Source organism: Megalobrama amblycephala, linkage group LG22 (assembly GCF_018812025.1).
Source record: "Megalobrama amblycephala isolate DHTTF-2021 linkage group LG22, ASM1881202v1, whole genome shotgun sequence".
NCBI lineage: Eukaryota > Metazoa > Chordata > Actinopteri > Cypriniformes > Xenocyprididae > Megalobrama > Megalobrama amblycephala.
In genome coordinates this window covers 11,196,489-11,484,846 of record NC_063065.1, presented here as the reverse complement: position 1 = coordinate 11,484,846, position 288,358 = coordinate 11,196,489, and the positions used below count along the sequence as shown (strand labels likewise).

Genomic DNA, 288,358 nt, shown 5'->3' with positions numbered 1-288,358 from the left:
TCTTTTGTTTTGAATCAGTAGTTCGGAGTGTGTATCAAACTGCCAAAGAAGCTTTGAAGCTTCATGAAGCAGTGTTTTAAAGGTCCCGTTCTTCGTGATCCCATGTTTCAAACTTTAGTTAGTGTGTAATGTTGTTGTTAGAGTATAAATAAAATCTGTAAAATTTTAAAGCTCAAAGTTCAATGCCAAGCAAGATATTTTATTTAACAGAAGTCGCCTACATCGAACGGCCAGTTTGGACTACATCCCTCTACTTCCTTCTTTAATGACGTCACTAAAACAGTTTTTTGACTAACCTCCGCCCACAGGAATACACAAGAGTTGCGTTTGTAGAGTGTGTTTGTCGCCATGTCGTCGAAACGCTGTTATTTTCATCCCGCAGTCCAATCACCGGGTCTGATTCCGGCTCAAATTGATAGGGTAAAATTAAAGACATGTTTACAATAACACTGAGCGCGTACATCTCCACGTTATGGTAAGAGGCGTGACCTTTCCGGGCAAGGTTCGCTAAGCTGCTGTCGAATCACAACACAGGAACCGCTGGCACAATCAGAACTCGTTACGTATTTCTGAAGGAGGGACTTCATAGAACAAGGAAGTCATCAGCCCGTTTTTATGACAGTGGAAACAGCGGTATACAGATAAGTAAATTATGTGAAAAATACTGTGTTTTTTTACACGCGAAACATCAACACATGTTATGTTGCACACTATAAACACAATCAAAGCTTCAAAAAAACACGAAAAACGGGACCTTTAAAATCTAGATATTGTTGAATAAATTTGTTATTTTGTTTTTTTGGTGCACAAAAAAGTATTCTCGTCACTTCATAATATTAAGGTCGAACCACTGTAGTCACATGAACTGTTTTAAATGTCTTTAGTAGCTTTCTGGACATTTGAAAGTGTTAATAATCTTGCTGTCAATGGAGCCCCCACTGAGCCATCGGATTTTATCAAAAATATCTTAAGTTGTGTTCTGAAGATGAATGAAGGTCTTACGGGTTTGGAATGACATGAGGGTGAGTAATTAATGACAGAATTTTCGTTTTTGGGTGAACTAACCCTTTAACATATTTTCATGTTTGTTTACCTCAAGTGCCACAAAAAGCAGCCCTGCACAAGTTGAAATAAATGTAAAATAATGACACAAGGCTAAAGTTGATGCAAATGTTTTATTTGCTACAATAATCTTTTGGATAGATTTTGCTGTGCTATTTAAGTAGCAATCAGATACTATATGTAAGTGTGAGGTGTTCCAAACACGTACATGCACAAGACAGTTAAGCCGTGCACCCTTCAGAGTGCTCACTTCAAGTGCACTGCCCTTCAGAGTGAATAGAGCATAGTGATGCTCACTTTCAATGGAATTCGCCCAGTATCTTTTTGAGTGGTACTTCATCACGTTTCCACTGTTTAGAACAACATTAACATGAAAGAGATGTGTTTAATTGCTTGGCACGCTGCGCCACATTAGGAGAGCTCAGGTTATGCCTCTGAATAGGAAGGACAATGTTTTCACGGTCTTTGTGACTTTCATGGTCATTGCTGACTAAGAATGAACCTTTTCTGTAAGAATAAAGTGCTGGTAGTTCTTTCATTGTTTACTCTCAACGAAGAGGTGAAGTGGGTCAAAATGACTATGTACCTATTTAGGATAGTATAAATGTACCTCTCCTCCATAACCATATCAATTGTTTATACATGTTCTGTAAATGACCTGTCCATAATTGATATTATTTCCTCTAATCATGTGTCATTAGTTTTGAGGTTCCTGCAACTGGGACATGACCTTCCCTTCATACAGAGCTGCAGGTGTTTAGGATAGCAGAATTAAACATATTAACAAGTACATGACAGGATCAGACACTGCATCACCAGGCTCAGTGTGAATGACAGAAAGTGGTCCGCTGCGGGTCCCCGTTGTCACATGCTGACCCGCCGCATCAGGTGCTTAATTAGAGCTTGTATTCCTTCTTCCTTAATCCCATCTCACACTGATTCACACCATTTCAAATACTCCCAGTGACATCACCAGCAGACTATTGATCTCACCCGCTAATAAACGCGGTTTCCCTGGTGAGTCTCGCCGTCTCCATGGCAACGGCTCCCCAGTCTCGTTCTGTTGCCCCTCTCAGTTCCCAAAACAACTGGTTTGCATTTGCCACCTGGAGTCTGCCTAGATTTGCACATCATCCATAATCATTTCTGATTATGCAGATTGCATTGTCTTCATTATACGTCGCCATTGAATTCTGTCTTTGTAGATTTGGCATGTATAGATGCGTCAAAAATAACTTGCATACAGTACACGTGATGCACATATAAATGACTATTTTTATCAGATTGCAGAGTTTCGAGTCCGTATAAATAGTACATTCAGACTGTAAATTGATTCATATTGACAGAAGTGTGTGTATGTAAACACGGTCTGTGACTGGCGGCTGTTCTCACACTTTTTTTTATAGACAGTTCAACATGGCCATCCATCAAAAGCTTTTGAGAGCCGTGAGCAATGAAATCAAGCAAGGTCCCTCTTTTTGTATATTCTCTAACAGTCTTTTCCTTTCATCCGTGATTAATTTTACATGTTTGATCACTGAATCTATATTTGAACTATTTTACAAAACATTTAAACATTTAGCTTCGGGATGAAAATTGGGCACATGACTTGAATGTAAATAGCCAATTCAGTTCTGCCGTTTGATCACGTATTAAATTGAAGATTGATTGTTTGTATAAATGTATTTAACCACCCAGCTTCAAAGCATCAAGCCTTATCCTGGAGCTTTGATACTGAATGCTGATAAACAGCACATGGCAAGATCATAAAATTCTGATAAGCTTTTTTTTCTTTTTCTTTTTTTTACATGAGGTTAAAAGAGAATGAATTTTGCTGCATTTTCATTTTATGTACACTTTTGAAGCTCATTGACATTTTATAGACCCGCAGGTACATTACAAATGTAATCTCTGTTTCTGCTTTGACCTTTTCTCTTTTATAATTATTTTTATTGCCTTTTTTGTCACTTCCTCTCTGCAGGATTGAGGCCACCCAAGATGTAGGTGACTTTTTTCTTCAGTATAACAGTAAAGATTTTTAGCTGAATCCGTGGTCCTCGGTGATTCATATAATGGAAGTCAATGGGTGCCGTCACTTTGAGATAAAAAAAAAACATATGCAGACAAAACTAAATTAATACCTGCAGCTCCTGATGATACATTGAGGTCTTAAGAAGCTAAATGATCGCTCTATGCAAGAAACTAAACAGTATTTACAGCATTATTGCCTGTAATCCACAGCATCTGTCCTCAGCGAATTCAGGACAGCCTGCAACGCGAGCTTCCTTTCGCATAATGACATATGCATGGGAGCTCAAACACTGAGAATCTATGAAAAGTCAATCTTCCCAATTGAAATTATGCATATAGGGTGTGGCATCCGGGGTAAGCACAAGTATGATTTTGATGAACAATACACCACACTCGACTTCCCTCTATGTTGTAAACAAACACAGCGTCAGCTCACCTGTGAGTTTGCTCCCGCGCATACGTCATTATGCGACAGGAAGCTCGTGCTGCAGACTGTCGTGAATGCACTCGGGATCGTTTGCCAAGGCTGTGGATTAGAGGTAAAAATGTTGTAAATAATGTTCGGTTTCTTGAGTAGATCGATCGTTACGTTTCTTAAGACCTCAATGTACCATCAGGAGCTGCGAGTATCGCTCTATTTTGTTTTGTCTGCAAATGTTTTTTTTTGAAACTCAAAGTGACGGCACCCATTGACTTCCATTATATGAATAAGAGAGAGCTAAAATCTTCTTTACTGGTCTACTGAAGAAAAAAGTCACCAACATCTTAGATGGCCTGAGGGTGAGTAAATTAACAGCAGATTTTCAATTTTGGGTGAACTATCCCTTTAAGTATCTTTTTGGCTACTTTGTGGTTTTACTGAGTATCAAAGATATTAGCTTTTACTTCTCTACTTGAATACATTTTTTAATAAGTACATATACTCTTTACTACAATACATTTGTTATGAGTAATGCAGTTACTAATTTATGTTTTACTTTTTCTGCAGCAGTTTATTTCTGCTACAAAAAAGTGATATCGCCATCTGCAGGCCATTGGAGGTTCTATATCTTGTGTGTTTTGCCCTTACTCACCCAAACTTGTCAACAAGGCTACTATAAGTTAATGTGAGTGCATTATCAGGTAGTTGCTGAATCACAAGTGTTTCATAGATGAGATGAGGTCATGACTGCTGCCGGTAATGAGGACGAAACCAGCACGTCCAGTGCAAGTAGGCTTTGAATATTTAATTTTACTTAACATTATTTTATTTATTCAACCTTTTTGAAGGATTTTTACTTATGCCCTTTTTGAGCACTTGAGCTAAACAGAGACTTGAGTGTTTGTAGACATTTAAGTGGCTGTTGTGTCGACCTTGTTTTATTGCAATTTTGAGGTGTTCAGTTTTATTTTGATTTTAGAAAATGAAACGTGATTGCTCCTCCTCACAAATCACCTGTTTCCTGGAGTCTGAGGCTGATTTGGGGCTTGGAGAAGTTTTGACATGCCCTGACATTTGTGCTTTTTTCAGTTGTTCATAAACATATAAATGACAAAAGTGTCATTACACTGTATTCAGCACAAACTAGGCTACGATAATATGTGAGGAACATGTATGTACATGTTTGTATTTTTGAAGGTATAATGTTTATGCGTGGTTATTGAAAAAACAAAAAACTTAAGTCACTGAAATAAGGCCAAAAAAAGTATATTAAATCTGTGTTCACAAGACTTTTGGGTATTGGAGGTTGTAGACTAGAGTTTTTGCTTCAGAATTATGTAAAAATTATGCTGCCTACTCCTTCATATAAAACAATATATTGATTTAGTTTTTGTAAGACACTTTTTGTCAAGAAACGCAATATGCGTGGAGGCGTGAATCATCATGAATAATGGGTCATTTACACCTGAGAAGACAAAAGAATCACATAATAATCATACCTGAAATTACTTGCATATTAATGAGGCCTTTCAGTCAGGTAGGTTGTGAAAAAACCCTCTGTGATCATGTCTTAGCTCATCATAAACAGCAATACTGTGAAATATTATTACAATTTAAAATAATGGTATTCTATTATATTCTTTAAAATATAATTCATTTCTGTGATGCAAAGTGTCTGAACAATTATGTTACCTCTGTGGCATTTCATATAGGCTTTTAGCTTAAAAGCATGCACATTTGGAGAAATATTGATGGATTCTTAAATATTTATGTCAATTTTCTTTACTGAGAAGTAATATTTATTGTCATCACTGAGCGCTGGATACTGTGTTTTCAATTCATACTTGCAGCCGGAGGGCGCTCTCTGTACACCTTTAGGCCACAAATTCATATAAAGAAGAAAAGGAACTAGGAACTAACGGCATGTCTTCTAGAGATCGCTAACCATGGCTTTAACATCCAAATAAACACTTTTCAAGACAATAAATACACGATCGAGACGATGTATGCATGTATTGACTGAATTTGCGTCTGAATAGCGCTCGCTCCGTGGGCGTGGCCGCATTAGCGGGTAATGAGCTGAATCTCAGACTTCTGACATGGCTCTCTTTTCATACAGATTACATAAACACAGAATGTTTGTTTTCGATTTGACTTGCACGATTTAAAACCTGACATCTCAACATTTCTTTAGACGTAAGTGTCATTTTTTTGTGATTAGTATTCACTAAGTTACAGTTCATTTTCTGAGAACTATCAGATTGGACTTCGTTCAGAGGGAGAGGAGAGATCGCGCATCATGTTAGTTTTCTTTATTTTACAAAAAGCACAACATTGTGTTTTTACTCTGAGTGTACACAAATAAAAGAAGACATTCTATAGTTTCAATTGATATATTACTTATGTCTCTATGACAAGAAATGACGGAGTATTTTAAGTCTGTTTTGCTGCAATGTGAAAAAAATCCTGCAAAACGCGCCGGCCTCAGGGAGTTAATAAAGTCCTTCTGAAGCAAAGTGCATTTGTGTAAAAAGAAAATCCATATTTAACAAGTTATGAAGTAAAATATCAAGCTTCCGCCAGACCGCCAGTGTTTTTTTTTTTTTAAATATATATAATATACTATTTTGTGGGCTCTAAGAAATAGTTTGTGTATTGGCAGGTAAAAAAAAAAAACATGGTCTACAAACATCTGCATTAAAGTATTAGTCCACTTTGAATTAAAAATTTCCTGATAATTTACTCTTCCTGATAATTTACACCCCCATGTCATCCAAGATGTTCATGTCTTTCGTCAGTCGAAAAGAAATTTTTTTGATGAAAACATTCCGGGATTATTCTCCTTATAGTGGACTTCAATGGCCTCTAGACAGTTGACGGTCAAAATTATAGTTTTAGTGCAGCTTCAAAGGGCTTTAAACGATACCAGACGAGGAATAAGGGTCTTATCTAGTGAAACGATCGGTCATTTAAAAAAAAAAAAAAAACAGTATATGCTTTAAAAACACAAATGATCGCCGTGCACATGCTTCCGCTTTTCGTATTCTTCAAAAAGCTTACGCTGTATGTCCTACGCCTTCCCTATTCTACTTACGGAAAAAAACTAAACTGCCGCAGCATTCGTTTCGTAAGTTGACACTATAAAGAGAATAATCCTGGAATGTTTTCATCAAAAACCTTAATTTCTTTTCAACTGACGAAAGAAAGACATGAACATCTTGGATGACATGGGGGTGAGTAAATTATCAGGGAAATTTTTATTTGAAAGTGGACTAATCCTTTATGGAGGAGAATATGTTCTGTATATTTGTCAGTGGGTTTTATGTTATTTCCGATGGCTGAGTTTTAAACATAATGTATTTAATCCCCAAGATGCAGTTTGAGGCTTCAACAGGCACAAGATCAGGCATAGCGGGCATGAATGAGCACAGACACAAGTTAAGCATAGCAATGGATGAGCAGCAGAGTAGTTTGATTTGTAATCGGAATGACTCTCCAAACTTTCAGGTGGCAAAACTTCTCCAGGCTTTGAAATAGGAGGGTATTGGTGTGGGCATACGGACCATGATGAGACACGTTCTTCAGAGGACTAGCAGATAAAGCTTGGTGGATTTGTTGGAAATGTTTGAAGTTGTGCTTTATGTTTGAAAACCAGCTTTACTCGGCTTGTTTCGAAGGTCCGACATTTCAGTTGACTGAGAGGGATTTGAAAAGTTCTGATCCATCATTGAAAGTTTCATCCCGGATTTGATGACAGAAAGACTCATATTTGCCGCCCACCTGCACACAGGATGAGAAAAGGGGGCATGTGCTCAACAGACTGGCCTTTAGAGAAATAACTAAGTGTGTGTGTGCAGCTGTGACCAATCGACGTCCTCTCTCGCTTCAATTTGCAGCCAATCTTTCCATCTCTCATACGCTCCCTCATGCATCCGTTTGGTCATTTTTCCATCTTCCCTTCCTTTATCTGTTTCCTCTCTCTTTCATTAGGAGATTGCCAGAGGTGCCTCGAAGCAAAAGAGCTGCTTCATAATAATGACACAAGAAAATCACCGCTTTATCTTTTCTGTGGCTAAATCCAGCCATTCAATCTGTCTTTCTATCTGTCCCGGCTGCCCCTCCACAAGGTGGCTCTGTTTAAAATTGCATCCATAGGTCTTCAGAAGATACTTTTGCTTTTAATCCAATATGACAGACATCAAAGGCGGTAACAGAGAGCGATATAGCACTTGAAAGCCACGCTGCCGGACGTTCTCCTTTCAAATAGTCTCCACGGTGGCTGATTTCCAATTTAATTTGCTCCCTAACCTTTAAGAATAATTTTGTTTTAAGGTCTGTCTTCGAATGCCTTGTTGTTTGTACTTCACTTTTATGTCCAAGTCGGCCATTTTCTGCCAATGGGGTTTGAACCTGCTGTTAGCTTCCTAAAAAAAAACCACCCTCTTTGGATCCATTTAAATGTTATTGCAGGATAAAGGCTCACAGAGATGCTGCCCAAAGCCTTTCACCACTGTGTGACATTCAAACCAGCCGAGAACCCTCAGGCCTTCATGGAACATTTTACCAACTCTCTTTGAACTCAGATGGAGAATATTAATGCTCTTCATTTTATTCAGATCCATTTTAATATGAAAGTATATCATGTCATTCCAGTTATTATATACAGTTGTCAACCACCTGTGCGTGTTGCTTTCAGCTTAAAGGGAAAATGTAATGAAAATGCTATCATTATTTACTTTAAAGGGGTCATGAATTGAGAAATCAACTTTTCCTTTTAGCTTTTGATATATAAGAGGTCATCGTACTATAAGAATATCCTGTACGTTTCAGAGCTAAAAACGTCCTTGTTAGTCCAATGAAAGCTTTTATTGACACCAGGTCCAGCGAACGACTGATCCTGAAATGTGCCTATAATAGAGGTAAAACGTGTAAGTAACTGTGTTAATTCTAATGCCTGATCTGATATGTAATGGTTAATGTACAGTCAGATGTTTCTCTTAGTAGGATGAAGATAATCTGTTATTTAAATGGTGATTAAATGGTATAAAGAAGCAATCAAAGAACGCTTCCTTTACAATCGCTGGTTCATCACTGAGTTCATCAGTTCTGGACATGTGCCAAAACTCCTGTTTTATTCAACGAATCTCTGTTGGTGATGATGAAAGCATTTGTTAGTGTGTAGAAATTGACTTGCAATGATGAGATCACTGCTTTCATGCCCTCAACAACATGTCTGTGATCAACTATGATTTTCTAATGACATAGATAACCTAGAGAGCTGTAATAGTAAACGTACTAAAAGTTTTTAAGCGAGTAATACTTAGCTATTTCAAATGGGAAGATGTTAGCCAATCACAGCAGTGGGTGTTTACACTGAAGCGTCACAGCAGACACGCCCCTTAAAACAGAGCGTTCAAATACAAGGGCTAAAATCAGGGACGGAAAAATGCCTTTAATTTCTAAATTATTATTATTTTTGATGTAAAAAGCATACTAACATTATAAGTGCACCCAGGAAACATTATAAAACAATAAAACAACACAGTTCATGACCCCTTTAATGTCTTTAAGGGGGGTCTGTAGTAATACAATAAGGGCCAATTATTATTTGATGTCATTTTTTTTGTGAAAAATGGAATATATTTATTAAGCAAAACAATATGAAATTAACTTCAACTAAAAGCTAAAAAAAAGTTTAAAAAACAATAAAATTTTAAGTAAAAATAATAATAAATATGAAATTAAAATGAAGCTGAAATTACAGTTCAGCCAAATGTTATTTTTTTATTTATTTACCATATTACAATATATTTTGTGAAATTAAAATCTTAAATTAAAATGTATAAATATGTGTACATCAATAATGATTATTTTAATGCATTTTCAGTGTCAGCAAGTGCACTACCTTTGAAAACAAGATTTTCTTAAAGAAATTAATATTATTATTCTGCAAAGATGCTTTCAAATGACCAAAAGTGACAGTAAAGACTTTTACATATTACAAAAAAATCTATTTCCAATTTCTATTTCAAGTCAATTACATTCTTTTGAACTTTCTATTCATCAAAGAATCCTGAAATAATGTAAAACGGTTTCCACAAAAATATTAAGCATATTAGAATGATTTCTAAAGAATGTTGTGACTGAAGACTGAAATAACGGATGTTGAAAAATTCAGCTTTACATCAAAGAAATAAATGACATATAAAATATATACAAACAGAAATCGCTTCTTTCAAACTGTAATAGTATTTCACAATATTATTGTTTTCACTGTATTTTGATTTTGTAAATGCAGCATTGGTGAGCATAAGAAACTCTCAAACACGTTTAAAAAATCTTACAGACCCCAAACATTTGAACGGTAGTATAAGTGCATTAATATGATACCGTATGCATGTTATTTTAGGCCAAGCTTAAAATGTAACTCTCATTTTAATACAGTATATAACCCTTATCCACCAAGGTGTCCTTGGCCTGAAAAAGTTGAAGAATTTCTATTATTTCATGCCGTGAAATTCAAAAAAATATATTTATAAAGAATCCCTTCTTGCAACATAGTGTACAAGTCAAAACTTGTACATTGCTTATTGTTCTGTTTTGTAATACTTTCTGGAGCATGACAGACATGGGTACACTATCATTTGTACTGCATAAAAATTCCTCAAACATATCTACTTTTGTGTTCTACAGAAAGCATGCAAGTTTAAAATACCATGAAGGTGAGTAAATAATTACACTGAACTTTTCCTTTAATGTCCTTTACAGCTTAGGTCTACTAACTTGGTTGGCGAGAATTTAGTGTACATAAAAGCAGCAATAATGGAAGGGTGCTCTCTCTCTCTCTCTCCCTTTTTAAATGTCTGTGGGTGCGTGTGTATTTGTGGAGCTCATGATGGCCCAGGGCCGTGTAGCTGATTGCCTGTTTTGTGGGAGAATGGGCTGTTAAAAGCTGGAGGGTCTGCACTTACCTCTGATTACCACTAAGCCTTCGTATTCCCAAGAGCTCATAGATGAGGCACTCTAGTGAGTCAAGGTTAGCCTTGAGTCATATACAGTCGCTAGATCTCATCGTCATGTAGCAGAACCGTACGGCTGAGTCCATAAAGAGACTCTTCATTTATCACGAGGAGTGTGAATGTATTACTTAAAGCCCTTTTTACTTCTCCAGTGTTGTTTTTCATGCTCAGGCTGACTTTCTCCACATCAGTGTTCAGAATTAAACCTGTCCGAATTGCAGTACTTCATGTTCTTAAAAATCAGCAGCTGAAGAAGTCCCCAGGCTCGTGATTACTCGTAATCATGCAATCATTGTGATCATAAAGCCTAAAATCTGGACTAAAAATGTCCCACACTTCACCTGTTTCACCTCTTCATGCCACTGTTCCTCTATGGGATCCTGATCACGATGTGTGTCCTCCTGATAAACTTTAGGTTTTTTGTCAGATTTGATACATCAAACCATGTGCTATAAGTGTCTTTATTTGTACGTTTTCTGAGAGGAGTACCTTTCCTTTGTCCATGAAAAATGTTGTTTTTCTCTGCTTGCTTCTCAACAACTGCTGCTTATCCTCAGTACAGGTTTGGTATGTTTTTTAAAGGTCCCGTTTTTCGTGGTTTTTTGAAGCTTTGAATGTGTTTATAGTGTGCAATATAACATGTGTTGATGTTTCGCGTGTAAAAAAACACAGTATTTTTCACATAATTTACTTATCTGTATACCGCTGTTTCCACTGTCATAAAAACGGGCTGATGACTTCCTTGTTCTATGAAGTCCCTCCTTCAGAAATACGTAACGAGTTCTGATTGTGCCAGCGGTTCCTGTGTTGTGATTCGACAGCAGCTTAGCGAACCTTGCCCGGAAAGGTCACGCCTCTTACCATAACGTGGAGATGCACGCGCTCAGTGTTATTGTAAACATGTCTTTAATTTTACCCTATCAATTTGAGCCGGAACTCTTGTGTATTCCTGTGGGCGGAGGTTAGTCAAAAAACTGTTTTAGTGACGTCATTAAAGAAGGAAGTAGAGGGATGTAGTCCAAACTGGCCGTTCGATGTAGGCGACTTCTGTTAAATAAAATATCTCGCTTGGCATTGAACTTTGAGCTTTAAAATTTTACAGATTTTATTTATACTCTAACAACAACATTACACACTAACTAAAGTTTGAAACATGGGATCACGAAGAACGGGACCTTTAAAGTGCAGCATTCCAACTTTGTGAATATTCATAGCGAATTCTCGATGGCGTGAGTCTGATCAATGAAATGTGATTTTCAAACTCATGCTGATGTAAACAGAACTATCTTACTCACACTGACTGACACGTCGGAAGCGTGCGCACAAAGACGCCTCAGACAGCGTTCGATCCCAATATACACAGAATTACAGTATTTCAAAATATCTGTCTTGACGAGTATTCATGCAAACATTATCTTTTATGTCTTAAGTGAACATTTGGTTAACTGTTGGGGAAAAACATCTGATGTCTAACATTATATTAGATACATGCGGTACACAGCAAAATCCCCAGAGTTAAATCTACTCTGCTCAGAGTACATATGGTCCCTCTCTAAATAGTGTTAAAATAACACTGAAACAGAGTTAAAGTTAATGAGATCATTAAGCGATTAATTAAGTGATGATTGTGCATTAGTGATGAACACCTGCTGTTAACAAGCAGAATCATTGAAGAAAAGAGAAACACAAGAACTACAACTGACTTCAGTCACAGCAATATTCATTGTTTAATTATCTCATTAACTTTAACTCTGCTTCAGTGTTACTTTAACACTATTTAGAGAGGGACCATATGTACTCTGAGCAGAGTTGATTTAACTCTGGGGATTTTACTGTATACAGTTGGTCTTAATATATAGGCTGTCTGTTAATATTAACCACACAGCTGTTGTATCCAGTGGTGGCTGGTGCAAAAGATTTTTTGGGGGGGCACAAAAAAAAAATTAGAAATGAATAGGCCAATTGTTAAATAATCATTTAACAAGTGATATAATAATGTATCATTACTGCTTATCTAAAACATGGAAAATTAAGTATTTAAAGCCTGGGTAACACTTTATAATAACTGCACACTATGAAGCATTAGTTAAGCATTAGTTAATAGTTATTTCATCACTTATAAAGCATTAATAGACATTAGTAAGTAGTTTATAAATACAGCTATAATTGCTTTATTCTTGATTTATAAGCATATCTATAATGTGTTTAATAATTGTATTTTCATACTTTATTAATGATCAATTTATCATTTCTAAATTAAGTATTACATTATTTACAAACCAGTTATTAAGGAGTTGTCAGTAGTTCATTTAGTAAGTGTAAGTAAATGATTAATAAACTATTTAAACATTAATTTATACATCTTATTATTTAGACACATAGTAATAGTTACTTAGTGTGTTAGTAAATGTTTTATTAACACATATTCCTACTGCATTTCATGATTAATTCAGGTAGTTATAAAACATTTAGAAGTAGTCAGTTAACTATTTTTGTGAGCTCATCTAAAGTGAGGACTATTTATGCTTTGTAAAGCTTTTATAAATGAGATTTAAAGGTTCAGTGATCTTCTGCACTGCTGTTCTCTAATGTTTTAAAGTTAGTACCGAGGTAGTTTTGACACTAGGAATATGTTAATAAAGCATTTATTAACACACTGAGTAACTAATACTATATGTCTAAATAATAAGATGCATAAATGTACATTTAAATATTTTATTAATCATTTACTTACACTTCCTAAATGATCTTATGAACCACTGACAACTCCTAAATTACTGGTTTGTGAATAATGTAATACATAATTTAGAAATGATAAATTGATCATTAATAAAGTATGAAAATACAATTATTAAACTCATTATAGATATGCTTATAAATCAAGAACAAAGCATTTATAGCTGTATTTATAAATGGCTTACTAATGTCTATTAATGTTTTATAAATGATGAATTAACTATTTACTAATGCTTAACTAATGCTTCATAGCGTGAGTTATTCTAAAGTGTTACCAAAGCCTGCCATAGGGCTGGGATCTAAAAAAAAAATCTGTATTTAATTTAAAAAAAAATGTTATTTCACATCCTGCCCAATATTGTCCTAGAAACAATGTTCATATTGAAGGCTATAAAAACAAGATATGCTATATTATGTGCAAAAAAAAGGGTCAAATCACATTAGGCCTAGGCTATATTCTAAAATTGTAACTTTACAATCTAAAAACAAAATGTTTTTTAAAGCAGAAGTTAAATACACTAAACTAAAAATTAAAATAAATAAAAACAAAAGAACAGACTAATTATTATTATTATTTTGATTACCCTACAATAGTCACTTTACACAGTTACTGCTATCGTACAAATACACTTAGTTGTAGGTTCGAAATTCTACATATGGCATAATTATGTTCGCCAACAAAAACACATTTTCAACAACAAATATTTTTAGCAAAATGTATTTTACTCAGATTGAACTCTGTCTGTTTGGCGCGCGTGAGCTCGGCGGCGCTCGTTCACGGAAGTTTGTGCTTGCTGATGGCTCGTCCACGCCTGACTGCAAAATGGAAATATTTTCTCGACTTTCTAACATTTACAGATGGAGAATATGTCTGTGAAATGTAAATTATGCACTGAGGAAATTATTAAATGTCACTTCAGCTTAAAAAAAATATTAATAGAGGTATGTTTGTTTCCACCAATCGCTGCACAAGTTAAGGTTACGTATGATGACGAAAGCACGTTAGTGCGAGCCCTCCCGGAACCCATAGAGATTGCATTGCAGTGCTTGCGGTTCGAAAAAAAAGTTCTTTGAATGGAAGTCTATGGGAGCACTCGGGGCAAATCTCCGCCAGACTGAAATGCCCAAAAAGAGGTGGTACTCCACAGAGCGTAACTCGCCGCTGATTGGACTATATCCAGAGGCAGAACAAACAGCCTAGCAGTGACAGCTAGTGTAACTCTGTGGTTGAATGTGATTGAAAAATCCGTCCCTTTCTCACTTTGGTGGTGCGTCGCCCTATTGCCCTAATGAAGGAACCGCCCCTGGTTGTATCATAGGAAAAAAGTTGAATATATATATTTTTCCTGTAGGTATTTGGTTTTGACTTGGTGTGTGCCAAATTTGGTGTTATTACCAGGGATTTTAAGGTAAAAAATAATAATAAAAGGTTGTTTGGTGATTTTGTTTTGGAACCTTCAGAGAACTTTAACTCAATTTTCCAACAAATCATACATTATTTTGGATGTTTTTTTTTAGTGAAGAATGTAAAAATAAAATATTAAAAATAAATATTATTCAATTATTCAATTAATATTAACTATTATTCAATATTTTTTTAATTTGCTCATTGTGACTCATTTTGCCAGCATGGGTCACATATATAATTATTTCTGAGTCTCTTTATTAGAATACAATCAGAAAATACAGGAAATTTGTAAGCAGTATTAAAAAAAACAATAAAATCAGAAAAAAAACAGCTTTTATTGGCTAAAGCGGCAAGTATTTAGTTAAACAAAAGCATGACCCTGACTCTGACTTAAATGGAATGAAAAAGGACTGGAAGGCCAAGAAAACTTTCAAAAATATTATTGTTGTTTTGTTTTGTTTTTATTTTGTGTACATTTTTCCTGTATTTTCTGTGTGTATCTTAATAAAGAGACCAAAAAATAGATATGGATGGTCATTAAAACATTGCTAAAACAACAAGGCTGGTGGTGGCCTAAGACTTTTGCATAGTACTGTACTTTTCCAGTTTTTACATCTTGCCCATTCTGTCATTTATACACCAATCACACCTAGAGGGAGGATTATATTTATTGTAACCTTTCACATTAAACTGAGAAATTTCATTTGACAGTGATCTGAAAAATAAGCACTTTAAATGGATGCAGCAAGAAATCCATTTACTTCATTTTGGTTGTAATGAAGGAGCTCATTGTTAGAACATTAGAGATAGGATGAACAAAGAGATGATATCACTGATCAATAATTGTAAAAAAAAAAAATAATAAATCAGTAAATATCATATTTTTCCCACAGTTCGCTTTTCAGAAATATCTCACGTCTCATTGGACCGCCTCCATATTGTCAGCTCGTGCAAGACAGACGATTTTGCCTGCGGGTACAAGATAAGGAGACACCAATTAACTGGAAGCTTATTGGTGATAAAACAGAGCCCTTCTGCAGTATGCTTCATGTAGAAAATGATGTCTGTGTTTCTTCTTCGGAGACCATTTGGAATTAGCGGAAAGAATTGAACAGCCTTAGATTAATTTCATTAGCTGTGTGCTTCTGTGATAGAATAATAGGGTGCCAGAAGGAGAAGGACTCTTCTGTGTTTCAAAGGTCAATTTATTGGAGCGTTTGGATGATTAAAGTGACAAAAAATCTGGAAAATACTCTGTTGCCAACTATTTTCTTGTTCTTCTTGAAATTGGATGGCTACTTCACAGAAATATCTTGTAGGCTTTTGTTCGCACACCAGTTTTAGCAATAATACAGATGTCTACACAATAGCATTTCATGTTTTGGTCTTGGTTAAAATTAGAAATCCTCTGGAGCAGCAAAACAGCAACAATGTAAAAATGTAGACACTTGCGATCTTTGCCTAGTGGGCTACCCTCAAGCTGTTTGCATTTCTCCAATGCAGAACTAAATATGTGACATGTAGGCAAATCTACATCTCAAGTGCAAGCAACAAATATATAATGCAATATTTTGACATGGCAGTACCAATATACCTGTTGTTGAGATCTGTTGAGATCATTTTAAGCAGTTTGAAGCTGATTGCTGTAGTCTATATGTCCAACTTTGGCATTGGGTCTTCCTTCATTTTTTATTTGTAGCTGCTGATCGAACGGTATGGTCCCACTTTATATTAAGTGGCCTCAACTACTATGTACTTACATCAAAAAATAAGTACAATGTACTTATTGGGTTCATATTGAATTGCAAAACAAATTTGCAGCCATTGAGGTGGGGTACAGGTAAGGTTAGGGAAAGCTTTGGTGGTATGGGTAGGTTTAAGGGTAGGGGTAAGGGTTAAAGGATAGGTCAAGAGCGTAATTATAAATGTAATTACAGAAATTAATTACAGATGTAATTACATGCAGGTGTTTTTAAAATATAAGTACAATGTAAAAACATGTATGTACACAATAAGTGCATTGTATCAAATGAGTAATTTAAATGTAAGTACATAGTAGTTAAGGCCACTTAATATAAAGTGGGTCCAATGGTATCTTAGTAAATTTGTTAGCGATCAAATATTCAATATCTCTACTTTCCAAAATTAAGGTAGTTGCTAGATTATCAGCGGGAGCAGTTCAAACTAATATCTTGCGTCCAAGGGAGGCTAGCTTCCTCAGCGATTTTTTTTTTTTTTTTTTTTTACTGAATGTGAGATTCTCAATGGTGATTGGCTAATTTTTTTTTTTTTGCCAACAAAGGCAAAAGTCTCTGGCTATGGATTTGCCTCCCCCTTCCCTTCTCAACCCCTCAAACTCACCCTAGCACAGTTTTCCGAACGGCAGATTTGGCACGTTCTGGGAAGTGCAGCGGTGTTTCCGAACAAGAAATTCACATTCTGAGGAATGAAATTAAATGAGTAACTGGGAATTTCATTAACATTAAATGGTCCTTCTCCCATTTTCCACCTCAAAATTTTGGGTAGGCTGTGCCCCCCCTGACGAGCCGCCACTGTCTGTGATATATAATAAATATATATCTGGTGGGCTACTATGGAAGTCTATTTGTGCCTATACTGTAGTTAAAAAAAACCCCTCACAATGTAACTTTATATATCACAATGTGACTTTATTATCTTACATTGTGACTTAATATGTCATAATATGGCTTTATATCTCACAATGTACCTTAATATCTCATAATGTGACATTATATTTCACAGTGTGGCTTTATATCTCAGAAATGACTTTTCTTTTTATATTTAATCTTCACGTTAATCCCACACTAGGTCTTGTTTACTGTCCACTGTGCATGTGAATCAGTGCCGATTCTAGGGTAAATTACTGCAGTCTTCCTTTATGTGGCATTAAAAGTGTTATGTAAATAAACCTTGTATTTGCTGTTTTGATATGGCTTCTGTGTGGAGTAAAACGCTCTAGGCAGATTTAACCATAATATAATTGGCTCATAACGCCATGAGGGGGTGTCCCATACACCACTGGCTGAGGAAAGAACACTCAACATCCTGTAGCGATCATTGCGCTTGTGATTGCCTGTTAATATCACTTAGTGTGTTACAGCACACATTTGTCTCTTGCTTCACCAACACAAACACATAAACTCAAGAATCATATTGTTTCTCCCACTGGTCAAGTTATTTTTTCAGTGCTGTGTGAGTGTTGCCAAGTCAATTTGAATTACACATCTCCTGCTGTTCTTTTAATGTCAGAGTTTTCTCACTTTCTCATATTTTCTTTCCTTTGTTCAAATAGCGTGAGTCATATATCCACGCTGCAGTCAGGATAACACCCCCCATAGAAATCTACTGATGCTTAAACTGACACATCTGACACTCTTGAATTGTCGCAGCTCCTTCGTTATTATTCTCTAGATTAAGAATAAATTGTAGCACAATAGTCGTACTGACTGTGAAAAATGTCATCCTGACTATCATAATTACTCCAGCGCTAATCAGCACATCCTCATATGCTCTTTCTGTCTATTTTTTCTCTCTCTCACACTTTGTCTAGGTAAGTACGCCATGCGGGATCTCGTGCACCGACTCCCGGGCGGGAGCAATGCTAGCGCAAGCAGCGGGGGTACGGCAAACAGCACAGCAGGTAAAACCATGTGCGATGACACTGTTACGGCTATATGCTGCGCCCTACATGAGGTCATCACCAAGAACATGGAGAACGCCAAGGCCTTACGAGACGCCGGTGGCATTGAGAAGCTCATCGGTATTGCTAGGAGTAAAGGAGACAAGTAAGTAGTCTTTTTTTTATATATAAAAGCCCTTCATCTTATCACTAACCACCTGCAATCCGGTCAAACCAGCATTAAATACCCAGAAGTGTGCGCTAGCTCCTAGGCTGTAGCCTTGATTTTGCTTGTGTTTTTGTGGACCCTGAGGCCTGTCAGTTGTTTTGTTCTCCAGAAACTGTGCATTGCTCTTGGAGACATTTCATTTTCCAGCTACACAGTTCCACTTTTATGCCAGCACCTTTTTAAAGAGATAAACAGCATGAGTCAGACCGCAATGAGCATTTTATGAGCTTCAAGGCCACATTGTCTACAGATGTTCAGATACATCATATATACATTCGCAACTCGAGTCGCTTACTCATTGCTTGCTGAACTGTATTGAAGAAAAGTAAACTTGGAGTTGGAACACAACCACTTTTGCCATAGTATACAGAAAAGGGCTGATTTTTGATTTGCTGCATCCTTCAGAATATTGCGAAAGGTCACGATACAAAAGGCTGTATGTAACAGTGATTTTAACACGGTTACAGAGTCTTATCTGCCGTGAAGTGGAGTGCGAAAAAAACGTTACCCTTAATTTTGATAAAAACTACTGTAACATAGCCTTGGCACTGGCTTATCACTTTTGTGAATTATACAGATGGGTCCAAATATGACCACATTGAAAATCTGGGATTAAAATTTACTGTAATTTATTCTGAGCCTAAGGCTTGTGGGCAGTGCTCTGAAACCCGAGTTCGAGTCCCGGCTTGTGGTGGTTTTCCAATCATGTGCCCCTCTTTCCTCCCATATCGCCTCCTGTCTGTCCTTGACTGTCCTATCTAATAAAGGCAAAAAATAAAAGCAAAAATGCCCAAAAGCTGGGCTGGTTTAAAGGATTAGTCCACTTTTAAATAAAATTTTCCTGATAATTTACTCACCCCCATGTCATCCAAGATGTTCATGTCTTTCTTTCTTCAGTCGAAAAGAAATGAAGGTTTTTGATGAAAACATTCCAGGATTATTCTCCTTATAGTGGACTTCAATGGGCACTAGACGGTTGAAGGTCAAAATTACAATTTCAGTGCAGCTTCAAAGAGCTTTAAACGATACCAGACGAGGAATAAGGGTCTTATCTAGCGAAACGATCGGTCATTTTCGAAAAAAATACAACTGTATATGCTTTATAAACACAAAATATCGCCTTACACGTACTTCCGCTTACAGCATTCTTACGCTGTATGTCCTACACCTTCCCTATTCTACTTACGGAAAAAAATGAAACTGGCGCCACGTTCGTTCCATAATTAGAATAGGGAAGGTGTAGGACATGCAGCCTAAGCGTTTTGAAGAATGCGGAAAGCGGAAATACGTGCAAGGTAATATTTTGTGTTTATAAAGCATATACAGTTGTATTTTTTTCGAAAATGACCGATTGTTTCGCTAGATAAGACCCTTATTCCTCGTCTGGTATCGTTTAAAGCCCTTTGATAATAAAAATGTATAATTCAGATTTTGATCTCCATATCCATTTACATATATTATATATATCTTCCAAGGGGTTTTTTCCCTCCTAGGACTTTTTTCCCAGTGCTAGCACGCTGGGTTTTTCTCCTAGGGGGTTTTTTCCACCCCTGGGAGTCAGCCGACATTGGCTTAATGTTGCACCATCTTGTATATGTTACATATTACCACGCTTGCTTGTACAGCTTATTTTTAACCATTTCTCTTTTTTCTGTGCTCCTAATATGTAAAGCTGCTTTGAAACAATTACCAATTGTAAAAAGCGCTATATAAATAAATTTGACTTGACTTGACTTGAAGCTGCACTGAAACTGTAATTTGACTTTCAACCATCTGGAGGCCATTGAAGTCCACTATAAGGAGAATAATCCTGGAATGTTTTCATCAAAAACCTTAATTTCTTTTCGACTGACGAAAGAAAGATACGAACATCTTGGATGACATGGGGGTGAGTAAATTATCAGGAAAATTCTTTAAGCTGGAGCTAGTTCCTTAGGACCAGCTTTTGACCAGCTTAAACCAGCTCAAACCAGCTGCCATGCTTCAAAACATACCTAACCAGCATATGCTGTTTTTTTCAACAGGGTATACATAGATGTATTAATAAAGACATGTTCATTAGATTTGAATGCAACAGGTGTTCGCTTCAGATGTGAGTCATCCAGTCAGATATCAACTCAACATCCACTAAATTAAGAATCTAAACTATATAACTTTATAATAGTCATTCATTAATCTTTCTTTATGCTGTTTGCTTTAGTCTCATAGAAACAGCAAGTGTAGCCAGTCTGACAGTGAGTGAGTGATGACACTTCCTGCTTAAGTCAGGATGCACACTGTCAAAGACATTAATCTGACCCTCATCAAGCTGACACTTCATGCGACTGCTTTATATCCCCCATCAGCTATTCATACTCTGTGCCCACCCCGTTCAAGCCAATATGGCGATGACAGCTGCTTCCAGTTTCCTGCTGAGAGGTTATCAAAGGGACAAGCCACTCGGGTGCTTGCTTGTCTGAATATAGCACAAATGCAACCGGTTGATTTAGTACCAGCAAGTGGCAGCAACCAGTGTGCTCATTCTGATATGCATCAGGTTTGATGACTTTTGATTTGGAGCAGATTGATTTGGTGCAGATTGTGATATGTTCTCAATTTAGTGTGCATGGCAGAGCAAAATAATACACTTGTTGCACTTGGCTGGATAAAAATAAGCCATTTAAAATTGAACATTTAGCAAAACATTAGGCCAAAAAAAGAAACTGCCTTTCGGTTTTTGTGTGCAGCATGAATACAGTCCAGACTATATATGAAGAGTTTGGTTCCAAAACGCAATAACTCCATTTTGATTAATTGGAGTAAAAAGGTGTTTTCTTTACCAAGAAAGTGGCAAGATGAAAACCACTATTTTCTGTTTCAAACTTTCACATAGCATCTTTTGGTTATAAAAACATAAAAAATTCAAATCTACATTTTGATTTTAAAAAGTTTATTATAAAAACGTATTATTTTTTTCCCCAAAATGCAATAAATCCATGACACTTTTTTTCAAAATGCAATTAATACATCAATATAAAAGTTATTTTTCAAATTGAAAATACACAACAAAGTAAGTTGATTCATATACATGACAGAGTCTAAACTTTGCCAATATTTATCTTATATACAGGCATTTTACTAAAAATACATTCAGCCGTCGCTCCCAAAATGAATCTTGTTAATGTTATAAATTATTTGTCATTACCGATTAAAGAGTATCTGGCGCCACCGCACGGTTAAATAAACACATTTGCCGAGTACATTGGTATTAAAAACGGCTTTTAAAAAAGGCTTCAATGTTTACAGTGGGTGGAATGGAGCGCTGTGATCGGTTGAGAGCGGATATATCGCGTTCTGCAGAGAAGGGAGACTGGCGTTTGTCGCGTTTTGGAAAGAAAGGGAGAAAACATGACAGAATAACACGACGGATATCGCATTTTGCGCAAAATTTATAAATTACTTTTCAATACCGACCAGATACAATACTGATTTTGGTGGAAACTCAATTTTTTGAAAATGGCGTTTATCGCGTTTTGGAACCAAACTCTTCATATACAGTTAGTGGCCAAAAGTGATGTCCGCCCTAGGAAATCAGTATCTTCACACTTTATTCAAATATTATTAAAAAATTGTTAAAGATTTTGTAAGCATACAGCATAGTTGTTAGCAGCATATCTTTCAAGTCCTGTAGGTTGCGAAATGGAGACACTGTGGATCAAACTTGTTGGTCCAGCACATCCCACATATGCTCAATTGGATTGAGATCTGGGGAATTTGGAGGCCAGAATAACACCTTGAACTCTTCATCATGTTCCTCGAACCATTCCTGAACAGTGTGTGCAGTGTGCTGAAAGAGGCCAATTCCACCAGGGATAACTATTGTCATAGTCTCAGCCTCATGCATATAGTACACTTAACTGGAAACACTTCAGGATTTGCAAAGTCTTCATCTGGTTGGTTGAATTCTACAGGATGTCCGGGAGATGTGTGTGTCGCATAGTGGTCCACCTGGAAACAAATGCCGTGACGCCAAACCCCCCTCGTGGAAGAAGAACGTCGTCGTGTTTACAACTGTGAAAATGAACGCTTACCAGGACCGGTCTGTTATTGTAGGGACATCGACTTTACCTTTCACGCCTTTAAAAATGACGCGGAACAAAACTGTGATTGGTTGAGTTACATGTCAGTCAAACGTCCTCTTGGCCAATGAAAGCTGCCATAGAGTCCAGACTCTACTTCTGCCGTCAGTTTGAAGGTCTGGCTACGCGAGACTACCATTGTCATGATGGGGTGTACCTGGTCTACAACAATGTTTAGGTAGGTGGCACGTGTCAAATTTATGTCCACATGAATGGTCGGCCCTAGGGTTTCCCAGCAGAACATTGCCCAGAGTATCACAATCCCTCCATCGGCTTATCGTCATCCCAAAGTGCATTCTGGTGCAAACCAGGTGACCTTCTTCCAGTCGCCTTGCCACAACAATTTGGCCTTTGTCAAAGTCGCTCAGATCCTTATTTCTGCCCATTCCTCCTGCATCCAACACGTTGATTACGAGAACTGATTGTTTGCTTACCATCTAATCTACCCAGACCTTAATATGTAGCCTTGTTAGGAGATGATCAACGGTTTACCTGTGTTTTGGCTCATCAGTGTATATTTGCAGACCTACTACTCATCTGACAAACTACTTTTCAATAACTATGTAACTAACTATGTAGTTTCCTTCTCTGAACCCACACTGATGGAGAATTCACAGCCAACCTGAAGTCTTTATAGCATTACATCACCGAAATGAGAAGTTTAATTTGAGAAAGGGCCTGACTCAACTGAAGAAGCTTTGAGCATGTTAAAATCCATGTTGAAAGATGAGGGGAGAGACAAATCAAACGTACAGCTTCACCTCTAAGAATGCATTTTGTCATTTATGAGAGAAAATGATGAAGGATGAGCGGCATTCATTTCCTCTATTAAAGCCATGTTCACTCAAGGACGGCAAAGATTTTCTTCTAACTTCATTTCAAGTGGCAATTGTAAATTGTTCCATTGTGTCCTTTGAGCTGAAATGGATTGACTCGGCTCGGCGAAAGACAAAAGGCACAGCTGTTCTATCAAATCGGCTGAAGTCAAACAATTTGTGTCATTTTTGAGAACCAAGAGATTGGTTCTTTTGTTTGTGGTGTATTGTTAATCATAACAAAAGCTGCTGTTCGTGTGAGATGTTTGCACAGAAAGCAGAGAAAACACATTCATCTGAGCAACAATGTTCCAGGATTGGATTTTCACTTTCTTCTGTAATGTTATGTTTTGGTATTGTCATTTTGATCTTGTGTGAAATCTTAAAGTTTGACTTTTTTGTAAACATTTTGCATTCCGTTTGCTTGAAAATGTGTTGTTTTAAATGTGTCACTGTTGTGATAATCTAGATCAGTGGTTCCCAAACTGGGGTACGCATACCCCTGGGGGTACGTGAGGTGACAACAGGGGGTACGCGAACAAATGCTGAGTAGTTCATTTAATTCTACCTTAAAATAATATTAAAACCGAGCCAAAATGTCGTAAATCCAATACATTTAATCAAATTACCTCATCATTTAGAATAAAAAATGACTGTATCCACACAAGCAGCATGCATATGATAGATTGCATGCAGAATCTGCTGCCTTAAATCGCGCTTACTGTCGTTCTCGACAATGCACCTTTGTAACAGTAGGGATTTAGCACTTTACTTGCATGAAGAACAAATAAAGACACAGATAATGGATTAATTTCGATTTAAGACTCAAACTTTCTCCGATACAAAAACATACCTTGTGTGAGTTCTTGTATTTAATGATGATAATAAGCAAGAACGCAATTGTTCCCAAATATCCACATGACTGCAAACGTGACATTATTATACAACAGGTCAAAAAAAACGTACATTTTAAACACAGTACTGTCTGTATTTACTATTTTGCAATGAAATAATAGTTCTAACGAAACCACAGCAGAACTACAACACACGTCTCTGTTTCGCGAACAATTCTGCGGCTTTGAACGAATCATGATAGTCAATGATTCAATGATTCATTCATAGCCACTTGCTTCGTTACTGAATGAATGACTCGATGACTCACTCATAAAAACAGTGACTTGCTGCCACCTACTGGCGGTTTTAGTTTAATATTTAAAAGTTTTACTTAAGTTTTACCATCATTGCATATTTCTCTATTGAACATTTTTATATATAATTTTTTAATTTTATAACATTATTTATTTTATAAAGTTATTCATAAAGGTAAAAATATGCACTGGAAAATCAATTTAGGGGTCAAATATTGTCCCTTAATGGTAAAGGTGTAACTGCAGTCGAAGTGGAAGAGAGGGGGTATGCAGAAGGATGGTAATCCCTTCAGGGGGTACTCCAAGCAAAAAAGTTTGGGAACCACTGATCTAGATATATTAGAGATTTGAGTTTGACTCTGTATTTGGTTCATACAAAACCAATTTTATCCAAAGAATTATCTTTCTACGAACTACTCCTAGACTGTTGGTCACCAAAATCGAATCGTATCATCTTCAGACCACGCTGGTAAAAATTTTATGGATTCGTGTTAATAAATGAATCCCTATTCATTTACCACAGCAACAAATTATAGGCTTAATGCCAAAATGACTCTTAAAGCTGTATCTCTGCAATGCTTTGACATATTGACACCAAACTTTGCGAGTGCCATTGTCACCTCACTCTGACCATACCTCATTAATTTAATCACAGTGCCACCTATTGGTCAAAAGTGATAAACCAGTAAACTTTATTATTGACTGTAATTGTGATTTTTCCTAAAATGATCTTAATAGGTATTTAATTGCTCACTGATACACATGCTCTGATGCTCACAGACGTGTTGGCTGGCTGGTTGTGCCTTATTTGTGCTTGGCCCCGTAATTGCTGCTTGCAGCTATATTTTTTTAAATTATTATTGTATGTTGTTTAATAATTTCTATATTAAATAAGTTTAATAAATAATTAAATAACAGTACAAGTAATATTATTTAATATTAAACATTTTATATATTTAATTGATAAATTAATTTACAATTTTAAAACAAATATTCCATGCTCTGTTTTATCAAATGGCTTTATTTTCAATGTCTGTTATCATCTGCATGCTGACAACAGACATACTTTGAAAATAATGAATGACTGTTGAAACCATATGTCAGTTTATTACTGTTAAATCATACTTCACTCTACTTGCCTGTTTTCTTTTCTCTCGCTCTCTCACAGACACTCGCCTAAAGTGGTAAAGGCAGCATCTCAGGTTCTCAGTAGCATGTGGCAGTACAGAGATCTCCGGAGCCTTTATAAGAAGGTAGGAGACCTGCTTCCACTCACGACAGCTGTGTCCCACTTCATCCATCCCAACCTGAGGAATTAATTTAGCATGCTAACTGATCTCCCACACAATTTTGTTTGAACTTTTAGAGAAAATAGTTTTGAATGAAAAAAACTGGAGAAGCGTTTTTTGTACCCCTCCTCCCAGACAAAGTTGTGCGACCCACTGTTTATTCAGCACGACACCTTGTAGCCGACTGCAAACATTAATCCGCAGTGACTAGCAAAGAATGCTCTATTGAGCAGTAGCGGCCAGGCTGAAGAGATATTTCCATTCAGTAAGTGCTTGTTGCACTTACTATTGTGTGGATCCATTCAGACATGTCTCTCACAGATTATTGAGGCAAACTTTGGCCTTGACTAGCGCTGACTGCATTTAGAACATATTGTATGGTCTGAATAGAATTGCAAATAGATTGACGTGAAGAGACCTTGAGTGAATGTTCCCATATTTCTGTGCAACAGCAATTAACAGCAGACTAATCAAACAGACTTATTGTTTAAATACCAAACCAAACCTTTTTAGCTAACCTTTCAGCTAACATTTGGGGATTTATTTATTTATTTATTTATTTATTTTATATTAAAAAATGTAACTGGTACTGTAGGTAAGTTTTTAAATATGTGTATAATATGGGGCGTTTCCTCCGAGGAGGCAAGGGAGGCAGTGCCTCCTCAAAAAAAAAAATAGGATGAGAAAATAATCCATATTACATATCAAACAACACAAATATTACAAATTACGACATTAAAAAGAGCGCAAGTCACTCGTATTTCTAAAGGAACACTGCCCAACAGCGACACCCGCAGGTAAAGTTACAGCAGGAGTCATGCCTCCCTTTCCACTCATAGAAAACCATTAGCATGCGTTGGGTTTTTTGAGGGGTAACTGAGAATGAATGGGGAAAGTCACGTGAGAGGAGGCAAAGTCTCCATTGCGCTGATGATTGGATGTAATTGGTTATGATTGGATATGATTGGTTTGTGCGATAAATCCCGCCTCTTCTTTAACTGCACTTTCCGCGTGTCAGTTTGAATGAACAAATTATGGCGTCACCACTCTTGAACCACTCTAGTCACATGAACTTTTAAATATGTCTTTAGTAGCTTTCTGGGCATTGAAAATGGAAATGATCTTGCTGGCAATGCAGGCCTCACTGAGCCATTGGATTTTATTAAAAAAATATCTTAATTTGTGTTCCGAAGATGAACGAAGGTCTTACGGGTGAGGAACGACATGAGAATGAATAATAAATTAAATCATTTTCATTTTTGGGTGAACTAACCCTTTAACAAGTCGCTAGATTGCTTAGGTTGTGTTCAGACACAGACAACGAATAGAGTTACACATTAACGATGTCAAACCAAACTAAAATGCTCCCAGATGAACTAGTAGCAAGAGCAAGAGAACGGAAACTTTGGGTTGTGACAGACCACCGTCCCCCAACAAGTGCTAGAAGCCTCTAGGCTGTGAGAACACACCGTTCCCCTTCGCTGAGCAATCTCCATCCTGACAGATATGACGCTGGATGGTGAGGAATGTCCCAGACTGAGCTCTGTAATGTGTCGTTTTGCCAACTCGGCTCTGAAGAGTAGGTGCTGAAGAATTACAGCCCACGGAGACGGCGACGGATACCACACTGACCTTTAGAGATGAGAAAAGGCCACGAGCTGACTGCCTGCACCATCGAGATGAGTTTAGAAGTGTGTCTGCAGGAATAGAGGCGTCCCTTCCCCAAACTGCGTTGGAGAGAGAGCGAAGCGCTGGGCTAATTCACAGTGCCTGTTTGAAAATGTCTATAATGATATGTAATTATGGATGTTTGCGAGTTTACCCCGCTGAGCTCGCCGCCATCGAAACTAATGTCGAATTACGAGCTCTAATTTCATGTGCACATACTATTAATTACCCTTTCTGTCTTTTTTTAAATATTTAGAGGGTTTGACGAAAAGGTAGCATGCGTAGATTATAATGAAAGAGAGTAATTAGAACGCCGATTCCCATTATGCTAGCTGACTAAATATCTATAAATAATATCGAACAAAAGACCACAGCACTCACGGGTTCAGCAGCGTTGTGTTCGCATGCCGCCTTCAGGCAGATTATCGAACTACTGCTTTAGCTGACGCAGATAAAGTGACAAGGTCAAGGGCGTGGAGGACAGCCGGAGCTATAAATGCATCATCAGAGAGGCTGAAGTCATTAAATCTACAGTATTGCTTATTATATACAGTTCCCACATTGATTTTGGAGGGATGCAGCCTTCTCGCACTCTTTTCAGCCACCTCCAGGCTGGTTTTGCAAAGATTTTTAAAACCACCCGCAACCTAACCTGTTCCCTCCAACCCAGCTGAGCCCTGGAAATGTCACCGGGGATGGTATTAAGCAAAGGGCAGCAAGAAAGAGATTGCTATTATTAACATTTGCAGAGCCCCGTCTCTCATCTCATGAGTGCATAATGACAGTTGTTCCACGTGGTGTGTCTTTCTCTCCCTCCGCTGAAATGAAAGGTGTCAATTGGATGAGTCGAGCCACCTGAGGCGCGATTCTTTGTGTTTTGGGTGGTGTGACGGATGAAGCTGAGAGAGAAAAGGGAACACAAGAGGGGAGGAAAGCGGAAACAAGAGGTTTGGGAAGCCAGACACCTCCCAAGGCTGTGAACAATGGCCTTGTGCCCAAGAAGCTTCTAGCCAGTATGGGAGGAAATTGTGTTATGTAGTTTAACAGTCTTTAATAATATACTCCATATTTAATAATATATTGAGTTCTGTGAGTTCAGTATGCCTTATTATCCTTTCGTTTCTTGTTTTATAATTTAATAATGAATTAATTAATTAATTTTATTTTATTTCTTTTTTTGTTTGTTTGTTTGTTTGTTTTTTTAGGGATGCACCGATACCGATTTTAACAAACAATCATTGGCCAATTCCAATACTGATACCGATATTTGTCACTTGCTCTGTTCTTTGAAGTTTTGTCATTAAAATAGATAGTGTTTTGTTTTAATCATGTTTTAAATTAGCAACGTTCACAATCACATGCTACTAGCTAGTTTATTGCTGCTGCATCATCAAATAATTTCTAATGAACATGGATTGGATCCATTTAACGTTCAGCAGGCCAACATAAATACATATATATAACAGAACAAAGATACATATGAAATTAACAGTGCTTTTTAGGTAGGTTTAATAGTAGTTTTTAGGTAAACAAATGTAAAATAACACTGCATATTCTTCACTGTATAAGTTATTAATCCTTACTAAAGTTAATAAAGATATTTAGTCGAGAGTAGTGAACAAATTTTTTGTCTGTTGTTGTTTGATTAACATTAAAACGCAGACTGCAGCGCTGCAGGAATATTAGGCTGCTGTCACTTTAACAGTTGCACGGATCCAATATACTGTTACACAAGCGACACTAACAGTGTTTCACAGTTCAGTTGTCCAGAGTGTTATTCACACTGACCCCAGGAGGTCCTTATTAATGAGCCCTGCTGTATTTTGTACATATTTCATTTTGTTTTGGCAAGTAATTACATCGGTGAATGTAAATATCTATACTTATCACTAAAATTTTCTAATTTTTATGTAAAAAAAAAAAATATATATATATATATATATATATTTTTTTTTTTTTTTTTTTTTTTGGTATTGTGACTGTTTGCTCAAATTATTTATTTAAAAATATTTTTGGAGTTTGTTCATTGCGTTTATGCTCTGGAAAAGATCAGATGTACAGTAAATATTTTTTTAAACAACTTTTAAAAACTGCAGTCCCAGTTTTTTGGGCAATAATTCATGAATATTTATAATTTTGCATAATAAAATGCATTTAATTCATATACAGTCAGAAATGTATCTACTTGGAGATCTTTGAAGAAGTGCAGACGGTTCCAGCTCCATCGACTAATAAGGTGTGTGTGTTTGCGAGAAAGCCAGGAGCACTTGGCTTGATTTACTCAGTATGACGTTGAGTCGGACTAAGATGAAGTGAAGTTCTAGCCTGAGAGAAGAGAGGACTTGCTTATGCCATTGATCTTGAGCCTGAAGCCTCACTCATGTTGTGCTGAGAGGTGTTACATTCAGCCTGGCAGCCTCCTGAGATGCAATTCCACAGTCATCCTTCCCCAACGCTCTCCACGAGGAAGTATCAGGGTAGTCAATTGCCTCAGCGACCCAAGGGAGCCAACGCAGCAAGAGCAACGCTCCTGGCTCCATCCGCCTCTGGGAGTATAATAATGAGCGCTTGCCATTGGCTTGCTTCAGTGCACATTTCCACACCAGAAGTTTTTTTTTTTCCTGTCTGACTCTTAAGCAGCATTATTGAGGAATCACAAGTAGGAAGGTTGCCATAAATGGCTCATCTTTGCATGGTCTGCTTGGTCTTTTCAGTTTTGGTCTGAGTCAGAATCAGTCCTGCAATGATGCTTCATGCATTCAACTGGAATTAACTGAATTAACTGAGGTTTTCGGGCCTATAAGACGTGCATTTATCCAAGTGCATTTATCGTTCAACCTTTTTACACTTCGAAAGCAGTTGCCTTAGCACGAAGGTCCATCAATCCAATGTACATTTTTCTCTCAGTCCTGATAAAGAAGAAAGAAAGGAGTTATGGGATGTAATGAATGCAGTAAGATTCTTTAATCATATTGAAACTCAGTCTTCCTTGAATGTATTGTTTTCAAATGGTGGGAATGTCTTTAAAGGAAGTTTCCATCCCTACAGGTATTTTTTTATTGCTCAGCCACCCCAACCACCTATCATCATAAAGAATAAAGTTATACGTTTTCATTTCTTCCTCTCGTGGGAACCTGAAATTTCAAGTAATACTTACAACAGCGTGAATAAAAGGAAATGACAAAGTCCCCTACTGAAGAGGCCTTTAGTCGGCAGGCGACAAGTACCGTTTTTCCCTGTTTCGTGCCTCTCTTCACGCCCCTTGGAGCCTTCAAATACCTGTCCAATGTCATTATTTGCAACAGGCACAGTAGTTGGAGAGCGGTGGCTTCTTCTGCCAAAGTTTCTGCCGTGTTAGGAAAGTGGGGCAGCTTTGAACTGCACAAGTCGGAAGGACAGACTCTTTGATCTCTACCTCACCTTTCCAACAAGAGGAATGTCACGGAGGGGCAAATGGGATGTCAAGGGTAGTGTTCTGTGTCCCTGTTAAAAAAGACTTGTTCAGTAGACTGCAGTTATCAGACATTCTCCTTGTTTCCTCATAGCCTGTTAGCACAGCTTAGATAGCAAAACTTGTTCATTGACCTATTCTGAGACCTTGTGAGACTTTCGTAATAGGATCAAATTGTTTCATTGGTTAGCTTTACTTATTTGGTGGTTTTATTCTTGCTGTCTGCTCTGCATTTTTGCACATGTCCTCATGAATCAGCTGTATGAATCATTTGATCTTTTATTCAGTGAGAAAAAATTTATAATCTCATACATGCTCATAATATCTTATACAGCCACCTTAATCCAACTTTAAAGAGTTCAGTCATATTTTATAACTAGAAATGCACAATATATGCACTATTTCAGCAGTTGTCTGCCGATTGATTTTGTTTAGGCTGTTATATATATATATAAACACTTGAGTCCTCTTTAAAAGAACCAAACTTTACCTTACCTATAAGTGGACCAAGAGGTGAACCAAGTGAAAAAGGACCCAGTTCTATTTACGTTCACACTGTCCCTCTCCCTGAAAGAGGACTCAGATCCTTTTATGGTCTACTTAGAGGCCATTCACATATCGTGTGGAAAGCGCGGCCGCACTGCTTTCTCCTTCTTTCCAAAGCGCTTACACTTCCGTGGCGTCTGTCGTTGCTATGCAACCATGAACTGCGCTCTCCACGAGGAGTAGGAAGTTTCAGCAAAGGATAAATTGATAAATTCTAGCCCTTGCATTAGCTTACTAGGTATATTTATGGAGATGATATATAAAAACCACCCTGTACAGCTATGATCAGCTGTTTGGCTGAGCTTTCGATGTTTTGTTACGGAAAGGCCGAAGCTGATTGGTTGGTTCTTGTCACATGCCCTGCGATGTGTTTGCGGCATCCTGAAAAGAATTTTTCATCTCTATGCGCCTGGAAAACGCACCACATGCGCACCGCGCCGCTTCCACTATGAGTGCGCCTGCCGCACACCTACATTTGAAATAACTGACTTGCGTGTGGAAAAGACGTGATATGTGAACGGCCCCTTAAGCAGGAATGTGGTCTCAGACTTCTTTGTGTTCATACTGTTGCTTTTTGGATCTAGCCCAGTTCAGTGTTTGATGGCTTGACCCTATGTCCTTCAAAATTGGATCCCATTCACTTACATTGTATGTGCCTCACTAACCAAGAAATTTCTTTGTAAAAATTATTATTATTAATTATTATTTTGTAAAACGACATTGCTACAAAAATTTGTTGTTTATCTTTTGCACAAAAATATAAATTTTATTGCAATATTACATTCGTATTCTTGAACTATATCACACATCCATCTTTGTAAATAACATTTATTTTGAATTGATTTCCTTGAATCATGTTTTTTTTTTTTATTGCAGAAGGCAATGATAACATCGGAATAGAAAAAAACAAGGACAAATACAATAAAATATGCAAATTAAATAAACTGCTTTAAAGGTGCCATAGAATTGAAAATTGAATTTACCTCGGCATAGTTGAATAAAAAGAGTTCAGTACATGGAAATGACATACAGTGAGTCTCAAACTCCATTGTTCTTATATAAATCTCATTTGTTTAAAAGACCTCCGAAGAACAGGCGAATCTCAACATAACACCGACTGTTACGTAACAGTCGGGGTGTACGCCTCCAATATTTGCATGTGCCAGCCCATGATCAAGGCATTACACAAGTGCATACAGTATTAACGTCTGGATCTGTGCACAGCTGAATCATCAGACTAGGTAAGCAAGCAAGGACAACAGCGAAAAATGGCAGATGGAGCGATAATAACTGACATGATCCATGATAACATGATATTTTAATGATATTTGTAAATTGTCTTTCTAAATGTTTCGTTAGCATGTTGCTAATGTACTGTTAAATGTGGTTAAAGTTACCATCGTTTCTTACTGTATTCACGGAGACAAGAGCCGTCGCTATTTTCATTTTTAAACACTTGCAGTCTGTATAATTCATAAACACAACTTCATTCTTTATAAATCTCTCCAACAGTGTAGCATTAGCCGTTAGCCACGGAACACCATCAAACTCATTCAGAATCAAATGTAAACATCCAAATAAATACCATACTTACACGATTAGACATGCTGCATGACGAACACTTTGTAAAGATCCATTTTGAGGGTTATATTAGCTGTGTGAACTTTGTTTATGCAGCGATAGAGTCGAGAGCTCGGGAGGGGGCGGAGAGCGCGAGCAATTAAAGGGGCAGCAGCCTGAATCGGCGCAGTTCTAATTATGCCTCAAAATAGGCAGTTAAAAAAATTTTTTTTTTTAAATCTATGGGGTATTTTGAGCTGCAACTTCACAGTCACATTCAGGGGACACCTTAGACTAATATTACATCTTGTAAAAAAAGTTCGATGTCACCTTTAAATTTTCCATGTACAGAAGGTATACCTAAAAGTAACATTCAAGTAAGAAATTGAATAATCAAATGAAAAAATAAAACTGCATATTCTTCACTGTATGAATAAAACGTATACTGATTCTACTGATTGTTTTATTAGGCTGTCACTTTAAGAACTACAGTAATGCATGGATCCAATATACTGATAAACATACACAATTTCTTTCCCAGATACTTTCACTTAAGACAAAACCTGTTTATGTGAACCTAGAGTGTTTTGACACTTTAAACGCAACAAGATGCTACAGATAATTCAGTTTAGTACATGCGCTGTCAGCTGGTTTTCTGTGCATGCGCTAGGTGTTTGTGCTCGTAAAACCGTATATAAAAAAATTTAACTGGCAAGGCATCACAATCACAATAACCAAGTGTACGTTGTGAAGGAATCATTTGTAGAGATCTGAGAGAAGCAGCCATGATGAACAGCTGATTTGTTTGGAGGCATCTGATGACCAAACTACATTGGAATTTGTGAACGGAAATTTTAACAATAAATATGTTCCAAAGTTTGCCCAAGACTTTTTGACTCTTTTTGCTTCATACTTTGAAACCTATCAAACTTCAATGTTTTGATTGTCTTGTCTGTTGTTCTATTAATTAATGTAAAACATGACCATATGCTCTCAGCACATTCAGCTAGACCCACTGATTCATGCTCACAGTGACGTGTCGTCGAGCCAGTGGCCAATGGCTTTATTTTATCTCCTCCATCAGCCTTTCAGGTTGCTTTAGTCACACATCAAACAGGCTTTTTCCACAGCCACTGACTCCAGATCTTCCGTCCATTGATTTCTGTACCTCCATCCGGTCATTGATTTTTGTAATGACTCCACACTAGGAGGCCTTAAACTAAACTGACAGAATAACAGTGAGCTAATGTAGCATACATAGATCCTGAAGAAAGCATGTTGTGTTGTGCACCCTAAAATAAATACATGCATTATTGTAGATTTTTCTCTGTCTCTTTCTTTATTTTCTAGGATGGCTACTCGCAGTATCACTTTGTTGGCTCTGCCTCAACAATAGAGAGAGATAGACAGAGACCGTACTCATCCTCACGCACTCCGTCAGTATCCCCGGTCCGGACCTCACCTAACAATCGATCAGGTGAGTATACGTTTCTCCTCCTTTACGTGTTCTATTTGTCTTTCTTTAAAAAGACAACGTATACATTTTGATCTGAAATGCTGAAACATTGAGTCAGCTAACACGCTGTAGGTGGTCCTGAAGTCTGATTTAACAACTCCAGATCTTTAGTCTGGATTTAAAACAATTACGAATAGCAGCTTGATTCTCTCTTTAACCCTGATAGAATCCTATTAAACTGATGGGGATTTTTCAGTGCATCCTGGGACTCAGGGTTAATGATCCACTCTACTAGTGGGGTTAGTGGATTCATGGCCGGCTGGCTGTGGCTCTAATACCTTTTCCGGTGGACTTAGCATCTCGCTGATGCAGAAAAGTACTTTTCCTGGATTCAGCTTCTGAGAGGGCCATTGGCGGAGGAGGCAGAGTGGTATTTTAGGAATTTTAGGACTAATGGGTCTTGTAAATGGCTGGAAGGTGAACATAGTGATGAAATGAAGTTCTTTCTTTCTCAATGAAAAATTTAAGTGTTACGTTAAATTTTGTATTGGATTCCTTCCCAGACTGTTCTGTGGCTTATCTGTGATGAATTTATGTATATATTATCCTGCAGTTTTAATGTTTTTTTGTTTTGTTTTTCATTAAATATAAATGTAAAATATATATATATATATATATATATATATATATATATATATATATATATACATATACATATACATACATAACTACAAAAAATAGTTATTGATTTGATTTTAACGAGACAGAAAGTAAATAATGTGGGGTTCAGTGAATCAGATTAATACAGTGCTCAACGTAAATGAGTGCACCCCATTTGAAAAGTAACATTTTAAACAATATCTCAATGAACACAAAAACAATTTCCAAAATGTTGACAAGACTAAGTTTAATATAAAATATGTTTAACTTATAACATGAAAGTAAGGTTAATAATATAACTTAGAGAACAAAATTTCCAGTTTTACTCAAATTAGGGTTAATGCAAAAATGAGTACACCCCACTGAAAGTCTCTGGAGCAAAGCTAAATTTTAGACTACAAATGTCTAATTTAAGAAGAATTCAACTACAGGTGAGTCTAATTGTTCATTACACAGGTGTCCAGCAGACAGTTGACTATAAAGGGTGTTAAATCCCCTTCCCATTTCATGCTGTCAGCAATGGCACCACATGGAAGACAAAGAAAATAATTTCTTTACACCAGAAAGGTGAAGGCTACAAGAAGATCAGCAAAGCTTTACTTATCAGTCAGAATACTGTAGCAAAAGTGGTACAAAAATTTAAAAAAGATGGAACTGCAACCATCTCACAGAGACGTCCAGGTCGTCCACGGAAGTTAACACCTCGACAGGAGCGTCTTCTGATGAGAAGGTTTGAAGAAAATCGGCATGCAAGTTCACTGCAGTTATCTAAAGAAGTAGAAAGCCAAACTGGGGTGACTATTTCCCATGACATAATACGGCGTACAATGCTGAGGAATGGCATGCATGGGTGCTGTCCACGAAAGAAGCCTTTCCTAAAGCCTAGGCACTAAAAAACCCGCCTAGAGTTTGCCAGGGCCCATGCTGACAAAGATGAAGACTACTGGGACTCTATACTCTGGAGTGATGAGACCAAGATCAATGTTTTTGAAACTGATGGCTTCAAAACTGTATGGCGTCGCAAAGGTGAGGAATACAAAGAAAAATGCATGGTGCCTACAGTGAAACCTGGTGGTGGCAGTGTCCTTATGTGGGGCTGCATGAGTGCTGCTGGTGTCGGGAGCTGCATTTCATTGATGGCATCATGAATTTACAGATGTGCTGCTCTATACTGACAGAGAAGATGCTACCATCACTCCATCCCCTTGGTCATCACGCACTTTTCCAACATTACAATGATCCTAAACACACATCTAAGGCCACTGTTGGATTTCTGAAGAAGAACAGGGTGAAAGTGATTCATTGGCTCCTGATCTGAACCCAATTGAACACCTATGGGGAATTCTGAAGAGACAAGTTGAGCATCACTCTCCATCCAGCATCCAGTCTCTAAATAAGGTCATTCTTGAAGAATGGAAAAAGAAAGATGCTGCAAAATGTCACCAACTTGTTCATTCCATGCCTAGAAGACTTGGTGCTGCCATTAAAAATCATGGAGGCCATAGAAAGTACTAGATGTAGTAGTTTTTGTTTTGGGGTGTACTCATTTTTGCATCAATTTTGCAAAATGTGTAATCTAAGTTATATTATTAACCTTACTTTCATGTTATAAGTTAAACAGATGTTATATTAAACTTAGTCTTGTCAACATCTTGGAAATTGTTTTTGTGTTCATTGAGATATTGTTTAAAATGTTACTTTTCAAAGGGGGTGCACTCATTTATGCTGAGCACTGTATGGATTCAGTGAGTTCATTCAGTGAAGGATTCATTAGGCTGATTTTCTGAATCTTTTTTGAGTGATTCATTAAAAGATCCAGGTCATTTTTTCATTAATCTGATTCATCTAAACACTTTGTTTGTATGTTTTTACATGCAGACGGAGGTGTGTTGTCTTTGCATTCAATTCAGACTGCAAGCTCACATTTCATGTAAAATGTGATTTATTTTGCCATGACACTGTAGATTCAGTTGACTAGCTCTGTATGAAATTTGATGTAGAGCAGCTCTCGCATGATTGCAACATGCTCTCTACAGCTTCTTAAAGTAAATTGATTTATTGTCTGCTTGTTTTTCTCAGTTGTATCTCTGATATTTCCAGTCATCCACTGGCTTGCAGCTGGTTTCATGCTGTTTTGTTGTCTGCAGGCTTTTCCTCTATGGTTTGAGCTCCAGTGTATGTCATGAAAATGGTGAACGGTAGATTTTTGCAAGAGATCAAAGCACACCGAGTTTGACAGAGAGAAGGAATGTAGGGGGGAGCGAGAAAGACAGTGGAGTGTAAAAGGTCTTGTAGGCGTACCGGAGAGCCGCTGTGCTTTTCGGCTCACAGCATCAGAATGTGACATCAGGGTCCTCGCCTGTGCTACTCAATTAACATCTCACTAAGATACAGTACATGTAAACCCAGAGCCAAAACAATACAGCAAAATTGGCAATACTATGTAATTCAGTAACTCTGCAATTATTTCCAATACCATGACCTTGCCATTTTATTGCAGCATTAGAGACATGCATTCACTATGAGGAAAATAATATTTATGTTTAATTTATTATTACCAGTTCTGGCAACTTTTTTGAGGCAGCCTTTCTATTGTGCTAAGCTCAAACAAAGCATAGCAGGCCATTTTAGTGCATGTTTGAGTTAAAGGCCTTTACTAAAATGCATGGTTTTGTGGTTCAGTCTTGTTCACCCTCCTTCTTGCTACATTCTATCTGTTGTCCTTTCACTAACACTTTAGTTTAGGGTCCAATTCTCACTATTACTTGCTTATTAGCATGCATATTACTAGGATATTAGCTGTTTATTAATACTTATAAAGCACATATTAACACCTTATTTTGCATGACCATATTCTACATCCCTTAATCCTACCCAATACCTAAATTTAACAACTACCTTACTAACTATTAATAAGCAGTAGTTAGGAGTTTGAGGCAAAATTCATAGTTAATAGTGAGAATTGGACCATAATCTAAAGTCTGACCATCCTTTTAATAAAAAGTGGCAATATTTAGAATAATCTGAATATTTGAAACAATTTTTTAGGTATTTTGTATATATTAAGTGTATGTTATTGAATACGATGATCGCGGTTATTAAGCAATGTAGTATCAAATTTAAGTCAAGAAAGTAATTATTATTAAAAAGATTTTTTTTTAAATATTTTGCGTATTGTTTGCAACTTTAATATGGCATAGCCTAGAGCAATTTTGAGCTATACTTAGAGCTACACAAGTTTCAACCCAAAATGTATTTTATTTTACATAATCAGGTATTGTAGTAGTTCCTATTTTTAATAATTCAGTAAATGAAACAAATGAAAGGTTGTTTCTTTATTATTGTCTTTTTTATTGGAACTTGGATACTAATAAACTGAATAAGTCTGGCTCAAGTGCAGAAACAGTTTCATTTTATGTAACACTTGAGTAAAAAAAAAAAACAGTATAGGTTATGAATATAATTGGATGAGCCACGTTTGACGCTGTTGTAAAATTAGCTGTGGAAACTGCACACTGTCTAATTCTGTATTAATGCAGCCAGTTGCAGCGTTGCTTGGCAACCGTAAACGTATAGTTGCACCAGACACTAGCAGAGCTTTACACATCAAAAAGTGAATCACTCCCATTATAATCAACGAATACACTGAAAGCGCTCATCTTTGACTTTGCATCATGAAAGCATTCATCACACAGTTTGCAGAGTAGATTATGGTTTTGTGCTTGGTGCATGTGTGAATATTTTTTGTAGAAAATTGAAGTAGATAAATTCAACTAAAAAACCCATGCAAATTGCTGCCGTCATTTTTTTCTTTATGCCTTGTAATGTATTCATTTTCATTTAGGAATGATAGACAGAGAGAAGTGTTAATAATATCAGCTGACCTCACATTAAAATTACACAGAGATCAGTGTGTTTCTGAGGCTGTTGCTCAGTGAAGTTGGAGCTCTGCCTGGTCAGTACATCCACATCAAGGATTTTGGCATGAACTTCAATGCAGAGCTCACACGTTTTCGCTCACATTTTGCTCACTTTTGTAATTTAATCATGAAGCATGGAGGTGATGCTTCCAATGCCACCAGACAAGGCCTTTAAAAATACTTTTATGGGATGCCAGACCCTAAGATCACAACAACCATGATGTAGCGTTGCCAGCTATTACTGTATTACTGAAACACATTGAGGGCAGCAGTTAATACTATTCACAGTTTTTAGTTAATACTATTAGAGTACAACTGAATCTATTCCCAGTGTTTAAGTGGAAATATCAAATACAAATTGTATCTTTAATGGACCACAAGTGTGAGCAAACAATCTGCAGGTCACTTCAAGCTCAATACATGATGTGGCTAAAGGCCGTTCACACTAACAACAATAAAGATAAAGATATAGTATTAAAAATTGTTCTAAATATAAAAGAATAGCAGAGTCCACACCACAGCTATAATGATAACGATATAGGGAAATGATATCTTTGGGATCACTTTCAGAATTATTTTTTTTTCCAGCTTTTAAAGGATATAACACTAGCAGCCAATTAGATTCTATTCTAATTTAAGGGCTTGCGCATTTAAAATGGATGACGACATTGCGGAGAAGTTAATCGCCGAGGTCCAGAAAAAGCCACCACAGTTTGACAAGTCAAACGTCCTATTCAAGATTACTTAAAATGGATACATGGAAAAAAGTGGGGAAAAATGGTGAGAAGTATTAACGATATATCGATTACTCTAGCTATTCACTCGAAACATAGCATGCTGAGGACATCTGCTGGTTAAAGCCTGTAAATGCAACAAGAACAGCAAAAACATGTACACACTTTGAAACTGCAGCACGTGAGCTTAGAATAAACAGACCATTATTGTTTGCTGGTGTGGACGCAAATATAGTTATATAGTTATAAGTGAATAGCTAGTGTAATCGATCTGATCTAACAGTGAATTTAATTCCAAGATAGTGGAATAAAATCAATCCATTTTCTTTAAAGTATCCTTGAAAAGGGGGTTTGACTTGTCAAACAGTGGTGGCTTTTTCTGGACCTCGGCGATTAACTTCTCCGCAATGTCGTCTGCCATTTTAAATGCGCAAGGCCTTAAATTAGAATGAATTCTGATTGGCTGACAGTGTTTTATCGTTCAACGTTCTGAAAGTGATCCCAACGATATCGTTTCTCTAAATTGTTATAGATGTGGTGTGGATTCTTTTATATTCTGAACGTTTTTTAGAACTATATTTTTATCATTATCTTTATAGTTAGCGTTCTTGGTGTGGGCCTTAATACTGTTTCTTAAATGTTTGCGCCCACTAATGGAGCTTTTTATTGTCATAATGTTACATTTCTGAGAAACAAGGGCAAGGCTGGCCTTCACATCTGAGTTTCATAGACATATAGACAAATTGCTGCTTTCCTTTTTCCATTTGTACTTTGTGACATGGTCAAGTTAACTGACATTTCACACAGTTAATGTCAGCAACAAGAAGAAATTGCACGATTTACTAGGAATTAACTTCATTCAAGTAGGATTCATTGACAATTATGGTTGATTTTGCAAACTGTTGTGCATATTAGCTGGTATATCAAAACATTTCTCACAGATTCTAGTGTTTTAGTGCTGTAGGCAAGTAGATATACGTGATAAAAGTGTAGCAATAGCAATAATGTTCAGCTCTTGATGCCTGTGGAGCTCAAACACAAAAGCCCTTTCACCAGCAGAAATCACTAATATCTGCTGTGTTTTTCTTACATGTCCTGTAAAACATATTGTTTTCATTTTCTACCATTAAGGTTATCAACTGCTCTGTAAAGTCACAGCTTTACGTGAAGAAAATCAAATGAGAACGAGCTGCACACTGAGTTAAATTCATCAGTACTGATTTTCTGCAAAACTGCTTTGCGTGTTTCTCAGAATCCATATTCGTGTGGTTTATGAAAACGTGACCAGAGCCTTTGAAAGTCTCCATGCTTGTTGACTCCGTAACTGCCGGAGCTCCTCGATATTTAAGACTGATGATTGTTATGTGCATATTTTTGCAAAATGATGCATTGTTGAGGAGCAATGATTAGATTAGGAGTCATATCAAGGCAGTTTAGAGGAGGGTAAAGCACTTGCAGTTATAATCTGATTATGGGTTTGAAATAATTAGCATGCTAATGTTTCTCTTGGCCATTGTGGATAGAGTGGTGCTTAAAGCTATTATGTGTTTTATTGCTGAAAATTGGAGTGTTTGTGTAAAAGAGCGGGTGTTTATGAGCCGGTTTATGTTTCACGGTCAGGGCTGATCAGTAAGGTGTGTGTGTGTGTGTGTTAGTGTGTGTACGTGGGTGTGTCTAAATCCTTCTGTGCTGGCCAAAGAGGTCTTCCGTACCCGTGAGCCCTCGGGTAGCTGTGTGCTTTGGAGATAGTGCCGCTGCCCACTATCCAGGGATCCAGGCTCTATCAGACCAGGCTGTAGGGGGGGCCGGAGGGGGAGTGGCGCTGATCCGGTTAGAGCATTGAGGCTGGAAGGGATTTTTAGGCACAGAGGAAAGACTCATTCCTGATTTCTGTGACCTTCATACAGCTGTTCTGAAGTGGCTAGGACAAAACACACAGATCTCATGGACAAAAGGGCATAAATCAGGTCAAACTGCACGATTTTACTTCAAGTGATACAGTTTTCATAAAACAATAATACTGCTTTTATAATAATTTTGTCTGAAGTAGGGCTGCACAATTGATCATTAACAGATCGAGATCTCGATTCAAACACCCACGCGATCTCATTCCTAAATGACAACAATTCGCCTATGTCTGTTAAACTTTTGACAAAATCACACCGGAACATTCGAATCTGCGTCTGCGCTGCCGCTGAGCCAGAGAGAGCAGTTGTCATATACAAACCCGATTCCAAAAAAGTTGGGACACTGTACAAATTGTGAATAAAAACAGAATGCAATAATGTGGAACTTTCACATTTCAATATTTTATTCAGAATACAACATAGATGACATATCAAATGTTTAAACTGAGAAAATGTATCATTTTAAGGGAAAAATAAGTTGATTTTAAATTTCATGGCATCAATACATCTCAAAAAAGTTGGGACAAGGCCATGTTTGGACGTATGGCATCCCCTCTTCTTTTTATAACAGTCTGCAAATGTCTGGGGACTGAGGAGACAAGTTGCTCAATTTTAGGAATAGGAATGTTGTCCCATTCTTGTCTAATACAGGCTTCTAGTTGCTCAACTGTCTTAGGTCTTCTTTGTCACATCTTCCTCTTTATGATGCGCCAAATGTTTTCTATGGGTGAAAGATCTGAACTGCAGGCTGGCCATTTCAGTACCCGGATCCTTCTTCTACGCAGCCATGATGTTGTAATTGATGCAGTATGTAGTCTGGCATTGTCATGTTGGAAAATGCAAGGTCTTCCCTGAAAGAGACGACGTCTGGATGGGAGCATATGTTGTTCTAGAACTTGGATATACCTTTCAGCATTGATGGTGCCTTTCCAGATGTGTAAGCTGTCCATGCCACACGCACTCATGCAACCCCATACCATCAGAGATGCAGGCTTCTGAACTGAGCGCTGATAACAACATCCCATGTTGTGATTTCTATTACAGTAGCATTCCTGTATGTGATGCAGTGCCGTCTAAGGGCCCGAAGATCACGGGCATCCAGTATGGTTTTCTGGCCTTGACCCTTACGCACAGAGATTGTTCCAGATTCTCTGAATCTTTGGATGATATTATGCACTGTAGATGATGATAACTTCAAACTCTTTGCAATTTTTCTCTAAGAAACTCCTTTCTGATATTGCTCCACTATTTTTCGCCGCAGCATTGGGGGAATTGGTGATCCTCTGCCCATCTTGACTTCTGAGAGACACTGCCACTCTGAGAGGCTCTTTTTATACCCAATCATGTTGCCAATTGACCTAATAAGTTGCAAATTTGTCCTCCAGCTGTTCCTTATATGTACATTTAACTTTTACGGCCTCTTATTGTTACCTGTCCCAACTTTTTTGGAAGGTGTAGCTCTCATGAGATATTTGGCATGACATTTCAAAATGTCTGTTTCAACATTTGATATGTTATCTATTTTCTATTGTGAATAAAATATAAGTTTATGAGATCGGGTTTATATATAGTTAGGTATCAGGCAGTCTTTTTAACCACACAGTTTTGTTATTTCTCTTGTTACAAATATTCATATTATCACAGAAGCACTGAGATAAAAGTTTATCATTTGAATATAAACACTGATGTCTACGGAAGCAATTAAAATAGAGAAAATCACCTTTTGAAAGTAACTTGGCGCTTCAAATAACAGTTGTATGGATTACATCATTATGCCACCAGGTGGCGACAAGTGACTGTTAAATGACTGTTAATGTATTTGTCATTGAATCATTCATTCAAGGGATTCGTTCAAAAACGTTGATTCATCCCGTAATGAAACAAGTGAAGCATTGAATCATTCATTCAAACTGTTTTTTAAATAATTCATTCAGATTAATTAAGCATTTTAAATAGACTGAAGCAGTTAACATTTTGTCAGAACCTCTAGAAAATATAGGTTTTATTTTGTTTAGTTTTCTGTTCAAAATTGTGGGGAGAATCGTGATCTATATTTGAAACAAAAACCTGAATCTGAATTTATCCAAAATCGCGAAGCTCTGAAGTTATGGAGATGTATAGTTGTGCTGTATTTTAATTAATTTATGCACATTACTAGCATTTCAACAGTCTGTGACGTTTCCAGAGACAGTAAATTTGTCTGTCCACACAATGGGATGTGACATAATCACAGTCAATCAGAATGCATTTGATGTTTAATATACAGTTATGAGGAGCAAGGCTACCGACCTTGCAACCAATCAAAACACTCTAGCAACCACATAGCAACACTCTAACAACCAGTCAGAGCACCTCAGAAACTGTATAGCAACATTCTAATAACCACTCAAAATGGTACCTTCACACTTTTCTGTTGTGACTTTTTTCAGAGGATGGCTCTTCAAGGACAAATATGGTATGTTTTGTGTGATTTATTATTTCTCGTGGCTCGGGGAAGCTGGGTAGATTGGAGCTGGCTGTTACGGGACCTGTTGGAAACATCCTTCATGCCGTCATGCTAAACAGCACTAATGATGAATAATGATGCACATCTTTGCATGTCCAGTCTCATACAGGCAGGAAACGATGAACAAAGTCAGTAAGAAACAGAGAGAGACATTTGGACAAAATAAACAGAAGCTGTGGGTGGGGAGAGCAGAGCAACCTTAACTTTACACCAAAATGAGAATAGGCAAACAGAACAACAACAGCAAAAAAGAGAGAGAGAGAAAGCTACAAAGTGTGAAATCAGGCCAGTGTGTCTCCAGATGCTCAGTAAGAACGGTTTGTGTGATTATTTGAATTGCAGCCAGCGCCCCCGCCTCACCCAGAGAGATGATCAGCCTCAAGGACAGGAAGAGCGACTACGACTCGACTGGAACCAACGCCGGTTACCATGGAAACAAAGGCGAGCACACTTCCAGAAAAGACACAATGGCAGGTAGGTCTAACTTTAAGAGGAGGAGGATGAGGAGGAAGATACAATTTTGTTTGAAACACTTAACAACAAGTACACTAGATATCCACTTTTTCTTCTAAGCATTTTATGTGAAATAACTTTTGATGACAAAGTCTGAACTTCGTTGTTCATGAAGACATCCATGCTGAATTATATTTTCATCTGCTGTTGCAGAATGCAAGGTTTTTGCAGAGAATATTAATGATATATTTACAATCATTTTGCTTTATGTCTGTGTGTGTATTATATATTGGTGCAAATTATATCAATATTGATGTATAGTAATGTTAATACACTATATTTTTTATTTTATGTATTTATTTATAATATGAATATGTATTAATTAACATTTATGTTAATAATTGTAATTTATACTGTAAATATTAAGGGGGCAACTACAATTCTAGTAGGATTCATTATTTATTCAGTGTATTGTGTTTCAAATATGTCATAAAAATATGATATTGATAAATATAAGATATTTGATAATGATTTTATTAATAGCTGGCCACATGTCACTGGCCTGTGCATGTGTGTGTAATGGGATAGTTCACCCAAAAATGAAAATTCTGTCATCATTTTCTCCCCTCTAGTTGTTCCAAACCTGTATACATTCATTTCTATAGAATGTTTGTAACCAAGCAGATCTCGCCCCCCATTGACTACCATAGTATTTTTATTTCCTACTATGGTAGTCAATGGGGCGCGTGATATCCTTGGTTACATACATTCTTCCAAATATCTTCCTTTGTGTTCAGCAGAACAAATTTATACAGGTTTGGAACAACTTGAGGGGAGAAAATGATGACAGAATTTTTGGGTGAACTATCCCTTTAAATTTGGTTGAAACAAAACACCCAGAACTCCTAGCTACATCCCTGCTAGAGAATCTTATAAAAGGTTGGATTTGTTTCACTGTCAATGAGTACAATTTCCAGAATTTTTCATAGTTGTTTAATGCTTGATTTATAAAATAAGATTCTCTGCACATTCACACTCTGGCTTTCATCCCGCAGTTCAAACCTCCTGTGGAACATCCACATTGTTCCGGAACTCGTACGAGACTTCAAATGACGAGATCAAACACAACCAGGTGAGCGGTGCATCAGCCTGAGACGACTCAACTAACCAGGGTCAAACAGGGACTGCAGCTCCAAGACTGTATGTGAAGTGTGTCTCCAACTGTGAAAATCCTTCCTAAAATCAGACACCATTTACGTTTACTACAACTTTTAATGCGGCTATATGAGGATAAGTCATTAGCGCATGTTTTGAACACAAGGCAGCTGTCGATCTACCAATCCAGAATTGTGTTGGCAAACAAAACCATGAAGATGCATTCATTCTTGCATAGACCTGTCAGATGTTGTTTATTTGACTTTGTGAGCCGGCATGCTATGCTAATGAATAGCAACTATATGCTTCCAAGTGCTGAAGTATTTTTGGCAGTTTGGCCATATAGAAGATCTATTACTTCTACTTGACAAGATTCATAATGGTAAATTTTCAGATTTTATATGGATAAAGTTTGCCAGATGTCCCTGGCACACTTCCGAAACGCACCGTATGTTGAGTTAGTCGAAAGAAATGCTTTCCCAGACGAGCAGCTGCGAGGAGGCCGGGTGCCGATAAGCCTGGCTTCCACATGGATCTTTCCTTTCTGTAGCTGGAGAGCATTCAGCTCTGCATCTTTTTCAATTAGTAACATCTCATTTTCTGCTTCGAATCTCCCTGTTATCGAAAGCAGCTCTGAATGGACAGAATAACACAGATTTAAAGGGTTAGTTCACTCAGAAATGAACATTTTGTGATCATTTACTCAACTTATGTGGTTCCAAACTCGCATGACTTGCTGACTTCCATGGAGAACAAAATCTGTCAAATCCAGTAATCGTGATTAATTGAATGTAACATGAAAGTTTATAAATATATGTGTGTGTATATATGAATATACATACTTACATACACACACATGCATATATATAGTCAAACCAAAATTTATTGAGACACCTTGAACATTTTATTCATTAATACAGTTAGTTTTTTTAAAAAATGGTAATAAAATATGACAAGATCTCAGAGTTAAACTGTGTCAAAAAAAATTAATCTTAATTATATCAGATAACACTTAAGCAAAACATGGTCAGGTCAAAGTGTCTGAATAATTTTTGGTTCCACATTTTATAAATTTTACTGGTAGTCCACTGTATGAAGAATTTTTGGGTATTTTGCTTTATTTTGCTATCCTCACATAAATGAACTATAGTGTCCTGCAGCCACTAGTAAATATATATAAAAAATGTCTTAATTTTTGGTTTGACTGTATGTTTGTGTGTATATACTTATATACACATATACTATATATAATATATTTACAAGCTTTTATGTTAGATGCGATTAATCACGATTAATTGATTTGATAGCACTAATAATTTTACATTTCTAATTGTAAATGTATTTCTTTTATTTATTACATATTTTATACATTTATTTTAAATATATATATATTATTATTGTACATTCACACATTTCATTGTTTTTATTCATAAAATATTACGTTTTTTTAGAAATACATACAGCAATAGCTGGAAATTATTTAAGTTATTAAAGCTATAAGTATATAAAAAAACTTCAAGACGACAGTAAATTCATAAATTCATAACTCTTGGAGGCATAAAGATATAACATGGCTCAACAGTAAGGCTTTTTATGTTTGCCAGATCATGCCAGTAGTTCACAAAAAAGTACATTTATTTGTTTATTATGATTTTTTCATAATACATTTTATCAACATATTGTTTATTATACATTTTCCCCACATTTTTTCAATGTTTTTTTTGTATCAAATGTTTTCTTCACAAAGAAAATGCCCAATAATAGCTGGAAATTATATAATTATTATAAGTATACAGGAAACTTTAAGATGGCAATAATTCATAATACATACAGTACAGTCCAAAAGTTTGGAACCACTAAGATTTTTAATGTTTTTAAAAGAAGTTTCGTCTGCTCATCCAAGGCTACATTTATTTAATAAAAAATACAGTAAAAAACAGTAATATTGTGAAATATTATTACAATTTAAAATAACTGTGTACTATTTAAATATATTTCACAAAGTAATTTATTCCTGTGATGCAAAGCTGAATTTTCAGCATCGTTACTCCAGTCTTCAGTGTCACATGATCCTTCAGAAATCATTCTAATATGCTGATCTGCTGCTCAAGAAACATTTAATGTGTACAATTGTACAAAATATTTGTGTACAATATTTTTTTTCAGGATTATTTGATGAATAGAAAGTTGAAAAGAACAGTGTTTATCTGAAATCTAATCTTTTGTAACATTATAAATGTCTTTACTGCCACTTTTGATTGATTTAATGCATCCTTGCTGAATAAAAGTATTCATTTCTTTAATTTCTTTTCAAAAAAATAAAAATAAAAATTCTTACTGACCCCAAACTTTTGAACGGTAGTGTATAATGCTACAGAAGCTTTGTATTTCAGATAAATGCTGTTCTTTTGAAATTTCTATTCATCAAGGAATCCTGAAAAAAAAAGTACACAACTGTTTTCAACATTGAAAATAATCATAAATGTTTATTGAGCAGCAAATCAGCATATTAGAATGATTTCTGAAGGATCATGTGACACTGAAGACTGGAGTAACAATGCTGAAAATTCAGCTTTGCATCACAGGAATAAATTACTTTGTCAAATATATTCAAATAGAAAACAGTTATTTTAAATTGTAATAATATTTCACAATATTACTGTTTTTTACTGTATTTTTAATTAAATAAATGTAGCCTTGGTGAGCAGACGAAACTTCTTTTAAAAACATTAAAAATCTTAGTGGTTCCAAACTTTTGGACTGTACTGTACATGGCCAAACATTACTAATTGATTTGTAATTTACTGATGGTATCAAGACAATCACAAGTCATTTAATCAAGTTTAACAAAAACCCAAAGATAGTTTTACACAGCTAACAAAAGTCGACGAGAAGAATTTGAAACCAAATGTCATGGAAAACTTAATGTTTATGTTTGCAAGACATAAAAATGCCTGTACATCATCAAAAAATATGATACAGCCATCCTTATTGTTGAGCACATCAGTGTATTTAGAGGCACGACAGCTGCTTTTTCCTCCCAAATATGAGATGCAAGAGATGTTGATCAACTTCACTCACAAATACTTCTTTCTTCTCAGGTCCCAGTGCCTCCCGCACCACAGGAGCCCCCGCACAAGGACTACGAGGCGTACCCCATCTATCAAAACTCCACTAGGAACTTTGAGGAGCCATTTTTTGAGGATCAGGTCCATCGCCCCCCTCCTGCTACCGATCTGAATATGCACCTGGGACTCAAGTCCACCGGGAATTACGTGGACTTCTACTCCGCCGCCCGGCCCTATAGCGAACTCAACTACGAAACGAGTCACTATCCCGCGTCCCCCGACTCTTGGGTTTAGGACTTGGCACCTCGCAGAGGTGGGGCACGTAGAGAGGCCGGGAAACTGCATGTGCATGCATATCACAAAACATTGTTTTGTTCGTCTAAGCTGGTTCCATGGTGAATATGAGCAGGGAAAAAAGAAAGCGAGAGAGAAAAGAAGGCCTTGACAGAGAGAGAAAGAATTCACGAGAGATGAGAGAGAGCACATACTTTAAAGAGAACAGAAAGCTTAACCTTTGGTGTAGAAAGTGGGTTTGTATTGAAAGGTATTTGAAAAGTGGAGTGGGAAAAAAAAAGTAGTATAGTAGAGGAAGGCGAGGTATGTAAGCACAAGAAAATTAAGTTTGTAAAACGAGCTACGGGAACAGCTTTTCACCTTTTTTGAAACTTTCTTTTCACGTCACGGTGGAGCAAAAGGTTTTTTTCCACATATTTTCCCTCTATTTTTATTTGATCTTTTTTAATTTGATGTAAATTATTTAGTGTAAATGAAAGAGATGCATTACACAAGTGCATTGTGTAAATTACACAGACCACTCGGTTCTTCCTGTGGCTTTAGGTATTTGTTTTACAGTACAAAGAAAAAGACAAAAAAAAAATCCTCGGAGAAATGTATTAACCTTCAATGTCCCTTTCCCAAAATTTCATTTGAAGAGCCAGTATCGTTCATTCTGAAAATGTGAATATGTCTGTGGCAACTAAAAACAAAAGCAGATGAAGACCGGAGCATCATTCCACTCTCCTCTTCTCGTCGATGAAGTGCTTTCTCACTGCCTACAAAAATAGATGTAGATTTTTGACATCTTTTTTAATTTCACTTTTTTCTTTCTTGATGACTCAGTGTGGAATAAAAATAAATGCGGCTATTTCTCATCCATATTTGCAGGAAAACTGTCTGTTTTAGACCTTGATCTCAGTTTTCTGTGCTAAATGACTGTGCCAAAATTTTAAAATCTCTTCGATCAGCACTGGAGACATTTTTTTAGGTTTTTCAGTTAATAAGTTCTTCGTTTTGTACATGCGTTTTTTGTTCATAAGTGTGTTTTACTGGAATTAAGCGACGTCTAGAAAACACTGGAATACTACCAGGAGGGCAAAACTTAACTTTGCAAGCTTAATTCCCTCCAAAGATGTACAAAAAAACCTGTCTTTCAATGTTAGTTGAGTGTGTGCTGTACGTCGATCAGTGTTTGATATGAGAGGCTTTGATTCTGACAGGTTGCTTCTACTGTTTGACTTGACAAGAGATGATGAACTGCTACACTGAGATGTTAATAGAGAATGATAAATATATAAATATGAATATAAATAGATCTATATAATTTTTATGTGCAGATGTCAGTGTCACTGAAAGCAACAAACCCGAAAAGACTTGTACAAAAAAACAACAACAAAAAAAACGATTCTGTTTACCTTCATGTTCTGATTCCAACAGAGAAAAGAGAAAATGAAACTTGAAATGTTGACCTGGTCCCAGTTGTGTTGTTACCAAGCTACATAAATAATCACGCTGGATTTGGATTATGTTCTGATGTCAGGACAATAAACTACTCTTTGCGATTTGGAGCTGTGTTCTTATGTTCACTAGACTTGCCATGATATTCACACCGAATGTGTTTGTGTTCAAACCAGTTACACCTGTATTACCGCTGGTTGGTGCTAGGTGGTGCTATGGGGTAAGTTTCGCTGCACTAGAACACAAGGCAGTGTGATTCTAAACTTGTTTCATTTATCTTATTTAAAATGAAACTGAAAATTAAATTATTCCTAATGTGCACACTTAAAAGATTAGTTAAACCAAAATGTGGGGGGGGTGCTCTCCTCCCCCTCAGGATTTATAAAACTATATGAAAAAAAAAATTAAATTAGTTACATGCACAAATTTCTAGAGATATACTAGAGTTCTGTGTATTTCTCTAGCATGACGCCCCAATATACTTCAAGCAAACTGGTGTGATGTCATTTAAAACAAAATCAAAGCAAAACAAAGTTTGTTTGAAGTTTATTTCTGGATTTCGAAACAGCTTGCCAAACCTAACTTTCCAGAACAATTTGCTCCAGCTGGTAAACACCTGCAAACTACCATTGGTCCATTGCGATTGCGTATTGGGTGTGCTCTTGTAACGGAGGCCAACTAGTAAACCTCATGTGTTTTACAAAGTTGCAGCCTTTAGCCTCCTTGTTAGAGCGCCCGACTCCCACGCCGGAGACCCAGGTTCGAGGCCCGCGCAGAGCGGGGCGAGTAGGAACTGGGTGAGGGGTTACATTGGTGCCTTGAGCCAGATGGGGGTGAGTGTAACGGAGGCCAGCTAGTAGTTGCTGTGTGAGTAAACCTCACTCCTCTGATCTCAAGAGATGCTCTAACGACTGATGCTAGAGGTTGCAGCCTTTAGCCTCCTTGTTAGAGCATCCGACACCCAGGTTCGAGGCCCGTGTAGAGCGGGGCGAGTAGGACCTGGGTGAGAGGTTACACTCTGTGGGCTCCGCCTACTTCTAAAAATCCTTTATTCAAATTAGGGCTGTGACGGTGGCAAATTTTTACTACCGCGGTGGTAAATCACCAACAACCGCCGGTGTTGCGGTGGTGGGGTCCGAAGGGGGGGCGGGGTTTGTTTATATATATATATATATATATATATATATATATATATATATATATATATATATATAAATAAATATATTGCGTTAGACTTGCGTTTCGCCGTCATTTTGATGGACAGGATCGTAAAAAAAATCCATCATAATCAATATTACCCGTCATTTTAATTTTTATATTTTAATGATAAGACATTTTATTCACGAACTTACAGGATAAGCAAATAGGCATAAGCTTGCATTTATTTATACTATGAAAATAAAGTTGATCAAAGACAAGCTGCGTCACTTTCAAGTTTTCATCTTGAACTCTTGTCACGGATTGTGAGTGAATGCGATCATCCTTTCCTCTTTACTACTGTACAGAACAAAATAAACATGAATGAAAATAAATATATAGGCCTATGTTGAAAGATACAGTAGCTTACCGAAATCTGTATCACGTCAGTTCAGTCAGTGTTGTAAACAATATGTCACGTAACATTATACCTCAGAAAAGCCATTCGTTGACCATAAACTTATAGTCAGAAAAATAAAAAAACTTAATTAAGTAAGCATGCATAAGTAACTTTATCATTATACAATTTACTTAAACTGGGTGCTCGTCTGTGTGTAATCAAGCGCATCGTTTTCATTTTATTCTGGAGACTGAACTCGCGCTCTGCTGCCACACTGGAGCACACTCACCACCTACTGGACAGGAGTGGGAATTACAACAAGCTTATATACAAACTAGCCTACATAATCTGTCAAAATGACGGACGGGCTGCAGATTTTTTCCGTCACTGCTAAACAAATTCCATCAAAGATGGAAAATTTTCAGTTAACGCGATTTCTGAGATATATAAATATACATTATATATGACGTCACACTACCGCCGGTGACACTCCACGACCGCGGTGGCGCGGTTATCATGCCTACTGTCACAGCCCTAATTCAAATCTAATACAAAGTGAATTATGCTGAATTTGCAAAAATTGCTTTTGAGTTCATTCAAAAACCTATGAATCATGAATTGAATCACGTCTAACCAACTATTGCAAGATAATGCTGCCCCACCAAGTTTAAAACAGGCCTGATTTTCTTCATTTTATTCTCAATATTTAGCAATAGCCTTTGATGCAGGATATTTTCACTAGCAGGTATCATATTGTTTGTTTAAACAGCAAACGCTTGGGTGCCATTATCCATTTCTTGTGTATAAAAAGTAGACTACCTGTAAACAAGATCGCAAGAAAAGCTTCCCACATGTCCTGTAAGATGCTTTTTAAGCAATTATACGTTATTTAAGCATATTCCCTTTTGGATAGGATATTAAGGAACTGTTGTTGTCAAGTAAGTTTCATTAATAATGTTTCCCACATTAAACCATATAAACTATATAAAATATCTGACTAAATAATATTTTACCATGCACCATGGCAAGCCTAAATTGTTCACATCAAAGAGGACCTATTATGCTTTGTTGCTGTTTGAACATGAAAAAGCTCTGCAAAGTTACAAAGCACAAAATCCACTCCAAAGGGAGTTATTCTCTATATCAAACAAACTGATAGTAAACAGTGTTTCTGAACTCCCTGGCCCTGTTTCCACATGGTATTAAGATGTGTTTTGGTAAATCGGATCACAAGTGGACGGGGGAGAAACATACCTGTTTACACTTGGTGTTTTAATCCGTCACTTTCAACCACTTCTGTCCTGATTTCTTTGAGGGGAGGGTCTAAGGGTGGGTAAATGTATGTTCGTTTTTAGATATTTCAATATAATGGACAAAATAAGCTCACAATTTACATATAAACGCTACCGGAGACGACAAACAGAGAGCAGCTTTCGTTTCTGCTCTGACAGCCGCAAGACCACTCCGAACGTGGTGAGTGTGTGTTAGAAATCAGGAATGATGAGAGAACATTGTGCTTGGTAGGGCTGGGCGATATATCGCATGCGATTGTCACGCGCATTTCGTCAGTAAAGCCGGTTCCCTGAAATCGCCATCACCTGCTTTCAAATGGAGCGCCATTTAATAGACAGAACCGTAGATCACTGACAAGCTACGCAATATCGCGTTCATTATCGCAGATGAATCGCCTTCGATAATGAACGCGATATTGCGTAGCTTGTCAGTGATCTACGGCTCTGTCTATTAAATGCCGCTCCATTTGAAAGCAGGTGATGACGATTTAGCAGTAATCAGGGAACCGGCTTTACTGACGAAATGCGTGTGACAATCGCATGCGATATATCGCCCAGCCCTAGTGCTTGGTATGTTTTTCATCTTCAAACAAAACTTGCGTCTTTAGCAGAAAAAGTTTAAATCCCATCTGGCTAGCGCGCTTCCCATAATGTTTACGCGTTCAGTAGGTGGAGAGTATGCAGTCTTTCGCACAGTTCGAACGCATTCGACCACATGAGCGTTTCCACTACGAAAGCAATCCAGTTGAATGCATTTTCGACTACCTCTGGAAGTGGTCGAAAGTAGACAAGCTCAAAATCGTTTACACCTCTATTTAGCGTCGTCCACTTGTGATCCGATCGACCAAAATGCATCTTAATACCAGGTGGAAACAGGGCCCCAGGTGGAAAGAGTAGGCAAAAAATACCTGGAGGACTTACTAAAGCCCTGTTCCAAATGCACACGAGTGCACACTTCATATGCACTTACAGTCTTGTGGACTTACACTGGCCACCGCTTGAGTGTGATCATGAAGTCCATGAGAATGTAGGGTGTCCCATTTGTCATTTTAGGTTACAGAAGGGTGCTCGTGAGCTTCCCCTTTGCGATTGATATGCATCCTCGAGGCACGCTTTTACCAAGCCCGCACTGAAGCGATGTCACGAAAGTGAAAACTTGTTGGAAGACCACTAGTGTTTAGGGTGCCATTTGGGACAGGGCCTACTTCTGCCAAGATTTTGAAGTGCACTTACAATGGACACTTTACTATCCCATGAGGCCACGGGCCACGCAGTGAAGTGATGCAACTGGCGCTGGTTGGTCACATGACAATGACCAACGTCTGGATTACATTCATACTACACACATTCATCCTGTATAGAACGTACTTTTTACAGTCGCAAAGTAAGTACTTGTTAAAAATAAGTACCTACTCGACAGAATGTGATTTCGGACACAGCCCCTGAAATGCCTCGTTTGTATGCTCGAGTTTTCTTTGGGGGATGTGTAAATCACAATATCTCTCATTTAAAGGTGCCCTAGAATTAAATATTGAATTTATATTGGCATAGTTGAATAACAAGAGTTCAGTACATGGAAAAGACATACATTGAGTTTCAAACCCCATTGCTTCCTCCTTCTTATATAAATCTCATTTGTTTAAAAGACTTCCGGAAAACACGCGGATCTCAACATAACACCGACTGTTACGTAACAGTCGGGATCATTAATATGTATGACCCCAATATTTGCATTTGCCAGCCCATGTTCAAGGCATTAGACAAAGAAAGGCAGTATAAACGTCTGGATCTGTGCACAGACAAGGTAAGCCAGCAAGAACAACAGCGAAAAATGGCAGATGGAGCAATAATAACTGACATGATCCATGATAGCATGATATTTTTAGTGATATTTGTAAATTGTCTTTCTAAATGTTTCATTAGCATGTTGCTAATGTACTGTTAAATGTGGTTAAAGTTACCATCATTTCTTACTGTATTCACGGAGAAAAGAGCCGTCGCTATTTTCATTTTTAAACACTTGCAGTCTGTATAATGCATAAACACAACTTCATTCTTTATAAATCTCTCCAACAGTGTAGCATTAGCCATTAGCCACAGAGCATATAGCCTCAAACTCATACAGAATCAAACGTAAACATCAAAATAAATACTTTACTCACATGATTCGATGTATGCACACAGCATGCATGACGAACATCTTGTAAAGATCCATTTGAAGGTTATATTAGCTGTGTGAACTTTGTAAATGCGCTGTAATATAGTCGAGAGCTCGTGTGGCAGGGAGCACGCGATTTAAAGGGGCGGCGCTGCCAAAATCAGTGTATAGTTAATGATGCCCCAAAATAGGCAGTTAAAAAAAATCTATGGGGTATTTTGAGCTGAAACTTCACAGACACATTCAGGAGACACCTTAGACATCTTGTGAAAAAGCATTCTTGGGCACCTTTAAATAATACAAAAGAAAGGGGCAAGGCCTGGTTGAGTTGCGTTAGTAATACATTGAAACTCGCAGTTATGTAAGGGGTGTGACATTTCTGAAACACACTCAAAGTTTTCGATCAATCAGAACAAACTGGTCCAGCCAACCAATCAGAGCATATTGCACTTTTCGGAAGGAGGGGCTTCATAGAGACAGGAACTAAACAACGTGTTACTAACAGACTGGGAAGAGAGGTGCTGCAACAATGTAAGATATGTGAAAAATGATGTGTTTTTTGAACATTCAACATGCCTATTGTAGACTAGTAGACTCCAAAAACAAAATCAAGGCCATAATAGGGCCTTTTTAATGAGGTTTTTTGTAAAGTAATGTGTTTTATATATTCATAATAGCATATGTCTTTTAAACATTTGGAGACTGACCAAGTAGGATTACAACGAGCCTCTGGCCGGATACCCACAATTCATTTTATTGATCCGCTCCTCCACCACTTCCAGTCGGGTACGGTATTGTCAGATCCGCAGCCATCCGAATGCTCTATCACCGTTATGGAAGAGACTTCGGAGTGTTCCCTAGGAAACAGGAAAACAGAAGCAAGAGATGCTGGCTTTGAATCCTTCCCATAATCCATTGCTCAGCAGAGAGCACAGTTTCAGAGCATTACATTCCCAGCAGGCTTTGCATGATGTACAACAGGGGTGTCTTGCGCCGATTTAGGCTACATAACAATTCACACATGGGCACACAGATGTGAAGAGAGGCCTGTAACTGTTATTACCTGTAGCAGGAGGCGAAATAAATAAGCACACAGGATGGATTCTCTTCGCAGATGAGGAGGATGTGGCGGCTCATGCTTGGTGAGGCATTATGGGGATTAAGTAACAGGCACCTTAAATTTAGCCTTTTGAGACGAGCTCTATATATCTGCTCATTTCCTGTCAGTCTGAGTATTGTCATTACTTCTCTCCTTTCAGAGGACAGAGTTCCACCATCCAGCACAGAAGAGAGCAGAAATGAGATGTGTGTTTTGATCTGTGGTACAGGAATAAGGGTCCTGATGGTCATGGAAATGTTAGGGAATTGTAAAACTGATTCTGAAGTGAAAGTCATGGGAAAGACATTTTTCTAGTTTTGCTCTGTTCTGTAATATTGCATCAGCTAGATATAGTAGCTGGAGTAAAACTTGCCCTCAAGCCATTTTGTGATAACATCAGCCTGTCCGCTGAGGGTCTTATTGGGGACTTTTGTACACTAGTAAGTGTCCTTGTTGAAATTATATTTTTTAAAAGTTTTTTTCTGACATACAACTTAAAATCTTCCTGAGCGATCTCTAATAAAATGATTCCTATAAGCTAGTGTCGTGGAAATTCTCAATACAAATCTGACTTCACCACTGACAATTTAAACAACTCCTAGTAGTTAAAGGTGCTCTAAGCGATGTCATGTGTTTTTAGGCCAAAAATGTTTTGTCACATACAGCAAACATCTCCTCACTATCCACTAGCTGCCTGTCCCCTGAACACACTGTAAAAAAAATGCGGTCTCTGTAGTCGCCACAAGCTCCGAAAACGGCAATAAAAACAAACTGGTCCAGCCTGGACCACAAAACATAATAAACATGCTCCAGCCAATAACCGACAAGAATGATTTTAAATGCGCGTTCATGACTGTTTCAGGAAGCACGGAGGGGGAGGGGGAGGAGGAGGAGGAGGGAGTGTCTAGCTAGCCTCTGTTTTGTTTGACAACACTTCGAACGTCAACAGGAAGTTACATCCACCCAGGATCACTTAGAGCACCTTTAATATAATACTACAGTCTCTCGAGGTAATTCCCTGAATTCCTGAATACTTACAATACAATACAATACAATACTTCCCTGAAGTATGGTGATGGCATCCCGTCGAGAAACTACTATCACAACCTCAATGACACTTTTGCGGTTACATTTGTTGTCTTTTGAGTGTAGAATCTTTAGTACTTCTATTCCTCACTACCTCAATCACACTTTTGTTGTCTTTTGAGCATAGGATCTTCTATTTCTTAGCTTTGCAGCATATACCTCCAAGTTGCTCTTTGTAGAAATGAAGTTTTATCTACGGCCGGGAGGTCACTGGTCAAAACATCTGAGTGAGTCTCAATGAATAGAAAGATACATGCATATTTAAGTCTTGAGTAAAAATCAATGTCTTCTTTGTTCTGGTGATTGGTTTGTAATGATCTAAGCTAATCATATGACTGGTCTTTGACCTGAGCATCCTTAGTCTGCATTTTCTGTACATTTCATGTTGACATAAAATATTTCTATCACACTAGTAATCATGAATTGACTGTGAAGGTCAGGGAAAGTCACTGAAATTCATTGATCATTGATTTTTGAGAGCAGTCTCTTATGCTCACTAAAGCTATATTTATTTGATTAAAATACAGTAAAACAGTAATATTGAAAAATATTATTACAATTTAAAGCAACTGTTTTCTATTTTATTATATTTTAAAAAGTATTTTAATTCTATGATGGCAAAGCTGAATTTTCAGCATCATTACTCCAGTCTTCAGTGTCACATGATCCTTCAGAAATCATTCTGCTGATTTGGTGCTAAAGAAACATTTATTATTATCATCAATGTTGAAAACATTAGTGCTGCTTCATATTTTTGTGATATTTTTTAAGATATTTTGATGATTAAGATGCAAATGAACAGCATTTATTAGAAATAAAGATCACTCTAAATGTCTTTACTGTCACTTTTGCATCTTTGCTGGATAAAAAAAGAAAAGAAAGAAAAAACTTACTAAATTACTGAACTTTAAAAAGATAATGGCAGAAGAAATATCGGTACCTCTTTACAATAAAGCCTAATTTGTTTCATTTTAAAGGTTAAGTAGATCTGGGAAATGCCAAAGTTAGCCTGCTAGCACTCTCCCTGCAAATCACCGTCCAAAGCCACGCCTCCTCCAAAACATAAACGCGCGCACTCACAGCTGCTCTCAGCAAAGCTTCACAAAAGACAGCGTTAAAAACTACCTCATGTCTCAAAACACAACATTCCGATAATAATGAACATAAACAACTTAGAGAGCTTGTACCTGACTGCTGCAGACTCATTTCGGTGTTGATACTGTTGACATGGATACACATAATTTCGAGTCTGAGGACGTGAACAGCTCCGGTTAACGTCACGGGTTGTTATGGTAGTTATGGCGTGAACGCAGCATAAGCTCGTTGTTCCGATTCGGTAGGAACTGTAAAAGGTAAGTGGCTGCTGTTTGTTTGCCGTGCTCATTACTGCATATCTGTATGCATACAGTGGCGTGAAATGTAGATGCGATTGTATGTAAAAAACATACGTTGACAGGCAGGTAGGACATCGCTTTATTTCATTCGGACCGAATATAATGATTGGATGTCCATGTTATGGTCCTGCGCCTTCCACAGACAATATATATATTTATTAAAATACATTTAGACCGTTTAAAGGTGCCCTAGAATTAAAAATTGAATTTATCTTGGCATAGTTAAATAACAAGAGTTCAGTACATGGAAATGACATACAGTGAGTCTCAAACACCATTGTTTCCTCCGTCTTATATAAATCTCATTTGTTTAAAAGACGTCCGAAAAACAGGCGAATCTCAACATAACACCGACTGTTACGTAACAGTCGGGGTGTACGCCCCCAACATTTGCATATGCCAGCTCATGTTCAAGGAATTACACAAGGGCAGCCAGTATTAATGTCTGGATGTGCACAGCTGAATCATCAGACTAGGTAAGCAAGCAAGGACAGTAGCGAAAAATGGCAGATGGAGCAATAATAACTGACATGATCCATGATAACATGATATTTTTAGTGATATTTGTAAACTGTCTTTCTAAATGTTTCATTAGCATGTTGCTAATGTACTGTTAAATGTTTCTTATTGTATTCACGGAGACAAGAGCTGTCGTTATTTTTATTATAAAACACTTGCAGTCTGTATAATTCATAAACAACTTCATTCTTTATAAATCTCTCCAACAGTGTAGCATTAGCCCGTTAGCCACAGATCACAGCCTCAAATTCATTCAGAATCAAATGTAAACATCCAAATAAATACAATACTCACATAATCCGACGCATGCATGACGAACACTTTGTAAAGATCCATTTTGAGGGTTATATTAGCTGTGTAAACTTTGTTTATGCACTGTTTAAGGCAAGCGCGAGCTCCATGGGCGGGGAGCGTGAGCATTTAAAGGGGCCGTAGCCTGAATCGGCGCATTTCTAATTATGCCCCAAAATAGGCAGTTAAAAATCTATGGGGTATTTTGAGCTGAAACTTCACAGACACATTCAGGGGACACCTTAGACTTATATTACATCTTGTAAAAAAACGTTCGATGGCACATTTATCATAGTGATTGCTATCAGGATATGAGGAGACTTTCAACCAGAATAACAAAAAATGTTTCTGAAGAGAATAACCTATTGCACCTGTAAATGCATTAACTAACAAACTATTTTTTACAACATTTATTAAACATTGTCAATATTGATTAACAATTTCCATGTTCATGTTAGTGCATTAGCAAATACAATTTTTTATCTCAAAAAATGTATTAAATGCTGAGATTAACTAAGATTAAAGACTGCTGTAGAAATATTGTTCATTGTTTGTTCATCTTAACTAATGTAGGTAATTAATGTTAACAAATTAAACCTTGTTGTAAAGTGTTACCGAAATATTATATGTAGGCTAATATTGTTGTGCAAATGTGTGTTCTTATTTTCAGGACACTCCCTGACAAGCAAACTACTGCAGGAACAAAATATGGAATGTTTTTTTATATTTTTTTTGCTTCAGCCTTGCATATCATAAAACAAAAGTCTCCTCATCTTGAGTCCTACACCATTTACACAACACCATAATTGGATTTGTGAGATAACGTTACTGACTCTATAATGTTTGTAAGTCTAAGTTAGATTAACATTGTTTGGAGACTTGAATTCTTATAGTCTGAATGTTGGCAATTGTAGAGCATTTGTGTCAGTTATAGTAGCCTGTAAATGTTACTGACTCGCATGTTGAAATATTTCAATGCAAGACTCAGTCAGACCCTCGCTGTCTCATCCCCTCGGCACTGTGAAGTTGTAAAATTAAATTCAGAGGGTGTGCAGAATAGCTCTATTTCCCCTGAACCCTTGCAATGATTAAGTGTTCAATATGTACCAAAGTTTCATTTTCAGTGTGTGCCGCCTCACACTGTGGGATTATAATCTAATGTGGCATGAAAATAGGTCTTCAATTCAACAATGTGATTCATTTTACGCCAGGGCAAATACGGCAAGAACTCGAAACCCATCTCTCTTTCGTACTGTTGACACATCCATGAATTAGAGCCCCAAAATGCAGATTTGGCACAAAATCAATTTCTGTATAGACGAAAGTTAAACAAAAGAATCATCATCCCACTGCAGATGAAATTATTCATGAAGGGAAAATGAATTTTCGTCAGGATTCATTTTGGACTGAACAGGGTTGTTAGTTTAATAGGCATCTGTGAATGTCAGACGCTACACCTTTGTGCCAGACCTGATTACATCAGTGTTGTTTCCTTCCAAAATGACCAATAGCTTCTTTTTCATGTACAGGGAAAAATGAAGAGGAGTATAGGTCACCCCCAAAGAATTTTGCATAAAGAGAATAGTCTTCTTTTAGTAGGCTACCATAAAGATTTTATATATTGTAACATTATTTTAAGCTCATTCTGCTCCACAATTCTCATTACTGTAATGTGAAATACACGCTTTCAAAAGGTATACCTTTGTATTTTATATACCCCTTAAAAGGTTGGTTCAGCCAAATATGAAATTTCTGTCATTAATTACTCAACGTCATGTCGTTCCAAACCCGTAACACCTTCATTCATCTTCAAAAACATATATTAAGATATTTTTGATGAAATCCGAGAGCTTCTGACCTCACTATACACAGCAATGTCATAACCAATTTCAACATTAATTACCTACATTAGTTAACATGAACTAACAATGAACTAACATGAACTAACAATGAACAATATTTCTACAGCAATCTACAGAAAGGTAGTAAAGACATCGTTAAAATATTCTACGTGACTACAGTGGTTCAACCTTAATGTTATGAAGTGACGAGAGAATACTGAGCCTGCTTTCTGACGTAGAACCCGGAAGCACTGCACTGTGTTTACAGCATAAACAGTGTAGGAGACTGACGTGGAAGAGAAGAAATTGTTGAATAGTCGTTATTTTTGTTTTGTTTTTGCGCACAAAAAGTATTCTTATTGCTTCATAACATTAAGGTTGAACCACTGTAGTCACATACTAATAAGCTAAAATTACTTAAATGATAATGATAAACAACACTTTTTTTATTATTATTGCTGAAATAAGAGTGTTGAACTTTCTTTTCCTGCATCCTATTCTTCTGTGATTCAGAATGGCAGCACAGCTTGAAGGTTTGTTTGAGGTGCGCCCTCTACTGTACAGGCAAAGATTTGTATTTCTTTCAGCCTGAGGCTTATTCGTTTCACTTACATTTGAAAAAAATAGAACTTTCGTTTTTTGTGTTATTAAAAACAAATAAGAAAGCCCTGCCCAGGTGAGAAAAAGTAACACAAAAGTATAGCGCATTAATTTCCATAAAAAGTAAAAGTAACGCAATTACTTTTTAGGGTATAACACAATATTGTATTACTTCCCCCTAAGTAACTTTCCCCAACACTGCATATTCGTATCTAAAGTGTGCATATTAATACCTAAATGGTATATTAGTACCTTTTGAAAGGGTCCCACCCCAGTGACAGCTTATGTGATATGAGGACATTTCAGGTTGTGACTGTAGGTCTTTCATATTAATCAGAACATTTGGTTATTAGAGCATGCAAGCTAAAGGTTACATAAAGCTCCCATCAATATCTCATGATACGTCCACACAGGAAGTCCAATCTGACTGCGAATGTCACAGAGATTATTGACAGTCAGACATCACTGGCACAATTTGTTCTGCACAATACAGCTCAACCTGTGAGCGATATAGCATGATCAAATACTGCCTCTATCAGGCTCAGATCAGAAGCTCCCTAAACCATAATTCATATCTGTTTGATTGCCTTTCACTGGGGCGGGACAACTGTTTTAGTGAACCCAGAACACTCCTCACATGGCTTTTTGTGGTTAGTGATAGTGAGTTGGCCTATTTGCTTTAATACATGATGGGATACTTCACCAAGCAACTATGGACATAATCTAACAGCTATAACAGCTGATGCTGCAAATGCAGAATTCTGCTCCATCACAATAAACTCCACATTATATTGATTTGAAATCAGTTTGGACTGTTTGCTTTATTTTACCCGCTGCCTAAAAAGTGCAGTTGCATGGGTTGTTTTCAAAATAAAGACTCCTGTCATTAGTCTCCCCTCTAGTGGTCATGATTCACCTCAGTATAAATTCATCAACACAATAACAGCTGCTGGTTGCACAACAGTGCAATAGGGCACACATCTGATAGATCTATTGAATAACTGCTTTATATACACTTGTGAAGAACAGAACTTGATTTACTGATTCTGACAAGCCACACTAAGAAATTTTGTTTGCATCTGACTCAAATAGCCTTGGGCTAAACTCGCCCTTTGGTATGATAACTGTATGATTCTCTGCACACAATATCACAGGGGTTAATATGAAATATAAGGACTGTGATCTCAAATTTGCATTCCTCAATGTTTATTTAGGGAACTCCATTGTGTTATGTAGACCGACTTGAGCAAGACTGACATGATTCATTTTCCCCCATAGTGTAAAACTGTGTTCATTGTATTTTTGATGAGAACAGTGTGTTTTCTTTGCTACTAGCATCTAACCCTGTTTCATCTGGCGTGGTAATGCTATATTATGACCACTCACATTGTCAGCAGTGTTCTGGAATAAAGCAAACAGAGCTTTCCAGACATAAATAACCCATGTTCGAAATGGTTATTATGTTTGCTAACATTTTCCAGACATTATATTTAGGCTATCCTTCATACATCTTAACCATGAGTGTATCGACTCCAGACTGATATGATGGAGATCTCATCTCATGATGTGAGTAATATTTTGCATGATTTTTAACATATTAAAAGTACTATTGATTTCTTTAGGGGTGCTTTTTCTAATTAAAAAAAAAAAAAAAAAAAATATATATATATATATATATATATATATATATATATATATATATATATATATATATATACATATTTTTTTGCTACTTTTTCTTTTAATGAAACCAAAGAACACTTCTTCCCGCTCTCTATCTAAAAAATGTAACCTGTGTGCTTATTAATAAAAGTTACACAGCTCGACATGCAGATTTGTGTTTTCTGATTTTCCCCGTATGTTCCATTGGACTTTCCATAGTAAAGAGGTGGAACGTCCTTTCTCAATAAACGCTCTTATTGGCTGGAGCGACCACTGCCGTCATCACGCACCGTTGCCAAACAATGGGCAGGGAAAAGCCACGTTGACGAACTCGACAGTAGTCTGCGTTATTTTCATCCAGGAAACAGAAGGATTGTTTTTATTTTGAAGACAACGAAGCAACTCTTTGGAAGAAGCGCTTGACAGCAACCATGTCATCGCCGCCCAAAGAGAAAATCGAAACAAAAGCTGGACATCTCCCTGCTGGTAATGTCCCCGTGCTATTGCTTCTGCTGTTGTTGTTTTTCTTCTGGGAAGTCTAGTGGACCGTTACGATAAATGTGTGCATTTTTATTTAGAAATTGTGATTTTCTGTGTGTGTCTGTACATTTTAGACATTGTCTCAGAAAAAAAATAATCAGAAAACAAAGAATAATTTGATGCTTTACATTTTTCTATTCCCATTGTTCAGTACAGTTTGTTTATTGCTCCTAATCATAGTAACAGTGTGATAATAGTAACTATTTTAAAGTTTTTAAATCTGTAATGGTAATAATGCTATTATATATATAACTTTTTTTTTTTTTTTTTTTTTTTTTTTTTTGGTGTATGTTTTATAATTAAGGATAAGTTGGAAACAGGCCTTGGATGGGCCAAAAAGGCATCTGACAAAAATATAAAAGTAAATAGTAAATAAAAATAGTAAAAGTTGGTGTCAGCTTATCTTCATAGGGGATGACTAAGGCATACTTTTTGTGGAATGTCCCTAATGCAGGACTGAGCTCATGGGAAGTGCTTACACGTTGCATGCCACAAGTAGTCACTTGTCTCTAACGGACAATTGTATGCTACCAATCAACCATGTTTGATTGTGACACATGGCACAGTTTTTTCATCCACGTTTTTTTTCCTTTCACGGTGTGTAAATGTGTGATTTCGCATTGTGTTTCACTTCGTCAGCATATCTATCTGTGCGGTGTAAAGTACACAAGAAATCAGATAACAACGTGTAATGACTCTAAAAGTAGGCCAAGGGAAAAAGATTGCACACTAAACTGCCTCTAGTGATTTATATGTCAAATTTCATAACATTATATAATAAAAGTAATCTCATTTACCACAATAATAAACTCTAAACTTGTTTTTGTTCATATCTGGCAGTGAAAGTAGGAGGTGGCATGAGGATAGTTCAGAAGCACCAGTCTGCAAATGAAGTGCCAGACAAGAAACAAGAAGAGAAAGACAATAAAGAATATGAGACTGAGCCGTAAGTATGCTGACCTTCACATTTCTGCAGTATGCATTCCAATTCCATCTCTCTGCACTGATAAGCTGTTTCTTCTAGTGAAACACATGATAAAATATATCTTCAGCTGCAGACTTGTCAGAATTATGATTGCTTTGTTTTTTATTGATTAATTTCTGTGCTGAAGTATACATGAAAATTGGTCTAGACTTTTTAAGTCTCATAAAGCTCTTGTATGGAGCCCAAGAGAGAAAACATGTTTCACTTTTATGTATCAATTCATAACACCTTAGTATCTGTGTGCTCATACTTTCATTTTGTTGACTTGCAACCAGTTGACTTATTTCCAGCCATAACTAGCCTGTTATCAAGACAAAGAGCATTTTTAAAATGTGTTATTTTATTGCACAGCTCTCTGGAATACTTCATTCTGATTGGTTGATCGCTGCATTCTGCAGGTGTATATTTTGCATAATAATAACACTAAACTGTGGTGGACTGCTGTGAAACTTAGCTGTGTCACGCTACAGTTCTTCCACATCATTAAATTAATTAACTGAAATCAATATTGCATGTCCATTTATTTACTTGAAGGGTTAGTTCACCCAAAAATGTAAATTATGTCATTATCACTCACCCTCATGTTGTTCCACACCCATGAGGCCTTCATTCATCTTCAGAACACAAATTAAAATATTTCTGATAAAATCCAATGAGGCCTCCATTGACGGCAAGATAATTAACACTTTCAGATGTCCAGAAAGGTACACTGTTAAACCCAATAAGTTCAGAATACTCAAAATTATTGTAGAATCGATTACCTCAAAAAATTTAAGTAAAGCATCTTAAATCTTCACATCTTCCCCTGTATTAATCTTGTGCAAAAACACACAAATTAACACTCAATTTCAACATTTATTCTCCCTTACAGAGTGTGACGCAATGCATGCTGGGAACTTGAAATCTGCTGCAACTCAGTTTAATGTTGAGGGGATTCTTCTGATAACGACGTGACATGGATCACGTCACTTTATTTCACTCAGTATACTTAAAAATAATAATAAGTATAAGGATTTACTCAAAAATGTTGAGCTACGCAAAATAAAACTAAACTCCTCGTTCAGAAAATGTAATTGTTTTAAGTTGCAGCAATGATTTAACAGACTTTAATTGCAGCGTACTCAATTTTTAGAAGTTAGTAGTACTGTTCGGATTTACATTGTACTAAAAACATATTTAAAACAGTTCATGCGAGTACAGTGGTTCAACCTTAATATTATAAAGCGACGAGAATACTTTTTGTGGGCCAAAAAAACAAAATAATGACTTTTCAACAATATCTAGTGATGGGCGGTTTCAAAACACTGCTTCATGAAGCTTTACGAATCTTTTGTTTCAAATCAGTGATTCGGATCGCGTATCAAACTATTGAAATTTCAAAATACTTATGATGTAACGAAGCCTTGTTTACTGAAATCATGCGACTTTGGCAATCCGAAGCACTGAATCGAAACAAAAGATTCGTAAAGCTTAGATTTTTGTAAAGCTTCGATTAATTTTCATTTTTGTGTGAACTAACCCTTTAAAAGCAGCATAATGTACAGCCATTATTTTGTCATATAAAATTTATATCCTCTTAAGCAGGAAATTCCTGTCTATATCATGCACAATTGTTAATAATAATAATAATAGTGATATTGCTAAATATATAGGTAAATATAGGTCATTCTAATAAAAATTGCAATTTAAAATGCTTTAAAAAAAAAAAAAAAGCTCTGAACCGAGCTGCTGTGAGACACTGAAAACACTATACTATGAACAGCTCACAAGTATAAATACACAGTGCTGTGCTTCACTCTAAAACAAACATATATATTGCATTTTTATTTAATTAAATCACGGCATTTGCAATTTGATAATCACATTAAGCCGTATTGTGATTTTGGTGTTACTGTGATTAATGCAGCCCTACTTGACTAACAAAATTCTTACTAGACCTTAGTAACACATTTTAAAGGTCATAGAGTCTTGGCACGACATTGAGTTCAAGTTGAAAAACATTTGATCAGTGACACAGGTGTGCAATTCCCATTTGACTGCTGGCACATGGAGACGATTCTGCTAAAACGAGACTGTTTTTCTTGGTTAAGCGGTCCACACTAAAACAGAATGTTTAATATGATGATGAAGTCACTGTTAATGTCCATCTGTCTCTCGATGAGTAAGAGTGAAGGTGAATTTAGCAGCACACTGTTGTCTTTTTACACAACTTTCTGAATTGCTGAGCACATGGCAATCATTTTTGGTTGCAAACTAAACGTAACAATCTTGGGTGTGGCAGTAAAGGAATATGTGGCAACAGCCGGATATCACATGTTCCTTTTTCTTCATTGTGGTGGAGTGTGTTTAAGTTAAATAGCTTGCATTGAGTTATCTGCTGGGTAGCTGTCTAGCTGCTTGTTGCATAAGTGCAAATGTGCAGTGCAGAAGTTTGACGGTCCTCAGATTTATTTCGTGCTTGTGTCGTGTTGTAGCCGACCTGTTTTCAGCACTACTGAGGTGTGTCCACAGGGTTTGGCTGCTGATTCGGATGGGCTTTATGGCTTTGTTAGCAGTCCCCTCCACCCCTGTACCTGATGACTGATCGCCCGCCCGTTACAGCAGGTCTGCAAGCGAGCCCTTATCAGCTCACTCAACCTGCTGCAGGAAATCCTACAAGGTGTTTCATTCCTGAAGCTGCTTTTAATATCTCTTTGGCATTCTTTCAGAAACATGGAAGTCATTTGCGAGTGGACATTTCAGAGAAGAGGTTGAAATGTGGTTTCAGTGCCGAAGAAACGCGCTGTGATGTTAGAATGTAATCCCTGCACCCATGCTATTAGGTTTGGCATTTTCTCGCAACGCTGGCAAGCTAAGAGGAAACTCGCATTTTCCTGTGTAGTCTCTTTGTGTTCAGATGTTATTACAAAGCTTGTTTTAGTTGTTGACATCAGTGATTCCTTGGATGGTTGGTTAGTATCATTTAAAGGTACAGTAAGTGATTTCTGAGAAGTGCTGTGGATATTTGAAATCAGCCCAAATAAACAAACCCCTCCCTTCATTGCTCCACAACCAAAATGCATGAATATGCAATGCAAGATTGGTTGACTCTTTATCATAGCTGAAGTGAAGCAAAATAATGCTTTGAGATAAATAAGGAAAAGATGACAAACTAACAAAAAGGAAGAACAAAAAATGAGCATACAGTACACAAGAGTATATAGAAGCAAGAGTTACAACAATAGCATATCTCGGCTCTGTGAAACATAGCAAAACCAATGTTACTCATGTATGGAGCAGAAACAATGCAACCTCAGGGTCCTTTTTCAGGCCCTCTCACTTAGCTCTCTCTCGAGTTGGAAAGCTTTTCTAATCTTAACATGGGTCCTAAAGCTCTTATCTGATCATCATATCCCTTCTTTGTCCAGTGATATTCCTCTGACCTTTTTTGTTTCTTTCTACAGTCTTTCTTCAAATCTCCCTCTTGTTCACTCTCTCTTCTCCCCCATCATGAGTGTATACGCCCCCTACTGCTGATTGGCTACAAGTGTGTTGTGGTGCTCGGTCCGATCCACTTTCAACAGGGTTTCTCAGAAATCACTTACTGCACCTTTTAAAGGGATAGTTCACCCAAAAATTAAAATTCTCTCATCATTTGCTTGCCCTCATGCCATCCCTGATGTATATGACTTTCTTTTTAAGTTAAATAACCCATAATCCATTACATGAGTTCATGTAGTGCAAGTGAATGGGTGCCGCTCGGTTGACACTTGAAAAACCACACGACGACCAATTATATTGACTAACAGAGATATTATTATTTTCCTAAAAATCTTTGTTTGTGTTTCTCTGAAGAAGGAAAGTCATATACATCAGGGTTGGCATGAGGGTGAAAATGATAAAAAAAATAATAATTTGGGGATGAACAATCGCTTTAATTCAATCTTTTTGAATCTTAGTATGTTATAGGCCATTTGTGCCTTGTTGGCTGATTAAAAGATGTTTCCTTACCCTTGTGTTGATTCCCAAAATAGTCAAAACAAGAGCTCCTGAAACTCCGCCCTCTTCTTGAGAGCAGCAGCTCATTTGCATTTAAAGGGACACACACAAAAACGGCGTTTTTGCTCACCCTCAAAAACTGACAAATTTAACATGCTATAAAAATCATCTGTAGGGTATTTTGAGCTAAAACTTCACATACACACTCTGGGGACATCAGAGACTTAAGTGGCATTATATCACCTCTTTTAAATTTACAACAAAATATCTTACTTTTAACTTTAATTCAAGTTGTTTTCCTAATTATTCACTGATGCCTCTCCTGTCCAGAAGTAAGTGCAGAGGCGTTGTGTGTGCGGTGTGTAAACATGGTGGTTATTGTAATACTAGACTAATTGTGATCATGCATTTACTCACTTCCACAAAAACAGATTCATTATTCTTCAAAATGAATAAAAACAGTGAAATCCAAACTCATAATATTACACAAACCTGCAATAATTAAATGTTAAATAACACAAATATACTTTATGTATTTAATCTCACATTATTAACCAGTGTCTTTGCTGCTGACCTTTTGATGATCCAATTCAACCATACTAATAAGCAAAATTGTCTTTAGATAAATGTGATATTTGTGTTTATTTTATTTATTTATTTTTTTATTGCTGAAGAGTGTTGAACTTTCTTCTCTTGCATACTATTCTTCTTCTATCCAGAATGGCTGCACAGCTGAAAGGTTTGTTTGAGCTGCGCCCTCTACTGTACAGGCGTAAATATGTATTTCCTTCAGCCTGAGGCTTATTCATTTCACTTTTGTGTGAAAGGGCCTTTACATTTGCCAAGAAAAACTTTTTTTTTTTATTAAAAAAACAAAACAACCAAGCCCAGCCCAGGTAAGAAAAAGTAACACAACGCATTACTTTCCATAAAAAGTGATGCAATTAGTTACTTGTTAGGGAGTAACGTAATATTGTAATGCATTACCTTTAAAAGTAACACCAACACTGAATAACTAACTATGTCCTGCTAAATAAGCTGCAAGATTAATTAAGGCATTTGCAAAAAGACTGTTGTTATATTGTGGTTTTGTCTATTGATTACTCAGATTACTCATTTTGGTGTTGCCATAGAAATGTATAATTCAGAGTCAGAGGACGTAAACAGCTCAGAGTTAGTTGGCCCTCAAAATGCATGTGGAGGACACGCATAACTAAACAACAATATATCAGCAAAAGTGAGTCATTATGCTGACTACTGAATAGTGTGTCTGCCATAAAACGCATCTGACAAGCATTGAGTGAGTCAAAAGAAAAATAATTTGCCAAAATAATGTGCCAGAAATGGACAAAATGCAGGACAATTCTCCATCTTGGAGTTATATGGTTCTATCTGCATTCTGAGCAGTTTTGAGATATTGAGCTTGAAAGTTTTTGCATTCTATACTCCTTTGTGTATAGACCCATTTGTTTTGTTTTTTTTGTTTTTTTTAAAGTCCTAAAATGTGCACAACTTCAAAAGAAATCACAATGTAAATAACTTATAGAGAATAAGAATAAGAATATGTGAATAACTCTGTTTTGACAAAAATGTCAGATAGAACCTGTGGGTGACGAATAATTGCAAAAAAAGAAGCTAAAGACTGACACAAAATGTTACAATACATCCTCAGAAAGAGCTGTGGAATTGATTTAAGACCTCCTATAATCCTGTCTCAACTGAGTTTACTTTCAGAAACCTGGAATGAGGGGAAATGGTTACAGTATAGTTGTACAAAACCAATACACAAGACCTGTAGAAGGAGCCAAAACTGAACAATAGTCAGAAGTAATAAGGCTGAATCTTACACTCGGTTTCCTTCATGTGGGTTGGCTTTATTTGTTGAGAGCTAAGGGGTTTCCTCCACAAACATTATTTCTTACAAAGCTCCCATACGTGCCTATAAGCAAATTTACAAATGTTTTCAGTGAGCTCAGGATGAAGTCTAATGCCTTCCATGGCCATGGATCATTGAACCTTTATAGCCAACTCTGAAGTGAGAAATTCCATCTGAGAATTGAATTTCAAAATGATTGAAGTGTTCCTCCCCTGTATTTCATTTTTTATTATAGATATTAATACTTGTTTAAGTGTGTCCAGTAGCTGAATGTGCCAGACATGCACACATAATCTCCCATGTCTTGCTCTGTCTCCCTCCCTCCCTCCCTCTTCGCTTTGCTAGCTGAGAGATGGCCTATAAGCAGGTGGCTTCTGATGAAAAAATTGCACATTTGTCGCAGCAAGTCAAGTGGCACTGTCTGGGGACCACCTGTCAAATGCAATTTGGTCTTCTCAGATGGATGGATGGCAAATGGAATAGCTCTGAGATGCTAATGTGGTGTGCTATGCCGGTGAGCTCACTCTTTGACGTGTATGTCTGTTCATGATGCAGGGACCTCCACCGTCTTCCCTGTCCTTCCCCCAGTACAACTTCCTATCTCACTATAGTACTCTGCTTGGTGGCTGCTCTGATGACTGAAACTAATTTGTTTGGGATATAAAACACAAGGGTGAATTCACTAAACAGTTGCACCACTTATAATAAAGGTATATAATTCAATCATGACAACTCTCTGGAATAGTTTTAGCATGTTATTGAATATGGCAATGTTAATGTATTTGGTCTTGGTGGACTAGATCTGTTACGCTGCTGTTGATTATTACTGCTGCTGCTAATAAATACACAGACACGTTGCTGTGAGCATGTAATATATGCTGCTGCATAAATAGACATGCATAAATCCCATAGCAAATCTAGGCAGGTGGAGCTGGGGGAGGTGGAGAGTTTAAGAGGAACTCTGCATGCTGCAGGACTAGCTTACAACAATGAACCAGACTATTTAAATGTTGAGCAAGCAGTCTCATTGGCTGAAGGCCAATCAGCTTGTGCCATGCAGTAATGATGTGATTGCATGTAAAGGACCAGTTAGCTTGTGCTCTCTAGAGTTTCATGACTGAACTAAATATTAATACTAGTATATAATGGGTGTTGCACGACTAATCTAGTCAACTTTAATGCTCTGCCATGACACTTTAAACTTGACGTCCACTAGTTGCTGATCATGGCCTATAGAGGGAGCAACAGGATAAGAAATCATTGAAGTCCACATTTATGATTACTTTATGCGCAGCTTGTCAGAGCTGTACGGCTGTGTGATCAGTAATAAATGCTTCTCCATCTGAAAGCCAGAGGGCGTTCTTGCGCAAAAACTCTAAATATGCCCTGCTGCAGAAGAAGATAACACGCATCATATTGCTGTAGCTGAATAAACAGAAGATTGAAATGCTTTGATTGATTAAACATGACTAATAAACACATGACTGCCTTACTGTGTAAGAAGCCACATCATCTCACAGAAGGATGCTCAACTGTCGCTATGAAGTGAGTTTAGAGGAAAAACATGTTATTAAATGTTGTCTTTTGTTCGACAAGATGTTAATAAATGCTTCTCATTTCTGGAAAGATGTACATTATAAGCGATTCAAACTTGCAGTGCTTTCAGATGGATTTGCATTTGGAGCTATACGTCATTTACAAGCTGTGCATAAAAAAACAATCGCAGCCTTTGTGATTTCATAATCGCACAAAGACTTGCATGTAAGCGATAATTGCATTTAAGTTCAATGTAATTTTTCGGATCATGCAATAAAGCGTGCAGCCCTACTCCGTATTCAACAGTAAATGACAAAGCACTCCATTTATACCATCTGGATGCTCAATTTTCATCGGCTGAATGCACATTTTAAACCGCTTATTGTACGTGTAAGTTAATCGCCGTTCTATTATTATCATTAAAATAGCTTAGAAACTGAAAAGTTCTAGCTATATTTCTTAGTAACTAAAACCCACAGCTTCACTATTAGTAGATAGATGATGCCATGGAGAATTAATTCACACATGTAATTAGGGCTGGGAATACATGGATTCTCGATTCGCGATACAAAGAATCTGGAGCAATTCTGATATTTTCAGATGTATCGCAATTCTCTCTCGAATCGATTCTGAGTTTAGTTTTTAACAGAAGGTGGCACTACGTTCTTTAGAAACACCCATACTCTGCTTACTTCCAGGTCCTTTACACACACCAATTAAACCTAAAATAATCATTCATAAAGTTCGAAAAGGAATTACAAGGGTGTTCGCAGTGGGCTGTGTTTACATTCATCGTCATAAAAGCATTCTGAGCTGAGGTGCAAGTATATTTAACCACATACATAATTTAGCCAAACGCACAATCGTGGTCAAGCACTCTTCTTCATGAGCATTTGAGTGTGCGGTTAAAAACTAGCCTAGAGCGCCATCTGCTGTTAACTAAGCTAAGAATCTATTCGAGAGAGAAAATATCAGAATCCATCCAGAATCATTGTATCGCGAATCGATGTATTGTCCCAGCCCTACGCGTAATCGCTCTCTCACTAATGCATTCATATAAATGTTATTTTATCTGTATCTGATATAGAACGAGCAGAAATCTTTGAGAAATATAACGACCCAGAGACAAAAGAACTGATCAAAATAAGCTGTCATGTAGGACCAATAGCCTTGTGGGCAGCGCTGTGTCATATGTCATAGCTGTGCACAAGGTGTTGTGTTCGAGTCTCAGCTCGAGGTTCAGGCTTATTTGTTCATTAATGATGTCATCAACGACTTTCATCACATAAATGTCGACTTTAAAAATCTGAAAGCCCTAGTATATAATACTATATAATAGTGTTATTATAATAAAAGTATTAATTGACCCCAAGCTAAATATCATAAATTATGTTTATTAATATTTATTAAAAAAATATTTGTAATAAATATTGCTAATGAATACTTTGAGGCATTTATTTTGTATTTGATTTCATTTAAATAATTAGTCAGAATATTAGAGCATCTCTGTATGTTGAAGCCTGAGATGTTGTAAACAGTTTCCATGAGATGGTAAGAGTGTGTAACACATGGAGTGTGACTGCTAGTAACTGGCAGGCAGATTCAGGTCATTAGCTGAACCCTGGAGCAGAAGCTGTTTCTGTAGAAGCTCATAGGCTGGCTTGCGACAATTCTCACACACTGCAGTCAATTTTTGGACACTTTACAGTACCTTCATCAACTATACTGAGGGAAAACCGCATTGCATTTCACCCACTGCTAAAGCGCGTCCCACTGCCTCGGTTCTGCTGTGGATGAAGCGATTGTGAAAATTGGGATGGGAGCTGATTTTTAATAAAGTAACATGAAAAAAGGAAAATAAAAATTGACAGTTTGATGACAATTATTTCCATGCTAGTTTCCCTCTCTGTGCTGTTTAGCGAAGTGTGCTGACGCTATTGGAATAATGGGCTCTTGGTGTGTTGTTTCTGTTAATCTGCTTAAATTTGCCTCACTGCTGTGTCGGAAGAATTTCTGTATAACTATATGTTATCTCATTACCACAGAAGTTACTTTTCAAATGTTCCGCCTGTCAGTCATGCCACACATTGAGCCGCATAACTAAAGTCCAAATCTGAATCCCATCCACCCAGTGGCTTTGAGAAAAAGATCTTTTGTGCATTATCTAGATTTTAGCATAACTGGATCCTAAAATGTGCTATAATTGTAAGTATTGTACATTTCCCTTCATCAGGTTTTGGTAGGAATTTATAATTTTGGAAAAGCATTAAGGGTTAGTTTCACTACTGTAAACTTTTGTATGATTATAAGGAACAGAGACCGATGCAGTTCCCCTACGTTAGTTAATTTCAGAGGGGAAAGGCTTTTTTTGGGGGGGATAATAGTAATAGCAAGCCATTCATCAGAGCACTATTGTGTCTGTATCATGCCCACCTGTGTGTGGTTTTTCTATCCTATCATCAGGCCACACAGAATCTGCACATGCAGAATTTTGCAGAAAGCTCAGCAGATTTTAACACCTCTCATTAACAAACTCAACTCCTGCTCATATCATGCCTTTGTGTTCATTTATTACATGTTTTGGTTAATTTTATTATAGGTTTTAGCTGCCAATAACAGTGTAGTACTCTGAGCTCTGTTTTGCATGTTTTACTATACTATTTACACCAAAATTGATGTGGAAAATGCAAAAAGGAGCCGATGCATTCCTCCGTCCACCCCGTATTTATATTCTGTTGATGTTGAGACTCAGTCCTGTGTTTGCTACAGAGGCCTAGCATGAAGCTTCAGGTGTGGTCCAATTTTGCGTTGTTTGCATGGTTCATTCCCTCAGCTCCAGACAAGCGTTTTTTGCCGTTTCCTCCTGATTTAGCTCATCAGTAAATAAAAGCTATACCGCGTGGTTGCCATGACGACAGCAAGTTGTGAGCGTCTGTGCTGACTTGTTAATTGCAGCAATCGCCTTTGCTCCTGCTTTGCGGATTGGATGTACTGTAGCAGTTCTCGCTCTTCCTACACAAAATCTCCATCACTCTCTACAGGGAGTCTTCTGTGGCCCACATTGTATATAAAATATATGCTTCTAGAAGGCATAAATGGGTAGAATAACAGACACAGTAAAAAGTTTTTTGTAATAAGTATTAAAGTCTTCAATGTCACATGTTCCTTCAGAAATTATTCTAATATGCTGATTTGCTGTTCAAGAAACTTTTTTTTTAAAATTATTATTATCAATGTTGAAAACTGCTTAATATGCTTGTGGAAATGTGTTATAATACCATTCAGTGTTTGGGATTCAAAAGAAGGGTTTTATCATGGTTTCCACAAAAATAATAAGCAACAAAAACTGTTTTCAAAATGATGATGATAATAATAAGAACCATTATTAATAATTGAGCATCAATAATAACTGAGTGCCAAATCAGATTTTTTAAATTATTTCTGAAGGGTCATGTGACACTGAAGACTGGAGTAATGATGCTGAAAATTCAGCTTTCCATAACAGGAATAAATTACATTTTAAAATAAAAAAATCTAATGATATTTCACAACATTACTGTTTTAATGGTATTTTAATAAATGCAGCCTTTGTGAGCATTAGAGACTTCTTTCAAAAACGATAATAAAAAAAAATTTAATTATTCCAAACTTTTAACCACTAGTGTATGTATGTATTGATATAGATTGATTGCTTTAAAGTTTGTTTTATTAGTTTTATAAGAAGGCTGCCTTCTCTTATGCACAAGAAAATTCTGCCTTGGTTTTCACTCACAATAATACCAGGAGAGGTTTAACTAATACATTGTTTTTGTTCAAGATGAACAATTACATCTTCTAAAGAGTTATTGACCTTGATATTTACCCTGAAATCTATTTCAGTATGTGTTTTTCCATCTATGATTTTACTTAAATTAGGCTAGTTAAAGTACTTGCAACATCTCTGGCCTGATTTCTTCATTTGAAAACAAGCACACCACTGCCACCCTCAGGAGAGGAATGGTATTGCTAAGAAAGGAAATATGGGTAAAACATGCCCCTGATTAACATTTTATGTATGATAAATCTTTATCTATACACAAAGTTCAATCCCAACACATAATGTTTTGAATGACCTTCATAGGAGAGAAATCAATAGATAACACTTCTTTCTTATCTGTTTTTACGTTCTCATCCTCTTTCATTCAGCAAATTCTAAACAAGCATATATCAGTTTAAAAAAATAATCCTGTTTGCTTTTTTGAATTAATTCACACTGTGATTTCAATAACTTGACTTTTGATCCTAAAATCTTTAAAATCTTTTCTTTTCTTTTTTTTGGATTTATAAGATTTGTATCGATTTTTGCCCTTAAAAAGGAGTGTCTGTTTAATCTGAGATTATACAGCTGTCTCTTTTAAAAGATAGGAAGCTATGAGACAGGTTGAGCAGCACTGTTATGCCTCAAAGAGAGATTATCCCTTTGGCAAGTCTCTCTCTCTCGCTCTCTTTCACTGTCTTGAATCTTTGGAGTTTCCTTCCCTTCTCACAGCAAGATGAAAGCCACAAACTTCTGACATATTCTGGATTTCACAGCATTACAGACAAAGTCCCACGCTTCTCACAATGCCCTCATTTATGTTCAGCTTTAAGTATGTTGAGACATCAGGATGTGTCTCACGCTGTGATAACAATTTAATTGTCTCCTTTTATAGCTCGGTTTCCTGCAGCGTGCGAGCGGTGGTGTAATGTACTACAGACAGTGTAGTATTTGAGAAGGGCTACTGGAAAATGGCCACTCTTCAACTCTTTGACATTATTATTCTACTTTGATTTGAGCTGTTTTCCCTGTCAAGGTCAATTATCACTCTTGACCTTCTCTTTTGACTTAGTGCTTTAAGGGAAACGCTTGGCTTTGGAAAATGAATGAGAGTCATTTCTGAGGCTGACGGCTTGCACAAGCCTGGAGCCATGTTTCTGCTCTGTGCTCAGATGGTGGCGGTAAATTCCCTGTCCCTTGGGAATTTTTATAGGCCATTTTGTACCTTACCAACTGCCTGGAGCACCTGGTTTTACATCAGACCCCTCCATTTACTCCCCCCTTCTTTCCACATGTGCATTTTCACACAGGTTTAGAGAAGTGACCAGGACTTAAAGGGATAATTCACCCAAAAAATGAAAATTTTCTCACTGTCATGTAGCTCTGGACTTGTATGACTTTTTCTTTTGCAGAGGGTCCATACAATGAAAGTCAATGGGGTTTAAAATAACACTGGACTCCATTTACTATCATTGTATGCAGGGCCTAAAACTAACTTGTTTTGCCACACCTACTAATGCCCAGTGTCTTAAGAAAAATTTACCGGCCATACATATTTTTTACCAGCCATGAAACGTGGATAAATCCTTATTAAAGTTATTCAGTCAAGAGCAATGAGTTATTGTTATTGTCTTTTGTTGTTTGATTAACATTTAAAAACACAGACGGCAACAGATTTTTTAGGCTGCTGTCACTTTAATGTTTCATTACATTGCGTTAATGTTTACAAGGATACTTGGCATCTTCTTGAGCTTGAATATTTAAATTGGCAAGGCTTAAACTTTCACGACGTTCACGTTCTCACAGTTTTGCAAGTGGCGATTGACACCCTTCCATATATTCGCCAAAAACCGAATTTTACTCTCATGTGGAGCTTGGTGAGTGTTAATTTTTGGCCCTGATTGTATGGACAAAAACAGTTAAAACATTGTTCAGAATATCATGATTTTGTTGTGTAAGTTTATCTTGTAATAACTCACATGGGCAGCACTCCGACATGCAGCTCGGTTGTACTACAGGTGACCTTCTCGAACCCATCCTCCTTTCTCTCCCAGTTTGCTTATTGTTATTTCTCTGTACTGTCCTATCACAATAAAGGAAAAAAAGCTCCAAAAATAAATCTTAGAAAATGTAATCACCTTTCTGTCAAAGCCGTAGCTGTTTGGGTAAGTGCTCCAACATATCTATTCGGGCGACCTCAGTTCGAGTCCCATCCGTCTGTCAGTTAACGTCATCAATCCCATGCAAACTATTGGTTAAAGGATTAGTCCACTTTTAAATAAACTTTTCCTGATAATTTACTCACCCCGTGTCATCCAAGATGTCCATGTCTTTCTTTCTTCAGTTTTTTGATGAAAACATTCCAGGATTATTCTCCTTATAGTGGACTTCAATGGGCACCAAACAGTTGAAGGTCAAAATTAGTTTCACTGCAGCTTCAAATTGTTCTACACTGTCCCAGATGAGAAATAAGGGTCTTATCTAGTGAAACCATCGCTCATTTTCTGAAAAAAAAATTGAAAATTATATAGTCAGAAATGCTCATTTTGAACTAGCTCTCTTCTTCTTCTCCTCTATTTGAATTCCAGCAGTGTAGACGCTGCTAAGTGTATTACTGCCCTCCACAGGGCAAAGTTGAACTAATTTTTATATGCAATATGCTAGTTCAATAGTATATAACAATTAGTTCAAACTTTGGCCTGTGGAGGGCAGTAATACACTTAGCAGCATCTACACTGCTGGAATTCAAATAGAGGAGAAGAAGAGCGCTAGTTCAAAATGAGCATTTAATGTTAAAACTTACATAATTTTCAATTTTTTTTCAGAAAATGAGCAACGGTTTCACTAGATAAGACCCTTATTTCTCATCTGGGATCGTGTAGAACAATTTGAAGCTGCAGTGAAACTAATTTTGACCTTCAACTGTTTGGTGCCCATTGAAGTCCACTATAAGGAGAATAATCCTGGAATGTTTTCATCAAAAACTTTAATTTCTTTTCGACTGAATAAAGAAAGACATGGACATCTTGGATGACATGAGGGTAAGTAAATTATCAGGAAAAGTTTATTTAAAAGTAGACTAATCCTTTAATGTTTCCCAATATGCAAATGGCTATATAGGCAATGTCTTGTTCATTATCTTGTTTCACTCATCAGTGATATTGTATACCATGTTAGGCTACAATTAGAAGAATAATTATCATGCAAATCCCACTGTAATTGGTAACCTGGCGAATGTCGATCACACATGATGAATGTGAAATCTATATGATGATGTTTCCATCAGTGCTGTAGCTAATTTGTTGCATTAGCATTCCATCCATGTATCTGATTAGATACGTGTCCGCACACAGAAAATACGCTTCCTTCCAGCAGTTCTGTGGAGTAGAGGGCATCTGCTGACAGACACGTCAGATCTTTGATTGAGCTCAATTTTACTCCAAGCTCCTGCGCCCATAATGATGCTGCCTGTTGACCTTCAGCTAATCAGAGCAGGCCTCACACTTTGATTTCATACAGCCTGACAAACTGCTGTCAGCTCGGCATTGATAAAATTATTAATTACGCATTTGTGCATGGTGATGGACAGAGCTGGTGATTTGTCACACAGCCTTGCTATATACTTATTATATATTAATAATCTAAATTGAAATATTAATAATAATTTTATTAATAATATATATTTTTTTCAAATATATATTGACATTAAAGGAAATATTTCTGTTGAAGCAGATGTCTCACTAGCTGCTGTCTAATTTTCATCCTTATTCAATTTCTTATGTACCGTTTGGTTTATGTTTGGAAACATCATCTCATTTCTCAGTTCTCTGGTTAAAATTTGGCCTTCACCTTCTGCCTAAATTCAGTTTAAAGGTGTCTTTGGCCTGGACACAAGGCAGCACTATTGAGTCAAATCTGGCTGAAACCCACGAAAGGTTTTTTCCCCCCTTCTGAAATATGAGTGGTTCATTCATTACCAGACTACAGAGTTGCTTGTGTTCTCCTTCACATATTCCCTGTGGAAAAATTAATGATCCTAAAAAATCAGAGACTGATTAATATACAGGCTTATTTGCAATCAGTTACTGTTTGACATGAAAAGAGAATGGTTTCCTTCACAAACACTCATCTGTTTTGCTTATGCTTCATTAACTAGCACATATATTTAAATGTTTTTTTGTTTTGTTTTGTTTTAAAGACATTGCTTTCTGTTTGTAACTGTGGTCTTCTCTCTTTTTTTTTGCTCTGTAGCCCACCAAAGCTGCCTGTTGTGGTCTCAGGAGTTGTCACTAAGGTTGGTACACTTGTTTATCGATTACATAACTCAAAGGCTCTGGTCCAACATTTTTGATGGTTTATTTCAAGCCATGTTCAAAGCAAATGTGAGACAAATTGTTTCCCAAAGGTCTATTCACACCAAAGACATATACCTGAATCTTCATCAGTTTCTCCTCTGTACTATTGGTGATACGGATGAGTAAAAAAGCACCATCTGGTCTGCCGACAGAGTAGAGAGAAGAGAAGACGGTCAAACTGCTCCATGAGAGAAACACAGTGACAGGGCGCAGATCAAACAAGCTGTCGTGATTCATTTTAAATCCAAATGAATTGGCAAACACAGTTGTATGTTTTAATCAGATTAATTTAACACAGGGTACTCAAATATAACAATAATATTTTTTAAGTACATTCATGTATACACAAAAATGTAAGGTGTATATAATAAAGTCATTTCATATCTCAGTCACTTTTCCTTGCAGTCTAAAGACATTTTGGACTGCTGTACATATAAATGTTGCATTGTGTTAGCATGTAAATGTTTATACTCATTTTGAATAGGACCATAGGAACACCTTATTTATATCCAAACATTTCCCTGCAAATGAATATTTGCATCTGCTTTGAATGGGCCTTTATACAATTGAAAGCAGTGCCAAATTCATTTTAAACCTGCTCTAAAACCGCCACTCATGAAACCCTAGCCTGAGGCTCAGACATGGATAGTTTGCTCAGATAAAAGCCGTTTTAGTCTTGCTTGAGATAATATTAAGATAATATCAACAGTCCGATGTGCTGGAGACTTTGTATGGGGTTTGTTGAATGGCTCGCCACATAGGGTCCACTCTGCTCGTTCAATTCCAGCCCAAGCTGACCTTAATCCATTCTGCCGCCATGGGATTGGCAGCGTCTCAGGATTTATTATGTTTCGATGGAGGCTGTGACTTAATGCATCCATCTGTGCATGCTTACCAGGATGAGCATGCAGCGTTATGAGTTTGCTATTTTATTATATACGGTCCTCAGTGTAAACATGTCAGATGCTCAAGATGTGTAAGAGAACGTGGTGTTTGATTACACATGTCACAGCCCATTACGAGTGGCCCTAGAGGATGTCACGATGCACATGGAGCCCTTTTACTGGGGCATTGGCCTCCTTTTACTTTTGAAGTGATCTAAACAGCTTCTAGTGACACAATTTATGCAACATTTCCTCTCTAAATACTCACATCTGAGGCTCTTTTAGTCCTCCAGCAAGCTGGTAAACAGACAGAAAATAGAAAAAATGCCACGCTTGTGTTCAGTCTTGGCTTGTTACACTGTCTTGGACTGTCCACCCCTTAATCTACTTCAAAAGCTTCACATATTTGCTCTGAAAGGCTCTCTCATACAGATTAAAGTGATGTTGAAGAATTTCTGTGGCTGCTGCTTTCTTCCAGTGTAGGATTTTTGTCCTCACAGGGCATCATCTGGCTGTATGTCAGATGCTTCTGTGTGCCGCTTTCCTTTTCATGTTAATAGACATAAACTAAGGCAAAGAGCTCTCAATCTCTCATAAAAAGAGTTTAGATTTAAAGAGATGGCAACTAGAAAACACATACAGTGATGACTTTGTTGTCGTTTGATATAAATCGTAATTAATTAAGAAGTGTCACTCACAAGATTGCAGAATTGTTTTAGCTCTGGTTAGTTCTGAGCAGGAATGGTAACTTTATGTTCCTTTCCAAAAGGTAACCAGTCGGAGCGTTTGAAAGCAGGTGTCTATCGCGGACCATTCCACCGATAGACGCCTGCTTTCAAACGCTCCCACTCCCGCTTTCAAAACACTTCCGTGTGCTCCTGTGCATTGATCATTGCAGCCAATCACAGACGTATGTTGAGCGCATGAACGCAATAGCCAATCAGAGGTGTTTACTAATCTGCTCAACAGCGCTCAAAGCGTCACGTTTTTAAAAATTCAGTACCGAAGTCGGTACTTTTGACAACTCTAATTTCCAGTTGGTCATTTTAGTGCTACAACTCATTCCAGTTAGTTGCCAAGATGACATTTCTAATTTTCGTCTCATATTTATGTCTTATTTTAGCTTTATTTTTATTAACAAAAATGTTTTTAATAGCAATAACAATAACTCTGAAACACAGAAAACAATCATCACAGTGCTGTTACGATGTAAGCCCCTTATGTAGCCCCGCCCCTTTTCAGCGCTGCGCTCCTTGTGTTCTGTCTTCCGGTTTATATTTCCACAGCATGAAGGTAAGATCTTATGGATTTATGAATGACATCCGCTACAAACATTACAATACTCATGATAACTTTCTTTAACTCTACAATAAATAAATCCACTTCACCAGCTAATTACTCTTCAACAGCGATGCCATAAATATAGAGATCTACCACAAAAATGGAAGTTCAAACACAAAATTCTAAAGATGGTTGCGCGCTTGTTTCTATAGCACTCTTGGAACACCTCTCGGCCAATCAGATTAGAGGACCATGACTGATTGTTGTATAATTATCAGTGTGATTCACTGCACACAGATCATTTGTCATGTCACTTATCATATGCGCAAATTATAATTAGCTGTGTTGTTATTGGTTGTCCTTCTCAGGGGGATAAAGACTTCACCCCTGCTGCTGCCCAGGTGGCCCATCAGAAACCTGTGCCCTCGGTACAGAAGCTTCCTCAGGCCCACCACATCAACCAGCACATCCACCAGCCTCGGAAGTGAGCCATTAACCCAGCTCTAGATCACCACGGGCCCCCCCGCACGGGGCCAGGACCACACCACCCCAAACACCTGCTCAGGTTGCCAGGGATCTCTTGCCGTCAAGCATTCCGTACGCATTCCCTCCCCCCACCCCCTTCCGTCTGTGCCTGCAAGTGTCCTGTTTCGACCAGTATCATGACAAACGTTCCATGTTCTCTTACCTGTAAATCATTGCAACACTAAAATTGAAGGCTCCATTGCGAATCACTAATCAGAAACATGTTAATTCTGTGGGTTCATTTCATGAGGGATATGTGTTTTATTTTGTTTTAATTTTGTTTTACATGAATAGTTCCAGAGAGATGTAAATTGTATAAATAATTTTTTTGAACTTGGTGAATGTTGTATATTAGGCATTAGGTACTAGGTGTGGTTATCTGAATAAAGAGTTAATATAAAACCATGCACGCCTTTTTGCTCTTAAAAACGCATTCATGAGCTACAGTTGCATTATCTGATGGAAATATCAACTAATAAGTAGTGACATATAAAGCTGAAATTGACTACAAAACCATGTTTTATGTTAAGTAGTTCAATCTGAATTAATTGCTAAAAGTTATGGAGAATAAAATGAAGAGTGTTCATATTTTTTGCTTAAAACATTCAAATGCTAGACTTGCATTTCCTTAAAGGGATAGTTCACCCAAAAATGAAAATTTGATGTTTATCTGCTTACCCCCAGCGCATCCAAGATGTAGGTGTCTTTGTTTCTTCAGTAGAACACAAATGATGATTTTTAACTGCAACCGTTGCCATTCGTTTGGTCTGATCGCGCTCTGACAACGGCAGTGATGTCTCGCTCTCATTGAAGTATAAGCGCGAGACATCACTGCCGTTGTCAGCGCGATCAGACCTCACGAGTCGAGTGATGAATGCAGTTGGACATAGTGGTGTATTAGAGGTAAAAAATGATATAAATACTGTCTGGGTTCTCGTACAAACCGATCGTTTCGTGTCTTAAGTCATCAATGTGCCGTCACGAGCCGCAGGGTTTAATTTGGATTTGACTGTCGTGTTTTATTTACACTTATAGTCCAAGTTCCCACTGACAGACGGCAACGGTTGGAGTTAAAAATCATCATTTATGTTCTAATGAAGAAACTAAGTCACCTACATCTTGGATGCTCTGGGGGTAAGCAGATAAACATCAAATTTTCATTTTTGGGTGAACTATCCCTTTAAGAAAGTCAGCGATTGCAAGAGAACACATGAATAGTGATAGTGAAATAGGAAAAGAAAAAATAACTATCACACAGTGTGTATATGTGTGTATACATACATGCATACACACACACACAGTATACACATTTTTCTATTTTACATTTTCTTATTATTGCAGAAATTTGCGAAGACTAAAAAGTAGAGGGATTTCCATATACTCTTTGCTTAAACTATATGCTAGAATTGCATTTCCAGAAGAAAAATAATCAGTAGAAGTTAGTAGATACAAGAAAGAACATACCACACAATGTTATTTATGCCATATTAGCTGTTTATGTTTATGACAGCGATTTGAGCTGATTTAATTGAATTTGTGGAGAGTAAAAAGTAGAGGGATTTCAATACTCTCATTGCAAGCACTGTAATAAAAAATGAAAACAGTTGCCATGTCTCTTTTGTCCTATTAAATATTGTTAATGAGGGCAATATATCAATAAACTGCAGGAAAAGTTCATGTGTAATCCCATGGCCTAGTTTTCACGGTCTATGGACTAGTAGAGGGTGGCAAAGCCGTCAGCTTCCTGTTCTCCTCCCCGACTCCTCCAGCCTATGCAGCTCTGAGCTGCCAAACCCAATGCCACTCAGGATTTGCCTCGTTCTCTTCCTCTCTTTCATAATCTCGTCTTCTCAAGCTCTCTCGCTATCCCTATACGTTCACTTTGTGTACCGCTCATGTGTCGATAAGAGCCAGCAGCTGCCGCAGGCTTCGGGTTGTTCCCACGCCACGTTCTGGGCCTGAAACGGCAATACTTCTGTGGTACCAGCTGGCCAAACCTCAAGGTGAACCTCAAAAGCTTGAGTGGCAGCTAAACCCTTACGAATGGTCACGTTTCGGGTCAAGGTTTTACTTTTCCACAGCGTGCAATCTGGAAATTGAGCAGTGGCTTTGAAGCCAGTTCAGAGTGCCCCAAACCCTGGTGTCTATCTGACATTCAGGGCCTCTCAGTGTATTTGTCTTTGATAGGCTATCAGCCCTGCCGCACAGCGCACGTCAGCGCTTCGGTTCTCCAGCAGAGGGCGCTTCATAGTTCTTAATGTTGTCCTGAAGCAAGCGCTGACCTTGCAGACTGATAAATCCCTCAGCATCTGTCAGCTCATACCAGTGACCTCAATAGCTTAATAAGGTCTGTACTTCACCTTTACTCCTGCTCAGAGTTCAACAAATGGAGTCACACTTTAGTAATATAAAGCAGTTTTTTATTCCAAAGTTGCAACTTATTGTAGTATTGCTGGTCATCACTTTTGGTTTGTTATTTCAGTACAACCTAAAGTAGTGTAAACACAGTATTGTTTCATGATAACAGGGTGACCTGACATTAGGTCAGTACTGGTCTTGACTTCCAATATAAAATGTCTAAAGTGTGTCTATGTATTTTGTGTAATCTGAGGCACAGCGGTGCTGTTGAGACAGTGAGAAGACATTTCTAACAGATATCGCTCCACATACTTTAATCAAAAATTTTATTATTCTGCATACAGAACTGCTCATACCTGAGGTTTGTTGTAGTATGTTTGAATTTGGTTTTACTGTTATTAGCTCTTTAGAAACCATAAGAGGGAGCGGGGTAAGCTGTGCCACTTTTTTCTTAAAATTTTAAACAATCTCGCCCATGTTATGGGTAAGTTGTGACGTCAGGTCAAGAACAAATTGTGAAATCATTTGCATTTTAAATTAAATAACATAAATAAGGGGGAAATATCAGGTAATGTACAATCTCGTTGCATTTTGCAAGTATTTTGCTGCATTTTCATAAACCAGGATAGCTGAGATTATATTAAATGTTCTGAATATTTAATAATAATTTTCAGTTTTTTAAATTATAGTAATGGTATCACTATTAGTTGAACCTCTGGCACAGCTTTCCCCAAAGCTATATTTTTTAGGAAAAATGGGTAACGCTTTATTTTACAGTGTCTTTGTTACACGTTACATGTAGTTACTATAGTAATAACTGTAAATTGTGCTTAATTACATGCAATCAACCTTAACCACACCCTAATTCTAACCCTATAATAAGAACATTTGGTTAATTATTATTACTCAGTACTTAAATGTATAATTACACTGTAACATGGACAATATAAATAATAAAGTGTAACTGAAAATTTTATAATTCATGGCTCATCTTAGCTAAATAATTCAAGTGCTTTTTAAACTACTAGTTTACTAAGATACACTAAAGTTAAAAAAGTTTAGGATTGGAAAGAATTTTTAACGTTTTTTTAAAAAAAAAAGTATCTTATGCTCACCAAGGCTGCATATATTTGATCAAAAATACAGTAATATTGTGAAATATAATTCTAATTTAAAATAACCATTTTCTAATATATTTTAAAATGTAATTTATTCCTGTGATGCAAAGATGAATTTTCAGCACCATTACTCCAGTCTTCAGTGTCACATTTCCTATTATTATCGATGTTGAAAACAGTTGTCCAATATTTTTGTGTAAACTCTTTCTTTCAAAAAGAAATCTCAGTGATGTCAAATTTTTGAACAGTAGTTTGTACGATTTTAAACCTGAATAAATTTGCTTTGCCACTCATTTTACCTGCCATATAGAACTATTCACTATGACATGCAAAAAAATGCTTAGCCTTTTTTAAGTGTCTCTCCATCAGGCAGCTGTGTAAGTTTGCTGGTCCTTGCTAAATATGCAAAGGCCATTCATTTAGTGTGCGAGTTTATGGGGGGTGGCACATCTTACCTCACTCTCCCCATATAGTAGCAAATACCATTTTGTAAAAGACATTGCATGTTTTTTGTTGAACAGTTATAGTTTCATAACATAGTCATTAAAGAACTTGAACTTAGAGTGCTTTGGTAGTATAAATAATTAGTAGTAAAATACATCTATAGAAAATATCAAACAAGATGCTGATCCATGATACTACACTACTTCGTCTTTCATTACTTGCTGGTGATTGTCTGTAGCATTTGTCTCTGAAATGTGTGCAAATACAGGTATGGCTACTGCCAAAATATTTATAATGTTTAAAAATGAGGTATTGAAAATGTATGTTCGTTAAATACATTCATGATGATTAAATATTGTTAAATCTGAGACCATGCTAGCTAGCATTTGGACAACTCTAAAAGTCAAATAATCCTATTTTAAGGATGTAAACATACAATAGCATCTTGTTTAGTAGTGTACCCATAATAGCTGATCTGATTGGCTAGCTTCCTGTTGCTCCTGCATAGAGATTAAAGGAGCTGTTCACTTTAAATCAATCACTTTACCCCCATTTTAAAGAGGGTAAAAATGAGTTTAGAAGCATTTAACATTACAAAAATGAAGTAGTCTTTTAGACAAAAAACAATAAATAGTAAAATACATTTCCATCCGATATCAAAATTGCATTTCAAGTATCAAATGTTGAGTAGTATGTTTGCACACACTTATTTCCTTTTGCCTGTAGAGAGCTGTCTCTTCGTTATGGCCTCCAGTCTTTTCCTTTCCGCCTCCTCTGCTTTCTTTCGCTCCTCTTTAAGCTCTTTATATCTCCATTTGGGGATCTGAAGGAACTGTTCCTCTTTACAGCTGCTTTTCCGACGCGCTTTCTCCGGCACGTAGGTTGGCGTAGGTGCCTTGGTAATCCTGAGCTTGGGCACCACCATACCTGGCCTAACGCTGCTCCTCCTCAGCAGGTGTAAAGGGAGCAGACTGGTCCTGCGGATGGCCACAGAGGAGGAAGAAGAATCATCTGATTGGGCCTGGGGCTGCAGACTCGCACGGCGATCTTTCGGTTTGGGCACCAGCAGGACCCGGGAGTTCTGGAAAAGACGTTTGTAGTTCTCGAGGCGCTCGGGTCCCAGACCTTTCAGCCGCGCGATGCGTTGTTTCTTTAGTATCTCCTGTACAGAGTAACGCCGTTTTCCCACACAGGGCGGGCTTTCGGGACACACCGTTCGACATGCTGTTGCGATGAACGGACTCCCCAGTGCTGTTGTCATGCGCACCATGTGATCTAGAACCCCGTCCTCTGAAGCCTCTGTGACGTTACTGATGTCAAAGAAGTCACGTATTGTCTCTGACATCTTCTGAATGCAGCCTTTGGGCGTCTGGGCTTTGGCCACCAGCACGGGCAGAAGGGGCCACTCAAGCCGATAGGTGTCACAGAACTGATCCGCACACGGCTGCTGCATCAGCCGCGTCATGGCAAAGGCGGTCTCATAGCGGCTTGTGAAGATGGCCCACTCTCGCGCAGTGAACTTCCTCCCATTGTCCCTGGCGTTCAGATCAGCCCCTGATGGCAAAAAGTAAATGCACTATTGTGATTGGAGTAAAGGCCCAATTTACAATATTCTACAAAATGATGTTTAGTTTTTGGGGGTTTTTTAGCCAAAAATGAAATTACTGACTCTCTCATGTTGTTCTAAACTTATGTGATTATTTTTTTCCATGAATAAAAGTATCAATTTTCAAAGAATAATTACGTAACTCTTGCCATATAATGACCTTTTTTTTTTCTTTAAATCCACAAAAAAGTGGTGCATACGGCTTGTGCACTGCATTATTGCACTACAAAGCCATTTGTTGTTATTCACAGATGATCTTCAGAAAATGTACGATTTTCAGGGAATAAAGAATAATAATGCTAATAATAATAATTTTTTTGTAATAAATATTGTGTAGATGGCTAATTTTATACATAAAATGCAGCTTCACAGGTAAAAAAAAGGTGCATTTACTTTTTCTTTTTCCCAGAATATACTCATTCTTTTGCCATTCTGAATCCATATGCTCTTATTTTTTTCTATGAAACCCCCCCCCCAAATTGTTATGCAGCTCTTGGCATACAACAGGAGTTCATAGGCCACCACCAAACTAAAAGCACCATACGACTATATTACAGATCTTCTGAAGTCAAACAATAACGTCCCCTTGGACGTTCTATCTGACATTTTTTGTCAAAATTGAGTTATTCACATTTTCTTATTCTGTGACAAATTATTTACATTATGTGATGTTTTCTTTAAGTTGTGTACATTTTGGAACTTTTTATTTAGAAAACAAAAATGTTCAGTTTTTGGGGGTTTTTTAGCCAAAAATGAAATTACTGACTCTCACGTTGTTCTAAACTTATGTGATTATTTTTTTCCATGAATAAAATACGGAAGAGGATTAGGGCCAAGCAATAATAAAAAAATAAAACCATCTCAATCAGTTGTTAAATTTCGAGAAAAAACTCGTTAAATTTCGAGAAAAAAGTCGAAATAAAATGTTGAGAATAAACTCATTAAATTACGAGAAAAAACTTGTTAAATTTCGAGAAAAAAGTCGAGATAAAATGTTGAGAATAAACTCGTTAAATTACAAGAAAAAAATCGTTAAATTTCTAGAAAAAAGTCGAAATAAAATGTTGAGAATAAACTCATTAAATTACGAGAAAAAACTCGTTAAATTTCGAGAAAAAAGTCGAGATAAAATGTTGAGAATAAACTCATTAAATTACGAGAAAAAAACTCGTTACATTTCAAGAAAAAAAGTCGAGATAAAGTGTTGAGAATAAAATCGTTAAATTACGAGAAAAAAATCGTTAAATTTCGAGAAAAATGTCGAGATAAAATGTTGAGAATAAAGTCATTAAATTACGAGAAAAAAGTCATTAAATTACGAGAACAAATTCGTTAAATTATGAGAAAAATGTCGTTAAATTTCGAGAAAAAAGTCGAGATAAAATGTTGAGAATAAACTTAAATTATGACTTTATTCTTTATTCTCTTTTTTCTCATAATTTAACGAATTTGTTCTCGTAATTTAACGACATTTTTCTCGTAATTTAATGAGTTTATTCTCAACATTTTATTTCGACTTTTTTCTCGAAATTTAACGAGTTTTTTCTCGAAATTTAACAACTTTAATCTCGAGATGGTTTTAATTTTTTATTATTGCTTGGCCCTAATCCTCTTCCGTAATAAAAGTATCAATTTTCAAAGAATAATTACTAGGGGTGTGACGAGATCTCTAATATGTGACGAGATTTCTCGTAGAGGCGAAAAGTAGTCTCGTGATGTTGCCATGACAGAGTGGTTAGGATGATTAGGAAAGAATATGCCACCGCTTTGTTTACATTACGACTCTCCTGTCATTTTGCTTTGTATTTAAATAAAAAAACATTTAATTCAGTTGGATAACGGTCGCCGCCGCTCCATATTTACAGAGTTACGCGCGATCGTGAAAGTAAACGCGAGCGCACATTCAAACGTGATTTCAAAATCCCCCGCATTGCCGCATGCTCCCTGATGAATGCAAATATCTCTCAATATGAAAGCTATTTTTGGCTGTCTACAAAGGAGTATGGAATAAGTTATTCTATAGCCTTTGGTTCTACCTGCATTCTGAGTAGTTTTGAGATATTGAGCTTCAAAGTTTTAGCATTCCATACTCCTTTGTAGACAGAACATTTTTGTTTTCTAAATAAAATGTCAAGCCTATGAACTCCTGTTGTATGCCAAGAGCTGCATAAAAATTTGTTTTGTTTTTTTTTTACAGAAAAAAATAAGAGCATATGGATTCAGAATGGCAAAAGAATGAGTATATGGCAAAATATTAAATCTGTGGTATGCTATCGCTGTATTGTATCCTTGTCTTGTAGCTAATCATGTAACAGCTGCTTTATATTGTAGTGTTTCCTGGCAGTCTGTTGCGCAGTGATCTGAGGCTCGAGTACCTGCCAGCATCAGGGCTCTGACACATTCCACTCGACCCTGCATAGCAGCTTTCATCAGAGCGGTGAAACCATGGCAGTTCCTCTTCTCGATGTCAAGCCCAGGAAAGTAGTTGAGTAGGTAGTTAGAGATTGTGATGTGACCTGCAATTGTTCAGGAGAATTATGGAAATGCAGTCAACTTTTGAATACATAACCTTTCTAGGGCACTCGGCATTTCAGTTCTAGTAGTATTTTGAAGTTTTCACACTCCATTTACTTTCAATGTTGAGAAACTAGTTACTTAAACTTTATGATGGCAATATAAATGTAAATATGTGCAGGATTGTATTAAGGCTGTCAGATTGTTCTTACCTGCCTGGGCAGCTGTAGTGAGGGCTGTATTGCCCTCGTTGTCCTGCCAGTTCACATCCAGGTGAGGACACTGGGAAAGAGCAATCACAACATCCACGTACCCTTGGTAGCATGCCACTATTAGTCCAGTCTGCAGAGTCAACACACACACAAGGCGATACTGTGAAGAAGTTTCCACCCTGGCCAGAAACATTTACAAGTAGTTGATAAATTTGAGGAAAACCGTCTCAATAAAAGGGCTAAGTATTGACACAGATTTCAGGATTCAAGTAGATTCTGATTCAGAAGCTCTTAGTTTGATTTGATTTTGATTTGTATATACTGTATATCAGGTACAGTACTTCAATTTTTCTTGTGGAAAAACTAAAGCTGTAAACTGTACAGGGAATCCTGTCAGTTACTACAGTACTAAACTATTACAGATAGAATGATATCGGCTAATCAAATGAAGATTGACTAAAACTGATTTATTGATGTTGTGGACCCAGCCTTATCAATTATACCTCAAAAAATCCAGGATAACCACTGTTTACTAAGAAAGATTTTGGATTGCACATCAATGAAAAAAGCTAGTCATGGCTTTGTTGCTGGCCGTGTGAATTTTGAATTCTAATCTGCAGCAGCTTCAACCCTGAATTGCATTGTGATTTCACAGTGTGAAGCTGATGTTTGGGCTTTTTACTGAAGACCTCTGGCATGTCTGTTTCACTCTTCACAGTCAGTCTGTCCTATTTAAGTATGAACAGTAGCAGTGTAGAGCGAAGTGTCAGCAGCCTCTCATCACACTGAAACACAGCTGGAGGCTGCTGACTAAAAATAAACCCTGGACAAGCTCATTTTACACGGCTATGACAATGCTTCCAGTTGCTGCACGTCAGATGCTGTGTTTACAGTGAAGCCTGTCATTTTTCTTGATGTTTCCAGTTTAATATACAGAGACAACTGTGAGTAAGCCGGTTAATTCCCTTGAAAAGGGCATTTGCTGTGGTTCTGTGGCACTTATCAAAACATTGCTCTATTTGAGAATCCCAACCAGTTACACTGACGCAACCAATAATGTGAATTTGGGGCAGGACTGTTCAGGGGAAACCTGTTTAGAAATAGTCACTGGGTCTCATTCACTAATAATTGCCTGGATTATTCATATTTATATGCACAGGAAAACTTCTCACTAAATATTTCCACCCAATTCACAACATGTACATATTTGTTCTTAACCTTGTTGTAATGTTAATGAATTTGGAGTATTCCAAATGAGCAACAGCAAATCCAATGTAAATAATTTGCATAAAACACGCCCAAACCATCTCCATATTAGGGCTTTCTGCACAAACTTTCCTTTACAGCCTTGCGCCACTCTTAAAGGGTTAGTTCACCCAAAAATGAAAATTCTGTCATTTATTACTTACCCTCATGTCGTTTCACACCCGTAAGACCTTCGTTAATCTTTGGAACACAAATTAAGATATTTTAGTTGAAATCCGATAGCTCCGTGAGGCCTGAATAGGGAGCAATGGACACTTCCTCTCTCAAGATCCATAAAGGTACTAAAAACATATTTAAGTCAGTTCATGTGAGTACAGTGGCTCAATATTAATATTATAAAGCGAAGAGAATACTTTTGGTGCGGCAAAAAAACAAAATAACGACTTATTTAGTGATGACCGATTTCAAAACAATGCTTCAGAAAGCATCGGAGCACTCCATTGTGAATCTGTGTGTCGAATCTGCAGTTCGGAGCGCCAAAGTCACGTGATTTCAGCAGTTTGGCGGTTTGACCCGCGATCCGATTCATGATTCGATACACTGATTCATTTATGCTCCGAATCTTCCTGAAGCATTGTTTTGAAATCGGTCATCACTAAATAAGTCGTTATTTTGTTTTTTGCCGCACCAAAAGTATTCTCGTCGCTTTATAATATTAATATTGAACCACTGTACTCACATGAACTGATTTAAATATGTTTTTAGTACCTTTATGGATCTTGAGAGAGGAAGTGACATTGCTCCCTATGGAGGCCTCACAGAGCCATCGGATTTCAACTAAATATCTTAATTTGTGTTCCAAAGATTAACGAAGGTCTTACGGGTGTGAAACGACATGAGGGTAAGTAATAAATGACAGAATTTTCATTTTTGGGTGAACTAACCCTTTAACAAACATACTGTATGATGCTCTCTAAAAAGAGAGTATATGCAAGATCATCGAGCAATGTGCCATCCCTAAAACTAGTTCAAACACTAATAAACACCTTTAATATCAACACACACATATATAAGGCCACCCAGAATATGTTTTTTGCATACATGTGGTTGCAGTTGATCGTAAATTTAGAATAAATTTTAGTATGAAAGTTGCAAATTTGTGAGTATGCACGGTTAATAAATGAGACCCAGTGTATTTTTCAATTCCATTTGGTGCCACTAGAGGCATGGAAGTAACACACTTCACCTTTAAAGCAGAGAGCAGAACTTATTTTGGGTTCACAGGCTTTTTTGGTAATAATAATAACATTCTTGCTAATGTTTGAATAACTGTGTCAATGTGTAAAAACAGTGGTTCTTCAAAACATTCCAGGTTTTTGTCCTTCTGCAAAATACTTTCAAGAGACTTTGAGCAATTAGAACAGAAATATCAACCTGACTAAATTACGTCATACCTATGAACGTAATAAAGGTTGCATCAAAGGTTGTAGAAAGGATGACTTAAAGAAAGAGTTCATTTAGAAACAAAAATTCTGTAACTATGTCTGAGAAATCCTTGTTAATACTCGAGTTCAACTCACTGTCTCCATGATCCAGTCACAACATTTATCAAATTAAAGGGATAGTTCACCCAAATCATTTTCTCATCCTTATGTCATTCCAAATCCGTGTGACTTGCTTCCCAGATAGCAACATTGTGTTGGCCCAGATCTGGTCTACATCTGGCACATGTGGAATGATGATCTGTCCCACATGCTGTAGGGAATGATGACCCTTGAGTGGACCGCTCCTGTTTGGCCACAAGCAAGCCATAGCAATGCCAAACGTCAGTCAAAAGCAAAGAAATAATCCTAAACTGGACCTTATCTGAGCCACAAGTTATCTCAGCCTTAATAAGCCTGTTAACAAGCATAATCACTGAAGGAAAGAAGAGAACAGAAAAAGAAATGAGCAAAAACACAAGAACTACAACTGACTGCCAGCCACAGCCTTCGATGAAATCAACTGAAGCTAAAAGACATTAAATCTCTCAAGATCTCAGCAGAGGAGGATTAAACAACTCCACGAACAGTATTACCAGCTTCACTTATTACTAATCAGACTGACTTTATTTCTTTTAGACATTTACAGTTCTGAGAATTAACAGTGGTTTAACTCTAATGTGTTTCATTTGAAATCACCATAATGGTGATTAGTGTTTCTCTACAGTTGGGCTCTTAACTCTAATTATATGTTATTTGGCTGCTATGAAAGTGAGTTTGTTAAACACATTTGCAGTAGCAAAGAAAGCAGATTGGGGCAGATTTCAGACTGTCTCGCTTTTTTTCATGTTATCTTACGTAACCCTCGCTCCAGACCAAGACGATATAAATCCAATTCAGCTATGTGTATATTCTGCATCAGGTCCGTAACTAGCTGGCATGTCTGTTTTTCCTATGTGGAGAAGTGTATTAAATTTATTAAAGTATAAATCCTTTAGCCTTTATAGTTCTGTTGTATTTGTTTTATGTTTGTTCTGAGAATAGACATAACTTTCTTTTCCTCACCGGAATTCCTCCAAAACATTCTATATTCGGAGGCAGTAAATACTACAAAGATAGCATTCTATGCATATGTTAAGTCAAAATTAGAGCGCCACCCTCAGGCTGAATAACACAACCTCAGCCAAAAGTGTGTCTGCATGTGTTCAGCGATTAGAATATAAAGCTTACAATATGTTTATCATAAACTAGAGCTAAGACCCAGAATCTGTCCTACCGAAATTTACAGTCAGGAGCCGCTACTGCACAAAAGTATTATATGGGTTTAGAAATCTTGTAATATTGCACATGAAATTGTATGGACTATTTTTATTGTGCTTTTTGGATAAACCATTGTTCTATGATAAAAGAGAAGTGTAAAATGTCTCCTTTAGTCTTTTATGCAACAACAACAACAAAACAGCATACAAGTGTGGAACGACATGAGGGTGAGTAAATAATTTCCATTTTCAGTGTTCCTTTGGGGAAATAATTGCATTTTCACTTTTTTATATGTTTTGTATGACTGTCAACAAGCAATACAGTTCATAGGCAGATTTATTAAACTGTTAAAATTTAATTTAGGACACAACCCATTTCTCTTAATCTGCACCTTTATATCAAATAAAATTTTTATTACAAATGTAGACATGTGTTGGGGTAATCGGTGGCCTGGTTGACTCTTAAAATAGAAAGGATTAGCCTTGTGAGCCATTGAATGAAAAAGGAGTTACAGGATTTGTCCTCCAGTTCAGCTTTGGCAATGAAGACAAAATATGGTGTCTATGATACTTCTAATAAAAAACATTATGGGTGTATTTGTGGGTATCGTATTTGTGAGTGTGAAATGCAAAGTATAATCTCAATACTGTACTATACTATGCACTATACTAGGTATTAAAGTATTTTGTTATGAACATTAGATTGTTTCACTAAAGGTGACAAGGTTTTTAGGATAAACAATAGTATATAACAGACTGGTAGGAAAAAAACACACTGAAAGAGAAGCTGTCCTAAAAAAGTGTGAGCAAGCTGGCCTGGATTTGATCATATCATGTCAGTCTGGCTGTGAATCATTGAAGTGCCAGAAAACAGGTCAGTGGGTAACATTTATCCACAGATGTTCCATCAATGACTTGATATTACATCAGTGCTGAGCTCAAAGTGATCCTGACGCATTCATCAACTGGAAAGCACTACCTGCACAGCAGAGTGTAAATGAAATGCCTTGAATCTGCCAGAAAGTTGTCAGTTAAGCTGACTAAATTTACTTCCCCACTAGGCCCGTTATATTTGTTGTTGTAGTTTAATAGTATTATACTGTTTTTCTTCCAACAAATGCGATCCAGCCCAGCCACAGGTTTGCAAGAACAAGTGCACTGAACTCCTGGTAATATTAGTTGCATGGTAAACAGGATGTTAGGGGTCATGTGCATGTATGTATAAGTAATGGAAAATACAGATGGGCTTGAAAATGCAGATGTTATGCATCCTGTAATGATATTAACAGTACACTCAAAAGAGGTCTTTAAATCAGAAGCACTGCTTAGATATTGTTCTGATGCTTCATAATGTAAGTTTAGTGATATAATCACATTGAAAGACATAGCATATTATACAGTGGTTACTTCTGGTCCGCAAATATATATCCATACATATATATACTGTTTATTTTTTTATTTATTTTTTTTGCCATGTCATTTGGTCCAGGAAGGGATATTGACTAATAACCTCATTTACAGCATTACACCATGCAGAGATGGTCTCAGATGAACAGAGCACATGCTGAAACTATTAGTGGGGAAATCCTGTGCCTGTTGCTCTGAACAGTCCTGTATAGAAGAGTGATGAGAGACAAGATAAGAGAAGAGCCTGTGTGAAGTGGAGCCCTTGAGGTTCCTCACAAGCATTCTAGTCATTCTTCTAGAGCTCTGTCTGTTAGGGACTATCAGGACTGCATTAGCCATGACATCATATCAGCTCCTCTTTATGGAGTGTATCGATTTTATGTTTTTTAGACACATTCTCTAAAATCCAAGCTTTTAAGTTGTAACATGATACATTCTGAACTGTCGAGGCCTCAAGCTCTGGGAGGTGATGTCACTCAGGGACTCATTTTTGCGAGGAATAACCAGGATTGTGCTAGAAAGAGTAAAGGCAGGAGACTTGTTCTTGTGACTGTGCAACTCCATTATTAAACCCTCCAGGCCTGCAAATTATTTGTGCGTTATTCGTATACACTTTGCACTACATGTGTTTCGCGTTTAGCTTTTATACAATGCAATTATCCCACAACACATGCCTTAGAGGTCCCAGCAGTCTGCCAGAATCAAACCTGAAACTTTATGCTTGATGTTCATGTAAAATTGACTTTCTGACATTTGCAGACTTTTTTTTAGAGAAACGTTATAAAGCTACCACATTCACACCACAATAGCAATCACACTGCCCTAACAAGAAGTGTTAGCTTTTGTTGGATCAGTGTGTTATGTCATTTGTTGAGGCAGTGTGAATTGGCCTTAATATAAGTTATTGTGACTAACACCATTAAACTAGGTTAAGTAGGTTACTTTAAATGGGTATCTTGAACGTTATATAAATGTTAATTCGAGTTTTGGCAGAAGATAGAGCCTCGAGGCTCCACATAATCAATGTGGTCAGCCTTTGCATTGCTAAATTTATTTTTAAATTTAAAAAAAAAAAAAAAATTTAAACTTATACATAATTAATTAAGCTCCCAGATCTTTTTAAAAAGGTATTTACACCTACAAATAATATTAAAGTAAAATATTTAAACTAGTTCTGTTTCGTATGTGTGATAATAAAATTCATACAATTCGTAAAATTTCCAGCAGCCTATGTTTTATTTGTAACATTTCTTGTTAAAGCTGCAGTCCGTGATTTTTCCTCTTTGTCGCCATCTCTGTTTGAAACCTGCAATTGCAGTCATATGCGGAACAGTTATCTGTACGTGCGTTGTGCCTCGAATCTAATGCTTGCTGTCAGTCACCGCACCGGTGTGGATCAGGGGCGGCGCCAGCCGATTTTGCCGGGGCTTCAGCCCCGAATGTTTTGAGTCAAGCCCCGAATGTAATGATTGTCACTGAGCAAATATGAAACTGGACAATAGCCTATGTAAACCCTCGAAATCACAAGTTACTTTATTTCATTGCGGTTTGGCTTTGCATATACTGCATACAGCCTGTAAAAAATAGACCTTAAAATAATCTAGCCTATAGAATACATTTCTTTGCTATATAACAACTGATATGACAACTTTAGCACATTTATCAGCTATACATTCATTCAGTGTTTCCCATTAATGACCCTCTGCTGCCGCCACCGTTTCATAATGAACTGAAAATGTAAAACATACTACGTTTGCCAACGAGCTAAAATCGAAACCGTGATATGGCTTTGTGCCTTTATAAAACAGCAAAAGACAGTGATTAAGTATATATACAGTCTGTCTGTGCTGTGTGTTAAAGAGAAGTGAGCACATTTGCGTACGCGATCAGCTGGTGATCTGGTGATCAAAATAAAAGCTCAAGGATTTATCTTTTTAAAAGAAATGAGTACAAAAGTATTGTAAAAAGATGTTTGTACCCTTTTTAATGTCCAGGTACAAGTCAATGCTGTTTCTTTGGTGAATTTGCACACATGGGTTGAAGCTCTTAATTTTGAGTTTCCAGAGTGCACCAGATTGATGCATTTAACCTTAAAATGTACAAATTTTTCTTACGGGGGGGCATGCCCCCGGACCCCCCTAGAGCTGGTACATCCAACAAAGTTTTACAAATTGAAGTGTCAAATAATGTACATTTTCTGAACAAGAATATGACGACAAAAGCTCCTTTCATGTCAGTAAAGCTGTTAATAGAAAATTAAAATGTATTTGGACAAATATAGATTTGGGCTAAGCCCCGAATGTTTACAATGTCTGGCTCCGCCCCTGGTGTGGATACTGAACTTCAGAATCACAGATTCTGCATCTTGAAAGTATGACCAATATAAGAATTTTCACTGGAAAATATCATCTGAACAAGTAAGTAACATGTCTGCCACTTTTGTTCTGACCAACTGAGGAAAAAAGCATTAGGCCTACAATAAATTGCGCTGCCAATGATGATTAAATCTAACAATCGATTAGCTCGGATCATGCCAAACCATGCAAATTATTATTAGCCTACTGTTATATTGTTCATAAATTGTTAATGTTAACAACATCAGTATTGCGTGACTATGTGTATATTAGCGTTACCTGTAGATATCAATTTCTGTAGCCACTCCACAGTCCAAAGTCTTTTGATTTTTGACTACGGATGTATCTCCAGTTGTCACTGATGATTGTCATTTGTATCTTTCTGGATTATAATCCGCCATCAAAATGATAAGTTTAATTATTTCAGATGCTGTGAGAACGAACAGGCTATAAATGTGCCGCTACCAGCAGCGTCCTCACGTGATAAAACCGACTAGCCTGGACTCCTTCTTTCTGTTTACGGACGTGATGTAATGACGCACAGACGAACTGCTGCATGCTCGAATTTCCCGCGGAAATCCACCATGTTGCTCTTATTTTAAAACATTGTTACAAGCTTACCATTGTGAATCGAGACAAGATAATTCGATAGTTTTGAACACTGACTGGTTATGTACTTGCTCAAAAATTGATTTTGGATCATTTTTAACCCAAAAAAGTTACGGACTGCAGCTTTAAAGTAATTTCTCTTCTCCCCATCAGTCAAATCCTCATTTGACTCCAAATGAGTCAATTATCGATTCTCGGCTCATTAAGAATCGATTTGAAAATGTTCGAACGAGACGGCAGCACCCTGGACTGGTGAGTTGGATTAGTTGGACAGATCCGAAAAGATCTAATGTAATTACTCTGACCGACTCCAACCCCCCTGATTCAGTCCAATCCGTAAACGAATCGTTCATATCGGTTTTGTGAACGGTTCAACCGATTAACTGAAAAAACTCCGACTCAATAGAACGATTCGTTCACGAATCACGAATCGTTGTTAAACACTTCGTAGCATTGTGATGTATCTTGTGTACTGTAAAGTGTTACAACACTTAATTTCATTAAGTTCATTTAATTTGTGTTTGCTGTTCATAAACGACTTACTCTTTTGTTTCTGTCCGTCTCCTGAACGTCCTCCTCCGTAACACCTTGTCTAATCATGAGTTTCACTATGAGCGCGTTGTTTTTGCAACACGCTTGAAAAAAGGTCAGCGGTGCTGGACTCTCCGGGGAAGGTGTTCTCTCGGAGTCAGCAAAGTCATCGTCCGGTGGATAAAAGGAGTCGTCTGAGACGATACTCCTGGTATCCGGCAGTTCTGAGAAGTCATCCAAGTCATCGATATCCTCATCCACCTCGCACGTGCCGAGATATTCATCATAATCGTCATCCCCCGCGCGATCAGGTGATTCCTCCACGATAGTGGGACAGTTCTGGGCGCTCTTAACATGTTTAAGTGGTTTGACTTTTCCTGGAGATGATCCTCCGCCATCCCTGCTGTCCGTTATCAGAACCATTTAACCCCTATAGGATAAAATCCTCAAATCATGCGGATCAAACACCTCCTGGTCTCCTTCGGCTGCATTTAGGTACGTTAAAGTCATAGATACCAAATTAGCAAAAATGCTATTAAAAAAATAAAACGTTTAATCTCCAAACTGAGGTTCAAATCTTCTTTTAAATACCTGCGTCGTCATTTTGCCCCACTCATATAGATTATAAATGCAGTTATTGTCCATATAATGATACCTTACCGTAGTTTTATCAGCTCATTCAATAACTTCATGTCTCTATAACGCGAAATGTCAATGTAGTGTTCCTCAGCAACACCCGGACACGATCACAAACTCATGTGGAAACCGAAAATTCCAAATAATAAATATTTGCAGTTCCATGAAATGTGAAACAATCTTCAGAATGTCGCAATTTCTTCACTGGAAAAACTTTTCAGATATTGTGATGTTCCCAAAAAAGCAGCCTTGAGAGTGGAAACGCGGGATATTCCAGCAGAAGATAAGAGGAGAAATAGACGCGTGCGCTACAAAACTCTGCCTCCATAATCCGATTAGATGCCCTCCTCTCTCTCTCTCTCTCTCTCTCTCTCTCTCTCTCTCTCTCTCCTTCCCTCTCTCTCTCCCTCTCTATTATAGTTTTGCATATATGGGTCAATTTATTTTTTTCCCCCAGATCTATTTACGTATTTAAAAATACATGGTAATACTAACATTTAAAATGACACACATTTAAATCTTACACACACACACACACACACACACACACACACACACAAAGAGACAAGGCTGCTGAAAATTGTAATTTCAGGAAAGTACAAAGTTTTGTTTACCATCATGGGGTTTTCTCTGAGTGAGTGTGGCGTGTTGGGGATGTCCCTAACTCTCACAATAGCGGGGTAATTAATCAACTTTCCAACACTTTTTTTTTTTCCTTTTTCACATTTGTTAGACTAGACATCTTCAGAAACTGTAAGACCTTGGATGGCCTCTATCATCTAAGCTTTCTTCACTCCAGTCCTATTCAAATGATGTCATTCACATTTCACTTCTGAAAACAAGCTTGTCACTTTCAAATTAAAAAATCAGCTCTTTTTAGGGAAGTTACACCATTCACACCCAAACTTCTCACAAACGCCTCTAAGACACATATTATAGCTAATGTGTGTGCACTATTACAAGCTCAAGCTTTTTCCACAATTAACACTCCCATTTCCTCGGAGTTCTTAGATAAGTGCCATAATTGCTGTGTCTAATTAGTGAGTCGTTTAGCCCTGAACAGCTGGGAGCTTGGGCTCCAGCCCCTTCACTTGCAGCTGTGATCTTATCAGTCAAGTATACATACAGCGCAACAGTCCACACTGCTTTATATGCTTGTGCTCGACCGTTAAACATCTTTGATAGAGGAAGTACTGTGGTTTTAAAAAAAGTCAACTGTGCTGCCAAAAATGAGTAACTGCCATGGCATGGCTATCAGTTTACGGCAAATGACGCAATTGTATTCACATGCTTCACACTATGCTATATATCCCACTATATACTATGTATCACAACTATACTACACCATAGTCCTGTAATATTAAATATGTATTAATGCTACAATTGACAGCATTTGTGGCATAATGCTGATTATCACAACAACAACTTATTCCCACTTGTCCCACCTTTAAAAAAAGAAGCAAAAATCTGGGATACAGTGTGGCACTGTGCATAGAGCCAATCTGCAAACATTAAAATACTCACTGTTTCAGTAGTATAGCTACAAGACATGAACAATATTAGTGTTAACATGATTTTAGTGGGAAAAATCACTTCCTAACCTTTTCTGTGTAACATTATTATCTAATTTTACAACTCCACATGCCACAAACCCTAAACCTCCCAAAACGGTTGTAAAATTATGGTTTAAACAGCTTTACAGCTCAAATAGTACAAAAGTTTTAACAGAAGAAGTGCTTTTGAAAATGATAAATTAAAAATTATTATTTTAATTCTTCCAGAAATTAGCCACATTCAATTTTTGCTTCTTCTTTAGAGAAAATGAGGGACGAGTTGAAATGATTATTTGTGAGAATCAACCTCATTTGGATTGAGTTGTTAAAGGGAACTGATTGTCATCTCTCTTATAAATAAAAGAAGCCATGCTGCTCCTTAGCTACTTCGGCTTAGACAATTTCATTAGCTCAGCACTCTGGCCTGCTTAGCTTAATAAATCCCCCAGGAGCTGATCAAGAGGGGAGAACTTTGTGCCGAGTAAAAGTTCATGTGGGATCCTCTGTCGAGCATCCATAAGCACCTGGATAGACCCTTGGCCAGCAAGCTTTCATATTAACTGTCCAAGAGTGATGTGTCCATAACAAACAATCATTTCTGAGTCTGTTTAATTTATGTTATGCTTGTTGCAAATATTTTTTCATTAGAAAGTGAACAACATCTCACTGATGGGACTTCACCATAATTCAAAGGGCTGTTAATCTAAAATTAGCTTGATTACTTAGAGGTCAATCAGTTAATTTCGTAGGAAATGTAGAGAATGGCTTTAATTAACAGGTCTGTGAAGGTTGAGTACCTCCTTTTGGTTCCAAATTGGTACACAGCCTCTTTCCATCCTCAAAAAAGGTAATTAATCAGACCAAAAGGGTGACTGCCTGTTTCTGTCCCACTGCTTCTCCAAATGTGATCTAATTCCTGTCATTGTTTTTAATCTAATTTTTGTGTCTGTGTGTACAGGTTTGGCTACTTATGAGGGCCAAATGTCCTCACTTATGTAGTGAAATATTATGACAACTGATTAGTGAGGACATTTTACTGGTCATCATCACCTCACTAGTTAAAAAGGCTTATATATCGGCCAAAACATGTTTTTATTTAAAGGTGCCCTAGTATTAAATATTGAATATATATTGGCATAGTTGAATAACAAGAGTTCAGTACATGGAAAAGACATACAGTGAGTCTCAAACTCCATTGTTTCCTCCTTCTTATATAAATCTCATTTGTTTAAAAGACCTCAGAAGAACAGGCGAATGTCAACATAACACCGACTGTTACGTAACAGTCGGGATGTACGCCCCCAATATTTGCATATTCCAGCCCATGATCAAGCCATTAGACAAGGGCAGAACGTCTGGATGTGCACAGCTGAATCATCAGACTAGGTAAGCAAGCAAGGACAACAGCGAAAAATGGCAGATGGAGCGATAATAACTGACATGATCCATGATAACATGATATTTTTAGTGATATTTGTGAATTGTCTTTCTAAATGTTTCGTTAGCATGTTGCTAATGTACTGTTAAATATGGTTAAAGTTACCATCGTTTCTTACTGTATACACGGATACGAGAGCCGTCGCTATTTTCATTTTTAAACACTTGCAGTCTGTATAATGCATAAACACAACTTCATTCTTTATAAATCTCTCAAACAGTGTGTAATGTTAGCTTTAGCCACGCAGCATAGCCTCAAACTCATTCAGAATCAAATGTAATACATCCAAATAAATACTATACCGATGTATGCAAGCAGCATGCATGACGAAAATCTTGTAAAGATCCATTTTGAGGGTTATATTAGCTGTGTAAACTGTGTTTATGCTGTTCAAGGCAAGCGTGAGCTCCGGGGGAGGGGGAGCATGAGAATTAAAGGGGCCGCAACCTATTTATCGGTGCATAGTTAATGATGCCCCAAAATAGGCAGTTAAAAAAATTAATTTAAAAAAATCTATGGGGTATTTTGAGCTGAAACTTCACAGACACATTCAGGGGACACCTTAGACTTATATTACATCTTTTAAAAAGAAGTTCTGGGGCACCTTTAAATTTACAGGGCTTTTTTTTTTAACAATCGCTAGGACACATTTCTCAATACTTAGGTCACTTTTTCAAAACTTTTCACACAGTTCTCCTAAGCAACTTGCATCTCAGCACAGCAGTTAATTTCACATTCTCAATGCACTAAAACTAACAAAACACGTCATTAATATTTAAAATCAAGTCATTCATCCATAACACTAGCAAAGGTTTTCATCCATCAACACTTTGTCACTCATAAAACATTGACTTAAAAAACAATAACAACAGGCAGGACAAGAATGACAGTTTATTGTTGATAATTCACTTATAGTGAGTATATGTTGGTCCATGTTTACATCAGTGTACAAAATTATCCCTATGTTGGCTCCTTTTGTAATGACATTGAAAGACTAACACCTATAGGTGTTCAGCTACATTGTTTTGATATATTCGGAATATATTTCAATATGGTATTACTGTAGAAATGCAAATTGTCTTGTTCAGTTTTGTATTATGTTAGTATTTGAACTTGAGGTTAACAGTTTTGATAAGAATATGTAAAAGTGTAAATTGCTCTGTAGGCACGTTTTGGTGGTGTTTGTGTCTAAGTGAGAAGCAAATCCATGTAAATTGAAAGATGTGGACACTGAATGTATTTTGTGCCAAAGCAATGACAAATGATCCACAGTTTAGCCCACATATAGACTGCTGTTGTGATCACCGTTTGAAGACTTTTGAAAAAGTGACCTAAGTATTGAGAAATGTGTCCTAGCGGTTGTAACAAAAAACTAATGTTTTGCACGTTTCTGTGATGGGTAGGTTTAAAGGTAGGGTGGATTATGCAATAGAAAATATCATTAACATGATATAAAATCAATACAATCAATGGAAGTCTATGCAGTGTCCTCACTATTAAAAAACGTGTACTTGTTTTGGCTATACTTGTGAAAACGAAATGTCCTCACTTATATTGTGAAATACTTTGACAACCTCACTAGTGAGGACATTTGACTGGTCCTCCTCACTAGTTAAAAAGGCTTATAAATCAGCCAAAAGATGTTTTTTATTTAAATCTAGTGTTTTGCACAGGTTTCTGTGATGGGTAGGTTTAGGAGTAGGGATTGGGTTAGGTGATCTCATTGACCTGATATAAAAATCAATGGAAGTCTATGCAATGTCCTCACTAAGATATCACAAAATGTGTATGTGTGTGTGTGTGTGTGTGTGTGTGTGTGTGTGTGTGTGTGTGTGTGTGTGTGTGTGTGTGTGTGTGTGTGTACCTGGTATTCCCTAGGTTATGAGGACCACATTTTGGGGGGAAACAAGCTAGGAAAACAGCTGGGTGGGATAGGGTTAGGAGATAGAATATACAGTTTGTACAGAATAAAAAAATATGTCTATGGAATGCCCCTATAATGATAAGAATAGCAGTGTGTGTATGTGTGTTGAGGTAGATATGAGAGGCGGAAAATTTGATTGCAAAAGAATATGGTTTCTTTCAAACAGAAGCATGTCAACCACAGTTGAATGATAGATCTGTAAATCGCAATCAAAACTGAAAGCTCGTAATGCTTGAATAAGCACCTAATATACCAGTAGCCTTGTTTTGGCTTCCTTTCACTTTTGTAACATTATTCTAGGCAACCTAGTTTGGAGATTGGAGGATTTATTTTGGTTAAATAATCCAATCACATCAGAACATACAGAATAAAGAGGGCAAACACAGGACACAGTAACTAGGATCAATATTTTTTGAGCGTGTTGTAAGATGTTGCCACCTGAGGACCATCTGTACTGGATTCTACTCCTCAGCGCTTCGGAAGCTTGTAAAATTTGAAGGTTGCACCATTCCTCCTTGGCATTCTCTGAAAACAGGAAAAAAAACAAAGTTTCCTATTAAACGTCTATAAATGTCATGTGTAATCTGTTTTCTCACAGTGACCGGAGATTGCTGCATCCAACTGCACTTGGCCGGATCTTATGAAAAAGAAATGTTTTCACTTATTAATTGCATACTAACATCCTCTTTTCAGTTCTTTGTCACTTTTCATTTGCTGTAGAGTTGTTTTTGTTATTCTGAAACATGCCGGTTTACTCAGCATGTTTTATTCTTGTTTCTGTGTGTGTCATATTGACTCGCTAACACGCTTCCCAAACATCTGTGTATTCTCAGGACTGCTTTTGTTTCAGGAGTTTCTAGGAACACTAACAGATGGTAACCTGTGTCTGAGATTATAATCATGACCAGTTCGTGTGCTAAGAATCAGATTGCAAATTTGAATTGGAGTTTAGTTTCTAATTGTTTCATTACCTTGAAGATCTGAGTGGACACACAAGCAAACATTTACTTTAGCATTTATTTAACTCTTTTGTTTTCGCTGTGGTGATGTTGGGTTGGTTCAGCGATATCAGTGAATGGTACACACATACAGACATGCAAAGCAGAAGAAAAAGTCTTATCTGATTTCCTGTTGTCTCAGCCAGTTTTTATTTTCTCTCACATACACTCTTAAAAACAATGGAAAATTTTTTATGGAAATGAGGTTTACTGTTTACTGAAAGATTCTTTGGAAAACCAAAAATGGTTCTTCTATGACATCACTGCAAAAATCCCACAATAACAATGACATCAAATTATTTTATAACAAAGGCTAAAACGGGTAGTGAATCCAAAAATGAAACCAAATTTCTATGACTTTCATTCTTCTTTGAAACACAAAAGAAGATATATAAAAAAAAAATTAAAAAAATTAACTGTTTTTGCTCATACAATGAAAGTCATTTGGTTCTAAAACAATACTGGACCCATTGTATGGACAAAAAACACTAAAACATTATTCTGAATGTCTTTTGTGTTACACAGAAGGAATAAAGTCATACAGGTTTGGAACGTGAGGCTGAGTAAATGATGACAGAATTTTCATTTTTTGATGCACTATCCCTTTAAGGGCCATTTTTGTTTAAGAAATTATCAAATTACATTATGGACTTTCTAGCATAGATGTAAACTCCAATTCACCTATTTGAGATCAAAATAGGTCACCTATGAGATTTGCGTAGATCTGATGGGTTCTGAGAGGACAGTCTTTGGACAGAGTCATGGTGAATGAAATCATGAGAATCACGCTTTCGCAATTGTCCAAAAAATAAATTATGCTTAAAAGAATATACAACATATATTTGGCATCTAACTTATACTATTAGCACTGTTTCTAATATTAAAATGTACAATATTAAAGACGAGGGTGAAGCCTTTATGCACATTAACAATGCTTTGGGACAATCATGATGCATTATTATCCAGGATTCTGAAATGTCTTCTTAATTAAATTAAAAGGGTATGGGATGTCTTGTATCTTTCTCACCTTTTTCACCCTTTATGCATCTTAAAGGTGATAGAGAGGATTTTTTCATCGACTGAGAATCCAAAGACTGTTACTGAGTTTTTGAAATGAGCGCATGCGTAAGAACAGCCCCCCTCCTTCACAGCATCCCAACTCATGCACAAATATTGGAACACGAGTGTTTACCACCGGCATTCGCTGTGTCGTGTTTTTTGGATTCATTATGTCGGACTCACCGCAGGTAACTCATAATCTGCAGTTGTTACTCCTGTCTCCTGACAAAAACATTGCATGCGGCGCCTGTGGAGTGTGGAAAGTTACTAGAGAGCCGCAGCCGCGCTCGTCTCTCACAAGGAACGTCACGGCAGTGATTGACAAGCCAGAGGGCCAATCGTTTACGCGATGATCGTGTAAACGATTGGCTGATGTTTTTAAGGCCCTACCTCGTGCACAGATGATGTATATTAATATTATTACTTTCAGTGCACCTAATAAATAGTCTTTTATCAGTTAGTAAAGACAGTTTCAAGTAATATTGCAAAAATGTATAAAACAAAACATCCTCTTTAGCACCTTTAATACTTACAGGTTCTATATCTAGTAAACCATAAGAACTGTGAAAGTCCATGTCCATTTTGTCCAAGTTTGTTTAGTTTACAATTTATATAACTTAATTTGCACAAGTGTCAATTAGTCTTTCATTTTAGCCTTTAAAAGTGCTGAACACCTATGAAGAAATATTTTAAATGGCCTTCAAAGCAGGACTGGTAAGTACAAAGCACCTTCTGATGTAGTGTCTGAATGGTAATTAAATAGACTAAATTAATATTTATACTTATAAACAGGTTGAATAAGTCATTAAATCAGGGACGGCGTTTATGGGGTCAAATATATGAAAAATATTGTACTTTTGTTAACTGTGAAGATAATGTGTGTAATAATTGTTGTCAAAGTTTTTGAAAGTTTTTCTATAAAGTCTTGCCATTTTGTCCTTATAGCAAAATTGATACTGTACTGGGTATTTGAATTGAGTTAAAGATGTTTAGGTTCCTAAATGTCTTAAAAACATTAAGCTATAAGAAAGCAGGGGATGAAATCATGTTTCTTTGAATGCGATTGAAAAAGACACTTGCTGGTGAAGTATGACAACAAAAACACATCACAAAGTAATAAAAACCACCCACAGGACAAATTCTTACAAACGCACTGGTAATTTCTGCTATTGTTTCTGCAGTGATTGAACTGTCTCATAAGTAAAGACAATAATGGTTCAGATTCTCGGCTTGCATTATGCTATTGGAAAACTACTTAGCCTTATGGCATTATGTGATGTTTTAAGTCGTATGTATTATGTATCTTTTCAATCATTGTTTGAAGTGGTTTTTAATAAAGAACAGTTTTTTGGTTCTGAGAAAGAAAGAAAAAGTGTAAATTCTAACAAAAAAGGCCTGAAAACACCTCAAGCAATAATGTCAAAGCAATCAGTTTTTTGCTTATCACTTATCACCTCCTGAAACTCCTCTTTGGCTACAAAAGTAGAAGTAGAAATGATCACCCTCAAAATGTGCCAAAATCATTTAATCGAGTCTCTTCTCATTGCTCAACTTGTCTCAAACTGCTTGCTGTTAGAATGATTGAGCGTTTTGCATTTTTTGCTTCTGCATTTGGTCATCTTGATCATACCATTTTGCTTATGTTTGTTTTGTTTTGTTTTTCCCCCAGGGTAATATGTAAAATATTAACCACATACTAGGATTAAACTATAGTAGCATTAAAATAATATTTTAAATTTGTTTTAAGACTTACAACAAGTTAACTGAATTCATTTGTGGGTGCATGTGCTTGTACAGATATCTTTGTCCTCAAGACAGAGGACAGTTTTGAGTTTTAAACTATTGGAGTGAGGACCAAGACAGTAAAGTGAGGACATATTGGCCGGTCCTCACTTTCTGAGACCACTTTAAAGGCATGTTTGAGGGTCAAGACTTGGTTTTAGGGATAAGGTTATAATTGAGTAATGGGTAGGTTTAGGGTAAGGAGCTAGATATTGCACTGTGTCAAAGAATGTCCTCACAAAAGTAAGGTGTGTGTGTGAGTGTGTGTGTGTGTGTGTGTGTGTGTGTGTGTGTGTGTGTGTGTGTGTGTGTGTGAGTGTGTGTGTGTACTCACTCCTCTAAACGGTGCAAGAAGTTGTTGATCTGTTCTTTAGGAATTTCTCCATCCAGATGGGCCAAGTATGTGTACAGCCTCTGAAATGTGTCGAAAGGAATCTGGGCTGCACCACCCTCAGGGTCCTCTGTGAGTATTTCACATGCATGTTTCAAAGCACTCATGATGGTCTGTGGGAACAGTACAGTGGGATTTCTTTAAAAAAACTTACACTTTTACAACATAATTTAGCCCATTTTGAATGAATTATGACTATCATTGTGTCTCTTTATGAATTAGTCATTACTCCTTGTTCAACTCTTGGAAAGTGAAGACCATTTCAAATCGAATACTGCCATCTAGAGACAATTAGTAGAATTACAACATCTCAAATGAAGCCACCGTCAAACAATATCATAAATGTACTGTTAAAATCATAATAAGATATTTATAGCCACTCACCCCACCCAAAGCACTGCATCCGAGAGCAAAAAACTGCATCCAATTGATATTTTCAGTGAAGTTTCCAAGAGCGAGGATTGTGTCAAGCTGTTCGATTGGCAAGCACAGATCTTTCCACTTCAAAAGAAGCTCCTCTTTTGTAACGCATTCTTTAGATGTGAGCTACAAGGCAAGAGAAATCTCATCAATATTCATAAATATACATCTGCTGCACTGTGTATAAAACATTCAAAAGAGGTGCCGTGGATCACACCTGTTGATGAAGGATCTTTAGAAGGCCTGGTGTAAGTCCTGTGTCTGTTTTCTGAGTTGCCACTGGCATTTCCAGCTTCTCCTTGACTGGTAGACCCTGACCTTTTGATAATGCTGAAAAATAGCTGAAGGAGAAGCAGTTTTATTGTTGTAATTTGTCATACTGTATTACATTTCCGTTGCAATATAGAGCAGAGCATACGTAATACACTACCGATCAAATGTTCGGGATTTTATGATTACGATTTTTTTATGTTTTTGAATGAAGTCAGTAATATTGTAAAATATTATTACAATTTTAAAAACTTTATTCCTTTGATAGCAAAGCTGAATTTTCAGCATCATTACTCCAGTCTTCAGTGTCACATGATCCTTCAGAAATCATTCTAATATGCTATTCATCAAAGAATCCTAAAAAGAAAAGTATAATGAAGCAGCACAACATGTTTAACATTGATAATAATAAGAACCATTATTAATAATCCATCACCAATCGTAACTGATAATATTCAGCATTATATTTTTAAAATAATATAACATAATATTTTTAAAAAATAGTTATTTAAAATTGTAATAATATTTCACAATATTGCTGTTTTACTGAAAGTTCAATCAAATCAATGCAGACTTGGTGATCATAAGACACTTCTTTCAAAAACATTAAACATCTTAAACTCCAAAACCTTTCAAACATTTGAATGGCAGTGTGTATAATGCCAATCTGATGCATTATTGTAGTATACCTTTTAAAAATAATAATAATAAAATACAACACTTACTCAGCTGCCCATTGCAGCACATCATGTGGCTGTGTCTTAATCGCAGCTTTTGTGAATTGCTTTAAAATATTAGGCAGCTCTGGAGGGATGTTGATCTGCTGGGCGCAGTACATTGTTTCAGGAGGAGGCATCACTTTAGGTTGTATTTTAAGATAATGACAAGGAGAAAGTGAGCACAAAAGATCACAGAAAGGACATTAGGCGACCAGAATATCATTCAATATCTATATGCAATATGGAAAAGGAAAATTAGAAAATAGTGACACTTAAATTGGCTAGCACAGGTGCTCAAGCTAAACTAAATAGCATCTAATCTTAACACACAAAAGGACTTACCACTTTGAGTTAAGTTTTTTTTTTTAAATACAGGGTTAGGTTCTTGGTCTTTCTAAATAATTATAATATAAACGTATAGGATACGTAAATAAAGCCTAGTACTTTATATAGTATAAGTTACTATTTTGTCATATTAAAGGACAGCAGCGACGTGCATCTCTGTTTTTCATAGCAACGGGTTGTTTGTAAGCATCACCTAGAAACCAAAACGGGATACGAGATCTGATTGGTCAATGCCAACATAGAGGGCGTTAACCAGAGCAGTTGTTGCCATGTCCGCTTACTATAAGTGGTTTGATTCGCTCATAAATAGGGAACTAGGGGTTTATATCTAGAATACGTTTTTTGGGTTTGCAATTGTAGCGTTGATTTAGATGTAGATTATGTGTGAAATATTTAAATAATTTTTGTTAAAGAAAATAACTTCTGAAAATATGTAAAAATAGCCTTGGATGATATATTTTATTACCTAATATTTATTTAAAAAATAAAATAAAATAAAACACATAAATAAAAAAGGCTTCCCAGTTGAAAAAATACTATAGTAAATTGTAGTATATATCAAAGAATTTACAACATTTTGTTAATGAATGCTACAGCATACTGTCATGTTAACTACAGTGAACTGATAAACTGTAATAAATACTGAAGTATACTTTAGTTTTTACTAGAGTAAACTGTAGTGTATATTGTAGTATAATATACCCTATAGTTGTAGAAAACTTAGTACAGTATTGGGAAAAGTCATTTGTTTATATTATCACAGCAACTATAGAAATACCACAACAAATTCATTCAAGTACTTTACTATAGTATGGTTCAAAAACATAGTATTTACTATAAATTATTATAGTATTTTTTCACCTGGGTTGTTTTTTCCCCTGCTTATTTTGGTTGTTTCTTTGTTTTTTTTTTACCGAGTTGATCTCTTGTGATATCTGGCAACACGCCCCACAAATCCTTTCACGTCTATATTTGTTTAAGATTTCCTTTTTTATTCAGTATACTTGCAATAGGCTATGCTTTTAATCGTGTTCTGGACTTAACATTACAAAACAGTTAAGAAAGTAGGCTAATGATAATAAAGTTTCGCGTCCTTATAAAGCACAACATATGTGGACTTCCGAGAAAGTACAGTCTGAGTTTACAGCCTATGCAAAATGAAAGCTTGCCTGAGGTTGTCTAAAGTTTCATGTTTTTGCTCCTGTGTTTAGCTGTGTTTGGATTAAAGTTTTCTTTGCTAAACTAGCCAATCCTTTAAAACAATGGATGTTCAGAAGTATTTGGCACGTATCGGCTGTTCTGGTCCATGTCCTCCGACATTGGACACATTACGACACGTTCACCGGAATCACTTAATGGCAGTTCCCTTTGAGAATCTCACTATTCACATCGGAGAGCGGGTCAGGCTTGAATTGCCACTTCTATATGAAAAAATCGTCCTCATGCGCCGTGGAGGATTCTGCTTTGAGAATAATGGACTCTTCTCTTGGCTCTTGTCTCAGCTGGGCTTTGAAGTGACTATTCTCAGCGCACAGGTCAAGAATCGGTTCACCGGGGCTTACGGACCTCCCTTCGACCACTTCATCATGATGGTGAAGCTGGATGGACACAGATGGCTCTGTGATGTTGGGTTTGGATCCGGTTTCCAGCTCCCTCTCTCTCTTGAGACAGACAGTCCTCAAGTCCAGAGCCATGGAGTGTATCGCCTCAAATCTCAGGGAGACTTTATTTTCATGGAAATGAAATCTGAGACTGAGGTATTAGAGAGTGCAGAAGAATGTTGGTTGGAGCAGTACAAGTTCACTCTTGAGCCACGTGAAAGAGATGATTTCAGAGCCATGTGTGACTACCATCAGAGTTCTGTTAGCTCGATTTTCTTCTGCAAGTCTCTCTGTTCACTCTTATTACCCACTGGAAGAATCACAATCATGGGCCGCAGACTGATTATAACCACTTTGACCTCAGTGGATGGACACCAAGCTATGAAAACCACAACAGATCTTTCAGATGAAGAAATTACAGAGTTGTTGAGAGAGAAGTTTGGAATTGTTCTTCCCTCTCCACTTACTCCAAAAGATGTTGAGATTGTACCACCACCAGTTACTTATTAAAGGGTTAGTTCACCAAAAAATGAAAATAATGTCATTTATTACTCACCCTCATGTCATTTCACACCCGTAAGACCTTCGTTCATCTTCAGAACACAAATTAAGATATTTTGATGAAATTCGATGGCTCAGTGAGGCCTCTGTAGGCAGCAATGCCATTGTAACTCTCAAGATCCATAAAGGTACTAAAAACACATTTCAAATGATTTCAAAACACTGCTTCGGAGTTTTATGAATCGGATCAGTGATTCAGATCTCCTGTCAAACGGCTAAACTGCTGAAATCACGTGACTTTGGCACTCCGAATCACTGATCCGATTCGTAAAGCTCCGAAGCAGTGTTTTGAAATCGTCCATCACTAGATATTGTTGAAAAGTTGTTATTTTGTATTCTCTTCGCTTTATAATATTAAGATAGAACCACTGAACTCACATGAACTGATTTAAATATGTTTTTAGTACCTACAATGGTTACAATGACATTGCTGCCTATAGAGGCCTCACTGAGCCATTGGATTTAATCAAAATATCTTAATTTGTGTTCTGAAGATGAACGAAGGTCTTACGGGTGTGAAATGAATGACATTATTTTCATTTTTTGGTGAACTAATCCTTTAAATGATAGTTTATTTGTTGGGTCTTTCATGCTCTTTAAGTGTCTAGTGATTTTTTTTCCATGATACACACAAAGAAATATTTACATGATTTCTTTTTCTTTGTGCTCTATATAAAGTTTTATGAATAACATTAATATTTAGCCAATAGTAGATTAAGCAGTTGAGGGTTATTAAGTGCCTTTTTCATTTAGTAATGTATCACTCGGTGGTTGTTTGTGCTAGATCTCTCAAAATTTGATACATGTTAGCCACATTTGTCTACTACAAATAGCTTACTTGGACGTACTACACAATCACAGATTATGTGAGTTAAATGTCAAACACAAAGAGTTCTGTTGTTACAACCTTCCCCACTACTGAGATGAGTTGTAATATAGCTGGGGATAGATGTAACAAAGCTGAAATTCGCTGAAATAAGAGCCACACAATTTAAATTTATGCAAGAATGTTATTGAAGAACAAAAAATAATCAGTTTTGAATAAAGTGAACAATTTAAAGTGACAAAAAATGTATTTTAGTCCTTTTATTGCTTTAAATTTAGCACAAAACAATTGTTGTGTGTGTTTGTGTGTGTACTGTATTCCTGTCACATAAGGGTTCAGTCACTATGTTGCTATCCACCTATTTTATGTGAATTTTTGCGATAACGCTGGATGGAAATGCCAAGATGCACATAAATTCTAAAAAATGTGCACAAAAAAGGTATGTTCTCAATTGAGGCGGATATTGTTTTTATTCTATAAGCCATGCGCATAAACTATGATTGAAACATGTTTACCACATAAATCCTTGATGCGCAACAAAAAACTCAAGTGATTTTGTCAAGTCAAGTCACCTTTATTTATATAGCGCTTTTTACAATGCAGATTGTGCCAAAGCAGTTTTACATTGATAACTGGTATATAATTTGGCTGCACAGCAGCTCTTAAAGAATAATGTCAATGCAGGCAGATGCAAAGCACTGTTGAATATCAAATGTCAAGTCAAATTAGGGCTGGGCGATATATCGCATGCAATTGTCACGCGCATTTCGTCAGTAAAGCCGGTTCCCTGATTACCGCTAAATCGCCATCACCTGCTTTCAAATGGAGCGCCATTTAATAGCCAGAGCCATAGTTCACTGACAAGCTACGCAATATCGAGTTCATTATCGAAGGCGATTCATCTGCGATATGAACGCGATATTGCGTGGCTTGTCAGTGATCTGAAAGCAGGTGATGGCGATTTAGCGGTAATCAGGGAACCGGCTTTACTGACGAAATGCGCCTGACAATCGCATGCGATATATCGCCCAGCCCTAAGTCAAATGTCAAGTGTCCCCAACTAAGCAAGCCAAAGGCAACAGCGGCAAGGAACCCAAACTCCAACAGGTGACATCAGGTGGCAAATATGTGTTATGGAGAAAAAAACGGGGGCCAAAAAGTCGGGGGCCAGTTCTCCTCTGGCGAACAGTGCTTTGTTACGATTTTGTCTCAACAGGGAATGTGATTGAAAACTGGAATCATCAAGTGCTGATTGTAACATTTTCAATGAACTGTTCCAACTATCCCCCAAAAATAGTATCATTTAAATAAAATAAGGTTACTGGATCTTTGTTGACATGTTATGAAAAATACATATAATTACAGTAAAATGTCAGCTGCATTGTTCCAGTGTTAATTTAGGATTATCTATAGTAGCCTATTTATTAATGTTTTTAATTAGCTTTTATTTTTATGTTTTCAGTTAATTTTTAGTAATTTTATATGCTTTTGTCATTTTGATTAGTTTTTTAAAATTTTAATATTTCTATTTTACTGTTATTTATTTTTATTGCAGTTTTAGTTTTAGTTATTTTAATAGGCTACTAAAACTTTTTTCCCCCGTTAGTTGCCACCATTTCAACATCCAATCTTCTAATATTTTTTATTTTGTATCAGTTTTATTTCAATGAACGAAAACTGCGTCATTCAAATCATTGTTTACATAATGATCGAGACACAAAATAGCCTATATGAAACACGTATATTATTTTAATACGTCCCAGATAAGAAAAAAAAATCTTAGATCAACAACTGAGAGAACGCGAGATTGATAATTCACATAATTCTTTACAAAAACGTTTCGAAATATTTACATCCCCCGCTGAGACGTTTGTCCTCACAGACTTGCCGTAGCAGCATTGTTGCCAAGTCCGTGCTCCTGGTGTATCCGCAGAGTTGGGCTTCTTTTACACTGTTGCCGCGGTTGTTTTTTAAGTGCACGGGTTGAAGCCCGTATATTAATAATATTATAATTATAATATATTATATAATTATAATATATTAATAATATTAAAATTAATATTTTAATATTATTAAAATAATAATATTATTTTAATTATTTGGCCGTTATTTAGCATTTGGGCTGGTTTTGTTGTGCAGACCTGGCAACCCTGCATAGCAGAGAGGCTGTTCTCAAGAAATAATGTCAAATCTAAGGAAAATAACCAAGGTAAAAATGTATGAATTCAGTTTATGGAAATACTGTTGTATTTTTGTTTGTAATTAACTTTGATTATGCATTTTAAGAAAGCTGAGATTATACAGTAAAATGCTAGTTTTAAGGATGCGTACTGAGTGGCAGCACTGATGTAGCTAAGCTAACTGTCGCTTGACCTGATAGAGGTTTTATTTTGTATTGCGATGTTTATATTTAACCAGATAATAATTTATATATATTATTTTATTAATTACATTTTTATTGCTGCATGATTACGATATTACTGTCGTTTTCTAATAAATTGTGTTAAGCTCTCTTTTGAAAGTGCCTCATTCTGAATCATGTGATGCTGAACTGATCCTTCAGTGTTTTGCCTAATAAACAAGGCAACTCCTATTATGTTAAAACTTCTTTTTGCTCCATTGTAATACTCTTTTTCTCAGTTGTCCAATACTCGTACATGTATGAATACATCATTTGCTCCACTTCTGAGGTTATTATGTTTTGTTTCATGTTTGTTTTTTCTGCCCTTACTTGCTCAGGTGGTGCTGCCCGTGGCAGTGCCTGGAGCCCTTGGCCTGATGTCTGCCACTGTTTTTGCTGCAAGCGAGGCCAAAGAAAATAACACCACCCTGATGACTGATGAGGTACTTCCTGTGCAGTGTGATTTGGGGTGGTGTGGGGCAGAATGAGGAGGTCATTTGCTTGATGTTAAGAGTTTTTACAATACCCCTTTATTTTTTATAGCTTTCACTCTATAACATGCCTGAGTCCCAGCTGAGGTACGAGGAGCCCGAGGTTGGTCATGTTCAGCAGGGTGTGGCGTCTGTGAGAAAGACGGTGGAACCTTATATTTCATGGTGTCAGGTATGCTGTCATAATGACAGTGTTTAGTGAAGTGATTCAGAAAGAAAAGCTTGACTTCTAGGGAAACAAAATATAGTTAATACAGTGTACATGTCATGAAACAGATAAATAAGATAAAAATGATATCAGTATATTTAATTTTCATAAAGTTCTCATGATTTCTTCATGATTTTTGTCCACCTCCAGGAAAAGACACAGTTTACTGTGGAGAAAGTACAGGCAAGTTACGTTGTTCTTTTGTATCCACTTTTAGTCACAATTATTATGCTTATTATTAATGACTGTGATAAATTATTACTGAATGAATCTGTAATATATCCATTACCTAAAATTTTCTCTCTTTTACTCGTAGTCTTACTACAAGACTGTTGAGCCTGGTGTGAATACCACTCAAAATATTGTAAAGGGTACGGACACAAACACACTTATCTATATCATGGTTTTCAATCTTTTAGATGCCACAAACCCCCATATATGATCATTTTCATGCGAGGGACCCCCATCCTAAAATTTAAAAGGAAGATATACATTTTTAGGTTTAAAAACCAAATTTATTCTGTAAAAAATAAATATTATATATATATATATATATATATATACAGTACAGTCCAAAAGTTTGGAACCACTAAGATTTTTAATGTTTTTAAAAGAAGTTTCGTCTGCTCACCAAGGCTACATTTATTTAATTAAAAATACAGTAAAAAACAGTAATATTGTGAAATATTATTACAATTTAAAATAACTGTGTACTATTTAAATATATTTGACAAAGTAATTTATTCCTGTGATGCAAAGCTGAATTTTCAGCATCGTTACTCCAGTCTTCAGTGTCACATGATCCTTCAGAAATCAATCTAATATGCTGATTTGCTGCTCAAGAAACATTTATGATTATTTTCAATGTTGAAAACAGTTGTGTACTTTTTTTTTTCAGGATTCCTTGATGAATAGAAAGTTCAAAAGAACAGCATTTATCTGAAATACAAAGCTTCTGTAGCATTATACACTACCGTTCAAAAGTTTGGGGTCAGTAAGAATTTTTATTTTTATTTTTTTGAAAAGAAATTAAAGAAATGAATACTTTTATTCAGCAAGGATGCATTAAATCAATCAAAAGTGGCAGTAAAGACATTTATAATGTTACAAAAGATTAGATTTCAGATAAACACTGTTCTTTTGAACTTTCTATTCATCAAATAATCCTGAAAAAAAATATTGTACACAAATATTTTGTACAATTGTACACATTAAATGTTTCTTGAGCAGCAGATCAGCATATTAGAATGATTTCTGAAGGATCATGTGACACTGAAGACTGGAGTAATGATGCTGAAAATTCAGCTTTGCATCACAGGAATAAATTACTTTGTCAAATATATTCAAATAGAAAACAGTTATTTTAAATTGTAATAATATTTCACAATATTACTGTTTTTTACTGTATTTTTAATTATATAAATGTAGCCTTGGTGAGCAGACGAAACTTCTTTTGAAAACATTAAAAATCTTGGACTGTACTGTATATATATATATATATATATATATATATATATATATATATATATATATATATATATATATATATATATATTCCTATATATATTTAGTTTTTTAAGTTACAGTAGTTTTTTCTGCATTGTTTATTTATTTTATTCCTAATTTTTATTATTAATCTGTTTATTTTTAATGAGATTTATATAATTTACTTGTTTTTATCAGTTTTATTTAATTCATTTTAATTGTTTTTTTTTTCATGTATTTCTTAATATATTTTAATCTTTTTATATTATTATTTTTTTTTTTTTATTTTGGTCCCACTTTAGATTAGTGTCCAATTCTTACTATTAACTAATTATTAACTATGACTTTTGCCTCAATAAACTACTAATTATTAATTAGTAAGGTAGTTGTTAAGTTTAGGTACTGGGCAGGATTAAGGGATGCAGAATATGGTCATGCAGAATAAGGCATTAATATTTGCTTTATAAGTATTAATAAACAGTCAATATCCTAGCAATATGCATGTTAATAAGCAACTATTTAATAGTGAGAATTGGAACCTAAACTAAAGTGGTTCCTTTATTTTATTGTATTTTTTTTTTTTACATTTTTTAACAGTTTTTCTCTAAGCATTTTCCCAGACCTCGTAGCACTCCCTTGTGTCCCCCTGGCGATTCCTGAACCCCAGTTTGAAACCCCTAATCTATACTACTATGTGTGTGGTTATATTAAACAGTATTGCATTTCCTTTTTTCTCAGATATATATGCATTTTTGAATGACCCTCCATCTGAGTTCTACCCCAGTGTGGGTGTTATAGGGTTTTCTGGAATTCTTGGACTTTATTTTGCAAAAGGTATGATTCTCAATCACTACTTATTTATTCCATTTAGATCATATCAATGTCTTTGATCTGTAACATCTAATCTGTGTTATTATTAACTACTGTTTTGGTTCTTTTTGTTCTGTTTTGTCTGGACAGGCAGCATAGTCAAGAGACTGATATTCCCCACTGGGCTCATGGCTCTCAGCGCCTCCATGTTCTACCCACAACATGCCGTCTCCGTTGCCAGGGCAAGTTTACAGTTCTTTCTGTACAGATGGACAGAGTCTGTTGTTGTTTCCCAGCAGGCCACCCAATACAGACAGCAGAAACTGAGGCTTTGAGTAATGTAGAATCAACTACTTTACTTGCATCCTGAGATATTAACAGTGCTTGCCTGGAGGAAATTCTGTCTGTGAATTGTGTGTTCAGATAGTCAGTGTTCCTTCCTCTTTTTTCCCTGTGCGGCCATCCAGAAGTATAAAACTAGAAAGTGGAGGGATATTTTGAGAATTTTTCCGAGGATAAGCTCAGTCAATTAAAGTGAATAATATACTACTCCCTGTCACACTGGAACAGCACAGAAAATTATATCAACACTAAGCTGACGCTGTAATATTTGCACAGTTGTTTAAGTACAACAGAATTATGTCATGATTTACTCATGCTCAAGTTGTTCCAAAGCTGGAAGAATTTCTTTATTCTGCTGAACACAAAAGAAGATATTTTTGAAGAATATGGGTCACCATACAGTTGAGGCCCCATCGACTAACAGTACGGAGAAAAAAATACTATGGAAGTCAGTGGGGCCCCTCAACTGTTCGGTTACCGACATTCTTCAAAATATCTTCTTTTGTGTTCATACAGGTTTGGAACAACTTGAGGGTGAGTAAATGATGACAGAATTTTAATTTTTGGGCAAACTATCCCTTTAAATATTAGACTTGTATAGCCTACTGATGATGGGTAATGTGACCTGACTGTGTTTTCTCAACGTTTCTTTTGTTTGTTTTTATTAGACCACAAAAGACTACATATTTTCCTTGAGTTCAGAAGGGCGAGTTGTTTTGGAAGAGCTGCTGAGAGGGAAGTCACCATCCAAGGACAAAGTGAGGAGAAATCTAATACTTGGCACAGTGTTGTCCTAGTTTTTGTCCCACTTCCAAGACAAAGTGTATACAGTGCAAACGTCTTGAGCTGGTTCGATCCAAATGTCTTTAATTAAAAGCTTTAATTGAATTTGACTAATATGTTATGTTGCATTCTTGAAGAAACTTTCACAGACATACACTTCCGTTCTAAAGATAGGGTTCATTATGCGTTCACGCAATGTCATAATTACGAGATGACAGCATGTGAAGTTCTACTTTGAGCCATTAACATCCTCGGACTTGGAATTATGTGTTTCTATGGTAGCATTATCAATGCCAATATGAGTGCAGTGGTCAGGCGGTACAAATGGGAGCACTTTGAAAATTCCCAGCTAACAGTTGTAATTATGAGTTCTACAAGGACACGAACGCAAGTCTTAATCTCGTAATTACGATAATAATGACATGGCGTGAACACACCTTCAGTCTGATTTTTCAAATGCATAGCAAGACTCATTTCTTTGATTAAAAATACATTATTATTTTTTAATTTATTTTAATATGTTAAATTTAAAAGAAGTGTTTACTGTTTTGATATATTTTAAAATGCAATTCATTCCTGTAATGAAAAAGATGAATAATATGCTGATTTGTTGCTCAAGAATTATTTATCATTATTAGCAATGTTAAAAAATAGTTGTGCTGCTTAATATTATTGTGGAAACTGTAAAACATTATTTTTTTTTAATAGAACATTCAAAAGAATAGCATTTATTTGAAGTTTTACTGTCACTTTTGATCAATTTAATGTATCTTTACTGAATAAATGTGTCAATTTATTTAAAAAAAGTAAAGTATGATTGTACATATATTTAACATTAAGAGCCTCTTAAAAGTTGCGGAATGAATACTTTTGCTTCTTTGTAACCACTTACCCTTTTCTTTACAGGTTGAGAAGACACAGAAAACAGAAAGCCAAAAATCAAGTTGAGACAAAGCAGTAAGTTTTATGAGAAGTTCCTGCTTTGCACCTGGATTGTGTTCTCTTATCAACACACCGATCAGTTTAGTGGTATTTGCTATATTATTGCATTGAATGTTTACTGAAACTGTATTTTTGACTTTTCTGTGCACTATATAAATTTACTTTATAAATGTACACTGCGGTAGCAACCATTTGGACCAACCTGAAAAAGAAAATGACCTGCACTGTGAAATTTCCAGACATTTTTCAGCAACTCAGTGACGTTTAAGTCTTACTGACGGGTCCAATTGTATTTCCAGAGTATTCTACACCAGTATTGGCATTGCATTCTCTAGAGAGCTTTCCAGTGTAGTTAAACAAAGATCAAATTTCAAACTTGCATATGATCATCACACTTACCATTTCACAAACCACATTGATAAGAGTCTGTCCCATGCAACATGAACTTTGCTTAGTCTGGACCTAAACAAAAGGAACATTCTGCAAAGTACAGCACCATCAAGGATACAATCCATTCTCTGTTCATTTACAGCACAGTGCAGTAAGTAGTCTGCTTTTACCATTATGACTTCCACATTTGTACTACAAGAAAATCCTGAAGGTGGTATCTTATGCATATAATGAAATACAAATACTTTTTAGATATTTTTTATTTTATTTTCAATGCATTCAATTAATAAATGACTATTGAAAAGCTAATCTGACATGCAAACTACAAAATAAGTACTACTATAATTTAATCTCAAGAGTAAACTGCTGTATGTTAACATGATTAAGAGTGTCTAAAATATTTAAAAGTAATTAAAGTCTTTTTTTTAAACTGAGAAATGGCTGTGAGCTATTCCTTCTCCCTCCTTGAACACTGGAACTTTGGGCCAGCTCACTCTTCAGCAGACATTTTCAGGAGATTCTCCTTATCAATCCTGAAAAGTCGCCATCCCTCCTGCAGCGAAAGGTCGGAAGCCCCGCGTCGCTTGTAAAAGTCGATGGATGCCTTGTTGGACTCAGCCACGATGAAATGCATGCTGCTGCAACGATTCTTCACCGCTGTCTGCAGGAGGAAACAACTCTTTATGGTTGCGTCTAGACGTGTAATGCCTAAAAACTACAACCGTCTAAAGACAACATAAAACTTTTACACAATCTGTGGTCTGTTTTGATTTTTAATCTACTTGCTTATACTATTTTATGTCAGCAATTACAGTTTATATCCATTTTTGTATGGATTATGGATGCAAATCATATATGCAACAGATGAAAACAGGTAACTTACATCACTGAGGGTTTTCAGGATTTCAGACCCAATTCCAAAACCTGTGAAGTATGAAATTAGTCAAGGGGATTTAGGAAATACCTACAGTTTCATAAGAGACCCCTTAATAATACACCCTTACCTCTGTACTCTCTCATTACATAAAAATCTTCAAGGTACAGCAGTTTGCCAATCCAAGGGTCGTAGGTGAAGTAGTACATGGCAAATCCAATCACAGAATAACCTACAAGTGTGAACACTGGTGTCTTACACAAGTGCATTACTTGAACATGCTTGTGCATGAATCTTAAGAGATGTAAGAACACTTTTATTTAAGGACATAATTTCTGTTAAAACGTTTCACTTTTTTTCCTTTTGGTCAACTGAAAAACAGCCTACACTGCAGTTCATTAAAGATCATGTTAGTATTGATGTTTTACCCTCGACTTTCTGATGCTCGACTGGCACGTCTGCGAGCACACAGTGATAAAACGGGTGGTCTCCGAATCCGTCCTCGAGCAGATCTAAAAACGAAACTGTTATCACTGCGTGCCAACTATAGATCATATTTCACATTTGACATATTGTGTCATCTTACCTTTCTCAGTTAATATAACTTGGTCTTCCATCTCTTCATACTTGGCGAGTTCCTACAGAAGGTAGGAAAGAAAAGATGCTTTATAATAACTTTTTAGTTGAACATCAAGTTCTGTAGGTGGTGGGCCTTGGGCTCGTTTTCATGCAGGGTCATATTTGGATAATTTATCAATGTCATGAAACTGTTTTAAAACAATTTAACATTTATATAAAAATCAGAATAGTTGTGATGATAACTTTTAATATGAAAACTTGGGACAGGACACCAAATAAACGCATTTTAAGGTATATTTATGCACTTTTTAAAAGTTTCGACAGCATATTCTGCCACTCTAAACTGTTTTTAAAATATAAATATATGTATAAACCAGTGTGAAGTGTACCTTTATGAGTCGCAATATGTCAGGCACGTCTTTGGGCTCCGCTTTACGCAAATTAAAATTGGCCATTTTCTTCTTTTACTCTTTTTCCCTTTTCTCACTAGTCCTCTATATGTGAAGTGAAGCAAAAGGAGTTTCTTCATTCGCTTCCCAGAGTATTACCCTCCGCTGTCAAGTTTGGGTTTCTCCTCTGTGGGACGCGCATGCAGCAACTGACCCGACTGTTTTCACCTGGCTTCTGTAAATGTCTTTTGTTTATCAGCTGAAGCGGGCATATATTTGCCGGTGGGGGAGGGGTCTGGTTACCATAATAACGTTTTTTCCGATCGCGGACCAATAGCAGTTGTCCATTCTAGGTACGTCATGACGCACCGTTATTATTCGCACATACTGGTCCATATATAACAGTGGGATCAAAACACTGTAAGAATGTATGTATTTTTAAGTGAAATTATGTTAGTTGGAAGGGCATTTCTTCCAGAATAATCTAGAAGGTGTGTACATTTATGTCAAATGTTTTAAGAACGTTATTTAGTCTCGTTGACCGCCTTTGAAAACTATCAAATTTTAACGGTCGTAATTACGGTAGAACTTGGACCGTTTTGAGGAAGAAGTCTTTAATTGTGCGCTTTTAAAACGGTTAATACGGTAATTTAGCCGCGCCTACGTCCCAGGAAGTGAGAACCACTGTTAGTAACAAGCTGTCATCTCTGCAAGAAGTGAGCTATTGTAACTTATATATCACGAAATCCTTGTTGTTATACAATAAAGTGGTTAACTAAGAACAAGGAAGATGCTTTCTCCGCGGTGAGTTTTACCATCTTGCGTCACTCATTTGTTGTGTACACATTATCTGCGAGTCATGCATAAGGAATTCCAGTAATTCCCCTTTTTTACATAGTTTCTTTTGGTAAAGATTTCATAATGTTGTGACTTTACCATTAGTATTTTGTGAAGTAATGGCAGCTCTCAACTCCTATTTCTTTGCTTTTTGTAAAGGGTCTTGAGGTCTGCATCGTCCTTAATATGCAGAGGGTTTTCCATGAGTCAAATGTGCCGACAAGGGAAGGCACCTGATATGGCTGAGGGTAATTTAAAAAAAGAATGGTTAAACTCCCAACCCACCTAACACTTTAAACTTTAAACCTAGTCAGTCCCAATCAATGAAATATTGTCAGTGAGTGTACACGCTATCAGGCTGAAACAACGTTTTAGTTCTTACTTTACTCATTTAGGATGAATGCAGGTCAAGTGGGACTAAAACTCAATCATCAATTATCTATGTGTTTATTCTTCTATTGTTAAAATCACCATTGCATTGATCCCACTAGAATGGGATGATTTTGATGTAGCCTTTTGGATCATATTTTTAAAAAACATCATTGACATTATCATAATAAAGTGTCCCACTTTACCTCTATTCACTCTGCCTTTATATATATGAATAGGTTGCATGTACATTTTTGTGTAGTATAATGTCCAGGAGTCCATACCATAACAATACACACGCACACACACACACACACACACACACACTCTTTATAATAATTTCCCATCAGTGTTCCTGACCCGTTTTTATGTCCCCACAGGAAACACATTTTTGCTTGTGAGCAATGGTAAAATGGAAAAACATTTACTCTCTTTGATATGACACCCTCTTTCCGCATGTGGCTTAATAAACACTGTCCTGCTGTTATCTCATGGTACATGTGCATTGCATGTAGTTCTTTGTACTTTGACATCTAGTGTTTTTCCTTTTCAAATGTCTTAACCCCGTGAGCAGCCTGTTCATTCATGACTAGTCTTGGTTAATACATTCTTTCTGCTCACTACTTTTTACTGTGTCTCCATTTTATGTAATTGGATGATACAGACATTGCTACGCTTTCCAATCCAACACTACTCTTTAGTACATATACAGTATGTGATGTCTCAGTGCATCTTTTCAAGCTCCATTTTCTTCCTCCTTATTTTCACAGTTCGCAACAGGCTGAGGGAGATAGTTGGAGCATCTACCAACTGGAAGTATGTTATGTTATTGCTTTTGCAGAGTGATAGTCTTTGTTATTTGTGACTGACCACTTTACATAAAATGTTGTATTTTCTCTATTTCATTATACAGAGACCATCAACAAGCATTAGCTGAGCGTGCGTCACTAAGCCAGTATCTTGCCCAGAGTCAGGATGAACTTCCTGCAAAGACAATGAAGGACAGTGCAATCGAGGCTCATCTTCCTCTGGGTACCCAGCCTGCCTTGAGAGAGAAATATCTCAACTATCACAACAGTGTCAGGTACTAAAAGGCAGGTTATAAAAATAGAGGCATTCAGATAACCAACTTGACAACCAACCATTTTCGTATACGTGTTCTGAATGGAGTACATTTTCCTTTGCTTAAATACCTTTTTCTCAACAGGTTTGGAAGAATTTTGGAGGACTTGGACAGTTTAGCAGGTAATACATTTTAAAAAGAAAGGTTTTGAAAGGGGGTTTTCACTGAGATGCCATAGAAGAACCATTTTGGTTTTTCAAAGTGTGAATATTTGAATAATCTAAATAACCTTTTTTACTCTATATAGAACCTTTTGTGCAATGGAAAGATTACATGGATGTTAAAGGTTCTTTATGGAACCATTAGCCGCTGTCCACCAGCGGGCCGAATAGTACTAAAAATGGTTTCAGTTGTATTCTCACTTGAGCTTGGTTTGGCAAAGCACTTGGTTTGGCTACCAGTCTGTAAACTCTTGCTTCACCAAGGCAACGACTGACATTTTTACATCAATACAAACGATATTTGTATTAAATTCCAATGAATTCTGTTGTCAGCCCCACAGTGGAAAATGAAACCATATCCGTACCGACTGGGCCGGATCGGCACAGAATGGAATGATTAAGCAATGAGAATGGTTTGGCACAACAGTGAAAAAGTGGCTATTGAGTAAGCTTTATAACTTTATAACTCATAACTCACTCTGTCTTATCACATACCATCTCTTTCTTGTCTCCTTAGTGCTCATCTGTTACTCTCACACATGGAATAAGGAGCTGAAAAGATCTCCACTGTCTATTGTCACAGCTCTAGTGGACAAGATCGGTATTGCCTCTTGTATAGAAGTCTTATAAACAGTTTTAGTTTTTTTTTGTTGTTGTTGTTTAAATAATTATTTGATTTTGTTTTTTGTTATTGTTTCACAGACATGAGAAAAAACATAATCTACCCAGACTGTGACATCAAGTTCACAGGTCACGTGACATGGGTTGGCAAAACCTCAATAGAAGCTAAAATGCACATGTTTCAGGTATATCTAAAGTCTTTTTATGAAACGTACATGCTATATGTTGCACATAAGATCATTCAAATAAAATGTTGTTGCTGTTTTCTCAGTATCATGATGGGGCGTACACCGATGTATTAGATGCCACGTTTGTAATGGTGGCTCGAGATCCTGAAAACAAAAGGTAACATTAAACCTGTTGGTACGATCGACATGTTCATGATTTATGTCTGCAAATTAAGCATGGGTTATGTGCTGTTTATCCAGGGCAGCTTTTATAAACCCACTGAAACCAGAAGGACCAGAAGAAGAGGCCATTTTTCAACAGGGGGAGAGTGAGTAGCACTTTTGTTTGTTTGCAATCACAATAGAGCGGTGGAACTATGACGTCACTTTGTAGGCCAATCGGCAGTTAGCATCACGCTGGTTCCCTCGACAAAAACCCAATAGGATTTTCCCATAGGATTATCGCTCTGTGATCAACAAAAGTTTATCAAGATAATCAAGAAAATTTCCACAGATGAACACAACTTTTATGAAATTTGTAGCCTAAATGCAGGCTATAAGCGAACTACACTAACGTCACCAACACTAAGTTTCCGACAACTTTATCTAAAAACATTTTCCCTGAAAGTTTGAATTAGAATAGTTGTGAATTGTTTATAAGAGCACAGCTATAAGCATAACTAGGCTGTAAAAGTGGACTGAGCTTATCTGTTCGGCATGATGTTTAATGTATAGTCCAATTTATGCACTTGTTAGCATCCTTCATTTTCAAACATGTAACAGCTTAAAAAAATCATGAATAGGTTAATACTGATACTTTTTATGTTGCAGAATAAAATGTGAAAGTAACTTGAACTTGTGCTAACCACAGACCTTCTTTCAGCCGTTTAACCAAAACCCCATTCTAAAACACACTGACTCTGAAACGATGAAACCAGAAGTGGTAAAATGCTAACTCGCTTCCGGGTTTTGGCCTACAAAAATGTGTCACAGTTCCACCACTCAATTGCCACTTCACCTTAAAACATATAGAGTAAGACTGATGTTGTTTACACTGAACAGTAAACAAGAAGAGGCGTGTGGAGCTGAGCACAGCCTCTCTTCTTAAAGTGGCCCCTACAGCTGAGGAGAGGACTCTCGTTCACAACCTGTTCCTCAACACTCTAGACACACGGTGAGATTTAATCAATACACACATATAAATCTGTGAGCCTTTATTTTTATGGCCATTTTTAAAGAATATGTACCTTCTCCCTATAGAACTGTTAGCTTTCGAAGTCGGATTTTACCACCTAACTCAGTGTGGATGGAAGATGCTAAAATGAAAGGGCTTGAAATTTGTCACCCACAAGTGAGGAGAAACTTTTTGCAATACTTTACTGATGAAACTGATACTGTCAACTAGTACCATGGTGTAATATTTTGTGTGTGTGTGTGTGTGTGATACAGGAAAGAAACATCTTTAACCGGATATTTGGTGGTTTTCTGATGAGAAAGGCCTATGAGCTTGGTTGGGCCAATGCCTGTGCATTTGCGTAAGAGATTCCTCTTTATCTACTGAATGTTTACTGTAAAGTAGTCTTTAATTTTTCACATGGCTGCATTTGTTTCTTTCAGTGGATGCAGACCAACGCCGGTGGCAGTAGATGACATCTTATTTCAGAAGCCTGTAGAAATTGGCTCTTTGCTATTGCTTTCCTCACAGGTCTCTAAATTCTTTCAAATCATTATCAAATGCCCTAATTTGTTGCCCTTTTTTGTACTTCAGACTAAGATTTTTGAAAATACTCTGCTGACAGGTTTGTTACACAGAAGGGATGCACATCCAAGTCAGGGTTCACACAGAGGTGCTTGATCCATTGACCCGGCAGCACAACACCACCAATGTGTTTCACTTCACTTTTCATGTTGAGAAGGAAGTCCCAGCTGTTGTACCACAGAGCTATGGAGGTCAGATATATTTTTTTTATTGTATACAAATATTGTTACATTATATTTTAATGGAATTATTCATAACTTAATATTGCTGTCAATTGCAGAGTCTATGCTGTACCTGGATGGAAAGAGGCACTTTGATGAGATGATAAGAACCCAAGGTTGAGCGGTCTAAGATGTGCTGATAGGATGAGCGTATCTTCCTGTCAAAGCTGCAGTGATAATCACCGCTGTAGTTACATGAGAATTTGTATGTGTGGATTCAGCTTTTATTATTTTAGTTTCGTTCATTTTGTATTTATATATTTTATTACTCGCTGCATTTTTACATGAATGTAAAATATTGTTTTTCACAATTCCATCCTTACATTGGGAGAGGAACATTTTATGAAATGGCCTGTTTATCTGTTTGAGGTTTTTTTTTTTTTTTAATGTAGGCATATCTCAGTTATTGGACAGTTGCAACCTATTTAATCATTGAGACTTATAACAGACCATGTTTTATTGGCACTACAATGACATTTATAAGGAGAGAAGACTTTAAAGACTCTTCAAACAAGTGATTTTGATTGTACAAGGGCAATTGACCTGTTTTTGTGTTAATGATCTGAATGCTGCTGGAGCGATTCATGAACAACTGGTACCTTGAAAAAGGAAATGTATGAACAAACTCTAAAATCCTGTCTTCCTTCCTTAATCTCCACAAAAGGAAACAAGGAAATCCTAAACTGACGATCAAATAACTCCAAAAACTTTACCGTACATATCTGTCCTAGAGAGCGCAGTATGGATAAGAATCAGGTTTTGCAGTTTAATCTGCATGTTTCAGAATGCTGACAATTTAGCTAATATATAAACATCCTTTTTTCATTATTATTGTTGTGTATTATTGTGTAAATCTTACAAACAACCATGGAAATATGTATGGACATGCAATGGACTCTGTAAGAAGTTAACGTACAAATTTAATTTCCAGGAGATTAACATGATGCCTTTCATGTACACACTACCTGTGCCAAAATAACCAAAAACTGACCAATGAATTCTTTTTAATGTTTTTGTTCACTCTCTCTCTCTCTCTCTCTCTCTCTATATATATATATATATATATATATATATAGCATCATAAATATTGTAATTTTCCAAGGTTTTTTTATATATTAAAAATACATTTTTTATTTTATGCACTTTTATAAGCAAGTAAATACTTTGTTAGTTTCTTATCGACTGGCGATATGTTTATCTACATCTGTATTGCCTTGTATCTCAGATATGTATTTTCTGGATTAATTTATTCCACAAGCGAAAGTGTCCAATAACAGGTGGATTACTGAAGCGAGTAGTATGGTTGGTCATGTGATCTCAACACACTGGTCCGACCCGCTCCATGTACAATAAAATAAAATTGTATTAGCGTACTGATGACTGGAGTCTTCATCTCATGTGAATATACCGTTTTAAAAAAAAAATGTGCGCATTTTTTTAAGGTTAGTGAACGATAAAGCTCTGTACTACAGACTATTACTGCCACCGAATGACCAACTCGTGAAATTGCAAGAGTGATAAATAGCCAGCCACTACGTCATGACAGAATTATATTTGGTCATGTGGAGACAGTGAGTAAAATTGTTACCCTGAATAACGCTCATTGATCCATTTGCAAACTTCCTAAACAGTAATGGGTGTAACTACATTAGAAACTGGGCCATTGTGAATATTTGTTCGTTAAAAGTGAGTATTTACAGCAGCACGGTGCGCAGAGAATCAAGAAAGAAAAACTATAGCTATCTGCAAGTTCTGTTGTTGTTTTGAAAAAAGTTCCCGCTGTTCTCCAAAGTAGTGAGGGAAGAACAAAAAGATGTCGTGTCCACGGTGAGTGTTACATCTGTACCTTCTGACTCGTGTTTAATCTGTAAGGTACTTCTTGTTTTAGTTTTTACCATTTTCGTTGATGCATGGCTTTACCCTTTGCCTCCCTCGTGCCTCTTTATTCTTTCCAGCTCACTCATTTTGTATGGGGTCCTGAAGTCTGCGGTGTCCTTCACGTGCAGGAAGTTTTCCATGGGTCAACTATCCCGACAAGGAAAGGCACCTGATATGGCTGAAGGTTACTGTACAGGAATACACTAGTATACACTAGACTAGTACACTTTTCATTCTGAATGCAAATTGAGCTCTTATTTTTACACTCTCTCTCTCTCTCTCTCTCTCTCTCTCTCTCTCTCTCTCTCTCTCTCACTCTCACCCTCCTGCTGTTATTTTAAGGTATACATGCATGTTTTTCATTTTTGAAATACCTTTCCCTTTTGTGACCTTATACCTTGCCTTTAATTAGCAGCCTGTTGAAGCAGTCTTGTTTTGATTCCTGTCTTTTGCTTCCTGTTTTGCTATGTGTGTCCATTAACTGCATTTTTTCCCTTTAACTTTATTTTCTTAAGATGTTTGACCAACAAAACAGGCAGCAGCATAATGCAATTGTCATAATATTGGCATTAAGTTATTTAACTCTTTAGTATAAAGCTAAAAAGTCTGTGTTTCTAATACCAAAACTGAAGATTAAACCAATGTCTCTTATTAAAATGCATATTTTTCACAGTTCGCAACAGGCTGAGAGAGATAGTCGGCGCATCTACCAACTGGCAGTATGTTACCGATGTAACAATATTGCAGTCATCACACATTATGCTGGAGTAAGCAAAATAATTAGAAATGCAGCTGGACAAAAATGTATTTTCTCTACAACATACAGAGACCATCAGCAAGTATTGGCTGAGCGTGCGTCACTAAGCCAGTATCTTGCTCAGAGTCAGGATGAACTTCCTGCAAAAAGAATGAAGGACAGTGCAATTGAGGCGCATCTTCCTCTGGGTACCCAGCCTGCCTTGAGAGAGAAATATCTGAACTCTCACAATGCTGTCAGGTACTGAAAGATCATTACTATGCACTTTATCTTTTTCTGATCACTGTTTTTGCCAAAATGCTTTTTTCTTCACAGGTTTGGTCGGATTTTGGAGGACTTGGACTGTTTAGGAGGTACTACAGATGTATGCTGTAATAACTCACATGAACATAATGTGTTCATGTGAGTTATTACAGCATACATCTGTCTCATTCTTGTCTTTTTAGTGCTCATCTGTTACTCTCACACATGGAATGAGAAGATACAAAGATCTCCACTTTCTATTGTCACCGCTCTAGTGGACAAGATTGGTATTGTATCTCATTTATTCACACAGATACAGTATAAACAGCTAGTTAATTGTTGTATTGCCACTTAATGTTAAATTAAATGCATGTATTCATACTTGAATAAATAATTATTCATTATATGCAATTGTTACTATATCTCAGACATGAGACAAAACATAATCTACCCAGACTGTGACATCAAGTTCACGGGTCATGTTACATGGGTTGGCAAAACCTCAATAGAAGCTAAAATGCACATGTCTCAGGTATTATTTTCCATTTTTTAGTAAATATGTATTCTCTGTATATTGTATAGTATGATTAGAGTGTTATTTTGTTTATCAAACTAAAATTAACTCTTTTTTTTCAGTGCCATGATGGTGCATACACAGATGTTTTAGATGCTACATTTGTAATGGTGGCTCGAGATCCCGAAAATAAAAGGTTTCGCAGGCGCAGCTCAATGATACGATCAGCATGTCAGAACTTGATATGCGGTGTCTGTAAGTTAATGCACATATTCTTTCTTTAGGGCAGCTTTTGTAAACCCACTCAAACCAGAGGGTCCAGATGAAGAGGCGATTTTTCGACAGGGTGAAAGTGAGTACATTTTATTTTTGTCTATTAACAATTAAAATGGTCTTTTTAACCCAGAAGATAGATTAAAAGTATTTGTTTTAAAATATCTGTTCAGGTTTGCAGCTTGCTTTTCATTAGGGATAAGTTCACACTATTAAGTTATAATTATGTGAAGGGAACCTTATTTTTTTTATTATTTTTTTTATGATTATTATAAAATTTACATTGAACAGTAAACAAGAAGAGGCGTGTGGAGCTGAGCACAGCCTCTCTTCTTAAAGTGGCCCCTACAGCTGAGGAGAGGACTCTCATTCACAACCTGTTCCTCAACACTCTAGACACACGGTGAGATTTAATCAATACACACATATAAATCTGTGAGCCTTTATTTTCACTATGGGTATTAAAGGTGCCATCGAATGTTTTTTTACAAGATGTAATATAAGTCTAAGGTGTCCCCTGAATTTGTCTGTGAAGTTTCAGCTCAAAATACCCCATAGATTTTTTTTAATGAATTTTTTTAACTGCCTATTTTGGGGCATCATTAAATATGAGCCGATTTATGCTGTGCGGCCCCTTTAAATCTCGTGCTCTCCGCCCACGGAGCTCGCGCTTGCCTTAAACAGTGCATAAACAAAGTTTACACAGCTAATATAACCCTCAAATGGATCTTTACAAAGTGTTCGTCATGCATGCATCGGATTATGTGAGTATTGTATACTGTTATATTGTTGTGTTGTGTTTATGAATTATACAGACTGCAAGTGTTTAAAAATGAAAATAGCGACGGCTCTCTTGTCTCCGTGAATACAGTAAGAAACGATGGTAACTTTAACCACATTTAACAGTACATTAGCAACATGCTAACGAAACCTTTAGAAAGACAGTTTACAAATATCACTAAAAATATCATGATATCATGGATCATGTCAGTTATTATCGCTCCATCTGCCATTTTTCGCTGTTGTCCTTGCTTGCTTACCTAGTCTGATGATTCAGCTGTGCACATCCAGACGTTAATACTGGCTGCCCTTGTCTAATGCCTTTCATAATGTTGGGAACATGGGCTGGCATATGCAAATATTGGGGGTGTACACCCCGTTACGTAACAGTCGGTGTTATGTTGAGATTCGCCTGTTCTTCGGAGGTCTTTTAAACAAATGAGATTTATAAAAGAAGGAGGAAACAATGGAGTTTGAGACTCACTGTATGTCATTTCCATGTACTGAACTCTTGTTATTTAACTATGCCAAGATAAATTCAATTTTTCATTCGAGGGCACCTTTAATTAAAAATATTTCTTCTTTTCCTGTAGACGGGTGAGTTTCCATAGTCGTATTCTACCACCAAATTCAGTGTGGATGGAAGATGCCAAACTAAAAGGGCTTGAAATTTGTCATCCACAGGTGAGAAAATCAGAATTGTTAAATATATTTTTTAAAATAACTTTTAAAGTGCCCCTATTATGCTATTTTAAATGTTCCTAATTTTGTTTTTGAGGTTTCCTACAATAGGTTTACTTGCATCCAAGGTCAAAAACACTTTAATTTTCTCACATATACATTGCAGCTTCACCTCTTTTCTCACAGTGCCTGGAATGGTTCATTTAAAGCAGTGGTTCTCAACTCCAGTCCTCGGGACCCACTGCTCTGCACATTTTGTATGTCTCTCTTATATGACACACTCAATTCAGTTCATGCAGACTCTCCTAATGAGCTGATGATCTAAATCAGGTGTGTTAAATAAGGGATAAATACAAAATGTGCAGAGCAGTGGGTCCCGAGGACTGGAGTTGAGAAACACTGTTTTAAAGGATTCAGTCTCTAAACTCCTCCTTTCCGAAAGCCTACTCTGCTCTGATTGGTCAGATGGCCCAGTCTGTTGTGATTGGTCTACCACTTACAGCGCATGTCAGAAACAAAACACTCATTACCATATCTGAATTTTAACACTTGTATATGCAGTGATACAAATAGTAACGATGGCTCCAATTTTATTGTATCAATTCGAACCCGATTCCTCATCCTTTCGAAGTGCATGCAAAAAGTGGATTTTCTTTCACGGCGCAGAAAACTTCTTCTTGACATGTCGACATCATGAACCAATACTCTTCTACAGTGTTTGAGGGCTTGTCAAAGTACACATTGTTCGTGGGCAGCCAGTGAAGAACATAAGCTGGCATTATGCAAAATTGGTTGCAAACCTACATAGGTTCATACCAATTCTTGTTCAGAATCGGTTCTTTCTTTTGGGAGACAATATCTCCATTTATCGTACACTTTGATCTTTATAATTTTGCAGACCTTTTAACTTCACAAACAGCTATATTACACACTACATGAAAGGTAAAATCTAAAAAAATATATAATAGGGGCACTTTAAAGTATTGTATTTATATATTTTAATTTAATTTGTTCTTTGTACAGGAAAGAAATATCTTCAACCGGATATTTGGTGGTTTTCTGATGAGAAAGGCCTATGAGCTTGGTCGGGCTAATGCCTGTGTATTTGCGTAAGAGCAAAAACAACCGTTTCCCCCATATGTTTAATATTTTTTACTGTAAAAATGTTATTCACTCTCCACATGGCTGTATTTGTTTCTTTCAGTGGATGCAGACCAACGCCGGTGGCAGTAGATGACATCTTATTTCAGAAGCCTGTAGAAATCGGATCCTTGCTCATGTTGTCTTCGCAGGTTAGCAACTTTTTCTATTTCAGCTTATTTAAATATCATTCACATTAACAAAACTGTGACATCTTAAACAGGTTTGTTACACAGAAGGGATGCACATCCAGGTCAGGGTTCACACAGAAGTGCTTGACCCATTGACCCGGCAGCACAGCACCACCAATGTGTTTCACTTCACTTTTCGTGTTGAAAAGGAAGTCCCAGCTGTTGTACCACAGAGCTATGGAGGTGGAAACTATTTTATTTGTATTAATTATTTTATTATAAATACATATAAATACATATTTTAATAATGCTATGTAATAAAAATATATTATTTTTAAGCAAATGCAGTGTGCAGAATATTTATACAGACAATAATATTTTATTTTCTATTTAAAACAATATTTGTAACAAATCATTTGTTCATCTTTAGAGTCTATGCTGTACCTGGATGGAAAGAGGCACTTTGGTGAGACTATGAGGAACCAGTGTTGAGCATTCTGGGATGTGCTGATAGGATGAAATACATGATAAAGCTATACCAACGTTCATCACTACAGTTAAATGAGTGTGTGTGTGTGTTTATGTAAATTCTGCCTTTATTTTCTAAATGTCTACTCTACAGCTGTTAGATGCAAGTATTTAATAAATTCAGCAATCACTAATCTAATGTTTAAGTTTATAATTTTTCTGTAGCACTTTCAATGTTATGTTGTTTAAAAGGTGAGATATAATTGTAAATAACTTGATGAAACAAAAACACCCATACACAATATTCTTTATCTATATGCATTTTTTTTTCATTTCCTTCAGATCTTAAAGGATTAGTTCACTTTCAAATGAAAATTTCCTGATAATTTACTCACCCCCATGTCATCCAAGATGTTCATGTCTTTCTTTCTTCAGTCGAAAAGAAATGAAGGTTTTTGATGAAAACATTCCAGGATTATTCTCCATATAGTGGACTTCAATGGAACCCAAACTGTTGAAGGTCAAAATTACAGTTTCAGTACAGCTTCAAAGAGTACTACACGGTCCCAGACGAGAAATATGAGTCTTAGCTAGAGAAACCATCAATCATTTTCTAAAAAAATAAGTTTTAACATTAAATGCTCATCTTGAACTAGTTCTCTTCTTCTTCTATATTAAAATTCCAGCAGTGTAGACTCTGCTAAGTGTATTACTGCCCTCCTCAGGTTAAAGTTTGAACTAATTGTTATATACTTGCACTAGCATATTGTATATGGCAATTTAGTTAAAACTTTAACCTGTGGAGGGCAGTAATACACTTAGCAGTGTCTACACTGCTGGAATTCTAATAGAGAAGAAGAAAGCTAGTTCAAGATGAGCATTTATGGTTAAAACGTATAAAATTTTTATTTATTTTTTTTAGAAAATGAGCAATGGTTTCTCTAGCTAAGACCCTTATTTCTCGTCTGGGATCGCTGTAAACTGTGTAATTTTGACCTTCAACCGTTTGGGCTCCATTGAAGTCCACTATATGGAGAAAAATCCTGAAATGTTTTCATCAAAAACTTAATTTCTTTTCGACTGAAGAGAGAAGGACATGAACATCTTGGATGACATGGGGGTGAGTAAATTATCAGGAAATTTTAATTTGAAAGTGAACTAATCCTTTAACATATAGTTCTGCACATCTCATTTTAAAATGGTCATTTCCAGACCTGGAATAGCCATGGAAATTAATCAAATTTTAAAGTCAGCATGAAATGAAAGTTGCGATAGTTTTTACTATAGGGTATATGTCGAACGTCACATGACCAAACCGGAAAACTGCTCTCATTGCATCCGCTTGTCAGAGAAAGTGTTAAGTATGAAATGAAGGCATATCTATCGATTTTTAAGGTAATTAGCGAATCTACCTAGTTCACATGTTATAGGTGTTTTATTCTATTAAATATCTAAACATTAGTGTGAAGAAGAAAAATTAAAAAAGCTTTTAAATATCAATCTGCATATGTTCATCTTTGCTCGCTCCTTTTAAGTTATCTTGAATAAAACAGCTAATTTTTCATGAAGCACATACAAAAGACCTAAACCAGAAGCGATCTAATCTGTTTTACAGAAAGCGGAAGTTAGATTGCGCATAACTCCTATTGTGATTTATAGACAAGTGAACATCCTCTAGCTTAAAACAAGAAAAAATTTAGTACTTTGCAGTGTATTTGGCAACACGCCAAAGGTGCAATGGGGGATTTCATGTGCGTTTTAAAACATGGCAACCCATATATTCTCGCGTTATTTCTGCAGTGGGTGGTGAGACAGCATGGCAGCGGTGGTGCTGAAGCAGTGTTGGAGAGGACTTTTGCTGAAGTCGAGCAATGGAGCTGTCGGTGCTGTCAGATCGAAGATTTTGGAGGGTTCGTACTACTAAACTAACAAGCTACTTTAGGTAACAAACAAGCGAACTACGCTTGTTAAAAATTAGACAAATGAAGGGGGTGTGGTATCTGGACACCTTGGGGTGGGACTCGCTGCATAACACTGCACATAGATATTTAACCTTTATAAACTGTGCTTCAACTATAAGTCTTCAATGCTTGTCATTTTATGTATTCAACTCATGTTTGTTAAGAGCTTTGTTTACACGGTGCAGAAGATTTCCATTTCAAATAAATGCTTTTCTTTTGAATTGACCACCAGTCCTTAAATAAATCACGGTGTCCACAAAAATATTAAGCAGCGTAATATTGATATTTATAACATTGCTAATTAATAAAATAATTGATAATAATAATATAAAAAAAAATCTTGAGCAGCAAATCAGCACATTGAAATGATTTCTGAAGGATCATGTGACACTGAAGACTAGTGGCTGCTGAAAATTCAGCTTTGCCATCACAATTTTTTTAAACTTTTGATCAAATAAATGCAGTCTTAAAAAAATCTCACTTGAATGGTCATGAAATGCAGAATTCTAACTCTAAAGCCACATACTGTTGTGTTTATTTGCAGGAGTCAGACAGAAATCTACAGTACAGTACATATCACGGCCAGATCAACCAAAGCTGGCCTATCGTAGAGTGAAGGGAAAGAGTCCTGGTGTTGTGTTCCTGCCTGGATATGGATCCAACATGAGCGGCCAGAAGGCAGAGGCCATGGAGGAGTTCTGCAGATCTCTAGGTCATGGCTACCTGAGGTTTGTGTCTGATACTCATAATCACAGATATGTGCAATGGGGTCTAAAGGTCTGAGACTTCATATAAATAATAATAGAAAAAAATAGAAATGTTATAATCTAAAACTCAACATCTGCACTTTTTCAAGGTTACTAATCAATTGTGGAATTGATCAGATCGTCAGATTTTTTTTTTTTTAAGCACAAGAGTCTCTTTGGATTATTCTCAAATCATGAGATTCTGAAATATTTAAATTCTTGCAGCTCGAGTCAAATACTAAGACATTCTGATTTTCATATTCAGATCAAATTATGCTGATAATATAATTTGTGATGAAATAATTGAAGTATTAAAGTCACGATGAAACAAAAGTAGTGACAGACCTTTCCTTGCGTATTGTGACATACATCTGAGTGTAATGGATTATCGGAAAAAAAAAATGTTGGACAGGGACTTGGTTCTATGCAAAGGTTGTTGATTAAAGTTTTACATGGTCATTGCACTCAAAAGTGGAGGCAGATGAACGTGACCTTGCTTGTTTACACAATGACATTGTGATGAAACATGGTAAAAAAAAAAAAATCATCCCGACTGAAAAATGCATTTTTCAGCCATTTTTAGTCTGACTGCAATAGAAGCATTTTCCTGAGATGTCTTAAAATTTTGGACCCCTCTTTATATATGTAGCTTACCATAATTTGAATCAGACAAGCAAACGTGAGAATTGAAAAACTGTTGAAATCCTCTAGGTCAAAGTTGACACACAACTCAAATCATTTTACGTGGATTTACAGGTTTGATTACTCTGGTCATGGAGCTTCTGAAGGTGTATTTTCAGAGGGCACCATTGGAACTTGGAAAAAAGATGTCCTGTTCATGTTAGATGAACTTGCTGAAGGTCCTCAGGTAAGGCTACAAAGACTTTAATGATGCTAGCTAAACATTGATAGACATGAGTCAATATTTAAGACCAGCTGAGGAATTGGCAGCTTTTGCATTTTTAGAAGACTTAAAAAAAAAAAAAAAAAAAAAAAATTGAATTTCTATAAACTGAAATATATCTGTAATTTTCCATTTTGGAAGAATCATGCTCAGTGTTTTGCCTTAAAGGATTAGTTCACTTCAGAATTAAAATTTCCTGAAAATTTACTCACCCCCATGTCATCCAAGATGTTCATGTCTTTCTTTCTTCGGTTGATAAGAAATTTAGGTTTTTGAGCAAAACATTCCAGGATTTTTCTCCATATAGTGGACTTCACCGGGGTACAATGGGTTGAAGGTCCAAATGACAGTTTCAATGCAGCTTCAAAGGGCTCTACACGATCCCAGCTGAGGAATAATGGTCTTATCTAGTGAAACAATCTGTCATTTTCTAAAAGTATATTCTTTTTAACCACAAATGCTTGTCTTGCACTAGCTCTGCAATCCACCACATATTACGTAATCATGTTGGAAAGGTCACACGTGATGTAGGCAGAAGTACCACGGTAGGGCGAAAAACTCCATCTCATTTTCTCCTCCATCTTCAAAATCGTCCAACATCGCTGTTTTACCTTTTTTTTATAAAGGCGTTTGACGTGTCTTTGCACGTTTACTTTGTAGACACTGGATCGGTACTTCCACCTACGTCACGCGTGACTTTTCCAACATAATTACGTAATGCATTTACTGTTAAAAGTATATACATTTTTATTTTTTTTTAGAAAATGACAGATCGTTTCACTAGGCAAGACCCTTATTCCTTGGCTAGGATCATGTAGAGCCCTTTGAAGCTGCACTGAAACTGCAATTTGAACCTTCAACCCTTTGTACCCCAGTGAAGTCCACTATATGGAGAAAAATCCTAAATGGTTTCCTCAAAAACCTTAATTTCTTTTCAACTGAAGAAAGAAAGACATATACATATACATCTTGGATGATGTGGAGGTGAGTAAATTATCAGGAACTTTTCATTCTGAAGTGAACTAATTCTTTAATTCTTTAATTTTAAAGAGTGAACACTAGGGGTCACTAATGCTTTGACTGTTACTACTGTAACGTTGTCTCCTAGATTCTTGTTGGCTCCAGTATGGGTGGCTGGCTGATGCTTTTGGCTGCTATCGCTCGCCCAGAGAAAACAAAAGCATTGGTGGGCATTTCCACAGCAGCAGATCATTTTGTTACAGCCTTTAAGACACTTCCTATAGAGGTGAGATGCAAGTGAAGTAGTTTGACATGTTTTCATGTTCAAAAAACATCACATTAAATGTCTCAAATGTTGTGGTGTTGATATTCAAAATTAGTCAGAGAGTCCACATATGTTATTCAGGTGAGAAAAGAGTGCGAGGACAAGGGTTCATGGACGGTCCCCACGAAAAGTAACGAGGAGGGCATTTACACTGTGAGTATGGACTTCCTGCGTGAAGCGGAGAACCACTGCATCCTACAGAGCCCCATCCCCATAACCTGCCCTGTTCGTCTCATTCACGGCCTGAAAGACGAGGACGTGCCCTGGCACATCTCCATGCAAGTGGCCGAGCGTATACTGAGCCCCGACGTGGACATCATTCTACGGCGCCACGGCCAGCACCGTATGGCTGAAAAAGATGACATCAAGCTCATTGTCTACACCATTGATGACCTCATAGACAAGCTTACCACCATGGTGTGAGGCACCGTTTGGGATCGGGTTACCAAGCAACTAGCCTTAAGACCCTCTACCACTCGCTTTTGCCAAACACCCACTTCCTGTTTTGTCTTCCAGACCAGAATGATGGAAAGTGTGAACTGTGGGAGGACAAAATCTTTTCTTTTACATGTTTACTCAGTGCAATGCTGTGCCATTAAACCTTTAAGGTAAAGCTGCTGTTTGTCTAGCAAAAGGTTTGTCAGGATCTTCTGTGCCTTTTTTAACCGTTTTTCAAACTGTTTTATGGAAATAAAGCCTCTGTTTACCAATACACAGTGTTTTGATGTAGTTAAATACTGTATTCCTTAAATTCCTTAGAGGAATATACCAGTTTCATTTCAAGATAAAGGATTAGTTCACTTTCAAATGAAAATTACCATATGCTTTACTCACCCTCAAGCCATCCTAGATGTATATGACTTTCTTCTTTCTGATGAACACAATCGGAAATATATTAGTGAATATCCTAACGCATCTGAGTTTTATAATGGCAATGAGCGATACCAATGTGTATGAAGCTAAAGAAACTGCATCCATCCATCATAAATGTACTCCACACAGCTCCAGAGGGATAATAGACCACCTTCTGTATTCAAGTTACAAAAAAAATGGAACTGGCGTTGTGTTAGTTAAGCTTTTTCTGTAAGTTGAATAGGGAAGGCGTAGACGTAACGTAAGCTTTTTGAACTGCGAGAGGCATTGCGCTTTCTTTGAATACAGAAGGCAGTCTGGAGGAAGCTAGATATTTTACTTAATAACTTGTTAAATATGGATATATATATTTTTACACAAACGCATTGATTCGCTTCAGAAGGTTTTATTAACCCCCTGGAGCCATGTGAAGTACGTTTATGGTGGATGGAGGCAGATTCTTCAGCATCATACTTGTTGGTATTGTCGGGATATTTATCAGTATATCTCTGATTGTGTTCATCAGAAAGAAAAAAGGTGAGTAAAGCTTGGGGTAATTTTCATTTGAAAGTGAACTAACTCTTTAAGCTCAGTTGACCGCACATAATATTAAAATTAATTTCAACTGATCCAACAGTGGATCTGTTTAAATAATTTTGTTGAAGTAATTAAAATGTCTTAATCTTCACTTCTGTTAGATCTTGTGTATTCGAGCTGTTTACATCATTTTATTGTGTTCATAATTTTGGTGTTTTAGGGTTTATGGCATTGTGTTGTCATTGCAAAAAAATTGGATAAAATTTTATTAAAGGTGCCCTAAAATTAAAAATTGAATTTATCTTGGCATAGTTTAATAACAAGAGTTCAGTACATGGAAATGACATACAGTGAGTCTCAAACACCGTTGTTTCCACCTTCTTATATAAATCTCATTTGTTTAAAAGATCTCCGAAGAACAGGCGAATCTCAACATAACACCGACTGTTACGTAACAGTTGGGATCATTAATATGTACGCCCCCAATATTTGCATATGCCAGCCCATGTTCAAGCATTAGACAAGGGCAGCCAGTATTAATGTCTGGATCTGTGCACAGCTGAATCATCAGACTAGGTAAGCAAGCAAGGACAACAGCGAAAAATGGCAGATGGAGCAATAATAACTGACATGATCCATGATATCATGATATTTTTAGTGATATTTGTAAATTGTCTATCTAAATGTTTCATTAGCATGTTGCTAATGTACTGTTAAATGTGGTTAAAGTTACCATCGTTTCTTACTGTATTCACGGAGACAAGACTGTCGTTATTTTCATTTTTTAAACACTTGCAGTCTGTATAATTCATAAACACAACTTCATTCTTTATAAATCTCTCCAACAGTGTGTAAGGTTAGCTTTAGCCACGAAGCATAGCCTCAAACTCATTCAGAATCAAATGTAATACATCCAAATAAATACCATACTTACGCGATTAGACATGATGCATGACGAACACTTTGTAAAGACAATTTTGAGGGTTATATTAGCTGTGTGAACTTTGTTTATGCTGTTAAAGGCAAGCGTGAGCTCCGTGGGCAAGAGAGCGTGAGCATTTAAAGGGGCAGCAGCCTAAATCGGCTCATATTTAATGATGCCCCAAAATAGGCAGTTAAAAAAAATCATTAAAAAAAAAATCTATGGGGTATTTTGAGCTGAAACTTCACAGACACATTAGACTTATATTACATCTTTTAAAAAGACGTTCTACGGCACCTTTAAGTCATAATTTTCTCTCTTCCTCCACACTAAAATCATTGTTTGCATCTTGTGACTATAATATTGAAACTGTGAGGTTTTTTTTAAGTTTACAAATTGTCCCCTAATAATTTCCATGATATGTCCATTATAAGAAAAGAATTCTACAAGTGGAAATTAATTTTTTTGTGGTAATTAACATTATGCCACAAACACTGTCGATTGTGCTGAGCCCTAAATGTAAGATGGCTGTTTTGGAACAAGGAGTTAGTGGTGTGTGTTTTATTGCATTAGCCCACCTGAACGTCCCATCGAGCACAGTACTGAGCACATTATATCAAACTGACCTTTAAATTCTCCCTTGCCCCTCCCTGCACTCCATGTTTGTCTGGAGTATGTATTGGGCCACTGCTCCACAAACTGCATGGTTGTTTATTAACATGCAGGATTAGTGTTGGACTGTGTTCAATGGGCCAGGGGCTTTTGTTTTAACCCCCATCCCAACTGATGAGCTTTCTGTTCCTTTCTATATCAGTTGGTTATCAGAGGGCTCTAAACTGAAATGGCACAATGCAGGTTAATCAATGAAACATGAATCACATGATTCATTAAGTTGTCATTTAAACAGTAATTGCTTTATAGCTTTCTTGAATTACATAAGCTGCTTTATACTTTCATATTTACACTTTCAAACTATTTATAAAGTACAATGTAATTTCATACAGTCTTATGGGTATGTCGTTATTACAAACTAAATATTATGTATTTAAATTCCTCAGTTTACTCACTTATAGGCCTACTTTATTAGTAAAAGTAGCTTTAAACCATGCTTAAAGATTTCAGTAATTAGTTCAAAGACTTGTTTTCCTGTTTATCACGTGCAGCCCAAGTTTTCTTTCAGAATTTACAAGCATTAATCTACGGAAGAGGATTAGGGCCAAGCAATAATAAAAAAATAAAACCATCTCGAGATTAAAGTTGTTAAATTACGAGAAAAAAGTCGTTAAATTTCGAGAAAAAAGTCGAGATAAAATGTTGAGAATAAAGTCATTAAATTACGAGAAAAAAGTCGTTAAATTACGAGAACAAATTCGTTAAATTATGAGAAAAATGTCGTTAAATTTCGAGAAAAAAGTTGAGATAAAATTAAATTACGAGAATTTAACGAATTTGTTCTCGTAATTTAACGACTTTTTTCTCATAATTTAATGACTTTATTCTCAACATTTTATCTCTACTTTTTTCTCGAAATTTAACGAAATTTTTTTCTCATAATTTAACGAATTTGTTCTCGTAATTTAACAACTTTTTTCTCGTAATTTAACTTAATGACTTTATTCTCAAAATTTTATCTCGACTTTTTTTCTCGAAATTTAACGACTTTTTTCTCGTAATTTAACGAGTTTATTCTGAACATTTTATCTCGACTTTTTTCTCGAAATTTAACGACTTTTTTCTCGTAATTTAAAGTTAACGAGTTTATTCTCAACATTTTATCTCGACTTTTATCTCGAAATTTAACGAGTTTTTTCTCGTAATTTAACGAGTTTATTCTCAACATTTAAATTTCGAGAAAAAAGTAGAGATAAAATTAAATTACGAGAATTTAACGAATTTGTTCTCGTAATTTAACGACTTTTTTCTCATAATTTAATGACTTTATTCTCAACATTTTATCTCTACTTTTTTTCTCGAAATTTAACGAAATTTTTTCTCATAATTTAACGACTTTTTTCTCTTAATTTAACGAGTTTATTCTCAACATTTTATCTCGACGTTTTTCTCGAAATTTAACTTTTTTCTCGTAATTTAAAGTTAACGAGTTTATTCTCAACATTTATCTCGACTTTTATCTCGAAATTTAACGACTTTTTTCTCGTAATTTAACGAGTTTATTCTCAACATTTTATCTCGACTTTTTTTCTCGAAATTTAACAACTTTAATCTCGAGAAGGTTTTATTTTTTTATTATTGCTTGGCCCTAATCCTCTTCCGTATTAACCGAATTGAAAATGGGCTTGGTTCTTTATTACTGACAGGGCAAGAGCAAAAGGGTTTTTTCTGTCAGTTTTGAAACCGTTTTACACGTCTTTCTTAAATCTCGCATTATGAAAACGGATTTAACGTTGTACAGAGGTAGCCTATAAATGTATAGAAAATCTTATTTTTTAAAATAAGCAGTCGTACCCGAGAAATATTCACCATTTTTTGGAGTAGGCTGATTTTGTACCGTTGCATTTGTTTGAGCAGTCCGTCCTCCTTTGCTATTCCAGACAAGCTCATGAATGTTAATTAAGTCAGGTCGACGCTGCTTGGTAACTTTCCACCAGCGTCCGTATACGTAAGCTAATTAATATTCATAAGCCAAGCCTCCACCATAGTATGATTCCGCACTCCGGACAGCGCGCTCGGAGCCACGCCCCATCCCCGCTACATGGATGTTTCAGTCCAGCATCACTGAGCAGTGACCACAGGAAGGATTTGACCTCGCTGCGCCAGAGGACGACACGCACATCTCCTTCCAGTAAGTAAAACGTTATCCTTGACAAAATTATGACATAGCAGGCAGAATATAGGCTATAATTATCAGTAAGATAGTTGTTTAAATTAAATAGTTTAAAACTAATTTGGGCTAAACCTGCGCAGGCAGTTTCTTTTTGCGTCTGCACGCGATACCTAATTCAAAAGAATAATAGAATAATTGCAATGATTTTCTATTATGAAGTTAGAGATAGGTTTAGATTGAAACGTATTTAGATTTTTTTCTTTAAAGTCACACATGGAAACAAGCATGGACCACACCCTGGTCAATATTATTACTGGTCAGTTCGTGATCGTTCATATATATATATATATATATATATATATATATATATATATAACATATATAAACATAATGCAGGACAAATAATATTCACAAAGACTTTTAGGTACCCAACAAGTAGCTAAAGGGGAAATTATGTTTTTTCTCTCTCTCTTTGTAGCACAGGTTCAGCAAGTGTCTCTTTATATACACTGGGAAAATATCTAGAATTATTAAACCTCAGTGACCAATGGCGAACCGAGGACCCAGTTATGGACTGAGCCGTGAGGTGCAGGAGAAGATCGAGCAGAAATATGACCCAGAGCTGGAATCTCGACTGGTGGACTGGATTGTTGCTCAGTGTGGAGGAAATGTTGAAAAACCACAGCCAGGGAAACAAAACTTTCAGACCTGGCTAATGGATGGCACTGTGAGTAAATATCATTTTGACAATATCACACCAATATGATTCTGTTCATCTTTTATTTATCTTTATCTCCCCTATTTCTTTATCGTCCATGTCTGCAGATCCTCTGTAGACTCATTAACAGTTTGTATCCGCGTGGTAAGGAGCCCATTAAGAAGATCCCAGAGACACAGATGGCCTTTAAGCAGATGGAAAAGATCTCCCAGTTCCTTCAGGCAGCCGAAGCCTATGGAGTAATCACCACAGACATTTTTCAGACAGTAGACTTGTGGGAAGGTACAGTAAAATTTGTTTTTATAAGTTCTGGAATAGCACTTCTTGATCTTGGAAATTAGCTTGTAAAAGCATGCAGCTGTAGCAAATTAATATAGGAGTTTCAATTGTTTTGAAGGCATTGCTTTTAATCAACCTTTGCAATGCTTTCTGGGGTGATGTACTGTAGTATGCAAGTTGCGTTCTTGGTGTGTAGCCAAAGTCACTTCAGTGCTTGTTGGTTCCCTTGGTTAAAGGAAAAGACATGGCAGCCGTCCAGAGAACTCTAATGGCGCTTGGTAGTGTGGCTCTCACAAAAGATGACGGACATTACCGAGGTAACCGGGACTGGTTTCACAGGTGAGCAAGATTGCTGCCAGACTAATTCATAATGGTGCGTTACGTCCTGTTTGGTTGGACTTGTGAATGCACTTTGTTGTGTCTCGGTGCCATGTGAACTCTTTTTGATCTTGTGTGACAGGAAATCTCAAGGCAACCGTCGAGAGTTTTCTGAGGAGCAGCTGAGGCAGGGTCAGAATCTGATTGGCTTACAGATGGGCAGTAACCGTGGGGCATCTCAAGCTGGCATGACTGGATACGGCATGCATCGGCAGATTATGTGAAGCTATTCGAGTGCCAGGCAACCTGCCTAAAACACCCAGAAGACCTTAAACCCCCCTCACCCTAACCCTTACCAAGCAGTGTTCCTTGAAGGTGGCATCTATTTGATGAAGAATAGCAGTCTTAAGAAGTTTTAAGACATTAGAGCATGCTAGATATATCTATTTTATGTTTGGTTTGCTGAAAAATTATTTATTTATTTAATGTATGCAAATAGTGATAGTAATTCTTAAAGTTTTATCCAAGCAAGTCAAAACAACTGCCTTATTCTCTATGAGCAAACAGTGTTGATATACCAAATAACAGACAGCAACTGTAACAGTTTACTAGTTTACATAGTGTTTGAATGTACAGTTAAGGACAAAAGTTTGCCCTTGTGGTTACTGTATTTCACCTGTTGTTATTGTGATCCACTCTTTTGCTGTTTTAATAGCAAAAATGAACAATTAAAAATGTCAATTCACATACTAACCAGAAGTACTGTATGCAGATTAATAATGGTCATAAATGTATAAATATGTTTGTTTGTGTTGTCCATTGTTGTTGTGTGTGAACATTCCATGTCAGTTTCATAATAAGCTTGGTTTTGGTGACCATGTTTGATCCAAATGTTTAATAAATTGGTACCTTAACATCATTGGTAAATGTGTTCTTGTTTTTATTAAAATAATATTTCACATTCCACAAATTTCAAGTTTTAGACCTAATGAATGTTGTACAATGGTTCAAGTATATTAATAGGTTTTAAAATAGTAATCTTGAATTTTTTAAAGGCTATGTCTCTTAACAGATTTAAAACTTTCTTGATGTTCCATAATAGGCCTAAGTTTTTATGATCAGAATATTGGTTTCTAGTTCATTAAAATCAATAAAATGTGTTTTAAAAAAAAATTAAGGTGTGGTCACAATTTTGCGGGGAAAAAAATGGTGCATGGTCGATGCAGAAGTCACTTTGAAATCAAGCAGCTTTCTATTTGTAAATGTAGTGAATTGAACATGAGAGAAATCTGCTTGAGAAACTTTTTTGGCCACACACGAAAAACATGATCTTATGGAAGCTTGTTTCCATAATGGAATTAAAAAATACTTTTTATCATCTCACAATTCTGACTTTTTTCTCTTATAAAGTCAGAATTGTGAGATATAAACTTGCAATTAAAAGAATGTCGCAGTTGCAAGAAAAAAAGTAAACTTTTTTCTCACAATTTCAAGTTTATATCCCACAGTTCTGACTTTTTGTTCTCACAATTGCGACATTGTTTCTCTTATAAAGTCAGAATTGGTTAGATATAAACTTGCAATTGAAATAATGTCGCATCTGTGAGAAAAAATGCAGTTACGAATTTTTCTTACAATTGCGAGTTTATATCCCACAATTCTGTGACTTTTTCTCTTATAAAGTCAGAATTGTGATATATAAACTTGCAATTAAAAGAATGTTGCAATTGCAAGGAAAAAAGTTGTGTTTTTTTCTCACAATTTCGAGTTTATATCCCACAATTCTAAATTTTTTTCTCTTATAAAGTCAGAATTGTGAGATATAAACTTGCAATTGAAATAATGTCACAATTGCGAGAAAAAATGCAGTTACGAATTTTTGGGAGTTTATATCCCACAATTCTGACTTTTTTCTCGCAATTGTGACATTTTTCTCTTATAAAGTCAGAATTGTGATATATAAACTTGCAATTAAAAGAATGTCGCAATTGCAAGGAAAAAAGTTGTGACTTTTTTTTCACAATTTCAAGTTTATATCCCACAATTCTGACTTTTTGTTCTCACAATCGCGACATTTTTTTCTCTTATAAAGTCAGAATTGCGAGATATAAATTTGCAATTGAAATAATGTCGCAATTTTGAGAAAAATGCAGTCACAAATTTTTTCTTACAATTGCGAGTTTATATTCCACAATTCTGACTTTTTTCTCGCAATTGTGAAATTTTTCTCTTATAAAGTCAGAATTGCGAGATATAAACTTGCAATTGACATAGTCAAAATTGGAAGGAAAACTTTTCTCACAATTGCGAGCTTATATCCTACAATTCTGACTTTTTTCTCGCAGTTGCAACATTTTAATTTCAAGTTTGTCCCACAATTCTGACTTTTTTCTCACAATTGTGACATTTTTCTCTTATAAAGTCAGAATTGCGAGATATAAACTTGCAATTACAATAATGTCGCAATTGTGAGAAAAATGCAGTTGTGACGAGTTTATATCCCACAATTCGGACTTTTTTCTCGCAATTGTGACATTTTTCTCTTATAAAGTCAGAATTGCGAGATATAAACTTGCAATTAACATAGTCAAAACTGCAAGGAAAACTTATCTCACAATTGCGAGCTTACATCCTACAATTCTGACTTTTTTCTCGCAGTTGCAACATTTTAATTTCAAGTTTGTCCCACAATTCTGACTTTTTTCTCGCAATTGCGACATTTTTCTCTTATAAAGTCAGAATTGCGAGATATAAACTTGCAATTAACATAGTCAAAATTGGAAGGAAAACTTTTCTCACAATTGCGAGCTTATATCCTATAATTCTGACTTTTTTCTCGCAGTTGCAACATTTTAATTTCAAGTTTGTCCCACAATTCGGACTTTTTTCTCGCAATTGTGACATTTTTCTCTTATAAAGTCAGAATTGCGAGATATAAACTTGCAATTACAATAATGTCGCAATTGCGAGAAAAATGCACTTATGACGAGTTTATATCCCACAATTCTGACTTTTTTCTCGCAATTGTGACATTTTTCTCTTATAAAGTCAGAATTGCGAGATATAAACTTGCAATTAACAAAGTCAAAATTGCAAGGAAAACTTTTCTCACAATTGCGAGCTTACATCCTATAATTCTGACTTTTTTCTCGCAGTTGTGACATTTTAATTTCAAGTTTGTCCCACAATTCTGACTTTTTTCTCGCAGTTGTGACATTTTTTCTCTTATACAGTCAGAATTGCGAGATATAAACTTGCAATTACAATAATGTCGCAATTGCGAGAAAAATGCAGTTATGACGAGTTTATATCCCACAATTCTGACTTTTTTCTTGCAATTACAACATTTTTTTCTCTTATAAAGTCAGAAATGCGAGATATGAACTTGCAATTAAAATGTCACAATTGCGAGAAAAATGTTTCTCACAATTGCGAGCTTATATCCCACAATTCTTACTTTTTTCTTGCAATTGCTAGTTTATATCCTACAATTCTGACTTTTTTCTCAGAATTGCTTGAAACTTGCAATTGCAAGAAAAAAAGAGTCAATTCACAATTCTGACATTTTCTCGCAATTGCGAGTTTATATCTCACAGTTCGGACTTTACCAGTGGCAAAAACATGCTTCCTATCGAAAATTTTGCCCACAAAATTTCAACGAACGGCAGTAAGTGTGACAGCTCCTTAAGAAATGTACAATTTTACATTTTAAAAATTAAATAAATAAATAAATAAAAATTCGCCTTCACAATTTAATAATATACCTATATATTTCTGCTTGTTGTGGCACATTGAAGCTCTGTTATAAGTTTTCTTATATGGCTGTAGAAACCTTTTAGCTCTAATTGAAATCTTTATGTTAAAGAGTGTGAGGACGACAGACATATTTCAAAAGCTTAAAGCCAAATGGAACAGCATTATTCATAAGGTCAAGCACTGAGATGCTTTGGATTGCATTTGTAGTGTCACTGAAGTGGAAATTTAATCAAGATAGAGTAACACCCATGTGGAGCTGCATGGGACCATGGTCATTAAGCAATGAATTGCATGATGCTCTTTAGACTGACTTTATGACTGTTCAGTAACATTTATAAAGCAACAAAATCAATTACGATGGGGTCACATAACATCCCAAAGCCCTCATGGAAGTGACAGACTGACTTTCATTATGGCTTTCAGTTTAATATTAGCTTTACTCCACAATATAATGAATATAAATGGCTTTTGTTTGCAAAACTCTATGCTAATATGGATTGTGCAATAGCATGTTTCAAGTTGATCATTATCTAAACTAAAATACAAAAAGGAATTACAATGGAGGACACAGGTGATGTGTAACATATTTGGGTAAAATAAGTAATCTAAATGATGACTTTCTGACCAATGAAATAACAGGTTTGTCAAGTCTGAAAAATCTTCAAATCTTTGTGCACATTCAGCTTCCTCAAACATAGTGACCATTCCTGGACTCTTGCTGCACAGGTGCTTGAGTGGACCATGCTCTTTGTCAGACAGATTTGTATGCTTTTTCTAGTTGTATTGATCAATGCTGCAGAGCAGAGCGTTCCTGACAAAAATTCCGGCTGTGTCTACGGTCACCCTGGGATCCCTGGAGATCCAGGACACAATGGAATGCCTGGTCGTGATGGCAGAGATGGGGCCAAAGGTGATAAAGGAGATAGAGGTAAGAATGAAAGCAAAAACGTCTTGACTCCAGTTAATCAGTCACCTTTAAGCTAAGTTATGATGTCAGATAGGTACACAAATGAAACATGTTGTAAAAAAATTCTTTGGAAAGATGTTTGCAATACTATTGACATTTAGATGTTAAAGGGTCATGAAACCCTTAACAGATATGCTCAGGTTGCACATAATTGAAAACAACAATAGTATTTTGTTATGTTTATTATTAAGTAAAAAGTGGTTCTTTTTTAGTTTTTCTGAGCTATTTCATTCTTCCCATTGAAAAGTTAAACCAACTTTACAAAAAGTGAGACATTAGGACACTGGCATGGTTTATCAGACTGATAGAATGTTGACCTCCTTACATGCAATGTAAATATTTCATACTATACACATACAAAAAAACTACAAATGTTTTTGTTTTCTAAAGGTGACATAGGAACATGTGGTGAAGCAGGTAAAAACGGACCAAAAGGAGATAAAGGAGAACCTGGTAAATATAATTTTTTATTTCCTTTTCTAAATCCTCCCATATGGCAATAATAATAATAATAAATAGATAAATAAATAAATAAAACATATATATTTTTAAATTTTATTTATTCCAAAATGGCCAAAACATAAAAATAAAAATGAAAAATATATAATTACAGTTATATTTCCTCATATATTTACTTTTCGTTTAATATATATTTTCTTACCTGCCCCTTAAAGTACATTTTCTAAGGTTTAAATGTGTGTGTATATGTAAGCAATAAGGTACGAGAGGCTGTGCTGTATGTGAATAAGTTGTGAATAAGTCACGGTTGAAGGGCGTTGTTAGGCACGACGCGTAGCAGAGCCCCTGCAGCCCCTTCAGCCGTGACTTATTTACAATACAGCACTAGCCTCTCATACCTTATTGCTTTTATAGAACGGTTACCACACAATATAAATATTAAAGCCAGAAATATGTATCAATGCAACTTTCATGAAGTAAACTTTTTCTAAAAGCCTTCCTTCCGCCGGAAAAAACAGTCCCTGACCGTGAACAGCAACAGAAGTTACATTATTACACCATTAGATGGCGGCAAAGACTGTCTTTATGAGTGTGTCAGTCAGTAGCGAAGACTTTTACATTGAAAAGACTGAATTGTTGTGAACACGTAATAAGACGCAACTGACAAATGCTTTGACTAGCGCTGTCAGTCACGGGAAAACCCCTTAAGTGTTAAAAGGACAAGATAATTCATTTCATTAGGCTATTGCTTTCATCAAGTTGGTGCTTTTTCAGGTGTTCCTGGCATAGCCGGTATGAAGGGGAAGCGTGGAGACAATGGAGAAAGGGGCCCCCCTGGCAAAATGGGGCCCCAAGGCTTCTCAGGGCCATTGGGTTTGAAAGGTCAGAAGGGAGAACTTGGTTTGCCAGGACCACAGGGCATCAAAGGGGACGTGGGTCCTATAGGCCCTGAAGGTCCACAAGGAGACAAAGGCTATAAGGGAGACAAGGGCATACAGGGTCCTTTGGGGCCCCCAGGACGACCAGGCCCAAAAGGTGAGCTTGGCCACCAAGGTATCAAAGGCAGCATTGGTGTTCGTGGTGAGAAAGGGTCAAAAGGGGACACTGGGGAGCAAGGTCCAAAGGGGGACATGCCTGAGATACCAAAAAGTGCCTTCTCAGCTAGATTGAGCGAAAGCACCAAGTTACCTGCTGCTAATGCTCCAATACGCTTTGATAAAATCCTCTATAACCGTCAGGGTCATTATGACCCTGAGACCGGCCGCTTTACTTGTGCCATCAGCGGAGCATATTTTTTCTCCTACCATATCACTGTCTACTCTCGCAATGTAAAAGTGGTCTTGATGAAGAATGGTCAGCGAGTGATCTACACTATGGACAGCTACCAAGGAGTTGAGGACCAGGCTGCCGGAGGGGCAGTCCTAGAACTGGAGGTCGGAGATAAAGTGTGGTTGCAAGTGGCTGATAAACAGCTGTTTAACGGGTTATATGCAGATGAAGACGATGACACAGTTTTTTCTGGATTTCTTCTTTTTGCAACCTAAATATGCTGCCTCAAAAAGGAATACAGTATGCTTTGAAAGAAAATATTTTAGATTCACTGGTGTTATTATAATTTTCAATAAAAATAAATCATACTTTGTGCTGCTTAGATTTATCCGTGAACAAAATGGTGTGTGTATATCACTATCACTATAGTGTTCCTGTAGCTTAAAGTCAGCATGAAACGGAAGTTACGATGGTCTTTTCTTCCATATTGTGATGTATATCTGATTTAAACTGCTTCTCCAACATCAGTTCATTGGGAACTGATTGGATCATTGTCGTTTGCTCTCATGTGAGTGACAGGTTGCTCAAGAGCAGGGATTATTGTCCCACCCTCATGGTGACACGCACGTTATCAGAGAAGTGATGTCATTGCGAGCGGGAGGTGAAATTAATGTTTTGGATGAATTATTTGAAATCTAAAAAAATTATGTGCATAGATAAATCATATAATAAGTCACATCCAAGTCAAGTCACATTTATTTATAGCGCTTTATACAAAACAGATTGTAAACACAGTGTTAATGTTGTGAAATTCATTCAGCTGTAAAATGTCATTATTCAGTTCAGTTTAATTGTTTTCATTTAGAGTGTTGCGCAGTTCATAAATTATAAATGTAATGTATATGTAGATGTAAATTATGAATTCAATTCAGATATAAGCAGCTCCACAGAAGATAATAGTGTCATTATTCATCTTAATTCAATTCATGATTCATAAAGTTCAAAAACTGTCAACGCTGCAATATTGTAGTGTCATTATTCAGCTCAATTCAGTTTCAGTTTTGTTCTCTTAAACACTGCAATATTCCATAAAAAAATAAGAATTGTTAAATTTGATTTCATGGCTTTGACTGGCAGACCAAGGCAGTTTCACTGCTAAGGAATAAATTTGGATAAAAGCATCCGCCAAATGTGTAAAAGTAATACAGGCTCATTGGAGAATTTGAATTTACCCTTTGGCTAACATTTGTGCTCATCCCACACTGTGTTAAAGAAATGAATCATAGTAAAATCATCTTGGGTGCACATTGAGGAGGAAGAGGCCACAATATCAGTTAAGCAATTAGCTAACTAGCAAACAAGCATCATGCTAAAACCACTCAACACAATTTAGCAGCCACAACAAATTGACATCCAATCTAGCGAGTTTTGCACAGACAAACAACACTATTTTTATTTATTTATTTATTTTAAGAAAATATAAAAACCCTTTTTATTCATATTTATTGGGCAGGACACAACCTAAGCATTAATGTATTTGATTTAATGGCTGAAACAGGTCTGCGCGTATAGTCAAGAAAATCATATCATGAGGAGAATGTTTTCTAAATGTTAAAACAAAAATAATTTATAGGATACTGTGATATCGAGCATACTGATATAGTGCTGGTGATTTTGGCTGGCGTCCCGTGGGCAGACTACGATCCGCGTATCACAGTCGACTTGTTCCTCCGCCCCGAAGCAATCAGCGCAACAAGTGCACTGATGCTGTCCAATACTGTCGCGACGCTGCCAGCCTGGAGGCTCTCTGGCTGAGCTTTTCCACCGCAGCGAACCAACTTTAAATTTTCAACGCAGGCAGTTTTGACCCGCAAATCTGCTTCGTGTCCGGTTGGTTTCGGTCATGTGCAGATAATTTGCCTGAGGGAGTGCTCGAGCCACACTTTTAATGGAAAGTTTTCCGTCCCGGTAGGTCTGTGACTAAGGGGTGTTTGTTCTTGTGAATCACCAGACGAAATATTGGCTGGTTGTTCGTTCACTACGTACTTTCGCATTAATCTCTGGCCTGTTTAACGATTTCCGCTAAGTTAATATGCGTGATTCGTCGGACATTGGACTGTCGGAGGAGTTAGTCGCGGCTGACGATTCGATCGAAGCCGCACAACTGTTGTGACACCGGGCCAAGACACCACTCAAGAAGTATGATAAAGGTAAGATTCGGCTTATCATTTTTGCTTTTATTTAGAGGGGATATATTTATTTATTTATTAATTAAAATAGGAATATATATGTCAAGTGAATTTAAAATGTTTGTTCAAAAGTTCGGTAGCACTTTATCATCTTGCCAGTGCCGTTGGGTTCAAAAAAGAAGCTGAAGGGAGGAGGAGGAGGAGGAGGAGGAGGAGGGGGTATTGTGTATGCGTTACTATCCCACTTGTTGCCATAGTGATATGTGGGGGGTGTTAGAGCGCGCAAAGCTTGTAGGGAGATCGGAGAAGACGAGGAGGGGGTTGGTTGGGGTGGCGAGGTGCTTCTTAAAGAGCTTTATAGAGAGACTGAGTTAATTAAACTCACAAATAAACGAGAGCTTTTTTTTCTTCTTGTGGAAAAATCCCAAGTCCGTAATCGCCTTCATTCATTCCAGCAGCCCGCTCTTAAACCTGAAATATTTGTCTTGATCTGTACTGCTTGAAAGGTTTTCTTTGTGGTGGAACCAAAATGGATTTTTTCCCCAGCTATGTAACGTTAAAGAAACAAACATTTCACTCCTGCTTCTCAGACAGGAAACCAAGGCCTATTAGGGGTCATCATCAGCAACACTGCTGGAAAACAACAACAACAACAAATGTTTAAAGGTGCCCTAGAATTAAATATTGAATTTATATTGGCATAGTTGAATAACAAGAGTTCAGTACATGGAAATGACATACACTGAGTTTCAAACTCCATTGTTTCCTCCTCCTTGTGTAAATCTCATTTGTTTAAAAGACCTCCGAAAAACAGGTGAATCTCAACATAACACCAACTGTTACGTAACAGTCGGGATCATTAATACGTATGCCCCCAATATTTGCATATGCCAGCCCATGTTCAAGGCATTAGACAAGGGCAGCCAGTATTAACGTCTGGATGTGCACAGCTTGAATCAACAAACTAGGTAAGCAAGCAAGAACAATAGCGAAAAATGGCAGATGGAGCGATAATAACTGACATGATCCATGATTACATGATATTTTTAGTGATATTTGTAAATTGTCTTTCTAAGTGTTTCATTAGCATGTTGCTAATGTACTGTTAAATGTGGTTAAAGTTACCATAGTTTCTTACTGTATTCGCAGAGACAAGAGCTGTCGCTATTTTCATTTTTAAACACTTGCAGTCTGTATAATGGATAAACACAACTTAATTCTTTTATAAATCTCTCCAACAGTGTGTAATGTTAGCTTTAGCCACGGAGCACAGCCTCAAACTCATTCAGAATCAAATGTAATACATCCAAATAAATACAATACTTACATGATCTGATGTATGCATGCAGCATGCATGATGAACATCTTGTAAAGATCCATTTGAGGGTTATATTAGCTGTGTGAACTTTGTAAATGCGCTGTATTATAGTCTAGAGTTGGGGGGGCAGGGAGCGCGCGATTTAAAGGGGCCGCAGCCTGAATCAGTGCATAGTTAATGATGCCCCAAAATAGGCAGTTAAAAAAATTAATTAAAAAAAATATCTGGGGTATTTTGAGCTGAAACTTTACAGACACATTCAGGGGACACCTTAGACTTTTATTACATCTTGTAAAAATGGTTCTAGGGCACCTTTAAACCAGGCTAAAATGGTATGCTGTTCTTAACTGGTTTAGCTGTCTCACAGTCTGGCCAAGCTGATTTTTAGCTGGTTGGTCAGCTCTCTTAAAACCAGCTTGACCACACTGGAAGACCAGGTTGATTTTAACATATATTTATTTTTATCAGAACTGTAAAGTGAATTATTTATTTATTTATAAGTTACACTACCTTAATTAAAGTGTAAAAATGTCTTTAGTCAGCTTGCCAGTTACATTAGCCTATATCTTTTATTTTAATTTATTAATTTTTCTCAGGAAATATTAGGACATTTTAAGGCCTGGAAAAAAATTAAAATGTCATGGAATTTTCTATAATGAATATACATTTTTCTAGTTATGCCAAGCTCTAAAATAACTTGTAAGACAAAAATATCTGTAAAATTAGACCCTTTTCACAGACTGTGATGATGCATTTTTTCGGCATTACGAAAAAATCGGTCATCAGAACCGTAAATCCTGCAAAGTTTTTTATATTTTCATTTTTTTTTTTAAAAACGTATGTACATTTATAACGCTATACTTAGTATTATATTACCTTTGCATCAAATTACAAAAAATTAGTTAACGCTGCTGTGAGGGTGTTTCTAATACAGCAGCTATGGGAGTGACAGTAAAATTGACGTCTTTCTCTCTTCTGACTGCCGTTATCAATCGCTTTTTTTCCCCTCTTTTTGAAAGTTGTGAAAACACTTGCGGAGTTTTTCTTTTGCTATTTGAGCAAATGGAAACATGCAATATATTTAATGTATTCTCTCATTCACCGCTATAGAATTTTACCCAACTATGACGACTTCTGAGAAACCCGGAAATGTGAAAAGGGTCAAGTTTTAATGATTAAAACCCTTATCCTGTAATCTCTAACAACTAGAAAAGTCATGTAAATTTATCAGTCAAAAAGTGTGGGAACATGCAGTTCTTGAAACTTCCGAAATTACGAAAATAATCAAGGTTAATTGCGTTAATCTACATACCGTTTGAAAACAAGCAGCTTTGTCATCATTACAGCCAAAGCACCAGAATTAAAGTATCTTAGCCTACATGGGGGGCCTTCAAACATCGTCTTGGACAGCGGGGGTCCTTGGAGTCCTCTGTGAGATGCACTTATAAATGCCTTGTAAAATAGATTACATTTAGGTTTGTAAGTGACTCATTTCTCATACTTATAATGTCTAAAGTAATATAATGTCTAAAGTCTACCACATGTTTGTTACGTGCAAGCCATGTGCAGCTGTTGGCATCATAATTTATAACAGACAAATGAAGCACGGCAGAAAAAGAATGTCACTGAATTTGTAATTCACAATAAAAGCTGGTTAGAAGTACTATGCCAAGCACTTTCGCTTCTCTAAACAATTGCTTTGCTTTAAGACATCAACACGTTTGCGCTGGAATGCACTCCTCCACACATAATGAGGGAGTTTGCCTTATCACAAGACATGCACAGGGAACTTTAATGCCTCACTGGGTGCCTCCTAAGCCATGACTGCTGTAAATTAAGACTAAATCTCACTTCCCGCCCTCTTCTCAACAATCTCACTCTCTGATACCACCCAAATGCATTGGTTTACTAAGTGTTTAATGGTGTTTTGCCAGTAGAAAGCATTTGTTTGAATGTGCTTTTGCTGTAAAGTTATATTATGCAATAAACTGAATTCTGTGCATGCATGCAGCTTAACAGGATAGTTCATGCAAAAATGAAAGACCAGTCATTATTTACTCATACTTAAACCGTTCCAAATCTGACTCACTTTCTTCTGTGGAAAGCAATTCATCTTTGAGAAATATACTGGCTACTCCATGACGCCAAATAAAACTACACCATAATCATATCCATAAAAGTGGTTCATATGACTCTTGCGCTATTTTACAAGTCTTTGAAAAAATGTGATAGGTTTGCATGAGGAAAAGGCAAAAATTAACATTTCTACACCTGCTCAAGCTCTTGTTTATGGAAGCTTGTTTCCACCACTAAATAAAAAAAGGTAATTGCAATTTAATTTTCTCAGAATTCTGACTTTTTTTCTCAGAATTACGAGTTTAAACTCGCAATTGCAAGAAATAAAGTCAGAGTTGCGAGTTATAAACTCGCAATTCTGAATTGTTTTCTCGCAAATGGAGTTTATATCTCGCAATTGCGAGTTTTAATGTCCAATTTAGAGGAAAAACTAATTGCGTTTATATCTCGCGATTCTGACTTTATAACTCGCAGTTCTGACTATATCACTTAATTCTGACATTTTTCTCGCAATTGTGAGTTTATATCTCATAATTCTGACTGTATAACGCGCAATTCTGACTTTATAACTCGCAATTCTGACTATATCACTTAATTCTGACATTTTTCTCAGAATTGCGAGTTAATATCACATAATTCTGACTTTATAACTCGCAATTGCAAGTTTATATTACGTAATTCTGAGAAAAAAGTCAGAATTGTGAGATGTAAAGGATGTTTATGTTTTTTTTTTTTTTTTTTGTCAGTGGCGAAAATAAGCTTCCATACTTTTTGGTGGGTTCAAGAGAGTTGATGATTCACTAACAAATCATTCTTTTTTTGAGTCGGATCTTAATAAATCACAGTTGATGCAATTCACAAACTGGACTGATTCCATTTTCGAGTTCAGCTTGAGATAACTGATAACTGACTAGTCGCAATGCTTCACAGCCCACTGGAGATGAAGATTATCAGTTTAACTTCTTTAAGTCTGTTTCTCACACAAAGCTATCTTCAGAAGACTTTGTCTTTTGAACTACTTCTTTGTCTAATATGAACTACTTTTATGATGATTTGTGTCTTTTTTGAAGCTTGAACACTTCAGTCCCCATTCATTGTAATTGCACAGAAAAGAGTAACCAGTATATTATTCAGATCATGTCCTTTTGTGTTCTATTGAAGTAAAAAAAATAATGTTACACAGATTTGTCATGACATGTTAGTGAATAAAATGATGACAGTTTTGTTTTTGGATGCACTTTCCTTTTAAATGTCACTTACTCAAGACCTTTCAGGTTCCACGAGTATAGAGAAACCTTTCAATAAAGCTTAGCATAGTTTTTCGCAATTGCATAGACATGCTTCCTTGACTTGTTTTCCACTAGTGGACTTGGAGTAGACAAATGCAGGTCATGAGACAGGTGAGATGAATGGGGTGTCAAATGTAGCATTACTTGACGCTTCCCATGCCTGAAGCAGGCTGGGCGTGTCTACCTCCTAACTATGCTTCTTGTTCTCACTGATAAAAAGGAGAACTGGGTTGTAATATGGTAGGTGGTATAGGTAACCAAACAAAAATAATAAATCACTCTCTGCTCTCCAGTGGTTTTTCTTCCATACGCCAAACCTATCAGACTGATTTAGAAGGTTATTGCTTCAATTAACTTTTTTTTTTTCTCTCTCTACATACGTGTCTATGTGTGAGTGTGTTTGACAGTATGCAGATATATTGATGCTAGTCCAGACTGATAAAGCCTCGTAATCAGATTAGTACAGGGAGAGGGGTGCTGCACATGTTATCATGTGGGTTTGAGCGAGTGCAGTCTTGTCCGAAGGGTTGTCCTTTCGAGTTTTCACTGTGAAACTCTCTTTGAGCCAGTGGAAGGATCATCAACGGGTGAGTCAAAATGAGATATTTTCACTCTCACTCTAAACATTGAAACACAAGATTATCAACAAGGATAAAAATAAATCAGAAAGTCTGGATGGCTAAAGGGTGTGTAGCCATCATAAGACAAAATGAAGGAGTAAAAAAAAAAAAAATGCAATTGTGGCTCTTAGTAGTTCAATAAAGAAAACATGACTTCATTCCATAGTGATGTGACAGCATGGCAAGACTTGCTCATCTTGATGGACAGATCATGAGAACTGGTGTGGTCGGTTATTCTTAGGAATTTACTTAGTCAGGAAGCATCATTTTGGGCTTACGTATTTGTGCTGTACAAAGTCATCCTTCACAGTAAACACCTTCATTTTGAAAGGGATAGTTCACTCAAAAATAAAAAATGTCATCATTTACTCACCATCATGTTTTTCCAAACTTGTATGACTTTTTTTTGACTAATCTTTTTGTTAATAAAATGAAAGTCAATTGATTCCAAAACAATGAAAAAAATCATACAGGCTTGGTACAACATGAAGATAAGTAAATTATTTTTGTGGTGAGTGAACAATCCATTTAAAGGTCCCGTTTTTCGTGTTTTTTTTGAAGCTTTGATTGTGTTTATAGTGTGCAATATAACGTGTTCATGTTTCGCGTGTAAAAAAACACAGTATTTTTCACATAATTTACTTATCTGTATACCGCTGTTTCCACTGTCATAAAAACGGGCTGATGACTTCCTTGTTCTATGAAGTCCCTCCTTCAGAAATACGTAACGAGTTGTGCCAGCGGTTCCTGTGTTGTGATTCGACAGCAGTTTAGCGCATCTTGCCCGGAAAGGTCACGCCTCTTACCATAACGTGGAGATGCACGCGCTCAGTGTTATTGTAAACATGTCTTTAATTTTACCCTATCAATTTGAGCCGGAATCAGACCCGGTGATTGGACTGCGGGATGAAAATAACAGCGTTTCGACGACATGGCGACAAACACACTCTACAAACGCAACTCTTGCGTATTCCTGTGGGCGGAGGTTAGTCAAAAAACTGTTTTAGTGACGTCATTAAAGAAGGAAGTAGAGGGATGTAGTCCAAACTGGCCGTTCGATGTAGGCGACTTCTGTTAAATAAAATATCTCGCTTGGCATTGAACTTTGAGCTTTAAAATTTTACAGATTTTATTTATACTCTAACAACAACATTACACACTAACTAAAGTTTGAAACATGGGATCACGAAGAACGGGACCTTTAAGTAGGACTAAATGATTTAGGGAAAAAATCTAATTGCATTTTTTTCTGACAAAACTTGTTGGCATGCTTGTTTGTAGTGCTGCGTAGTGCTATGAAAGGATAGTAATCATTATTATTACTACTACTACTACTAAATAAAATATTATACATATAAGAGATTACAACTGTAAAATAAAAAAATTAGTACAACCGTGAAATTACAAAAGGGATATTTCAACCTGATCTCAAAGGAAAATTTCATAAGAATTTGTACAATGTGAATGTGTTCCTCCTTGTGCTAAAACTCTTATATAAGTAGTTTGATATTTCTGGCACAGTGAAGTTGTGTTTATCTAGAAGCATGAATTATCTATCCTCCTTCGCCTGGAGTTGGAAAATGAGTTTTTGACTGCTGTCACTTTGCATCATAAAGGCGTGCGTGGCTTTAAGAATGTCGAGTCAGTATTTAGTATATTTGGATTAGTACATATTAGTTGTAGGTGTGTTTGGGTGTATTAGTAGCTTCCGTAGGCATGCTTGTGTTTATGTTTGTTTGAGACCTTGTTTAGGGAGTTTAGTTTGAGCCTGACTCCAGCTGGTAGCTGCACAGAGGTTGTTTGAGTTCTTAATTAATTCATACTCTGGGACAGTGATGATACAGAGGAGGAAGAGTAGGAGAGAAGTTCAACTTTAAACTCAGAGACTTTGGACATGTGAGTAGACTAAGGAGTGACTTGAAAGTTGAATTAATTGCATTCTTTCAAAGCTCTAGTTAAACAAAAAGGTCAGGTGGCAGCTTCTTCCTCATGCCTCAATGGAGCTGAGTGCTTATGGGTAGCTGGACTTGATGTGATAGAGATCAGCATTTGAGTTAAAATCAACCTATGCTCACACACAGCAAGACAAAGGGTCAAAAGGTGCACATGGTTAATCTATATACGGTGATCCCAGGAAGTATTTGAACACTCAAGCTACACTAAATGTATGAATGTTTGCATTAGATAACAAAATCTCAAACAAAGTGGCATTTATTTTAAAGATGGTAGAAAAACACATTTCAAGTAATGTAATTCAAAGAGAAGTACAAGTACTTAAATCACCTTGACACCAGCTGATTAAAACCATAATGCTCATTGGTTAAAAAATGAGAAATGGAAAGGGTTTGACTCAGAACAATTAAATGGTCATAAACTATATAATGCCAAAGGTCCAAAGATTTGATTATACATGAAAAAGATTGGAGATTTGAGAATCAGCTCAGTGAGGAAAGAATGGATCACATTTAGTCTATACTGTAAGAATCATATTTTATATATTTAATTTCCAACAGTTTCCTCAGCAAATGCCATGATTTATTTTCATGTGAATTATTTTCATTCGGGAGCTTGTATGAACAAATAAAGACATGGTATCTCTGTTCATTCTTACTCTGCAACAAATGGGTTAAAACAGCTCAACCTCCTAAGGTGGACCCCCTCTCTCCTCACTCGGAATATAGCTAGAAAATCCTGGGCAATTTATTACATTAATCACAATGGATTAGGGGTTTTCATTGCTTAGTCATGCTCGCAAAAGCCTTTCATCATAGCGAACATCACACCAGGCAACAAAATCCACACCCTGGTAGAGGGGCCTCTCTTTCTCAGGCATTAAAAAAGCATAGCCTAAATGTTTTACAGGAAATCTTACAGCATTTAGTGTAACCTACTCATGAGCAAAGCTCTAATGCTACTTACCGACACCCTTCAATTTGCCAGATAAAGGCATTATTCATCCATAGCAGGAATGTTGAAGCTTCGTTTACACCTGTGGGTGGATAAGTACTATTTGCATTACTTCACCTCTGCTGAATTTTAATATGTCATAACTAAGTCAAGTAATCAGACAGGTAATACAAGGATATAGTTTAAAGTTCTTTCATAATGTAACTTATCAAGGTTATGGTTATCACATTGGTGTTGTATTGTTTCATTGAAGTGTGTTAAAAAGTTAAGATCTTCCTCACAGAAAACAGTGGGTCATTTATTGTCTTACTCCACATCACATGCTTTGTTTTCTTTGTTCCAAGAGTTAGTCAGATTGTTCATTGAGATTGAACTTTCTTCAATCTGGTTCTGCAGGCACCTTCGTCGGACCCGCAGGGCTCCTCTCACAACAATGACCCACAGAGGGACTGTTTCGCAAAGGAACAGCTGATGAATCCAAGTCTGATGTCTGGTTGTAGGGTCCAGGTGCAACCGGTGCTATCCGAGCCTTGCTATGAGAACCATCTTAACAGACTGAATTGTCAGGCTCAGTCTGTTCCCTCCAGGACTGTACGTCTGTTTTCCACCCAGACAAAATGTGAGGACAGTTCTTCGCTTAGAGGTCCACCTGTCACACCACAGGCTTGGTCTGGATTGGCCAGTTTCCGCGTTATGGGTTCTTTCAAAAAACTGCGGACTTCTGTGCTCCAAGGAATCCAGAACCGGAACAATGCGATGGCAGCCGGTCAGGAGAGAAACATGTCCTTGATGCTTGAGGACGGCGGTAGTTTCTTAGTAACCAAACGAGAGGTCGCGACCAATCAAACAAAGGAAATTGACAAAGTGACGAATGGGACGTCTCAAACTGGGAAGATGTCTTCGGTTTCAGATGAGGAAGATTGTGAGGAGGAAGAGGGTGGGTTTCAGAGGAATTCCCACTTCTCTCGGAGTATACGCAAAGCTTATGGGGCAGGACGGATCTCATTGCTTGACACAGTCAAGACAGATAGCCCGTCTACCAGTGAGCCTTACCCCAGCAGCACTGTGGAATCTGTTGTACCTTGTAAGAACCTTGAGACTCAAGAAAATGTTCTCAAAAGACTAAGCAAAAGTGCAGATAATCTTCATGTCTTTAAGAGCCATTTTAGATGCAAAGTCACCTCAACTGAGCCACAGAACCCAGAATGTACCCATACTATAATTCTTCAGAGGACCACCAGTTCCTCATCGGTTGACTTCCAGGAACGCGATTCAGTTAGGCGTCAAAGCCCCATGAGGACACGAGGACATTTGCAAAAGCTTGTCGGTAGTTTAACAGACCTGACGGTGAAGCGTAAAAACACACCAGACCCCCCTCCCAGAGTACCGCTGTCACCTCTCAGTCAGCTACACGATGACTACTCCCGCAGAACTTCCTGTGTATCCATGAGTGGCCGTCAACGGAGGCCTTTACCCACTCCTAGCAAAGCCCAGCAGGCCAACACTTATGAACATATCCCAACTTTACACTCCGCTCCCTCCTGCCCCGCCGTCTTTAGCTCTACCCTGGATGAATCTCTCGAGCCTCCTAGCAAAACAACAGCCCTCATAAGCGACTCTGTCCAAGTGACTGTGTCCTCAACAGGCTTCTGTTCAGATGCCCCAGTCTGTCCACTGGAAAAATACTGTGAACCTATGGAGTGCCATCAAAATGGAATAAATGACCACTACTCTCAAATGCCCAAGCAGTGCTCAAGCCCCAGTCAAAAGCAGACAGTGAATGGCATAAACGCTAACTTGGAGGTAAGACACTCTTATAATATGAATGTTATGGCCTGAAATGTAAGTTTAGATCTACTAACAACATTTGTGGCATAATATCACCAGAGAAAAAAATTGGCTGTCAATATAAAAAAAACTACTGAATATTCAGTTATAAGTGAACTACAGTGTTTTTTTTTTTGTGTGTAATTGCGCTAGTTTCCATCTCTTTGAATGATTAAAATACGCATTGTGTGTCAAATTGTCAAGGCTAATTGTAGTCTAATTGACATGTATACATGCTGAAGCCAAGGTACAATTGTGTTATCTAGATCTGTTTGTCCGGACGGTATAATTTCTGTCAGACTAAAGCCGGGGACACACCTAACGATTCGCTGAAACATTCTAAGACTGAACTAAACACACATACCGATTGTTTCCTTCGACTGGAGCCGATTTATATACTCACACATGGAATTTGAACACCGACTGTAATCGCAGACTGAACGCAACAGGCTTTGACTGGACGCGTTTGAGCGCGATCAGTCATAAGTATCAATTTACATTCATAATCGGCCTTACAATCGTTAAGTGTGTGCGTGGCTGAAAGGCTCAGGTATACTTCATTGTCTACGTTCTGCTCCATCTTCAGCACAGCTGAGTGTGCAAACCTTTCAAAGTACACTCCTTTGACCATGATCATGGATGCATTTGGCGCCCATGCACTCTAGTGGGCCGCTCTTTTCAAGTGTTCAAATCTCTCGCACGTGCTGTTGATTGCAACAACACAAAAACTAGGCTGAATGTGGACGGTGTGCACGGACATCAGTGGACTGAACTGATGATAAAAATTACGTTGAATAGACAGTCCACAAACCAGAGCAGAACGCGGACAATGGAAGTATACTTTCGGCATAAAGGGGTGGTTGATGATTTCACTTTTTAAACAACGTCTGCAAAGTTACAACACTCAAAGTTTAATGCAAAGGGAGATATTTTCTTTTAAAGGTGCCCTCGAATGAAAAATTGAATTTATCTTGGCATAGTTAAATAACAAGAGTTCAGTACATGGAAATGACATACAGTGAGTCTCAAACTCCATTGTTTCCTCCTTCTTATATAAATCTCATTTGTTTAAAAGACCTCCAAAGAACAGGCGAATCTCAACATAACACCGACTGTTACGTAACAGTCGGGGTGTACGCCCCCAATATTTGCATATGCCAGCCCACGTTTCCAACATTATAAAAGGCATTAGACAAGGGCAGCCAGTATTAACGTCTGGATGTGCACAACCAAATCATCAGACTAGGTAAGCAAGCAAGAACAATAGCGAAAAATGGCAGATGGAGCAATAATACCTGACATGATCCATGATAACATGATATTTTTAGTGATATTTGTGAGTTGTCTTTCTAAATGTTTCGTTAGCATGTTGCTAATGTACTATTAAATGTGGTTAAAGTAACCATCGGTTATTACTGTATTCACGGAGACAAGAGAGCCGTCGCTATTTTCATTTTAAAACACTTGCAGTCTGTATAATGCATAAACAACTTCATTCTTTATAAATCTCTCCAACAGTGTAGCATTACCTGTTAGCCACGGAGCACTATCAAACTCATTCAAAATCAGAAGTAAACAATATAACAGTATACAATACTCACATAATCCGACGCATGCATGCCGCATACATGACGAACACTTTGCAAAGATCCATTTTGAGGGTTATATTAGCTGTGTAAACTTTAAGGCACTGTTTAAGGCAAGCGCGAGCTCTGTGGGCGGAGAGCATGGGATTTAAAGGGGCCGCAGCATAAAATCGGCGCGTTTATAATGATGCCCCAAATTAGGCAGTTAAAAAAATTAATTAAAAAAAATCTATGGGGTATTTTGAGCTGAAACTTCAGACACATTCAGGGGACACCTTAGACTTATATTACATCTTTTAAAAACATAATCTAGGGCACCTTTAAATAATTCTCTGTTTAAGGACTACAACACACGGCTAGTAGGGACTACAATGAACTTCTTCCTGGGTTAGTGACATCACTATCCCTAAAATTTACATAAACCCTACCCCCTAAAACACGCAACAAAGGGGGTGATGCCATATTGGGCTGCTTTAGAGAAGAGGAAGAGTTGTTGTAGTAGAGTGTTGTTACCATGCCTTCATACTTTCTATGAGTTGTAACCTCTCTCCATCAGTGTCAGACTACGGTTTGAACAATGTAAGGCTGAACACCGTTACTGACAATCGTCATTTTGGCTGCGTGAGTTTCTCCAGCTTTGGTGTTGTTGAGCAACCGAAGCATGAGCTGTTAAAGCTCTGCCCTATTCTGGAGAGGGGGCCAGGAGCATTAGCTTATTTGCATTTAAAGGGACACACACAAAGACGGTGTATTTGCTCACACTCAAATAGGGGCAAATTTGACAAGCTTTAATAAATGATTTGTTGGGTATTTTGAGCTGAAACTTCATAGACACATTCTGGGGACACCAGAGACTTATATTATTTCTTGTAAAAAGGGCATAATAGGTCCTCTTTAAAGCATTTATATGACATTTTAGGAAGACATACTATTGCTTTAGTCATACTGTAATCAAACTTTTAATGTGCATGTAAATGTACTTACAATGGAAGTAAACAAGGCGAGGAGCAATAAAATACACACAAAAAAATTGTAGCTTACAAGAGACTAGTGTGGTGTAAAATATGAAAGGACCATGTAAAACAGAAAATATTTACTTTCAAATTGGAGAGCTTTAATGGAGAACAACTATAATGTCTTCTGCCTAAGAACAGTAGTCAGTTTAGACAACTTTATAGTAAATTAAATTTTTTTTTTTTTTTTTTTTTTTTTTTTTACCTCCCTGTGATCACTATTTTTTTATATTTAAAAAAAGAAAATTCTGTAGGACATTATGCTACAAATGCTATTGGTAGCACTTAACTTGTATTACTTTAAGACATGTAGTCTGTGTTTCGGATCCAGACATTACTGTATACAGGAAAAAAACTGAAAGTTTTTAGTTTGTGCTTATAATGCTACAATTTGTGCTTAGGTTTGCTTAGCAAGATTTGCTCTGCACCTTCATATGTAACTTGTTTGTCTATCCTCGAGACGATATTGATTAACTGTTTTTGTTGTTGTTTGAATTAGTCTGACTGATGATGAGCAAGGTTGGACAAGCACTTTTCTTACTGATGTCTTTCTTCTGATGTCAAATTGTAGATGTCAGATGAACGATTGCCATAAAGTCAAAGAGGACATGGTAATCTTATTCTAAACATTAAACTGGAACAGACCAGTTCATTAGCTGACCTTGACATTAACACAGGATGTCATAAATTACAGTAGACACAGATTTTTGTTGAAGCCTGAACTTTTGTGCTTCGCGTCATATGTTCCTCACACAGGTGACCCTTGTATCTGATGATGCAACCACAGCTTTGGTCTGATATGGTTTAGTAATCGATCAGAGCAAACCAGTGCATTTCGTTGCTCTGGCTTGATTGGTCAATCACCCCGTCCAAAAAAACTATATTTTACTGGAGGAATGACACATTTCTCAGTACTACATTCACAGTGGTACATTGCTACTGTGTCACATGGGCTGCTCAGCTGTATAGCACACAGCAGGTAGAGTTAATGATTAGCGGATGTTTATGATTAGCGGGATTGCTTAAACGCAGCTCTTGGACTTGAGGCTGGACACGTATCAACAAGGACAGTGTCTCCTCCCCAGAAGAACAACCCAAGGGACGAAGTCCAGTAATCAAACCAAGCTAGCTTAGTTGCAAATGGACTCAGGGAAATATAATAGAAAGATGTAGACAAACTACAGCAAGCCAAGCTCAGCCAAACTTTATTTTCCTTTTCTATTTGTGTTTCTGTGTGTGCGTTGTTTTGTTTTCATATATATGTTGTCTTCCTCACAATGGTGCTGATTTATTGTGTGCCTTTTCAGTGTCTATGGACTGAAGAGAAGGAAACTGATGATCTTGAGGTAAGATCCATTTTTCTGTGTGTGTATTTTATACAGAATTGATAACAGGCTGACAGCAACATCAGCACAAACTAGAGAATTAAAATTTGTTTTGCCGTGTTGTACAGATAGTTGTTGTTATTTTTCTTTTGTCAAACAACATTACTGTTCTAATAATCAGATTTGAAATCTGTCTTTCTGAATCATCTTGTCACTGTCACTTGCCTCATTTGTCAAATTGCAAGAATAAAAAAAGGCAATTTTTTCATCGTATTCAGTCATTTTCCAACATGGAACGTGTCTATGAATTCAGTTATCAACATTTCATAGCTCTATAATTTTCAGCCATTATTGCAAATTAAAAACAAACAAAAAATGGTTTGTGAAGACAACTATGGTTAATTTTTTTTTTTTATATATATATATATATATCAGATGTAGTAGGTCTTAAAGGATAAACTAACTGCTGACATTTGATTTCTCCTCTAGGCTTCATCAGATGACCTAGTTAGAAATGCATTTCTCAAAAGTGATGATTCCTCAGAATCCCCCTTGATAACTCCAACAACACCAAACTCTCCAGCCTTTTCCAGTGACTCTCCCTCTTCTGTGGTACCCAGGAAGAGGGCAGGTCGCTCCAGACCCCGTCCAGTGTCTGACTATGGCCAGCTGGCCAGCAGAAAATACTGCATCCCAGAGGAGGACAGGGAGTCGGAGAATATGGACTACACTTCCCAAAAGGACTACAATAGCAGTGGCAGCTACATAGAGAGCAACAGACCTGAGAATGGTCATGTGTGCACTCAAACAGAGAGCAGAAAGAGACGTCCCATCTCCGTTATTGGAGGAGTGGATCTGTTTTCATCTCCAACTGCTGAGCAGAAGGACGACACTGAAAGTTTGCCTTCTGTAAGACCTTTTGCACTTTTTCTTTCATCTGTTTTGTTTTGTTACATTTCTGCACAATTTTTTGTGCCATACAGATTTCCCAAACACTTCTTCCCCATCTTCCATTATTTCAACAAATGATTGTCCAGCCTCATTGGTCAAGAGTCCAGTTCAGAAAAAAAAATTCTGATTGGGTAACAGTCAGTCTGACATTGATTGATTGATTGATTGATTGATTGATTGATTGATTGATTGATTGATTGATTGATTGATTGATTGATTGATTGATTGATTGATTGATTGATTGATTGATTGATTGATTGATTGGTTCGTTCATTCATTCATTCAAAGGGCTGTAACCGAGACAAGCGTCAAGATGCCAATTACAGTAGCTTTAATGGGGCTTTTTCCTTTTTAATGCAGCACAGTTGAGACCTAACAAGATAATAGAGGGGGGCTGCATTGAGACATAATACAAGCCTGATTTAAACCCATGTGCCTTTAAGTAGCACAGCTACTTATGTGTCACCAGCATGTGTACTACCCACTGTGCCATGGCTCTGGACTTTGAAACCGGCTTACTTTGACATTTATTTTGTTAGTAGATGCTTTTTATTTATAAGCAGGTAACATATATATTAACATATACATTAATTTAACAATGTAGTTAGTGTATTTCGTAGTATTGACTGACTGAAAATAATTTGCAGGGCTCTTTTAGAGATACTGTATCAACTATACAAATGTTTGGTGATCTAAACACTTATATGTCTCATTAGGTCCCTCCCTTAGGGTGTAGCATTACGAGATTTATATAATATGTTATACTTCAAGCGGTTTGAAAGAACTTTTCAGGCCCTGAATGTAACTACTTTTGTTCTTTAGCAACAAAGTGATCCATGTGTTATTTATAAAGACTTTGAAGACATGCTGCATCAGACAATTCCTTGCTGCATCAATTCACTGATCTATTAAATGGCAAATCTGAGAAAACAATGGGGAAAAAAATTAAGAAAATTAACAGGGGGGTTGCTAAGGTTAAGAATCTAAAGTTCAGATTTGTTTTATTGTTCATCCCACATTACATTTTAACTTTATTTAAAGCATTTTAATGTACAACTATATGTTTCTGGACGTGTTTAAATTTTAAGTATTTATACATCATATCCAGTGTTGGGCTCATTACTCAAAAAATGTAATTTATTACTCATTATAGTTACTCCTTTCAAAAGTAAGTAGTATTACTTATTACCAAGTATTACTTATTACTTTCTGGCAACCGTAATTAGTTACACTACTAATTATATTACTTTTCCTTCACGCCCCACATAAGTTGTAATTGTGTATCTTCCCCATACAATTCTTCTAAAATGTTACTAACAACATATTTTTGCCTCATCATTTGACCAAAATCCACATTGAATCACAGTCAGAAGTTATTACAAACACTCAAAGGTGATTGATAGTGACTTTTAATTAAAAGTGTTGTATTAATCTCATTAATTGTCATGTGTAGCTTGAAGCTAATTGTAGCTATAATTTCTCTGTACCCATATGATTATATTTCATGATGTATTTTATCAAAAGAAATCACATAAGTTGGTAAGAAAATGTTTAGTTTTCCAAATATAATTTTAATCATAGTAATATAATTTATAACGGGATCAGAGCGATGTGGGTGGGCAAGCCATGTAATGCCAGAGTAAAGTAATGCCACAACTTACACAGCGGTGTTCAGATAATCTTTTCTCCGACAAAATCAATGTAATGGCAATATTTCCATCTTTTGAATATAAGCTTTTCCATATTCCAAGCTTGCCTGCTGCACTGGTGACTTCATGTGCCTGTGCGAGTCGTGAAAATTATGAAAATAAATCTAATAATTACTGGATTGTTGGATTTCAAATTGAGCAGTTCAGGCATCAAAAGTAAATGGGTAATAATGAGCTGTTTTATGGATGGTAACTGTAATATTATTACTAAAATTTTATTAGTAATAGTTACACTACTAGTTACTGCAAAAAGTAATATTATTACTGTAACTAGTTACTGCCCAACACTGATCATATCAAGGTGGTATTTAGGTTTTTACTAATGTTTAGATAAAATGTTGAGATAAAATTTTACATTATAGTGAATAATAGTTTGGGGTGGAAATGTGCTTATTTAAAATATGTCACAATGAACAACAAAAAAGAAACTTATGAAACTAAAATAGGCTTCATTCTCCTTATGCAAAATGTGTAAAATAATTTATGACAAAGATAATCAGGACATTTCTTTGAGATTCACTATAAAATTCAGTGTTATGTAATGTTATGTACTTAGCCGAGCTGACATTTCATTGTTTATTATCACACAGGTCATTGTCCTGCTCTGAACAGTCACTGAACTCTGAACATAAGGCCTGCTGGATGGTGGGCTCCTTTTAAGGCTGCTAATTAAAGTCTAATCTTTCATGTTTTGTTTCAGCCGGTTTCTCGTCCTCCAATGCCCTCTCACAGAGTGCCTCCATACCGGGCAGTGTCTGCCCGTCTGAGACCCTGCGTCTTTTCCCAAAGCACACCTATCGGTCTGGATAGGATGGGGCGGCGCAGAGCGCGCAGAGTGCTCAGTGGTGAGTGTGTTTTTGTTAATATGCATGAGTATGTGCACTTGACCTACAAACATGGGGGGCTAGGTGGTGAAATTGTTTTGATTGAGAGGGTATATTGATTTCTAAGCTCATTCAGTGTGGTTGTATTATAGATGGCAGCTCTGATCCAATGCTTGATGACAGTGTGAGTGAGGAGGACGGCAGCTTTGAAGAACTGACTGAAGGAACACCATATCTCCAACCAGAAGTTGATCTTTTCACTCTCAATCAGGTTGTGATTTTATGCATGTGTATATACAGTGTATGTATTACACACATACACATTCAAATGTTTGGGGTCAGTTATTAAACATTAAATATAAACATATATATATATATATATATATATATATATATATATATATACACACACACACAATTTTACAAATCAAAATTACATTTGCAAATGCAATTATTGTTGATTTAATATAAATATAGTTTATTTAATTTTACAAAAATATATTATTATAAATAATATATAATTTATATTACAAATTTTAAATGTATGTTTTATGTATTTTTTTGTAAACTGAATTTATTTGATATGATTAAGTTTTTTTTTGTAGATATGACAAATTCATCATGTGAACATTATTAACATATTTTTGACTTTTACAATATCATTTTCTAAACTCTTTTACAAGGGAAAACAATTGTAAAAGTTACGTTGTGCACCTTTAATGTTATACGCGATCTACTTTTAGCATATTTACTCAAGTTTTTAAAATCATTTTACTGTTTTCACTTACAGGCTGTGCTATACAGTCCAGGTCATATTTCACTGTGTATCTTATCTGTTTAATTGCATGTTTGTATGCAGAGTTGATTTAGTGTATGCTTGTGTGGGATCGTCACATATTTCCAGTGCACGACGTTACCCTGTACTGTTCTTATCGTATCATTTTATCTGACCTTTAGCCTAAATATTTTAGCCTGACTATAATCTTTCTCCTTCTCCAGTACATACACTCTGGCCATGCCGTGTATGCGGAGGCTCTGTGGGATCATGTCACAATGGAAGAGCAGGAGCTGGCCTTCAAAGCCGGGGAGGTGATCCGGGTTCTGGATGTTCGGGAGCAGGACTGGTGGTGGGGGATGGTGGGGGACCGCGAGGCCTGGTTTCCCTCCAGCTTTGTGCGGGTGAGTTGCACTGTGACCCTTTTGGAGTAATGAACGTGAAACAAAAGCCACTTTGAACACACAGAGCTTAAAAGTAACAATTAAACACTTAAACATAGTAAAGGCACCAATATACTCATGGCGGAATAGATCTGCTACGCTGCTGCTGTTTTTATTGCTGCTGCTGCAGAGCAATTACAGCACTTGCTACTGCCAATACATACAAGGCACGCTGCTGTGAGCAAGTAAGACATGCTGCTGCTGTACAATAGAGCTTACATGAATTACCCGTAGCAGATCTATACAGGTGGATCTGGGGAAGGTGGAGGGTTTCTGCTAAGGCAATGCTACCAAAGTATTTTGAAGGTTGAGCACGCAAGCTCATTGGCTACTGATACAGCAGGAACCAATCAGCTGTGCCCTATAGATAATGATATGATTACGAGCAGGTTGAGTTAAAGGATCTATTAGCCTGCGCCATCTAGAGTTTCATGACAGAACTTTGTATTTAAGAAAGCATCTAATCATAGCAATGTGGATATTTTCACACGAGCTCTGCTATTCAGTTTTCCAGTCAAGTCACGTCACATTTATTTTTATAGATTTTTATACAATAAATTGCTTAAAGCAAGCAGCGTAACATTATTAAAGGCCCAAGTATACTTTATTTTATTGATTTCATTACAGTTGAGCGTGCAAGCCTTTCAAAAAATACTCCTTCGGCTGTGAGTGCGGAAAGAATCGTTCAGCAAGTGTGCACTGTTTAGTAGACTTTGTTTTTAAGCGCTCAAGTCACCTGCATGTGTGCTGTTGTACACGCACTGTCTGCGGTGACAAAATTTAGGCTGCACGTGGACGTCTGTGGACCCTCCTGATGATGAAAATGACGTCACATGGACAGTGGGCTTAAACATGAAAAATCAGCTTCTCTTTCAATTAGAATAGGCTTTCTGTCACTTGAGCAAACAGGAAAACAAGTTTTATTGCGTCTGCTTGTCAGAGATAGTGTTAGCAGCTGTATGAACTGACAGCGATATCTATGGACTTTTAAGGTAATCAGCTAACCTAGCTAGTTCTTTTTATTGTTGCTGTTTTATTTTATTTTAAATATCTAAATAATGGTGAGTAGATATATTTTCAATATCAATCTGCATGCTCATCTTTGCTTGCTCCTTTGAAGGCTTTATATTTAACAAAGCACATACAAAAGATCTGAACCAGAAGCAATGCTACCTGTTTTACAGAAAACGAAAGTTTGTTGCGCATAACCCCCATTACAACTTTAGTTTCTACTATAAAGCCGCATTCCAGTGTGTTCCTGTTTTTACTCACGTCTGACCTCGACGGACTGAACAGAAGAAATTAACTGGAGAAGATTTCCACATCAAAGAAGTGAATACCTACCTGTTAACATAATCGCCACAGACTAATGGTAGTTTGAAGGTGTTCACTAGCCAGTGCAAACAAATTTCATTTTGGCATGGTTTTGTTCAAAAGGACATCACAGCAGTTTTTAGCTTTGTATCAGGGCCTTGACAAAGCCTGCACAGTTGCTCCGGGTTACCCAAAAGGAAATGCTACTGTTGATGTGTCATTACGGAGGCATGTGCTGATTGACCAGTTTGGAAAAAACGAGGGTGTTCGGAATGTTTTTTTTTATTGTTTCAGGTCTAGATTAATGCATTCCATTGTAAATCTATGACTCTCTCAAGATCCAACAAGATGAGTTAATCAGACACAAAGAGGCCTGAGAGTCTGATCAAGACTTCCTGTAGAAGTGGATTAACCAGTTGTTTCAATCACAGTTGATTGTTATGCTTTATCATGGTTACCCTCAGTTTGATCCTCTGGAATTAACCCTAATGATATGTTGTCATCAAGGTTCGAGTGAATCAGGGGGATTCAAGCAGTGAGAGCGTGGAGAGCGTTCCAGATGCGGAAGAGTCCGTCCCATCAGATGCACACAAACAAAACTCAGAGCACAGGGAGCAGATGAGAGCCAATGTGGTCAAAGAGATCATGGACACAGAGCGCGTTTACATAAAACATCTCAAAGATATCTGTGAGGTGAGCCTCCATCCCAGCCATTTCACGTTGACCTTCTTCTGTAGCTTGCCTTGTTTTCTGGTCTGTGTACACTCTGGTCTATATCATAAAGGAACACTTATCTTCATTTTAGCCTGCATGGTAATCAGTCTCCTATGCCTATCATTTTAAATATGAGATTAAGATTGAAACACATTTGCCTTCTTTCAAGATAACAACATTATCTCTCAGAATATAGTTGTACTCAGAGTAGTTTAATGATATTTAACTCCACCCAAGTGGAATGATGGAATACTATTATTACTATTACATATTGGACAGTACAGATTTTTTGGGGGTTCAGATTTTGTTTTTGAAAGAAATTCTTTTATTATTAAATAAATGCTTTAAAAAAAACTATTTTCAAAGATTCCTGAATTAAATGTTTCATGGTTCCCACAAAAACATTAACCAGCACAACAATTTTCAACATTGATAACAACAAAAATGTTTCTTGAGCACCAAATCAGCATATTAGAATGATTTCTGAAGGATCATGTGACACTGAAGACAATTACAGAAATAAATTTACATTTACATTTTAAAATATATTCAAATAGAAAAGTTATTTTAAAATGTAATATGTATATTACTGTTTTTACTGCCATGAAAACTTTTCAAAAACATTTTTAAAAATCTTACCGACCCCAATCTTTTGAAGAGAGGTATGTATACTCTATACTGAGTATTATGATGATTATTATTATTAAGTATTTTAAACTACATTATATGCTATGGTGAAGATCTAACACAGTAGTATGCTAAAGTGTGGTCATGTGACTTCACCACATTGCTTTTTTATGTATGTGGAGTCCAACAGAAATAAGTAATTGTATTTATAAATAAATATCTTATTATTATTATTATTATTATTATTATTTATTTTTTGGGATTGAGTTTGCTTGCAGTAAACTCAGGTCTATACGACTAATTTTAACAACTGTCCTCCAGGTGTTCTGTGCAAATTTCAAATCTGCATACAGTGTAATATAGTAAGAGAAGTGTGTATATAATAGTGTATATCCAAAAATAGGCTGGATTTAGAGGGAACCTTTCTCATTGCTGACCTCTGCTGGTCAAATGCTTTAAACAGTTTTAGTGAAGGAATACTTTTCAAAGCAATGCAAAAAACTCTAAATGGATATGTTGATTATATTAATAATGCTAATTTTGTTTTGTCATAAAAATCGTTTGTTGTTGTAGGGATATATCCGCCAATGCAGAAAGCACCCTGGTATGTTTACTGATGCACAGCTAAAGACAATCTTCAGCAACATCGAGGACATCTACAGGTTCCAGAGGAAGTTTCTCAAGGACCTAGAAAAGAAATACAACAGCGAAAACCCTCATCTAAGTGAGATTGGCTCCTGCTTCCTTCAACAGGTACTTTACACATTCCTTACATGCACAAGAACTTTTTTCCTTACAAATTGCACATATTTCTTTACATGTTTTTTTCCCTGTCAGGAGGAAGGTTTCTCCATATACTCTGAGTACTGTAACACGCATCCAGTGGCGTGTGCTGAATTGCAGCGACTGATGAAACAAGGGAGATATAAACACTTCTTTGAAGCCTGTCGTCTCCTACAGCAGATGATCGACATCTCCATTTCTGGCTTCTTACTCACACCTGTACAGAAGATTTGTAAATATCCTCTTCAGCTAGGAGAGCTTTTGAAATACACACCCAAAGACCACAGGTAGCTGTCTTGCGTACAAAAGTTTGGGGTCAGAATGATTTTTTTTCAAGTCACCCTTATTTATATAGTGCTTTATACAATACAGATTGTTTCAAAGTAGCTTTACAGTGATAACAGAAGTTCATTTCAGCTGTAAAGCAGCTCTAAAAAAACAAGTGTGTCATTGTTCAGCTGAAGTCAGTTCAGTGTTGATTCAGTTATGTTGTAAAGATTACAGTTGCTTTATAAATGAAATTAGTTCATTTCATTTATAAAGCATTTCTGTAGAAAACAGTGATGTCATCATCCATCTCAGGGTTCACTTCTCATCCAATAATATCAGTGCAGTCCGATCAGTAATATTCTTGAATATTAAGTGTCCCCAACTAAGCAAGCCAAAGGTGACAGTGGCAAGGAACCCAAACTCCATCAGGTGACAGAATGGGGGAAAAAAGCACAATTAAGATTTAAAATAACTGTTTTCTATTTTAATACATTTATTCCTGTGATGGCAAAACTGAATTTTCAGTAGTTTTCAGTAGACCCCAGTCTTCAGTGTCACATGATTCTTCAGAAATCATTATAATATGCTGATTTGCTGCTCAAGAAACATTTCTCATTATTATCAATGTTGAAAACAGATGTGCTGGTTAACCCTTAAACGCAAACCTCGGGTCTTTAATGACCCGGCATGTCACTCAGTACCCTCCTCCTCATTAATTTTATAAAGTTAGACTTCAACCTTCTTAATATTCCTCAATTCATTATAAACAATATAACATTATAAAAGAATGTTTTTCACATCTATTTTTTGTAAAAATTGTATGGTTTCGCTAATGGCACCGAGGTGTGTAACAGTGTAAGTATATTTTTTTTGCACAACAATAATTGAATCTTTGGTGACTGAATAAGTGCAATTCACCTTTATTCCACAAGATGGCAATGCCTGATACACAATGATGTGACGTTTCACTCATAGTTACTGCAGGCAGAAAACAACAACAAAAAAGGAATAATGTAATAATTTGTATCATTATTATTATTATGTAATAATGACTGGCGAAACATCCATTTAAGGGTTAATTTTCGTGGAAACTGTGATAATTTGTTCAAAATTTCAAAAGAGCAGCATTTATGTTTTGTAACATTATAAATGTCTTTACTGTCACTTTTGATCAACTTATTGTGTCCTCGCTAAATAAAAGTATACATTTCTTCAAAAAAAATCTTACTGACCCCCAAACTTGATGTGTATATTATTAATTGTTTGTATCAAAATGATCATAATAAAAAATATTTTTCTCCTCAGTGACTACGCAGGGGTGTGTGCCGCACATAAAGCAATGAAGAATGTGGCAAGTCTGATAAACGAGAGGAAAAGGCGACTTGAGAGCATCGACACCATCGCTCACTGGCAGGTGGCCATCCTCCACTGGGCGGTCAGTGACAACACATATTCAACATTACTTAAACACTATTTTTGAATTATTCAAGGTAGCAGCCACATCCTCTCTGATCTTTTTGTATAAAGAAATTTGATTTGGCAGATGTGTGCGTGTGTCTAATGCAATAAGATGTTAATTGGATACCACTTTGATCTGTTTATTAGATTACTTATTAGTTAATACGCTGGGTCATTCACAGAGCTAAATGTGGCTTTGTGAACTGTAGAAAAATAATGTCAGGTTTCAAAGTTGTTCAAAGCAACCCTTCTTTCACTTCCTTCAGGGTGATGATGTGTTAACGCGAAGCTCCGAGCTCATCCACTCTGGCGAGCTGACGCGGATAGTACGACCCGGTAAGACGCAGCAACGCAGCTACTTCCTGTTTGACCACCAGCTGGTGTTTTGTAAGAAAGACGTCCTGCGGAGAGACCTGCTACACTACCGTGGCCGTATGGACACAGACCAGCTCGAGCCAATCGACCTGCCTGATGGACGGCACGCTGAGCTGGGCCTATTGAAGAACGCGTTTCTCCTACGGCATGCGGAGAACCTGAATGTGCTGTGTGTGCTGTGCTGCAAAAAGAGCCAGGACAAGGAGAGATGGCTGCAAGCGTTTGCTCGAGAGCGCAGACGGGTACAGGAAGACCAAGAGATGGGTGAGTCTCACGGGTGAATGCATCCATTAGGATAGGAGTATGCCAGTGAATTCAAAGAATGCCATTCATTATTTTTTTGGTCTCTTTTCAGGGATGGAGATTACTGAGGCCCAGAGGAAGCAAGCAGTTCACAACGCCAGGAAATCTAAACAAGGCAAAATGAAAAGTATGTCCAGTCTTTCAAACTATCTTCGTGCAGGGTTATAATAGTTTTGAATTGAGTTTTTAATGTAGTATTTATTTCTATTATCCACTTTATTCCCGATGAGCCTACTGTGTTTTGAATTATGGGTGGCACTTCTAGTTTGAGGAAATTTAATTCAAAAAGACAAACGAATAATTTCAGATCATAAGGTTGCCCTACAAATAAAGCTTATCCGTCAGTTTGAATGAGCTGTCAATTTTATTTTCAGAAATCATGAGAATAACGTAACGCTTGGTATTTTAACATGATGTGTTATAACAAGAATATCTATGGCAAGAGCTCTTTTCAGTCGCTGCATTCTTTTCCAAGTGATTATTTTCTTTTTCCCCTATGCATTCCGCTGTAATAGTATGAAAAGGACAACATATACTGCATATCTGTGGTCTGTTCTCCCGATTTAATTTACGGTATATCCCTTTAATAATTCATTGGAACGCATGAAAAAAATCTCTCATTTTTCTCCTCAAATCCTCATGTCTCTTTCCAGGTTTGTTTTCACAGGTAAATACAATTTATTATCTGTCAAAATGACAGAAATCACTTTGGAATAGTATCACGCAATGCTGAAGTTCAGGAACAATTTTTATTAAGGCAATGTATATTACATAATACAGATATATGTTAATACAGTGATATTTAACCCGTCCGTTATTGGTGCAGAAAGAATCGCGCTTTTGGGGTTATTCATGGTCTGATGAAAGTACCTGGTTGATGCTTTTACACTTTTAAATGTCCTTTTAATGTTCAGTGGTTGAAGGGTGAGTAGAATAATGTCATCTCATTGTACCCAGTTAAAAAAAACGTATTATTGCGTTCATAAAGCGAGCCTTTCACTGATTGTTTACAGCTTAACGGAAGTTACACCCATAATTGGTGCAAAGCGTCATGGGGCGTAGGAATAAGGTGGATATTTTCATTTTATTTGTCATTTTAATTCCATTTTTTTTTTTAAATTTCCCCATTTTATTATTTTTTTTTTTTCATTGTTATAATTCATTTTCGAGTTTCAGTTTATTCAGTTATTATTATAGATTAGATTTTATTTTGTAGGATTAAAAATGTTTGGATCTTTGGATTTTATTTCAGTTGATTTTAGACTCATGAAAAAGTTTTTTAATTTATTTTCAGTTTTTCTTTAGTTTTTATTTCAGGAAAGTATATGGAATCAGTGGTGTTTATTTTATTTTATTTTCATTAGTTTTTTTTTTTGTTTTTTTTTTTTTTTTATTATATTTTTTTATTTACATTATTAGCTAACTGCATTCTCTAAATCAGTGTTTCTCAACCAGGGGTCCAGGGGTCCTAGTGGTCCTTGACATAATGCCAGGGGTTCCTTATATCACTTATCTGAATATGAATTTTTGTATATTTTGACATTTGACATGTTCCTATAAAAGAAGAAGATAATATATGTATAATATAACTGATGAAATGACTAAATATAGGACAAGTCAACTAACATTGTAGTAAATTATACTTTATTGCATTTGGTCGTCACAAAAGAAATTAATCATACCAATAAGCAAATTTTATTCTGGGGTCCTTGAGGATGGTTCCAAATATGACAGTGGTCCATTACTCAAAAAAGGTTGAGATTCACTGCTCTAAATTGTAATGTTGACATGCATTCTCTGTAAACCTGACGTAAACTAATGTTAGAAAACTGTTAAAGCGATAGTTCACCCAAAAATGAAAGATTTTGTCACAATTTACTCACCTTTATGTTGTTCTAAACATGTATAAGTTTCTTTTTTCTGTTGAACACAAAAGATATTTTAAAGACGGCACCCATTGACTTCAATAGTATTATATAGTATTTTTTTCCTACTATGAAAATCAATGGGTGCCCTCAACTGTCTGGTTACTGAGATTCTTTAAAATATCTTCTTTTGTGTTCAACAGAAGAAATAACTCACACAGGTTAGGAACAACATAAGGGTAAGTAAATGACAACAAAAAATGTATTTTTTGGGTGAACTACCCCTTTGTGTAATTTCTATTTGCATTGTAAATGTTTAAAGTTTTATATTGTTCCATGATATAAAAACCTAACTTTTTTTTATTTTATTATTATTTTAGTTAGTTGTCATGAAAATGTATTATTTTTTCCCAGTTATGTTTTGTCTTATGTCTATTTCATTTAACAAAAAAAAAAACTTTTTAAAAATATTTTCTATCTAGGCAATAAAATATGTATTCATAGGAAACTGAATGAAATCTCCCACAAAATTACATAATCACCAACTAAAGTCATACTCACATTCTGTGTCTGTGTCCTCCCAGAAATGAACTATTCTGGCCATCCTGTGCCTCCCCACCATCAGCCTCTACATCCTCTCCATCAGCGACATGTGACCTTGCCAACCAGCGTCCCGCAGCAGCAGGTCTTCTCTTTAGCAGAGCCAAAGAAGAAACCAGCTCACCTGTTGTACTCACTTGCACGCAGTGCCCTCTTCAGGAAATGACAAAGAGACACTTTTATCTGTTTTTATGTCATACTCAAATGCATACACATGAATATGTATATTTATATATACGTATAAGTAGGTATGTGTGTGTAAATGACATATGTGCCTCAGTATAAAGGCTCATTATTTAGCCTGAAGTCAGTGTGTTAGTATGGAAAGTGTTAGTTATCTTTTTGTCAAGAAGCTGCTTCCCTTTGGGTTTCTCCCATTGGTCGTCTCACACAATGTGTCTTTTATGACAAAGAGTTATATTCAGCTTTTTAGCTATATAATTTTATTGCTTTACATAAGGCTGGAGCCTTGTAAACTAAAAATAAAATGACAAACACTAACGTCTGTCGTGTTCTGTAAATAAAGTTGAACCAAATGTACACAGTCTGTTCTTGTAAATACGTCAAATCTAAAGTTGCATGTGTTTCAGTATTTTCTATCATTGTCCAAAGAGGCTGAATGCATCTATAGGATAAGTGAACACAAGGCTCACTGTCTGCACTCTTGCCTGGATACAGTTACACACACTGTTGGGTGGAAACGAAGCACCTCGTGTCGTTTGCCTTCATTCCGCTGCTCACATTCACGTCGTGGTTACAGACAGGTATTTTGGGGGGAAACAGTTATAACAATGCAGGGTCCTTGCATTTGAGATTACCGGTCCAAATGAATGACTGTATACTATGGAAACAGCGCGAGAGGAAGGCGGGCAGGGTAGCGAGGATGATGCGGCCCGGGAAGACGCCACTAGTGTGAGTAATTAGTGAAATATCACCGCTGTAAACAGTTTCCGACAAAATAACAATGGTTTATTAGTCAATAGTCACTTAGTAATAGTCATTTGAGTTGTTATTACCGCAAAAAATCAATGTAAAATATTATGGGAGATCTTTCAAAAAAGAAGTTTGTTTTTATTTTGTTTTTTGATTACACATGTATTTTTTATGACATTGGTGGTAACCAAGTTAAATAGTTTTACTGTAATAACAGTAACTGGTGTAACTAAGTTAAACTGAAATCACCATGGTAATTTCTGTGAGTTAATCATTTTGACCTCTGTTGAGGCGGCTATGAAGTAGTAAGCTTCGAAAAAATTAACTTTTGTTTAACGATTTGGATAAAATCCATGCATGGAAGTTGGTTTATCTGAATATCATAATGATATACAGAACATAGATCGCAGTTTATTTGTTTTAACCTGCCTCGATGCATTGCAAGTGTATAATGTTCTCACTATACCTAACTAGGCGAAAGATGGGGACCGTCTATAAAGTTGGTTCTAACTAAAAACGTTCAATGACTCCTGGCATCGAAAGTGTACACAAATAATTTTAAAAATGTGGATCAAGATGCGTCAAATACAAATCTATGTATAAATATTTCGACTTTGCTCTTTTTAATTAATTGTGACAGAACCATCGTACGTTTTTTCTACCTTTATCGTTTGTACTTTGTAGATGGTCCCTATGGTATTTTTGTATTTCAAATACATTTTGAGGCATTTCAAAATGAAATTTATTTATAATTCGCGGTTGTCTTTGGGAAATATTTAAGCTTTATTTTTCTAGGAAAGACCATGTTATCTCGTTGTAAATGAAATACAGAGAAAGAGATGGGATGACATCATGTAAATAATGCATGACTGGACAACCACAATGAAAGCGAGACTCACTGTGATGGTCGCAAAACAAATTAACTTACCTTTCAGAAATATTTATATATGTCTAGTAAAATTTGCTTACAGAAAGTACAGTAATATCATGGTACAGTGATTCATTAGGTGGTAATAACACAGTACTTTGGTATCTATCTATCTATTGAAAAAGTTCTTCAGAAAATATCATGGTGATACAATGATGTTCACAAACCCATGGTGTTTGTAAGAAAATTGTCTAAAAAAAGCATGTTAGCACTATGTCCAATAAACCATGACAGTATTATACTTGTTTGTAAGTTAATATTACATGTAATTGTGTGCCTAAATCTGAGTATTGAATAATTGTTTAATTGAATTGGGGGGAAAATGTTCACTTTGACATTCATTATTGTATCCATGGCTGTAACTAAATATTCATGATTGGGGTTGACCAGTGGGTGACCCCATGCCTAGGGTGATTCCAGCCCTGACCTTATCTTTGAACTGACAATAGTGTAGACATAAAATCTAGATTCATACATTTTATACTCAAGATAACCCTTAAATGCATCTATCAGGTTGATGGACAATAGATAGAGATTGCAGTAATTGGTTGTAATAATTTATTATGGGGGAAATTACTGAGGCAGTTGCCTATTAAGTCATTGTGAACTCAGAGTGAGGTGGATTTTGTAACCCAGTTGGATCTCTCTCTGAATTACTGAGTGGCTTTACCATGTAACTCTAACCGCTCATTGCAATAATATCTGTTTGTGATAAGACCACGACACACACCTTAAATCCAAAGCCACTGATTTCCCACTCTTTTGAGCCAATTAAATGAGTACCTGTCTTCTACAAGAAATGTAAAAGACATAAACAACTGTAGTCTCGAAATGACTTCAGCACTTTGGTGGCAGAACATTTATGATATCTTGTGACTCCAGCATTGTGTAATAAAATTATCAGAAAGTTATTATAGTACTCATGCTAATCTCTATAATCCAGGTCATCACACTTTTGATTCTAACAGCGATGACCTTTTTTGTGAGTGTGTGTTTATTGCATCAGGTCAGAATGTGATATATACCTGTGGTTTCAGGTAGCTGACGTGTCCGTGGAAGTGGCTACGGTGGACGCAACTCTTAATAAACTATGCAGAAGATACAACAGACGCAGAAGAAGACCGAAAAAGCCAAAAAAGACAATCCCAATATTGAATCTACAGAATCTGGCCATCCTCATCACAGTGGTGGTGTTTGTCACTGTGGTGATAATGTGGTCTCTTCTGTGGGTTTTTATATGTAAGCCAAAACACAAACACTCATATATATATATATATACAGTACAGTTCAAAAGTTTGGAACCACTAAGATTTTAAATGTTTTTAAAAGAAGTTTCGTCTGCTCACCAAGGCTACATTTATTTAATTAAAAATACAGTAAAAACAGTAATATTGTGAAATATTATTACAATTTAAAATAACTGTTTTCTATTTGAATATATTTCACAAAGTAATTTATTCCTGTGATGGCAAAGCTGAATTTTCAGCATCGTTACTCCAGTCTTCAGTGTCACATGATCTTTTAGAAATCATTCTAATATGCTGATCTGCTGCTCAAGAAACATTTAATGTGTACAATTGTACAAAATATTTGTGTACAATATTTTTTTTCAGGATTATTTGATGAATAGAAAGTTCAAAAGAACAGTGTTTATCTGAAATCTAATCTTTTGTAACATTATAAATGTCTTTACTGCCACTTTTGATTGATTTAATGCATCCTTGCTGAATAAAAGTATTCATTTCTTTCGTTTCTTTTCAAAAAAATAAAAATAAAAATTCTTACTGACCCCAAACTTTTGAACGGTAGTGTATAATGCTACAGAAGCTTTGTATTTCAGATAAATGCTGTTCTTTTGAACTTTCTATTCATCAAGGAATCCTGAAAAAAAAAGTACACAACTGTTTTCAACATTGAAAATCAAATCAGCATATTAGAATGATTTCTGAAGGATCATGTGACACTGAAGACTGGAGTAACGATGCTGAAAATTCAGCTTTGCATCACAGGAATAAATTACTTTGTCAAATATATTTAAATAGTACACAGTTTAAATTGTAATAATATTTCACAATATTACTGTTTTTTACTGTATTTTTAATTAAATAAATGTAGCCTTGGTGAGCAGACGAAACTTCTTTTAAAAACATTAAAAATCTTAGTGGTTCCAAACTTTTGGACTGTACTGTATATATATATATATATCTCCTTTCACATGGCTACACAAAGTTAAAGTCCACATATCTAATTGAACTGAAGTGCACATTGTGTGTTTTGTAGTCCGGAGAGAGAGCAACAGTGGTGTTTATTTTGCTGGTATGTTCCGTGTTGCCAACGTGGAGTTTATACCAGAGTACCGGCACGCTGACTCGAGTGAGTTTGTATCCATGGCTACCCGCGTACAGCATGTGGTGAGTGACACAGCATACATATGTCATTAGAATAAAAGGCCTTCAAAAGCCATTCACCCTCACTTTAATATTTCTCTTCCAATAAGATAACCAGTGTATACCGAACGTCATCAGTGTCCAGACTCTACAAACAAACCGTCATCTCTGATCTGAGGTACAGCCGCTCCAGTATCACTCTGCTAAGTGGAGTTTATAATGTCAATAAATGATCCATTGAAAGTCTGAACTACTTATTTGGGCTATTTTGATATTTTTATTTCATTAAATATTACTTCATTGGGTCATTTGAGAAGTCATAATGGTTGCTGGTTTTGTCTCTCACCCCCTCAGTAATAATAATCAAGGTGGTGTACTGGTGCATTTCTGGATGATCTTCGTGGTGCCGCACCTGAAGACTCCATCAGTGTGTGAGGAGTGTGTGAGTGCCATCCTCAGGGACTCTGTGCTTATGAGTATGAAGAACAGGTCTTCAGTGGGCTTCCTGGAGGGCCTTCCTGTGGACATCGACTCCATTCTTGTCAATGGTAATCTCAGCCACTGTTAACCCATTCTTCATTTTGGCAAGGTGCATAAATGACATAAATTTAAAAGATAAAAAGGTTGCTGCTCACGAGTCCTTCTGACTACCTACTTAGTGGTTATATTACATAATGTTAAATATTGTGCACATTCCTTGTTTTTTGTGAATAATTTCAGCTTCAGAAGTATTATTATGGTGAATTTATATATATATTTTTGTCTTCCCAGTTGCTTTACGCTCAGATTACACATCAACAGCTGTGGGTGAGTCAGTCAAGTCAGGTATTTACATATATGACCAGGGTTGTGTGCAATTCAGAACTAAATCAGTTTAATTCCAGAAATTAACTAAACTTAACTAAATTTGAATTTAAAATCTTTAATTCAAAAGTTTGGGGTTGAACAAAAAAGTAACAAAAAAGAAAAAAAAAAATTATTATCACCAAGGTTGTATTTCTAAAATACAGTAAAAACAGAAATATTGTGATTTTTTTTTCAGGATTCTTTTATGAATAGAAAGATTAAAAATAGCATTTATATGACATAGAAATTTTTTGTAACTTTACTGTCACTTTTTATCAATTTAAAGGGTTAGTTCACCCAAAAGTGAAAGATTTGACATCATTTACTCCCCCTCAAGTAGTTCCAAACCTGCTGTACACAAAGGAAGATATTTGGAAAAATGTTTGTAACTAAGCAGATCGGAAAAAAAAGGAAAAAAGGGAAAAAAAGGAAAAAAATACTATGGTAGTCAATGCGGGGCGAGATCTGCTTGGTTACAAACATTCTTCCAAATATCTTCCTTTGTGTATACATTTTCTGAAATAAATTAGAGCATGAAGGAAATGACATTTAATTAATAAAACATAAAGAAATATGTGTACACTGTCAATGACACGTTAAAGGGACAGTTCACTCAAAAATGAAAATTCTGAATAATCTTTGGAGGAAAGTCAATGAGATTATTCAAAATTTTCATTTTTAGGTGAACTGTCCCTTTAATGTGTCATTGACAGTGTACACATATTTCTTTATGTTTTATTAATTAAATGTCATTTCCTTCATGCTCTAATTTACTCCAGTCTTTAAAATGGAGCCATGGATGTCAATATTTGTTTTTATAAAATTATTCGAAAAATGTTCTTAATTGATTTAGTTATTACATGAAATATTTAAAACTGAATTAAAACGTTTAGAGAATTTTTTTCTTCTACATTTCAGGAAATAAATGTTTTATTAATATTATACTATAACTTGCTGCTGTAATTCTGTGTTTGATGGCTTCTGTAATCATCTCTCTGTGTGTATAGGCTCTCAGTGTGTGGATAAGCTGTACGCAGGTGTTCCTGATGTGAGTGTTCCCCTCAATGTGTTCTCTTCATGGGGAAGCTTGAGCTGCTACATCAAACTGACAAGTGCTCCAGGCTCTGTCATCCGACTCACTGTGAAGAGCTTTCGCATTGACCCTAGTGACTGCATCTATGATTCCCTCACCGTGTATGACTCTCTGCTTCCCATGAGAGGCATGATTCTCAACAGGTTTGTGTCAGAAGGGGGTGGAAAGATCTTGATTGGGTTGGTGAAATGAAGCACAAAATAATCTGAGATGATCAGTTTAATTTTCATGCATTCTCTTCAAGGTTTTGTGAATCGGTGTCAACCCCGATCTCATTGGTCTCCACCTCCAATGTCATGCTGCTCTCATTTAGACTCACACAAGGCAGAAAGATCTTCCAAGGATTCTTCCAGGCTCTCATGGAGGAGCGTGAGTTCTTTGACTAAAGTATCTGTATGTTTGTGTCTGGTTGTGATGCTGAGCCCCTTATGTCTTTCCCATATAGAATGTATGAATATTATAGCGTTACCTGCTGGCCCAGGTGATGCTGGAGTGATAACCAGTCCATTCTACCCCAGTCTGTTGCCCCGTCAGTGCTCCTGCACCTGGATGTTTCAGGTACTGCACCCAATCAAAACCTTTTTTAATTTGTAGAGATATTATCCACAGTATTCGCATGACAAAGGGATGTTTTTTGTTGGCTGTTGATGTGTCAGATGGCCAGCGGTCCTCTGGGTGTAGCTCTCAGGTTCCAGAACTACACGCTAAAACTAAAAGACTCGCAATACTGTGAACACGGCTGGTGGAAAGTCAATGAGATTATGTAAGTGCTATGTCAAGGGTAAATTTCACCTTTTTTTTTGTAAATTTCTTATAGGAATAGTTAGAAGTCATTATTTACTCACCAATTGCTATGAAACAGAAGTTGCAATAGTCTATTGTGACGTATATCCAAGTGAAATGGCTTCTTGAACAAGAACAAATGTAGGGCGGGACTTGATTTTGTTGATCAGGAAATGATTGGATGGTTGTGGTTTGCTATTGCTGTGATGTCATATGAGTGACAGGTTGTCCCGCCCTCACCCCAATAGAGGGTATGCACGTGACGTCACCGTCGACCGTTACGACTGCGGTCACGGCCACTGAGTGGCAAAAGACTGAAGGGGCTCGCACACCGGACGCGAAGCTCAGCGCCTCGCCACGCGGGTAAAAATATAAAATAATGCGTTCGAATTTGTCGCGGCGCTGAGCTTCGCGTCCGGTGTGCGAGCCCCTTGAGCGGCAGCATTGGTTTTCAGCGTGAATGTCGCGAAAAACACACAAAACACATCCAAAACGGTAAAGAGCTTTGTGATTGACTGTACAAATAGCTTTGATACAAAACCTGAGCTGTATATTTAAAAACTGCAGAAAGCAACAGGGAAAAAAGCAAATGGATCACTGCAATTCACAGAAACAGCTGGACTCCAGGCAGAGAAACATGGATTTGCAGTTATCATTTTGTGTCAAATTGTTGGATTTTGAGGTAAAATCATACCGTATATATTGTATTGTTACATATTAGTTTGACAACTCATCAATTAAATATTTTCCATCTTATATTCTGCATAATTGGGTGTTTTTCAATAAACAACACTGACAAAAACTATACTAGGCCTATAAAACTATATATGTTTTAAGGCTGGACAATATGACGATATAACATTGATATAAGTGATTACGCGGATTTAAACCTACCTATACTGTAGTTAACGTTACATAAAATATTCACAGGCAGATTTGCTTTATGTATTTCCCCGCCGTCGAAATCAGGCACATATAAATGTCAGGAAACGACTCCAGGCTGCATGTCAATATCCATGGATTAGGTTTATTTGACAAGTTGTAAGGAACACATTCAATTCCAACCTTTAGTGTAATCATTAGTTTTACTCGCGTTTTCACAGTTTCCCCTGTTAAATCCAGTCACGTAGCTGGTTCTTTTGCCACTCAGTCCAGCTGAGGGAGCGCGCTTTCGGCGGGAAAGTGACGTGGATGCATAAACACGTCATCAGAAAATAGAAGAGATGCGCTGCAAAAGGGAGGGAATTATTTTGATTAAAGATTATGAGGGAACATGATTGGGCACATGAATAAAAAATAAAGATGTGAATGGATACATAATTCTTGATAATAAACACTGCAATATTCCATAAAAAAAATAAGAATTGTCCATTTTGATTTCACGGTGACTGTAAATATTTTGACACTGAGCAAACACCAAAAAATGGTCCATACAACACAATTTTTATTCCACATAAGAATGAATATATGAGGCATTTAAATAGCACTTTACTATGTACTGCTGTACACCCAAAGCCCTTTACAATCATATTAGAAGGAGCTCAAACAGGTTTGTAAAAACATGATGATGAGTAAATAATGACAAAATATTCATTTTAGCTGAACTGTTCCTTCAGTGTTGACAGTACGTGATATTTATCAGGTTATAGTCTGATATTCAACATTTGTCAATTGGTATAGAAATAACTGTGATTGATTTACAGATATTGTGGAAATTACATCGACCACTCAACCGTCTTCCGTATTCCTGCACAAAACCCTGAAGTGGTTTTCCGCTGCAGCTCACGAAACGCTGACCAACCCTTCAGTGCCACTTACAGCAGCTACAACACCAATCAGCGTAAGAACAATGCTGCTGAAACAAAGGAAATGGAGAACAATTTCAAATAGTCCTTTTTCTTAAGTAGTACATACTGACTTACGAGCAAAGGAATAATATTTATAATTATATTCCAGTAAAATGACTCATGGCACCATCTTTGTTTCTCCAAGCATGCCCAGAGGGTCACTTCCTGTGCTCTACAGGCCTGTGTGTGGAGAAGTTCAAGCGCTGTGATGGACTGGATGACTGTCAGGATGAAAGCGATGAGATTTTTTGTTGTATGTTAACCAAAAAATCATGTAATTCAAGTAGTTCTACAATAGTAAAACTAGTAACAAACTAGTATTTCATGTTTGATATACTATAGCTGCTTTTCCACCATTGGGTCAAACCATTCTCGTTGCTTAACCATTCCATTCCGTGCCAATCCAGCCCAGTCGGTATGGGTGTGGTTTCATTTTCCACTATGTGGCTGATAACGGAGCTCTTTGGAATGTAATACAAATGTGTCAGTCATTTCCTTGCTAACACAAGAGTTTAGAGATGGTTTGGGATGTAATTAGCGACCGTTTTATGGAGCATGATCAGATATTTCTTTTAATTTTATTATTAATTTGTGTTTACGTCACTCAAATAGCTAAAGAGAAAGAGAGGTGCTGCAATAATGCACTGTAAAATATGTGAAAAATAATGTGATTTATGAGCATTCAAACTTGAAATCATATTCTAGTAGACCCCAAAAACAAAAAGAGCATAATAGGTCTCCTTCAACATAATCTTCATTAAAATGCTAACATATTTTTGAGTTAATTTGTATTACAACAGAAGTATCAGAGGTACATATCAGCTTAGATAGTCTTTGAATATCATCTTAAATGCAAGAGAGAAAGGTAAAAAGATTGAGAACTACTGGTTTACAACAATATCAAAATAGTATTCAGGTGAATATTCACTATTTTATATCTATCCGACAGCTAAACCTCCTAAAATCTGTGGAGGTTCATCCCCTTTGCACCCATTATACATTTGTAATGGAGAGATGGACTGTTCCAGTGGTAAAGATGAGACCAACTGTACTCAGGGTAATATGAAAACTATTTGAAAATTCAAGCTTTGATATGTGTCAATTGTACATACAGTTTTTAATGTGTTGGCTATGCAGAGACTAGCTGTTCTGGAGTCAGTTACCACTGTGGCAATGGAGCCTGCATTCTTAAGAAAAATGCAAAGTGCGATGGCTTACCCGACTGCTTCGACCGCAGTGACGAGGAGGACTGTGGTGAGTTTTACTGTGGTAACATCCAAAAGCACTCGTCAGATTGGTTTGTAGACATTCAAAGAGACAGAACAGATTTGTCCTAGTCTAAATACCATTTATGTCTGTTTTAGTCGTTTATTCTTGAATTGAAACTATTACTAATAAAATCTCTTATGAGCCAAACAATCAACAATATGGTAGCTTCAAATCCATACGAGGTATTTCGATCACAGACTTAAAAATAATATGGTTTTCTTCGCTCTCATTTCTCAGTTCTTCGCTTGTGATTTTTTTTTTATTTTTTTTATTTTTTCAGTTTTTGGTTCATTTTCTTCATGTGTGTTCAATTTTAAAGGTGCCCTCGAATGAAAAATTTAATTTATCTTGGCATAGTTAAATAACAAGAGTTCAGTACATGGAAATGACATACAGTGAGTCTCAAACTCCATTGTTTCCTCCTTCTTATGTAAATCTCATTTATTTAAAAGACCTCCAAAGAACAGGCGAATCTCAACATAACACCGACTGTTACATAACAGTCGGGGTGTACGCCCCCAATATTTGCATATGCCAGCCCATGTTCCCAACATTATGAAAGGCATTAGACAAGGGCAGCCAGTATTAACGTCTGGATGTGCACAGCTGAATCATCAGACTAGGTAAGCAAGCAATAACAACAGCGAAAAATGGCAGATGGAGCGATAATAACTGACGTGATTCATGATATCATTATATTTTTAGTGATATTTGTAAATTGTCTTTCTAAATGTTTCGTTAGCATGTTGCTAATGTACTGTTAAATGTGGTTAAAGTTACCATTGTTTCTTACAACTTCATTCTTTATAAATCTCTCCAACAGTGTAGCATTAGCCGTTAGCCACGGAGCACAGCCTCAAATTCATTCAGAATCAAACGTAACAAATATAACAGTATACAATACTCACATAATCCGACGCATGCATGACGAACACTTTGTAAAGAGCCATTTGAGGGTTACATTAGCTGTGTAAACTTTGATTATGCACTGTTTAAGGCAAGCGCGAGCTCCGTGGGCGGGGAGCATGAGCATTTAAAGGGGCCGCACAGCATAAATCGGCTCATATTTAATGATGCCCCAAAATAGGCAGTTAAAAAAATTAATAAAAAAAAATCTATGGGGTATTTTGAGCTGAAACTTCACAGACACATTCAGGGGACACCTTAGACTTATATTACATCTTGTAAAAAAACGTTCGATGGCACCTTTAAGATTCACATATTATTTTTTATTTCTATGACTGAAATATATTTAACATCAGATTGATGCTATATATCAAGGCATGTTCCACATCCTTAAAAGAGACCTTCAAAGTTCATTTAAGACCAGGGTGTTTTACATATGACCAGCTAGCTACTCAACCTAAAATAGCCTCCATGTTTCCATGATGATATTGCAGCTATTATTATGATCTATTGACCTTTTTATAATGGTTGTTTGGTAATTGGTGTGTGTTTGTGTTGGAGTTGAATCAGAAGGAGATTACAGGAGACAAGCTAAGCTTTGTTCATGGTTCATTCTCTTTCTAAACGCTCATTGATTTTATTGGATTTGGCTCATTAAATCCACCTGTCATGACTGAACAGTTTATGCACATACAAAGTTTGGAATAATTCAGATATTTTAATGTTTTTGAAAGAAGTCTCTTATGATCACCAAGGCTGAATTTATTTAAAAATACAATAAAAACTGTAACATTGTGAAATATTATTACAATTTAAAATACTCTTTTCTGTTTTATTATATTTTAAAATGTAATTTATTCCTATGATGGCAAAGCTGAAGTTTTAGCATCATAGAGTACCTCAGAGATGACGTGTTTTTGTAGGCCAACCCGGAAGTTAGCGGCGCACGGGTTCCCTCGATCGAAAGCCTATGCATTTTTCCCGTAGACTTTTGGAAAATCGAAAAAATAAGCTCTGTGTTTAACAAAGGGTTATGACACTTACATGTTTTGTCTGTCATAATCTTTACAAGTTAACACAACATTTATACATTTTGAAGCCTAAATAAAGTCTTCAAATATAAAAAGCTAACAGTAGGCTATAAACGGACTACAGCACACCACGGCCGCGGATCAAAGTCACCACCACCAAGCTTCCTCAAACTTTATTTACAAAACAACTTTATTTATAAACATGTTCGCTGATTATGATCTGCGCTGTGTATGAATACTTATCCACTTTTTAATGAGAAATGCTGTCCAAATGTCCTGTTTGTCATGATGACGCCTAAAGTCCCCGCCAAAGGAAGTAGTCCCTTTTAGCAACTTGTTAGCAACCGCCGTTTTTAAGACACAATAAAGATATTTAAAAAATCACAAGTGGGTTATAATTGGTGTGTTTTATGTCATAGATCAAAACGTGAAAATATTTAGAGGCTTTGTTAACACAGACCTTATTTCAGGCGATTTAGCCTAAAATGCTAACTCGCTTCCGGGTTTTGCCTACAAAAACATGTCATCCCTGAGGTACTCTGTTACTCCAGTCTTCAGTGTCACATGATCATGATATTCTGATTTGCTGCTTAATTATTATTACACTGAAAAATCATAATTATTCCCAACTTTTGACCTGTATCAATGCACACATTTTTACATCCTTACATAGCACGTCAGTCATTTTGGATGCCTGTACACTAACGCCCTTTTTATCTGCTTGTGTCTGATATGTTTCCATATGAATTGTAGCCTGTGGCAATCCCACCCCTTTAAAGCGCGTATTTGATAGCGCCTCCCCACAACAGCGTATTGTGGGTGGGATCAATGCGGTAGAGGGAGAGTGGCCATGGCAGGTCAGCATGCATTTTTCTGGTCAGCTGTATTGCGGAGCATCGGTCCTTTCTGATGAATGGCTCATTTCTGCAGCGCACTGTTTCAGCAAAGAGAGGTTAGGAACGTTGGGTAGTCCTACAGTATAAATGGTTGAATATCAAAGTTTATGTTAGCAGCTAAGTAAACCATGACCTTTCTTAATGCAGATTGAGCAAGTGTGATCTTTCAGGTTGGCAGATCCACGTATGTGGATGGCTCATCTGGGCATGCTAAACCAGGGAAGTGCCAAGCATGTGGCCGAGATCCGTCGAATTGTGGTGCATGAATACTACAATGCAAGAAATTTCGACTATGACATCGCCCTGCTGCAGTTGAAGAAGGCCTGGCCCAGCAGCCTGGAACAATATATCCAGCCCATCTGCCTGCCGGCCCCTTCTCAGACCTTCACTGAGGGGTACCGCTGCTGGGTCACTGGTTGGGGATACCGTTCTGAACAGGGTAAAGAGCTCAAAAAACAATCACAAATCATACTGTTCAAAAGTTGATTGAAATTATTATTTTTTTTTAAATTAATGTTTCTTATGCTCACCAATGCTGCATTTATGTGATTGAAAATACAGTAAAAACAGTAATATTTTGAAATATTATTGACATTACCATCTACTTTAATATATTTTAAAAATGTCTTTTATTTCTGTGATGGCAAAACTGAATTTACACTTCTTCAGTGTCACATGATCCCTCATGAATTATTCTAATATGCAGATTTGGTGCTCAAGACAGATTATCAGTAATATCTTTGATGAACAGAAAAGAACAGTAGTTATTTGAGACAGAAATCTTTTGTAACAATATTACTGTCTCTTTTGGTTTGTCCTTGCTGAATAAAAGTATTCAGTCTTACAGACCCCAAACTTTTAAACAGGAGTGTAACTAGAAAAAAAAGAGTTTTTCTGGTTTAAATGTTTATAGGTCTATATGGCAATGAAATTGCAAATTTTTCCTCTGTTTATACAGATAAGGTGCTACCCACAGTATTGCAGAAGGCAGAAGTTAGCATTCTAAGCCAGAGTGAATGCAAGAGAAGCTACGGCCCTGTGTCACCCCGCATGCTGTGTGCTGGCGTGCCCTCAGGAGAACAAGATGCCTGCCGGGTGAGAGGAGATAACAGGCGCTGGACTTGGTCCTGCTTTATGAACCAAACATAAGCTTAGTATCTCATTTCAGAGCATTATTAAAGGACTAACCTTTCTCATTGTTTAAAGTGAGCTGTCTCTTTGGATTTTTACATAACCAGTGTTTGATTGCAGGGGGATTCGGGTGGCCCTCTGTCCTGTCAAGCACGCACAGGCAGCCGCTGGTTTCTGACGGGCATTGTGAGTTGGGGTTCCGGCTGTGGCAGACCCAATCTTCCTGGAGTTTACACCAGAGTGGCCAAGTTCATAGATTGGATCCAAAGGCATATTCAAAATGAACTCTTATGAAATGCACAGCCAAGTAAATCCACCTTATAATTCAGTCTGAAACTTAATTCACTCAAAACAAGCCATTTTTCACCTACACAACAAATAAATGTGTTATTTAATGGTCTGTCAATCATGTAGCACCATTATAATACATTTGTCTTGAACAATAAAGTTCTTGTTGGTGTTTTTAAGTTAACATTTATACTATATACATTATACACACACACACATTTTATATTAAATGTAATATAATAGTATGTAATATACACTGCGTTCCAAATTATTATGTAAGTGACATATCAGTAGGATTTCAGTACAATAAACATTCAGATTTTAGTTTTTGTCTTAGAAATGTCTTTTTAGATAACTGGTATCTTTTTAGATAGCCTTTATCTGACCGAGTTCTGCTGTGCTCTAAATCACTCACAAATCTTATGATAATTTGATGATCTCCATTCAGTTTTCACACAATATTAGTTGTTTTCATGCCTTTTGCACAATTTTGCACCATTTCATGCTTTTCTTCTTTAGATCTTTCTTCCTCCCCATATTGCATGAGAACTGTGACTTCTTTAATAATGTGGAACAACCTCTAAGTAGGGTTTCCATAGATCTGGCAAATTATTTTGTCTGAGATTGATACCAGTTATCTAAAAAGACATGGATAAATAAACAAACAAACATTTTCTTAGAAAAACTAAAATCTGAATGTTTATTGTACTGAAATCTTACTGATATGTCACTTGCATAATAATTTGGAATGCAGTGTAATAGAGACAATTGGTGCCAATGGTTCTACGATCTACTTAGGCTTAGTTACGTTGCTTTTGAGAAACACAGCCCTGGATGTTTCACCGTTGCACACACACTTTTACACTAAGGTATATGCAAATTGGTATAGCTTATTGGCACCATTATCCGATTCAAAAAATGTATTACGAGTATTATAATAAAAATGGCTTTGATAGATTTTAGTATCAATAGTAATACATAGTATGAATGAATAAACATTTAATATGGATTTTTTTTGTTGGTTTCTGAACTTTTAATTAAAAAACATTGCTCGAAGGACTCAGGCACAAAGAGCTGGATATGAGAGAGTTTAAAAAAGAGGAAGATAATAGGCCTATTTGTAGTTAAATATGTTAATTATTTATAATAATAATGATTAATGACTTTTAATAATAGTCTATGTGAAATAATGCTTTAATATTGCTTGTGCAATATTTGTTTTGTTGCTAGGAAATCAGTATTTTATGTCCATTTGTCCATATTTCATTTATTTAGGCCTATTTTGACAAATAGCCAATACAATCAGCCGGTAATTATCGCTGATCACCATTTTATGAAAAATTAAGCACAGTAAATTATTTTAACACAGTTACAGCGTTGTCATAGGCCTAACACTGAGGGGTGCGTTACACAACACTATTTCCCAAAAAAAAAAAAAAAAAACGTTTTGACCTTTCATTTCATGACAACAGCGTTTTGGGGGACTGAAAAAGCAAACATTTGAAAACGTGTTTCAAAGTGCATGTTTTTGAAAACAATACCGTTATTGTGTCTGTGTAAACTACAAAAACGCAAATTTGTGAAAATGGTGACGTCATGCGCATGCGTGTTCAGGCGCATAGTTTTTCTTTACAAAGTGACATCGCCAACTACTGGCCTGGCAGCATGCATAATACTGAAAACCTAGGTAGCTGACATCTTGCCTCGCTGCCCTATCTGCCCAATGACTTGTAAGGCAGCATTTGTGCATGACGGCACCTCACGAAACTGATTTCAGACCGACTTCTGCGGCAGTGTAACAGTTTAATGATCTACCGCAAAATAGCGCGAGCCTTGGTGAGAACTAAACAAATATTTAATTACTACAGTAGTAATTCTCACTAGAAATGACATCAACAGTGGAAAATTTTGGCCAAAAATGTACATTTACACACAAACTGATCAGCAAACGCAACTTTCGGATGGCATCTTTATTTTTCTAGCTCAACTGTCATAGAAGGGAAGCACGGTATTGTGGGATATCAAAGGCAGCGAAGGACACATCTATGCTGCCTTCGAAAATCGATCAGATGAAGGTATCTCAGGAAACAGAAAGTGAACCTAACATTGGATTTGGATGTGCCTTGATGTCTCTCCATCTTGGAATTTGTCCTCCAAAGGCAGCATTTTCCAGTTTTTGGACGCAGCCAGCGTTTTTAATCATTTTCGCATATCAAGGGGGATCGTTTTCGTTTTGACAACGTTTTGTACCCGAAATATGCAAAGGGAAAACTTTTCCGTTTTACATCGTTGTAAATGTATGAGATTTTAAAATAAAAAAAACACTCCTATCCACATCAAGGATGACAACACATACAGTAAATACTCTCATAAGAAAAAAAAATAGTGTAGAATGGTTGAGTAATAAATACAGTGTGCAGCACACGGGGATATATTAGGTCTACTTTGTTCCCAGGCTGCACGCCTCGCTGGCTCGTAACGTGAGACACGGGGGAAACAACAGGGAAATATTTCATCCACACCGACTCTTTTTAAACAAATATTTTAGCTATGCGCTGATGTTTCTCATCCCCAGCAGACGGACCGCTGTAATGATGCATTCTTCTTCGCGATTAATTTAATGACTCTCTAATCATGTAACATCAGACTGCCCATTGTGGCCCATGGCACACGCACACCACGGGAGAAGTTTGCCCACAATTTCTGTCGCACGGATGGCTGTGTGGATTGTACCTGCTCATAGTGCTCCCTTTGTGCCGCGGTGCATGCTGGGTGCCGCGCAGCACCTGTTCACGGAGAGACACGGAGAGTGATTGCTCGCAGCGCCAGACCCGCTCAGGTCGGGTTTCTCCGGGATCTCACTACGTCTCCGGGCTGATTTCTCTGCCCGAGGTATTGTTCTGTATCGCTGCATCGGAGCCATAAGATAGCGGGCCATGAGGACTTTTCCCAAAAACAGGAGCTGCGAAGTTTACAGCGTCTTTGGTTTAGGAGCCTGCGCCCCCGCCGGTGCACCTGCACAGGTAGGAGAGACCCTCCATCAGCACCGCGCGCACAGACACAGCGTCTAGAACGAATTCAACACGGTGATGATGCTTTTGAACACTTGTAATTAATTAAAATGTTTATTCTTACTTACAGAATACATATAATTCTATTGTGTGAAAAACAATGTTTCAACATCTCTCAGTGTTTTTAGTGCTGTGTCTCTAACTTTGATATTTAAGTATTGTGTAGCAGATCAATACGAAAATAATATTAAAGTGTAATTAAAGTATTTTAATTAGTTGTAAATGTCAAGTAGAAAGTGCTGCTATTACAACCTACATCTAACTAATAGAAAACATGGGTGTTTTAAATTATGTGCATAATATTATTTTCATCACGACCTCATTTTAAACATTTTAAGGACACATTTTAACTTAAAACTGCAATTAGAAACAAATTTAGAATACACACAAAACATAGGCTAATTGTAAGTTAGTTTACTCAGTTGCAAATGTAGGTCTGTCTGTATTCTGTGAAAATCCAGTAGAAGTACATTGGAAAGTGTTACAATCCCTCCTTGTCTGATCTTGATATGATTACTAGTTTATGTTTTAAACATGTAGATGAAAATTTTGCATGGATGTTATATATCCAATAATGCAAGAGAACCTGCTGATTTATAGATCATACATGTTCTATCATTTTACAATCAAATTATGAGAAATTTTATTTTTTCAGAATAGTTTTTTTTTTTTTTTTTTTGTCTTGTAACTTCTGTCACCTAATTTTGGTGGTCATGTACACTCTTAAAAATAAAGGTTCTTTATTGGCATCAGTGATTCTATGAAGAATATTTAACATCCATGGAACCTTTCAATTCCACAAAGGTTCTTTATAGTGTAAAAAAAAAAAGGTCTTTAGATAATTAAAATGTTCTTCATTGAAAGGTTCTTTATGAAACCAAAAATGGTTCTTCTAGCATCGCTGGCAACTTTTATTTTTAAGAGTGTATGCCAGTTTCCAGTTTATAATTGGTTTATCTGTTACAACACTCCCCTCTTCCCTATACAAACTTACAAAAGGTATTTTAAGCTCATTTCAGCTTTGATAATGAACTTAAACCTTTTAGTTTGGCCACCGGGTTGCCAAACGTTGGTCTTGATGGTCTCATGAATGTGCTTGTCAAAGATGGAGTGCTGACACCGCTGAGAGGGGCCGTGGGAAAGCAGACCCTCAAATTACGCTTTGTGCGACTCCACAGGGGAATCCCACCAGGATATCCTAGTTCCGTGACCCCTTCCTCCTAATGAAAAGATGTTTAGAATGATGGGGGGAAGCCAATTAAATACGACACATAGGTTGTTGTAGGGTGACAGAAAGGTTGTGATAATGATCATGACTTGCTTCGGCTCATATAGTATGCCGTCTCAACAAGAGACGTTACGGCAACGTTTCTCGACTTGTGTTTCACAGGACTTTGTGACAAAGCCCATCCAGACGTCAAGCCCATCTAGCAAAGAGTCTGACATCAAGAGCCCGGTGGGCAAGAGAGCGGATTGCGGGGCATGGAGTAAGTGGGCGCTGAGAGCCTCCCCCCTCCTCCCTCTCTCGGCTGCCATTGCACTGACTCTCCATTTCCTTGCATGTAAGTTAAGACCCTCTGCTGTAGAGGAATGCTGAGATTATGATCTAGTATGTTCCAGTATAGCTAGTCAAGCTTCTCATCCTCGGCTGTCCAAGAAGAGTCTTCAAGGAGAGCATGAAAATATTCTTATTTTGTTTTGTTGGATAGGCTACTCATATACATTGGGTTGCTGTAGATATTTTTCTTTATTCACATGAGTGACCCCCAAAAGATGTTAAGACACTTTTGGATACTAGAAGCACACTTAAAAATGTATGAATGTCATTGTGTTAGATATAAACTATTAAACCAAATAATGCAAGATCTTTTGTCAGAACTAACTTCATATTTCAGAGTTGTTTTGCAGTTACTATTAATTAACTGATGAAGACTATTTTTGGTAGATATACAGTGGATTTAGTGTTCAAATTATTGTTAAATAATGTGTTCAAATAATTCTTTGTCTACATAAACACTACAGTTTAAAAGTTTAGGGTTGGTAAGATTTAAAATAAATGTTTTTTATTTGTTCCTGTGATGGCAAAGCTGAATCTTCAAGATTTTAGTGTCATATGATCCTTCAGAAACATAGTTTGTATGTTTTCTTTACTGTCACTTTTTCTGAGTAAAAGTATCCATTTCTTTAAAAAAGGAATAACTACAGATCCCAAACTTTTAGAAGGTAACTAGAAAAAGTATTTTTTGTTTTGTTCAAATATGTTTTTAGTAAGTCTTTTTACAATATAATTACAATATAATTCTTAAGAATGAAATATTTTGCTTGAAAAGTAACTGTGCTTATTTCTTATGTGCTTATTTCTTATTTCTCTTTGTGCTTATATAACAAAATATCAAATCACGCTACATTTATTTAAATGTCGCTTGATTTAATATTTTGTTATACTGTATTATATTGGTCTAGGGTATGTTGTAGGGGTGTAACGGTACACAAACAAGATGGTTCGGTACGTACCTTGGTATTGAAGTCACAGTTCGGTTACGGGTTCGGTACAGAAGGGCGGAGAAAACTAAACATAAAACTTTTTTATTAAACAGTGGTTTATTGAACAAATCCTCTCTCTTTCTATAAATAAATTCAACTATAATAAACATTTCCTTAAAATCTATCTCAGATAAAGCTGTAATCTATATACAGGGAGCCCTTTTATGCACATTACTATAATAGTAGAGGTTACAATTAACAACAGAGCCCAAACTATTAGATTCAGTTGTTATTTATTTTTAAATAAAATAATCAACACTCAAATAAAAAAACATATAAATTGCAAACAAGAAGGTTTTGTATTAACTTCTAAATCTAATTATAAAATTATTTTTCAATTATTTTACTACTCCAATTCATTTTTGAAATATGACCATTTATGCAGTTACTGTCATAACTTGTTTTCATGACAAATTTATTTAAACGTATATTAAATCATTAAGACATTTACCAAAAGGTAAAGTTAATATAATGAATATATAAGCTAATATGGTGCATATATTTAGTAAAACACTCCCCTCTAACATTCATTTCTCTAGTGAACTAACATGCTGTGAACACTAAATGACTTGCCTGAGGTAAATGTAATGCTACATGAGATATTATTCTCAAGCTGTCTTTTATTGATGTCTTTCATCGGTTGATAGATTACATATAAACATTTCTATGCATAGATCGTCTGTTCTTCTTTTTCTGCGCTTTTTCCTGTTATGGCAGTTAGCAAGCAGTGTTGCATTACCAAGCTCCCCCTTCTGGATTGGAGTGTGGATCACATGTGACTGACTGTATTCATCGTCTGTCTGTATGCACCGAACCGTGACACCAGTACTATGATGGTTCGGGACGAATACACATACCGTTACATCCCTAGCATGTTGTGTTAATCAACATTTCAAACTTTTGAAAGCATTTTAAAATGTTCTGTGTAGTTTCTGAAATCTTATTATCTCGTATCATTTCTTCATATGTGTGTTCCTGTTCCCGCAGCCTCTCCATCGCCCTCAGTGTTCTACCTTGGAGGAAGCATCGAGTTCTCCAACCTCAGTTTCTCTCCAGACCTGGCAGACCCGTCGTCTACACAGTTCCGCCTCCAGTCTCAGGCGCTAAGCCATTACGTAAGCATAAACATACATAACAGTCTCTCTGTGCCACCCTCGGCAACAAAGCCGGTTTCTCCGTGATCTCTCCGGAATGCGGGCGCTCTCCAGAGACCACTCAAGGAACGATGCTCGCCCCTGGCACTTTCAAACGCAAAGTCCGCCAGAGCTGCAGGTCCAGTGGTGCGCTCGTCCCTCATTGTCACCCTTTTAAATGTAAAGCAGGCTCTGCCGAGTCTTCGGCCGCTCCGTGGCCCTCTTAAATGTAAAGCCAGCTGTAACCGGAGCCCGGCTCGGTGTGAGGCGGTGCGGTGAGACTGGCTCCCAAAGGACTGCAGCTTTTCAGGGCCGAGGACAAGAACGGTGTTTGTGAGAGGGACAGGGCCCAGGCAAGCTGAGTGAGAGGAAGAGCAGTCCTTCAATAAAAACATTGTCTGTGGGCTTCCTCACACACAATCAGATGCTCTGTACCTCTTTGCTGAGAGGCTGCAGCCAGCGGAGAAAAGAAAGGTAGACCAGGGGACAGAGTAGGCCAGGAGAGAGAGAGAGAGAGAGAGAGAAAAGTAAGGATATAGGCCACCGAAAGAGAGCCCAGGAAAGTCTGGGCCAAAAGGGCCAATGTGTGCCAGTATCATGGGAATGGTTGGCATTTGTGTCCACAGATTAATAGAGGCCGATGAGGAAACTGGCCAAGTGCGGCATTTTGTCCAGCGCGATGCTCTAATTAGCCTAAATGTAACCTGTGTCGTGCCTGTAATCCCGTTTAATAGAGAGCGAATGCGATTGTGAGAAGTGACGGCCTGCAAGTGTGCTCCTTTGCTCATAAAAGTTAGTCTAAACCCCCTGCCCGCCCCTTCCATCCAGCACTTCGGGATGACATTGAGCCCCAGACAATGGCGCTGTTGTTGCCCAAAGCTCTTGTTGCTCAAAGCCAATCGCACAAGAACAGCTCTTTTGTGCCAAGGCTGCAGGTCTCGCCTGGGCCACTGATGTCTCACCTTCTTCAGTGATGTCAAGCCTTCCGTGGCTCTGATGTCACTGCGACGTCCCGAAATATTGTATATACCAGACGGAAACTTCATGACCTTGGGAGATGTTGTCAGTGGTTTGTTTGCGGTGTGCTGAAGTACATCTGAAATAGAATAACGGTTGATGTTTGTCATGGTAATCAGTTATTACATGGTGTCTCTGTCATCTCTGTCCTTCCTTTTGGTTGACATGCTGTGGATCTAAGTTCTCAGAGTTGTATGATTCTTCACCTTGGAGCTCGTATTACCAGCACTCAGGAATTATTGCATTTAGGTGAGTCTGTACATAAACACAGTTTGGTTTATTTATAAATTACATTTATGTTTTTTATCCATTGGATTTGGGTGCACATTGAATAAATTGATTTGTGTGTAATTGGGGCTACATGAGACTGACTGACTGAAAAATACAATAATCATTGAATTTTCACATTTTAAGGTGCTGTAAGTATTAAGTAATTGCACAGTGTGCTACAGGAACTTGTGCCATTTGACTAACCTTAAATATCTTTCTCCAAAACCAACAAACGCAAACACGCAAATTTAGCCTATTTCTGATTGGCTGAAAAAGTGTGACCCCCGGTTTTACAGGCTTAAAGGATTAGTTCACTTTCAAATGAAAATTACCCCAAGCTTTACTCACCCTCAAGCCATCCTCGGTGTATATGACTTTCTTCTTTCTGATGAACATAATCAGAGAAATATTAATAAATATCCTGATGCATCCGAGCTTTATAATGGCAGTGAGTGAAACCAGTGAAGAAAGTGCCTCCATCCATCATAAATGTACTCCACACGGCTCCGGGGGGTTAATAAAGGCCTTCTGAAGCGAAACGATGCATTTTTGTAAAAATAATATCCATATTTAACAAATTATGAAGTAAAATATCTAGCATCCGCCAGACCACCTTCTGTATTCAACTTAGAAAGAAAGCGCAACGCCTCTCGCAGTTCAAAAAGCCACGTCCTACGTCTTCCCTACACAGCAAAATCCCCAGAGTTACATCAACTCTGCTCAGAGTACATATGGTCCCTCTCTAAATAGTGTTAAAGTAACACTAAAGTAGAGTAAAAGTTAATGAGATAATTAAACAATTAATTAATTGATGATTGTGCATTAGTGATCACTGAAGAAAAGAGAAACACAAGAACTACAACTGACTTCAGTCACAGCCTTATTAATTGCTTAATTATCTAATTAACTTCAACTCTGCTTCAGTGTTACTTTAACACTATTTAGAGAGGGACCATATGTACTCTGAGCAGAGTTGATTTAACTCTGGGGATTTTGCTGTGTACTCAACTTATGGGAAAAACTTAACTGACGCGATGTCAGTTCTGTTTTTCGGAACTTGAATACAGAAGGTGGTCTGGTGGAAGTTAGATATTTTACTTCATAACTTGTTAAATATGGATATATTATTTTTACACAAATGCATCGCTTCGCTTCAGAAGGCCTTTATTACCCCCCGGAGCCGTGTGGAGTGCGTTTATGATGGATGGATGAAGTTTCTTCAGCTTCATACTCGTTGGTATTGCGCACTGCCATTATATAGCTCGGACGCATCAGGATATTTATTAATATATCTCCGATTGTGTTCATCTGAAAGAAGAAGTCATACAAACCTAGGATGGCTTGAGAGTGAGTAAAGCTTGGGGTAATTTTCATTTGAATGTGAGCTAATCCTTTAAGCTTAGTCCCAGATGAAAATGCCTGTTTGAGCTGTTTTAACTGAAAATTAAAATATTGACTTAAAGGTGCTCTAAGTGATGTCACACGTTTTTAGGCCAAAACATTTTTTGTCACATACAGCAAACATCTCCTCACTATCCACTATCTGCCTGTCCCCTGAACACACTGTAAAAAAACACGGTCTCTGTAGTCGCCACAAGCTCCAGAAACGGCAACAAAAACTACCTGGTGCAGCCTGGACCACGAAACATAATAAACATGCTCCAGCCAATAACTGACAAGAAATGATTTTAAATGCGGTTTATGACTGTTTCAGGAAGCACGGAGGGGAGGGGGAGGGGGAGGAGGAGGAGGAGGGAGGGTCTAGCTAGCCTCTGTTTTGTTTGACAACCCTTCGAACGTCAACAGGAAGTTACTTCACCTAGGATCGCTTAGAGCAGTGGTTCCCAAACTGTTTTTAACTTGGAGTAACCCCTGAAGGGATTACCATCCTTCTGCGTACCCCCTCTCTTCCACTTCGACTGCAGTCACACCTTTACCATTAAGGGACAATATTTGCCCCCTAAATTGATTTTCCAGTTTTTTAGCTTTATGAATAACTTTATAAAATAAATAATGTTTTAAATAAAAATGTCCAATAGAGAAATATGCAATGATGGTAAAACTAAGTAAAACTTTTAAATATTAAACCAAATCCGCCAGTAGGTGGCACTGGCAGCAAGTCACTGTTTTTATGAGTGAGTCATCGAGTCATTCATTCAGTAACGAAGCAAGTGGCTGTGAATGAATCATTGACTCTCACGATTCGTTCAAAGCCGCAGAATTGTTCGCGAAACACAGACGTGTGTGGTAGTTCTGCTGTGGTTTTCGTTAGAACTATTATTTCACTGCAAAATAGAGTAAATACTGACAGTACTGTGTTTAAAATGTACGTTTTATTTTTTGACCTGTTGTATTATGCCACGTTTGCAGTCATGTGGATATTTGGGAACAATTACATTCTTGCTCGTTATCATCATTAAATACAAGAACTCACACAAGGTATGTTTTTGTATCGGAGAAAGTTTGAGTCTTAAATCGAAATTAATCCATTATCTGTGTCTATATTTGTTCTTCATGCGAGTAAGTGCGAAATCTCTACTTTTACAAAGGTGCATTGTCGAGAACGACAGTAATTTAGCGCGATTTAAGGCAGCAGATTCGGCACGCAATCTATCATTTGCATGCTGCTTGTTTTACAGTCTATTGTGGATACAGTAATTTTTGACTGCAAATGATGAGCTAATTTGATTAAATGTACTGGTTTTACGACATTTTGGAAGTTAGAAATACATGTTCGATTTTAATATTATTTTAAGGTAGAATTAAATGAACTAGCCTACTCAGCATTTTGTTCGCGTACCCCCTTTTGTCACCTCACTTAGGCCTACCCTCAGGGGTACGCGTACCCCTGTTTGGGAACCACTGGCTTAGAGCACCTTTAATTTAACTTAAAATATGTCAGTGCCATTGTTTTGTCTGAAGATAGTTTTCTAAGGCATGTTTATAAAAGCTACTCAAATGGCTTAATTGAATTAAGGCTTTGTCCTGGCTTAATCTAAGCCCTGTTTGTGAAACCCATGACTTTGCTGTTTTACAGAGCTGTTAGAGACAGTTGCGATTTAGTAGGACATCTATTGCTATGATGTCTGTCAGGTAGCAGGGACATATTTTGCATGGTTTTTCAAAAAATATCACTTGCCGAACGTCTAATCAATTAACAAAAGGGAATAATAATAGAAAATCAATAACAAATAAAAAGACTGTGACAACTGTTAATATTAACAACAAAAGTCCAGTGTTGTTTTGGTCTTATTTATTTAGTATTAAAATATTTATTTAAATTAGCTTTTATTATTGTATTTTAAGTTTTGATTTCAATTAGTCATTTTGTTATGTGATTTTTAAAGGTTCTATAATAATTGATCAGAAGTTACAGTGCAGACGTTAATATTGTTACAAAAGATTTCTGTTTCAAATAAATTCTGTTCTTTTCTATTCATCAAATAATCTTGAATCTTGAAAAAAAGTATCACGGTTTCCACAAAAATATTAAAAAACACAACTGTTTGCAACACTATTAATGATAAGAAACGTTTCTTGTGCAGCAAATCAGCATATTAGAATGATTTCTGAAGGATCATGTGACACTGATCCTGGAGTAAATTCAGCTTTGCCATCATATTAATAGGTTACATTTTAAAATACATAAATATATAAAATAAGATATATAATAATATTTCACAATATTACTAATTTTTTTGTATTTTTGTTCAAATAAATGAAGCCTCGGTGAGCATAAAACATTAAAAAAAATCTTGCAGACCCCAAACATTTGAATTGTAGTGTAGTTGTGATGCCTTATTGCAACTCAGCTGTGCAATGCAAAACTGTTTCTATGTCATCACACATTTGGCATCTGTCAGCATTTGCAATTTTGCCCATTAGCACATCAACTCAAACTAAATCAGTTTTAGGTGTTGCCATCTTGTTAAAAGTCATGTGTCCTGATGACAGTGAAGGAGTGGAAGGTCTTTGTGTGTACTACTGGAGTAAATTCTCTGCTCCTCCCGCTATTGCTGAGGAACTCCGGAGAGTGAATCCGACCCGACTGCAGCGTCGTCTACCTGGAACCAACAAGGTTCTTTTTAGCAAGAATGAGGAACGCTACTACATGGAGAGGGATGAGGACACACTGCGTCTGCTGGGTAAAGAGCATTTCATCCCTCTGTTTTTATCCTTTCCAAAGTAAGGAAAACACCTAAACGTGTGTTTCTATGTGTGCAGGTTTGAATCCAGATGACGGTGGTGATGCCGAGGATGATGACGATGAAGATTCTGATGACAAAGCGGAAAAATTAAAGAACCCAAACTCTTTACAGAGTGGCAAGTGGCAGTTGGGGCTGCAGGGTACAACCATAATACACTGTAAAGCCTGTTGAGTTTACTCACATGATTTATGAACACTGACTCATTTGAGTTGCCAAATGTTGGTTAAACTAATTCTTCTGTATCCTCCATGATACATCGTACTGTGAGCGAAGAAAAACACGATATACGCCACAAGTAGGTAAGGCGATTCAAATGCAACCATGTCCCATTAATCCTCTGAGTAAACTCTGCATGCAAGTCCCTCAACCAGGCAGGTCTTACAGTGTACTATCACTACCGTACTATCATTCTGTCATGAAAATTCCTCTACAATCATTATTTTCTGATTGTATTTTTGATCTGTTCTCTCATTCTGATCATTTCTTACTCCCATCTGCCTAACAGCCATGTCTTTTGACCTGTACGCTAAGTACGGGAACAATCGCACGCTCAGTCTTGTCAGTCCGAAGAAGCCGTATTACCAGTGGAGGCTGCGGGTGCCGTCCGGCCACGTCGTGCGACTGGTCATTCTCACACTTCAAGGGGCAACACCAGGAAGCTGCTCTGCCAACAAATTGTCTGCTTATGATTTTCTACTGCCGCTTCAGAACAAGATCATTGCTAGGTAAGTGTGACATCACATTTGAGAGAGAAAAGCAATTGTTGTCCATTCGCAGCATCGACGCATACTCTCAGTCAGTGCTTTGAAATGAGCACTGAACATAGTCTGTATGTTTCCTGGCCTTAATTTGGTGCTCTAAAATGGAATTATAATGCTTAGGGGCCAGTTGTTCCAAAAGTTTAATCTGGATCAGAATGATCTGGATTTGGAAATCCCATGTTTTGCTATCCAGGATCAGGTAATCCATTTTACTTTTGTGCTGGTTTTTCAAAGCAAAATTGGATTGGACCACCTTGATGCAGATACACACTTTTTCAGATTACCAAATCTGGATTATAGTGTTCTACGGAGCCCCTAAAGGGACATGGTGATAGAAAGAATATGAGATTGGGGGTGGAGACATTTCAATGCTTTTGTGTTCTCTCAGAAATGTGCTGCGTAGCGTTCACCCGAGAAACTTTGAGTTTGCTCGCAAAGAACTTTTGACTGGTTTGTCTCTTATGATTGTGGCAATGTAGTTTACAAACAGTGATTAAAAAAACACTTTGAATTAAATATAATATTTTTGTTTGATATTTACAGCTGTTTGGGGATTATTTATGGCACCAGAATCTCTTTTTTTTTAACTTTATAGTAGGTTACCAAAAGGCTAAATATATAGCCTAATCCCTACTTCTAATTTATTACTTTAACAGTTAAACTAATCAAGAGCAAAATAAAAAATATGTGCATGTATGTATATTACATGATAAAAATGTTGTATTTTTTGACCAGTTTTAAAGTTTTTTTTTTTTTTCTTTCCCTAAAATCCACCCTTCTGGGGCCATTTATTCAAAAGTAATCTGATTTCGGCTATCGGATTGGATCAAATCTTAGTTTTGATCAGGATAAAATCATCAGTTTGTGTTGTTCAGAACTTTTTAGTAAGATTGGGATACCTTTGATCCAAAAAATCTGGATCTTACTGTATCCCAATCTTACTATAAAGTTTTAAACAACACAAACTGATGATTTTATCCTGATCAAACCCAGACTAGATTTTATGATCTAATCTGATTTTAGAATCCTTTTTTCCTTTTAAACAACCCATTTTCAAGATTTGATTCAATCCGATAGCTAAAATCCGATCAGATTACTTTTGAACAACTGGGCCCGGTTATTCAAAAGGTTTAATCCGGATAAAATTGATCCGGATTTAGTAATCCTTTTTTTGCGATCCGTGATCACGTAATCCATCTTACTTTTGGAGCCAGTTTTTTAAAGCAACATCGGATTGGATCAATCTGATCCGGATAGGAACTTTTCAGGATCACCAAATCTGGATTTCCAGTGCTCTACGGAGGCCCTAAAGGGACATGTTGATAGAAAGAATATGGGTTTTGAATTAAATATATTTTTGTTGGATATTTACAGCTGTTTAGGGATTGTTTTATGGCACCAAAATTTCTTTTTACTTTAGAGTAGGTTACCGAAAGGCTAAATATGTAGACTAATGTCTGCATTTAATTTATTACTTTAACAGTTAAACTAATCAAGAGCAAGATAAAAATGTGTATGTATATTACATGATAAAAATGTTGTATTTTTTGACTAGTTTTAAAGTTTTACTACATTTTCCTCCTGGAATCCACCTTGAAATCCTACCCCCTGTTGGGATCAGGATAATCCTGTTTTTTTGGATCAAAGTGATCCAAATCCTACAAAAAAGTTCTGAAAAACCCAAACTAAAGGTTTGATCCGGATCAAAACCAAGATTGGATTACGTGATCTAATCCGATTATGTAATTCGTTTTTTCTTTTGAAAAACACATTTTCAAGATTTGATCCAATCCGTTATCCAAAATCCTAGTGGATTACTTTTGAAAAACCGGGCCCTGGGGCCAGTTGTTCAAAAGTAATCTGATCGGATTTCGGCCATTGGATTGGATCAAATCTTGAAAATGGGTTGTTCAAAAGGAAAAAGGGATTCTGAAATCAGATCAGATCACGGAATCCAATCCTAGTTTTAAACTGGATCAAACCTTCAGTTTGTGTTGTTCAAAACTTTTTAGTAGGATTTGGATAACTTTGATCCAAAAAAACAGGATTATCCTGATCCCAACAGGGGGTAGGATTTCAAGGTGGATTCCAGGAGGAAAATGTAGTAAAACTTTAAAATTGGCCAAATAATACAACATTTTTATCATGTAATATACATTTTTCTTTTTATTTTGCTCTTGATTAGTTTAACTGTTAAAGTAATAAATGAGAAGTAGACATTAGGCTACATATTTAGCATTTTGTTAAACCTACAGTAAAGTAAAAAAAGAGAAAAGTGCTGTAAATATCAAACCAAAGTATTATATTTAATTCAAAGTGTTTTTTTTTTTTTTTATCACTGTTTGTAAACTACATTGGCACAATCATAAGAGATGAACCAGTCTTTCTATCACCATGTCCCTTTAGGGGCTCCGTAGAGCACTAGTAATCCAGATTTGGTAATCTGAAAAAGTGTGTATCTGGATCAGGGTGATCCAATCCAATTTTGCTTTGAAAAACCGGCACAAAAATAAGATGGATTACTTGATCCTGGATAGCAAAACATGGGATTTCCAAATCCAGATCATTCTGATCCAGATTAAACTTTTTGAACAACTGGCCCATTGCCCTAAAGGTTTAGTTCACCCAAAACTGAAATTTCTGTAATTCAATTTATTGTCATTGGTCAAGCTCCCAAAAATGCCAAACAAGCACTGTAAAGGTGGTTCGAATTACTTTATAACTACACTACCGTGTTATTAATTTATTTTAAAATGTAATTTATTCCTGTGATGGCAAAGCTGAATTTTCAGCATCATTCCTCCAGTCTTCATGTCACATGATCCTTTAGAAATCATTCTAATACACTGATTTGCTGCTTAACATTTCTTACTTTTATCAATGTTGAAAACAGTTGTGCTGATTAATATTTTTTGTGAAATTAGTCACATTTCAGGATTCTTTGATGAATAGAAAGATCAAAAGAACAGCATTTATTTGAAATAGAAAACTTTTGCAACAATGTATTAGTCTTTACTGTTACTTTTGATCATTGTAATGCATCCTTGAAAGAAAAAGATTTTCTTTCAAATTTTACTGACCTCAAACTTTTGAACATGAAGTGTATATTCCAAGTCTTCTGAATCTATATGATCGTTTGGTTGTGAGGAATAGACATTTTAAGTTGAAAGTTGCTGAACATCTCTGCTCTAGCTCACAAATATGCCGCATCAAGACCAGGTTTGATGTCAATGGCAAGATATGAGCACAATATGATGTGGCACTCCACACCTGAATGCTGTTTTTTTGTTTTCATCCTGTCATTGTCATAGTAAAGTGGCCTGAACATCAAACATCATCTCTCTTCTTCACAGATGGTGTGGTCTTCCAATATCAGGAACGTCCCCTGTAATGAAACTGACATCTTCTGGGAACGTCATGCTTGTCACATTTTCATTCAGTCGTCAGAGGCAAGGAGCCATCTTCAAAGCTTATTTCCAGGCTATACCCAAAACCGGTGTGTGAATTAGTGGTCAGCATGAGATGCTATCATTGTAGTCTTATTCCACTCAGATGTTAGAATTTCTTTGGTTCCGTGTGACTGTTTTTCTATAGAGTGTGGTGGTTTCCTCACTGCGTGGAACGGCACAGTGACGTCCCCTTACTACCCCGCCTACTACCCTCCAAATGTGGACTGTAACTGGAAAATCAGGGTGAGCTAAGGCTAAAGGCTTTCCCATGTATCCCATGAGCCTCTTCCCCAGTGTTAGCATGCATGCCCTGTGAACCCCATTCAGAGGTCTGGGATGCTCCCTCTTTGAGACGAGGGCCGCAGGGTGGCTGCTGCTTTGTGTAAGAGTGCATCCGTTGAGAGTCTGGTTTCACTTTTAGGCTCCGTTGCCGGGATACCTTCTCTCCGTGACCATTGTGATGCTAGACATTCAGGATTCACCAGCCTCGAGCACCTGCGAAAAAGATTGGCTGGAAATAGGTGGCGTCAAGTGAGTGTCATGTCTTTCACGTGTTGAAAACGGTTGCCTTAGACTTCCATATACGAACTGTGGGTTTACATGCACTATGTTTATAATGCATCCTATGAGAATCAGATCATATTTTTTTGCTGAACTAACAGTATATTTATGTGCATGTCTGTATATATGCATGTGTATGTTTTTTCTTTGCTTCCACAGGCTCTGTAACCCAGTTGGGGACAACAGCAGAAAGAGGATCTATTCTTCACCCGTCCTGCTGCACTTTCACTCGGATGAGTCTTTGACACATAAAGGTTTTTACCTGATCTACAGAGCCTTCTCTCCTGAAAGTGGTGAGTATTCTGTTTCAGGGCCATTAAAAGTAAAGCATTATCCCGATTTTTTGTTGTTGTTGTTGTTTTGGTGAGAAATATTAAATAAAATATTTAAAACATATTATGTAATATAAATAATTATTTATTTTAAATTACTTTTGATTATTAATTATGTTAACCCTTTAAAGCATAGAGATCACTACAGTGGACAGCTATTCAAAAAGCCATTTCTTGCGTGTGCATGGGTTTTGATTGCACAGTTGCACATCAACCATTACAGTGGACACTAGTGCATCATCCTATACACTGCCACCAAGTGGCAAGCCATTGTATGTGGATTTTTTTTCTCTAAACCAAGATGACTGATGACTCTTGCAGGCAAAAAAATGTTGTAACATCTAAGGAGTCATATCATTGTTACATTTTCCAAGTATTGATTTTAGATTCTGATTAATAATCTGTCCACTAATTTGGACCTCATGTATCACTAGTTAAATTTCAGCTACATTTCATACTATTTTCAGCTAAATTTCATACTAATTTCAGCTAAATTTCATACTATTACTGTAACTTTTTTGTTTGTAAATAAATGTATTTGTGTCATTAGAATGTAATTTGCAGTTATATTAAAAAGTAATCTGATTACATAATGCATGTTACTTGTAATGCGTTATTTTACCTGTTTCATCAAAAAGTAATCTGATTATGTAATGCATGATACTTGTAATGCATTACTTTACTCATTACATCAAAAAAGCAATCTGATTACGTAATGCATGTTACATGTAATGTGTTATTATACCTGTTATATCGAAAAGTAATCTGATTGTGTAATGCATGTTACTTGTAATGCGTTACTTTGCTTGTTACATCAAAAAGTAATCTGATTACATAATGCATGTTACTTGTAATTCGTTACTTTATCTGTTACATCAAAAAAGCAATCTGATTACATAATGCATGTTACATGTAATGTTATTTTACCTGTTTCATCAAAAAGTAATCTGATTATGTAATGCATGATACTTGTAATGCATTACTTTACTCATTACATCAAAAAAGCAATCTGATTACGTAATGCATGTTAAATGTAATGTGTTATTATACCTGTTATATCGAAAAGTAATCTGATTGTGTAATGCATGTTACTTGTAATGCGTTACTTTGCTTGTTACATCAAAAAGTAATCTGATTACATAATGCATGTTACTTGTAATGCGTTACTTTACCTGTTACATCAAAAAAGCAATCTGATTACATAATGCATGTTACATGTAATGTTATTTTACCTGTTTCATCAAAAAGTAATCTGATTATGTAATGCATGATACTTGTAATGCATTACTTTACTCATTACATCAAAAAAGCAATCTGATTACGTAATGCATGCTACATGTAATGTGTTATTATACTGTACCTGTTACATCAAAAAGTAATCTGATTGTGTAATGCATGTTACTTGTAATGCGTTACTTTGCTTGTTACATCAAAAAGTAATCTGATTACATAATGCATGTTACTTGTAATGCGTTACTTTACCTGTTACATCAAAAAAGCAATCTGATTACATAATGCATGTAACATGTAATGTTATTTTACATGTTTCATCAAAAAGTAATCTGATTATGTAATGCATGATACTTGTAATGCATTACTTTACTCATTACATCAAAAAAGCAATCTGATTACGTAATGCATGCTACATGTAATGTGTTATTATACTGTACCTGTTACATCAAAAAGTAATCTGATTGTGTAATGCATGTTACTTGTAATGCGTTACTTTGCTTGTTACATCAAAAAGTAATCTGATTACATAATGCATGTTACTTGTAATGCGTTACTTTACCTGTTACATCAAAAAAGCAATCTGATTACATAATGCATGTTACATGTAATGTTATTTTACCTGTTTCATCAAAAAGTAATCTGATTATGTAATGCATGATACTTGTAATGCATTACTTTACTCATTACATCAAAAAAGCAATCTGATTACGTAATGCATGTTACATGTAATGTGTTATTATACCTGTTACATCGAAAAGTAATCTGATTGTGTAATGCATGTTACTTGTAATGCGTTACTTTGCTTGTTACATCAAAAAGTAATCTGATTACATAATGCATGTTACTTATAATTCGTTACTTTACCTGTTAAATCAAAAAAGCAATCTGATTACATAATGCATGTTACATGTAATGTTATTTTACCTGTTTCATCAAAAAGTAATCTGATTATGTAATGCATGATACTTGTAATGCATTACTTTACTCATTACATCAAAAAAGCAATCTGATTACGTAATGCATGTTACATGTAATGTGTTATTATACCTCTTACATCAAAAAGTAATCTGATTGTGTAATGCATGTTACTTGTAATGTGTTACTTTACTCGTTACATCAAAAAAGCAATCTAATTATGTAATGCATGTTACTTGCATGCAATACATTACCCCAACACTGCTCATTTCAGATGAGACTGAAAACACCTGATTACTAGTTTTTTTCCACAGTCTGAAAACATCAAAAGATCAATGTAGATTTCAGTCTGTGGTTTTCTCTGAGAGGAGAGCTACGGTAGAAATGATGAATTATGAGCTAATAATGGTAAATCAACATACTCTGGTAGACTGGAGGGAGCATGAGCGTTTTCTATAGTCTGAGTTGGGTTTCCACACATTGGAAAAAAATTAGGTTGTCATAATTCATGTATGAAAGGGTTAATACATTTTTTTAATCATGATTTTAGCTGTGTCCCACATTTTGTGTGCAGCCCTGTTGCCACATGATTTTCCCTGTTACAAAAAATACAGAATCATTTAAAATTGTGACATCTAAAATGCAACATCATTTGCACCCTTTCTGCATGGTGGAAAGACAAATAAATAATATCATCACATTTTGTCAATTTTTTTACATACCTTTTAGTGCTCACAGCATTTAAGCTCAATCATTACCCACGTTACTAGGGAAACATTGATTTGATCAAAAGTCAACTTTTTATGAAGATTAACTAATTTTTTATTTTCCAACAAATGATCAGTGAATGTAATCATTATTTTTTTTAAGAGTAAGAGGTCTCATATTTAGTACCCTACTTGGGAAATGGAAAATGTAGTTACAGATTCATTTCCTAAAGAGGTTTTATCAACAAAGTTCGGGAGGAGCACATTCAGATAATTAACATAATTAACACAGGAGGAGCTTATTCAGTTAATCAACTCAGCAAAGCAAACTTACCTCTGTTCAATGACAGTTTTCCAGCATCCCTCCACCACCCCATCTCCTCACTTATAACTATTCCTATCCCAACCTGGGATGGGGGGAGTACTCCCATCGGACAGCACGCCAAATACACATAACCTTTACTCTATTTAATTATATGTAAGTGTGAACTCGTTAATCCAAAATAAAATTCGTAACTTATCATGACATTACAACGAAAATAAATGTAATCTTACTGAATCATTTTCAATGCACAAATGTATAGCCCAGTAAGTAATGATCATGTTTATTCTCCCATATTAGCATGTCCGAGGCAGTTCCGCTGTGGAGATGGCAAGTGCATTCCTCTGAGGAAAGTGTGTGATGGAGAAAAAGACTGTTCTGATGGACGAGATGAGGCTAAATGCAGTAAGCGCATAAGTTACATTTAAATTTTATAATTGCGTTCTTTTCTGCCATCCATTGTTGTCTCATTTAAACCTGCTCTACTTTGCTTTTAGACACGTGTAAACCAGGGGAAGTTTATTGTAACGGTCAGTGCAGACCACACAACCAGTGTAACACGGCATGCGGTGACAGCAGTGAAGAGACTAACTGTGGTAAGAGTGTCTATCAGTCCTTATGAAGATTTAATACTTCATGCAGCAAAATTGCTCTCTTCCTGCATTCACTGATACCCAGAGATGTCTAATTTTATTGCTACAGACATGTGGAGAAAGTTTGTGGTAAGACCTACCTAACTTCTGGTGCATGTGTGTGTGTGTGTGTGTATACACCTATGAGTTTGTCAAGCTCATTTCTTTTTGTGTTCAATTTGCCCACTTTTTAGGAGGTAAATGCTACCATATGTGCCCAAACAAAATCTGCCTCCCCAAAGCATCGGTGTGTGATGGGATTGTGGACTGCAAAGATCGCAGCGATGAACTCAACTGCACAAGAGCATGTGATTAAAACCCACTTTGCCTACAATTCGGTTCTATTCAGTCATCCTTCAGGGCTTTTTGGCCCAAAAAAAGCATTTGGACAATCAAGCCACATGGTTTTCAGTACAAACATATTCATTACAAGCACACATGTACAGTGACACAGTCATTGTCTCAGTGGACTGAGACAATGTTTATCATTTCATTATTTTATCATTGATGACGAATTCTGTCTGTCTGATCCTTTGCAGTTTCAAAAGGATGCTCTCCCTCCTCCTACAAATGTGCCAGTGGAAAGTGCTTGAGTAAGATCAATCCGGAGTGTGACGGCATCAAAGACTGCAAAGATGGTTCGGATGAGTTGCGCTGTGGTGAGCGTTTAAAGAATGACATTTTTTACTTCAATTTAACTGCCTATAATAAAGATTCTTTGCTTGCAACAGTAACAAATCCTACAAATGTCATGCTGTGCATTGTAGGTTGTGGCACAAGGCCCAGGAAGAGGGCAAAGATTGTGGGTGGAACAGATGCCCAGACAGGCTCGTGGCCGTGGCAGGTCAGCCTTCAAATGGAGCGCTATGGTCATGTTTGTGGGGCATCTTTGGTGGCCAGCCGCTGGCTCGTCTCTGCAGCTCACTGCTTTCAGGACTCAGATGCAATCAAGTGAGGTTTTATTCAGGCACCTACACTGTTGTTAAAGGTTTGGGCTCTGTATGAATGTTTTTTTTTTTTTTTTTTGATTCAGCAAGGATGCATTAAAGGGATAGATCACCCAGAAAATTCTGTCATCATTTACTCACCCTCAAGTAGTTCCAAACCTGTATGAATTTCTTTGTTCTGCTGAACACAGAGAAAGTCAGTAACCAAACAGATCTCGCCCCCCATTTACTACCATAGTAGGAAAAATAAATACTATGGTAGTCAATGGTGGTGAAATCTGTCCAGTTACTGACATTCTTCCAAATATCTTCCTTTGCGTTCAGCAGGACAAAGAAATTCATACAGGTTTGGAACTACTTGGGGGTGAGTGAATGATGAGTAAATGCATATTAGAATGATTTCTGAAGGATCATGTGACACTGAAGACCGGAGGAATGATGCTGAAAATTCAGCTTTGCCATCACAGGAATAAATTACATATGAGTCTTCTTTCAAAAACTAATTTAATTAAAAATTAATTAAAACCGACCCTAGCTTTTGAATCGTAGTGTTTATACTGTCCATCTGTTTTATTTTTATTTTATTTTATTTTATTAAAAAAAAAAAGAAAATTCTGTCATTAATTACTCACCCTCATGTCGTTCCACACCTGTAAGACCTTTGTTCATCTTCGGAACACAAATTAAGATATTTTGATGAAATCAGAGTTTTTTTTATCCTCCTTTGAAAGCAATGAAATTACCACATTCAATGTCCAGACAAGTAGTAAAACATCGTTTAATTAGTCCACGTGAGTCGGCGTTCGGACGTAAACACGAAAATGCAGCACTGCGCCAACTGCATAACAGGCTGACAGGGAAGAGGAGAAATTGATGAATAAAGTCGTTATTTTAGTTTTGTTTTTGCGCACAAAAAGTATTCTCATCACTTCATAACATTAAAGGTGCCATCGAACGTTTTTTTACAAGATGTAATATAAGTCTAAGGTGTCCCCTGAATGTGTCTGTGAAGTTTCAGCTCAAAATACCCCATAGATTTTTTTTAATTAATTTTTTTAACTGCCTATTTTGGGGCATCATTAAATATGAGCCGATTTATGCTGTGCGGCCCCTTTAAATCTCGTGCTCTCCGCCCACGGAGCTCACGCTTTCCTTAAACAGTGCCTAAACAAAGTTTACACAGCTAATATAACCCTCAAATGGATCTTTACAAAGTGTTCGTCATACATGCGGCATGCATGTGTTGGATTATGTGAGTATTGTATACTGTTATATTGTTTACATTTGATTCTGAATGAATTTGAGGCTGTGCTCCGTGGCTAACGGCTAATGCTACACTGTTGGAGAGATTTATAAAGAATGAAGTTGTTTATGCATTATACAGACTGCAAGTGTTTAAAAATGAAAATAGCGACGGCTCTTGTCTCCGTGAATACAGTAAGAAACGATGGTAACTTTAACCACATTTAACAGTACATTAGCAACATGTTAACGAAACATTTAGAAAGACAATTTACAAATATCACTAAAAATATCATGATATCATGAATCATGTCAGTTATTATTGCTCCATCTGCCATTTTTCGCTGTTGTTCTTGCTTGCTTACCTAGTCTAATAATTCAGCTGTGCACATCCAGACGTTAATACTGGCTGCCCTTGTCTAATGCCTTTTATAATGTTGGAAACGTGGGCTGGCATATGCAAATATTGGGGGCGTACACCCCGACTGTTACGTAACAGTCGGTGTTATGTTGAGATTCGCCTGTTCTTCTAAGGGCTTTTAAACAAATGAGATTTATATAAGAAGGAGGAAACAATGGAGTTTGAGACTCACTGTATGTCATTTCCATGTACTGAACTCTTGTTATTCAACTATGCCAAGATAAATTCAATTTTTCATTCGAGGGCACCTTTAAGGTTGAACCACTGTTGTCACGTTGACTATTTTAACGTTGTAAATGTTTTTACTACTTTTCTGGACATTGAATATGGTAATAACGTTGCAGTCTATCGGAGGTCAGTCAGCTCTTGGATTTCGTCAAAATATCTTAATTTGTGTTCTGAAGGTGAACGAAGGTCTTATGGGTGTGGAACGACATGACACACAGTATCTAAATCTGTTGTCTCTCGCACTCCAAAACACGTGACGCTTCAGCTATAAGTGTTTGCTCATGTTTTGGCAGATATTCTGATGCGCGGTCATGGAGGGCCTACATGGGTATGCGAGTAATGAACTCGGTCAGCAACGCAGCAGCCACCAGACAAATTCGGCGTATTGTCTTGCATTCGCAATACGACCAATTCACATCCGACTATGACATCGCCCTACTAGAACTAAGCGCCCCTGTTTTTTTCAATGAGTTGGTACAGCCCGTCTGCGTTCCTGCCGCCTCTCACGCCTTCACCTCTGGAACCAGCTGCTTTGTCACTGGATGGGGGGTTCTGACAGAAGAAGGTATGTCACCATGTAGAAACACATTCCAAACGAACAATTGCTTCTTGTTCAGCTGAAACAAGTCAACTTTATCCATACTTTTAAACACATGATTCATATGATGACTAAAGATGAGAAAAATGCAAGTCATCTTTGACAACAGTCACTGAAAAATCCCCCAGCATCCCCATCAAAATGGAAAGTCACACATTAGATATGCTACCTGTAGTGCTAAATAAGTACTTATATTTTTATGGTGATCTTATTTAAAATTGATCCTAAAATGTATGCCTAACTAATAAGAAATTACTGAAGTTGGTTTAAATTTATTCTTATATTTTAAAATAAAGGCTTATTGTACATCCAGCCAGTTGTTATCGCAAAATAATCCCTGACAGGTTGATCAGGACCCTGATGCAAAGCCACAAGCAGTTTTGATCCTAGAAAAACAAACAAGTTCAAACATTTAAGGGATAATATACAGTTGTATCACTTATTACACAGCACATTAATAATGACGGGGACATGAAACATTGATTTGAGAAGAACCTGTTTTAAAAACTTACCTGTGCATTATCTTATAATCCATTTACAGTGTACAAAACAATCATTCTAGCAATAAGACAAACACTCCAACAATTTAACAATACGCCTAATATTAATACTGAAGATCTCCAATTTAATTTTACACTAAATACAGCCGATAACTGATTTGCAAAATGGCATCAGCAGCTTTTATGTGATATTAAAGGGTTAGTTCACCCAAAAATGAAAATAATGACAATACCCTCATGTTGTTCTACACCTGTAAGACCTTCATTCATCTTTAGAACACAAATTAAGATATTTTTGATAAAATCCGATGGCCTGCATAGACAGCAATGGTACTTCCTCTCTCAAGATCCATAAAGGTACTAAAAACATATTTAAAACAGTTTATGTGAGTACAGTGGTTCTACCTTAATATTATAAAGCGATGAGAATATTTTTTATGCGCCAAAAAAACAAAATAACAACTTTTCTTTGTTATTTCTTTATGAATCAAGTCAATGGATCGGAGCGCCAAAGTCACGTGATTTCAGCAGTTTGGCGGTTTGATACGCGATCTGAATCACTGATTCGACACAAAAGATTCATAATGCTCTGAAGCAGTGTTTTGAAGTCGGCCATCACTAGATATTGTTAAAATGTCCTTTTGGGTTTTTTTTGGCGCACCAAAAATATTCTCGTCGCTTTATAATATTAAGATTAAACCACTGTAGTCACATGAACTGATTTAAATATGTTTTAGTACCTTTATGGATCTTGAGAGAGGAAGTACCATTGCTGTCTATGCAGGCCTCACTGAGCCTTCGGATTTCATCAAAAATATCTTAATTTGTGTTCCGAAGATGAATGAAGGTCTTACGGGTGTAGAACGACATGAGGGTAAAGTAATAAATTACATTATTTTAATTTTTCTATGAAAAAACAAACCCTTTAAACCTTATTGTAAGTGTTACCAAGTATTTTTATATCAGTAAACTTTAAAAAGCAGAACGGTTTTGGAAATTTTATACAAGTAAATTATGTTGCATACACCATTTAATATCATTAAATGCATTGTTTTTATCTAAAAACCTTCTAAATTTCAGGCGAACTGGCCACGTTGTTGCAGGAGGCCACCGTTAACATCATCAGTCACAACACTTGCAATAAAATGTATGACGATGCGGTCACTCCCAGAATGCTTTGCGCCGGAAACATTCAGGGAGGAGTGGATGCTTGTCAGGTTAGTGTGCACTTAGTTACTATTTATGTGCTTCTCAGCATTCAAGGTTCATATATTCACGTCTTTGTTCGCACAGGGAGACTCTGGGGGACCTTTAGTGTGTCTGGAACGTGGCCGAAGGTGGTTTCTAGCAGGCATTGTGAGTTGGGGTGAGGGCTGCGCTCGACAAAACCGGCCCGGAGTTTACACACGTGTCATAAAGTTCACAGACTGGATTCACCAGCAGACGAAAGGCCAGGTGTGAGGCACGCTTGCATACGCACACATATATTTACACCAGAGAACGGGTGATTTGCCCACGATCGAGGTGCTGCGGCCCAGCTTTCGTGGTGCCCAGACACACAGCAAACATCAACACCTCTGCATCGGAAGCAATTTCCCACCAATTCCTGTTGCTCAGCGTTTTAAACCTCCACCCACAGTCTGCCAGCAGCTTCACTCCCTTCTGTGATTCTTTATGCCCCAAACTCTTACAAACCACCCACAAACCAACTGTACTCTCTAAAGCCTCGACAGTGGACTACTAGTGTAGAGATTATAACAAGCAGGTTGAGGAGATACACGTCTTTCATTATTTGCAGTGGAATGAGTTCTCTTGGTAAGATTTGTATTATTTGCATACAGTGACTATATTAGTTTTCATTCATTTATTCATGGTAATGGAATCATTTTGATTTTTTTTCATTGTTTAAGGATGATATAAACCCTCAACTTCATTGTCCATTTCAAATATGTCCAACTGTGAAATTGATCGCATGTCAGAAATTATGACCAACGTCAATTTAGTCTTGTATTATTATTATTATTATTATTATTACCGTTTTATATGTTTTTATAGGGATTTTGTTTTAATAAATGATCGTTGGCTCCTCTTCCAGTGGGAGAAAGCAATGGCAGCCCCTAAGACACTCTCTCTCTACTGGTTTTGATTTGACATTACATTACTCCTTTAGTTATGCACACTTTATGATTTGTATTCCTGACAACCGGATGTAAATGTCAAAACTGAGCAAATGTTGATACTTTATAATAGATATATGAAAATAGGACTATATTAAAAAGAGGTGCTACATTACTTCCACTTTGTGATTTTTTTTTTTAATACTTGCATGTTTCAGTGAAGTGTAATTCATGACTCAGTGTTGTTTAAAGGGTTAGTTCACCCAAAAATGAAAGTTCTGTCATTAATTACTCACCCTCATGTCATTCCACACCTGTAAGACCTTCATTCATCTTCTTAACACAAATTAAGATATTTTTGATAAAATCCGATGGCTCAAGCAAGTTAATTTACACTTTCAAATGCCCAGTGTAGAAGCCATATGGTTACTAATGTTGTTACTCAATTTCTTTACTTATGTTATTATATTTTTGTACTTCCACTTTAAGAATTTCCTGGGGTCAAAATCAAAGATACTTTCCCAACTGGAAGTGGCTATTGATCAAAAAGAAGCCACTACACCCAGAAAGCTACTAAAGATATATTTAAAACAGTTCATGTGACTACAGTGGTTCAATCCTAATGTTATGAAGCGATGAGAATACTTTTTGTGTGGCAAAAAAACAAAATAACTTTTCAACAATATCTAGTGATGGGTGATTTCAAAACACTGCTTCATGAAGCTTTGAAGCTTTACGAATCTTTTGTTTCGAATCAGTCGTTCGGAGCGTCGTTACATCATAAGTTTTTTGAAATTTCAATGGCTCATGTGACTTTGGCAGTTTGATACACGCTCCGAGCCACTGATTCGAAACAAAAGATTCGTAAAGCTTCAAAGCTTCATGAAGCAGTGTTTTGAAATCACCCATCACTAGATATTGTTGAAAAGTCATTTTGTTTTTTGGCACACAAAAAGTATTTTCGTCGCTTCATAACATTAAGATTGAACTACTGTAGTCACATTAACTGTTTTAAATATATGCCGTTTGAAAGTGTAAATTAACTTTACACTCACTGAGCCATTGGATTTCATCAAAAATATCATAATTTGTGTTCCGAAGATGAACGAAGGTCTTACAGGTGTGGAACAACATGAGTGTGAGTAATAAATGACAGAATTTTAATTTTTGGGTGAACTAACCCTTTAAAAAAAATCTCAATTGTTTCTCCTAGACCACAAGATTAAATGTTTTTCTTCTGAGAGAAGACCAAAGTATTCTCACCTGTCCTCTAGATTTTCAAGAGATCTCGACGATGTCTCAAACTGTGAATTGAGATTTCAATGCAAATCTCAAAAATTTCTCATCAAATTCCTCTAAAACCAAATTAAAACTGAGGTATATACACATTCATTGATTCTTTCTGTTTGACATCAGTTGTCACATTTACGCCATTTTTTATTTCTCCTAAAGAATTTTAGGAGAAACGTCTGAGACAAAGTTGATATTTCAAAGAAATATTTGAGATCAATGAATGGGTGATATCTGAATAATACAGTCTTTTCTACTAATTACTGACTTTTCAATTAATTTATTTACTTCCTATATTTTGCATTGTTAATATTCAAGCTACATAAGCAAAATTCCCACTGGTATCTCTTTTTCTCACTCCTAGTCTCACTGAAAGAAAGCTCAGTTGTTCCCCTCATGGATTTACTCTCCTCTTTTAAGGAATACAAAGGTAGGATAACTTAAGCATTTACAGCAATCACGCTATGATTGATGCAGTGAGGGGACACACTGGAGCAGTGCAGAACACCGGGCCCCTGTAAGTCACGTCAGTTGCGCGGGATGGGTGTGTCGATGAGCGTCACGGAAGCCCCGGTGGCAGTGGGAAATGAATAAATCCCAGCCCGCGGTCATAATGGGCAAGAGTTTAACTGGAATTCATGCGTGGTGCTCCTGCTTCAAGAGTTCATACTCCGGACACTACAGAAGTCGCTTGTAGTCCATGTGAAAGCGGAGTTTGGTGTTGTAAGGTGAATTGATTCTCTGGAGTATTGGAGCTGCAGTGTTTCCTTCATAGGTGTTCATCTCCAAGCAAAGGACCTCAAGCAAGACCAAGAGAATGTTCGATATATTATTTGTGATGATCTTTGGACTGTCAGGGCGTGTTCTAACTAAAGGTAAGGTTTTTTAGTTTTCATATTAAACATCTAAGTCATAAATTTATTTGTCACGTTGTTCAAATACGCACGTTGTTTCATATTGTACCAAAACGAAAGGATGAAGAACAGTTTCGGAATGCGCGTGGATGTGAGTGTGTGGCATTCCTCAGTACCAGCGCATCATTTCAGTTTCATGATACCTTGAGAGAAGACATGTACTAACTTGTTCGAGTTGTTTTTATTCTTATTATTATTAATAATGTTTTATTCTTGCCTAGCTGGTAATTAATACGTAAGGCAAAAGAGAAAAATTACGCGCTAAACGCAAGAATATAACCCGCTAAATCGAATATGCTACGATTTGTACTTTTCCAAGACTATGGCAAGCCAATTTAACATTTATAACTTTAGAAACTAACTAGCATCTATTTTTGTCATTAGTAGCGATATTTTTTTTATTAGCCGACTAGTAGTTAATCCGACTAGTATCTATACAATTAATCACTGTACTGTCCAACCTTCTAGTCTGAATTGAATAGTTGATATCTGAAACTCACCCATTGACCAATATATATAGGCCTATATATATATATATATATAATATATATATATTAAAAGAAAAATTAAACAGTTAATTGCCACTGTCTTGATTGTGAAGTAGTAGGCTATCTAATGATTTGGTAATATCTAATGAACTAGCTAAATTGAAGACAGTGACTATGGAATTAGAATCAGAATGAGCTTTGTTGCCAAGTATGCTTATACACAAGAAGTTTCTCTCAGAAGCTTCCAGTGTGAAGAAAGAAAAGCAAGAAGCCACAGATAATAAAAGATAAGTGAATAAAAATGCATATAAAAATAGACAAAAGAATGTGTAGATTAATATGTACAGTATATACCATTATATACAAGGGAGATACAATAATGTACAAGAAAAGTACAATTACTACTAATAACAAAATAATAAGTACTAATATAAAAATACCCATTAGTTCGTTTTAAGAAATAGGCCTAAATAAATGCCTAAACGGCCTGCCATAACAGGACAAGTTGTTTTGATAGTAGAGACCTCTCTGCTTTGACTTAGCGCCCGTCTTCAATGTTTGGCCCCGGTTGAATCAGAGAGGGCGTTATTTCCTGAGCCTGATGACTTTGTGAAATGGAAGTTCTAATATAAATGACTTCGGGGTCATGACCACTGTGAGGCAGGAACCAGCGCTAATCAGGGTGTTATAGCTAAAACAGACCCATGGGGAGGAAGCAGGGGGTGAAGCGATGTACTGTCCGCAGTGCGTGATTATTAGTGCTTTATTGGTCAACAACTCACCACTCACATCACAGGATGGAAAACTGAACTTGATTAATGGCTAAAATGTGTTTTAGGCATATCCTTTCTGCGCGCTAAAAACCATACAGTTAGAAATGTATTTTGGCAAAATAAAATAGAATATCGAAATTAGAAAGATTCCTAAAATGCACCAATAAAACAAGTGCACTAATAAAATTAACAAACCTAAACGGCTATTGAAATTTATTTAATGCATTAATGCACGTAATAATTGTAATAATAATATTTTTTATATGGGGTAGGCCTATTATTCGTTTTTCTTATTAAAATTAAAGGTTCTACTTTGCAACACATTATCAAGAACCATTTCCCTTGCATTGAATTGGATATAGGCCTATATGTGCACTATATAGTGCATAGATTGTTTCTAAAGAACTAAAGAAAATAAATGTCAAACGTTTTTCCTCTAAAACCCGGTTTGTTTGATTCATTAACCATTTGGGCTAGACTAGCACGTAAATGACATAGACTGCACATTTTTAATTATTTAATAGTTTCCCAATGTGAACAGTTTTACGAACAATTTTACAAAGCCTTCTTTATAGATTTCGTTATATATCTTTTTCTGTTTGTGATAAGTAGCCTCTCAAATAAAAGACTGAAGAAATAAAAACGCTATAGCTAGTTGATAAATTCGTTTCCTATGATTTTCCAACCACAATTAAAGTCACTTTCAGGTGCAGTGTTTATGGTCTACGTTGACTTCAGCCAAATTTATATTTAGCCCTGGTTCGTGTTTAGCCCTGTCGTGGCTGTCCTTTCTTACTTGCCCCGCTCCTTAAACTCTAACCTATTCACTCCGGTTCATTAGCGTTTATTCAAACATGACGTGTAAGGTTTGTTGAAATTGGCAAGTTTTCGTCCTGTCATTAGTGCGCGACGCTCTTGTTGAGGGTTTCTGAAACGGAACCTCAGCGTGTGGACCGGCTGATAACGAGCCTGTTTGAATCCCATGCGGGATTCGCTGTGGGAAAAAGTACTTGACACCTACTTCCTTTTTTCATTGGTCTAACTACAATACCATTTTAATGCAGCCTATAGACGACGAATGGCTTGCGCATAGCGTGTGAATGATGGAAAGGAAATGATGGTATACATTTTTAATAGCAGTAAACAATGGTGAGAGCGGTCCGTATTGTAAAGGGCACGTCTGCATAGAGACGAGGTGTTTAGAATCATATTGAATTATGTGCCACCTTAACCCACAATTAAGTGTTTTTTTTCTAAACTAGGCTACTAAAAAAAATAAAATGCAGCATGCAAACACTATTTTTGATTTAGTGTATTTGTGATTACAAAACGTGATTTTGCATATTAAATAGGCTATTAATGTCAGCATCACGTGGATTTGGTAAATCATTTTAATTAGGTCTGTAAAATTATTCAGTACACAATAGTTACGTTTTTATGTTCATTGGGCATCCTGACCTTCAATGCCTTATTAATCAGATAAATACAATTGAATGCATGTTATAGGCCTATGTATTTATGTAGGCTACCTATATTAATATCCAAATATGCAAAGTTGAAAAATGTATTTTTAAAACCTGACCTTCAATGCCTTATTAATCAGATAAATAAAATTGAATGCATGTTATAGGCCTATGTATTTATGTAGGCTACCTATATTAATATCCAAATATGCAAAGTTGAAAAATGTATTTTTAAAACCTTAATACAATTTATTAATTATTCTGTAGGTTAAAAGATATAGAATTTGATGTCACAATATGAAGAAGCAAAATATTGATGATATTATGTCTACAACTGATAGGCCTATTAACTTTATTTACTTACCAACAGTAAAAAGAAAATAGAACTGGATGCATTAATAGTTTATATATATATATAATATTCGTTAAAATTTGCACTAATGTGATGTTTTCTGATGTGATTTTTTTCCAGCAAACACTTTTATATTTGATGTATAACCTTTGCCTTGTAAAGATCCTTAAAAACATCTGAACAATGCTCAAAAATTGTCCCTCAATAACACCCTTGAAAAAGTAGTGCTGTGCTCAGAATCACCTAAAATGTAACTCTATAAGCAGAAACTGTGGCTCTGTTTCTATGTAGCTTTAAAGCTGATAAATGGCATGCATACTGTATGTTGTGTAAGTCCTTCATGGACTATCACTTTTATCACCTGAATGTGGTTAATGTCATTCTTTAAAATCTCACACAACGTCTTATTCAGCAGCCTCTAACATGCCTTTGTGTTTTCTATCTGAAAGACACAGACACAAAAGGGAGGTTCAGTTCTCCAGTGTTGGATGTTACTGAGAAGCAGCTTATTATAGAAAGAAATCAGACACTTCAGCTAAACTGCAGGTGAGTGATGTGTCATACAATCTCACGGTTAAAGGAGGAGGACGTGGTTAAGAGTGGATCATGAAGTTTTGAATGAGTAACATATAGTTTTATGATTAACAGAGGTGATACTGATTTTGGTCAAGAGGAATGTAGAAATACTAAATAAAAGTTTTAGAGTGAGAGATCATAAAATGAAAGCATAAAAGTTGGGAATGAACTAGTTACAGTGGGGTCCAAAAGCCTAAGAGCACACTGCTGTAAAGTTGGGCTAACTCCAAAATTTTTAGGTAATCAGATACATCATTTTTTTTAGTTATGATGTTCCCAATTTTAAGTAAGCAGAACTATCAAGTTTTGAGTTTGTAGTACTCATGCATGTTAATTGCTCCTTACTTGAAGTACTGAGTTAGCTGATTCATACATTTTGATAGCAATTAACATTTTAATGAACCTTTTTATTTTGAGTTCTTGCAAATGAAATGAGTTATTTACTTCACTGTAAACACTAATAAGAAAATTCAGAAAATACCAACTTGATAATTTTCTAACAATAGCATGGTATAGCACTTACTGAATGAGTACAGCAACTTAAAACGTAACTTACCTGCTCTCAAAACCAAGCCTCATGCACCACTTGTCACCATGATGTTAACTCTTCAAAAACCCACATTAACAAACTCTTCTAAATTAGCGCAACAAAACATTAATAACTAAATCTTGCACTTAACATTAATCTTGCACAAAAAAAAAAAACATTATATAACACTTAATTTTAGCATTTACTCTACCTTTCGAGTGCCATGGGCAAAGCATTCTGAGATATAGAAATCCAAGCCCAGATTTAGTTAAACTCAAATTAGTCTAAATTAAAAGAAATGAGTTCATACAACTCAAAACAATGAATCAGTTCAGTTTACTTAGTTTACAGTTTACTTTAAATGAACTCAAAAGAAAAAGAAAGTTCTAAATACTCATAACAGTTAATTTAACTGAACTAATTAATTCAATTTAAGTTTGTCCTACTCAAACCAATTATGTATTTTGAGCATTAGGGTTTACAGTGTGAAGATGTTTGATTCATAATTTGATTTAAACCTTAAAAAAACAGACCCCTTTGCACAAAATTTCAGAAGTTCTTATGCACAAGAGTCTCTCATGTCGTGTTGGAGAACATGATCATCAGTTTTTACACAAACTTGCTTTTCGCGTGATGCTGTCATTAAAACAGAAGGTAGATCTTTTGCTAAAACTAAATACCAAACCGTAAATTCATGTTGACTGATTATTTACTTTACATTCTGTGCTTAAAAGTAATGCTTAAATGCTTTTAAATGCAAAATGTATAATAGAAGTATTTTGCTAGTGGTCTCAGACTTTTAGACCCCATTATAGGTTGATCACAGAAATGGTGACATGATGTTCTTGATCACTTAGGAATAAAGTTCCTGCTTTAACCCAAATTTGGTGTTTCAGGGGACGGTGGGAGCTCCAGTGGGTTTTGCCATCCGATGTTCCGAAAGTATACCACGGCACACAGATAGAGGAGACTCAATGCGGGAGAAAAAATAACCAGTACTGTAGCCGCCTGACGCTCAGTCCTGCTTTAGCCCAACACACTGGCTCTTACCGCTGCCGGTACCGCCAAAAACAGCGCAAACAGGCCTCGGTGTATGTCTACATAACAGGTAAGATGCTTCAGGTGAACGCTCAAAGTCTTAAACCCTCTCTCTCCAGCCAGTGTTCAATAGCTTGACCATCTCACTGACCATTTCTGTTGCTTAAAGCCAAACAGGAAGTCTCAGGAAGCAAATAATACCTAAACACCATTTTCTCTCGAAGCAACATATCCGACTAAGTGAGTGTTTGGCATGGTTTCGCCCTGGCATTTTTTTGTTTGTCTCAAACAGTAGGCTGTCTATTGACTATATTTAAACTATAACTTTCATTTATGTGCTACCTCGAGGGGACAGAAATAGCCCCAGCTGTTGAAAGGCTCAGGTCTTGGGCAGCCTTTCCCAGGGTACCCGGCCTTATCTATCTCCCTCAGCCCGGCTGTCCGTATCCTGTGCTGCTCTGTGGGGGAGGGACACTTGGAGACGAGGATAGAGGATGTGATGTTCTTCTTGTGTATGTTTGTTAGGATGCGTGTCTGTGCATGGGAGTGGGCACCTTGAGGGCATTCCGGGGCAGAAGAGGCTCGGATCCTCCCTGGTCAGGCATTAAGGAAGGCTAAGGGGTGCCCCAGGTCACTAGGTGCGGCCCCCGGTTAGCCAACAAGGCCCCTGAGGACCATCAATCGCTCTTGCGGCCATGTTCATTTAACCTCACCCTTCGTCCTTTATATTGAATCAAAGCACGACAAGGAAGCATCCAGCAGTCCTTGGGGTACTTTTGTTAAAATGTTCAGAGATTTTTTTCTGTTCCTTTAATAACAGCAGAGCACCAAACAATGGGGCGAGCAACACCCAAAGCCTTTCATTGCCACAAGAATATTGCAACTGAGGCAAAAGTGCAACCAAGAAAACAAGAGAGAGAGAGAGAGTGTTTGATAACAAGCGAGCAATCTCCCTGTATTTGTTGCTGACACTAGATTGTTGTCAGCATCTACTGTTTGTATGTGGTGTCTGTTTGTGCCTGACCTCAGCATTGATGTTTCAGATAGCCAGCGGCCGTTTGTGAAGATGCAGTCGGAGATCCCTGATGTGGTGTACATGAAGGAGGGAGAGCCATTGGTCTTCCCCTGCAGAGTCACACACCCAGATGCCAAAGTCACGTTGGTCAAAGTGAGTATCTCAACATATCATTTCATAAGAGACATCAGCCTTCCCTCTTCCCAGCAGTAAGTAGGGCCCTATTTTAACGATCTAAGCACATGGTCTAAAGCGCATGGCGCAAGTGCACTTATGGCGTGTCCGAATCCACTTTTGCTAGCTTAACATAAATTCGCTTAATGAGTAATGGGTGTGTTTTGGGCATAACATGCAATAAACCAATCACAGTCTCATCTCCCATTCCCTTTATAAGCCAGCTGCGCTCGCGCCATGGCGGATTCGCTATTTATATGGCGGAATTCGCAAGCAGAAAAACTGAATGCTTCTCTAACGAGGAAACAGATTTAACCTTGCGCACGAGCAGATCATCTACAGGACGAGCCGGATTCCACCAAAACATTTTTATCTTCATGCACACAATAATAGTCTTTTACATTGGTAATCCTTTATTTGTAATATTTGGCATGTTTGTGTGCTGTTGCGCATCCCTGTGTGTGTAATTAGCAGAGTGTATGTATGGTGTGCACCCGCCTATAGGCTAACGCGCTCTTTATATAACAAAAAAATATTGCGCCATTGACTTTAGACCAGGTTTCAGTTGGTCAATGGCTCAGTCTATTTCAGTTGCCTCAAAATAGCAATGCGCCAACAATGCACCTGAACACACCTCGTTTTCAGACTATTTCGCCCATGGGCGCACAAATGGGTGCAAATGCATTTGCAATTTAAACAGCGTGGCACAGGACGTGAAAATCATAACTGCCTTGGGCTGAAACTAGCAAAAAAAAACTTGTTGCGCCGCATTGCGCCAGGTGTATGATAGGGCCCATAATCTTTTTGTCAGCACTCAACATAACATGTGAGACAGTTTCAGAAAATCAGAAGATAGTTGATGTTTAATATGCAGGGTTATTGACCAATGAGATTTGACAGTGGACGGGGCTATCCAGAGAGCTAGAAACCCAAAGCTGTTTACAACAAACTTATTTATTTGGAAAATAGCTTTCATGATTTGTCACTTCATTGGGGTTTTTTGTTCTGGTTAGGACACAGTGTCAATCTTCTTTACCTTCAGTCATCTCATAAACACAGGCTTTTCATTTGTCTGTCAACACTGAACACAAAATCAGAAGATATTTGATGTTCAAGGCAGGATTATTGACCAATACGATTTGACAGTGGGTGGGCTGTCCAGAGAAATAGAAACTCAGCACTGTTTAGAACAAAAACTCATTTATTTAGAAAAGTAGCTTTCAAGAATTGTCACTTGGTTGTTTTGTCAGAATTGGCATATTGTCTAGGAATGGGCATTTTATTAATTTTATCTACTGTTCGACAGATACACCAATTGAGTGCGAGATGAGGACAGGGGTACATCTTCCTGTTACAAAAAATATAAGTGAACTCTAAACTTATTTAGCATCAAGTTTCGTCACCATGTGAACACTCAAAGAAACATCACTTTTTTTCCCCACTTCATTAAGATTACGTAATTACGCACTGCTATTTTCATAGCCTCTGGCTTGACTGGTGTTCATTACTCACGTCACATATTAACACCGTCAGAATGGTTATTTTAGGACCTTGAGTTATGTCCCATTCTCCTCCGTTTTTCTGTTTCTGCTACAGTAAAAGCATGTAGTGTGTGGTTGCTTTCTCAGAGTGTTTAGTCCTTTTGCTGCACTGGACTAAAAAGTCACTTTGTGCGATGTTGAACCAAATTGATGTGTAATGAATCGGTGAATCGATCATTGGTGTCAAGTACTGCTATACTCAGGTATTCGTGCCATCCTTACTTTTGTCTATGTCTTCCACTACCATACATGGAGTGTATCCTCTCATTCTCATTCACAAATAAGTCCTATCCTTGTCCTTATCTCACAATCACTCCAGGTTATAAGGGCAAGCAATCTGTTTGTGCCAGTTCGGATGTAAGTGTGTTTGTGCGGGCATGTGGAGGGGATGTACAGAAGTCTTTTTGGCTCAGCGTGACATGGATACTTTAAGCCGATGCTCAGAGTGAGCGGCGCCCATAGCTTCCTTTACTTGTTGGCAATGCACGCAGCCAAGAAGATGACGCCGAGACCACCTCACGCAGACTGATGTCTTCCACAGCTGCTGGCACAGACCTAGCTTTACCTATAGTGATTAAAAAGATGGCTTGCTGTGCATTTATGAAATGATTAGATACACTACTGCATCTCTGGAGACATAGGATGAGTTCAAATATGGTAATGACTGTCTCAAGAGGGTTTAAAAAGGACTTAAGCGTTTCAGGATGAATTTCAGATGAGAAGGGGAAACGGAAAGGAACAAGTTGACCAGTTCCCCTTGCGCTGCCTTTGGCTCCTCACATGCAGGATGGAAACTGTTTTAGGATATGCTAGTGATATGACATCCCTATCCTCCCTCCTTGCTCAAAAAAGCACTACATTTCATTTCTGTTTGCTTTGTTTATGTCCTGCTGACCCTGTGCACAGATATACAAAAGGTAATCATGCTATAAATACGAGTTCTCTCCACCCTTTTCAAAGTTGGACTGTCACACACTGGTAGAGTGTTTTTTTCCTGAGAGGATTTTGCACTTGGCAATGTATCTTTAATCTTGCACCTCTCGCGTAGGGAACAATGCATAGGCGACCGTGCTCTCGCTGAAGCTGTGAAAGTAGCCAGTGGGGCCCTTCCAGAAGCTGACCTGAGGGCCTAGCCGCTATGTCTATATCCTGTAGTAACAGGATGTGAGGAGATGGACTCGAGTCACGTTTCCACATCCTCGCCCTCCCTCTTACGCATTAAACGGAGGGAGGGATGTTAGTAAGAAGCTGGAGACCTAAGACTGAGGTGGGAATAGGTAGTATAGGTGAAGGGGGCACAATATAATACTATAATACTCAGTTTTGCTCATGAATATTAATGAAGTGATGATGTTTGATCCTATTTTTGCTCAAATTTGGCACTAGAAAGGTACTACCTGTAGCAGTATTATCACTTCCCGCTTATGTGTTCATTCCAGTGTTATTTTAATGCTATTTATAGTATTTATTAATGCATCTTAAGTTTTAGTCATTTTAGTACTTCAACTAAAAACTTATTTCATTTAGTTGCCAAGGCAACATTTTTTATTAAAGGTAGAATAGGCGATTTGTTTTATAAACTTTTTGTTATACTAGTTGAAATGCTCTTCAGTTACTGATGGCACCAAAAAATGTTTTTGATGACCAAAAAATGTTCGTCCAATCATTGCATTCGGTCCTAGCTGCCTGTCAACATATGTTTTTCCATACCTCCGCGCACCTTGCTCACACAGATATCAGGTCATCAGCACATTTCAAGGCTATGCAGAGTTGTAGACAGTCATCGAGTGCCAAAAACAAACAGCGACCGCCTTTTACAGTTCCTCGTGAACCAAAACAACTAGCTTATGCTGCGTTCACGCCATGTCATAACCGGAATTAAGAGATAGCGACCCGTGACGTTCTAACCAGAGCTGTTCACGTCCTCAGACTCAGATTTATGCGTTTCTATCAACACTATCAACGCCGAAATGTATCTGCAGCAGTCAGGTGTACAAGTAAGAGCTCTGTAAGTTGTTTACGTTCACTATTATTGTAATGTTATGTGCTTCGAGACATGAGGAAATTTAGCACCATCTCTCGTCTTGCAGAATCTGCTGTGCATTCTTGTGTTTTGTAGGAGGCGTGGCTTTGGAGAACGCTCTAAAGGGAGGGTGGGATCTTATGCTTTCAAAGCTAACTTGCTGTTGTTGGCCTCTCTGCAATTGCCTACCCTACCTTTAATAATCTATTATTTATATTTTATTTGATTTCAGCTTTATTTCAATTAACAAAAATGTTTTTTAATAGTTTTAGTAGTAGTTAACAATAACAACACTGATTCGTCCAGTGCTTGGTCTTCAAGTCGTAATTTTACGCGGCCACCAGTCAAGCTCTAATTTTGCCAAATTGTGCAAAAATTTTGAAAATATTATATAATTGTATGTATTTAGGATACATGAAATTCGCCTTAGCAAGACTTGACATTTTGTTCCAAAAATATTCAAAATGTAATTTCCACCACTGTCATTTCCGCCACAGATTGCTGTTGCACAATGCATAATTTGTGACATGCCGGAAATGATAGTGTGGTGGAAATGTTCATGATGTTTTAGAAAAATTACAGAATTGAATGTCCATTGTTAGGAAATTTGTCTTTTAAAAGAGTTAATTTTCTAACAAAATTAAGTCCACAAGGCCAAAAGTGCCCATATTTGAAGAGACACTGGTTGTTACGCTCCTGGGTAAAGGGCTTACCTAATGCCTTACCTAATGCAGTAGTGTTTCCTAGAAACAAGGAGATTTTGAGCAGCTCACACTGAGAGGAAAGCATTCACCTGATCCCCTGAGAAAGGGCAGGACACTTCCACAGTGTCACATCTAAGCCTGTAAACATTTCCTCCACTGAACATGGAAGTAAACAAAATCATAACACCGCTGTCCAAGAATTACTGAAGGACGGTGCACTGTTGAACCCATTAAAGTCCTCGTGTGCGCTGGCCACATGAGATTTAAACTGAAAGTGCAAGTCTGTTTTTAAAATCCACACCAATGGAACATTTTAGAGCTTTTCAAAGTGAAAGCAAAAATGTCTGCTGTACCTATAAGAAATGCAAAAGCTTATGGTATAACTGCTGTTTTTTTAATAATGATTTTTCTTACATTTTCAGTTTCCTTTGCACGTGTTAGCTCCCGATTATAGAAACATCATCTGGAACAGCAGGCAAGGCTTCACTATCCGTAGTCCAACATACTTCTACATTGGGCTGTTTTCCTGTGAGACTCTCGTCAATGGAGTCAAATACAGCAACAAGTTCTTGACTCACAGGCCAGGTAAGAGCTTAAGGGTTTTTTTGTTTGTTTGTTTAACTAACTGTTGAACCTAGTTTTGATTTACAAACATCATTTTCCTTCTTTTTGCAGTAAATAAAATCCTGGACGTGTATTTAAACAGCACGGGTTTGGTCCACACGTTACAAGGCGAGATGTTAGCACTGAACTGCACTGTTACAGCTGAATGGAACTCCAGGGTGTCCATTACCTGGACTTACCCACAAAAGGTGGGTTTTTACCCAGTATGCATTTGTGCTTTATGAGCTGCTGTTTCTAAAATCCTTATTCTGCAGTTGGTATAATCAGAACCTAAAAGATTCTGTTGTGAAATCAGTTTATATACAGTACAGTAGCATAAGCTGGACATTTTCAGAATGAATGAATTCACCTCAATGCATTGCTACTAAATTTATTAGTTCCACAACAAAGTTGTGAAAGAAAAGAAAAGTTTATTTGTATAGCGATTTTCACAACTTTACAGAAAATGCTTGTTTCAATGAGCTTGTTTAATATCCCTTAGAGCAAATAGAGACTTGTCAAAAATTGTGCTCAGATTTGCCAAGATATCAAAATCTGCCAAGGTTCAACGTGAACTGAAACATTTTTTCATCAAATTCTTCTAAATTAGCAAAAAATGAATTAATAGCGAAATTAAAAGTACACTACGTAACTTTTGGCCCTCTGGTGGTTGAAAAACAAAACTGGATTGTGTTTCGGCTCTGCGTGATTGTGCAGATGAATATGGTTATCCTACTGCTCATGAAACATCAGTTTAGATGGAAGGAGCTTTACTGTAGCTATACCCATTAATAGACATGGTACTTGAAAATAAATTCCAGCACAGCGCAACAACAACCATAATGAAATGACCCTTCACAATAGATAATGTTTTACCAGTGTACTCTGTTAGAAAGCTACATTTATCTGATCAATAAAATACCTTACTCATCTGTCGAGTAATAAAAACACCTTCAAATTCCTCAAATTCAAATTCCACATTTCAAATTCCTCATTTCTCGCCAGGCCAGTGTTGATTCTTGTTTTATTACGAGCTCTGAGGCGTTCTCTTTTTGCCAGCAGAGTCTCCTCTGTTTGCCGTTTTTTTTAAAACGGGTGATTCCCCGGAGGTTGGAGATTTAGCATGCTTCATGTCGACTTTTCTCGCTCATTATGACAATGAATCCCACACCATATCCTCATATCCTGATAGCAATTGCTATGTTAAATGGTCTAGGCGTAGGACCATAAAATGTTCATCGATCCTGCGCGTTCATGCGTTTTGGAGGAGGCATGGCTTTGGAAAGGGTGGGATCTAATGCTTTCAAGGTTAGCTTGCTATTGCTAGCCACTCCGAAATTGCCTACCCTTAGGGCTGGGTGATATATCAGTAAAGCCGGTTCCCTGATTACCGCTAAATCGCCATCACCTGCTTTCAAATGGAGCGGCATTTAATAGACAGAGCCGTAGTTCACTGACAAGCTACACAATATCGTGTTCATTATCGCAGATGAATCGCCTTCGATAATGAACGCGATATTGCGTAGCTTGTCAGTGAACTACGGCTCTGTCTATTGAATGCCACTCCATTTGAAAGCAGGTGATGATGATTTAGCGGTAATCAGGGAACTGGCTTTACTGACGAAATGCGCGTGACAATTGCATGCGATATATCGCCCAGCCCTACCTACCCTACCTTTTAAGTGTTTTAAATCACCAGTGCATGTACAGATCTGTTGTAGCCTGCATTTCCTCTGAAAACCATGTTGTTTAAATTTTTCTTGTTTGGAACAAAAAAAGTGTTTGTGACACAATTTGCTCTGCTCGTTTAAACTTCAGGCTAATGGATCAGCCACTATCAGCAGGCGCATATCCAGGAGCAGAACCAACATGCTGTTCTACAGTGTTCTCACCATCCCCAGACTGAGCAAAGCAGACAGAGGACTCTACAAATGTCATGTGACAAGTGGTCCATCTAAGCGAGACACAAATACCACAGTTATTGTCTATGGTGAGTTTTTGAATCAGTTTCCTTGTTGCTGGATTCAAATTTACTCTAAAACAGGAGCACATTTCAGATTTATACTATATATTCACCATACCAAACTGCTGAAATTTATGTCAAATATACTCTAATTCCCTATTTACAACTTTCTACCTTTCAGTTGTCCACATGTACAGTATGTTTCTTATTGTCCTATTTTCCTGTCTGTCTATTCCTAGACCATCCTTTTATTCGACTCAAGCACAGAAATGGCCCTGTGGTTCAGGCTTTTGCAGGACAGAAATCTTTCCGTCTTACTCCAAAACTAAGGGCTTTCCCTGCACCTGAAGTCATATGGTAAAATTTCTTTTGATTACATTGTTGAGCTGCTAAATAGATGTAATCTGATGTTTGCAGATGTTCATTAAAGTGAACAGAAACAACATATTTGGAAAAAATCTCAACTTAGTCTCTGTTGCTTAGGTTGAAGGATGGGACGGTCGCAGCCGAGCGGTGCTCCCGTTACCATGTAGACGGGTCTTCCCTGGTTATTCGGGATGTTGCCGAAGAGGACGCAGGAATCTACACCATTCTTACTGGGATCCAGCAGTATGGACTTTTCCAGAACCTCACACTCACATTGGTGGTAAATGGTGAGACTTAACATAAAGAGATCTTTCTTAATGTCATAGGACTGTTTTAAGATCCATATTCAACAAAACAGTTTTGTAACTACTCTACTACTAACTACTTTGAAACAAAATGTTAAAAAAAAGGTGACATATTAAATATAAATATAAAAAATATTTATATCATTTTTCAATATTTTTTGATCAAAGTAGAATTAAAATGTCATTTTATTTTATTTTATTTTATTTTATTTTATTTTATTTTATTTTATTTTATTTTATTTTATTTTATTTTATTTTATTTTATTTTATTTTATTTTATTTTAATTTAATTTAAACTATAACAATGTGACCTAAATGCCTTTTTTTCAAAATCTGTTCACAGTGAAGCCACAAATTGGAGAGAAGACAGTTTCCTCTGAACCCGGGACAGTCCAGCGAGGCAGCAGACAAGCCCTGCACTGCACCTCTCACGGTGTCCCACCACCTCAAATCCAATGGCTCTGGCATCCGTGCCCTCCGAAAGGCCTGTAAGTTCACCATCCACGCAGAAACACAATAATGTTTATCCAATATGAAATAAGGCAGTGATTAATGCACAGTGAAAATCATATAAATGCCAATCACATACAGAACCTTATTAGTGTGTGCTAAAGCCACTCGCATAATAAATTATTTGCATTTTTTAGGAAGGTTATGGTCTCCTTGTTATATTCAGGCCTCTGCAAGCTCTCTAAACCCCATTTTATTCCACACAATCATGTTTTAAAAAGTGAAAGCATTACAATGAGCTTTCTGAATCTGAAAACATGTCCCCAATGACTGACTAATCGTGCCCTTATTGCTCTTTAGTCACAGAGGAAAGGGATGCAGTGAAGAATACTGGGTCAGGGCCAAAAATTCAGTCACTTTTAATTTAGTATTTGATCCAGGTGAAAAAACACATGCGAGACAATGTAATTTTGCTAGGTTTGGATTTCCCACACTAGACTAAGTTAGATATCCTCTGCAACATTGCGTAATGTCCTGAAACCATTTTAAACAGTTCAGTTATTTCACACTGTACCTGGTCACAGTGTGTTTGATGTGTTTTTTTAGAATGAATGCACATATGAGTGGAGACATGTGTCTATATTTACACACAGACACACACACATGTATGTATGTGTGTGTGTTTTTGTGAATAGAGACCTGTTTTGTCTAATTCAGCATGTGTTCAGACAGGGTTTCCTCTTAGCCTGCAGAACAGATGCTTGAGAAGGCCTTTCATGTGTATGTCTCTATTCATTTTTGTGTGGATGCAGACGCTCGTGTGTATGTGTTTGTATTTGTGTGAATGTGTGCCTGGTACAGTCACAGAACTGAATTTAACTCCCGAGTTGAAAGTGCAGAAAAAAGCACTTCAAAAGAAGCCAGTTCCGTGCTTACAAGCACAATTTGTTCGTTTCTAAATCAAACACTATGATTTAATGAACTTCCTGTGCAGAATGCTGGCTGTTTATTATTGTGATTGCTCAGACGCATCCTGCCATGCCTTCTTCAATGTCTGACACACCACATATCCACCGTTCTCATGAGAAAAATTTAGCAAGCATTACTCAGAGGAGATCATCTCACAGAAACACCATTGCACATGCATTCCCGGCTTACTCCCATATAGACACACACACTGAGATTTTGGTTACACTTTAATTAATGTTGCACCTACATGTCAACTAACTCTCACTGGAGGATTATTAGATTGTTAGGGGTACGATTAGGGTTAGTAAAATAAATTGATATGTACTTGAAAAGTCATTTATAGTCAGCAGAATGTTTGTTGGGGGACATTCATTGTTAGCAGATATTAAGCAGACAGTCTGCTAATACTCTAATGAGAGTCAGTTGACATGTAGGTGCAACATTAGTTAGAGTCAACAGATTGTCTAAAGGGGACCATCAAAATAAAGTGATACCAGGATACCAAACCCTGAAAGTGTAACTCTTTAGTATGACACTGCCTTTTCTACTCCAAATTTGTCCATTTTTAGGTCATGCTTCCCCTTATTGTACTGTCATCGTGACATGTTAGATTAGTGATATTTTCTTGGCCTATTCTTTGAGTGCTTCCTAAAAGAACTAAAAATGAAATGTCACTGAGAGGAAAAGTCTTGTTGGCTGGAATAATGCAACAGACTGCCTGTATGTGCCAGCCGTCCTTCACGCATTCTTAAAGTGATAGTTCACCCAAAAATGCAAATTCACTCAGTATTGACAATGTTTGGTCCCTATTGGCTTCATTGTTTTGATAAAATTGAAACATTTGTCAAAGTAACTTATTTTTTTGTTCTGCATAGAGTCAGTGATAATTATTATTGATAAACTATTAGTAGTTTTGAATGTTTTTATTTTTATATTTTCTGTTTTCATTTAAAGTTTAGTTAAAATTTGAGTAAATGTGTGTTTTTGTCATTTTTATAATTTTTTTATTTTTTTTTTTTATTTTAGTTTTAGTAATTTTAGTACTTAGAACTTAAACTAATCGTAATTGAGAAATGATGCCTTGGGAACTAGCTGAAATAAAATAAATTTACGCTTTTATATATATATATATATATATATATATATATATATATATATATATATATATATATTTTTTTTTTTTTTTTTTTTTTTTTTACGAAGCCCCGGACATGACATGCAGGAAAAAAATAGTAGGCTAAATCATGCGCACGATTTACTGCTTCGTTCCCTCGATTTATAAATCATGCACATGATTTTTTTTTTATGTTTTCAGTTTTATTTTTAGTTCATGATAATAACCCTGTATAGAGGTTTGGAACGACATTTTTGGGTGAACTGTCCCTTTAAGAAATGCTTTGGTGTTCTATTTGCAGTCCCACTGCAGCCACAAATTTCCTTGGAATTAGAACACTCATCATTCACAAAGCTTAATAAAAAATAAAAGAATTGTGCTTTCAGTTACCAATAAGTGTCTACTACACTTAGTTTTATCACATTGCCATGTTTAACTCCATTCTCGGGGAGTTTATGCTAAAATGCAGGAAAATGCAGAAAATGCACATCTGGGCCTGCTTTTATGATATCATTTTTTATCATTTGCATATTGATTTTGAAGATACCTCGTCATTGCATCAGTTAAAGTTCAAAAAGTATATATGATAAAAAAAAAAAAAGCTTGATCATTGAAAGGTATTGTATGTACGTTCTGTTGAGAGGTCTTGACTGGCTGGACCCTGACTCAGGCCCTTATTCTTTATAGCAGCCCGGCGCGGCTGGCCTGACGCTGCGGTGGAGGAGGCCCAGGGAGAGTGGAGTTGTGGGCCGGGCCGGCCTGATAGCGGCTGGATGGGCTTGAGCTCGGCCATGGGAACAGCAGCACTCTTATCTCAGCCAGGCAGGAGGCGCAGACGGGCTTCCTGTGCGAAAAATCAGAGCGCTTTTCCTCTCGTTGTTTGGCTTCCTCCCCGACGCGAGACAGCTTCCCAGCAGCGTGATTGTCCCTCCGTCTTCAAACGTGGCACAGTCCGCTTCCTCAGGAGCTTGATCTATTCTTGAGAGTCCCTGATCCCACACACACACCCTCCGCCCCACTTTACTGATCCCCCACAATCCCCCTCACCTGTCCTGCCACACTCACAAATAACCCTACAACTGCCAGTGCCCTTTCTTATCCAGCCACCCCAGAGACGTGACTAAAAGCAGGCCTTCTCACAAGGATCCAGAACAGCTGGGCTCACACAGGACGGAGAGGCTGATATCTCTGCACCCCTGGAACTGCGTTCTAATTTATTCCCTTTTTTATTGTTATTGTTCAGAGACAGTTTTTTTCTGCTCTTCCTCTTTCTGAGCGTGATCCCCATCCATACACTGCCTGGTGCTGCTTTGCTTTTTGTGTTCTTGAGTGGTACTATAAAGGATGTATGAACCAAGCCTCCATCTCCAAAGCCCAGACCATCAGTTATAGTTCTAACATCCACAAAAGCTGTGAGTTCAGATTGTACAAGATGAAAATATCCTGTATCTACTATCTTGACGTGAGCCAAGGAGGGCAGAGAAAACCAAGGCTCGCTATTTGGATTTCTCCTTTTTTTTTTTTTTTTTCCAGACTGGATCTGGCCCAGAATGCCTGCTGTGTAGGAGTTCTGATGGGCCAAAAATGAATGACAAAAGCTCTGTGTCATCCTTATATGTCAACTTATGTCACACTCTTCCACTTAACGGTGATGCTGTGTATTACAGTTGCTTTATTTTGTGCTGAAAAAGGATCCTGCCTGTTTGTATGCAAGTGTTTGTGTGTCGAGTGAGTATTTGTGTGTTTGTTTCTACTCTACGGGTCTCTCCCAATGTGATTCGTCCCTTTTTATACAGATTGTCTATGAGTAATATATGATTCTAATATTTAATAATTTTATACAACTAACTTACTTATGGTAAATATCAATAATTGCCAAATGTGTAAGAACGCTGATAAAAAAAAATGTATTTTTAATATCTAATGTATGTGTTTATATCAAATGTATTTGTTTTTGCATTAAAATTGCTTGAAATTATTTGTACAATATGGTCTGTTTGGTTCCAAAAAGTTCTCACTGATGGCAAAGGTGTAGCTGAAATGTTTCTTGACTGATGCTTTTCTAGACGACAAAACAGATTAGATTTCATAATGACCCACTCAAGTCAGTTCCTAATACTGTACGCAGGCACACTGGGTACGTGGATGAAGGTGTGTGAATGCAGAATGTGTGAGGATGTTTGTGGTAAAACAAATGGGCGTTTGAAGTCTCTGTCTCTTTCACTCCGTGTGTGTGTGCGTGTCTGTATGAGAGAACGAGCGAGCGACTGTTCCCGGAGAGCCGTGGGAGAGTGGACTGTGTGTTTGAGAAGTGCTGTTGTCATGATCAGGGTGGGACATACGAGGACAGAACACTCACTGTCTCGGCCAAATAGGAAGAGCAATCAGAAAGAGTCGTCAAAGCCAGGGAGGGGTAACAGGGCGGTGGGCACACAGTCACGGACAAATACCCATCACCACGGCCACCATAACCTTGCTCCAGAGATTAGAGACCTTAAAGAATTGGCATGAATAAGATAATGGGATAAATGCCTAGAAGTTGGTGTGCAAAGTAGATGAGAGGTTGGAACTTCGGAAGCATGGCCGGGATGATTTACAGGCAGGAAAGGGAACACATCCAAGCCCCACACACTGCTAATTAAGGAACACTTCAACGAGTGTCACCGTATCCTGATACGGATGAGACGCAGACACACACACACACACACTGAGAAAAGAAATTCCGAAAGAAATTCCAAAGAAAAAATTCCATAAGATGACTAAAGTGAAAAATGAATTCCCAAGAGACCTGTGATAGGAAGTTTCCGGTCTTCCCCTTTCGGGCCACAGCTGCGCCGCACATCTGTGTCTTGTGACATCACTTGTGAACTGAGAGTGCTGTCGTTCTCTCTTCCTCTTTCTCGTCCTCTGTCTTCCTCTCTCTAAGATGTGAGAAGCCTCCTCCTTCCTCCTGGACTGCAGTCAGAGAGAAGACAGAAGTCACGTCCACCCACAATCCCATCTTGACCATCAGCCACAGACAGGAAGTGTTAGAAGGGAAGAATAAGGTGAGTGTTCTAGTGGGTGGACTGATCATAGGGGACAGACGAAATGAATACGCAAGAGGGCACACAAGAACGCAAAAGTCCTCCCCCGGGATTCACATAAGCAACACATGGGCATCTGCTCTCAGTTCTGTGGAATTACGTGTTCCGCCAAATGTCTCTAGATAACAGCAATCAAGTTCCAGTTCTATTCAGTTCTGTAGGTGGTTAAACACGTGTCCTTCCTCTCTGATTACTGGAACAACATTAAAGGATTTATTACAAGAATACACCATCTCCATCCTGCACACATGTTCCTGAATCAGCATTGTTGGTGCAGGAACAACAATAAAATAATAACAATAACAATATTGTTAAAATAATGTGCTAGGTAATTAATAAAATAAAAAGTTTAAGTTTAAGTTTTTCAGTTTAAAAGTCATTGATTCTATGCTGTGTGGGGATTTTAGTTTAACAAATATTAGAACCTCTTATACAAGAAACATGTGGGAACAGAATCCGATGGTGAGCAATCTGGCTGTCTGAATTCATTCCCCCACCCCCACGCAGAGATATGAAAGTGAAAAATGAAAGTGAAAGTGATGTGTGGCCAAGTATGGTGTCCCATACTCAGAATTTGTGCTCTGCATTTCACCCATCCAAGTGCACACACACCTGGAGCAGTGGGCAGCCGTTTTTGCTGCGGTGCTCGGGGAGAGATTTGGGGTTGGGTGTCTTGCTCAAGGGCACCTCAGTTGTAGTTAATGAGAGTGGAGGCAAGCACTGTTCATTCACTCCCCCCACCTAAATTTCTGCTGGTACTGAGACTCGAACCTACAACCTTCAGGTTACAAGTCTGACTCTCTCACCATTAGGTCACAACTATTAGAACCTCCTTGTATAAGTCACATGGGCAATTGCGAGCAAGTCTGTATCTGTTCCCCCACCCCCTCCCCCATAGAGACACATGTTAGTTTCATTGTTTAAAAGTTGTTGATTCTATCCCATTTGGGAATGGACCTTAACTAGTATCAGTTTTACAAACTGCCTTCTTGTATAAGAAGCATGGGGGAACAGAATCTGATGGCAAGCAGTCCTCCTGTCTGAATCCGTTCCCCATCCCCATCAAGAGACATAATAATATAGTAGCTTAAAAGCTGTTGATTCCATCCCATTTGGGAATGGATCTTAACCAGTATAAGTTTAACAGCCTCCTGTGTATAAGAACCTCCTTGTATAAGTCACATGGGTGAACAAAATCCGATGGCATGCAATCCAAAAGTCTGAATCAGTTCCCCATCCCCATGAAGAGACATGATAATATAGTAGCTTAAAAGTTGTTGAATCTATCCTGTTTGGGAATGGATCTTAACTAGTATCAGTTTAACAAACTGCCTTCTTGTATAAGAAGCATGGGGGAACAGAATCCGATGGCAAGCAATCCTCCTGTCTGAATCCGTTCCCCATCCCCATCAAGAGACATAATAATATAGTAGCTTAAAAGCTGTTGATTCCATCCCATTTGGGAATGGATCTTAACCAGTATAAGTTTAACAGCCTCCTGTGTATAAGAACCTCCTTGTATAAGTCACATGGGTGAACAAAATCCGATGGCATGCAATCCAAAAGTCTGAATCAGTTCCCCATCCCCATGAAGAGACATGATAATATAGTAGCTTAAAAGTTGTTGAATCTATCCTGTTTGGGAATGGATCTTAACTAGTATCAGTTTAACAAACTGCCTTCTTGTATAAGAAGCATGGGGGAACAGAATCCGATGGCAAGCAATCCTCCTGTCTGAATCCGTTCCCCATCCCCATCAAGAGACATAATAATATAGTAGCTTAAAAGCTGTTGATTCCATCCCATTTGGGAATGGATCTTAACCAGTATAAGTTTAACAGCCTCCTGTGTATAAGAACCTCCTTGTATAAGTCACATGGGTGAACAAAATCCGATGGCATGCAATCCAAAAGTCTGAATCAGTTCCCCATCCCCATGAAGAGACATGATAATATAGTAGCTTAAAAGTTGTTGAATCTATCCTGTTTGGGAATGGATCTTAACTAGTATCAGTTTAACAAACTGCCTTCTTGTATAAGAAGCATGGGGGAACAGAATCCGATGGCAAGCAATCCTCCTGTCTGAATCCGTTCCCCATCCCCATCAAGAGACATAATAATATAGTAGCTTAAAAGCTGTTGATTCCATCCCATTTGGGAATGGATCTTAACCAGTATAAGTTTAACAGCCTCCTGTGTATAAGAACCTCCTTGTATAAGTCACATGGGTGAACAAAATCCGATGGCATGCAATCCAAAAGTCTGAATCAGTTCCCCATCCCCATGAAGAGACATGATAATATAGTAGCTTAAAAGTTGTTGAATCTATCCTGTTTGGGAATGGATCTTAACTAGTATCAGTTTAACAAACTGCCTTCTTGTATAAGAAGCATGGGGGAACAGAATCCGATGGCAAGCAATCCTCCTGTCTGAATCCGTTCCCCATCCCCATCAAGAGACATAATAATATAGTAGCTTAAAAGCTGTTGATTCCATCCCATTTGGGAATGGATCTTAACCAGTATAAGTTTAACAGCCTCCTGTGTATAAGAACCTCCTTGTATAAGTCACATGGGTGAACAAAATCCGATGGCATGCAATCCAAAAGTCTGAATCAGTTCCCCATCCCCATGAAGAGACATGATAATATAGTAGCTTAAAAGTTGTTGAATCTATCCTGTTTGGGAATGGATCTTAACTAGTATCAGTTTAACAAACTGCCTTCTTGTATAAGAAGCATGGGGGAACAGAATCCGATGGCAAGCAATCCTCCTGTCTGAATCCGTTCCCCATCCCCATCAAGAGACATAATAATATAGTAGCTTAAAAGCTGTTGATTCCATCCCATTTGGGAATGGATCTTAACCAGTATAAGTTTAACAGCCTCCTGTGTATAAGAACCTCCTTGTATAAGTCACATGGGTGAACAAAATCCGATGGCATGCAATCCAAAAGTCTGAATCAGTTCCCCATCCCCATGAAGAGACATGATAATATAGTAGCTTAAAAGTTGTTGAATCTATCCTGTTTGGGAATGGATCTTAACTAGTATCAGTTTAACAAACTGCCTTCTTGTATAAGAAGCATGGGGGAACAGAATCCGATGGCAAGCAATCCTCCTGTCTGAATCCGTTCCCCATCCCCATCAAGAGACATAATAATATAGTAGCTTAAAAGCTGTTGATTCCATCCCATTTGGGAATGGATCTTAACCAGTATAAGTTTAACAGCCTCCTGTGTATAAGAACCTCCTTGTATAAGTCACATGGGTGAACAAAATCCGATGGCATGCAATCCAAAAGTCTGAATCAGTTCCCCATCCCCATGAAGAGACATGATAATATAGTAGCTTAAAAGTTGTTGAATCTATCCTGTTTGGGAATGGATCTTAACTAGTATCAGTTTAACAAACTGCCTTCTTGTATAAGAAGCATGGGGGAACAGAATCCGATGGCAAGCAATCCTCCTGTCTGAATCCGTTCCCCATCCCCATCAAGAGACATAATAATATAGTAGCTTAAAAGCTGTTGATTCCATCCCATTTGGGAATGGATCTTAACTAGTATCAGTTTAACAAATATTAGAACCTCCTTGTATAAGTCACATGGGTGAACAAAATTCGATGGCATGCAATCTAACTGTCTGAATCAGTTCCCCATCCCCATCAAGAGACATGATGATATAGTAGCTTAAAGGTTGTTGAATCTATCCCGTTTGGGAATGGATCTTAACTAGTATCAGTTTAACAAACTGCCTTCTTATATAAGAAGCATGGGGGAACAGAATCCGATGGCAAGCAATCCTTCGGTCTGAATCAGTTCCCCATCCCCATTAAGAGACATGATGATATAGTAGCTTAAAAGTTGTTGATTCCATACTGTTTGGGAATGGATCTCAACCAGGGTCAGTTTAACAAATATTAGAACCTCCTTGTATAAGACACATGGTTGAACAGAATCCGATAGCGGGCAATCCGGCTGTCTGAATCCATTCCCTCAACCCATTAAGAGACATGATGATAAAGTAGCTTAAAAGCTGTTGATTCCATCCCATTTGGGAATGGATCTTAACCAGTATCAGTTTAACAAATATTAGAACCTCCTTGTATAAGTCACATGTGAGAACAGAATCTGATGGCGAGCAATACAGCTGTCTGAATCAGTTCCCCGACCCCATCATGATGATATAGTAGCTTAAAAGCTGTTGATTCCATACTGTTTGGGAATGGATCTCAACCAGGGTCAGTTTAACAAATATTAGAACCTCCTTGTATTAGACACATGGTTGAACAGAATCCGATGGCGAGCAATCCGGCTGTCTGAATCCGTTCCCTCAACCCATCAAGAGACATGATGATAAAGTAGCTTAAAAGCTGTTGATTCCATCCCATTTGGGAATGGACCTTAACCAGTATCAGTTTAACAAATATTAGAACCTCCTTGTATAAGACACATGGGCGAACAGAATCTGATGGCGAGCAATCCAGCTGTCGGAATCCGTTCCCCTACCCCTATATGGTTTAATGTTCCTGGATCAACATGACTGTCATTGTTGGTCCTGGAAAAACATTATTATCAACAAAATATATTGCTAATTATTGATTTTAGGGTTTGTGCGTATGACTTGAGTTAGGGGATTTAACAGCATTCTTATTAATCAAGATTAGAGTTTGAGTATAGGGATTGTGTTATCGCTATAATTGTTTGATGAGAATGTAGTTCCTGGACCAACAATGGAAGTTGATGCAGGAACTTATTCAAGGAAATCATATAATACATAAGTGGTTTTAATCTTTCAAGCCATGTTTGTCTGCGTGTTTGCTTGCATGCAACAGTTGTTTTTTTGTTTCCACAGACTGTAGGAGTTCTGACAGTTGGTGAGGCATTGGTCTCTGGTATCTATCGGTGTGTTGCATCAAACTTAATGGGCAGAGATGAACTAGACATCCATTTCTATGTCACAGGTACTTTTTTTATGCAAAACTAAACCTTAAAAGATGCTAAAACCTCAACATCCAAATATTTTACCTTGTTCTCCACGTTTTTCCTTCATACTCCCTCTCTCTCTCTCCTTCCCATTCTTCCACTTATCCCTCCCTACTTCGTCCCCTTGTTTTCGAGGGTTTGCTTTCAAGCTGTGCTAAATTCAGCCACAGTGGATGTAGCCCATCCTGGCTGTTGTCATAGTGACAGGGTGGAGGAGTGAACAGGAACCTGTGGCTCTTATCATACTGCCTCCTCGTGCGGCGCATTATTTGGAGAACGCTGGTGGTGTTCGAGAAAGATAAACATTATCTTCCATCAGGAAACCCTCGAGCGGTTTCCACGGGAAATTTCAAATAGCTAAAGTAAATAGCGCGCCTTTACACTAGCGTCTTATTGCTACTTGTACTGACAATGGCTATTCAACATTGTCATCAAAGGTTACAAAAAATTCTTCTTGGTCAACACTCCAAAATGGTTTCTCTGTGCTCTGTTTTTTGTTTAATAGCCTCAAACAAAACTATGTTGTTGCCAGTAGGTCTGCATGTATTCTGTCTCACTGTATTGAGGATTTATGCACAGGAAGTGGAAATTGAATCTTCTTTTGTCCACCATCACAGATGTCAAAGGAGGCCTTATCGCATCTTTAGAGGAAGAGCCCAGAGAGGGCAGGGACTTCGTCTTGTCTGTATCGCCAATAGGCATCTCTATTCAGACCTGTCATGGTATAGAATAACGAATCAGTCCACGGTATCAGAGGGAGCTTCAGTTCTCGGCGGGGAGCTCACAGAGGGGCACTTCTCTCACACCCTGCACCTTCTGCTGAAGAATGTGACTGCACAGGATTCAGGAACATACCGCTGCTCCACCACACACCTGCTTACAGGAGAACGTACACACCTAGATACAGCAGTGGAGGTCACAGGTGTGTTTTTAAGAGCTATTGTGCTCAACACACACACACACTCATGTTCTCTTTAAAGGGACAGTTTATCTAAATCATTTACCCACCCTCATGTTGTTCCCAATTTACATGACTTTCTTTGTTAAATGAACACAAAATGAGATATTTCGCAGAAAGTCCTGGTTGCTCTTTTCCAAACAATGAAAATGAAAACAGACAGGAACTGTCAAACTGCAAAAATGACAAAAAGTACCATGATAGTACTATATATATATATATATATGGATCAATGACGTGATGGGTCATTTTTTTGTCCAAAGGCCTTAATAATAATAAAAAACAAAGATATGACATCCAAAGCATGTAAGGTAGTACAACTAGATTACTTTTATTGAATCCAAAAGGTTTTAATTATATTTTGCTTCATATAAAGGTATTTTAAAGATTTTGAAGTGTCAAAAAGTCATTCGGTTTAACCATTCAAAGGCCAATACAGCCATTTCATTTGTGATTAAAATATGTTAAAATTAAATAAATGTATATATTTTTTTATTCTGGCATGATTTTATAACATCATATATCAACATAGTGCAAAATGGTATTAAAATTATATGTAGAAGTCATTGCTTTGTTGTGAGAAAGAATGTCCGAAAAAAAAAAAAAATTCATTGATGTCATTTGGAGCAACCAATATAAAGGGACCATTTTGGATCGAGTCATGCGTTCGATATCATTTGACAGGATGTGACATCATTCATACACCTGCAAAGGACAAAAGTAACTAGTAACATCAGGTCATTCGGTACAACCGCTATAAAACATGGAAAATGTTGTAATATTTTAAAAACTTGTACTAAATATAAAATGTTTGATTGTCCTTTTGCTAGCTAGCTAGATATCAGCCTGTTAGCAAAAATATCATCATTCAGTATAACCAAAAGTGTCATTCGGTAAAACCGAAATTTGGCTTTTTTGATGACAAATTTTGTCCATCTTGTAAAAAATAACAAAAGCAGTGTTAATTGATTATAAAAACCACATAATCTCTTTGTTAACACTTAATAAAACTTCAAAATTAATTATATCTCCATAATGTTTTTTTTTTTTTTTTTACAATTTTAAAAACCGTATTTGTCAATGACCCATATATATATATATATATATATATATATATATATATATATATATATATATATACACTATTGTAAGCTGCTGTGCGAACTGGATATTTTTCGACACTCAAATTCTCAAAACTGGCCTTGGTAAAAACAACAACAACAACAACAACAAAATAATGTCTATCGAGAGTGACGCCCTCCAAAAATTGTGTGGAAAAAACAGTTGTGTGGGAAAAAAATGGAACTGTATTATTTAATTTTATGGTAAATAATAGTTTTAAAACATCTGACTCTATCAGGCTTCTCTTAGATACTAACTTAGAGTCACATAAGGATGTGCTTGCAGACACCCACACATTCAGAGACAGAGGCGGAAATAAAAACAAAGAGAGAGGGAGAAAGACAGAGTGAAACAGGGTCCTTGGGAACTGGAGCTTCCTGTAGCCCTTCTCTCCAAGGCTGTGTGAAGCAGAACCTCTTTGGTGTGGGAATGAGATCTAGTCAGGAGGAAGAGCACACAATGGCACTTCCCACTATGCCACATTTACAGGCTGATTCACATGGCCAAAGAACAATCAGCCAATCAGCCACTGTCACAGAACGAGGAAAGAGACAATAATCAATTGTGTCCCAGAGGAAAATATCTAAAGCAGAAGTCAGATTATTATTCCCCCCTTTTACTAGAGTTTTCATGTAATCAAGCTTCATGTGAAGGATTCCTCCTACCTCAAGCGCCCTTGGGGTTTTTGTTTCATGTAACATAAGTTAACCTGGAATTATCTTTTATTAATCTAATTTGATGCTATATTTGTAAAACTCTGACCTACGTAAGCTTGCGCAATAGTAAGCATTCTTGGCCGGCTAACCCGGAAATATCAGTCCGTGAAATGCTGAATGTGTCATTAAGACCAACAGAGGGACTGTGGTGAATGGCACAACTCCAGAGGCTGCAATTCAAACATTCCAGGACTTAATCTGCAATGAAAGAAATACAACTCGCAGTCTATTCACACTTCTGTAACAATAGCGAACCGCGTCGCCCGTAAATCACTCAGCTGCTTTATAAGGTGGACATGTAATGCTAAGTACCTCATGTGACTGTTGTGGCTTCCGTCAGTCTCCCCTGAGGTGTTTTTGATCTTTTTCAATTAAACCGATTCAGTGGATGTGGAACATCATGTGTAATGACCCCTGACCCGAGCACTCTTTACAGTTCTGCAGGCGCCAGTGCTGCTGCGAAATCTCAGCGATCACAGTGTTAATGTAAGCAGCTCGGTCACTCTCCACTGCCCCGCTCGGGGAATTCCACACCCCCAGATCACATGGTATAAGGACCGAAGGAAGCTCCAGCAGGTGTCTGGTGAGACTAGAAAGTGTACTTTTTGAGTACTTATTTTAAGAATCATGTATATGAATATATTACATACATGTTTCTTTCATTGACAGGAATTATGCTGCTTCCTGAGAAAGGGGCTTTACATATCGACCGAATTACAGTTGAAGACCAGGGACTTTATACCTGTGAGGCCACCAATGAGAGGGGGTCTGTGGGGAGCTCCGCCCACATTTGGGTTCAAAGTAAGCTACTGCTTTGACAGGAGTAAATTCACTCATTTTAATGTGTAGTATTTTTATCTGTTTTTGGCAAGTGTAAATTTATTAATAATACTAAGAAATAATTGTAGTTCTAAAACACGGAACAGTATTCGTATTTTTGATCTAAGGATTGCTTCAGGAATTTCTAACAGGTTTTTAATTCATGAGTAAAATAAGTTCCTAGTTTTTTTCCCCATTTTGTTCTAAAAAAAGGCACACATAGTCATACCTCAATTTTTTTTTTTGAAGCCACTATGTTAAAAATGTAAGTTGCTAACATGCTGATAAATATTTAGCAGCTTGTAAGCAATGAAAATCACTTTTACCATCATGTACTGAATATACACAAAAACTTTTAAAAGTTTGTGTTTAGTAAGATTTTTTTTAAAGAAATTACTACTTTTATTCAGCACGGATACATTTAATTGATCAAATGTGACAGTAAAGATGCCTAAACTGTAAAAAAAAAAAAAAAAAATCATGATTTATCACAACGTTTTTTAATTTGTCAAATCAACTTCAGTAATTAATGTGGTTCAGATAACATAATATTTTGAGTTTCTGTTGATTAAACCAATCGCCTTCATTGTATTAACTAAAATTTTTCATTTCAATGAACTCCAAACTTTAAGGCGACCTGGTAACTTACTTTTTAAGTTAAACCAACCATTATTTTTTACAGTTTTACATTAATTTAATTATTTTGTACTTTTATACAATTTAATACTTTTTTACAATTTAGAACTTTTTATCCATCAAAGAATCTTGAAAAAAAGTGTTACGTTTACAACAATTAAAAAAAAGTAGTACAACTGTTTTGTAAACATACACTGTAAAAAAATATTTTCATGATTTGTTATCACAACATTTTTCTTTTGTCAAATCAACTTAAATAATTATTGTGGTTCAGATAACATAATATTTTGAGTTTCTGTTGATTAAACCAATTTTTAATTTCAATGAACTCAAAATTTTAAAGCAACAAGGTAACTTATTTTTTTAAGTTAAACTAACAATTCTTTTTTACAGTGTAAGTAAATGTTTCTTGACACCAAATCAGCATATTAGAATGATTTCTGAAGGATCATGTGACACTGATGATGCTGAAAATTCAGGTTTGCCATCACAGGAATAAATTACATTTTAAAATATATTCAAATAGAAGACAGCTATTTTAAATTGTAACAATATTTCACAATATTACACAAAACAAAAATACATTTTTAAACACAAATAAATGCAGTCTTGGTGAGCATAAGAGTCTATTTTCTGTTTCTTTCTCTCCCATCTTTTTTTTCTTTTCTCACACAACCCTTATTTACTCTTGTCGGATGCTTCTAAACTCAGTGCTGAAAGGAGACGTTCACGCTGTTCTCTTCCGATAGGTCAGGAAGGAAACTGTCTCCCATTTTCATTTCCCACAGATGGCCTTGGCTTTTCAACCCTTAAACTGTTTACCTATTACTATGTAGGTTCATTTGTTTAGCTGTTTCTATAGAGGCTAATGCATTACTCATGACCCATAGGGAGTTGTCATGCTCAATGGAGACGAATCTGATCCAGGTCATGTCCCAGTCTTGATCCCTCTCTTTTTTTCTCTTTAAAGACATTCTCTGACAACACTTATTGATGTAACCTATAGGTTCATCTGAATTCCTTTCTCTGGAGATCCCGACTTTAGCATGTACGTGTGTTGTGGCCACTCTCTTCTGGCTGCTTCTCACACTGCTGATTCGGAAACTCAAACAGGTGAGAGCCGGTCAAAAAGTATGAAGACCAAAAACTATACTAATATTACTGTACCATGTAATATATATCTATATTATGGGGGTCATTCTTAGCCAAACTCCACTGATGGCAAAGCAGAGTACCTGCCAATCATCCTGCACCCAGGGGAGGAGCCTCTGCTTGAGCACTGTGACAGGTTACAGTATGACCCCGCCCAGTGGGAGTTTCCACGTGACCGCCTTAAACTAGGTAAATTGTGTGTGTGCTTTATAAGTTGTATTGTTGCTCTTATGCAGTATAATGGTATGTGGTTTATTGTCCCGTTTTCCAGAAAAGCCCCTGGGGCGAGGGGCATTCGGGCGAGTAATGCAAGCCTCAGCTTTTGGCATTTGCAATTCAGCCAGCTGCACCACAGTGGCCGTCAAAATGCTTAAAGGTATATTCATAAACATTAAAACAGCTGCTCAAACATTATGATAAAAAAACAGGTAGCATATTATGTAAGCCAGTACATAATATGCTACGTATTATGTAAGGGTCTTCAATCCTACTCCTGGGAACTCACTGTCCTGCCAAGTTTATTTCCAACCTACTTCAGCACATCTGCCTGTGTATTTTTTAAACATCCTTCAGGTGTGTTTGAATGGGGTTGGAACTAAGCTCTGCAGGACAGCGGGTCTCCAGTAGCAGGTTTGAAGACTTCTGATGTAAGGTTTTTAGAGTCAGGAGTTATGACTGTACTGTCCCTGCAGATGGCGCTACGCCCAGTGAACACAAGGCTCTGATGACTGAACTGAAGATCCTCAATCATATTGGTCATCACCTCAATGTGGTCAATCTTCTCGGTGCATGCACCAAAGCAGGAGGTGTGAATGTTACCATTTGTCTGTAAACAAAAACACTCAGTTTTGCTTGATGCCAGTTATGAAACTAATCTCTAGTTACAAGAAAAAGAAAAAAAAAAACTTCAAGATATGTTTGCATATGCACTGCTGTTCAAAGGTTTGGGGTCAGTAAGATTTATTTTAAAGAAATTAATACTTTTATTCAGCAAGGATGCATTAAATTGATCAAAAGTGACAGCAGAGACATTTATAATATTACAAAATAGAAGTATTTCAAATAAATGCTTTCTATTACACTGAAGACTGGAGTAATAACAGTTCTTTTAAATTGTAATAACATTTTATAATATTACTATTACTATTTTTAATCAAATAAATGCAGCCTTGCTGAGCATAAGATACTTATTTCAAAAACATAAAAAATCATGTATATATATATATATATATATATATATATATATATATATATATATATATATATATATATATTGCGATTAATCGCGATTGATCATTTGCCCATATATATATTAATGCTGGGCAAATGATCAATCGTGATTAATTGCATCCAAAATAAAAGTGTGTGTTTACATAATATATGTGTGTGTGCTGTGTATACTTAATTTGTATGTTTAAATACACATACATACATGTATATATTTAAAAAATATTTGCATGTGTATACTGTACATATATTTGTACAATTTATTTTATATATAAATATAAATATTTATATATAAATATAAAAAAATTTCTTAAATATATACATGCATGTGTGTGTATTTATATATACATAATACATAGCAAGTATACACAGCACACACATATATTATGTAAACACAAACTTTTACTTTGGATGCGATCAATCGCGATCAATCGCGATTAATCGTTTGCCCAGCATATATATAAAATATAACACATAATACAGAGATGGAAGAGTGTTGTTGTATGTATAACTTTTGTCTTGTTTTTAGGGCCTCTGATGGTCATAGTTGAATACTGCAAGTTTGGCAACCTGTCTGCATATCTTAAGAGCAAACGAGAGGTGTTTCTTTTAAATAGGGTTAGTCTATCTATCTATCTATCTATCTATCTATCTATCTATCTATCTATCTATCTATCTATCTATCTATCTATCTATCTATCTATCTATCTATCTATCTATCTATCTATCTATCTATCTAACTTCTTTAAATTCTCTTCAGTCAGTCATCAACCTCATGTCTAAAATAAAATCGTATCTTTGTTTTGGAGAACATCACTCAGAAGATCTAAATGTCACAGCATTTTAGTAACCTAGAAACTGTTGGTTTGTGGTATTGTGAGGTTCAGAGACCTATAAATATGTCTGCTGTCAAGTTTATAGTCTTCTCTTATTTCCTTTTGAAAAGAACAGAGCAGTGTTTACCAAGACAATAGAGTCATACTTCCCTCTGTGACCATCTCTAAAGCTGTTTACCTCCTTGAAAGGCCTCTATAGAAGCTTCGTACAAAGAGCAGTGTGTTTATGCAAAAGTCATTAAGTGCTGATTTAAAATCAGAGGAACTAGTGATGAAGTATATATGAAGTCCTTTTATGTGACTCATAATGATATTATTCACTAGATGTGTGAACTAACTGAATGGCTGCTCATGTGTGTGTCTGCCTCAGGTAAACAGAGAAGAGGAGGAAAGCATGAAGGAGGGATGTAAAGGACGACTGGCCAGTGTGTCCAGCAGCCAGAGCAATGCCAGTTCAGGGTTTAGTGAGGAGAGAGCAGAGATCTCAGAGGAGGACAGTGGTGAGGTTACATCACATGCATGGTGTCATTTACAGTTTTTCTCTTTTTTTTTACTCTCAAAACAATTAAGTTCAGATCTCTGAACAATTAGTTTCGTGTTCATATCAGATTTGATTTAAGCAAATTGCATGTGGTTTGGCACATGTGTGAAAATAAGTACAATTGTCCACAATTTGCACTAAATACAAATGACTTGTTGATCAAAACTGATGAGTTGATTCTCAGTGAAACTGTCAAACTCTTCACAACTTCTAAACATTCTTTCATTGTGTGAGCCATCCCTGTTTAAAAAAAAAACAGCATATGCAGGTTAAGTATGTCCAGAAGCTGGTTTGAGCTGGTTTAAGCTGGTCCTAAGCAACCAGCTCATGACCAGCATCCTCCATTTTTTTCTAATTTTGATATTAATATTCAATTAAAGAGAGACTAAAGTTGTACTGTTTGTCTTCTCTAGCTTCTCTTCCTGAATCCATCAGTCCTCTGCTGCTTGAAGACCTGATTTCTTACAGCTTTCAGGTAGCCAGAGGTATGGAGTTTCTCGCCTCTCGCAAGGTAAAGTTTCTTCCTGTTAGCGTGAGGGTATGTGAGCGTGAATATGAACAAGGTTGAATCACAAAGGTTTTTCATGTTTTTAGTGCATTCATCGTGACCTTGCTGCCAGAAACATCCTGTTGTCCAACAACAATGTGGTGAAGATCTGTGATTTTGGCTTGGCCCGAGATGTATACAAAGACCCAGACTATGTGCGCAAAGGAGATGTGAGTGTACTTCCATTGATAAATCAATGTTAATGGTCAACAACATAAAAAATATAGTCAAATGTGTGTAATGAATGTGTTTTGCCATAAAGGCACGGTTACCACTGAAGTGGATGGCCCCTGAATCGATCTTCGACAAAGTCTTCACCACTCAGAGTGACGTGTGGTCATATGGAGTTCTGCTCTGGGAGATCTTCTCACTTGGTAATACTCTTTCCATACATCAGTCCAGCGTTTAGCACGTCACCTTTGATTTTATCATATAGCACAACCCCTTTGAAATATGGCACAATAGAACAATTGACCTTTGTCTCTCCAGCAGGTCAGTGAGGTCATAGCAAGAGAATGAAAGTGAGGAAAACTCGTTTGAAAGTGATTAAAGTCACCATGAAATTAGGGTTATTAAAAACAGTTTATAAACAGTGACTCATCATGTGACTACAGTGGTTCAACCTTAATGTTATGAAGCGACGAGAATACTTTTTGTGCGGCAAAAAAACTAAATAATGACTTTATTCAACAATATCTAGTGATGGGCGATTTCAAAACACTGCTTCATGAAGCTTCGGAGCTTTACGAATCTTTTGTTTCGAATCAGTGGCTGAGAGCACGTATCAAACTGCCAAAGTCACGTGATTTCAGTAAGTGACTGTTTCGAAATTTCAGTAGTTCATGTGACTTTGGCAGTTTGATACGCAATCCGTCATCAACCACAATGATCAAACGATCCAATCAATTCCCGATGGACAAAATCAAGTCCCGCCCTGCATTTTTTCTCATTCTAGAAGCTGTTCTGACAAATCAGGTCTCGCTTTGAAATCAGGTCTCTGTTAGGACCCCAAGCAATCCCACTGGGTCTAATTACTTTTAATAGGTACTCTCTTTAGCGCCTGATTACAATTCCTACAAAACCGTGTTATGATAAATGGTGTTTGAACTACCTTATAATGACCATTAAAGGATTAATTCACTTTCAAATTAAAATTTCCTGATAATTTACTCACCCCCATGTCATCCAAGATATCCATGTCCTTCTTTCTTCAGTCGAAAAGAAATTAAGGTTTTTGATGAAAACATTCCACGATTTTTCTCCATATAGTGGACTTCAATGGAGCTCAAACGATTGAAGGTCAAAATTACAGTTTCAGTGCAGCTTCAAAGAGTTCTTACGGAAGAGGATTAGGGCCAAGCAATAATAAAAAAATAAAACCATCTCGAGATTAAAGTTGTTAAATTTCGAGAAAAAAGTCGAGATAAAATGTTGAGAATAAACTCATTAAATTACGAGAAAAAGGTCATTAAATTACGAGAACAAATTAGTTACATTACGAGAATAAATTCGTTAATTTAACAAGTTTATTCTCAACATTTTATTTTTACTTTTTTCTCAAAATTTAACGATATTTTTCTCATAATTTAACGAATTTGTTCTCGTAATTTAACGACTTTTTTCTTGTAATTTAATGACTTTATTCTCAACATTTTATCTCTACTTTTTTCTCAAAATTTAACGACATTTTTCTCATAATTTAACGACTTTTTTCTAGTAATTTAATGACTTTATTCTCAACATTTTATCTCGACTTTTTTCTTGAAATTTAACAACTTTTTTCTAGTAATTTAATGACTTTATTCTCAACATTTTATCTCGACTTTTTTCTTGAAATTTAACAACTTTTTTCTATTAATTTAATGACTTTATTCTCAACATTTTATCTCGACTTTTTTCTCGAAATTTAACAAGTTTTTTTCTCGTAATTTAACGGGTTTATTCTCAACATTTTATCTCGACTTTTTTCTAGAAATGTAACGAGTTTTTTCTTGAAATTTAACAACTTTAATCTCGAGATGGTTTTATTTTTTATTATTGCTTGGCCCTAATCCTCTTCCGTACGTTCTACACGATCCCAGACGAGGAATAAGGGTCTTATCTAGAGAAACCATCACTCATTTTCTAAAAAAAATTTAAAATTATATACGTTTTAACAATAAATGCTCATCTTGAACTAGCTCTCTTCTTCTCTATTAGAATTCCAGCAGTGTAGACACTGCTAAGTGTATTATTGCCCTCCACAGGTCAAAGTTTGAACTAATTGTTATATACTTGCACTAGCATATTGAATATGACAATTTAGTTCAAACGTTGACCTGTGGAGGGCAGTAATACACTTAGCATCGTCTACACTGTTGGAATTCAAATAGAGAAGAAGAAGAGAGCTAGTTCAAGATGAGCATTTATGGTTAAAATGTATAAAATTACATTTTTTTTAGAAAATGAGTGATGGTTTCTCTAGATAAGACCCTTATTTCTCATCTGGGATCGTGTAGAACGCTTTGAAGCTGCACTGAAACTGTAATTTTGACCTTCAACCGTTTGGGCTCCATTGAAGTCCACTGTATGGAGAAAAATCCTGGAATGTTTTCATCAAAAACCTTAATTTCTTTTTGACTGAAGAAAGAAAGACATGGACATCTTGGATGACATGGGGGTGAGTAAATTATCAGGAAATTTTAATTTGAAAGTGAACTAATCCTTTAATGTCTAAGCTTTTGTACTAACATAGCATACAGATACCCAATTAGCCTGATAGCTTACTTTAGTTTATACACGCATACCCTACATGTATTCGCAATCATCTTTAATGTAATTATGTGTAAAATTAAGTGTTTAATATCCAAATATTTCAGTTATACAGCTATACATTCAGTTATATTTTAAATTACATCTCTCTCTGACCTGTGAACAGTCACATATAACAGCATTTGTGATCTATAGGAGCGTCTCCGTACCCGGGGCTGAACATTGATGAGGAGTTTTGTCACAGACTGAAGGAAGGGACTCGGATGTGTCCTCCTGAGTACAGCACCCCGGAGATGTGAGTTCTCACACATGAATACACTGTATAAAGCATGACCCAATACCAATACACTGATGATAATGAGCTGGTGGGATTTGTCTGACAGTTATAGTATCATGTGGGCATGCTGGGAAAAGAACCCAGAGGACAGACCTTCTTTCACTGCTCTAGTGAAGATACTGGGAGACCTCCTGCAGACTTGCGTCCAACAGGTGGGATATAATTATTGTGTGTTTATTAAGACATTTTCCTTGTGGGGATATTTGGCTGGTAAGAACTGAAAAAAGATTTCTTGCATACTTTTTCTTAAACAGGACGGAAAGGATTATATTCCACTAAACACTTTTATTTCTGGAGAAGGAAATACCGTCACGCCGCACCTCGACCAGAAAGACATAAGCCAGAAAACACTGGGAACTTTAAGGTATGAATGTCTTCATATTTGAAACTATCAGCTGAATATGTACAACTCTAAATATACACTTTGACTAATATTTATTTTAATTTTAATTTTTTAAAATGTTTATTTGATTTTTTATATATTTTAGCTACATCAACTCTGGGAAAATCAAAGCCATCAACACTTTTGAGGATCTACACCAAGAAATCCCTGATGTAAGTATTTTGAAATATAGTTGCATTTCACTCAGGTAAAGTTGTTGGAACTGACTTTTTATTTTACTTTTGGACAAGCAGTCTGACAGTGGAATGGTTCTTCCTTCTGAAGAGTTGATTCAGGTGAAATGGACGGACAGATTCAAAACCAAGAAAATCACCAAGTAGGTGCCATGAGACTAGCCATAATCTGTTATGCTAATGTTCAAAAGTTTGGGGTCGGTAAAGATATTCAAAATGCTTCAAACGTCTTTCAAAAACATAAAAAAAAAAATACAGACCTCAAACTTTTGAATGATAGTATGCCAAAATGAACATTGAGTTTATGTAATTAGATGTATGTAATTAGCTACATAAAATGGTCGCGGCCTTTTGTTTTGCAGGTTATTCTCCAAATATCAAAACCAGCGCGTGATGCTGCCGGCAAAAGTGCTGCCTTGTATGAATAGCGCCCCCTGTTGCCATCATAGGGAGGTGCTGCTCTCCCCCTCCAGATGAAGCTGCTACCCTTGTTTTTAACACTCACGTCAGACAACCTGCCTGTAAACACTAGTGAACATCCGTTACCACTCTTAAAAAGCACTGTTTATCTGGACTGTTTTGCTTTCAGTTCCTTTTTGTGTTAGATACGTCCTGTCAAAGCAGGATTTCTGAATGAGTCTCTTATTCTTCTGTGATTCTCTGCACATTCCCTCCTTTTTAACCAATGAACTTCCATGAATGTTTGTCACTCATAAGGATTATAAAATATATTTATATTAAATTCATTAGGTAAATTATAGACAAAATGCACGTATAAATATTATTTGCATAATATTTCATATAGGCCTATACACATTATATTATGGAAATTTCCATTTTAGGATGTTATTTGAGTTTTTCGTCAGGCCTGAAAATTTTCAGGATTTTTGTCTACAATGTTACTATCATGTTGAAACTTGCAACTACTGATAAGCAATGTTGTTTGTTTTAAAACCATTTCATTGCTACATTCCCGCTTTGAAACCAACAGTAATCTGTACCTCTTATATTTTGTTTTAGTAGTCACAGAGCAGCTAATATTATTTATGAGCTAGTGAAATGCCTTTATTAAAATCACTGCTTGTAGGTACCAAACTGTAGAGCACAGTTCATGTGCTGCACGCCACATGCTGGAAAACATTTTGCCGTAGATTATATTTATTTACACTGAGTAACTTAATATTAACTTCTGAAAAAAAAAAAAAAAAAAAAAAAAAAGAGAACAGGACTTTAATATTGGTGGAATAAATGTTAAAGGAAAAATATATAAGTAGGAAGAAAAAAAATGAAAAAAATATATATATAAAATTCTTTTTTTTATTTTTTTGAAGTGGCAGAATCTTGATCCTGGACACAGATTAATCAAAATACCATTCAAAAGTTTGGGGCCAATAAGATTTTATTAAAATAGTTTTGAAAGAAGTTTCTGCTCACAAATACAGAAAAAAATATTGTGAAATATTACAACATTAAAAAAAAGTTTTCTATTTTTATATATTTTAAAATGTAACAATCCTGTGATGGCAAAGCTGTATTTTCAGCATCATTACTCCAGTCTTCAGTGTCACATGATCCTTCAGAAATCATTCTAATATGCTGATTTGCTGCTCAAGAAACATTATCAATATTGAAAACAGTTTTTCGTGGAAACCATGTGTTTTTTTTTTGTTGTTTTTTTTTGAAAATTCTATGAATAGAGAGATCAAAAGACCAGCATTTATTTGTAATTTATTTATTTTTTCTTTAATGTCCCTTTTGATCAATTTAACGCATCCTGGCTGAATAAAAGTAATTTCTATCCACAAAAAAAAAAAAAAAAAAAAATCTTACTGACCCCAAACTTTTTGTAGCTTATGTACCATGGGTTAAAAAAAAATCTATAACTAATAACACTGATTATCTAACCTAATATCAAAAAAAAATGCCCATACATTCTTTCTGCCATAAAACCATTCAAAACCACTCTGAGTCTTGTTTTTGTGGCATCTATTTTGGAAAGTGCCCAATCTCCAGTTACAGACAAGTTCCTTTTTGCTGCTGCAGTGTGTCATAAGCTATTCAAGCAACAATCATGCCCTTTAAAAACACAAACAAATGTTATCTTTTATTAATCTTTATTAAAATACTGCTGTACACACAAATATTGCAAAAATGTGACAATAAACAAGAAGGGCATAAAACGTACTGGGATGGTGAAGGAGGATTTCATGTATGAGTGCATATGTATGTGTGTGTGTGTGTGTGTGTGTGTGTGTGTGTGTGTGTGTGTGTGTGTCTGGAGTGCGTTCCACTGGAAGCTGGGTACATGATATGAGATTTCCTGTAAAAGGTGTGTATTAATGTGTGTGATTCAGAGAGGGATATGGGCTTGGCACCATGTTCACCAAGTAGTTTACTGATCGGTTAAAAAAAATACATTATTGAACTCACAGCATCCTCTGCCTGCTGTATCCTGCACCCTCTCGGTCCAGTGTGGCACACCCAAATCTGTGCTGCAAGTCCCGCCTGTTCCTTGACTCACGGATTGGGCAGTCACCAATGACAGGTCAGACACATTCAGTCATTGGCATATTCCTGTCAGGGATCATCCTGAGCGAATTCCAAACTGTTGTCCGGATGTTGTCACATAATTTGTAGGTCAAATCATAGCTAAACAAAAACAAAACCAAGAGAAACCAATACAATCCCAACTCGCCCTGCTGGGATTGGTCCACAGAGATTACACCAGTGAGGTGAGAAACATCCCATCATGCATCTCTGTACAACAACATCATGAGGAATGGGAATGACAGTAACAACACAAGGGATCTCTATGAGATTCACTATATCCAAACCAATACTAGCATGAAGAGCGGGAAAATGAGAACGAATGAGGGAAAAGAATGACGAAATGGACAGAAACTTGTGATGCTCCACAACAGAGACGTAAGAAAGGGACATTCCACAACGAGACAGAACTGGTTTCCCTTGCTAGTGTGGTCCAGTTCTTTGGTTCCTATCACAAAAGAAAAAAAGACAACGAAAATTCATCCTCTCAAAAAATCCGATTTCAAAAAGCATCCATAAAATGAAAAAGGATGTTGCGAAATTCTGAAATAAACAACAATTTTATACAGCAAGAGGAGAGAGCACCCCTTTATCAGCGCCAGCAAATGACGTGAATCCCCCTCGACTGCACGCAACCAGTAACGTCCCCTCCCGCCTCCGAGGTGGCCGACTTTTAAATCATCACATCAGAGGAGGAGTGGCTGCACGTCACTAATCTCACACATTCATAAGTGGTCAGTCTAATCAATTTGCCCAACCCAGTGGTTTGTCCCATCAGAGTCAAGGACCCTGCACACATGACCAGTGGTCTGTCCCAATTTGTAGTACCTCATTTAAAAAGGGCGAGGGTATGATGTGGGAAAATGCACTCTGTTTTTCACCCATTTCATGTGTGAGGCCTCGGCCCTCAATGCACCCTGTGGGACACGCACTTTTTTTAATCACTTAAAAAAGAAACTTAAAATGTTTAGTGCATCCTCCGAGGAAAAAAATAAAAAATTAGAAATAAAAGCAGGAAGTAAAGACTCAATTTTTTGGACATTGTTCCCAAGTCTAAAAAAAAAAATCATCATTATCATCACAGCTCTCAGTTCAGTTCATAATTCTGCAGCTGTTGTTGTGGAAACTAAAAAAAATAAGCTTTAGAAAAGAACTTTCTCTGGACAGAACAGTGTATCTGACTGGAGGTGAGCAACCAGCTGGCTCCGCCCTGGTCGTGAGATCATCATTCTGCACCTATGATTCCAGGCTGTAGTGCAATGTGCTCTGTTTCAGGCAGTTCCAGCCCACTCCTGTGGGGATGGCTGGGTGTTACAGGGGGCCGTTAGTGGCGGCCAGCAGTTCCTGGAAGGTGCTCTCAAAGCAGCGCTTCAGGTCTGAATAAGTCACCACAAGCACGCTCTTCTCATCCCGTGACACCAGACTGATCTTCTCCGGTACTCCAGCATCCAACTGAATCAGAAATAAAGGTGGTTAGGGAGTGGTAGAAACACACGATTAATCGTTAAAAGATCGCGATCTCGATTCAAACATCCACAAGATCTCATTCCTAAATGAAAACGATTCGCCTTTGTCTACATACACACACACACACACACACACACACACACACACACACACACATATATACACAGTACAGTCCAAAAGTTTAGAACCACTAAGATTTTTAATGTTTTTAAAAGAAGTTTCGTCTGCTCACCAAGGCTACATTTATTTAATTAAAAATACAGTAAAAAACAGTAATATTGTGAAATATTATTACAATTTAAAATAACTGTGTACTATTTAAATATATTTGACAAAGTAATTTATTCCTGTGATGCAAAGCTGAATTTTCAACATCGTTACTCCAGTCTTCAGTGTCACATGATCCTTCAGAAATCATTCTAATATGCTGATTTGCTGCTCAATAAACATTTATGATTATTTTCAATGTTGAAAACAGTTGTGTTTTTTTTTCAGGATTCCTTGATGAATAGAAAGTTCAAAAGAACAGCATTTATCTGAAATACAAAGCTTCTGTAGCATTATACACTACCGTTCAAAAGTTTGGGGTCAGTAAGAATTTTTATTTTTATTTTTTTTTAAAGAAATTAAAGAAATTAATACTTTTATTCAGCAAGGATGCATTAAATCAATCAAAAGTGGCAGTAAAGACATTTATAATGTTACAAAAGATTAGATTTCAAATAAATGCTGTTCGTTTGAACTTTCTATTCATCAAATAATCCTGAAAAAAATATTGTACACAAATATTTTGTACAATTGTACACATTAAATGTTTCTTGAGCAGCAGATCAGCATATTGAATGATTTCTGAAGGATCATGTGACACTGAAGACTGGAGTAATGATGCTGAAAATTCAGCTTTGCCATCACAGGAATAAATTACTTTGTGAAATATATTCAAATAGAAAACAGTTATTTTAAATTGTAATAATATTTCACAATATTACTGTTTTTTACTGTATTTTTAATTAAATAAATGTAGCCTTGGTGAGCAGACGAAACTTCTTTTAAAAACATTAAAAATCTTAGTGGTTCCAAACTTTTGGACTACATACATACATACATACATACATACATACACACACACACACACACACACACACACACATACATATGTTTTTTAAAAAAAAATCTGAAATTAAATGTTCAAGGGTGTATAATAGTCATACAAGACGTGTATAAATTGCATTTTTAATGTAACTTTCAATACAATGATAACTAGTCATTGACCCAGATATAACATGAGCTCCAATACACAAGCTCACCTTATTGAGACAGGACACGATGTGGCTGAGGTCAATCCAGGGTGTTCCTGTCTCAGTTACCTGGTGGAACAGGTGATCTCTGAAGAGCTTCAGCAGGTAACGGTCACCAGTCTCAGACCATGTTGGGTCCTTCTGGAATCTACAAGAATTAAAAATCAGAGTTGAAGGGGACAATTTTGGAAGTGACTGTAAAGGTTGCCATTTCAGAAAGGTTTCAAGTGGACTCAATATTTTAGTTGTAATAAAAACACTTACTCTGGTCTCTCGTTGATCGTTCCCAGTTTTGCCAAAAGGCGGAACAATCGCCCATTTTGAACTTCCTGCAAAATAAAGATGCATAACCAGAAAGTTGTAGTAAAATCTATGATCAACATTTTGAATAACGAAAAATTTGGTTATTTTGGGTTTGCGTAAGTGAGACTTCACAGATTATGAGAAGGGAAGTTAGAGGGGAAACCAGGTCATATTTAAACCTCTTTCTGAGTCACATTTGCTCTCACATCAAATGCAGCACAGTACCAAACAAACACAATGGACACAGCACCATCTACATGGCGGAAAATGAGTTAAATGCAACAATGCATGACTGTAGGTGTTTTTAGCAGGGTGGTGCAGAAATGTCTTCACACATCTCATCTGATAGGAGTAATCAAAAGGAGGTAAGCAGAAAGGAGAACAGCTGAAACGGTCCAAAATATTTACAGCAATCACACCACCTCCTCCCTTTGGTCTGACCTCAGAACATACTAGATAATGGCATACAAGGTAAACTAGATAGCATGATCTGCAAGGGCGTTTCTTTTCATTTCCTGCACTGCTACTGAATCTACAGCCTAGTTGTGAGTGTGAAACAAGAAAACAGCAAGAACTGACAAAAAAACAAACACAGCAAATTTGGAAAAAAGTATACTTTGTCTTTCAGGTACATTGCCTTTTCAATAGTGCATTGCAAATATACTAACAAAAATGGTACCATCTTTAAATATATAAAAAGTATATTAGCTTCATGCTTTTACCTATTTTCAGAATACAACTTTTAACACACTTTAAAATAGTTTTAATTTAGTATGTTTTCTAAAAATATATAAGTTCTATTAAAGGTGCCCAAGAATGCTTTTTCACAAGATGTAATATAAGTCTAAGGTGTCCCCTGAATGTGTCTGTGAAGTTTCAGCTCAAAATACCCCATAGATTTTTTTAAATTAATTTTTTTAACTGCCTATATTGGGGCATCATTAACTATGCACTGATTTTTTCAGCGCGCCGCCCCTTTAATTTGCGTGCTCCCTGCCACACGAGCTCTCGATTATATTACAGCACATTTACAAAGTTCACACAGCTAATATAACCCTCAAATGGATCTTTACAAGATGTTCGTCATGCATGCTGTATGCATGCTTCGAATTATGTGAGTAAAGTATTTATTTTGATGTTTATATTTGATTCTCTATGAGTTTGAGGCTGTGCTCCGTGGCTAACGGCTAATGCTACACTGTTGGAGAGATTTATAAAGAATGAAGTTGTGTTTATGCATTATACAGACAATTGTTTAAAAATGAAAATAGCGACGGCTCTTGTCTCTGTGAATTCAGTAAGAAACGATGGTAACTTTAACCACATTTAACAGTACATTAGCAACATGCTAACGAAACATTTAGAAAGACAATTTACAAATATCACTAAAAATATCATGCTATCATGGATCATGTCAGTTATTATTGCTCCATCTGCCATTTTCGCTGTTGTTCTTGCTTACCTAGTCTGTTGATTCACCTGTGCAGATCCAGACGTTACTGGCTGCCCTTGTCTAATGCCTTTCATAATGTTGGGAACATGGGCTGGCATATGCAAATATCGGGGGCGTACACCCCGACTGTTACGTAACAGTCGGTGTTATGTTGAGATCCGCGTGTTTTCCGGAAGTCTTTTAAACAAATGAGATTTACATAAGAAAGAGAAAGCAATGGAGTTTGAAACTCAATGTATGTCTTTTCCATGTACTGAACTCTTGTTATTCAACTATGCCGAGGTAAATTCAAATTTTGAATCTAGGGCACCTTTAAGTTCTATGTAGTTTTTAATATTGTTTAAACTTGTTTGAACATTATTTTAAAATAAATTAAGTATATTTTAAATTGTATGCTCAAAATTGTCATTGTAACAATGCACTGAAAGTATGTTTGAAAAATACATTATTTAATATCCTGAGATTGTAGTATTTGATTTGATTATAATTTATAAAGTTTGCTCATTCATTGAAATATGTCTCTTCATTAGTGATATGAAGCATATTGATACTAAGTATAGCGTTCGTGAATACAAAGCGTGTAATTTTTAGTATTTGGAATAAGCCAAAGTTATTACTGAGCGTATACTATTACCTAAAAAATAATATATTCGTGGTATATTGCTTGTGTGTTTTAAAGACACTCATAATAAATTTGTAATGTACTTATAACACAAATAAAATACACTTTAATATCACTAATCAAGCATGTAATTAGTCCCTACACAGGCATATACTTGAAGTATACTTGAAGTTGTTCCAATTTAGCACATAAAAGTACACTAAATAAACTTAAAATAAAATTATGCTTTAGTACAATTTAATTACAACCAAAATGTACTTTGAACTATTGAACTACAAAATTAGTTGTTCCAAAATAGCACACTTCAAGTTAACAAGTATACTACGCACCATTTTTTTTTTTTTTTTTTTTTAAACCAGGGTATGGAAGGCCTATTTAAAAAAAAATTAAAAGGGTACTTCACTGCTGGCAAAATGGGCTTTCAATAAAACTTTGCTGCCTCTGCAGTAGAAAGGCAAACTTTTTTTTTTTGAAACTGGTGCTACCTGACTAAAGAAAACTAACATAATACACTGGGCATGTCTCCCAGTCTGCTATAGATACGCTTACCAGAGTCAAATACCACCTTACTTTAGTAGGAAATACTTCTTAGCAAACTTTTAGGATACGTTTACACAACAGCGATATGCTTAAAATGGAGACGTTTTTTGTTTGAGTTTTCCGCGTACAGACGACACCAGTGTCAAAACGATCCCCACACATACAAATCTGAGAAACGACTAAAAACGCTGTATCCTGCTGGCAGGCCACTAGATGGCGATGAAACAATATAGACTGAACTTGTAATACGCATGTGAATGACAATCGTTTTCACATATTTGCGTTTGTGTTGTTTACGCGGAGACCGTTTTCAAAAAAAACTTGCAAAAAGTTTGCGTTTTCAGGCCATTAAAACACTGTTGTCATATAAATGAACGGCCAAAACACATAAAAAGTTTTCAGTTTTTAGTTGAAAATGGTGTCGACCTGTATTGTTCCCAGGTGCAAGAATTCAAAGAGTAAACATTTAACGGGAGTGAGTTACTTTCGGTTTCCAGTGAAGGATCCAGTGCGTTATAGGCAGGTCTGCAAAGAATCATAAACACTGAGAATGTCAGAATGGAAAATCTGAAAAACCTGTGTTTGTAGTCAACATTTCTAACTGAATGACCACGGACAGTGTTTTAGTCCAAACGGTGGGGAAAAAAACTGAAAGGAACTGTCGTTCCATCAGTTTCGTCCACCAAAAAAGCAAAACGCTGTTGTGTACAGCTAAGAAAGCTGTTGCCATAGTGTTCAACTTTTACCATAATGCTGTTTAAAAAGTAAACAAAGTATGACACAATTCTGAGTGATATTACTCTTACAGTAACCGTTTTGTTAATAACCCTCTGTCGATCCATGTGTAATTAAACGTGACATTTCTTATACTAAATATGATAAACTATGAATTAAATAATTAAATATTTAAAACATTAAACAGCATTAAACTACCAATATGAGTACCTTGGCCAAGTCCTCCTCAATGACATCGTTCCTCATTTGCGAGGCATCAAGTTGAGTGTAAAATCGTGCTCCAATCATGGGCATAATGTCATTGACGCTGCGCAGACGGCTCTGTTCTGAGAGTAGGTACCTGAAGATTGAAACATGACCAAATAATGTGCATTAGTTTGAATGTGGGGCCACAAGCACGAACGTATGAGTGCATGCACATTAATCAGTCTTAATAGGGCACACACAGAACCACAAACTGTCATGTCACAATATAACCACTTTGAGAGAATTTAGGCTATAAAATGTGTGTGAGAAAGAGATAGAGGCCCACAGAATGAGGTTCTTGAGGTCAGATGAGTAGTTGATTGACACCAGCTCCATGGCCTTCTGAAGATTCTCTCTCTGAATGCCAGCTAGAGAGTTACAAGCCAAGGCCAACACCACCTTCCCCAGGGAGATAAGATCTGCTTGCTGATGGACACAAAGGGAACAGCAACTGATGAAACTAAGATTTTAGACACAAAGTGTAAAACGACAAGCACACAGATCAAACTATTTTCTTACTCTGCGACAATGAAAATTCAGCTTTGCCATCACATGAATAAATTACATTTTAAAACATATTAAGATAGAATTAAAAAAATATATATTATTTCACAATATTATTGTAATTTATGTTTTTATCAAATAAATGCAGCCTTGGTGAGCATAAGAGACTTCTTTCAACAACAACAACAAAAAATCTTAACGACCCTAAATATTTGAACGAATGTGTGTGTGTAACAAAACATGATTAAATGCAGATACGCAGACAAGTAATGTATGTGATGGGCGTAACACACTATGTTTGGGTGTAAGCAAATGTTCAGTACCTGGTACTGGGGCATCAGCGCCAGGTGGTTGGTCTGACTATTGTCAAATGTTAAGACATCAAACATTCCTACACAGTTCACTCGTAACCTATAGAGAAACAACAGACATTTAGCAGTGTTTGTGTGAGCATGTTTGGTTATTTCTGCAAACGCTGCTCAGAGAAGCAGATAAATAGGTAGTGTGTAGTGTCTAATAAAAGGAAGAGCAAAAACAATCTAAAAGTGAACTTCTTCATTTACTATTTATGACTAGAAAATAGGGGCCCCACAGAACACTGACCGATCTGTAGTTTGACTGTCCTTCATTTCAGAAGTCTTCTGAAGAAGATTCTACAAAACTGTGCTTTGTCTTTAGTTCATTAACCAGTAATTGTTTGCACGATTAGGTCAGTAGTTCAGTTTTTATTGACCCCACTAAAGAAAATGCAAAAATATATTAACACAGTAAATCCTTTATACATTTGCGCAAAACTGCCAAACATTACTGATTTTAAATCATTTAAAACACATTCATCTGATGCCCTGCAGTTACATGAATGTAGTTCTGGTTTAATTGAGTAATATGTGCAGCTGTACCGTGTCTTTCCAGTGATCAGGATCTTACTAGGGTCCATGACCCTGCAGGCCAGCCCAGCTGTGTGAATTGTGCGCAGTGCCGAGCTCAGCTGGACGATATAGGCCCAAATCAGAGACTCTGGTAACAGGCCCGCATGTTGCCGTGGAGGAGGGAGCTCATGCTGCCCTAATCAAAAATTAAATGAATAAATAAAATTAAAATAATTAAAATGAATTATAAACAGTGTTGGGGGTAAAGCATTACAAGTAACATGATATCAGATTACTTTTTTCCCCAAGTAACGAGTCAAGTAATGCATTGATTTTAAATTTACAACAGAATTTATGAGTTACTTTTTCAAATAAGTAAAGCAAGTTACATTGTTTTCCCCATTTATTGACGGACACCTCTCCTGTCCCCATGTTGAGAGAAATCGGGAGTAAGGAGTGTGTGGTGTGTAAGCATGATGGTTATTGTAGTTCTAGACTAAATGTGAGCATTAATTTACTCATCTCACTTCCACGAAAACAAGTATTCCTACAAATGAATAAAAACTGAAAAGCCATCTCAGAATATTATGCAAACCTGGAATAATTATGTTAAATAATACAAAAATTCTTTATGTATTAAATCTCACTTTATTAACTAATGTCTTCACAGCTGACCTTCGATTATCTAATTCAACCATACTAATGAAAAAAAATGACTTTAGAGAAACATCACTTTTTTTTAACTTTCCTTTTCTTCTGCAGTCCAAAATGGCTGCACAGTTGAAAAGTTTGTTTGAGCTGCGCCCTCTACTGTACAGGTGTGAAAACAAGCAAGCCCATCCCAGGTAAGAAAAAGTAATGTAATGCATTACAGTCCATAAAAAGTAACAATTACTTTTTTAGGGAGTAACGCAATATTGTAATGCATTACTTTTAAAAGTAACTTTCCTCAACACTTATTATAAATTAGGGATGTCAATTTACATAAATTCCCATAATAGATTGTTGTTTAAATTATTATTAACCTCATCCTCTTAAATACGAAGCGGGGGGCGCTTTGTGGTACACAACAACAATGCACTAAAAAAGTTTTTCCTTCACGTCAGATCCGCAAAAACGATTAAAAATGCTGTATTATTCATGCCAGGCCAGACAATAATGGCATCATTTTAAAAACTTGCACTTTGAAACCTGTTTTCAAAAGTTTGCGTTTTCAGGCCCCCAAAACGTTGAATGGCCAAAAGTTTGTTGAAAACTGTGTCATGTAAACGGCACCTTAGTTATCACGTTACTTAAAGGTGCCCTAGTTCATAAATTGAATTTACCTTGGCATAGTTGAATAACAAGAGTTCAGTACATGGAAAAGACATACAGTGAGTCTCAAACTCCATTGTTTCCTCCTTCTTATATAAATCTCATTTGTTTAAACGATCCGAGGAACAGGCAAATCTGAACATAACACCGACTGTTACGTAACAGTCGGGATCATTAATATGTACGCCCCAAACATTTGTATATGCCAGCCCATGTTCAAGGCATTACACAAGGGCAGCCAGTATTAACGTCTGGATGTGCACAGCTGAATCATCAGACTAGGTAAGCAAGCAAGGACAATAGCGAAAAATGGCAGATGGAGCAATAATAACTGACATGATCCATGATATCATGATATTTTTAGTGATATTTGTAAATTGTCTTTCTAAATGTTTCGTTAGCATGTTGCTAATGTACTGTTAAATGTGGTTAAAGTTACCATCGTTTCTTACTGTATTCACAGAGACAAGACTGTCGTTATTTTCATTTTTTAAACACTTGCAGTCTGTATAATTCATAAACACAACTTCATTCTCTATAAATCTCTCCAACAGTGTGTAATGTTAGCTTTAGCCACGGAACACTATCAAACTCATTCAGAATCAAATGTAAACATTCAAATAAATACTATACTTATGCGATTAGACATGCTGCATGACGAACACTTTGTAAAGATCCATTTTGAGGGTTATATTAGCTGTGTGAACTTTGTTTATGCTGTTTAAGGCAAGCGCGAGCTCTTGGGGCATGGAGCACGAGATTTAAAGGGGCCGCGTACCCTGAATCGGCACATTTATAATGATAGGCAGTTAAAAAAAAAATAAAAAAAAAACTATGGGGTATTTTGAGCTGAAACTTCACAGATACATTCAGGGGACACTTAAGACTTATATTACATCTTTTGAAAACATGTTCTTCGGCACCTTTAACAACCACTTGCTTAACCGACACAAAATAGCTGTATTTTTAAAGCTTAGCTTTAAAGTGAATATAGGGAATATGACCATTACTTAGCAAGTGCTTTTAAATTTGCTGACATAATATAAGTGCTCTATTTTCATAGTTTAAAAAAATAACTGCTTTGTGATCTGTATAATCAGCGTACATAACAGATAGACTCGTGTCATAAACAGCTGAAAAGGTCTCAACTAGCAGAATACAACAAGCATATTCGTTTCAGTTAAAGACCAAACTTTAATGTTGTAACTTCGAGAAACATTAGTAAACCATAGTGGATCACATATCTTTATTTAGAGCAGGTGGTCTTGAGATAGCCCAAAAATGAACTGTTTTCCAACATAATTTGAAAGTGTAACCAATGGAAACTGGATCTCGTACAGTGGATAGGGACAATGTGTAGAACCAAATTGGGCCCTGTTTTACAGCTGGAGGATGCTTGGATTGGTTTGATCACTCAGATTGACAGGTCTTTCAGATTTACCATGTGCCATAGATTAGGAGCGAACAGTTGAAACAGACCTGGAAGATCATCACTCACCAACCAGGACATTATTACTTGTTTGTTCTGTGTACTTTAATTGTGCCATTTACACAAGTATGTATTTCTTCCAAGGCTTCGGATAAAAGTTTTAGATCAATGTAAACAAATAAGTGTATATTTTTTAGATGTTGTGACTGGTTTTAACCCATCCTAATAACAAACACGCATTTTATGGTTTGAGGCTGCACTATGATTAATGCAGCCGTATGCGCTGCAGCTGTTTATAGCTAAACGTCATCCCAGGGTTTTGCTTCCTCTGTCAGTCTTGAGCTTGCAGGTACTGAACCCACCTGAGGAGGGATCGGTTTCAACCACTCCTTCCTCTTTCCTCGCTACATGTTCACAAAGACGCAACTGCCACCAGACATTTGACATACTCTGCAACTAACGGCTGTATCCTCACACACACAAACAGAAACAACTTAGCAAGAACAAAAAAAAACTCACCCCACTTTCTTTTCGTGAAGTAAGAATCTGCTGCCGGATCGTTGAAGTGCCTGCTGAACATGGTCTCCGCCCCCGCATGGAAGTCATAGGAGAACACCAGTGCTGTGGAGGGCAGACGTAATCATATTTAAAAAGTCTATGAAAGTGTCATAAGTGTCCATGATATAAACATTTTGTTTAAAACACATATGGTTTCATATGGGTAAATTGCATTTTTAATGTATTTTTGAATTTAAAAAAAAAAAAAAAAAAAAAAAAGAGCATCACTTAATTGACTCAAAATCAAGAGCATTGTGGCGAAACCAAAAGCTGTGTTGCACAATAGTCTGGATATGGTCACTTAAAAAGCAAACTTATTCGTACAGTGGTCTCCAAATGCTTTGGTGGTGAAGACCTCTCGGAGGGTCACAGTATTGGAGTGCTGAATCTTCTTCCACATGTCTACCAGCATCATACACTTGGTGTTGACCAGCCTGAAGCCTGTGAATGCATAAAAGTCATTTCCAAGTCATTCCAGGTTACACATGGGTACTAAACAAAACAATTAGGTGTGCTTTAAAAACTTCCTTGTGCCACCACTGGTTTCTTTGTTTCTTCCTTGTGCCATTGTTCTGGTTCTCCAATTTTTAGAGATGTATTAAGGCTAGGTACTTTCACGACCATGAGCACTTTAAAACTGAATTTAAAATGGTCATTTTTAAGTGGTTTGATTGGTTAACACTAAACATTGGCAGTTTACTGAACAGTGATATGGAAAAAAAATGGAGTTCAAAACACAAGCATGCAAAATCACTACAGGAATAGCTGTACAAACACCTAATGCCTCACCATGTATCCTCCTGAGGCAGTAAGGCAGGTCATCTTTGCTGTTGACTGCCTTGTAACAGGAAGTGATGTAACTGAAGTTGCTGGTTTTCTGAAGACGGTTGGGTGGGGGAAGGGGTTCCAGGGGAAAGAGGCTGTGGTAACTGTCTACCTCAGATGGCACACCTAAAGGGGAGATGGAACAGCCGACTTCAATCATACAACACACCTGTTCTCAACACACACTTGGTGTTCATGCTGCAAAAGGATTTTATGTGGATACGAGTATAGATATGGAGGACACATAGGTGGATAAACAATGTAGATGTTTTTCAAAACAATCAAAATGAAGACCGACAGACAAAGGATGTGGTTTTCTTCTCAGACTGCAGGTGAATCCAGATGCGCTGACCACAAAACAGACATTATAACCGAACAGTTGCCACGCTGTCCATTAAAACAAGAACATTGTTAACATATCATGCCAACACAAGACAAACCACATCCTTACCAGGGTTCTCAGACTGATCTATCTGTGCCATCGTTATCAAATGCCTGTTAATCAGCTCCTATGAAAAAGACAAACATAGGTGTTACAACAAATAATCAACTTCTAAACACTGGCTAAACGATGAGGGCAGAAACGGCAGATTACCTGTCGGAGTTCGTCAGCCATAAAGAAGGATGGCGCGTTGGCTTTTGGCTGCATGTATGCCACATGAGGTGCCGTTTGTGGATACATATGATATGTAGGGAACACCTGAAAATGAAAAACACACATTGGATATTTCAGGTAAATCAGGTAAAGACAATAATAGTGCATAGCAAACTCTGATTTACGTGGACCATACCATTCCAGCCAAGGGAGCAGGGGTGTTATCGGTATAGAAGTAGGTTGTCCCGCCTACAGTCTCCTTTTGAATTACATGGGCTCCACCTCCCTGGTCAGACGCAGTGGTGGGCACCATGTAATTGGCTGGGTTGGGGTTGGGAGTATGGCTGCGCCGCCGCGGTGCTGGGGAAGTGTGAGGGGTGATTTTGGGGGAATGGAGAGGCGATGACCCAGCTGAAAGGGACATACCTGTCCGAGAAACCACATATTAAAGTCTAATTAAAAACAGATTTTAAAAAAAGGAGACCACAACCTAACCTAAAAGATCACACACATTAAAAGAATACTAAGCATAAGGTAAGACTTGAGTTTATCAAGACAAAAACTGAAAAGAAAAAAAATTCAAAACACTGGGTGGTAATGAGTCACTGACCAGGTGCAAGAGCAGCCGCCGTGGAGCTGCTCAGGCCAGGATGAGGGAAGATGGGGGAGGTGAATGCTGGCACGGTTGTCTGAGACATGGAGGCCATTCGTGGGGCCCCTTTAGGGACGAACTCACTGGCTGCGGGGTTAGGAGCCTGCAAAAGAACCAGATATACAAACAGAACTCTAATGGCTTCACTCCAACAGCTTCAAGTTAGAGATGAGCAAAGTAACATTTTTACAAATTCAACTAATGTTTTATGGAACCTCTTTATAATTAGGCTGGTTTGTGATTTATCTGATTCCAATCAGACTCCTTTCTTTTGGGTTTTCAAACTGGGGCCCAGTTACTTATTTATAATAATATTTTTTTTAAAAAGTGATAGCAATAAATAACAGAAAAAAATGATTAAAATAAAAAAAATAGAATAAAAATAATTTATTAAAATAAAAATAAATAAATGTCCAATGGTATAGAAGTAAAGTAAAAAAATAAATGTAACTTAACAGAAACTAAATATTTTTCAAATATTATTTTACACATTTATAACATTTTTTCATAATATTAATTGGGTCTTTAGACATTCAAACACACACTAGCTGCCTTTTAAATTTTAGAATAGGGGTCCCTCGCATGAGGATTATAATGTTAGGGGCAACTAAAATATTGAAAACTCTATCTTAGGGGGTTTACATAAACATGTTCTTGCATTCAAAAACAACCAGATGGAATGGAACCGAGCACAAGGGTCTGGAGTCGTGTTTTTACCTTGACACATCATCTTAAAATGCAACGTCAGACAAAACACTGCATTTTGGCAACTGATGTCTGTCTAAATGTATGTGGCTGTAGCGACAGTGCATTAATACTGAGGAATTTAAAGGGTTTGTTCACCCATAAATGAGAATTCTGTCATTAATTACTCACCCTCAAACCTGTAAGACTTCCGTTCATCTTTGGAACACAAATTAAGATCTTTTTGATGAAATCAGAGAGCTTTCTGTCCCTCCTTTGACAGCTACACGACTACCAGTGTGACTCTTCAAAAAGTTCATAAAGAGATCATAAAACTAATCCATATGAATTGAGTGGTTTAGTCCAAATTTTCAGAAGAGATTCGATCACTATATGATAAACAGATTTAATTTAGGCTTTTATTCACATATAAAACATTGATTAGTAAACACACAAAAGCTCGACCTATCCTGCTTTACGCACGAGAACAAACCTCTTTCGGGAGCTCAAATGTGTTGTGTAACACACAAGAATGAACCTCATTGGTTCTCGCACTCGTCAAGCAAACATGCTTTGAGCTTCCGTTTACCACAACTGATGTGTGAGTTGATGAATGTTTATATGTGAATAAAAGCCTAAATTCAAACTGCTCATCATATAAAGCGATTGTCTCTATTCAGAAAATTTGAAATATACTGCTCAATTCATATGGATTAGTTTTACGATCTCTTTATGAACTTTTTTAAAGTGTCAAAGTGCTAGTCACGTAGCTGTCTATGGAGGGACAAAAAGCACTCAGATTTCATCAAAAAGATCTTAATTTGTGTTCCGAAGATGAACAAGTCTTAAGGTTTGGATCAACATGAGGGTGAATAATTAATGACAGAAAATTTTGGGGTGAACTAACCCTTTAAATAAACAACTTATTGGATTTCCTGTGCTGCCCAAAAAGATGTCTAAAAGATAAAACAATGCTGTGTGTGAGGATAGTTATCAAAGTACTTCTGCTATTTTTTTTTTAAGTTACTAAGCAACAAATCAGTTGTTGGATGAATAGTCTGACCCAAAACGTTAGTAGAATAAATAATTTGTATTTCCTTATTCTTCCTCAAAAGATGTTAGAAATAAAGGTAATTCTCGCATCAACAAAATACCCAGTCACAATATTAACAGCATAACTGACATATTAAACACTCACTTTTCTCCTTTGTGATATGCTCAAAGCACCAAAATCACTGAAGAGAGATGATGTTGGGGAATTTACTGGATCTAAAAAGTGGAGTGGATGCATAAAAATAGGTTTTTAAATCTTACCACAATAGCTTTATTGCCAAAACAAAAATTTCAAACAATTTATCACACCATGTGTGCTGTGGCTGTAGCTCTTGGCACCATCGTTCAGCAGACTTGGAGAACTGCTACTGCTGGTCATCCTCTGAAAACACAAGCAACCATCAACATGTAAAGTGTCCCATTATTATTATTATTATTATATCTCCACTGTGTGCTCAATTTGACATACCCAGTCGCTAGTATCATCAATTGTTTTTTTGTGTATTACCACACAGTCAGTAGTGGTTTAAGTTACCTGCATCATAGAATATTTAGACTCTGCTGGGCCTCCAAACCCATTAACCCCAATAAAGGTACTGCTGAAGTAGGAGTTGGTCAAACTGGCATCATTCAGAGCACCTCCCTCCATCCCAGGGACTGCAATAAAGCAAACATACATGTGAACCCTTTGTGTTTACATTTTACAATATCTCACTCAATGTCCTATGTAAGCCTTTTTCAAACTAAATAAAATAAAATAATTCAAAATACTGCAGTGAATGGTTGCTTTAGTGTACAAGATACATATATAAGTGTTCAAAAAGATTAAAGGGATAGCTCACCCAAAAATGAAAATTTGATGTTTATCTGCTTACCCCCAGCGCATCCAAGATGTAGGTGACTTTGTTTTTTCAGTAGAACCCAAATGACGATTTTTAACTCCAACCGTTGCCGTCTGTCAGTCAAATAATGGGAGTGAATGGGAACTCGAACAATAAGAGCCGAAAAAACATGCATAGACAAATCCAAATTAAACCATGCGGCTTGTGACGACACATTGATGTCCTAAGACACGAACCGATCGGTTTGTGCGAGAAACCGAACAGTATTTATATCATTTTTTTTTACCTCTAATACACCACAATGTCCAAATGCATTCAGCACTCGCTTAGTGAGGTCTGATCGCGCTCTGACAGTGGAAGTGATGTCTAACACTCATTGAAGTCTATGCGCGAGACATCATGCCGTTGTCAGAGCGCGATCAGACCTCACTAAGCGAGTGCTGAACGCAGTTGGACATAGTGGTGTTTTGAAGGTAAAAAATAATATAAACACTGTTCGGTTTCTCGCACAAACTGATCGTTTCGTGTCTTAGGACATCAATGTGTCGTCACAAGCCGCAGAGTTTAATTTGGATTTGTCTATGCACGTTTTTTCGACTCTTATTGTTCGAGTTCCCATTCACTCCCATTATTTGACTGACAAACGGCAACGGTTGGAGTTAAAAATCATCATTTGTGTTCTACTGAAGAAACAAAGTCACCTACATCTTGGATGCGCTGGGGGTAAGCAGATAAACATCAAATTTTCATTTTTGGGTGAACTATCCCTTTAATGTACTTTCCTAAAAGCAACTTCCATAGAATTTCACCCGAATACAAAAACAAAGTTTTATCGAGCCGCTGGAAATAATTTCCCACTTTATTGTGAAAATGCACTCAGACTCAAGCAAATCATATAAAGTGTCATCAACACACAGACGAACAAGATGCTTGCTATTATATATTAGTTTACAAAGATATTTAAATCTTACTTGTGAACAATGGTAGGTTCTTTCCTATGGCAAGCCATTTAACATTTACACCTTAAAACTAGGGCTGCCCCCAAATAGTTGACATGAAGGGGCTTGGTCGACTAAATTTTAATTAGTCAGTTGCAAGCAAGACACATGGCTCACTTCTCACCGACAATGTGGACAAACTTGTGTTCCTTTCACATAATATTTTAAGACTGAGATCAGAAGAAAAAAAAACAGTGACGGTGAGTCAGGTATAGCCTAAATATCCATATTTTTGTAGTGTTTCAGTTTGCTGCTATAGATTTTATTTTTTCGTTTTTATATAATGTATATTAATGTATTACTGATTTCTCTTTTAACTGTTTCAGTTTGCTGTATATAATTTATACTTATGTCCTACCAGAGGGGAACAGCCAGGACCCTCCATTATATCATCCCTCCAAACAGGTGGGGCAACTTTATGACAAGTTCCACCTCTGTGGGGAACATGGTCGAAAAAAAACTGATAAAATAGCTAGAGCTCTTCACTATGGAAAACTCAAATAACGTTGTTGCTAATTTATTATCCACACCGTTTTCAAGATTAACTTTTAAAGAAAAGCTGGAGTTAAATGGCAAAGGAAGACTTACAATGGAGCTTAATTTGGTGCAGAAAGCCAAAGCTTTTGAAAGTATTTCAACCCCAGCAATCAGATACAACTGGATGACAGCATCAACCAAGAAGGAATAGTTTGTTGTTTGCGCAAGTTATTTAAAAACTAATAGGTCATGTTTCAAATTATTTTATTCTGGCTGCTGCTGCCACTGTTTTATATTTTTAGGCTAGTTTACTTTTTCCCGATGAGGGAAGGGAGTGAGAGGGTCAAGGTTCAAAAGTCAATGTTCGCTACTGCCCTACATTTTTAAAAATATTCAGTTTTTTTTTTTTTTAACCCTCTGGAGTCTGAGGCTGATTTGGGGCCTGGAGAAGTTTTGACATGCCCTGACATTTGTGCTTTTTTCAGTTGTTCATAAACATATTAATGACACAAGTGTCATTACACTGTATTCAGCACAAACTAGGCTACCATAATATGTGAGGAACATGTGTGTACATGTTTGTGTTTTTGAAGGAATAACGTTTATGCGTGGTTACTGAAAAAACAAAAAACTTAAGTCACTGATATAAGGCCAATAAAAGTATATTAAATCTGTGTTCACAAGACTTTTGGGTATTGAAGGTTGTAGACTAGAGTTTTTACTTCAAAATTATGTAAAAATTATGCTGACTACTCTTTCATTTATAACAATATACTGATTTAGTTTTTGTAAGACACTTTTTGCCAAGAAACACGGTATGCGAGGAGGCGTGAATCTCCATGAATAATGGCTCATTCTCACCTGTGAAGACAAAAGAATTGAATAGTAATGACCTGAAAAGACTTGCATATTAATGAGGCATTTCAGTCAGGTAGGCTGTGAAAAAAACTTCTGTGATGTCTCAAGCTCATCATGGTATATGAAACATACAGAAAAATGTTATTACAATATAAAATAATGGTTTTATATTATACTTTAAAATATAATGTATTTCTGTGATGCAAAGAGTCTGAATATAGGCTTTTAGTTTAAAAGCATGCACATTTGGAGAAATATAGGATTCTCATATGTTTATGTCAATTTTCTATACAGAGGAGTTATTTTTTATTTAATATTCATTGTTATTACTATGAGCGCTGGTGTTTGCAATTCATACTGCAGCCGGAGGGCGCTCTGTGCATTTTAGTCCACAAATTCACCTAAGAAGAAGACGATATTCCATGAATGGTGTTTACCAATTCATACTACAGCCGGAGGGCGCTAAAGAAACAAAAACTCACTTAAAACTTATCAATAGAAGAAAACAAACAGGAATTTACTGCATGTCTTCCAGAGATCGCTAACCATGGCTTTTTCATCCAGATAAACAATTTTCAAGGCAATAAATACACGATTGAGATGATGAATGCATGTGTTGTCTCTGAATTTGCCTGTGAATAGCGCTGGCTCCGTGGGCGTGGCCGCATTAGCGGATAATGAGCTGAATCACGGACTTCTGACATGGCTCTCTTTTCATACAGATTACATAAACACAGAATGTTTGTTTTCGATTTGACTTGCACGATTTAAAACCTGGCATTTCAACGTTTTGTTAGACATAAGTATGAATTTTTTGTGATTAGTATTCACTAAGTTACACTTCATTTTCTGAGAACTATCAGATTGGACTTCGTTCAGAGGGAGATGAGAGATCACGCATCATGTTAGTTTTCTTTATTTTACAAAAAGCATAACATTTTGTTTTTACTCTGAGTGTATACAAATAAAAGGAAATATTCTATAGTTTCAATTGACGTATTACTTATGTCTCTATGACAACAAATGACAGAGTATTTTAAGTCTGTTTTGCTGCAATGTGAAAAAAAACCTGCAAAACGCGCCGGCGCGTTTTTAGACCTCAGAGTGTTAAAGATAAGGCTGTTATTTACATGTGAAGTGGTTAAAAAAAACTAGAAATGCTGGATTGCTGGAGTACTACAAGCTAAAGAAACACTGGTTAGTTTTAAGGAATAAATGTTGAAATGGCTTGCCATATCTTCCAGTTATCAAAAACTATACAGTTTATGCATTTTGTAGAACATTTTGGAACCAGCAGAAACCATATAGAGCATTAACTAAACACTTTTGCGTTGGTTGTTCAAGTATTTTCGTCTTTCGTTCAAAAGTGCTTGCGCGCTGTGGAGTAACATGTTGATTTCCCGTGTTGTTTTGGTGTCGAGAGGCAGGCCGCGCTAAATCCACGGCCTCGATTTAGACAAAAGCCGCCGTGTAGTAACAACAACAGACAACCGGATACATTAGGCCTCAGCGCAAACTTACTGGACAACAGCTGTCCCTCCAGAGCTGTTCCCGCGGGACCGAGAGAATCGTTCTTTTTGGGAACGTTTGCCGGAGCGCCGCTGGCCGCGCTACCTCCAAGCACGTATCCCGCCGCCGTCACTGCTCCACCGGCTAGAGATAAAGAGACGGGGCTTCCTCCTCCTCCTCCTCCTCCTCCAGCACCTGTACCACTACCGTGCAGAGAAAGGCTCGCCATGGACGGGTCCTCGTGCAGAAACTGGCATTCATCTCCGTAAAAACAAGTCTTGTCTTTCGCATAATAGCGACAGAATTTCACTTTCACACCCGGTATTCCGACACCCCCGAGCGGAGCAGCTGAAGCTGGGAGTCCACTGTTCATGGCACCGCTGCTGCTGCTGCTCCCGCCGGAAGACACTTGCTCATAGAGTAATTTTTAGCAGCAGTATATTCTAAAACACTTGAAAAACAACGAGCACCTACTGGACGTTTAGCAATAAAATCAGCCTCCTCATCGAGCCAGATCACTAGTCAGCAAGAGCCACACTTTTGTTGCCATGCACTGATACTCGTCGGGGTCCATAGCTGGCCTACTAGTCCATCAGCCTGGCGTTTGGCTGAGATCATGCTGTTGTTGTTGTCTTCTGTCTACACTTGTTCAGCTAAGCGCTAATAGCTCTGCTGTGCATGCTGGGTACGACGAGCACTGCAGTTCACATAAGGAGTCAGTAGGGGATTGATTTAAATCATAAAGCACATATTACAATAATTGATGATATAGTGACATTTAGCCTACCTTTAGTGTTGATGTTACATTTTGAGCCTGAGTGTTAAAAGCAGAGAATTTTTATTTTGCACTTCTCATATTTTAACTCAAAAATATATAATTAATTTGGTATTTGTGTCAATTTATGTTAATCTTCATACATTTATTATTATTATTATGCAACCAATGAAATAGGATATTTCTCCAATTATATATGAAATAACATTACTTCAAAGAAACATTATTTATTAACTTTTATTTTTCCCAGAATAAATTATATTTAAATATTTATTGCATCTGCTTAATTAAATTTTACTACACTCTAAAAAGTGCTGGGTTAAAAACAACCCAAGTTATGGACAAACCCAGCGGCTGGGTTAACTGTTTGACCAACTTGCTGGACAGTTTTATT

At 36.9% G+C, this 288,358-nt stretch overlaps 17 protein-coding genes and 1 long non-coding RNA gene across 37 annotated transcripts in view; 13 read left to right on the top strand and 5 right to left on the bottom strand.

The window, feature by feature from the left end:
• ctnnd2a (catenin (cadherin-associated protein), delta 2a) overlaps positions 1-50,844 on the top strand; it is a 358,882-nt gene extending 308,038 nt beyond the window's left edge. Inside the window, 6 exon segments of the mRNA XM_048175121.1 lie at positions 18,249-18,483; positions 25,796-25,880; positions 34,492-34,618; positions 44,667-44,798; positions 45,833-45,909; positions 49,034-50,844. Of these exon segments, the coding sequence (XP_048031078.1) occupies positions 18,249-18,483; positions 25,796-25,880; positions 34,492-34,618; positions 44,667-44,798; positions 45,833-45,909; positions 49,034-49,294 (917 nt within the window). The 3' untranslated portion in view covers positions 49,295-50,844.
• On the bottom strand, positions 45,467-59,548 carry LOC125258227. Of its 3 annotated transcripts, none has more exons than XR_007182551.1 (4): positions 59,094-59,548; positions 56,467-56,578; positions 46,380-46,565; positions 45,467-46,013 (listed from the first exon to the last, which is right to left on the bottom strand). It is a non-coding gene; the product is annotated as an uncharacterized LOC125258227 (long non-coding RNA). The 3 variants fall into 3 exon arrangements; XR_007182552.1 differs by lacking the exon at positions 59,094-59,548 and adding an exon at positions 56,785-57,319; XR_007182550.1 differs by lacking the exons at positions 56,467-56,578; positions 59,094-59,548 and adding an exon at positions 50,692-50,830.
• Positions 59,549-64,480: 4,932 nt separating this feature from the next.
• LOC125258226 (death-associated protein) lies at positions 64,481-84,374 on the top strand. The gene is made up of 4 exons (XM_048175122.1): positions 64,481-64,699; positions 65,594-65,699; positions 81,176-81,218; positions 83,813-84,374. The coding sequence occupies exons 1-4, from the start codon at positions 64,645-64,647 to the stop codon at positions 83,930-83,932; spliced, it is 324 nt and encodes a 107-aa protein (XP_048031079.1). The 5' UTR covers positions 64,481-64,644; the 3' UTR covers positions 83,933-84,374.
• Positions 84,375-87,971: 3,597 nt separating this feature from the next.
• Positions 87,972-102,042, bottom strand: ankrd33ba (ankyrin repeat domain 33ba). The gene is made up of 4 exons (XM_048175127.1): positions 101,081-102,042; positions 92,222-92,351; positions 91,871-92,011; positions 87,972-89,443 (listed from the first exon to the last, which is right to left on the bottom strand). Exons 1-4 carry the CDS (start codon positions 101,489-101,491, stop codon positions 88,596-88,598), a joined length of 1,530 nt encoding a protein of 509 aa, XP_048031084.1. The 5' UTR covers positions 101,492-102,042; the 3' UTR covers positions 87,972-88,595.
• Positions 102,043-106,928: 4,886 nt separating this feature from the next.
• Positions 106,929-112,787, bottom strand: ropn1l (rhophilin associated tail protein 1-like). The gene is made up of 6 exons (XM_048175494.1): positions 112,601-112,787; positions 112,265-112,397; positions 111,487-111,610; positions 111,234-111,395; positions 110,793-110,962; positions 106,929-107,144 (listed from the first exon to the last, which is right to left on the bottom strand). The coding sequence occupies exons 2-6, from the start codon at positions 112,393-112,395 to the stop codon at positions 107,081-107,083; spliced, it is 651 nt and encodes a 216-aa protein (XP_048031451.1). The 5' UTR covers positions 112,396-112,397; positions 112,601-112,787; the 3' UTR covers positions 106,929-107,080.
• Positions 112,788-113,443: 656 nt separating this feature from the next.
• On the top strand, positions 113,444-114,818 carry LOC125258511 (arylamine N-acetyltransferase, pineal gland isozyme NAT-3-like). Its single transcript, XM_048175492.1, has one exon. It carries the CDS (start codon positions 113,866-113,868, stop codon positions 114,712-114,714), a length of 849 nt encoding a protein of 282 aa, XP_048031449.1. The 5' UTR covers positions 113,444-113,865; the 3' UTR covers positions 114,715-114,818.
• Positions 114,819-117,526: 2,708 nt separating this feature from the next.
• On the top strand, positions 117,527-123,877 carry apoob (apolipoprotein O, b). The gene is made up of 9 exons (XM_048175493.1): positions 117,527-117,800; positions 118,331-118,435; positions 118,536-118,655; positions 118,842-118,874; positions 119,008-119,062; positions 120,915-121,010; positions 121,137-121,228; positions 121,997-122,086; positions 123,018-123,877. The coding sequence occupies exons 1-9, from the start codon at positions 117,774-117,776 to the stop codon at positions 123,057-123,059; spliced, it is 660 nt and encodes a 219-aa protein (XP_048031450.1). The 5' UTR covers positions 117,527-117,773; the 3' UTR covers positions 123,060-123,877.
• On the bottom strand, positions 123,686-125,557 carry sat1b (spermidine/spermine N1-acetyltransferase 1b). 2 transcript variants are annotated; one of them, XM_048175496.1, is made up of 6 exons: positions 125,286-125,557; positions 124,904-124,955; positions 124,746-124,829; positions 124,448-124,549; positions 124,327-124,367; positions 123,686-124,104 (listed from the first exon to the last, which is right to left on the bottom strand). In XM_048175496.1, the coding sequence occupies exons 1-6, from the start codon at positions 125,349-125,351 to the stop codon at positions 123,934-123,936; spliced, it is 516 nt and encodes a 171-aa protein (XP_048031453.1). In that variant the 5' UTR covers positions 125,352-125,557; the 3' UTR covers positions 123,686-123,933. The 2 variants fall into 2 exon arrangements, with proteins under 2 accessions (XP_048031453.1, XP_048031454.1); XM_048175497.1 differs by lacking the exon at positions 124,448-124,549.
• Positions 125,558-125,692: 135 nt separating this feature from the next.
• Positions 125,693-131,916, top strand: acot9.1 (acyl-CoA thioesterase 9, tandem duplicate 1). 4 transcript variants are annotated; one of them, XM_048175485.1, is made up of 16 exons: positions 125,693-126,089; positions 126,282-126,370; positions 126,872-126,898; positions 127,262-127,307; positions 127,405-127,575; positions 127,699-127,736; positions 128,293-128,376; positions 128,478-128,581; positions 128,668-128,741; positions 128,825-128,892; positions 129,626-129,737; positions 129,824-129,914; positions 130,013-130,098; positions 130,181-130,268; positions 130,363-130,513; positions 130,603-131,916. In XM_048175485.1, exons 1-16 carry the CDS (start codon positions 126,076-126,078, stop codon positions 130,662-130,664), a joined length of 1,305 nt encoding a protein of 434 aa, XP_048031442.1. In that variant the 5' UTR covers positions 125,693-126,075; the 3' UTR covers positions 130,665-131,916. The 4 variants fall into 4 exon arrangements, with proteins under 4 accessions (XP_048031442.1, XP_048031443.1, XP_048031444.1 ...); XM_048175486.1 differs by lacking the exon at positions 126,872-126,898; XM_048175487.1 differs by lacking the exons at positions 126,282-126,370; positions 126,872-126,898.
• A 136-nt stretch (positions 131,917-132,052) lies between these two features.
• Positions 132,053-137,602, top strand: acot9.2 (acyl-CoA thioesterase 9, tandem duplicate 2). Of its 7 annotated transcripts, none has more exons than XM_048175478.1 (16): positions 132,053-132,229; positions 132,317-132,370; positions 132,499-132,605; positions 133,095-133,140; positions 133,248-133,418; positions 133,494-133,531; positions 133,625-133,708; positions 133,850-133,953; positions 134,058-134,131; positions 134,220-134,287; positions 134,500-134,611; positions 135,582-135,672; positions 136,693-136,778; positions 136,874-136,961; positions 137,033-137,183; positions 137,371-137,602. In XM_048175478.1, the coding sequence occupies exons 2-16, from the start codon at positions 132,357-132,359 to the stop codon at positions 137,430-137,432; spliced, it is 1,296 nt and encodes a 431-aa protein (XP_048031435.1). In that variant the 5' UTR covers positions 132,053-132,229; positions 132,317-132,356; the 3' UTR covers positions 137,433-137,602. The 7 variants fall into 7 exon arrangements, with proteins under 7 accessions (XP_048031435.1, XP_048031436.1, XP_048031440.1 ...); XM_048175479.1 differs by having other exon boundaries at positions 132,317-132,372; positions 132,519-132,605; XM_048175483.1 differs by having other exon boundaries at positions 132,053-132,370; positions 132,499-132,763.
• Positions 137,387-143,016, top strand: abhd10b (abhydrolase domain containing 10, depalmitoylase b). Of its 3 annotated transcripts, none has more exons than XM_048175490.1 (6): positions 137,387-137,507; positions 139,209-139,318; positions 139,914-140,097; positions 140,872-140,983; positions 142,128-142,265; positions 142,386-143,016. In XM_048175490.1, exons 2-6 carry the CDS (start codon positions 139,225-139,227, stop codon positions 142,725-142,727), a joined length of 870 nt encoding a protein of 289 aa, XP_048031447.1. In that variant the 5' UTR covers positions 137,387-137,507; positions 139,209-139,224; the 3' UTR covers positions 142,728-143,016. The 3 variants fall into 3 exon arrangements, with proteins under 3 accessions (XP_048031447.1, XP_048031446.1, XP_048031448.1); XM_048175489.1 differs by lacking the exon at positions 137,387-137,507 and adding an exon at positions 138,785-138,803; XM_048175491.1 differs by lacking the exon at positions 137,387-137,507 and adding an exon at positions 138,787-138,803 and having other exon boundaries at positions 139,917-140,097.
• Positions 143,017-146,937: 3,921 nt separating this feature from the next.
• On the top strand, positions 146,938-149,634 carry tagln3b (transgelin 3b). 2 transcript variants are annotated; one of them, XM_048175400.1, is made up of 5 exons: positions 146,938-147,418; positions 147,884-148,127; positions 148,226-148,400; positions 148,634-148,736; positions 148,858-149,634. In XM_048175400.1, the coding sequence occupies exons 2-5, from the start codon at positions 147,948-147,950 to the stop codon at positions 148,997-148,999; spliced, it is 600 nt and encodes a 199-aa protein (XP_048031357.1). In that variant the 5' UTR covers positions 146,938-147,418; positions 147,884-147,947; the 3' UTR covers positions 149,000-149,634. The 2 variants fall into 2 exon arrangements, with proteins under 2 accessions (XP_048031357.1, XP_048031355.1); XM_048175398.1 differs by having other exon boundaries at positions 147,879-148,127.
• A 2,998-nt stretch (positions 149,635-152,632) lies between these two features.
• c1qtnf9 (C1q and TNF related 9) lies at positions 152,633-156,186 on the top strand. Its single transcript, XM_048174048.1, has 3 exons — positions 152,633-153,399; positions 153,829-153,891; positions 154,672-156,186. The coding sequence occupies exons 1-3, from the start codon at positions 153,213-153,215 to the stop codon at positions 155,439-155,441; spliced, it is 1,020 nt and encodes a 339-aa protein (XP_048030005.1). The 5' UTR covers positions 152,633-153,212; the 3' UTR covers positions 155,442-156,186.
• Positions 156,187-156,908: 722 nt separating this feature from the next.
• spata13 (spermatogenesis associated 13) lies at positions 156,909-184,867 on the top strand. 2 transcript variants are annotated; one of them, XM_048174043.1, is made up of 15 exons: positions 156,909-157,376; positions 165,962-167,368; positions 171,299-171,337; positions 171,806-172,225; positions 174,677-174,821; positions 174,953-175,071; positions 175,800-175,979; positions 177,840-178,025; positions 179,247-179,426; positions 179,511-179,743; positions 181,032-181,161; positions 181,451-181,823; positions 181,915-181,989; positions 183,931-183,966; positions 184,312-184,453. In XM_048174043.1, the coding sequence occupies exons 1-14, from the start codon at positions 157,368-157,370 to the stop codon at positions 183,951-183,953; spliced, it is 3,519 nt and encodes a 1,172-aa protein (XP_048030000.1). In that variant the 5' UTR covers positions 156,909-157,367; the 3' UTR covers positions 183,954-183,966; positions 184,312-184,453. The 2 variants fall into 2 exon arrangements, with proteins under 2 accessions (XP_048030000.1, XP_048029999.1); XM_048174042.1 differs by lacking the exon at positions 183,931-183,966 and having other exon boundaries at positions 156,910-157,134; positions 157,254-157,376; positions 184,312-184,867.
• Positions 184,868-184,967: 100 nt separating this feature from the next.
• Positions 184,968-198,824, top strand: tmprss7 (transmembrane serine protease 7). Of its 3 annotated transcripts, XM_048174046.1 has the most exons (19): positions 184,994-185,091; positions 185,181-185,239; positions 187,226-187,427; positions 188,469-188,599; positions 188,686-188,753; positions 188,930-189,123; positions 189,347-189,382; positions 190,429-190,657; positions 190,759-190,883; positions 190,960-191,072; positions 191,171-191,277; positions 193,001-193,137; positions 193,290-193,397; positions 194,094-194,201; positions 194,282-194,398; positions 197,104-197,302; positions 197,417-197,685; positions 198,205-198,341; positions 198,498-198,824. In XM_048174046.1, the coding sequence occupies exons 3-19, from the start codon at positions 187,400-187,402 to the stop codon at positions 198,669-198,671; spliced, it is 2,280 nt and encodes a 759-aa protein (XP_048030003.1). In that variant the 5' UTR covers positions 184,994-185,091; positions 185,181-185,239; positions 187,226-187,399; the 3' UTR covers positions 198,672-198,824. The 3 variants fall into 3 exon arrangements, with proteins under 3 accessions (XP_048030002.1, XP_048030004.1, XP_048030003.1); XM_048174045.1 differs by having other exon boundaries at positions 184,968-185,239; XM_048174047.1 differs by lacking the exons at positions 198,205-198,341; positions 198,498-198,824 and having other exon boundaries at positions 184,968-185,239; positions 197,394-197,597.
• A 2,289-nt stretch (positions 198,825-201,113) lies between these two features.
• LOC125257590 (suppressor of tumorigenicity 14 protein homolog) lies at positions 201,114-226,042 on the top strand. The gene is made up of 19 exons (XM_048174044.1): positions 201,114-201,688; positions 203,127-203,298; positions 205,268-205,395; positions 206,612-206,679; positions 210,655-210,845; positions 210,925-211,047; positions 211,414-211,633; positions 215,023-215,165; positions 215,264-215,361; positions 215,540-215,649; positions 215,839-215,972; positions 219,489-219,593; positions 219,686-219,784; positions 220,015-220,128; positions 220,360-220,479; positions 220,588-220,771; positions 222,952-223,223; positions 224,837-224,973; positions 225,050-226,042. The coding sequence occupies exons 1-19, from the start codon at positions 201,602-201,604 to the stop codon at positions 225,215-225,217; spliced, it is 2,673 nt and encodes an 890-aa protein (XP_048030001.1). The 5' UTR covers positions 201,114-201,601; the 3' UTR covers positions 225,218-226,042.
• Positions 226,043-227,677: 1,635 nt separating this feature from the next.
• On the top strand, positions 227,678-265,385 carry flt1 (fms related receptor tyrosine kinase 1). Its single transcript, XM_048174470.1, is given in 31 exon segments — positions 227,678-228,038; positions 231,603-231,699; positions 233,155-233,366; positions 234,340-234,464; positions 239,176-239,338; positions 239,429-239,565; positions 241,175-241,346; positions 241,559-241,676; positions 241,803-241,972; positions 242,334-242,478; positions 247,450-247,570; positions 252,463-252,571; positions 253,211-253,264; positions 253,267-253,515; positions 255,826-255,972; positions 256,059-256,190; positions 257,851-257,957; positions 258,050-258,185; positions 258,268-258,372; positions 258,689-258,802; positions 259,753-259,841; positions 260,430-260,559; positions 261,014-261,111; positions 261,195-261,317; positions 261,410-261,521; positions 264,094-264,193; positions 264,282-264,387; positions 264,490-264,599; positions 264,724-264,790; positions 264,872-264,954; positions 265,174-265,385. Coding segments are annotated over 31 exon segments (3,804 nt in total). The 5' UTR covers positions 227,678-227,980; the 3' UTR covers positions 265,289-265,385.
• Positions 265,386-266,908: 1,523 nt separating this feature from the next.
• On the bottom strand, positions 266,909-287,896 carry pan3 (poly(A) specific ribonuclease subunit PAN3). Of its 2 annotated transcripts, none has more exons than XM_048174145.1 (18): positions 287,202-287,896; positions 283,041-283,162; positions 282,815-282,887; positions 282,651-282,721; positions 280,727-280,883; positions 280,313-280,542; positions 280,117-280,221; positions 279,973-280,030; positions 279,486-279,647; positions 279,021-279,137; positions 278,658-278,759; positions 275,426-275,591; positions 274,850-274,937; positions 274,309-274,448; positions 273,987-274,116; positions 270,388-270,452; positions 270,133-270,271; positions 266,909-268,810 (listed from the first exon to the last, which is right to left on the bottom strand). In XM_048174145.1, exons 1-18 carry the CDS (start codon positions 287,560-287,562, stop codon positions 268,670-268,672), a joined length of 2,427 nt encoding a protein of 808 aa, XP_048030102.1. In that variant the 5' UTR covers positions 287,563-287,896; the 3' UTR covers positions 266,909-268,669. The 2 variants fall into 2 exon arrangements, with proteins under 2 accessions (XP_048030102.1, XP_048030103.1); XM_048174146.1 differs by having other exon boundaries at positions 280,727-280,871.
• Positions 287,897-288,358: the final 462 nt, after the last annotated feature.

Coding starts and splice junctions, on each gene's coding strand:
- acot9.1 (XM_048175485.1), top strand. Junction 127,737..128,292: donor GGACTTGGACAGTTTAGCAG/GTAATACATTTT, acceptor TTGTCTCCTTAG/TGCTCATCTGTTACTCTCAC. Junction 129,915..130,012: donor TTGAAATTTGTCACCCACAA/GTGAGGAGAAAC, acceptor TGTGTGATACAG/GAAAGAAACATCTTTAACCG.
- abhd10b (XM_048175490.1), top strand. CDS start 139,225: ATGGCAGCGGTGGTGCTGAAGCAGTGTTGGAGAGGACTTTTGCTGAAG. Junction 140,098..140,871: donor CTAGGTCATGGCTACCTGAG/GTTTGTGTCTGA, acceptor GTGGATTTACAG/GTTTGATTACTCTGGTCATG. Junction 140,984..142,127: donor AACTTGCTGAAGGTCCTCAG/GTAAGGCTACAA, acceptor GTTGTCTCCTAG/ATTCTTGTTGGCTCCAGTAT.
- LOC125258511 (XM_048175492.1), top strand. CDS start 113,866: ATGGATGTTCAGAAGTATTTGGCACGTATCGGCTGTTCTGGTCCATGT.
- spata13 (XM_048174042.1), top strand. Junction 172,226..174,676: donor ACACTGAAAGTTTGCCTTCT/GTAAGACCTTTT, acceptor GTTTTGTTTCAG/CCGGTTTCTCGTCCTCCAAT. Junction 181,990..184,311: donor TAAACAAGGCAAAATGAAAA/GTATGTCCAGTC, acceptor GTGTCCTCCCAG/AAATGAACTATTCTGGCCAT.
- apoob (XM_048175493.1), top strand. CDS start 117,774: ATGTCAAATCTAAGGAAAATAACCAAG. Junction 121,229..121,996: donor ATGCCGTCTCCGTTGCCAGG/GCAAGTTTACAG, acceptor TGTTTTTATTAG/ACCACAAAAGACTACATATT. Junction 122,087..123,017: donor AGTCACCATCCAAGGACAAA/GTGAGGAGAAAT, acceptor TTTTCTTTACAG/GTTGAGAAGACACAGAAAAC.
- acot9.2 (XM_048175477.1), top strand. CDS start 133,063: ATGTCTCTTATTAAAATGCATATTTTTCACAGTTCGCAACAGGCTGAG. Junction 134,612..135,581: donor CTCAACACTCTAGACACACG/GTGAGATTTAAT, acceptor CTTTTCCTGTAG/ACGGGTGAGTTTCCATAGTC. Junction 135,673..136,692: donor TTGAAATTTGTCATCCACAG/GTGAGAAAATCA, acceptor TTCTTTGTACAG/GAAAGAAATATCTTCAACCG.
- pan3 (XM_048174145.1), bottom strand. CDS start 287,562: ATGAACAGTGGACTCCCAGCTTCAGCTGCTCCGCTCGGGGGTGTCGGA. Junction 283,163..287,201: donor GGAGGGACAGCTGTTGTCCA/GTAAGTTTGCGC, acceptor GCTTTATTGCAG/TCCCTGGGATGGAGGGAGGT. Junction 280,543..280,726: donor GGCGGCTGCTCTTGCACCTG/GTCAGTGACTCA, acceptor TTTCTCGGACAG/GTATGTCCCTTTCAGCTGGG.
- sat1b (XM_048175496.1), bottom strand. CDS start 125,351: ATGGCCAATTTTAATTTGCGTAAAGCGGAGCCCAAAGACGTGCCTGAC. Junction 124,956..125,285: donor ACATATTGCGACTCATAAAG/GTACACTTCACA, acceptor TACCTTCTGTAG/GAACTCGCCAAGTATGAAGA. Junction 124,368..124,447: donor TGTAATGAGAGAGTACAGAG/GTAAGGGTGTAT, acceptor CATACTTCACAG/GTTTTGGAATTGGGTCTGAA.
- ankrd33ba (XM_048175127.1), bottom strand. CDS start 101,491: ATGGTTCTGATAACGGACAGCAGGGATGGCGGAGGATCATCTCCAGGA. Junction 92,352..101,080: donor AGACGGACAGAAACAAAAGA/GTAAGTCGTTTA, acceptor TTGACTCTGCAG/ACTGGACTAATAGTGGCATG. Junction 89,444..91,870: donor CAGAGCCCTGATGCTGGCAG/GTACTCGAGCCT, acceptor TTTTGCCATCAG/GGGCTGATCTGAACGCCAGG.
- c1qtnf9 (XM_048174048.1), top strand. CDS start 153,213: ATGCTCTTTGTCAGACAGATTTGTATGCTTTTTCTAGTTGTATTGATC. Junction 153,400..153,828: donor AGGTGATAAAGGAGATAGAG/GTAAGAATGAAA, acceptor TGTTTTCTAAAG/GTGACATAGGAACATGTGGT. Junction 153,892..154,671: donor AGGAGATAAAGGAGAACCTG/GTAAATATAATT, acceptor GTGCTTTTTCAG/GTGTTCCTGGCATAGCCGGT.
- LOC125258226 (XM_048175122.1), top strand. CDS start 64,645: ATGTCATCGCCGCCCAAAGAGAAAATCGAAACAAAAGCTGGACATCTC. Junction 65,700..81,175: donor AAAGAATATGAGACTGAGCC/GTAAGTATGCTG, acceptor TTTGCTCTGTAG/CCCACCAAAGCTGCCTGTTG. Junction 81,219..83,812: donor TCTCAGGAGTTGTCACTAAG/GTTGGTACACTT, acceptor TGTCCTTCTCAG/GGGGATAAAGACTTCACCCC.
- tagln3b (XM_048175400.1), top strand. CDS start 147,948: ATGGCGAACCGAGGACCCAGTTATGGACTGAGCCGTGAGGTGCAGGAG. Junction 148,128..148,225: donor CCTGGCTAATGGATGGCACT/GTGAGTAAATAT, acceptor CCATGTCTGCAG/ATCCTCTGTAGACTCATTAA. Junction 148,401..148,633: donor GACAGTAGACTTGTGGGAAG/GTACAGTAAAAT, acceptor CCTTGGTTAAAG/GAAAAGACATGGCAGCCGTC.
- LOC125257590 (XM_048174044.1), top strand. CDS start 201,602: ATGAGGACTTTTCCCAAAAACAGGAGCTGCGAAGTTTACAGCGTCTTT. Junction 220,772..222,951: donor CAGGACTCAGATGCAATCAA/GTGAGGTTTTAT, acceptor ATGTTTTGGCAG/ATATTCTGATGCGCGGTCAT. Junction 224,974..225,049: donor GAGGAGTGGATGCTTGTCAG/GTTAGTGTGCAC, acceptor TTGTTCGCACAG/GGAGACTCTGGGGGACCTTT.
- ropn1l (XM_048175494.1), bottom strand. CDS start 112,395: ATGCCTCCTCCTGAAACAATGTACTGCGCCCAGCAGATCAACATCCCT. Junction 111,611..112,264: donor GTGCTGCAATGGGCAGCTGA/GTAAGTGTTGTA, acceptor CTTCTCCTTCAG/CTATTTTTCAGCATTATCAA. Junction 107,145..110,792: donor TTCTTGCACCGTTTAGAGGA/GTGAGTACACAC, acceptor TCCTGTTTTCAG/AGAATGCCAAGGAGGAATGG.
- tmprss7 (XM_048174045.1), top strand. CDS start 185,171: ATGGAAACAGCGCGAGAGGAAGGCGGGCAGGGTAGCGAGGATGATGCG. Junction 190,658..190,758: donor AGAGGCATGATTCTCAACAG/GTTTGTGTCAGA, acceptor ATTCTCTTCAAG/GTTTTGTGAATCGGTGTCAA. Junction 193,398..194,093: donor AAGCGATGAGATTTTTTGTT/GTATGTTAACCA, acceptor TCTATCCGACAG/CTAAACCTCCTAAAATCTGT.